Source organism: Aythya ferina (assembly GCF_964211825.1).
Source record: "Aythya ferina genome assembly, chromosome: 13".
NCBI lineage: Eukaryota > Metazoa > Chordata > Aves > Anseriformes > Anatidae > Aythya > Aythya ferina.
The window spans coordinates 8,048,185-8,278,471 of record NC_140311.1 but is presented as its reverse complement, the minus strand read 5'-3'; the positions used below and the strand labels follow the sequence as shown (position 1 = coordinate 8,278,471).

The window sequence follows — 230,287 nt, the reverse complement described above, 5'->3', positions numbered from 1 at the left end:
TAGAAAAGAAAAAAAAAAAAAAAAGAAAAAAAAAAAAAAAAAAAAAAAAAAAAAAAAAAAAAAAAAAGAAAAAAGCGAGTATGACATCCTGAAAGGCCTTGGGAGGGAGTTAAAATTCTGCAGGCAGCACTTTGCACGCACAGCAGCCGATGCAGCATTCTGTCATCCACAAAAAAAAAAAAAAAAAAAAAAAAAAGGAAAGAAAAGAAAAAAAAAAAGTGCATTGCAATGGCGTGACCGGGCGGTGCAGGGAAGCGTGCACCACGGTGCGTGAGTCAGCAGCGGCCGCGGGCCCGGCGAGATGCAGGCTCTGCATGGAGCCAGCCCTGCAAGCGCGTGCCTCCAGCACAGCCGCTGCACTCTGAAGGGCACCGAGGAAGCCAGCCAGCGTTAATTTTAATTCGTGCTCTCTCCATGACCGAGCTCTAGGGCACGGGGTGGGAGGGAGCAGCCCTGTTCTTGCTGCTGCAAAATCTGTGACCGTTTGGGAAACTGTTTTGGCAAAGCGTGCTTCTCCTGCCTGGTCTGGAATGGGAGGCGAGATGCGTGCCGAATAGGGCCTGGCAGCTGGCTTATTATTTTGGCAGAGCCCAGTGTAGTGTGGCCTCCCAGGGCAGGATCTCAGCACGGGCTGAGCCATGGCTGTGCCCCAGCTCTCCACTGTTTGTCTCAGCAATGAGCACCCAGGTGCGGTGTCCCAGTTTAGACACCCACCGAGGGCAGAACGAACACCGTACCTGCAGGCGGGGACGTCTGGCAGCATGCAGCACCGCCTGGGTCACCTCCGCCTGTGGGTCCTCCACGTGGAAATTCAGAGTGGGACATGCAGGGCCTGAGGGAAATGGCTCTGTGATATCTTCCCTGTTATTCTCATACATTTTTACAGAATACATTTTTCTGTATTTTTAAAAATTCCGTGTATGGATGCTTTTATTCACAACTCATTACTCCCAATAAGCACCTTTATATTTTTTTTTTTATATACTTAAATAAACAATGCAGCCCCATTAATTCTGCACAGCATCACATTCAGCTCTACAATTTTTAATTACAGGTGAAATACCAGCTTTTGCAGCCTTCCCACCTCCTCTCTCCACTTCCTGGAGAGGATGAACTGCTTTCAGCCCCATCCCAGACCCCCTCTTCCCTCCACCCCCATAAGCTCCCCAGCAAGAAAAGATCCTGGGGCCAGCGCCATCAGCCTGCGCTGCAGAGCAGCAGAAAGGAGCTGCACAACCCCCTGCTTGAGGGGTTTGACAAGTGATTTACAGCATTGCTGCTTGTTTCTGGCCAGACCATAGCTGCGTGTATGCCATGAGCCCATTATGCTCCCCATCTCCAGGGAGGATGGGGGATTTTGCCAAGCAAGTGGTGCCCTGGCACTGATGCCTGTGCTGGGCAGACGGGTGCTCTGGCTGCAGCCCTGGCCCCCACAGAGCCCAAATCCAGCCGCACTCCCTCTCCCTCCCTCCTCCTGTGCAGCTCTCTGTGCGGTGCACCAGGTGGTTTCCACCACGGGGAGGTCACCGTTGCCTGTGAATCCCCCGTGTGAACAATTTTGAAATAAAACACCCTTTTCCAACTCCTCCCATTGATCTCTCCAGGGGAGAATAGATGCTTGTAAAAAGAGATCAGAGAAATTTGTTTTGTCGGTTCTCTCTTTCATCTGTACATATTCAGAAACAAAAGGAGCTGCCACTGGAGAGAGGGAGATGGTGGGTTAGATGGTGGGGAGACAGAGCCACGTTGGAGGAGCTGCTCACTGCATTCACCTTCCCACACAAGGAATTAGCCCACCTTGATCTGGTGGGGAGGATTTGTTTAAAACACAAATACGGAAGACTTATTTTTCTACTGAATCAAAATAAACACATGCCCATAAAACACCTCTAAGGATGACAACAAATGGGGCAATGCCAGCAGCAAAAGCACTGCCCAGAAGCAGTCGCAGCACAACTTATCCTCCCAGAGCGACTACATCCACAGTGCTGGGAACAGGAAAAAGGGGAGTTCCTGATATTGGCCTTCAACCAAAAGCAGCAGAAATTATTACAAGTGTGGCAGGTCTCAGGAAAACATAGAAAGGCCGTAGCAATTCCTGCTGCCACGACCAGCATTGCACAACCCTGCACCAGCAAAAGTCGCATTGATTTGTGTTTGTGCAGGAGGACAGCTATTGAGGAGCTTTGGGCTCCACAGGGCTCCAGATTCGTCCCAGTGTTGCTGGTTTCATTTTAAAAGGAGTCAAAAGGTGACACATGAACGCCAGGTCTGCAAAATCGTTACCAGAGGGACACACCGGGTCTGCTCCAAGCAGGGGGAACTTTCCACAGGGGTCTTGCTGCTCAGAGGTGCTGGGGTCCCTCCCAGCTGCGGTTCCTCTCCCAGCCACTTAACTGCTTTCTGCACCGTTTCGCTGATGCTGCTGAGGGTGCTGCAACCATTCAGATAGCCCCATTCATTAGTAATTAGGCAGGCGTTGTCTGGCATCTAGATTAATCCCGCTTTTAATTATTTTGAAACTGTGCGAGATTTCCCAGGCATTAAAGATTATGCCCGCGCTTGCTGATTCCGCAGCAATTATTCTAATGTAATGATGTCTATTAAGACGCTTCCCAGCTCGCCGTGCCCGGAGGGGAAATTCCCAATTTCTCCCGGCGGATCACGCACCTCCGGGCCGCCGGCAGCCCCCTGCCCGCTTTCCGCGGAGCTGTGGCTGGGTCACACCGAGGGAGCAGCCCCCGGGGAGAAGCAGAGGCCGAGCAGCATCGGTATGGAGGGCTCCGGGGCTCGGTCCCCTCCATCCCGCCCGGTACCGCCCGGCCCCGGCTCCGGCACCTCTCGGCTCCCTCTGGCGGCCGCCGAGCCGCAGCTTCGGCTGGGTGGCTTTTGGGGAGGTTTAAGGTCACGAAAATGGCCCTCCCGGGGCAGGAGGAATTCTTTGACCTGAAAGAAAAGGGGTAAGGTCGGCTCCTGGATCAAGCTCGTTCCGGATTTTCTTCAAATTTTAAGGGAGATGTTTGAAAGAAAAACGTCATCTCGAAGATAATAACAGAAATGGGACTTGAGAACCTCAAAATAGCTGTTCTGAAATCCCACCTTTTGTTTGGCCTAAACACCCCTTGAACTCATCCTTCCTTACTCTAGCTCTCATCATTCTCTAACTTCATTTACAAGAAAATTCACTGTTTGCTGACAAAAGGGACATTGTGCCACCAGACAGTGAATTTCTGCTGTGGGGCTCCTCATCAAGGTCAGGTAGCTGAAAACCCTTCAGCAGAACAAGGGCTCAAATGAATGCATCCTTCGAGGAGTCATTCACAGCCCTCCATCCATGAACATCCAGTAAAAAATACAGTTTGTGCAGTTTATAGTTTATACCGAGGTTTATGCCAACAACTTCTTGCAAACATCCTTGCAAGCGAAAACCTTATTTGCAGTCATACAAAGGCAAATACAAGTTCAGAGAGCTGAGAATACCAAAAAGCTGTTTTCATATTCTGAAAATGAACACAGCCCTCTCTCTAAATGTTTTGATTGCTTTGCATATATATTGTTTCTGTATTTCATTGCTCCCAACACAAAAAATGATATAACCTCACCTGGCTGGCCTAATGCGTCCTTTCAGAGCTGAACTGCATGACAAAGCTTCTGGGTAGAGACCACAGGTAATTTCACTGAGAGATCCTCTTGAAGCTTCGAGCCAAATTTGATTTTGGGTCTAAACTCGTCACTCAAGTCTCTGGGGATAGCAGAACAGTGACATTAGCATTATGGCAACACAGTCGGCTCTGAACTCAAGAAATGGATTAAATGAAATTACACTCTTCCCTGATGAGGCTGGTGGAATGGGGAGATTGCTTTAGGAAATCCAGAATTGAATTTCATAGGTAAGAGTTCAGATGTTTTGCTGTTTGCTCACGAGGGTGCCGTGCATGCCGCTCCTCCTGGCCACAGTGGAGCTACAGGTAGCGGCGGGCTGGGATGCCCAGCATGGCTCGGGAGGGCCGGATTCAGCCACAGGGGACAAATGTCCCCCTGTCCCCTTGAGGGCTGCACTCACAGGTTGTGGGTCCCAGCTCGCGGGTTGTTAGGGAACATCTCCCTTAGCGCCTCAGCACTCTTGATGGCAAAGGCATACAAGAAAACATGGAGCATGTCCTGTCTCTCATTACTGCAATTTTAAAATCATGTTGAGCCATTTTTGGATATTAACTCTGGGCAAGCCTTACCTGACATCTGGGACAGCCGATGTCTCGAAGGGGCACTAAAAGCAGAGGGACCACACTGCCAAAGGTCCCCCCCACCAGGGTCTGGCAACAACCAAAGCTTCCCCAGCTCCACTCAACTATTTTGGAGACAGGGCTGTTTTTTGTAAGTCAAAGATTTAAATCCATCACCTGCTTGGAAAACATTTTGCAGCATTCTGGGTCCACAGCTGAAGGTGTGCATTGGTTTGACAGGTTCACTCAATTACCTGATGTTTCTGGCTGAAATTTGAGAGGAGACGTATCGGTTTTTCTTCTCATCTCCTTGGTGATTTTCATGAGCTGAAACATCAATTGCATTGCATCCATTAGGTCTCATTCATGTCTCTGATCATTTTTGATGTTGTGAAATTTTTATAAGTTACATGAAATAGAAATCGAGTAAGTTCACTATTACTCAAAGATGACAGTGCAATCGAATATATTACGCTATACTAAAACATATAATTATGTTATACAAATAGGTTGCAAAGTTCATTGACAAAAATCAGCTGAGCGATTCCCTTCCAACAACCCCTATGCACTAGACACCATCTAGGTAACTTTTAGTAAATACAAAATATTTGCCCCAAATATAGCACCTTGCAAGACCACTGTAGCTATCAACTTCCCAATCTGTGGGAGGGCAAACTGAACAAACCAGCAAAACTGCAGATCAGTTTTGTTACAGAAGTCAGGATGGCTTTTAACATTACAGATTCCTTTTAACATTACAGATCAGTGTTACCCCATCTCCATCTCCCAAGCAGTCCCCGGTTTCACGCCAGCTGCCCCTGCACTGATGCTGGGGCTCAGAAAGCAACCCCCAAACCACTTGCATTTATGCCAGACTTCACTGTTTGGTGTTTTTTTTCATTGCAGGGAAGCACCTTTTGTGACCTCCATGCCATTAGCAGCTCCACTGGCAGCACTTCCAGCATACAAATATATAAAGCCGTGTCAGTCAAATGCACGTGCGCTGGCAGATCCCTCCACATCCCCATCTAAAACACCAAGGCTTCACAAAACCTTGCAGAGAAAACGTTCCACAGGTACTCACAACAGGAAGGGCACCTCCGTTCATACAGGGAATTGGATTAAGCCAAGGCAAAGGCTTCTCCGGACACCTTTGGGTCTACCAGCCCCAGTGTGAGCCCTGCTGATCTGAGGGCACATTTTATAATCACCAAGAAAGGCCTCCATCCCAATCATAAAAAAGCCTATTTTCTAGTTGATTTTGGTCATTCTGCTCCTTTTCATCTCATCTACTTTTGCATCTAAATCTGTTTTTTTTTTTGTTTGTTTTTGTTTTTATTTTTGTTTTTGTTTTGTTTTAATTATTATTTTTTTGTGCTTGAAAATACCTCAGGAAGCAATAAAGCAGGGTGCACTGGAAGCTGCAAGGCAGCATCTCCTGGCGCCAGCTCTGGTGCAAAAATGGTGGGTATCATGCAGAAGAAAAGAATAATCATATGTATACAAACACACATACATGTGCACACCCAGGAACAATCCCTTAATGATGCAGACCTTTGACAATAATATTTAAAATCAGCAGAAACCACCACTGAGAAAAGCTGGGAAAAGCAGTTAAAACCTGTGCACTAACTACTGAACAACAGAAAGTCCAAAGTGGCTTTGCTCTTGAAGGCTGTAGTTTAAATACACTTTAGAAAAGCCATAATTTTAAATTCCTATATTTGCCTGCCAACAGCTATTTCATTTGTGTCAAAATTACTATCCATTCTGAACTGCACAACTCCCAATGCATCTTCAGATAAAGAAATAATCACATGAAAATCAGAAGTCTGTAGTTAAATTTTATTTATCAGTTCTATTGTTAAATTACACAATCAAAGTCAGTGGATCGGCTTGTAAATCTACACAGTAAGACAGCATCTACAGTGGAAATCAGTAGAATTTGATATGATTATGACAAAACGGTATCCTTATATTCGTACATCCCCTATATACAATAAACAGTATACACAAAGAAAATGCAACTAGTCTCTGTAAACCATGCACACCACAGCATAAAAACAAAATGCACCTTCTGCAACAGGCCCTCCAGCTCGTTCACGGTTAAGTCCTGTTTCCAGCAGTGCCTTTCAGTTTTAAGAGCGCATTATTTTCCCCCATAAAAAAACAAAATACAACAGAGACATCATATTGGCAACTGCAGTTCTCATTAAAAAGAAAAAAAAAAAAAAAAAAAAAAAAAAGCTGTACATGACATTATTCTCTTTTCTGAGTTGCTAACGCAGGGTATTGGTTTGCAGCCGTGCTTTTCCTTTGCCCCAGGCAGGATTGCTGCCCACCCAGGTCGCAATACAACATCAGCTGTAACACAGCCTTCGGCTAACTTAGGCACGGAGCCTTGAGATGTTTTCAAAGCCTCCTTCTGCATTTCATGCCCCCTGCCCTCTTTGTGTATATAATATTACAGGCAAAAGGAAGTAGTGCAAGTGAGCCTTGTAAGCATCGTGTATACCGGGACGAAGAGTGCTGTTTCCAGGTGCCTCTGTCACCCAGCGCCGAGCGGGAGAGCCAAGCAGACACGCGCGCACCAAACGCGACTGAGCACGCGGACAGAGATCGCCCTTCAGTGCAAAGCTCAACAGCGCTGCAGGCTACGTACAAAATTTCTGAACTTGCTGAATTTATAACCAAAGCCTTACAGAGCTTTTTTTTTTTTCTTTTTTCTTTTCTTTATTTTTTTTCTTTTTTTTTTTTTTCTTTTTTTTTTTTTTTTGCATAGAGATTATAGGAGCCCCTCACCTACAGCCCCATCTCCTCTCCCTGTTGGTCTTGGTGAGCCTGGTCCTGCTGGGGCTGATGGGGCAACAGCTCCAGCTCCAGCAGTGCCTGCGTCCTGTTTCACCATGCAACTTCCTCATACTGTGTAACTATGGCTATGGTAATACTTGTTTCCATCATTTTTAGTCATTGCTAGTCTGTCGTCACTAAGAAGGGCTCAAGAGCGTAAAAAAACAGCCCTATTTTCATATTGTGTAGCAAAGATTTACTGGAAGTAAATCCTAATTCAAGTGTAAATCTACTTCTTCAATTGAGCAATTCTCTTTATAATATTGCTGGGATTAGAGATTTTTATGACTTTTTAAAGACACTATACAAATATCCGCAACACAATTTCATCTAGTTTATATCACCAATTATTAAGGAATAATAAGTTCAGCATTATGTATTCTAATGGGTAAGAAAGACCTAAAATTAGATACTGTCACAAGATTATAATTGGTAAAAGGCTTTATGAAACATGAAGATGTGCTGTAACTTCTCCAGAATGGTTAAAATCATATTGACCTGAAAATTTCTGGAAATAATGTCTTTAACATAACATTGGCATTGAGTTCAGAAACTTTTTTTTTTTTTTTTTTTTTTAATATGAGTTAGATCAAGCTTAAAACTCTAAACAGCAGTAGGTAGAAAAAGTTTAAAATTTTAAATATTTATATAACTACAGAAATTACTTCTATTCCTTTTAAAAGCCAATATTATACATAAAACTAGTCAATATTCTTTCTAGACCTTTACTGTTCCCTTCATTGTCCATTCATTAACTTGGTAAATATCATAAGCAGTTGGTGGCCTTTGAAAACACATAAATAAAATTAAGATAAAATCAAAAGGAAAAGGTTTTGCTCATATACTGTATTGTGAGAGTATGTTAAATGCTCATTATTAGGAAATGAGTTTGCTTCCCAGATAGGTTTCAGCAGAGCATCATAAACATTTTCCAGCATCCCATTTTGTATTCATAACTAATTTAAGGATTTTTTTTTAAATAAATGTCCAAACAACCATTTCCGATGAGCTTACTTAGCTCCTGTATTTCATAAATAATCCAACAAACCTAAAAAGGACAATTTAATTACGCACTAGGATTAAGTGTTCCACGTACAGTACAACATTTACTGCAAAGGCAACTGCAAAGGCAACATTTTAGCCTCTTTTTGCTTCAAATATTTAAGAAGCTTAATTTGTCTGGACTACTCTGTCGGCTCCGATTTGGGTGTTGGGTTGGGTTCTGCTTTGCTTTCAGTGTCCAGCCAGTCTCCTGAGAAGCTCCCCCCACTACCGCCGCCACCGCTCCACGTTCCCTATGTAGTCAGTGCTGGAGCTGTTTTCGCCCTGCTCTTTCAGGTGCGCCTGCTTTGCCCTCAGGATCTTGCGCTGCTCCTGGCGTTTCCGCCGTGCTTCCTGGTGCTCCTTCTGCCGCATGTACTGGTACCGCTGCAAAAAAAGGTCTTTTGCATAATCGTACAATTCCATGTCTAAAAAATTGAGGGCCTCGATGCGCTGCTGAGTCTGCTCATCTATCTCCACGCTGGAGGCCCTTGTGCTATTGTACTGCGTGAACGGCGAGATGAAGTTCATGTTAAAAGTTTTCTCAAAGAGATACTGAGTCTTCCTTTGAAATTCAGTAAGGCCGAAGAAGGCCATGCGCTTCAGGTTCTCCTTGGCACTGTCTAGCAGAACCTTGTTTCTCTGCTCCTCTGGCATGACCGACAGGTTGTAGCATCCCACCAGGCTGAGATCGGACAGCATGCGGACCTGGCGGTTGTTGGCAAGGTTGTAGGGGCAATCCATGAACTCCTGGAGGGAGCAGCCCGACCAGTCGTCCCCTGTGTAGCAGCTGGGCAGCTCCTCGGTGGTCGGGGATCGCCCGTCGCAGACATGCAGGGACGCTTTCCACGTGGCTCCTCGCTGGACGTGGCGCCATTCGCTCAAGTATCGGGAGACAGGGTCACGCAGGATGGTGATATAGTAGAAATTCCTGCAAAGGGGAGAGAGAGGCAGAGCATTTAGTCTCCTGCGTCTTGAGCACACGGCATATCAACACTCAAAATCAATAGAAACTTGGAGATGCACTTAAGATGCTTTCAGAAATGCTGCTGCAGAGTGCTCCTCTGTGTGCTCACCTCTCCGAGGTGAAGGATAACTGAACAAAGCCCCTGTGGGGGAACAGAAACAGTGATATCTGCACACGGATTGCTCTGCTTAACAGGTTTGCCTCTACACAGGCTGAAGGGAACCCCAAACTTCCATCTGTGGTGGGCTGCCCACGTAGTAACATGCTCACGCTGGGCACTAAGAGATGCCCTCCCATGACCCACAATGGCATTATCAAAACATCTCCTGTGGTGGAAGCCCGAGCCCAAGCAAGCACTGGTAACTCTGGCTTTTCCATGGCCACATCACTTAAATCCCCCATCCAGAGGAGCAGCACAGGCTGCTCCCCAGTCACGTGGGAGCTTCATTTGAGAGCAAAGCGTTGTTTTGTGCACAACCAAGCTGGGGTGACAACTTTCTGTTGCCTGCAAAGCGCTGCTTATACAGCTTGTCACGGTGAGCAGCTGTGGGTCTGAGCTGCACAGGCCCTACAACAGTGCTATGCCTGCAAGGAGAACATTTCCTGTAAGACATTTCCTTTCCAGATAAATGGGACGTCCCCAGAAGACCCAACCTCCTTGAACTGAAACGAAGATCACAGAAAAGCCCAGGCAAACACCATTTTATCCTCCTGCTTTCACCTGATACAAAGATGAGAGAGGATAGAGAAGTAAATAACAGGAAATTAAACGGTGCATTACAGTGCTTTGTAACAAAAGATATTCCGAGGGAAGTGGAGGCTTTTGTTCAGAGCAGCAGGATGGTGGCACACACGGGGAGGCTGCATGCATGGCTGTGACATGACAGCACGTGCCAGGGCAGCACCAGAAGCGCTATGGGCTGGGCACGGGGAATATCCCTGCCCAGTGCGCAGAGATAGCAGGATGCCCTGCCACACAGTACTGTCAGGGTAAGAGCAATCTGCTTCAGTAAACTGAATTGAAGCAGCTCAATAAGCAAATTGTCCTGCCAGGGAAGCTCACTCCTCCAGGATGAGGACACAGAGCAGCGTGTGCCCAGCAGCTCCAAGCTCCCAGGCTGGGACTGCCGTGTTCTGGGTGCTGTGTGAGGAGACGGGGTATTTCTTTGCTCTCCAGGAGACATCGTGGCTGGCCACCCGCAACCAAGCCTTTGTTCCCCATCGTTTCCTTCAGCAGAAAAGCCACTAGATGTCAATGTTTTACAGAAAATTGTCTCTGGGTGAACTCAAAAATGAATCACAGCCTCTGAAAGCACCCAGTAGCACTGGGGACAGGAAACAGAGAGTCACCATTCCCCTTCTCTTTTAGAGCATCCAAGCTTATAAATGATTAAATAAATGGAAAGTACAATAAACTTGCAAAACCAAATACAGCCAAGGAGCCTGATAAAGCATCAGTGGCCGACACAATGGCACCTCATGTCTGGAGAGCCAGGACGCCACGATCAGCACTGCCACGTGTTTGCAGGCTCACCCTGGCACTGCTGCAGCCACCCCGGGCTCTGAGGGCTTTGAACGCAAAAGCAAACATGTTTGGTGAGCGAAGGCCCCTGCCACAGTCCAGAGGAAGGTAACTTTTCCCGAAGTCTCATTGCAAAGCGTGGGCACAAAGAACGTCTCCAAGGCAAACCCAAGCCCCTTCTTTAACAGCTGCCAGAACTACTCCCAACTGGATCCAGTTTACTACCACCCTGCACTAAAATAATGACCCGATCCCTCAAGCAACATCAAGTTAGTACCATAGCTGTGGCATGCCTATATAACATACATGTATAGTAAGAAGCCTTGAATGACCAAAGAGGCTGAAGCAAAGCCCTGCTTACCCTCTGTACCAACTGGCCCGCTTTTGCACCATCAGCGGTTCGAGGAGGCTGGGAGCAGAGCAGGATGCAAGAGTGGGGTGCTGCTTGCTGAGGGATGCGGCCAGCAAACCCACAAGCTCTAAGGTCATCACAGCAATCGATGGGGAGTTAATGCAAGAAGGAAAACAAATGCTGAGCCAAGATCAATGCAGTGAGCATTTTATCATAGCTCAAATTCTTCAGCCTCTCTCCTTTTGTGCTCTTTGGTCATAGGCAGTGACAAAGTGCCTCTCTTTGCTGCTACTGTAAAAACAAAAGAATGAATAAAATGTGCATGTTGGTGGAAGAAACTGTGTTGTAATGGATCACCATCACCCCAGGTGGCCAATTGCCTCATCCAGCCAAGTATCTCCATCAGGACCTGTCACAGCACGTTGAAGGAGACCAGGTGAAGGAGGCTGAACAAAGCCGTTTGCTCAGCTCTGCAGTGAGGACGGACGTGGCCAGGCTCCCTCCAGCACCTTGTGCTCAAGAAACCAGGCTGTGGGCAGACTTATGGGATGCCCACATCACCTGCTCTGAAGCACAGTACCCTACAAACAGGCCCAGCACTGTACTTCTTCGTTATGCCATGTCATACTTTGCTTTGTCAGCTGCTGGGCCCATCTCAGCTGCCTTGTGCATTTCTCCCCTTCCTCGGTCTCCTTGTCAAAATTCTTCTGGAAAAGGCACCATTCCTTCTGGGAACACCAGCTTTTGGGTTAGCCCCAAGCCACACTGATCAAAGTTCGAAATCATGGCAGCTCCAGAAAAGCAGCCACGCTGCTGTGCGTTTATCTGAACTGAGCTTCAAAAAGTCACAAACGCTTTAATGCACCATCGAGTAAGAGCTGTGCCAGAGACAGATTCGGCCATCAGTGCTCAGAACATCCTTCTGCTGCAATTGGGAGGCAGATTCAAAGCTTTGCAATTATTTTTAGCTCTGTACGTAACAGCTTGTTCCCTCTGCTATCTTAACAAGGGGGTGTTGAGCTCCTGCCCATTCCTTGAAGCTTGTGCTTCAGAGCCCGAGACAACATGTTTGCAGGTAGAGCTCAGACTTCACTGTGAATCATCCCTCCAGCTTAAAGAACTGCCCTCTTCAGAAATACAGGTTTCCTAATAAAGTTTAGTTGGGTGTCTACGAAGAAGAGAACAAAGGTTGCTCGCAGGCAACTTAGAAAGTAGGTTGACCCTGGGGCCACCAGGAATCTGTGATGGTACAACAGTCACTTGTTCCTGCTAGCTCCCTGCACGCAGCTATTTCCTGAGGACAGCGAGCACTGAGCAGTCTCACGATGCCGAGTTTGCTCCCTGTGCTAAATCAACTGCTCTGCTTATCACATCATTGCAAGGTTAAAGCGAGAGCATTTTTGGGAGCAATGAACTATTTGCACACGATCCATTTCTGTAGAAGAGCTCAGAAAAGGTCAGAGTCTCTCTTCAGATAAATGCCCAGCTAATGGCTCACACACCCTCCACCAGGGTGAGAAAGCTGCGCCGGGGAAGTGGTGATCCAGAAGGTCCCACACCACACCCCTCTTCTGCCTGGGCTCTGATTCAGCTTTATATGCAGCCCTGGCATGGAGGGCCTCTTTACCTGCCCTAAGAGAGCAAAAAGCAAACCAGCTCCCAAAACAGCCCTGGTGCTGCCTAGAAATAGGAAATTCTTGGTGCTTTGGTACTTCTATCATGTGTGGGAAGATTTTTGCTAAAAGTGACCGAGCAGAGCACACAGTCAGTGTGCAAACCTGCTTTCAGCTGTCCAGTGCCTCAGCCCACAGCAGCCCCCTCTCCTTCCTGCACAGACCTAAGAGAAAATAAGAAGCAAACTGAAACCTCAAAGACCTCCGGTGAATCTCTCTGAGGGGTTTATTGAGATGGAGCCATCTGCTCTCTTTGAAAGATAATTCTGTGGTCATATAGTGCATCTGTGCCATGCCGTTCCCCACATTCCCCACCTCTGCCTAGCACAGGGGCTGAATGAGAATCCTTCATTTTTATTTTTTCAACCTAATGATTTTTTTAAAAAGCATCCTCGTAGCAAGCTTCTAAAAGCAACATTAAAGAAAAAAAAAGGCAAACTGAAGTCAAATTGAGGAGGTGTGAACCCCCAGGGGATGACAGCACTGAATAAAGTCAGAGACTTCAGAGCACATAGGGACTTTGCAGCACCCTCTCTCCTGCTTTGCCACCCCATCATGGTAAAACTACCGACAGCTGAGCAACCTAGGGTCTGAATACAGCACCCACCTAGGGGCTTTACCTATTGCACCTGCTCCCAGGGAAGGGCACCTTAACCCCAAGGGAAAGGCTTCAAACCACTGCTCTGGGGTCCAAGAGAACAGTAATTCCACAAGGACTACAACTAGGGGGGGGTTGGCTCCACCCCTATGAGCCCCTTTAGGTCCTGCTGGTGCTCAGGCAGAGGATTATCGATCTCTATCAGAGGACAGAGGCTGTTTAATTGCTCTTTGAGGCAGAGGAAGACTGGAGGTCAGGTGCTGGCAGCTGCCATGCCTTCAGCCTGGAAACCTGAGCCTGGCTTGATGGAGCCGTGAGCTAAGAAGCATGAGATGGAAGCTGAAAGCTAACCACCTACTCAACATTACATCCATTAGTGTACGGATAAGCAGGGGAGGGACCGAGTGACCTTCTCCCATTTCCCCTAAGAGAGGAGGCTGTAGCAAGAGGGGCTCCCAAAGGCTACAGAGGGGAAGAAACCGACAGCCCTTGCACGGGGAGCACTGCAGCCCTGACATCCCACTCAGACTGTGCCCGGGGGAAAGGTAAACCAGGACAACAGAGCTTTGGTGCACGGCTGAGGAAGCAGAGCTGTGATTAGCAGGGGGAAATGCTGGGGCAGTCCCAGTCTCCCAGCAAAACTAAGGCTACCCTTTAAACTTGCTCAAGCACATCAGTTTGCACCTAGGTCAAGCTCATCCAGGTGGCAAGCCCGGCTAAGATGGTTTGGACATGCAGATGAGCTCATACAATAAATGGGAGGCAGTTTTGCAAAAGTGTTTCCAATGCTTTGGTTGAAGAACGGGGAGAAGGGGAAATTTGGGAATGTTTCCTGTTCTAGGAGATTTATTTTTTTTTCCACGGTAGGTCAGCTTACAGACTTTGTGGTATATTAACAGGGCAGTGAGAAACCCAGTTACACCACAGGTGAGAACAGACTTTTTGAAAGGAAAGTTTCCTTTGAACGGAAAGGGCAGGGGCAGAGGGACAGATGAGATTTATATCATGTCCAACAGAAAAGCAAATAAAATGAAATCAAACCCTGCAGCAGGGATTCTGCATATGAAACTGAGGATTAAGTACTGAGCTACTGAAAAAAGAAAAATAATCATATGGTTGGTGACTCGGCACCAGAAACAATGTGCAATCAACCAGATTTGACTAATGGTACAAGGACGACCAACATCCTCACCACCCTCCCCATAAAACAAACTAATTTATAAGAGTATTCTTTTCATCTTTAAAAGCTGAGCTTTTTTTTTTTTTTTTTTTTTTTAAGACAGCAACTTTTCCTCTTCGGTAGTTATCTGATGAAACGAAGATGGTCCTACACATGGGTCCAGATCCTTTCTTTCCTCCACCACCACACCAAAGCCCCGCTGCAGCAGGCTCCATGCTCTTCCCTCATCCTGCACCATGTGCAAAAGGTTTGTGCACTGCATAACCTCACAGCGTAGCTATGGAAGGTCAGAAACACCAGCGGTGCTAGTCTCACAGCACCACAGGTTAGAAATCCTCCACGTGCAGCTCCAAAGCTGCCAAACCCTGCAGTTGATGTATTTTAACTTTCAGTAGATGGGGCACGAGGCCAGTGTGGCATAGGTCTCCCTTGCCCATCCATCATCCCCACCACGTCTCCAGGAGAAGTCAAACTCAATTATATCAGGCCGGGTGCCCAGAGCGCCTGGCTCCCGGTAGGTGAGGTTAATTCCCATAAAGAGTGGCCCACTGAGAATTTGATTTGCTAATACTGCAAATTGTTCCTCAAAGAGAAATACCCCTGCTGCCTCGTTTGTTAGAGGCAGGCATCTGTTTGGAGATCGCTCAGAGAGAAGCAAAATGTTCATTTAATACTGTGACTCACTCTAATCCTTAACAAACTGTGTCACCTACAGACACAATTGAAAGGATGGGGTGAACATCCTGGTGACGGCCCTTCCTGCTCCGACCAAGCATGCTTGGGAAAACCCCTTCATTCGTAAAACCCCAAACGCGAGTACCACTTCCCGGCTGAAAGATGCCCACGCAGGACAGTTTGCAGAGGCTAGGCCAAAATATTTGGCAAGCTCTCACACACATCGCTGGGAATCAAAATGCTTGCATCTACTCCAGATTGGTCCCAGATGCTTCACATCAGTGATTTGGATGACAACAGAAGCAGCAGCTGAAAAGCATCACCCACCCACTCCCCACAGTGCTTCCCTGTGCTCCCAAGCCCAGCAGATGAGGGAAAAGGCCCTGCTGCTGACTGTGGCAGCATGGAGGGAGGCTGCTGTGCTCCCCGGGAGCTTCGGGAGGAAGCTCTCACACCCAGCATCCCACGGTGGCAGCATGCATGGAGCAGGATCCTTGGAGCTGGTTTGCTGCCCTCGCTCTCTCTCTCCCCTCTCACCTCCCCACCCCAAATCCACTGCTCTGTCTGCTCCCCAGCAGCCTCGATGCAGTGGATGCGGAGCAGGCAGGCCAGGAGCAGGGCTGGTCCTATTGCTTTAGCTACGAAGTGAGACACCTTCATTCCGTCATTTCAAACCAAATGCCCAGATCTGCCTCGTCCGAAATTCAAAGTACAGCAAAATCGAGCTGTATAAATGACGCCCTATCAAAGAAGTACATCTTGAAGGTGCAATGCAAACTTTTTTTTTCTCCACAAGCAGTTCCTACAGCAGTGCCTAACGCCACCACCTGTTGCAGTACCTGGCAGAGGTGCTGTCAGAACAGCAGCAGCATTCCCTTTTACAGCCCTTTATAAGGTCAAATATAAAAATTATGGGAAAGAGGAGAAGGAGGAGGAAAAAAAAAACACTCTTCTCTGCAGCAGTCTGCAAAACTACACACACATGGACTTATATTCCTTTACTCTGGTCTCAGTATGGCACAGGAGAATCATAACATGCATTAGCTCAGAACAAGGGCCTAGGAGGAAAGGAGATAAGTATTTCAGAACTGTGAATTAAAGCCTTTAGCAAATGTAAATTTACATTTCCTCTAAGTAATCATTATGTTTTCACTTCTATCAGCACCCAATGAATCACAGAGATGTTTTGTCTAGAAACACTAATGGTGGGGGTAGGAAGCCAGCAGCCTACCCACAGTAACTGCAGCAGGAGAAAAATGCCAGAGGAACCCATAAAAAGGAGCTGGATTTTGCAAGAGCGGCAATTATACCAGCCCATCATTGCCCATGAAATTATCAAATGGGAAAGATTTGCAAAAAAGCAGCACTTCAGGCACAGAGGAAGGCAGAATTTGAAGATTTTTTCAGTTCAAGGTACCTGTTCATATATGTGCAGAGCTGGTACCTGGAGCACAAGTATACTGAAAATAAGGTTTTAAAGAAATAAAAAATATGCAGCCTCACACACACACATGCTCCCAGCTACCCTCACACACAAACTAATTGTCCACAGCATTGCCTGCGCAGGGGAGAGCTGCCCTGCAGATTTGCCAGAGTGGTATTAATTTCATAATTGCCTGTATTATTAAGATCTCTGCAGGATACCCTTGCACACAACCAATTCAGCAAGAACAGTAGCCTTTTTCACTTTTTTTTTTTTTTTTTTTTTTTAGTGGTGGATAAAAAGAGAAGCAAGCTTCCATTTTTAGACTCAGCAAATAGAAGAGTGACTCAGCGGCTGGATCCGTCCCCGAACTCGCCGCCTCCACCCAGGAGCCTCGCACGGGAAAGGTGGCAGTGCCCAGACCCATCCACCCTGGATAGGCTGCAGGGAAAGGGGCTGAAGCGCCTGTTGGTAACCCCCATCTCCCACCACCACCTACCCAGAGCAGCAAAGCTTCCCACTACATTAATTTCATTACACGATAGAGGTGTCTGGATGGAAGGCAGCAGTGGTGCTGAGGCAGCCCGCTCTCACTCTGTACTGGGACCCTGGAGCTGCACATAGGAGGTAAAACCCAAAGGAAAGAGAGGAGCTGGCAGAGGAGCCCCAGCTAAGGGCATGTCGTGCTTCCCCCCTTGCTAGGTGCTGAGCTGTAGTGATGCTGAATTTGTGGGGTGTGCCTCCAGCAGCATGCAAGGTCTTGGCTTTTTAAAGCGCCTTTCTCGCCCAAGTCAGTTATTCCTTAAAAAAAGGTTGCAGAGCACAATCCTGCCCTTAATACACGCTAGGAAAAAATACAGGTGTGGGTGATGTCTTTAGGAAAATTCACAAACTGAAATCCACATAGCACCAGGAACACCTTCCCACTTCCCGTGCAAGGAACCACACAGACACTGCAGCACCATCCCTGGCCCCAGGAGCTGTGTCACACAGCACCTCCCCGTTCTCTCTTATGGATTTATTAAAAAGCATAGCAGACCTCCCAAAATGAAAAGGGCGGCAGGCTAGGCTACGGTGAAAGAGCTGGTGAATAACCACAGGATGTTGCTATAAATCAGATATTTACTACAGTATTTACCCTATCTAAATGCTGTTGCAGGAATTGGTTTCAACTTGTAACTGATATTTCTGTGGCGTGGAAGATAGAGGTTTGCAAAGCCGACACTCCATAAGCAGCGGTTTACAGAGATGGAATAGTGGCAGTTTTTCATTTTCCAGAGTCCGCTCACCCTTCCAAAAATCTTAATGCCTCATTGATTCATAATACAGTACATAAAGATTTCATTTTTTCCTGCCCACAGTGATATATTATGGAGGCAATCTATTTTGCCACTGAAAAGTTTGCTTAGTAGAAAAATTTGGAGTTTTGACATTCAGGAAATTACAGTCATCTGTAAAGCACGATTGATATGCCAAGGCTAACATTTTCATTGCACTTATGGAGCCAGGATAACTATGCTAAGATATTTATCATATTCTAAAAAATTCCAGATTCTTGTTTATAAAAAGTATATATTTAGTATTAAAGAAGAAGGCTTCATCCTTATATTCACACACATTTTAGATATGCCTTAAATGCGCTAAGCCACATACTCTCTGACCAGGTGAAAATACTTAAATAATTTAACAGAAACCAATACTTCAGAAAGTTTCTGCTTCGTGGTGACTTGTCAAGTGGCATGAAAAGCAGCACAAGGGATGGGGACTGCTGCTCGGAACCTGTCACCAACAGCCACACAAACAGGACACGTGAAACTAAAGATTAGTGAACCCATTTTACATGTAAACTCTGCTGTTAATATTGTCTAGGAACAAGATGGTGTAGAGGGTCCCAGTCTCAGCTTGCCACATACATTTGTCTTTTTTGTGAACGTATGAATGCATATTTAGAAGCTGTATCTATCCTATTTCCTCAGCACTCACTGCAATTTCCTAATCACTGCTTGAATCACAGTAACATGCCTCCCAACTGCTTCGTATATAAAAATATGTACTGCTCAATGGCCCAGCCTCAACACTTGAGAAATCTTGGAGCTTTCAAGATCATCCACATTATCTTCAAGAACTTCATATATCCCACAATGGGGAATTAACTCCAGAGAGGTGTTTATAAAATCATTTGTTACTATATCAGATCTAAATCAATTCTCTTCAATAATACATAAAAGATCAAGGTTTGGCTCATGTGAGAAAACATAAGGCTGATGTTCATTCCTTCACAAGCCATTTGCAGATAATCTCTCATATGCCAGTTAATGTAGCTCATGATAGGTTACACAAGAATGCTTTTAAAATCAAAAGTGAACGTATATACTGTATAATAAAAGCACATTAATGCCACTTATATTTTGCTTGTCATAATTATTGGACACACAGAAATGCAAGGAAAAATCTTTCATGGTCTTTCTAAAATTTTGTCAAAGGAAGACATCTATTGAAAATGTATTTGAAATGTAATTAATGAACTGATACTAATATATTCTCATTCTTATTGCTGAAAGGGGCTGAGGAATGGACAACATATTTATAGCTGCAGCTTGCTACAATTTTAATTTCAGCTTTCATTGATTTCATTTAGCACCACAAGACTGTATAATGAAGAAATCTGTATCAATTGAAAATACCAAGTGTGCTCCTGCCCCACTAGGGCACTTCAGTAATATCACGTAATGAAAGGGGATTCTCATTTAATTGAATTGGAAATGAAACACATATTAGCTAAGAAAACTTAATCAGCGCAATAATATTAAAATGGGCCACTCAGACAAACTATTCTGATTAAGTCACTTGCAAACATTTCTGTAATCATCACTGAGACTTGTGGCGTTAATGATTTAAACTCACTTTTCTACTCTAGGGAACAAAACTGTAATTTCATGGTAGACAATTAGAATATTTTAAACCTTCTCTCACACATTACAATAGTCTCCTGGTAAAAGCACAGGACCCAATCCTGCAAGGCAACGTCCAGAGCCTCACCATCGAGGGAACCTGCGTGAATGCCAGCGTGTCATCAAACTGATTGATTTAAGCCAGGAGACAGCCCAGAAAGCACCTTGCGCTCACTTGCTGGTGAGCCCTCCTGAAGTACTCACGGCAGCTCCTTTGCTGACTTCATCTTTAATCTTGACTAGTTGCTGATAGCACACACCAATGCACCGTAAAGCTGTGAGCTTTAAGTATCTCCCAGCAGACCAGGATTTTAAAAATCTCACTCACCCATAGTTCACATAAATGGATTTAAAATGTTCACGGAATAGCAGAATGCATTTCTAATAAAACTTTGCCGATGTATTTGTTGTGCCAAAGCTCAGCTGGGAGACGTTTTTATTTCAGCTAAGCAATCAAGAATTTCCAGATATCACAAGAGGAGCAGAACATCCCGTTTCCGATGTCTGCTCATTCCACCACATACATTTAGTAAAAGCATGTTTTACTTAGTCCGAATTAGTTACAACAATGCCCTTAGAGAGGCACTTTTGTGGAAAATGACACTTTTGCTTCTTACACAACCCTGAACCAATGCAGGGATATGGCCACCACATTGTGTTGACAGGAGGACTGTCTACACAGTCCAAGCGCGTGACATGCCTGGGAAGCAGAGCCTGAGCTGGCAATACCTAATCAAATGCTTTCCTGGTGGTCAGCGAAAGCACATTCAGCACAGATATCAGCTAAGACACATTGCGTTCTTATGGATTTCAGATGCCTCCTACATTGTTCATTAATCTCCAGCATTAAGATGTTCAAAATCCTATTTCAGGACAGCCAAAACCTAATTCTGGTTTTGCATCTTTTCAGTGCCATGGAGCAAACTTCAGCCAAATTGGCAGCTGCCCTGAGGTCAATGCAAAGAGGAGACACAGCAACCTGCGCCAGCCGAGGAGAGGAGCCCAGCTCCCTCCTGCATGAGCTGAAAGGGTGATGACTGGCATTGCTGGGCAAAAACCACTCGAATGCACAGCCCACAGACAACGCTGCTTGCTCTGCCTCTCTCGCAGTGAGAGCAACACGAAGATGGACCAAAACCTGACCTTTTCCTGAGCATCCTGTTGCTGTGATTCTTAAGCCATGAGCCTGCTGTGCTCACTATCCTCAGCTTCCCAGGCAGAGGGCTAACCAAATAGATGGTACTTTGAGCCCTTGGCCAGACCAGCTGGAGAAGTCTTGCTTACGATAGTCGGAATATCTTTACAAACACCTTAAAAACAAACTGATTGCAACTGAAGCCAAAGCAAACTTACCAGCCAGAACAAAGCCAGGAAAGGCACCACCAGCCCAGCCCCAGCACGACAGCCTAACACAAAATAAACATCTGGTCGAGAACCATTCATGTGTGTGAAAAAGCCTGCAAGTCACCACGTTGGCATCTCTATCCAGGCTGCTCACATTCCTACTGATGCTAAAGGGAAGCAGAGAGATCTAGCTAGAGAACTATAGTCCTCCTCTTTGAGGACTTTCTAAACATCAAATGAGCCCAAGCACTGAATGAGTGCATTGAATCAGCACATACTGTACTTCATCCAATAAATCACAAAAATCCAGCGTTATTCAGTGAGGTTCACAGGTCCTTCCAAAAGAAGCTGCAATTCTTCCTATCCCTCCACCCTACTCTTCAAAATATGAAAAAATGAGAAAACACTCCTCTATAAGCAGCAGCAAATGGTTCAAAATGGCATCATTCTTATCTGTGAGCATCTTCTGAATGATTTTCAGAAGACACAGTTCTACTCCTGCATGGATTACATGCTGGCTAAAAATGTGTGTGACATTTTAATTATCAAGTACAAATGTTACTGCAAGCAAGCAATGAAACAGATGGTGTCCTGAATTTTACAGTACAGCCACATTTTCCAGCTCAAATTTACAGTTCACCAATCAGGGAGCTTCAAGTCCTGACTTTACTGCGTTTCCCCTCAGCATCTGAACCACTGCAACCAGCGATGCTGGGAGTGCAGTTTTGGGAGCAGAACCACGACACAAGTCAACTTCCTCCACGTGAACACACAATCTGTTTCCAACGAGGAACCAAAACGGAGCACAAATCTATCCACCTCAAAAACATGGCATGCATGAAGTGGGAGAGTACTGTTGTCTTGGAAAAAGAATAAAGAGATGAAAGAACAATTGCCCTGCTCAAGGGAGCAAAGAAGGAGACCTTGCTACTTCCACCTCAGTGAAGGACTTCCTTTGTTTAACTCTGTGCTTCCTTCAGTGAACCTTGACTGTATCAGCTACCGGAACCTAGAGCTCCTCCTCTTCCCCTCTGCTGTGTTCTGTGGTCCTCTTGAAGGGGAAGGGACACAAGTGGATGTGTGTCCCTTCAGGACCTGTCAACGCAGAGTCCCACAACACCACGGGATCAGAGAACAGCATGCATTTCTGTCACGCATTTTTTTTTCCTCTTTTGTTACCAAAACCTATCTATTTATACAAAATAGATATTTATACAATGGAGAAACAGGAGCCGCAGGAGAACCATGAAGTGTCACACAACATGGAGAAGGGAAAGAAAGGAGGACTTGGGGTCCCCTTCAGCTGATCACAGCTCCCCGGGCATGTTCAGCTCTGTCTGCACGTTATCTGTGATGGATAGCCACTGACCCTTGTCAGGTTGGTTCTGTCCTGTGGCTTTCACAGATCTTCTGTAACCCCTTACTGAAAACAACAAAGAGGGTGAGTGCTCCAGGGCTTAGAGCACCGTGGCAAACAACAGGAGCTCATAACCCAGCTCAAGCAATGCAGGAGACAGCATGTGTCCAGTGACAGTGGGGAGGGAGCTGCAGCAGCTTCCTCAGAGTTCCAGTAAGAAATAGGATGAGTTTTTGGCTATCACCATCCTCCTTGCAGCCAGGCTATTTCCCCTGTCAGGCTGAGGAACACGCACTGCCCTTGCTGAAGGCGCTCCTGTTTTAACAGGCTGTGGCAAAACTTAATCTCTGAGAGCTTTCCTGCTAGCCTGCTCCATTCATCTTCACTACTGCAAGCCTAAAACACAAAGGGGAGCCACTGCCTGGGTTTACAGCATCACTGCTGTAATTACCACGAGGAAACATTTTCTGGGAAGGTGTCCCAGAATATAATATGCTGAACATTTCCTCTCGCCACTCACAATACTGAGTAATAACCCCTTCTCTCAACATCAGCACTCGGCTGCCTTCCAGCCACCTCTGGGAGGACAGGCACGCTCTCCTTGCAGTGCCCAGTCTCCAGGGATGGACACGGAGCAAAGCTGTTCCCACTGGCTGCTCACAGACATAAAAGCAGAGCCATCCCTCACCTGACAGCTCACTGCTTAAGAAGAGGGTGAACAATCCTCTTCCTTCTTTCACATTTCACCTTCTTGCAGACATTCCCTGTCAGGTGCAAGTACTTGTGCAAAGACAAGTGGCAAGGTGAGATACTGTATGGCCAAGGCACAGCCCCTTTGGGACCCCAAGCTCTTTCCATTTTGCTTAGAAATGCATCCAGGAACAGAATTTTGGAGGCGTGGGGGCTGACACCAACTCCACAGCCAGGCAGTCATCCTTGGTTCACCCTGCTAGCTGGGAAAGCATTTCCTGTGAGGGCTTTGCCTTTTGCATGCATTCTTGCTGTCACTTAATCCAACAACATGCTGGCACCCAGAGCTACAGACGGCGAGGTCCGTGGTGCTCTTTCATGCCCACCCTGGGGACTTCTTCCTTAGAGGGAGGCAAACAGGGGGCTTGCAGAGCTGGAGGGAGCCAAGGGCAGAGTTTGCCTTGGAGCACAAGTGCTTTCACAAATGCTTCTCCCCTGAGTAACAGGGAAGCCCACCTGGGTCTTTGTTACCAGGGAAAGAAGCCAAAGCACCGGCTGGCATCACCGACACTGGGGTGCAGTCTGGTTTGCAGCAGATCGATGCTGTCTTGTTTGAACTCAGCAGACGGGCGCTCCAGAGGATGAAGAAGCGCATCACAACAGTGCAGGTTCTGCTCAGTCACGCCGGCAGCTGGATTGCGCAGATAAATAAACCTGAAAATCAACTGCTTCTGAGTGACAATGGCCTCTTCCTAGGTGTCCATTCCTGGAGGGGTTAATCTAAACCAATCTAATTTCTTCCTCAAATTGCACAAAATCCAATAAGCGCCAGGCAGCAGTGTCTTTTCCCATTTAGCAGATTAAGAAACTGTGTTCTACTGACTTTATCTGAACAATTCATTCCCACGAAATTACACTGGGTTTTGAACCTGAGGTTGATACACTCCATTATATCCGCAGGCTGAGCCATCCGCTGAGAGGCCAGATTAATGCACTGCCAAATGCCACCTGAGCAAGGTTTTCTGGTGAAGCGTCCAAGCAGGGACGTGGACACGAGCAGCAGGGTGCAAAAGGTCTCCCCCCTGCTCATGGCAGCTGCGATTTGTGCCAGGGCTCAGCAGCATCTTTAACTATATCTCAGCCCCACTGTCATTAAAACAGCAGCACCTGCGTAACTCATTTCAACATACTGAGACTGGGCTTCTCTTCACATTATTTTAAACAAAATGACACTTTCTCTAGACACTTAAATGCGTCCCAGTCTCATCGCATCAACAGAGGAAGCATATTTTTTCTGTTTATGTGAAAGGTGATATTGGATGCATCATACATTGAATCGTTTGCTGGCTTCCTCTCTCAACATAAATAAGAGGAAAGAAAGTCAGAGAAGATTGATTTTAAAGATGTATACATATGCATGCCCATTCTCTAACCTAGAACATTATTAAATTCTTTCATATATTCATGTGAGGACTGCAAAAGATTGTGAAAGTAGAGATGTTATCATTCATACTTTCCCCAAGTAAGGATTGGGGAGCTTTTCTTCTAATAAAAGCTATACATTTGAATAATACACACCCATCCAAGCTCTGGTTAGTACCAGCCAACACACGTGGGGCACACAGCTCACATCCCAGTGTTGTGGCACAGACCTGCCTGCAGCCCAGGCGTTGGACCTGGCTGCCCAGAAGAGCAGGAGCAGGATGGAGCGGCTTTGCTGGTGCAGAGCAGGCACGGAGCACATGCTGAACATCCGCCTGCAGTACAGGGTGCTACAGCAGCAGCCCGAAGAGTGCAAGACTGAGCAAGAGATCTCTTATGCTTGTCAAAGCATTGACCTTTTCACAGCTATTAAATGCTTTTTAACTTGTGCAGCTTCCACAGGTCTGAGCATCCTCTGCACGTCCCATGCGCCCCATCCAACCACTTCCCAGCCCTAGCAGAGCTGAGCCCCAGCTAGGCCCTACCTAAGCTACATGACCCAAAGGCGTTGCAGAGATCTGCTGGATTGCAAGTGATGCTAAATTCATCTAAACAGCTTTATTTATGAGTGGTGTTACATCCCGCTTCCTGGGCAGACAGATCTGCCACTAGAATTGCCTTTTTCTGCCTGCAGAAACTGTAAGTCTGCATCAACATTACATGATTATTTTAAAGATGTTATTTAGATAGCTGCATGGTAATGTGTATGTACACCAACCCCAGCCTTGCAGAATTTGCATAGCAGAATTTTTATCACGCTTCTTAAAGATTAATAATTTAAAGCAAGTTGTAACTGTGCTAAGATTTAGTCTTACGTTTTCATCACTGCTTTATATTCTCATAAATATCCAACATTCCCAAGTATATAGGAACCTGAAATGGTATTCAAGAGGAAAAACTGCAACCAATATATCTTCCATTTATGGAATTGAATATAAGATCATATTCAAAGTGCTGCATTTACTGTCTGATTTTGAATACATAAAATATATAGCCATTACAAATTCACCTTTCATTGCAAAGCTTTGTTCTTGTAGTGACATAACTTATTGCCAGATTAGAGCCCTAAGTATAGCTAGACCGTTTTTCATCTTCTCCGTTCCCACAAACACGACTCGGAGAGACAGGTCATGCTCTCTATCAAAGTTGTGCTTACCACACAGCAATATTGCAACACGTCCCATTATAGTTATGTCTGCAGAGACTGTGAGCACAGACTTGGCTGCAGGCACCTCCTAATGGAATTACATAATTGGAGGCATGTCATCTAAATCTGAACAAATTGGATTCCCTTGTCATGCACTATTGAATCAAAACGGAAAGAACACTCCACGCTGTTATCTACGGTAAACCAAAGACGGCAAATCCGGCGTCACTAATATTTTGATAATGTGATGTTTATTAAAAATGGGGCGGGAGGAGAAAAGAGAAAGGGTTCACGTAAGGCATGCCAGCATCGCGTTGCATGCAAAAATGAGCTCATCTAAGGTTGGTTTCAGACTGGGAATTACATTAATGGCTTATGACGCTTGATATGTTAGAAGAAGCAATGGCAGAACTATGCAAGGCCTGTAAGAGCCAAGGGAATGGAAATGAGGACACTTCAGGCCCTTCCACCATCCGCTTTGGGAAAAGCAACAACCACCAAGCTGTTTTCTCAGCCCCTGCTCTACTGCTGTTCCCTCCCACACCTGGTAAGCAGTGGTTTGGTGGCATTAACATTCACATCTGACAACCACATTCTCCAGCCCTTGTAATTCATAAGCATGCCCTGTTTTAGGTTTACAAGTATATCAACTTTAATTTGGAATTACTGAAGGAATCATAACTAGGGAACGATAACTGAGCTTACTGAACTGTGCATTCAGGGCAAATTTTCACTGAGCGCTCAGCTCGACCTCCAGCTCTGCACGTATGAAAGAACAGAGGCATTAATTACATTACCAGAATCACTAATCAGCTCACTGCATCTTTACATTTCATCAGCTAACTGCTGGTGCAAAATCAAAGGCTTTTTTTCCTTTAACTTGGCTCTCCAATCCTCACCACAATATTTCCATGCACACACACGCATTCATAAAGAAAAACACAACACAACAACGAATTCGGATGCCTTGCAGAATTCACAGTTCTCCCAGTTCATTACTGGAGGACTTGGGCTCCCCAGCCTGCACTGAGCCATCAAGGGCATCCCGAGGATGGAGATGGGGACCCGAGGCAGCAGCGTGCAATGAGAAGGGGAAGGCAGCATCCCAACTCAGGCCCAAGGCACACAGGGGGCTGGGCGACCAGCCCGCAGTTTAGTGGTTTCTGACAGCAGGAGGGGTTATCTGCAATCCAACTCAAACAGGGCTAGCGCACTGCAGAAATTCAATTTTTAGGATTACGTCAGCACACTGCACTTTAACTACAAAGGTATCGGCTGCTTCTGCCCCCCACCTCCAGCAATACTGCATTTATGCAGTAGGTGTGCCAACACCTATTTATATTCGGTGCGAGGGAGAAACGCTGTCAACTCACCAAATTACCTCGCGTTGCAAGAGCACACAGCACACAGCAGGGGGAGAAGTGTTAACTACCTACCTACCCTTTGCCTGCAGATCAACACTGAGAGGAGTCAGCTAAATATTTACTTTGCACTACCAGGGGCTGAAAATCTTCCCAGGAGCTGAAGGGCTCAGTGACAACACCGGGCAGCCCAGCTCCTGCCAAGAATCCCTCTGGCAACAACGTGGGTAGAAGTATGCTGAGTCCTGGCTCTACAGTCCATTGCAGAAGTGACCCCCCAAAGCTGTAGCCCCCAAATTCTCTAAGTGGGTGTAACTGCCAGCTATCGTAAAAAGCCATTAATCCATACAGATGAAGGAAGCACGAGAAGAACAAGTGCTGCTCCAAGTTCCCCAGCTCTCCGCCATTCAGCCACCAGGTTGCTCCAGCCCTGGCAGCGATGCTGTCTCATCCTGACTCCTTGGCTGCTTCAGCACCAAGCTCCTGGGATCACTCACAGCACACACCAGCGTGTCATGGAAAGTAATAAATGTCACAGGGCTCCCACAATGGGCAGAGAAGCATTAACAGGAGAGCTCGTGCTCCCACTGGGACTGTCCCACGGCTGCTGAAAAATGGTCATGTCATCCTGCTTTGACGGCTCACACAGTCCAAAATACTGTACTAATATTTAGCGACACTTCTAGATCTAAAGCAGGGGAGAGGGGACAGGAAACATCACAAAGCAGCCTGGCATTTTGCTAGAGTTGGCAATACGAGGCACATCTTAAATCTACAGATTACTAAATTACATGGATGCTACCTGATCCCTAAGCATCCTCAGGATTAACTCCAAGAAGTTTCAATATTTCCTACAGGAGCATTTGCTGTGCAGATTTGCCCACCCCAGTACTGGCCTGCAGGAGCTACACCAAAATTCCCTGATTCCACAGCTCTGCACTCCCCTCACATCTTGGAAGTTGTTGCTAAATAAATTGCCAAGCATGTTTACCTGTTCCTGCCAGGCTAACAGTATCACAGTGGAGTCAACCAACCGCAGCGTAAACCCAACCAAACCGGATTACTGCCTGCAGCATCCCCAATTCTTTTATCAAGCCATCTTTCATTAATCTCCAGCTCCAGCCTCCTCTGCCACAAAGCTGCGACCTTCCTCCTGCGCCCATCTCCATGGAGACCAGCTCTCCAGCCCGATGGCACTGCTTCGCTTCCATTGACCAGAGAGATCCCCTGCAGCGACTGTGGCACATGCAAAAGATCCGAAGGACAGCCTAAATTACACAATACATCCTTGTGTCTTCATGTCAAGCACCAGCCTGTTGCAAAACCTCAGCACATCTGGTTGCACAAACGACCTCGACCATGTTGCAAAGGCTGAGTCTTGCCGGGGCTGGATGCTGCTGTGCTCGTGTCCTCGAGCCACACGACTTACACCACCAGGCAACGTGTGCTCGACACCGTCATGGCACGCACAGGCTGCTGCTGTAGTTAACAAGCCAGGGACTGAACTGGGGAACCTCCAGGATGGGGAACAGCAGGACTGCATCTGCCATTGGAGCAGGGAACTGAGGCTGTTGCAGGCTTTTTATCTGATCTGGCCTAGGCGGAGCCAGGGCAAACAGGTTAGGAAGCTCATTCTTGCACTCAGCTTCCTTTATGTTAGCAATATCAGTTCATAATTAATATATTACAACTAATTAATATCACTAATTAATGAATCAAAGCAAGGGCAGGGAGATAGGAGAACATTATTTTTGATAGCTGTGAAATGCACTAACAGGAGCCAGTTGGGAAATGACTCCTCTCTATGGGGAGCTCTTGCTAGTTTGATTTTCAATCAGAAAAGCTCTAGTGAATATTTAAAGAATGAATTATTATAAGAATAGAATGAAGAAACGCTATCAAGCACTTTGCATTTCCACTCTAAGAATAATTTAGAATACTGGGAGGGGAGGGGGAACATTTCCAAACAATTATCTGCCAGAAATGTTTTAAACTGATTTTTTTTTTTTTTTTTTTTTTAATCAACAGCTTTTAACATTAAGCAGGTCTAACAGACCAGGCCAGCTCGTAAGAGCCAGTAAACCTTCCTAAAAAATAGCCCTGCTGGAATTACCTGCCAAGAATGCAGAATTGATCCTAGGGCCTATTGATAAATAGGGCTTTTATACCCCGGCCTTGGGATGACCAAGCCAGTCACAATGTCCATCGGCCTCATCACGGGTCACAGTGGGGCTGCCACCATGTTGCAGACCCTCAGCAAAGAGCCACAAATTGGTCCTGTTCCCCTCTTGTCATCCATCCTCCCCTGCCACCACGATCACAGGAGCCCAGGCTCTGTTCAGCACAATGGTCCGTGTGGCAGAGGGATGGGGAATGCTTCAATTATGCCTCAGTAAAATCTCTGCTTGGGAAGAGCCGTGCTGGAGCGGGGTCTGCACACTAGCACTTGGCTACGGTGGGGAGAGAAACCCTGAGGAATTGCCCCAAGAGTCCTCACCCCTGGGGAGAGCTGCACCAGGGCTCTCAGGCTCCATCACGGCCAGGCTGGGTCCCCCTGCAGTGCTGCTGGGGGAAGCTGCTCACCCCCAGTGGTGGGACCCAGCTGGGTGAACGCTGGAGATAGGTAGGGTGGTGTTGGGGTTACACAGTAATAACAGCTGGTTAGGACAATAAATTAGCACCTAATTAACAGGAGCGTTGTCTGCAAAACACCGAGTTAATGGAATAGGGAAAAAAAAAAAAAAAAAGGTGGGAAAAAGCTGCTGCTATGAAATGGAGACTGCTTTAGAAACTACTTTGTCAGGGACACACCTTGGAAGTTATGGGTTTAAAAGCAGAAGGAAGAGAAGTGTTTTTGTGGAGGGAGACTTCCCCAGTCATTGCCCAAGGTCAGGATTTGTTTCCCAGGCAGGCAGCAGCCTGCAGCATCACTGTGTGATTAAGCACAGACTCCCCACACCAGGCAGAAGAAGGGACTGTAGCATCTTGGAAGCTGCACGTGAAAGGCTAAGGTAAGCATTTGGGATGCAGAAAATATATTCAGGACAAATATTTATTGGGTCAGTAGTTACTAGTGAGGAACAGAAGCTATAAAGTGGAGATAACAAGGAATAATGCTGCCACAATGGGAAACTGCACTAATGACTTAACAGCTCTTTGCACCTCTCTCTAAAAACCTCCTAAGGGAAATCTCTTATTCAGTGCTGAAGCAGCAGTGGTGTAAATCTGCTCGTCATTACATCTGACCCTGCTGCACTCCCTGCAGCTGCTCAACCTGCTACCTTACAGCCCCTGTGCTCACCAGACCCCGTGGCTGGCTGCTGCCTCCCGTTATGCCAGGTCCCAGCAGGGAGGGACAGGAGTCCCCTGGGCTCGGGGACTGGGCAGCGATACAGGACTGGCACAGGCAGCAAAGGTGACCTGCACCCTACCCAAAGCCCATCACTTGCCACAGGACCATGCACAGAAGGCAAACACAGAGTAAGCACCTCTACCAGGCAGGAGAGACCAAAAACGCAATTAAAAAAAAAAAAAAAAAAGGCAGTTTAACTGTCTTTAATTAATATTCCAAACTACATGTAAGCCTTTAACACACAGCAGGATTGCAGTGAAAGATTTATGAGATTGGTTCACCTTTCTCGAGTGCTGCCTTGGGTCATCAGCACAAACTTATCAACCCATGTACCGGCGGAGAGCTAGAGTGAGAAGGGAAGGGTAACATCTGCAAGAATGTGATGTGACCTACTTTTACAGTAATTTGAATGCGTATCTGAAAAAAAAAAAAACAAAACTAAAATTTTAAGGGAGAATTATAAATCAAGGCATGACAGTAAACAAGTAATTTGTGAAGTTGTACTGTCTACTCAGTACAAACAAGAGATTCATCAAATAATAAAATACTACTTTAGAAGAAAACAAGCACAATTATTTTATAATTACGGCTGCTCTAGTCTTCTGAGGGCAAGAAACCTTCCTACCTCCATAGAATCATAATCAAGACTCATCAAAGTCCTGTAAAAGCAAATCAATATCTGCTCTTGGCAGGACGAGTTAATTAATACTGGAGTGTTCTCCTGAATGCCTCCCTGGCTGTCAGTCTGAACGGGGCGAGTACAGCTCTTTCTGAATGCTCTACACAAAAGCACACAGCACCACTGCAGCTGGGGGTGGCAAAGGTTGCCACGTCCCTGCATGCCCAGACACACAGGTACCCTGGCCCTGCATGGGCTGTGCTCCTCTCCGTAAAGGGCACGGGTGTCCAAGCATTCAGAATCAGTACAGAGCAATCAACGCCATGCTCATCTGGATCGTTATCTCCACCAAAAGCAAGGCTTGGGGGGAGATGACTCAGGTGGTGCTAGGCAGCTAATTTTCTGGTTTATCTACCACCACAGATGCTGGGAAATCAAAGCCACATCCATTTCACCATCACTGCACTAGCAGAGCTGATCGCTGGTTACGTCTGGTTATCTAACGTGCTGCCACATCACACATTAGACACAAAAGCTCATTGTTATCAGATAAATGACTCGCACTCTGCCCCTTGCCAGCGATGGCTCAGTGGGTTAATACTCTGCGAGAGACTTTGGAGATGCCACTTCAAATATTGGCAATCAGAGCACAAGCTTTCATCATTCCAAGGTAGATCCACTGGAGCACCGTGCCATTTACTGGATGCCTGTTCAATTTTATTTTATTTTTTTTTCCTTCTTATGAGACCTTTAAAGCCGAGGTCTTGTCTGCCCTCTGTGATTAGCAAAAAATTTCACAGCCTTCCTGAAAGAGCAGGGGCTCATACAGCAGGAAAATTACAGCCAAGAACATGACAGCAGTTACATGCCCAGAGCAGGAAGAGTGAGACACACTCAGCAGATTGCTTTGAAGCAAAAGCTCAGTAAAACATTATTAAACTTATTTTTAGCCTCATTTCCCGAAGATATCAGCCTCTCATGAGCACGCTGTCTGTCCATCTCCCTCCTCACTCCCCCCACCCCCCCCAGCCTCCTAATATTTTTTTTAATCATTTGCCGTATCTGAGAATCCCTTGTTAAATTTGGATGGAGGATAAATGAGAGCCCAGAGGAGACACAGGGAAGCACCCAGCTGGCAGCGGGGAGCTGGAACCACTGGGGAGCAGCCAGCCCGCCAGCACAGCTGCCTCCCAGTTCACCTGCTGGCCCTTCCCCGCCGGCTAGAGGCAGGAGAGGGAGCTGGGACTGCTGCAGCAGAAAGGGAGGCGAACTGCAGAAATCCACAGGAAAACAGGGTTTTTCTTATTGCTTTGAAATTAAACACACGTACCCCATGGAGAGCCATCTCCAGCCTTATCTTCCATCCTTCCCCTTGTATATTACATTTCACATTCCCTACCCGATCTGCTATTCTTGGAAAACTCCAAGGTCTGAATCTGAGCTGTTCAGCAAAACACGACAGACTTGTCGGAGTTACAGCTACCACCAGCACCCCCTTGTCACCGGCAGAGCTGTAGGAAGGGTATCAGTGACCCGCACGAGCAGCATGCACTTTTTCAGTCTAAGGCAATTCCTTCTTGTCCCTGCACTATCTGCCCTTTGGCTGTAAACTTTATTGGAGCTGTGCAGTAATTTTTAGCATACAAAACTGGCAGATGCAGCTACTGCTCAGTGGCATTGCTGAACGACAGCGTTTACTATGTCCCAAGAGCACCAGCGATGTTTTACAGGGATCCCACAAGGACTGTGCCCTTGCCAGCAGGAGCTGATGCATCTCCTCAAATCAGGCATAAAAATGGGACAAAGATGCAAAAAGACACATGACTAGGAAAAGCCAGCTCTGCAGAGCAACGCTATTTATTTACTTGCATTGTTGCTTAACAGATTTCTTGGACCAAGCAATAGGAAACGCAGCTACACTCCAGCCTGGAACCTTCTTCAATGCTGTACCTTTTCTTTAAAGTGTGAATATAAGTTTAACTTTTAAGTCACCTCCAGCTATTATTCCACCCTCAGAGCACGCAGAGCCTGTGCATGAATGGTAAGGGAGCAGCCAAGGCCAGGCACCGGGATTTACTGTAATTCCCACTGCCCGCTCCCAGGAAAGGAGATGCAGGTGCTCGCAGTTGGCTGGGAGGCAGAGTTTTTCTTTGCACAGTTAGCACAGACTGTCTTACTATGAGGATGGGGAGACACTTCAGGCAGCAGAGGGCTAAGTGGTAGTAATACCTGCTGCTGGAGCTCAGGTAAGCAGCTGAGCAAAGGGGCTGCTGCCCAGCCTGTCACCGACGGGTTCTGCCCTCCCAGGAAGGCAACTCACGTGGATGCCGTTCCCTGTAGCAGCAAACACCAGAGCAGGATCTCCTTTCAGTGCAACTGGATGCTCCAGGAGGCTTCACCAACGCACTGCTTAATGCTAAAACTCCTGGCTGGCGAGCGCCTGCCTGTCCAAGCTGGATATTGAAGGGAAGGCTCCTGGGGAAGCGGCTTTGCTTTTTATCCCACGCCCATCCCCGACCTGCAGGCGAAGCGAGGGCCGCCAGCCACCACACGCACACCCCCACAGCCTCTGCCCTTCGCAGCGGGTTCACAACAGACGGGCCCCCTGCTACTTCTGGCTGAGGGACGCCACGGACATCACCACGCCATTTAGCATCTGTCAGGAACAGCGCTTCAAGCATTTCTTTGGCAGGTCTGGCTGAGAGGCTCTCATTATTCAAGAGAGAAAGCTAAGCAGCGTGGCCATGAGCTTGGGTGCCGTCTGGTCACAAGCAGCCGAGCCCCCTGGCACAGAGCTGGCCACCCGGGATCATTCCCTATCATGGGCTGGTTTCTGTGCTGAATTATCCTCTCGTGCTCCCCCGCCCAAAAAAAGCTATGATCATGCTCGTAGAAACGCTCTGCTGTTTTAATTAAGATGCAAGCGCCTGGTATACCGAGCTGCCTTGTTGTACACAAAGAACAGACTTTGCGTTCTTGCCACTTCAGGCAAAATATTTCTCTTCCCAGCAGTCAAGATGTTCCTCCGAGCACCTTATTTTCCCCCATACCCAGTGCTCCTACCACTCTGCCAAATGCAGGCTCTGAGAATGGGAAATGCTGCAGACATTCATCTTCTGCAAGTCTCATCTTTCCTGTGGATTTGGCAATTATTGCAAACAACACAGGATGAGCTCAATAGTAGGTGAGTGAAAAATTGGATCTGACAGTACTAACTGAGCCTGAAGTCCCATTTACTGAAAATGATCTGGCATAATTAAAAATTCACAACTGGAGACCAGTTGTGGTGAACACTATACATTATGGTTTCTCTGAATTACTCCAGGAAACACGCACTCTCCAGGCTTTGGACTTGCAGCCAAAACAGCTCGTGCCACATTGATGGAGTCATCTGAGAGCAGTAGCTCCCGATTTTGAGGGTGGGAGGAGATGGCCCCTGGCATCCAGCACCCACCCCTGTCACAGCAGGGTGGTGGCTATGCCTGATTCACACCGAGCACTGGTTTCCAAATATTCCCTTATTTCTAAGATCTCTCCAGACGCAGTTTGTTGCCATCTCTACCTTGGGGATACTCTCTTCACTACCAGTTAAGGCTGCCATAGGACAGCTGCTGTTTTTCTATTTTATTTCAAGTCTGGGTCTAAAGCAAAGGGACAAACTCTCTTGCAAACACTGAAGGGAGCAGCTTTGCACACAGAAGCGCTCTCAAACCTTTGCCATGTGCCATGCCCACTGCTGACAAGCAACATCCCCAGTGCCCTAGCACAGATGCACATGCACCTCTGTGATCGCTTTCTCCTTATTAACGTAATTGGGATTTAATTCCAGCACATAATTTGCAAGCTTCCCTTAGCTTGTGACAACTTAGAGGGAATGCAATTGGAAACATCTTTGTTTCTGCTTTTAACAAGCCACCAAGATACCTCTGGTAAACAGAATATTTGAATAAACACATGCCAGCCTTCAGCAGGGCAGGATGTGGGAAGTGGTGCGTTAGTTGTGGCGTGTTCGTAGGGAAATAAAAGCCTCAATAAACAAAGCACATTCTGTTCAGCACACAAACACACCAATCACAGCTAAATAACAGGCCTTGGATCATTTATAATAACCCATAACTTTCCATTTATAAGTGTTTTTAAGAACAGCCCTCAACCAGGAGATTTAACTGAGCGGAGCACTGAAGGTACTAATCAAATGCTCTATCGCTATGTCTCACTCGATAGGTAGGATGCTCGCGGGAGAAAAGGAATAATTACTTAATCATTAGCATTTTTAAAAGCCAACATATCCACAGTGGTAACACCATTATATTTTTATCTAGACATGTACACTGATCCTCCCAGTCTATACCTAAGGCTGAAATGGAGATAGTATGCCACTCAGTCCTCCTTCACAGCAGGGTTTTGTTGTGTGGTCCCTCCTCCCCCAGCTCCCCTTTTCCCTGTCAGTTGCTCAGAACCAGCATGACAACCCAAACTTCCCAATAAATCATACAGGCAGCGACTCATTTAAACCCTTCACTTCAGAGAAACAGCAAGGTGTCATCTTCTCAGCGCGCCACAGCAATCGTTAGCAATGCAACGCTGCTTTTCCAAGGCATGTCACCTGCGCCACGCTCCTAAAATAGGCCATCTCAAAATAGGCCGTCAAGGCAGGAGAGGGAAGCGAGTTGCACACGCAGGCATTTCCAACAGGTTAACACAAAGCCTACTGCATGCCCAGGCTGGCAAAAAGACAGCGGTCTGGCCCTGGCTAATGCTGCAGGGCATCTGGACCTTCTCCATCCCTGCTGTGATGCTAATTTAAGCATCTAGGTGTGAGACGAGCGTTTATGCACCAATGTGCTCATCTGATGATGGCTGGAGCTTACCTAGGCTGGACCTGGGCAGCTTTCCATGTGCTGTGGTGGCAGATAGGGGCACTGAAGGGGGCTCCGCACTGTCACTGTGCTGGGGGACAGCAGAGCATCCCTGGGGCCAAAGGGGAACAACAATTGTGAGCCTTGCTGTCAATTAAATACCCTTTAACATTTCCTCTGGGTTGTTCTGACATCACCATCTAAGGGCACCCCAAGGCACAGAGGCAAGTCAAACTGAAGGGAGTGGGGCTCACACCCTCCAGGAGTCTGGGAAAGGGTTTAGGAAGCAGCAATCTGTTAAAAACACTGAACTTACAGGAATTCCACCCATTCCCTGGGCTCTGCAAAGTCAGATGAGCCAGAAGCAGTTTTGCCTTACAAGTTTGCAAGAGCCTGACCTTAGCCCACCCTGAAACCACCTATGAGCAAGGCACGGGGAAGTCTAGAAGACTCAAAATACAGAAATCTGGGGGAAAACAAAAAAGATACACCCAGCACACAGCGCTATTCCTTATGGGGCTTGAGACTATAGATTTTCATTACAATTGCTGCTGTCTTTATGGCACAACGTTCAGGACACTGGAAGAGACTTCTGCATGGTTTCTGCCATTATCACAAGACTGCCGCCTGTAAACTTCTGCAGTTTCTTGCCTGTATTCCTTCCCCTGGACCTTCCTCCCTCCCTTAAGTTTTATACAGAAAGCATTTGTTGCAAGCCTGCTTTCATGCTGTCTCTACAGATTGTAACTATAAAATGATCTCTAACCCTATTCACAAACAGTAGCACTTTGAATGCTTATAGATTTTAATTCAAAAAAAAAAAAAAAAAAAGTCCCACAGTAGAAAAAAAGAAAAAGTCTTCTCCTGACCTAGGTTACTACTGCCCTTAGCTAAGCTTTCACGTTGTCCTTTAAGGTATCTGCAGATGTTGATAGCAGAACATTCTCCCAGGATCATGCACAGCCCGTTCTCATAAATTGCTGGCAAGGATGCTTCTGAGTTTGCCCAGGAAGCCTCTTGCCTCAAACAAATCCATATTTATAGGCTCCAGATATATTTTTCAGATTGAGTATATTTATTACAACCAAGGCTAATAAAACAAGAAAATTTAGGTCTACATGCACATTGGGTTCAATGAAGAAAGCAAAATTTGCATAACTTTGAACCAGAATCTCCCACAGTAACAACTAATCTGCCAGTGATTATCTTTCTATTTGCTTATCACTGCCTGTATTGATAGGGAGATGAAAGAGGACAGCACTGCATTAGCAGAGGGAAAGTCATGCCAGAGTTCAAATAATCTGAAGCAAAGGCAGGTATCCAGGTGTTTGTTTTCAGCTAGGCTAGAAGTAATGCTATCTCATAAATACCTGGCCTTTCCCAAGCTGCTGGATCCCGGTGTGTTTTACAGCCTTGGAAGAATCTCCAGGGTGTCGGTTCAGCTGCCAAGTGATCAACTTTCTATCTATTAAACATCTGAAACGAGCTCAAATCTGGCGAGCTGCCACCTCACAAGCCCACAGAATAACAAGCTCATTGTAAGTCCTTTTAGCATGGATTAATTGGTGCACAGAGCCGGCAATGTGAAGAGGGCAAAAAAACAACCAAGCAGCTCCCCCTCAGAAAAGGCACAAAGCTCATCAAATTTCATTTGCTCCGGATACAAGACGAGTAAAGACTTCCGTACTACACAAGCAAGCACAATCTGTCGGTGAGTCTGGCATCAGATTTGCATCACCCTGCTTCTCTGCTGCTATTTTAACATTTCCTGCCATTCCAGTGGTTGTTTCGGAGAGGAAATAAATTTAAAAGCATCTGGAAACACTGCAGCTATCATCGAGGTAATTAAATGAAAGGAAAACAGCCCAAAGTGCATCCGTGAAGACAGGAAACCAGAAACCCCAAGTTTTGCTCCCAGGGGTGCTGGCCAAGCCATTGGGCTCCGAGTTCTCCATCTCACTCACATGGTGAGAAAGTGTTAGTGCCTTAATGCACCACAGAGATGCTGGGAAGACTGTTATTTAAGTATTTGTCAGTAGTCTGTTAAGAATACCACCTGTGCCGAGTCAAACCCAGGAGTTAACAGCTTTTCTGCAAATCACTGAATCCACCCTCCTTTTTCCCCTTTTCCCTCAAAATATGAAATCGAGTGGACAAATCCTCTCAATGCCACCCACCAGATCAGATTGCCCAGGGCCCATTCCCATCCAACCTGGCTTTGAACACCTCCAGGGATGGGGCATCCACAGCTTCTCTGGGCAACCTGTGCCCGTGTCTCGTCACTCTCTGAGTGAAGAAATAAACTGTGTACAAACACATTGTAGATAAGAGCTCAGCTGCTCTCAGCAAAGCTCAAGCTTAAATCATATATTAGATGATTCTTAAACAAAGACCATCAATTTGCACGGCTTCAGAACAGCAACAATACTAAGGGGATTAAAACCTCAATATGATAACACACCACGCATGGCTTTGCTTCAAAGATTTGTTTTAACGTCAACCAAAATCTATGTGCCTTCTGCCCCACCTCCCTCTTTGCATTTTCCTTCAGAGCACACCAGACAGACTTCCTCCAAAGAGCCACGGACCCCAGTTACCACTGCTGAGGCTCCTGAGCTTCTCTGTATGCCATCCACAAAGCCTTCTTCACAAGGAGACTGGTGATGATCCTGGGCTCACAAACAAACCCCCATAGGCAACTGATTTCGCTACAGCAGGTCTCTTATTTGCCTGTAATGGCACGAGAAGGACCATGGTTCATTTTTGGTTAAACCCATAATAAAACCTGAATGTCCCTTATTTACACCCAACCTGACTTGAATGCACACGCTACACCCTCCCCCTCTCCCCACACCCTCTAAGATGCACTTGCTATTTTTTGGCCTGGATTTGGTCGTGTGAAGAGACCGCATCTGTTCAGACAGGCAGGTGAGTGCTGCACCAGCCTGCGGTAAGGGGTTGGGTCCCCAAAGCAGAACCCACACTTCTCAGATGGGCAAAAGCCCCCGGTGAGCAAGTATGAGCACCGTACGATGTGTGTGATCCCGGAGAGCATCGGAGAGGCGAAAAGCATGATGAGGAACGGGATGAACATTCTGACATCCTGAGATGCATTTTTCCTGACAGTTCACTGGGCAAAGGACAGTCAAAGGATTGTGTTGTCTAATGAATCAATACTTTTTGGAGAGAATTTCATTAGCTGTGACACCTCTTCCCGATACAGGGGTAACTGGAAGTCATTCAAGTCACCAGACCCCATGATAGTATCTGCATACTGATGGAGTGCTAATTGTATTTGGAACATTAAAAGGTCATAAATCAAACCGGCTTCCCCCTGGGAACACAATAACTTGATTCATACACGAAGGACTTTTAAAATTTAAAGTCATGATCAAACAGGGAACTACATTTATTAACACTTCTTCCACTGTGTTTCAACCTCTCAGTCAAGCAGCTGAATTGTCCAAACGGGCTTAAAACTACAGTTAATCAATACCGAATGTGTTATTAAGCAGCATGCGGCCAAAAAACTGCCTGCTGTTTTGTGTCAGCCCATTCTTTTCCTGGAGAACAAATGATATGGTCAGTCCCTTTATTCCATGTAGATGCCTGTGAAAACTCAGCACTACACCTCAGCTGATTTTACACCTCTGCTTGTCTTACAGTTTCCATCCTGGTAATGCCTGAAAGCTGCAGCGAAGGTTGGCCTTTCTGTATACCCGGTAGGCCAAAGCAGCTCGTGCAGCTTCAGCACCTTGCTGAGGGACACAGAAGGAACTTCTGCTCTTCAGAGATTTTAAGACATTTCTTAGCATGTCAAGGATGGTGAAGGTAGACAAGAGCCTGCCTTGGAAAAGGGAATAGGACAGGAACAAACTCAGGTCTCCAGTGAGGCAGGTGAAGTTTTAAAAATAAAGAACAACCTGGGCATAAGGCAGCCTTTTAGCTTGCAAATGTCCTTACCCACATGCTTTGCAAAGACCCTCCTGCTGAAAAGCAAGTCCTGATAATTGGCTTCTGCACAGCACCAACTCTGCAGCTGCCTCCCTCCCTGGTAGGGTGTCTGCACCGTCAGCAAGCAGCACTTACCCAGGAATATTTGTAACAGCGATCAGAAAAAGATATACAAGCCTATTGCGCTCTGCATGCTCGGCTGCCCGATTAGGGCTGAATCAGCTGTCATACACTGTCTGTATCACAGATGAGTGCCCTTCCTCATCTCTTACAGCAATCTCTTCTTCACTATGCTGAGCAGCAAATACCGCCCTAAATACAGCCCCATAAAGGTCCCCTGGTCCTCTTCTTGGCTCACAAATCCAAAGGAAAATTCCCACACTCTTATGACAGCTTGTGCAATTCACCCTCCTGCAGGCAGCTAAGCAGGAGCAAATTAACTCTTCTGGGGTTACACGGAACATGGCTTTGCAAGCACAGCATGTCCAAACCAGCTCAACCATCGTCCTGCTTCAGAGCAGAGCACGAGAGCAGCCCTGGAGGCCAGGACTGCTCCAAACGGTCCTGCAGAGCAGGAGCTTCTGCCCTGGACCTCTGGGCAGGATCTTTCCCTCCCATCCTACCACTATCACTGCTAGCAGCTCAAGTGTCATCATCCCGACTTATTCCTAGAAGATGAGGGGGAAGGAGAAAGGAATTAGCCTTTAGAGATGTCCTCTCATCCCCCCTTTTCCGCATGGGAGAACTAGTCCACATAGGCTTTAAATTCCAAGCAACTTTTAGACATCTATCAGGTTGTGGAGATGAGCTCCCTCCTGCTGACCTGAGAATGCCTCAGGAGGGATCATGTTTTACAAGTGCTGCAGAGTGAACCTGCATGCAGACACTGTGACACCTGCGAAAACCAGCAAGCACAGAAGCGAAGATATCCATGTTCCTTCAGCTCAGCCTCATTCTGCAAGCAAGGGGAGGACAAACCAATAGATGCAGTCTGCTGGCACTGACAGCAAGTCGGGAAGAGGAGCTGTGACTGCAAAGGCAAATGCCCAGAGCTGCTGAGCCTAGTGAGTCCCTGAGCCTCATAAGGCTCTCCCTTTGCACACCTGGAGCATCACTTTCAAATAAGAAATGTTGCAGCCACGACACAAGCAATAAAGTGTATAGAAAACCAACACTTCTGCCCTCATCCACAGAGGCCCCTGGTTGTCCACTAGGGACCTCATCCCTTGGGGCAGGTGGCAGTCAGTGCATGGGGACACCCCGTGGGGCACAGCACAGCCCACAAGCTGGTTTTACTTCCCCATGCCCTCAGATACATGTTCCAAACACAACGACAATTATATGAGAGGCTCTGATAAATACTTTCTGTCAGCTGTTTTATTCCAAATTCTGGGCAATTTCTCTTCCCTCTCTTTGCATGATTAATTAAATGAAACTCACACAATCGAAATGGCAGCGTAACAAACATTGTTTATAAAAGGGTGCTTCTTGATGTCAGTCTGTGCCATGACAACCCCCCTACAAGAATATTGTTTGGGTAGTCCCAGGCTATCCCTCCAAATTTTAACAGCCAGGGTAGTCAGCGGAGCATGAAATTATTTTAACAATTTCTAAATGTGCAGGTGTTAATTTGAAAAGCATCATCAGACAGAGGGTGGAGAAGCTGCAGGTGCATTTACTCTGACGGCTCATTTCCAGCTTCGCACTGTTTTGGGAACTTCATCCTGCTGAAAAGGGCAGGAAGGAGCAGCCACAGTCTCTGGGCTGGGATATTCCTCCAAGTGTCCTGCATATGCTCTGGGTGCCTCTGCTGCTGCACATAAGCTAAAGCCAGGTGGGCTTGCACGAACACTGCTTCCTGCCAGGACACAGCTATTATCACACAGCACAAAAGAAATCGCTTCCAGCACGGGTCTCTCCAATTCTACGTATTGCATTTACTACTTGAAACACTGCCCACTTATTCCACTGCCTTATTCCTCCCTTTACCCCCAAGTCCTTTAAGATCAAAGCATCATCTGACATCGATAAGCTACGAGACTTTAAGCTCACATGATGCCTTCAGCATCTGTAGACTGATAACGTTAAAAAATAAATGGTTGGGGTTTTTTTGGGCAATCCATGGAGAGCCCTGCTGAGATGAGACAGTGGCTTATGAGGCTCATTACGATCATACTGCAGCAGTGACCTTCAGCATGCAGCAAAGGAAAGCAGGATTTAGTGTTCGTGTCAACAGCATAATGAAACAACTCAGGGGAAGGCCAGACTCAGCCACAACTTTCATCCTGCTAAAGAACTTGCAAAGCCATGGCAGCGAGAGGGAGTTTGCAGACAAAAATAAGAGGAAGGCTTCAGCCTTTTTATCCCAGGCTCCCGCATTACAGAAGAAGTCATAAATAAGGCAACAAAACATTTTGCCGGATAAAAAGCCATGAGAGGAAGCAATTCACAGCTTTTCAGCTGGAGCTTTCCAGCTCCCTGTGGTGGGAGGCGCGTGCTGGCCAGCCCGGGCTGGCCTCTGGAGCTCAGTGGGAATCTGAGAGCAGCCAGTGTCCATGGCCCTGCATCCCCAGTGAGCTGCCACAAATAGGGTGGGCAGCCTTTGCCCAGCCACCCCCAGCCACAGCCCCTGCAGCTGCCCTGCAGTCGCTCTCCCAAGACACCAGCAGTTAATCTGGTTTCCTCTCTGCTCTCTTCCACCCAACACCATACACAACTGTCTAAAAGCGCAGCGAGCCTTTTAGTTCCCTCTCATTAAACCGAAGAGATCATCAGTCCCCAGAAACACGACGTCGAGCCATGCGCAGCCGTGCTCCCCTACAGACGAGGGACAGATCACAGCTTCAGTCTTGTTCCAAGCTCAGCAAACCTCAGCTCCCACGCCCTGACGACTTTTCATCTCGCTACGGAGTAAACACTGGGTGACAAGCCAAGAGGTATCTGACAGCCCTTCCCAGCCCTCCTGCGCCACGTGTGTGCAACCAGCTCTGCAGCACTGCCTGAAGTGCCAGACAATTTGTTTTCCATGTGATTTAGCCAGCTTGCAATTATAGATTTGATTGACTTGCTACAAATCCCCAAAGACGACCAGAACCACACAGTCACCCTCTTAGGCTTCGAATTAGTACCCAAATTAATCAATCCTAACACAGCAATTTCACTAATTTGATGAATTACAATCAACACTGCATTGTTGATTTACCCTGGCTTTGATACTTATTTGATAAGCATACTGCTTTGTTGTTATTTTAACACTGTAAACAGCACTGGGTGAGGGGGGATGCCTTTCTCAGAAACATGTTAAAACATTTTGCAGAGACAACAATGTAATTTCCATTGATAAGCTGCACGTGATCTGTGAAGGAGCAGAGGAATGACTGCTCAAGAGAGGGATGTGGGGTCACCTCTCCTTATGTACTCCAAATAGGGACACGTGGAAGCACCCCTCAAGCAGACCTGGACCAGAGTTTTGGGTGCTGGGAATGATGCTCCCATCATCCTACAGCTTCTCCAGCCAGGGCAGGACAATACAGAGCAGAGTGAGGACAGTCAAGGAACCGTCTGCTGAGAAATTATGGTATTTTCTTCATTTATTTACTCAGGTAGGTCCACTAATGACCAGATCATTCAGAGCTGAAAAGCAGAACAAGAAGAGATAGAAGACGACACCTTTTGCTCTCCTGTCAGTTTATGAATGAAAATAAGATGCAAGAAGGTGGAAACTGCTAGTTCATCTTGAAGGACTGGAAGACCAGGTATTGCTGAGTTTGACTGTAACTGTGACCAAAATATTGCCTTTCCCAGTCAATCCTGAACATAAAAGAGGCACATTTCAAAAAATTAGCCTCCACCTTTGAAATACTTCAGCCAATTAACACCAAATTCTAAAAAAATGACTTTCTAGAATGGCAGTCTCAAACCAGATGTGACTTAAAACAGATTGGGAATAAAAAATAAAAACTAACAATTAATTGTAAAGGCAACATTGGGAGCCCTGGTTAGCAAAAGGCACCAAACAACCAGACCAAACCTCCCATCGGGGAGATAACCAGCACATATAAAAGGGAACAAAAAAAGAAAGATGAAACATTGATTATTTAAACCCTAGGTCCTGCTTGGCAATGCAAGTCACAAGTGCTATCAGGAATTTAACAACCACGTTCAATTTAAGAGCAGTTCATTGAGGTGGATGATTAATGCTTGTTTACTTGGGGGATGGCTGCACTGGGGAAATCAAGCTGCATCCCATCCCTCTGCTGCAGCTCTGAGGGAAGAGCTCCATGTGCTGGGGAGCAGGAGGTCCCTTTGCACATCAAGGCCTGATCCCTGCAACAGATTTAGTGGTCAGGAATGATCTTTGACCATCTGCCAAAGCAACAGCGGCAAAGCTACAACAGAACAATGACCCAAACAGTGCTTTTTAATTATACAGATGACACAGTTCAAGTTCTTAAGTAGTTTTAAACACTTGCCTTGGCTGTCTCTCCTTTTGTGTAATGAAAATCTGCCACTGAAATGGCAAATCATTTATTGGGGGAGGCTGGGGGGGGCTGCTGTATTTAAGCAGCTGGTGACAGCTATGTAGTCAACAGGCTTCACAGAGAATAGAGAGATGTACAAAAGATGCCCAGTAGGCAAAGAAATATCTTTATTATCTCATCTGTGATCCTTTATATATTACAAGAAACATTGGATTGTTAGCATCTTGATCTTTACATATGTGGACATAAAACCTACCAGTGTTGTTTCATAAAACTGCAGTACATTGGTGAGGATGCCCACATGCTTGCCTTTGCTAGTTTTGCCTGGTGAACTTTTCTGGGAAGAGAGGAGAAGTCATCTGTGCCAGAAAAAGGCTCAGAAGAAACAGCTTTCAAAACCAGGAAAGCTGATGGAGAGGTTCCAGTTCTTCCTCCACACAAAATTTTTGTTGCACCTCATGTGTTAAGGAGCCCAAGCAACTGCTGGGTAGGTTTGAATGTACGTGTCTGGAGACTGCAGTTCCAACAAGCTGGATCGTGGGGCCTGATCCTGCATTTCACCAATCACAGAGACACGTGGGCACCCTGCAGCTCTTTGCAAGCAAACACTGGTTTGATCCTTGTGTCCCCAAACACCACACTCATCTTTGCAGGAGGATGTTTTTTTTCTGTAGCAGACACAACAATCCAGTTTATGCTCCCTTTTGGTTTGATTAACGTGCTTTAATGCAATCCAATTAACAAAGTATTATGGTTTCCAACATTACAGCTTTTACATCCTTTTCTAACCAGGAAAAACCTATGAAACATGATACGACCATTAGAAAGATGCAGATAGCTTTCACTCAAAATGCTCTCTAGCACCTGATCCAGAACCAGATGGGGTCAGTGGAAAGACATTTGCTGACTCCAATGGGTCATGGATCAGGCACTAGAGAGTGAAATCTATAACTGCCCTTCCTCTGGGAAGTCACTGCACATTACTGCACTCAGTGAATTGTGGAGGGAAAAAAAAATCACAGATAAGAACTGCAGTATTTACATGTGTAAATAAACAACTCTTGCTACAGCGCTGTCTCAGCTATAAAAACCTTTCCTGGGAATTGGAGGTGGGGGAGCAGGGACTGCAAATGACTTTGTGAGAATTACAATATGATGGATTAGCTGAGCATGAATAGGCCAAAGCTGTACAGAAACATTAGACACAGAGTACTTGAAAGCCAGCACAAAGTCTTTCCTGGATTAAGTCCTTCCACTGTTCTTCCTTTCAAAGTAAGTAAAAACAAGGTAAGATGAATTCCTTGTCAAGCCTGTGAAGAACAGACTCCAGCACAGAAATAAACACAAATTGAATTTACTTTGGTGGCTTTAGATAGGTCACATCGAGCCCAAACTAATGCCGTATTGACCCAGTCTTACTTTAGACTACATAACAAAGCAGCAAACAACATTGCAGGCGCTGCGAATTCATTTCATTTAGTATTGTCTGGGCAGCAAAGTTAGTCTGTTACAGGCTGCATTCAATAGACACCTATCTATCAGCAGGAAGCAGGACCAATACTAAACGTTGGACGCTTAGGCACTATCTGACAGAGGTGAATTCCTGCCCTATTCACCGCAACCTGCTTGGAAGAGTTCACACTCAGCCAGCGGCCGCTGGACAGCCACACAATCACGTGTACTGACACAATCCGGAAGACTTGACTAGATGGCAGAGGTGAAAAGGCAGCATCCTGCCTTGTAGAAAGCCCCTGCTGCGTTACTCAGTACACATTTTGAAGCCACACGAAGCTGCCAAATTCAAGTAGTGCAGCCACCTAGAGAAAACCACATCCAGGCAGCCCCAGGTTTCCCAGTGCAGGATAAAAGCCTCCTGCACTGTATTTCCTGCAGACACCTGACAGGTTGCTGAGCTTTCGGACATCTCTGCAAGCCTCAGTGGGAACCAACCGCAGCTGCAAGAGCTTTGCTGGGAACCCTTCCTCTCCTTCATGCCCTGGGAAGCTGTGGGATTCAGATCTTGATGTTTCATTTATTGATTTTTATACAAGGCAAAGAACATGCACAGAAAGATCTGTGAAAACAGAGCATTAAGTGGTGTCGAGATGGCACTGTAAGGAAGTCTTGAACAGCCTCTCATCCTCCCTGCCCTTGTACCAAAGGTGACATTACAAAGATCACACAAAGAATCTCAGGTTTTTTTTTCTCCACTCATACAGCACCATAAAATATTCATCACATTCCACGTATCCTTTAATGCAACCATGAACTGTTAATGTAAATATCACAAAAACATCAGAGCTGTCCTTTGATACCCGATGCAAAGTGGACACGCACCTTCTCTGCTCTTCAGCTGGATCAGGATGTTAGCCTTTCCTCTCTGCAATTAACAGCCACATAATGGAATGGAAACCAGTGTGAAAATCGTAACGAACCAAGAAGCACAGTTACCCCTACACCTATAATGTGCCCACATTCTCGTGTACTTCAGATTGATGGTTAAAAATTACTTTCTGCCAGCTGTAATTCCATCAGCCAGTCCCTTGGACCGTGGGTCACCCCACTCATTAATGCAGTCTCGGGTACCATCAAAGAGTCGCTCCCACGACTTGTTCACAACTGCAGTTGCTTTCAGTAGGAGCTGCAAGATACATCAAAGGGCAAAATACATCAAGCCTGCTTGTGCAAATAAGGGAGAAGTAAGAGTAAGGATGCGTGTTACTAAGAAGTTTCCATCAGAACGCTTTTGAAGGAAAATTGTTTTTTTGACAAAACTATTTATCACAAAGGGTTCCTTTTCCTCAGGGAACTTCAGAGTATCGGGAAGGTAAACATTTGAGACAAAACAATCACAAAGCTTCCAGCCAAGAGGAGCAGTTATGCTGCACCATCTCACTGGGCAGCCCTAGAGCTGCCTTTTTCCTGCATTTTCCTCTTTCTGGACAACTCTACCCAGTTTAATCTACATCTCTCACAACCCACAGTAGCAGACGAGCAACTGGGGACCCAGCACACTATGGGACAGCTGTTCTGGATCCGAACGCTGTCTGAACACAAAGGACACACGGTGCAGTACCAACCATGCCCCTGACGCAGTGCAATGAGAATGCCAAGCCTCTCTGCAATTCTGTTATTTTCTCCCTGATAAAAGCTAGATTTCCAGCAGGAAAACCACAATCATTTCTTACCTGCCCTAGTTATTGCTATCCTGAGATGGTAGAGGTGCTCATTTCTCCACTTTGTTGAGCTGAAAACTCCCAGCTGAAAACAGGGAACACTCCAATAAGCAACTTCCATTTTGTTCTTATTCAATCTGCAACCCCTGCCACCCCTCCAGAAAGGGCATTTGTTTGGGGACCCAACCTTGCAGGAGAAAATGGCTCCTTGACAGGATAGAAAAAAGGATTAAAACATTCAGCCTTGTGAAAGAGCCCTGAGAATGCCTTCCCATTTCCCTCCAATCACTTCTGCCCAACCCCTTCCCCTCCTTGCAAGAGCACGTTACTTGTATTACCCCTTCCAAGCAGTTTTGTTGCAGCTCCAGTGATTTTTAAGTTCCCACTGAATAGAGAAACACTGATTATGGCCCATAATACCTGTTTCAACCCGCGTGCTGAGAGCAAGATCTGGTTTCAGAGGAAATGTGGTGCCAAGGTGCCAGAAAAGCACCCCACAGCCACACAGAAAACCTGCCTGGTGAATTAACTAAATGCCTTGCTGAGCTGGTTGCTTATCAGCATTGCAAATAAGTGCTGCCTTGCACAGCCTTGGCTCCAGGAATGGATGGCAGCCCCACTTGCACAGCTTTACACTTCATGCCTCTAAGCAAGCATTATTTATAGTCTCACACTCAACCTGCAATAAATGCGAATCAGATTAAAAACACGTTAATAGTTCATATTTATTAGCAGTGCATGGAAGATACTCATAAAAATAAGTAAATTATGTTGGTGCAAGCCTGCACATTCACTTCTTCAAATGAGATTTTAGGCTGATTGCATATTAAATCATTTGGCTCTTAGATTACACAGTCTCATCTTGTTCCAAGCAAGTTGTCTAACAGATTCTGTTCTGCCCTTTTAACGAGCACACATTAGGGCCCCCATTTAGGAGCACCCTCAACTATGCACCTAAGGTCCCATGATTTACATGGCATGCATTTCAGTGCTTTCCTTAACAGCAACACTACTTTTGGTCTACAGCCTGGTGGATCTGTTTCAGAATTGCCACCAAAGGCTGGGAAGAACCTTCTCACCCAAGCACTGCTCCATAGCTACGCATCATGCACACCTTCCTCTACCTCTTCACTGCATGAGCTTGACCGCAGGCTCCAGGGTCCTAACTGCTAAGAAGCAAAGCCAGCTAGGTGGTAAACAACACTCTTAAAGAGAAGTCAAGTCAGCAGACATTCAAAAATTTGAAAATTCCCAGCACTCGCTAAGGATAGACTTGCACAGACCCTAGTGTCTTACTGACATGCAACACCGCCCAACTCAGGCTGTGTCCTCACAAAAAGTCACCGGAGAATGACATTTAAACAGCTCTCAAGATAGCTGCAACCTAATAAGCACAATCCCTCTGACTGCTCAGAGAGGTGCATTCCCCAGATCCTACCATTTCCAAGCCACACAAGTTTAAATGCAGAACTCATTTTGTACAGCACCAGTCTACTCCTTCACACGGGTGAATTTTCCAAAAGCAGGACCACATATGCAAAGTTTCTCCCAGGGTACATTTAATCTCCCAGAACTTGTGAGCAGATGAACGTGCAAAGCCAGAAGGTGAAGGCAGGTCCCACCTCTTGGAAGGAACACTGCGGCAATGGGCAGTGACCCAAGGCACTACCTGTTCCCTAGGCTAAGCCTTCACTTCATGTGACAACAAGAGATACAACAATCCATTGTTTGGAAGCTGAAATGTAGCCCTGAGTACATACATTTACATACATTTCACAGCTTAGACAGAAGCTTGGGAAAAGACAAGACTATCGCAAACGATACACTGCAAACACAACAAATATAATCTGGTTACAACCAACTGCAGACCTTATGATACTGCTGGCTGTGGGGAAAAAGAAAGAGAGGCACTCTGAGAATTAATGTTCTTCCAGCCTACAGAGAAACAAATGAGTTTCTGGTGCTGAACAATTAGTACTCCTGTTAATTATGCGTGTGGGTTAGAAATAACACCAAGCTTTTGGGACTGCTTCCATTTCGATTGTTTTCTTTCTGCACTGGATAACAAAAATATATTCAGACAGCTAAATAAATCCTTCATAACACTGATGGGACTTCTTGTTCACAGCAAGCAGTTATGCAAATTGCTAATTATGAGGCAGAGATAATCATAATCTAGCACATTTATGCAACCGCATGTACAAGAGGGAAAGCTAAAGCAATAGTTGCCTTCTTGTCCTCGCTGCATTTTTTTTTTGAAGCCATGCTGATGGGCTGGCTCACTGCAAGACATCACAGCCCAATGCAGTGGGTACTGCTGCAGCCCAGGAGCAGCCATGTGCTGGCATGCGAAAGGGCCACAAGATATCAGAAGCTTTAGCATAAAGATCACAGTCACAGGAACACAAAGGTCTACCTTTGGGTATGGAGCCCTAGGAAACAAACATGACTGCGTGTCAAAGCATCCCCACAGTTTTCAAATTGTCCTTTGAGAAGACGCAGATGCACTCCAGTGTGTGCAGGTGCTCAACCAGGCTCTTACGACATGACATGGCCACCAGTTCAAGTCCCACCTGCCCCCCAGAAAACCTGGGGGGCAGGTGGGGGGCAGAAAACCTGAAATCCTGACCATGAGCTTTTGGGACAACAGTGCAAGAGACTGTAGGCAGTCCCAGAGGGTCCATTTTCTGGGATGAACACCCTGGGGTGAAGGGATAAAAGGCTCAGAGCTTTCACAAAACACGATTCTCCTAACACTAATGAAGCAGACAAACACAACCTGTGCTTCAATGCTTATCCCAAACTTCATTTAACAGAAAGTCTCAGCTTCCGAAATCTGTTGCTTCAGACTGAGGAAAGGAGACCGACGAAAATAAGTGAGGCAAAAAACAAACAAACAAGCAAACAAAAAACAAACACAAAACCATGACACTGCAACACAAACACAAATTCACTTGCTCTGAGCCAGCAGACACTTGCCTTGCTCCTTCTGTCCCGTTTCCCAGGCCAGTTATTCCAGCTCAGAAAAATCAACATTGTGTTACCCTTTTCACTTCAGGCTCCAAATCCAGAAGCTTCCACCACTTACTGCATAGAAATAGAAGTGTGAACACAAACTGCTGCTCCACTGGGAAAGTGCATGGCGATAGCCTCAAAAAAAATCCTTCAAGGCAATGGCCCAGAGGATGGTCAGCTCCTGCCCCAATCAGCTATTGCTTTGGCAAAGGCAAGGGAGATGCAGTGAGAACAACCCTGTGACTTCATGTAACCAAAACTCAGAGAGAAGCTCCTGATGGGCTCTGAACTGGAAATGATGGATGTGGCTTACTTGCGCTGTAATTAAATCTCCTTCCACAAAATAAGAACAGCAATCTGTGTCCTGACGAAAAACCTGCTGCATCATGGAAACAGAAAAGAACGATCAGGCGGACCTGGGAGGAACTGCCAAGGAATTCTCCGGCCTGTCAGTGAGATATTAAGTGTAGAGAAAAAGAAAAAAAAAAAAAAAAAAGCAGCTTCCCAAGGCTGGCTCTCTCTGCTAGATGAGCAATTAGCACCATGAGATGGGGTCTGGGGTGCACACCCACCTTTGCTCAGCAGCAATCTGCCCACACACACGCACCTGGGTGACAAAAGCTGTGGGCTGTACAAGCAGCTGGACACTGCATCCAGCACCTCAAAGTGTCTCCTTTTACAGTTACCTGTAGTTACAGTTACAGTGGTGCTTGCAAACACTACCTCGTGCCTGCACACACCAGACCCAGTCTTGGCTCGTTGCCTGTCACCCATCTGAGGTCAACCTGGCACCCAGCTGACCATCTTGGTACCCAAGAGACAATCTCACTGACTTGCTCAGGGCATATGGCAATAGCAGGGAAGAGCTGTACCTAACCACAGACCGTGGCTAACTAACAGCAGCATCTTTACAAAAGTGAATACTGTGTAAGAGAGCAACTCAAGAATGGTATCCAAAGACAACCCAGGATCAAGCCTTCAAAAACTGAGAAAAGCCCCCAAGAATCCTAAAACTCTACAAAATCATCCACGGTCAGTTATTTGTATTTGACTTCTGCTCTCAGAGCACTTAAGGGTCTTGTCTTCACGCTGTCCTTAGGAACTACAGGATTAGAAACCTAGTTTGTTCCTGGCAGAAGAATGATGCAAGTAAAACCTTAATTCCTAGAGAGGAACCATCAAAAATACCTGCAACAGTTTCAAGACATGATAAAATCCCAAGTGCTAGAAATGTTTGGCAGGTTCCTGAATGCATTACGCTGTGTTTCTTTCTTTAACACGGCATGTTAAATTGAATTGTAGTCTGTCCAGTAAGCATTTTGCAGCATTGATATCTAATCCTCGGTGACAAAACCGAGTACAAAACAGGCCGATCAGTTGCAATTGCTGGCAATTTCCTCCCAAAAATATAATATAAAACCTAGGCTAGACAAAAGATACAGATCCAAGTAGTTTTAATAAAAATGGGCTTACCTGGGAGTAGGAATTTCCATAAGAAGAGTTGAGATAAAAAATGCAAAATGCCAAATACCCAGTCATTTCAAGCATTTCCGATCATCGCAGGTGAAACGCATTAGGAGAGAAACAAAAAGATACTGATTAGCATAACAACTACACTGTCTGCAGCACATATTTTTAATCACTCTTAATTGCAGTCATAATTCCAGTAAGAATTGAGAGTTCTCATTCCAACTTTCTTTTACAGGACTTGTTTACACTTACAATTCTGAGAATACTTCTCAGAAGGCTGGGCTCCATCTTGCAGTTCTTACTCAGGCAAAGCTCCCACAACAGCCACAGAAATGAAGACAAGACGAGGAAAGCTTTGCCCAAAGGCCTGGGTACTCCAGCCAAGAAAAAAAAATTCCCCCCAAAATATCCATCCAGTAAGGGGGCAGCCATAATTTATGCCCTGTGGCAAGCAGAACTTCCAATTCAGAGTTTGCTCTGCTTCTAATAAGATTGCTATCTGCAGCTGGAAGGTACATTTCAAATTCATTTTTTTTCCTTGTGGAAATCAAAACAAAGCCATAAGAACCTCATTTCAGCACCAGTCTGTTTGCTGCCCATATAACTTTATGTGATCAAGCCTCACATAACTGTAATAAAAAGAACTCTGTAAACCATAGCTTTATAATACTAGAGCACACATTTAAACAGCTGAGGAGTTCCTCCAACCTGATGGAGCGTACTGCTTCCCATTATTCCTAGAGACAGCAAGTCTGAGATGGCTTCCACAGCTCCTCAGAGACCAGCACTTGTCCTCAGCGGCTGGATGGAGACCCGCAGGGCAGTTTGCTCTGACTGACCTGCCTCAAAATGGGAGCAGGTCCCATCCGAGCAGCGAGAGCCACCCACCTCTGCAGTGCAGCATTAGGAAGGAGCAAGCTGGGGGATGTTTTCCTTGGTACACAGAAGTTCTACTGGGAATTTGTTGGGATTTTGTTCGTTTTTTGGGGTCCCCCCACCAAAAAACAAAACAAAACAAAACAAAACAAAAACAAAAAAAAGAAATTAAGGAGAATATATGAACTGACATTTCAAGAGATAAAATATAGGACAAACAGGAAGCTCCTTAGAGTTGCTAACTCTATCATATTACGTGCTAGACAGCTCCTGGAATCACGTGAAATCAGAATCTGAACTGCCATTAAAAAAAAAAATAACAATTTCTACTCCCTAATAACTAGAAAAGACTTGAAAACCTAAACGCTTGCTTGATCCCTAAACACTTGCTATAAGCAACTAAAGAAAACCCAAGTTTGGCTGTGATCCTGCAAAGCACTTAAGCACATGCTTAGCTTTGTGAAATCAATGGGACTTTGTAAGCTTCTAGAGGATTCCAAGCACATGAGAGATTTGTGGGATCAAATAAGAAAAAAAAATAATGATGGCCTTAAACCTTAACTTAATGGTACTTCAGATACTCTGATGCCTGGCTCATGATTTTTATTTTAAATCTGAGGACTGAGCTTAATATGTTTGCACAAAAACAAATATTTACTGGACAACCTTTAAAAGGTGACAGGTCTTTGTAGACATTCAGAAGGTGAGGGAATCTTAACGGGGCAGTTACTTGACCATCACAATTCTAGTTTTTCCAGGTGGGAGTCTGGAAAGACAGCAGCACCAAAAAAAAAAAAAATAAATAAAAGAAACCCCCCAGTTCCCCATTGCCTCTGTGTTAATTACAACAACTATCAGTACTTTCAACACAAAAATCACTTCCATATATGTGCTACTTCAATCCCCCTAGGCTTAAAATGGGGAAAAAAACCCTACAGGATTGTTACTATACTTCACCCCAAACTGTTATAGTCTCAATTACAACATTGGAAAAAAAAAAATCGAAATAACGGCAGCTCTCCACATTTTGAAGCTTTAGAAAAGAAATAAATTAAGATTTCAGTCAAATGTCTACCAGGCACCAAATGGCCCAGGAAGTCTTCAATCAAGGTGTGCATTCTTACCAGCTAACAAGAAGGAGCAACAATTAAGATCTCTGAATTAACTTAAACCACTTCCCCCCCACCAAATCCTACATTCATCACAGCTGACATGCTTCTGATGGGAATTCACTATTTTACCATCTCCCCAAGGGTCATATCAAGCAGACATTGACAATAGAAAATTCAATGACACAACACTTTCTTCTTCCATTACTTCTTGCTTTTAATGAGTCTGAACTATTCAGTCAGGGCCAATTGTCTGATGACAGCCAACTGCTTTTAAAGTCACCGTGGTCAAAGGAGGTCAGCAAAGGGGAAAAGCAACACTCTTCTCCCACCCAAGATGCCCATTGCACCATAACGCACTCTTCTTCCAAAGAGCTCAGAGACAAATGGAAGCTGATACAGTTTAAGGGGAAGAAAAAAAGAAAAAGAAAAAAACAGATTGCACAGAAGCTAAAGTACTTTCCGGCTGGTAATGAAGTAGACTAAACCTCTGCTATCCCCTTTTTGTAAACCTGACTATTTGCAGTCAAAAGCAGGATAGAGAAGACAGTTAAAAGCCATTAACAAACTGCATTTTGAATTATTGCTTTATCATAAGCTATTAAACCATAAACATGCATTCTACTAATGCTCGTTCTCATGTTTCCCCCCAAATGTTATTTTTACTGCTGGATTGCAATGATAAACACCAGCGACTCCGATATTCCTTCCACTTACTTTGAGAACGAAGATGCATTCCCCCAGCAATGTATTTACCAAGGCACCAATCACATTTTTTAAAATAAGTGGATTTGATGATGAGAACTGCTGAACAAATCTTCAGCAAATGGTGTTTATTGCCTATGCGAATGTTAACCATGCCACGCCAGCTGATATACAGGTCCTTAAAGCACTCGCTCCCTGTATTTATAGGTATAGCTCTCCGGCTCTGGACTGTGAATTAGCAGCTGAGCGAAGCCCTGCCATTTCCATGCTATCCCTGCACCTCCAGCGCTGCCGCAGCTCGGGGCCAGCACAATTTGCATTGCAGACTTGCATGCGCTCATCCAAGTGCGCTTTTGCTGTAAAATTCAGTCCTGCCTGAAGCTTTGTAAAGATTACAAAGTCTTACATGCTGAAGTTGGTTTTCCTAAAGTGCTTCCTGACTACTTTAGAAAGGGAGCTTCCTAAGCAGAAGAATTTACATGATTTCTGTTCTGATGGCAGGTGAAGCAGTCAGTGCATGATTTGTCCACGTGTGGTACGTTCGTGTGCCTGCACACAGCTTTTCCCCAAGAAGCAGAAACTACCTTGCATTTTCTTCGGGCCACCTGATTCAACTTTGAAGTTGGCCCTGCAAAGGGTTGGAAAGGGATGATCAGAGACCCCTTCCAGCCTAACCCAGCCCGACTCCACGCTGACCCAGATCTACCAGCAGGTAGCTCACACCAGCATACAAAACCCACAGCCTGGAAAGGCAGACACATAATCCTGTGCCTAGGAGCAGGACAGCATCATCCACAAGTCCTACCCAAAAGGCAGGCAGGCTTAAAAGTGCTCTGGTATTGTAGGAAGCATGCTGTTCCCATTTTGGAGGCAGACAGAGTTTATTTTACCATTCACCCAACATGGAAACAGCTGAAACGGCTCTGAGCTCCTGCTGCCTCTTTTGCTGCGGGCATTGGACAGAGCCTGCACCTTCCTCATTTCCTTTGAAAAATCAGTTTCTCCAGAATCATAAAGTTTGCATGCTGCAAGGTAGGAAGAAAAAAATATTAAAAGAAAATCTGAATATTAAAAGTTTTAGAGTTATTCACTGAATGCTGTCATCTAAATTAATTTTTAAAAGCCTGAATCCTTTTCAAACTGACTGTTTTTGTCTGACATGAGCCTGTGCTTGCAGCAATCAAAGAAAATGAAGAAATCTCACACACAGTAAATATAAAAAAAAGTCAAGGACAAAGCTACAAATCTCACCTTTGATGTGGATTTTGCAAGAATCCAGGAGATTTTTTTTTATTTTTTTTTAGTCAAGCTGATTAATGCTATTTTAATGTACAATAACTTGTGTTCAATAACCCTGGCCTTCCCTCTGAAAGGAGGAAAGCATTTTACAGTTCAGTTTTTTACAATCAGTTTTGCAAAGGGCTACCACTAGATTGCATCCATAATTTTTTATGCTGACACTTCAGACAGCAGATGGCAAACTGCCAAGACTGAATTCAATGGCTTTCCTGAAATTGTAATGTTTTTTGGGCAGGGGAACACAAAATGTGACCACAAAAAGAAGAAATGCAAAAAAAGCAGAGAAACTTCATTTAGCCAAGGCTGCTGATGAGAATTACCCAAGTACATAACTCATACTTATTCCAGCAGTCTCCATCCCCTTTAAAGTCCTCCAACAGGACAAAAACCAAAATAACAGAAAGCCCTTCAGTCCTCCCTCGGTCATTGCCAATCCCAGCCTGAAATTATTTGCACTAATAAAAGCAGGATGGAAAGAATATTAAACACCTGGTGGCCAGCATTCACAGCGCATCTCCTGTACCATTTCTCTGCAGCAGGAGCTGAACCTGGAGGGGGTGAGACCTGTCCCAGGAGAACTGCTGCATAACGTGGCACAGGGTGGGCGGCTGTCAGGGGACAGCCCAAGGAGAGTTTGCAGGTGGTCACCGTGAATTCAAACACTGAAGCATCCAGCTGCTCGGGGATGCTCTGGCAAAGAGGAAGGAAGAGGCTCCAGGTGAAAATGGGTTGGATGTGGGGAGAGAGGAGAAGCTGCCTCAGTCGGCCGTAGGTTTTGCAACTCATAAATTTCCCTGTTGCATCAGGAAAACCTCTCCTTCCCGTGATGTGCTCACAGGGTAGGCTCAGCCCCTGGGAAACCCCGAGTGTTTAGGTTTAAAGCACTAAGCCTGCAGGGACCATCTCTTTCAGCCATGTTCCCAGCAGGTGATGCTGGCTGCAGGCAGCCCAACCTGCTTTGCTCCACCAACATAAACCCTGTCTTTTGGGGAAGATGGAAAAAGAGAAACTCCTCAGCAGCTTTCTGTGCTTCTGCTTCATTGGAAGCGGCTCACAGCACATCAGAAATGAAAATCAAGCTCAAAGCAGATAAGCTGAAGCTTCAAATCAATCTAAAAATTTTTGGCTTTACCTAACATGTCTTTGCTTTTGCAAAGAGCAAAACAAAAAGCAAGGGTTTTATTAGGATAAATTCCTTCCATAGGAAGGGCTTCACTTTTAATTATACCATTTTAAGGTTACAAATTGTTTTCTGGCCCTTATTCATAATTAAATATAGATGTTCTCTGAGCTTAATGTCAGTTTAAATTCAAGGCCAGGGAGAGTAATTTGTTTGCATGTTCAATGAACAAACCATTTCTTGCAGGTTTCAAAGAACTATGCTCATGCATCATGTATAAAGGTTGCCTTTCTCCAAGCTAAAAGGTCAAGCAAAGCAGACCTGAAATTGCACTTGGTCCTCTAAGGAGGAAATGAGAGCCACTGACAAACATAAATTAAATCTTCCTACTTAAAACATAGTAGTTGCAAGTTTTCCAGGCCAGCTAACGCCCCACTTGCTAGCATGATCTCAAATATTCCTACCCTGGCACGTGTCAATGCGAGCTGCAGACAGCAGGCTAACAAGGTTCACGTGTTAGAGGCACATCTATCGGGGCAATTGTGCAAGGCCTTGGAATTACACTCCCCAGGGTCATTTAAAAATCGATGACGATGGTGATCCACAGTACAGAAGAGATTGTCAGACCAGATGTAAAAATGCCTGTAAAATAAAAATCCATGCTTCTCAACCTCTTTGCACCATAAATGTTTGCTAAATTACAGTGGATTGAAATCTGGAGCAGGGGACTTGTGACAAACAAGCTGATGAGGAAAACTCTCAGCAGGGAGTTGGGGCTTCCCACCGAGCTCTGCTTGGGGCAGACGGCATCAGGACTTCTTAAATATATTTTTTAAAGTTGCTTCTGCTAGAACTGATGGAGTTGCAGTTAAGCCAGTTTGCCTCAAAACTTCAGAAGGAACCCTCCTGCTCCCTAGGGAACCTCCCTTCTCCAGCATGGGGCTGCCATCATCCACAGAGGCAGCCTTTCAAGTGGCAGGCTGGGCTGTCCCTCTCATCATGCCAAAAGGCACAAGAAATGCTTCTCCCATGAGTAACACAGAGTTACCAACCCCAGGTTTCACACATCCATTGTGCACACATCCTCTTCTAAAAGCATTGTTCAATCCGCTGAAAAGAGCACTGGAAGGACACCAAAATCACTTGCTTCTCAGTAATTGCTACTGCTTTTGCTTAACTTACAAAGTTAAGAGATTTTACCTGTTTTATTTCATTTCATTCATTCAATTATTTTTTTATTCAGTTTGGCAGATGTTGAAAACCTGGCTCATTTCCTGATGTATTTTGCATCACTCTTCAAAACGTGTTTTACCTATCAAATCCTCCACTGAGACAACGTAGGCACCTTGTCTGCACGGATACGTTTCCTGCACCTGGGTTACACTGCTCTCACTAGAAACAGCAGGGTGAAAGCACACCTTCCCAATCGCTGCAGTTTTGAGGCTTCCACAGGACTGATACAAAAAGCAGCAAAACTTTGTTGATCCCCTTAGAAATGAAGAGCACTGTACATTCACCCGGAGAAGCAGACGGGCTGTGTGAGCAGGCAGTTTTATTTCCACGTCACTGTCCCTCAAGATCAGCCCTCTTTGCTACCAACCCCTAACAAGCCTGGTCTGAAAAACAGCCTGAGTTGCAGCAAACCCCGACTTGCCTTTCACTCGCAGGGCTGCGATGCTCCTGCCATTACCTGCTGTATCCTGGCAGCTTCCTACGCTCGCCAGCCTGACAATGAGCATGCTATTTTTGCCCTTTACATAACACGGGATTCATAACTCTTTCTCCCTGTGCTCACAAGTTCACCCTTCCTTGCTACCCAGAAGATTTTGTGCCACCTCTGTGCATCTGCTGAATCACACTCTGCAAACACTGCCCTCCCCAGCTCCCTCCTCTTGCTGCCCTGGAGCCTTTGAATTTTATTTATTTCAAAGTGCTCGCAGAAAATCCTGAGGGGAAGTCAGGAGCACCCTGGCAGCTGTGATTTTGCATCAACATTTCTTCCGAACCTCAAATGAGATGGAAAAGGGAAAAGCTCACTGCACGTTGGCTGCAAATACTCTGTACCTGCTTGCTCGCTGCCTTCCTCCCTGTCTCGTGCACCACGCACTCACTGCAGAAACGTCTGTAGCCTTGCTAACAAAACCTCCACTAGACGAAAGAGCTCTTTAACAGATTTTATTGTGTTCATAGGAAGGTACCAGTGCTCTGATCACACCACACTAGTCCCCTTTGCGGTAATTTGAAGACAAGCTCAAAGCCTGCTGCTGGATGCTGGCACCCCCCAGCAGGGTATTACGGGTGATAGGACAGCGTGGTGCCCCACAGCCTTCCTGTTCCTCACGGACCTGGCACAGAGCTGAGCATGAGGAGAGCTCCTTGAGCCCCTCTGCGTGCTCAGGGCGAAGGGGGACACTTGCCCTGTGCAAAAACAGTTGGTTTCTCCTCAACCTATTCACCTTTATTTATTTAGGTATTTCCCAATAGGTTGCACAATAAATTATTTGCCATGTCATTAATTATGCATTATTGACTTAATAGATGGCAATTTATGTTGACGATGGCAATATCTCTCTGTGCTGAAGGTGCTAGGTGCTGACTAGTCACCGTGAGAGATGCTGTCATCTAGTCCAAACAAAATGCTTCACACACATTAAACACTGCAGGAGGTCAGACACTAACTTGGAGAAGACTTCAGGAACAGCAGAAGTGCCTAAAACATCCCAGCAAAATTCCTCATCACTGAGACATTTCAGAACCCGTTTCCTTGTAAGAGCAACAGGGTTTGCCACTACTGGATCATCTGGGGTTAAAAAGGAGAGGATGGAGGAAGGGAAGTGACAGTTGCACAGGAAGCACCATATTTTGCTATCAATAGTTAATCTACTGTGTCACATTTCTTAGAGAACTAAATGAAATGCAGCAAGTGCTGTGTAAAATTGGAGCTAGGGAGCAAAATGATTTTGTAGAGCAAATAACTATCTCATACTGGCTGTTTTATGCCCTATTGAACAACCAGCAGTTTATGAAAACAAAGTTTCATAAATATCGAAGCAGGCTCCTCAGCAGAGGTTTCCTTCATGTGCAGCCACAACTCCACAGGTTTTCAGAGCCAGACTCCCTCAGCCACAGGCCCTTCATCTTCAGGAAGACTGCAGTGAAAACAAAACCTGCGCGAAGCACAGGCCTGCCCACGCTGTTGCCACTGCCCTGCAGCACAGCGGTGCTAACGAGATCAGAAGCGAAACCTCAGCCCAACAGGAACACCAGGAGAACTTCCCACCTCCAGCCCATCCATGACACGACACACCGAGGCCTTAAAATCCACACAGGAACAGCGTGATGACTACACAGCCTGACGGTGATGGTGACATGTGGCTCTCTGTGTGTTATCAAGCATTGGTTTCCACATTCGGCTCTCACGTTGTTACCCAGAGCTCCAAACACTGACCCATCTCTTTAGACCTTCCTTGTATAAGGCAACGTTACCCGTGGCCTCAGCATGGGGGACTTGACAGAGACACAAATAGGTAGCACATTCAGCTCCAGTAGAAACCTGTCACCTCCACGACTCACCTCAGCTGTGGCAGCAGAGCCAGTCTGCCTTTACTTACAAAATGAGGACTTTTTGCCAGATGCTATCAAAATTAGGCATTTTTAACATCTCAAGCAGAGACAATTCATTTTTTGAAGTTAAATCGTGCTGAATCTGAATTAACATCTACTAAAGTAGTCGGAACAAATGCTTAATAAAGCACTCTGACATTTCCTCCGTTCCCCTCTCTCACTCCTCACCTCCAAAAACCAGCAGCAGCAGCAGCACAGCACACGGCCTTTGTTACAAAACAACTTTCTGTGTGCATTTCCCAATGATAAGCAGAGCTTAAGAGAAACAAACAATTACTGTGAACCACTTTGGAAATGCTTCAGATAACCCACTGCCAAACCAGGGACTGAAGAATTACTCACTCTGAAAGCCATTTCACTGGAGGAAAACCACGACCTAAACGTCAGTGGGTCTGAGGAGAAGTGGTAACTACCAAAGTATCAAGGGCCCTAACAGCAACCCAATAAAATGCAGCTTTTATGAAGCTTCCTTGCAGTCTTCATCAGTTCCAGGCCCTGTGAGAAGCGGCAGATGGCCAATGGGAAGGGCCAGCTTTTTGCCATCGTGTGCTAATGCCAGCTGTATTTTATACTTCTCCGGACAAGACTGCAAAATCCCAGCCCGCTGCTCTGCAGGATGTAAGGCTGACATTAAGCATACCGTCCATTTCCAAGTCTCTCCTTGTCTAATAGAGCAAATGAATGAACCTCCTTGCATTTCTCTCCATCAGCATTATCAGAAAATCCCTGAGCCACCTGCCGCAGCCCAGCCTCAGCACGGGGCTGGCCGTTTGGGCCCCATCCCCACGTCCAAAGATGCAACAAGCCCTGGCGCAGCTTGTGCTGCCGTGAAGCACCAGAAACACCAGGTCAAGAGACAGGCTGCACTCAGGAGCTGCAAAAAAGGCTTGAATACCTGTCCAAGGCTTTTGCAAACCACCTGCACTGGCTATCAGCACTGCTCTATTTTGAAGTGTGCCCTGTGAGGGTCTTTGCACTGCGGCGATAAGCAGCAAGCCCAGTACAGCCTCGTGTGCCAGGAGCTCCCAGCTCTGCTGGGCCCTAGGAGACCCTGGGAGCCTGCTCTGCCTGCGGGATGCACGTTGCTAGCACGTCTGGTGTGGAAGAGGGTGAGTGAAGGAGAAGGTTGCTGTCAGCAGCTGACTCTCCTGGGCTGACCCTTTGATGATAGCTTTTTGTTTTGTTTTGCTTAAATGATGTGATAAAAATCAGCAGTGAATTATGCGGCATCACTTGATAAGCCCAGCCCCAACTGCTCTTGAGAATCCCATTTTAAAGTTAAATTGGAGTTTGATCCTTTATCTCAAAGCTTTAATAAGCTAAACCAGCCATCTGCTACATAGGCACTGCTCTCCTTGCCACAATTCACCCTCCAAGGGATGGGGATGCTGTCCCTCCCCTTCCCAAGCTTAGGAAAGACCCAGGAAGATCTTGTGACCACAATCCTGCCCTCCACAAAAGCACAGCACCAGCAAAACACATCCCATGGCCTCACAGTCTCGCCCTTCCCTGTGCTGCAGGCAGGTAAATCATCAGCTGGGTTTTTTTCCACACTTAGCTGGTAAGCAGCAGCCTTGCTGACAGCTCAACCACACTAGGCACCACAAAAAGGAGAAAAACAACCCTCAGCAGTGCTGCTATAGAGCACCTCCGCAAGCTGCTTGGCAGAGAAGAGCAACAGTTTTCCTCGGCCTTCACTCAGCTTCACTGGTTTTTCCAAGACATTTTGCTGTGCTGAAGTCAGCAAGCCTCACATCTGATTCTTAGCTTCGCACAGTTCAGGTTGCTGGCCCTGGTGGTCTCCTCCTGACCCACTGCTGCTCTTCCAACCTGGGAGGGTGGTGGCTGCCTAATTGATCCCAAGGCAACTGGGCATCCTCTCCTGCATGGCATCATCAGCAAGAAAACAGCTGTAGCTATTAACAGGACAAGGATTTTGATGGATGAACTGTCACGACATTGCTTGCTGTAACATTTCATACTGCAACCAGCTCGTTTCTAGCCAAATGATGGAAGACCAAATCAGCAAAAGGTTTTTTTTTGTTGTTTGTCCATCTGTTTTCCCCACTGCAGGCAGCATTTTTAAAATCTCCAGCCATGAATACTTGAACAGATAGGCTGAACTGACGCTTTGCTAAAGTGTTAACTACAGTTCAGGTTTCCAGACCTCTGGGGCGTACACTTTTTGGACATGATACCAAACATCCAGTGATTCAGGTGGGATAGTTGGGCCAGTAGGTAAGGTGATCGACACCAACACAACAGCAGAGCTACCTCCTGGTACCCTCAGCGGGGCGCAGCAGTGGGACACGGTGCACGGGGTTAAGCACGAGATCGGTGTGACTGCAAGACTCAGCAATGCAGCACAGGGGACACTGAGATCAAATGTCATATTCTGAAAGCTGAGCAGACCACTGCTGCAGGATCGCTTTCAATTCGAGAGTCTGGAAAAAAGGACACCACGTAGCACAAACCCCAATGTGTGTGTTCGTGTGCAGAATGGGAACACTTGACCCTCCCTCGCCACAGAGCGACAGACTTAATGGAGCCACTACAGAGGGGAAAAACAGCAATCCATACCTCTAACAAAAGCCTTTCTGAAACACTAAAAGGCTGCGTGCTGCGAGCCGTGCCAGCCCGCTCAGCTACGGGTCCTGACTTCCTGTGCCTTGCTGGTGACGCAATCGAAATGGACAATTTAATTAATTAAATTAAAATGCATTAAGCAATCCAGCAGGAAGGCAGGGCTGTCTATTTCAGTTCTTCTGAAGTACCAATTATTACAGCAGGGGGAAAGAAAACAGCCATCATCATAGCCCCAGTGGCATTAAAAATAAAAAACAGGGGAAAAACAAGCGAGAGCAGCAGTGAGGCGCGATGCGCAGCAGCAGCCCGGAATGAGCCTGGACAAAGAACGGCCACTGCAGAGAAAGCAGTGTGGGGACAGGAGCAAGGCAAGCCAGGTTGCTCTGGGACAGCACCAATGTGGTGATGAGAAGGGCCTTACACATACCCAAGGGCCAAAACTGAGTCAATTTCTCCTCAATTTGAAGCCAACAGATTGCTCTGACGTAACTAGGAACACAACCTGGCCTGGGGAAGGGATCAGTCTCCTCGCTAAGAAAATCCATTTCTATGCCAACAGCATTTTTAGGGAGGAAAATGTCCTTGGAAATGCCACAGTATGAGATCCCCCGCATCCCAGTTGGAGTGCTTGAGCACCACCAGAGCCAACCCTTCTGTCTGGCCTGGTGACAGAAGTGAAAATAAAACACATCCTCGTCAACTGATGCTGCACGTAGGAGGAGATTCACTGTCCCCAAAGTAAACAGCCTCCAAATTAAAGCCAATGCCTTGCACTAACTCTTTGTTCCTTCATGTAAGCAGACTTAGGTGCAGGTGCTGGGACAGACCAACAGCCAGTCTGGAGATGGATGAAACCCAACAGAAACCTGGAAGATCGTCTCTGAAGGAGAAATCCCTTCCCGAGCACATTGTGCAGTTCAGTGGAGCTCACTGACCTGCTCACAATAACCTTACATCCAAATAAACAACCCCGAAAGGAGGCAGGGTTGGAAGCTGGCCCCCAGCTTAGGCCACAGCATGTTGTGCAATTGGTCCATGTGGCACACATTGCTCCTTTCCCTTGTCCAAAGCTCCCTTTCCCAAGGCATAGGGCTGAGCAAATGCCACCTCAATGCCACGTGCCCACGCAGGGTTTGAGCCAGTTGTCAGAGCCTGGCTGCAGTGGCCAGATCCAAGGAAGGCCCGACGCTGCAGTGATGTTTGGCTAGAGCCATTCTCAAATGAGAGCTGGAAGAATCACCAGGGTATAGCAGAAAAGATCTCCCACCAAAAGCATCTTCCAGTGGGATGCCTTCTGCAGCAGTCCTCCAAAGTCAATGCAATCCTTCGCTCTCCTTCCAGACCCCACAGGCTTCCCCTGTGCTCTAGAAGGGCTCAGCAGGGCCATGTTCAGGCAGAGGACTGCACTGCTTTTATTAAACTAACGCACAGCATCCGTTATTAGAACATTTATCTTCTGGTACAAGGTGTCTCATACGTATCTCCTCAAGAGCCACAGGCAAGAGATGCGGTCACGGGGACAGAACAGCTTGCTGATATTTTACTTTTGCAAATAAAACAAGAGAAAGGACTGCAGATGCAGGATGCCAAGCAGGTAACTGAAAGGACTGATTTGGATCTGCAGCTATGGGTTCCTGCAGATGCAGGACAGAGGTTAAGACAGAAAAATGTTTCCATAAAATAACAGTTTATAATAGCCACCTACACCAGTCCTGCCCCATCCCCCATCTTTTTGCAAGAATAAACGGTTTCTCCATTATTTTCCTATTTCCCATCCTGCACAGAGCAAGTACCACCACCAAGATCAAAAAGTTATTGCAACAGATCTCAAAAATGATTCTTCCCCCCATGTCCTGCAGACTTCTGAGGGAACCTGCAGAGCCATTATCAGTGCTGGCTCCCATCAATGAGCCTTTCATGTGCTAAAGCCTTGTATTGACACTCGCTTATTTATAGCAACTGCACTGCACCATTCATTTAAACACATCAGCATTTGTGAATAAAAGATAAAGTGGACTTTGAAGCATCAGCCTCAGAACACACCAGCCAAAAACGGGATACAAAGCTCTCTAAATGTAAAGCTGTAACGAGTTATTGGCCCCCAGCTCCCTGTGACCTGACCTATATCTGCAGAGGATGGATCTCCGTTCTCCAAGCCTTCCTGTACAGCAGCAAAGGGCTGCAAGGACTCTGGTATTTCTTGGCTTCAGCTAGTTCACCTTTAAATGACAACTGCTCTTAATTATTTCTTTTGATTTAGTGTATTCCAGGTGTAAAACACCTGCCATAGAACTCCTCTGTCATCATATTCAGTGTTGCCTGTCAACTTTTCCCTTATTATAATAATAGTTTTATTTAATTATCACCTCTCACCAAGGCTTACTAGCAGAAAAAAAATATATTCACTCAATGGGGAAAACAACTCTACTGCAGAGAGCAAACCAACCAAAGAGAGAAGGAAGAGTTCTAACACTTTTCAATTGCAGCAAACATAGTTAAGTTACAAGAGTGCAAGAATAAACCAAAAATTTGAGAAAATCCAGGGACAATATGAAAGTAAGATTTAGAGACCACTGCCTAAAGTGCTGGTGCTTTTTGTTGCAGTTCGTGCATTGGTGAGGTCAATTTTTAACAAAGCAGAAAAGTGATGGAACTGGATGTCTGAGTCTACAACTGATGCCAAAGAAATCAGGATGCAGAGGCTGAACAATGCTCAGATGAGAGCATCCAAGAGCGTGGCCTTTTCAAAACCCCTCTGCAAACATGAGAACCTGCTCAGTGCTGAAATAGCCGAAGTCGGGGCTGGTCTCCTGCCAGCTTAGAGCAGCTGAACTTGGGTTAATTTGGATTTAAGCGAATGTAAAGGAAAAGAAAGTCAAGCCTCTAGGGAATCAGCATTGACGTTCACATGACTGTACGAAACACCTCACAATATTTTATATTCCTATAGATTCAGCTTTTGGCATCTGAGCTTTCAGTTAAAAAACATTTAGGTCTTAGTCACTCTCGAAGTGAATAATAAGAAAATAGCCAAAACTCCAGTGTGACCCAAATGCAACCACAAAGTTCACAACCCAAGAAAAAAAAAGTCCAGAAGTTGCTGCTGCCTCAGTCCTGGGATTTTAATGTTTCAGTCAAACACAGTTCGTGGGCAGAAGTTGCTACGTGAGCTTGAGTCATGGTAGCTGCTTCATGGAGCACCATACACATCGTTAGTCATGCAAACTGTGATGCAACTTGAGCTTAAATGCTCACCAAACTCAAATCTCTTTGAGAATTGTCCAAGAACTTAATTAAGAGGCTGAATACCAATTTGGCCAAGCCCATTAATAGATGATCATCAGGCACCTCTGCCATGCCCCTGAAGTCCCAGCACAGGGTAGATCTCAGCTCTGAACAGGGGGAAAACTCCCAAGCAGCCATCTACATTGTGGCAAACACTCCAGATCCAGATGTGCACAGGTGAGTATGTTTTATTTTGGTCGTATTTTTCTGGTCAACTTCTGCGTCACAACCAAAGGGTGGAGAAGCATGCTGTATAGCAAAGAAACTCCTTTTTTTTTTTTTTAATAACTTTTTTTTGTTATTTTGCTTCTGAAAAATAAGTAAATCAGAAGAGCAATCACGGGAAAAATAGAGGCAATGTGCATGAAACACGGGAGACATCTCTCATCTCCAGGGCAAACAGCCCCCAGCCTCATGCTCTGTCTGGCTCTATCTCCAAATCTGGGACAGTATCACTGATGCACCATACAAGGAGCAGTTGATTAGGATAAATCTTTCCACATAAATCAGCATAATGGCAATGTTTATAGCCACTGCTCAGCACCGCCAGCTGCTGCCTGAATCACATCAAGAGCCAGCATGGGTCAGGGAAGCACTTCCTTTCACCATCTCCTCTAACCCCTTTAAAATCTTCATATTCTTCTCTGTCACTGGCACCTTCCTTTAGGTGGATACCTGACCCATTTTAACAAATAACACATTCCTTCAATTAGTTAGTTAATTAGGAGGAAAGTGGTTTTTGTTTTGTTTTGTTTTGATTTGATTTTTTTTTCCTGCAGCATCACAAAATCCTGTGCTTTAGAAAGAAGGACATATTTGAAGCAGCTCATTACCTAGAGCACCTTCTTCAGCACAGATACCACTGGTAAACACTGGCTTTCACTGGAGAGGGCTTTCCACAGGAGCAGAGCAGGTCTGAGTTAAGCTGCTTTGCTCTGAGCTGAGCAGCACTCTGGCAGCTAGCATGAGGGGCAGCAACATTGTGAGCTGCTCAGATGGTCTCACCTGGCACACAGAAATACAAACCTCACCTTTAAATATTTTCTGAAAGTGAATTAACGGTCTGCAGGCAACAAACTCGTTTGCTCAACAGCAAGTGCACTATGCTGTGCTAATGCACAACTCTGGGTCTAAAGGAGTACCACAATCCTGCGGCCAAGCACAGCAGGCAACCACTGCTGAAATCAATATTGCTTATCAATGAAGGGGAAAATACATCCAAGCCTTTGAAGACATCTGAGCCTATTGTAATGAAGCTTCCTGCTCTAATCTAGCTTGTGCACACAACAGAAACAGTCAGGCTTCTGTTTGCAACTCCTGCATTTTAAATAATTCACAAAGAAATCAAGAGAGCTTATCGCAGTGCACCGGGAATCGCAGCAGACACGATTTCACTGCAGCATTCCTCCCTGGGATGCCTGTTGCTCTTGGTTCTTAGGTCCCACACTTAGCTGCCCTGCACAGATCCCAGGCTTTGGGACTGACAGCTCACCTGCAGGCTCAGGAGTCCCGTAGCACAGTGCCTCCTCAGCCACCCAGGACACACCGATGGGTGGAAGGTCCCCACGTGCGGGTACACGTGCAGCAATGGGAGGGAATGTGAACCCCCCCCCCAGTTAGACATAGCCTAACTCCACAGCGAAAATGCATCTTCAGTGCAACATTTTCCCTTGTTCTCTTGCGATTTAGCATTTCCACTCAACCATGTCCAGCCAAGCTGTTGTTATTGGCCATAGCACTGCTGCCCTGAGGGCTGAATTAGTGCTTCTTCTACAGCCAGCTCGCTCTTGCCTGAAGGGCTGCCAGAGAGGGGGTGGGAGAAGGCTCCCTCCAGCAGCCACCCTCCTGGCGTGGATGTGCAATACTCGTATAATTCACTTTGAAGTTCCCAGCCTCCGGGTAGGAAGAAGCAACCAACATACAGTTGCTCTTGCTCTGTAAACACCCAGTCAACAGACAGTGTTTCTCAGCACCGGCATCTTCCCTGCTAGGTTTGTGCACATCAGAATTGCTTTGCCCTCCTCAAAGAGAGGCTTTTTGGGAGGCGAGGAGGCCACAACCCTTTCCCTGATTAGGCACGTGCAGAGCCGGTGGCTGAGCATATCACAGAGGGGGCTGCCTGAAGCTCTAGGAGGCCTGGCCCACATTCTGCTGCAGCTTCTTTGCACCTTTACTTTTTGCTTTCCCATCACATCCACTCACTGCCAGCAGCTATCTTCATTCTCCTTCCAGTTTTACTTTGAAAAAAAAAAAAAAAAAAAAAAAAAAGGAAAAAGTGGGCTTGCCTTCCTGGTAAAAATAGGGAAGTCTGAGAGGTAACTTAGCCTAAAGGACCTACTATTTTCAATGGACGAAGAATCAAGGAGAATTGTTCCCATCCGAGCATTTCACCTGGCAAATCTGGTTCCTTCATCTGCAGAACCCCAAGAACGTTCATCCTTTAAGCCCCACTGGCTGGGACAGGCCGGTGTCACAGGCACACAGCGCCAGCCCCACGGCCTCTCCTCCCAATCCTCTGATGGAGGGACAGCAAACCGCCAGAGCAAGCTGCTAGCACTCTGCAGCCCGTTTCCGTAAATCTCACGTGCTTTCCCCTCTCCTGAGAGCTGCAACACTTCTCGGACCCAGCCTTTTAATCTGCTGTTCGCATTTAAACCTTCTGCTAATTAAACAATCTGTTATAAAGTTGCTGCTGCAATGCCTTCCCCTCGTGTCCCCCTTGCCAAAGCAGGGCAGCACTATTAAGCAACGTGAGCAGCCTGGCAGTGCTGACAGCTTTGGGAATATGATGGCGTTGGTCCCTGAGAGAGCCCCCACAGCTCAGGGATTATGCTACACTTCAACTTGTTGTCCATCAAAACCCAGAAAGTGATCTCACCCAGTAGAAGAAAAATCAATAGCTTCCTCTTCCAGCACCAGGGGATGCATTTCATCTCCTCTCCCAGGGGCTTAATCAAGGGGCATGATCAAAGACAACGCATCGGGGATGGTTTTGCAGCATCTATGGACACCTGGCACATCACAGTGGGCTTTATCCATGGGCTGCTTCTCTGGGTCAAAATTCACTCCTGCTAAGAGGCTGAGGTTTGACCATCAGAGCACTGGAAGTACCAACACAGGTGAAGCCACATGGGGTACTGCCAGAAGGACAACAGAGCTGAGCTGCAGGCAACACCAGCACCAGCTTTGGTTCTCACTGAGCAGCACCCAGCAGCATTCCTCCCCTGGCAGGACAAAAAACCTTGCACAAACGTAGCCACACGCCTGTCATGTCTGCGAGACCAAGTGCCAGGAGTGCTACAGCACCCAGGAGCATGGAGAGGGCAGGCTGGAGACGCAGAGTACTTCTTGGCAGGAAGAAAGCACTTGTAACCTATCACTGAACACCCTGCCGAGGCTAATTGCTGCATTAGACATCTGAACAAACAACACTAATCACCACATTAAACAACTACAATTAATGCTGTGCTGACAAGCTAAGTGCCACGCTGCACACAACGCCTTCATCCCCAGTGCCCCGCGCAGCAACCCCTGCTGCAGGTCAGCCCCAGGGTCCGAGCCAGCGTGGGGGCCGCTTCCCCTCTTACTGTCCGTCAGCTCCAGCACTTTTGGCCCGCTGCTGGTCCCACAGCCGCCTGCAGGGCTGGATCCTGCTTGACACCATGCAGGGCTGGAGGCAGCCCACCACAGCTCCCTAACTCCGCTGGGAGCGATGCAGCGCAGTCGAGCCTTCCACTGATGGGGAGACACCAGGGAGAGCTGGGCTGGTTTCAGAGCCCGGGGCTTGGCAAAGAATTTCATTTCATTTATTAAAAACAACGACGACGAAAAGCCACAGCGTTTTTACAGTGAGGCCTGATTAAAAGCATAAATAAAACATTTTATGTCACATTGGATTTTCACACAAGGAATCAATAGAGTTTTGATTTAGTAATAATGAAGCGGTGAGCCCTGTTTATTACCTGTCAGGAGGGCAACAAAGAAGCACCAAAGGGTCTCACTCACTCTCAGCTCTTTTAAGCGGCCATTTCACACTGGTCGTATGCCTGCTACACCCTTGCATAACTGGGAGAACACCCCAAACCAGGCAAGCAGACATGTAACTCAAACTTTTTTCTCCTTTAACATTCACCCATGTGGTCAATGAGGTCCCTTTTATGTCATGGTTTCCACACGTACAGATTAGAAGGGAACAAAGATGCTCCACATGCAGGACCTGCAGTCAGGGACAGCAGGGACAGTCCAGCTGACTCCACCGCAGCGTGCCCTGAGTCCCACAGCTACAATCTGGGTGCGCTGCCCTCTCCCACACCTCCACATCACCTGCAGAACCCATGTCTGGGGCTGGCACCGTGCTGCCAGCAAGAAGGGGCCAGGGACACGAGTCAGACAGGCCAGAGAGATGTTAACTTTTTCCCCCTTTTCTTCATTCTCTCCCCAAAATGTGCAAGTTATCCAATGAACCCAATGGAGAGACAAGGCAATAGCTTTCCAGGAACTGTTTATGGGGAGCCCAGGATGCTGTAAGACCAGAGGACAAGGCATCACTGGACCCCTTGTCTCTGAGCATCCGTGTTCACCCTCACGCTGCTACTGCTGGATGGAGGCAGGAACATAGGAAAAATGAATGAAATCCGTGATGTGACCACAGAGCCAGGGCTGTGCAGAGAGAGGGGCCCAGGAGCTGGAAGGGTCGATGGCTGGCTGAGCAGCACACAGGGTCTGCAGCCACCACCAGGGGAGGCCTCACTGCTAATTACACACAAAACACAGCTCTGCTGGGCTCTGCACTGCTGCTCCGGCAGACGTCACCGAGTGAGATTCAGGCACAGGGGAGCACGCACAGAGGCAGGCACCATTGCATTAGTGCGGAACAAGTCTGAGCTCCGTGCATCCTCCACTCAGGTTTTGTTTTCAGTTCCCACAGGATTCTTGTCACTGGGAAGGGAAAACATGGAAGCACTTATTGCTTGATTTGTTCATCCACATGTTTCCAAGTGAGGCTGATGAGGGTCGAACATGAAGATGCAAGAATGGCACCAAGACCTTGCTTGGGGCTGTTCCCACATCAGCCAAGGAAGAGGTGCCCAAAAGAGAAGAAAACACCCCAGACCTCTCCACAACTTCCAGAGTGATTTGCACATCAAGTCTGCTCACGTAGTCAGCATCAGGTACACGGGACTTCCAGTTAATTAGTTTCTAATGTTATTAATTACCTGTCTTGCAAGCATTCTACATCAGACGTACAACGTTTAATTTCATACATAAGAACCCAGAGCACTCAACTTCCAATATTAATCGGGAGGACTTTTTTTAATGCCTGTCTCATTTTCACAGCACAATACTGGTACTTACATAAGAAAAGCTCTGCTACACCCTATCATCTGGCACTCCGTTATCATCAAGAAGCACAAGAACCACATGCTGTTGCTTAATTAAGTCCCTGTAGCACAGGGGTATGTGGGGAGGTTGTTTTGTTTTTCGTTAAGAGAGAGACCCCGGGGGGTTCGGCTCCCTGCAGCACTGCTCCTGCGGTGCCCCGAGCCCCTCCACAAAGCACAGACCTCAGCACTCAACAGGCAGCTTCATCACCACCACCATCCCTTATTTCTCTTGGATGTTTGGAGTCAGGGTTGTACTCACAGCCTACCCTGATCAGGCTGCTTCATGGTTTATTTTGGGAGCCAGAATATTGCACATGGAGCGCAGTTCACAAAATGCTTTCATTCCCTCTTGTCAAGGGTCTGCGTGCTGCTTCCTTCATCGATCGCTCACCCAGAGCCTGAAGGGAAGCAAGAAACATAGAGCAAGGGGTGTGGGGAAAACAACACCTTTCGGCATGCTTTGTAAGTAAAACAAAAGGGCGCATCTCTCTGCGGGTGCATATGGACACAGAAAATGCCCAGCTTTATTTGCACAGGTGATAATGCCCACGGCCTGAGTAACAGACACAGGCACTGCGTTGGGCTGGTCAGCAGCCCGTGCTGATGCTGAAAACGGAGGAGCCGTGTTCCTCGCCCAGAGCAGTCCCGTGGACACCTGGGGGGCTCAGCCCTTGCAAGCACCAGCACTGCAGAGCACAAGCATGCAGCGCTTCCCTGTGCTGGATGCTAACTTCAGGCCAGCTGGGTTTCAGCATTGTTAACTTCAATGGAAAATCCCCGGGATACTCCAAGCCAAGGGCTCTCAGCTGTTTAGAACAGCTCTACAGCCGGGTGAAGAACGATAGAGTATTGGCACAACTCTGATTACAAGGTGCTGTAGAAACTATGTTTCCATGGCAACGCCATATTACAAGCTATTTGGATGTTCATTAGGGTTTTTTAATTCTTCTAAATCTGCTTGGTCCATAATTCTCATTTTTCCCAAGATCATCTATGTGATCTGGGCTACCTGTGCAGCAGACCCTTGCTTTGCAAGACAGCTCCACTTGCCTGCCCCATCAGGGAGGGAACCTTCACTCCAGGTGTGGCAGGGGCTGCGGTCCAAGATTTTGCTCTTTATCTCAGCTAAGGCAGTCAAGAAAATAATGGCATTCTGCAATGCTTTGAGAAACTCCAGTTGTGGCACATAGAACAATTCAGCCTTAAAACAGATTGAGAACAAAAGGCTAAGATCGTTAACAAAAAAATAAAAAATAAAAAAACAGTAGAAAGGTTCACAAGTTTAAAATCAAGAGAAGAAAAATGCTTGCCAAATCACCACCACCATATTGCCAGAAGATAGAGCACTGCCATCTGCTAGAGCAGGGGTCCCACAAAGCAACAGGGCAAACACAGTGCTGCTTATGCAAGGTAAGCCTTTGTTTCAAGAAAAAAAAATGCACACATTGTTACCAAAGTCCTGCCCCTTACACCACATCACCCCAGAGACACAGCTGTCTGAACAGGGGCTCCTCATGAACCCCAGATCCCCAGAGCAGCAGTCCTACCACATACACAATGCCTTTCAGAAGCATAGGAGCTACTGAAAGTTACAAAATTAAACCCAACACAGGTTTTAAGAGACAAAGAAGTCTTTGCAAAGGTACCCTAGGTAGCCAACACCTCTTGATTTTAATGCTAGCAAATGCAAATTAGTTCATTTGCACAATTCAATACAAATAGGAACCGGGCACCCAAAGGTTTTTGTTTAAGCTGCAACATGAGGCAGGAAGTCAGCTGAATGTATGGTTTTAAGTAATGCTTTTTAATGCCTCCTGCACTTAAAAAATGGTGTTCCAAGTCCTGGACCAGCTTGCCTGAGCCTGCAGGGCATCTTCCTTCTGCCATCAGCAGTGAGTGCAGACAAAGCGCCTACACCAGCCTCCCTCCCTCACTCCACTCGAGGGGTAGGCCAACTGGGAGGACACTGAACAGGAACAGACACATCCTTCCCCAGCACAGCTGGGAAAGGGGCTGCACAACACTGAGTTCACCAGAAGAGCAACTAAGAATGAACTTGCTGCTCTCTGAGCCTCAAAGTCCCTTCTCCAGTCCCTCTTCTTTCACCTCCCCCTTGCAAAAAGGCCTGACAAGCAGCACCCTGGGGGTACTTTCACAGGCATCCCGCTCCATCCTCAGCTGCCTTGGGTGATGGCAGCAATGAGGTTAGCTGGGAGCAGCTGTAGCCCTGATAGAGCAACGCTGCTTCTGCTCACACAGGCAAACCTCAACGGAGTTGAGAAGGCAAAAGGTACTGGATGCAAGCACTTCCTGACAGGTTTGGAGAGAGAAAATGTGAAAGCAAATCTGACATGTCGATAAGCTGGAGAGATCATCACCTGCCACTGGTATACCTGATCCGGAATGGTCCTGGGAGCCCTTCTGGTTTTGGATTACAGAAGAAAATAAAACACAGGTAGTGGAGAGGGGAGGGAGTTTTTGGAACGGGACCTGGGACTTCACCGTCTTGCATCATCTTCCTGTCTTGGGGCTGTCACTGAAAATCCATGCTGCAATCTAACACCCACCTTATTTCACAGTCAGAAGTAATGCTGGGCACACGTGGGTGTGAAGAGTGAAGTCCGTAGAGGCAGGAAGGGCTGGAAGCGTGAGCGATGGGGTTGGCAGGGCATGGCCACGAGACAGCCACTGCACCAGAGCTCAGCTGCAGGCGCAGCCCTCACCCATGGGAGCAGCGTGCAGCACAGGGCGGAAGAGAAGCCAGCCCTGTTTCCAAGAAGCTTTCTTGCTCCCACATCAGGACCCTGGGAACAGCCTCAGAGCTGAGTTTTGGAGCACATGATGCACCGGCGATGCTGAGCGCCAGGCCTCTGCAGGGCCGAGCTCCTCCAGAACAGCTTGCATTGACGTGCAGCCGTATCAACAAGAGAAAACACAATCTGACTGCTCAAAAACAACAAATATTAACAGGGAAATCAAATCCGCAGGTTTTTGTTTTTCTAATTTCCATACACAAGGACATCAGATACCCGCTTTTAAAATGGCAGGGGAAAAATTAAAAAAAAAAAAAAAGTTTTAATATTAAAAATATAAAATAATTATAAAATAAAAAATAAATATAAAAATAAAATTAAAAAATGCTGCAGGGCACAGGGGAGGAGGTCTGCCATCTGTGGGGATCACCAGGATCCCTGAACTTGCCACAGAATCCAGTATTCTTAGGAACAAAGAACAGTTTTAGACCTTGGGTATAACATGTCCTCCTTGGTTTAGGTTATGGTCTATCTGCGCTTTTTTTCTGAAAAGCCTGGAGCTGAAAGACTGTGGTCTGATCCCATTTAGCAATTTTTCCGTTTTCTGCTGGGTGAGCATGGGGACTGTCCCATTTACAACCTGAAAGCATGTTATAAAACAACAGAAAGATTCAGATTAAACTATACAGGACTTTAGAAAAAATCACGATGTTATGCCAGAAACCCCACAGACAAGACTTAAGAACACTTTGCTGGTTTATTTAGGGTATACAAGACTTCATCCCCAGTGCTTGCTGGTTGCAGTAAGACCCATGGCCATATCAGCAGCACCATCTGCGACTCCATCTGAGCTTATAAGCTAAGCAATGCTGGGCATGGTACTTTCGGCCATAGAAGCTATTCTCCGCTTCCCCTGTTGTGCAGTGCCAGTGACAACAAATTGTGGCTGTATATTCCATCCCAGAAATGGCTCCACTGCCATAGCAGAGGTTACTTAAAGTTAAATCTAATGCAACATACACTTAAATATGCACACACTTAAAAATAAAAATCAATATAGCACTTTAAGCACAAGTATTACTGAATCTAGAGGTCCATTACCTGCTCAAGGTATTGGTTTAAGAACAGCTATAAAAATGACCTCTGCAAACAAACTGTCCATTGCTAATAATCTTGCCAAATCCAGAAAAAATTACAGCACACCATAGTTTGATTTCCATAGTTAGAGGAATCACCGTGTGATGGGAGAGCTCACTAGATACCATAGAAATGTGTCACCACAGGAAAACATTTCTGCAGGAACGGAAAATGATGGAAAGATGTTTGCTTATTTTTAGCCTCTAGAGGTCACAGCCTCACAGTTAAACCCCTGAAGTCAGACAGGCAGTCTCTAGTTGTGCTCCAATGCATCATTTATAAGACATTGCAATCTTTTAAACAACCCAATTTAAGGTCTCAATTTTGGGGACATCAAAAGAAACTTTGTTTCGCCTTTATAGCTCTGTATCACCCACTGAGCTGAGCGCAGAAGGGCCGCTGTAATGCTTCAGCTTCAGCAAGTTGCATGGGTCCTATTGGCGACCCGCGGTGCTGAGACGACAGAAGTGGGTAGAACTGCCGAAGCATGAAATTGGTTTAAAATGATGAAGTGAAGATCTGTTTTCCTTTGAGATCAAATCATATATGAGAACACTGACAGCAGTCCATTTTGTTCCCCTGAAACCTGATCCACACCATTGTTTTTCCATCCTCCTCTTTCCTGTTTGGAAGCCAACAGGGACCTACGCTATACTATTACCTGCAAAGTTTTTCACTTGACCAAACGTCACCAGGCAGTTCGGCAATAGGTTCTCAAAATGGTGAGGAAGAAACACCTCCCTCCGAGCTCCTCTGGATGGCAAGAGATGAAGCACAGTGACCTACGCTGCGTTGCTTTGGAGGTGTAACACAGGGCCACCCAACAGCAGCAGGACTGACCGGGTAGAGCAACGTTTCTGGCAGTGCTGACCCACAACTATAGACAACCTCATCCAACCACATCCGACAGCTTGTTCTGCCCAAGCCTGGCAACTGTTTGGAGACATCCTAACATAGCATTTGAACGTAGGAAGAAATGGCCAAAAGCTGCCTGTGCTCCTGGGGAGGGAGGAGGATGCTCAGGAGGTGAGGGATGCTGGCGTCCGCTGGTGCTGGGTGCTTTATTCAGACTCTCGGGTACCAGGCTCACGGTGCCATCCCAGAAAGACTTTGAACATATACCGTAGGAACGTTCTCCAAGGCCTTAAAAGGGCCTTCCTCCAGAGACAAACAAGCCCTCGCTTTTCACACTGCTCCTTGTTTATAAATAGTTCAAACTCATTAATTACTAAAGAGCAGGTGATGCTTGGTGCAGTTCAATTACAGCTGCAGCATTTAGTGTATTACCACTCTTTAGCATGCCTCAGCCATGTATTATCTTGTAACTGGATAACAGGCATTCCCATAGGGACTAAAACCTCAACTTCCAAGTAGGCAAGCTGCTTTTTTTTTTTTGGATTTAAAACAGAAGTTTCAATGTGAAAGCAGTGTTGCTGGTCTGCTTTCTGGACACAGAAAAAGCAGAAGCCCAGCCCAGATGTAAGCCAAACGTACAAAACGAGGTCCCTATTTTGCAAATAATGCTGGTTGGCAGCCAACCACAAACCCCTCTCCTTCCTTTCTGCCTCATCAGCTCTCTGCACCAACCAAAAGCCATTGATACAGAAGCCAGCCTTCAAATAGCCTATTAAAGGACCACTCTAAGCACTAGCACCCACGTCCCACTACATTCAAATTTCTCTGGGACCTCAAACAAACTTTGGAAACTCAAGTCATAAAAAAAACACAACAGCAGCAGCTGCATAAATTTAATTCTGCAGGCATAGCTGGATATAAGGCATCTTCATTTAAAGGGTACCTTTCCTGAAATCCTTCTGCCTGTCCTCATTCCTACAGCAGATAGAGCTCATTTGGGCAAGACAGTCCTGACAAACCTAGACAGCACCAGTTCTTGTGAGCAACAGCCAAAAAAACATCCTGAAGGAATAAAATAATATAAAAAATTCAGCCCCCTCCTTCCAGCCTACTCCAAACATTACGTTTTACTGCTTGGCTGTTAAAAAACAAACACCAAACACACAAGCATCTGTTAAGCACTTCTGTTTGACTTGTAAATGCACCACTGGCAAGGAGTGGTGTGGTCCCCTCTACTGCAGAGGGCAGCTTGGATTCCCCAGGCTGCCAGACACCATGTCCTGTCCTCACCTCCACCAGTGACACTGGGGCCGCATGCTCAGCTCTCGCAGGAGGCCCACAGACACACATCGTTAATAAATCCTCATCCTGTAGCAAACTTCATCTGGAGCAAGAAGAGGTATCGGTTGCAATTAGCTGAAAACCATGTCCTTGCCACAATGAGACCACAGGCAAAAAAGGAAAAAAAAAAAACACCTCACAGCTTAACTCTACCTATGACACCCCACAGAAACCACGGGGGCGATGGCTTGAACTGGGGAAACTTAATACCAGAGGATAGATTCTGGATCCTTTAGGGCAGCTTAAGCAGGTAAAAACCAAGTGGCATCATTTTTAACAACACACCTGCACTTCAAGCTGCTTTAATGAAAGGTGGGTAAATTCAGGTAAGGCAAAACTGACAGGTTCATCCCCAGTTACAACGGCCTAGATCTCCAGGATTTAGCTCAGCATATCTAAATGCAGTCAGAGAAATGTTTCCTACTGAGATTGATTGCAGTTCAATATATGATTTGATTAGGTGCTCACTACAACTGCTCCAGAAGTTTGTCCATCTTCCCACACTAGAAGGGAAACCTGCTCTTCCTGGCTCTCAGCCTGGGGTCACATCTGCTGCTCGTTTCCATTACTCCAAGGTTTTCAGAAAGGGCTGGAGAAATAGGTATCACCAGTACCAATTCCCTCTTCTTTTCCAGCTTCCAGTCTATTTTTCAACCTCAAACAGGAATCCAAGCTAGAAAATATTCCCTCTGTACCTGTTAGCTAAGTTGACAAAGGTAATTAAAGCAATTGGCTTCCCTGTACAAAAGGAACAGAGCATACCCTGCCCCCACCATCTCCATAACCATGGAGATGCAAAACATCTCCATCATATTAGTATGGAGATACTAAGCAGAGCTGGGTCTGTATCTACCTAGAAGAAGTGCTGCTGGTACCCAACTACCAATTCAAAACACAACCTTTAACAACTATCATTTGCACCTGATGGTCCAGCCACTTTCTCATCCAGCTGACAGCCCACCCACTCAGTCCATATCTCCCCAGTTTCACTATGTGGACACCACAGAAGACTACAGTCCTGCAGTTACCAGGGTGGTAAAAATCCCCACCAAGAGCCCACATTGCAACTAGGAGTCTTCCTTGTACTGGAATAGGCTTTGTCATCCTCCTCCTCTTCATCCTCTGCCTACTGCGACATGCTCCTTGTTGGCCCAGATTCTGATCCTGCCCCATCAGCTCTCAGCAAGCATTTATGCTGGCATTTATGCTTTTAGAAACCATAGTGGAAACCGAAAATAACAGATGCATCTGCACATGACATTCACATTTATATGGTTTGAGTTGGTCTATAAATATATATACATCTATTTTCTCCCTGAATCAGTGTTTAACTGAAAAGTAGTACCCCATATCTCAACAACATGAAAAGGGCACAACAAAGTTGTGCACTGTTGATTTATATCATTTTGAAAGATTACATTCAGTTCAAGCCTGGCAGCTTCAAACTGAGCTGGGCCGTTGTGGTGTTCTGGAGGGAGGCTGTTAGTGTGGTTTTGGTTGTTGTTTCTTCTAAACTATACATATACACATACACATTAAAACCCCTATTAATATCCACAAACAGAAATTAGTAATAACTATTATGGGTTTTCTTTTAAAGAAAAGAAATTATATACCCAACTGAAATAACCTTTAAAAACATGAATCATCTGTCTGCTGTCATTTTAAACCAGATTGATGTTATTTTTAAACACACAGGTGAATCAGTGTTCATACATTTACTTAAGAAGGTGGGATCTGGAAGAACGGCATCAGGACAGACTTCTGGGAAGATTGTAACTGCAGATTCATCAAGATGTGCCTCAAAACCAAAACATCGTTCTGCTAAAAATTCCTCAATTGTACTCTTCTGTTCACTTGGAAAGACGATGCTATTGTTAGGAAAATGCACTAATTAGAATTCCTGAGCTAGTTTCAGGCTGAGTTTCTCTTCAAAAACTGCCTCTAGCAAATGCTGAATCCATTGCTTTTGTTTAACTAGAACAAGGCTTATCATTTTTTCCCCTTTAGTATATTTTACAGCTCAGATTTTAGTAAGAATTCCAGTTTAGAAACGAAAGAGTTCTTGCCAAGAATACATTCCTGTAACATTGCAATTTGATGGTATATTTTACTATTTTTCCCCACTTGGATGTTTATTTGCAAGTGATTAACCATGCTGTATACGCACACAATGCAAGTTATCAGTTTTCACCTACTCTTTGTCTGCAAGGGCTTAGCTACTATGAGCCAACCTGCATATTTAATGTATTTTAAACCAGTTGTATTTGCTGCATTACTGCTGCGGAGTTTTGGACGACATCCAAGCGTACTAAGTTTAGCTCCAAAATTGGCTCTTTTAAAACAATTCCCTTGTTAAAGAGCTGACTGCAGAGCCTCCGGCCTCTGCTTGGCACCACAAGCACTCCAGCCCCAGCAGCGCTTGTGGCTGCCTGGAGGGGAGCTGGAGAGGTTTGGGGATGCTGCAGCAGCACAGGGACCAGCCATGTCCCCACAGCACTCCTGCTGCCTGCATCCCAGCCAATTTGGAGGAGAAAAGCCCCGCTCCCTGCTCCCAGCCCTGCTGTTCTGATGAAAGAGCCAGCTCGGCAGTCTCAGCCACACTGACACAGTGATTTACTGTTGGGCAAAATCAAGTGAACCCAAATCCGCCTGCCTTGCGGCTGGAAAGCCATTTTAGTCACATAACAAATGGTAAAGGTGAAGAAGAGCTCCCTGAAAATACTCTCTTGTCCCTCCCCACACACCGGTACGGGTACTGGAACAAGTGTGCATGGCACACTGGCATCTGCCAGTTCAAGTGAGCAACATCCAAGGAATCCATCTGGGCTGGGATGCTGGGCCCCATCCCTCCAGAGCATCCCCAGGGCTCGGTGCAAACAATGAAAAAGCAGGTCAGCAGGCAGCCACCTGACAGCTCTAGTAGACCCTCATTTTCTGGAAAGTTGTAAGCCAGTCCTATCAAAAGGGCAAGTGTGACCAAACCTGACATTTCCCTTTGGTAGGCCTCTTTGATAGACCTCTATACATCACAGAGATGCTTCAGGAAACATGTCCGCACCACACAGACACCCTAGGATGCTCCATACGATTTAACTGCATTCAGAGGAACCTATAACTTATAAGACAGTATGCAGCTGCATTAAGAAAAAGACAGATTTTTCTTGATGAGTGATACAGTAAATATTGCCTTTATTCAATACTTCTTTTAAAGCTTCTAATTTAAATCAGTAATGTTTGAAATATGCCCCTCCTACCCTTTTTCAAATGCAACTCTGGCAAAAATGGAAGAGCTTGACAAAGGCTTATTCTTACGGTCTTCAAACAAAGATCCTAGCACCTTGGTCCCACCCCAAAGCTGTAACATGATGCCAGATTAGATGGCCTCCAGGCCTTAGAACATGAGATGCAGTTCTTTGCACTCAGCACAGCGCACCACACAGTTGCTTCCCTGGCTTCCGTATGAAAGCGGGTTTCTGTTGCTGACTGACTTAAACCAGCTTTTACAAACACATTTATAACTCCATTTAACTTTTATACAGATCATCTTCTACCAGAAAAACTGAACATTATACTAATCCCAATTAGATTTGAGACCCAGAAGAGTCTATCTCTTTATAATTATTATGAGAATGTATTCAATTTGCTACTTTCATCTAACAGCAATTACAACTGTTTACCAGTTCTAAAGCACATCCTTTAGGAAACCATGAGTCATATTTCATGCTAATCACTGTTTATTTGGTATTCTCTTCTGAAAATAAAGGGATCAGATCACAAACCCTTAAACAGAAATGATAAGAAAGAGAAAAATCAAATGAAGTGGTGCATTAGAAAGAGATAAAAAATTAAGATCTTCCACACGCTGAATAGTTTTACAAAGCACCCATTGTAAAAATCTATCCCTAGGACAAACGCTGACTGTAAATAAGAATGTTCAAGGCAGTTCTTTGAAGCCACTTAGAAAAAATTAGCAGCTGAGCAGTACTACAAAAAAACCTCCCTTCAAGGAGATTTAAACGAAGTTTTACAAGAGGAAAGACTCTAGCAAAAATAGATGAGATACCCACTAGCAGACCACTATGGAGCCTCCTGTATCTTTTTTGGGCTACAAGAACAGGCCTGCCTGCTTCTGCGTGGCACCCAAGTGGCAAAGTTTGGGGGCAATGGCTACTCAAACGCAGAACAGAAATCCTCTTCTGTTTCCCATGCCTTGGGGCATGGCAGGCTGATGCCACTGCCACACAGCCAGCATTTCTTCTGCTCTTCTTGCAGCCCCTCCATTAGCAGAGTTTCTGACAGCATGCTAAACGCCATAAACATACACGGCACTTCACCCTCCCGGCTAAGGAGTTTGCAGTTTAAATTTGCAGGCATGAAAATATCACAGAACCTAAGTCTAAAACAAACATATGTTACCACCAATGAGTGACACGAAGAGAGAGCCCCTAGAGGCTCTAAGTCTCAAGGAACAGGATGGTAGTCAACGCTAGCCTCCTACAGTTTATATTTGCAAATGAGAGAACCGGTGGTTTATCTTACTTTCTTGCCGTGTTGTTCCCCTGAGCAGCAGGGTATGGCAGCCCCCGAAACACAGGTCTATGCAGCACCCTGCACACATAGAACAGGACAGAGTCGAGCTGTGCCTATGTCCATTGGCTGATCTAAAACTAACAGGAAAGCAAATTCCAGCTTAATCCAATTATTTGTGCTAAATTAAAAACTCTCACTAATCCTTTATCAATGCCTGGTTATTCTACCAAGGAGAGAAGCCTGGGGCTTCTGCGACCGATAGGAAGCTGCAGGAGGTAAGGCGAGCAGGTGAGCCCTATCAGCCCACCACACAGACCCCTAAGCCTGCAAACCCGTGAGAAACCTCAGGCTTGATCCCAGCCCTGGTGTCCAAGCCAGGTGGAGGGGTGCGGAACCGCAGGGCTAGCTGCATCTCGGAGCCGGTATCTGAAGAAACAGATGTGGAACTGGGAGCCTGCAGGGCAGCACGGCTTCCCACCCACAGCAGGGGGAGGCAGATGGCACACAGGAATCAACACAGAGCCTGCATCGTGAGCGAGACAACGCGGTACCTCAGCACACCACAGACAGGAATAAAAGTTCTGGTCATGTACCTCCTGCAGGAGCAGGGAAGACTGCTCCCATGAGAGAGCTCACAACAGACCCGACACAAGCGGCTCCAGCAGGAAACGTGTGTCCAGATGGGAATCCGGGGCCACATCCTCACGGCCGCAGCAGGCCGCTCACCCCGCTCTTCCCTTAGGCCACTGTCACACCGTCACCAACTCCTGACCAGCCGGCGCACCCAGCCTGTGGCGACCTGGTAGGGAAGCACTTCGGCAGCCACAGCATGCTTGCTGCCTGTGCACAGCCTTGTAGTTTCCGTGCTGCCATCTCAACAGGCTTCACAAGACTCCCATTCACACCATGCACACCCCCCTACAACAGCCACCGCCCACGCCTCTCCAAAGCACAAAAATAAACTCATTCATTAGAACGTTTAGCAGCATGTTCCCCACGGAGGAGGAAGACGCGTGGAGACTTCTTCTGAAAGCAGCATTATTCAATGCTCAAGTTGCTATTTACTTGTTAAACGATGAAAAAGAGGAGACATCATGTACAACAACCCTCTTGAGCAAAGCATGAGTTTACTCTGAATGCTCACAACTGCAGGGTAAAGCCAAGAGGTACGTCTCAAGCACCGCAATGCAGAAAACCTTCCAGCTCTCCAGGACCCAGCAACTTTCCAAGACACCATCAGGAGACTCTTGCTTGGTAGCAGCAGTCTATAAGCACTTTCCTCACCTACTGACACCACTGAGCAACCAAGCCCAGCAAGACAACGCAAACACCAGAGTGACCCAAGGGCAGTCTTACTGGAATAAAGCAAAGATCAAGCTTTGCTAAACTGAACCCTTCTGAAAGAAAGAAAAAAGTGTGTGCATGCGCATGTGTGCTCTTCTGGTTTAGGAGACATCACCAAGAACACAACCTTTCATGCTGTGGGCTAGAACAGGGGTGGATTCAGTGTCAAAAGGTTTATCTGCTGTGGAAGGAAGCAGCTACAACAGAAAGCCACCTCATGGGGATTTTTGACCATGGAAAAGTTTCAAAAAATAAACCAGCAGGTGCTGCCAATGACTATGAGTCCTACAAAACATGCAGAGATTTTGTTCTGATCACCATAGGTGCGTTAAGAATTAAGAAATAGTCTTATAGTTAATAAAAACAACTGCCAAAAAAACTGCCTGCAGTAAAAGCAGCTCATTAAACAGTTTTTAATCAAGCTGGGAAGAAAAAAAATACTTATTTCCTAGTTGTGAATAAAGGGAGGTTGTGAAAAGTCATGGGGTAAAATCTGAAAGTTAAAATGATATTAAAAAAAAAAAAAAAAACACCAAGGAAAAACATTAGAAGAAATCTCTGCATTCATCCCTCTCTGAAAACATGTTTTTAGCAGACTTACAAACTTCTGAAGTCAAAGCATTGGCTCCAATAGCTCATCCCGCCCTTCCATATATCTCAGGGCAGAAATCAAATATTTGGGACATTCATAATTCAAGCTCCTTAAAATTCAAAATTAAATCAAGTTTTCTTAATAAGCTACACACCATGCACTTCTTCTAAAGGGCTTTTTTTTTTTTTTAAGGTTTAATAAACCCTAAATAAATAAATAAAACATTGCACATCAAGAAGTCATAAAGTTCAAATAAGATAACCTTGAATTTAGTTTCCCACACATGGTAATGAAGCTCCAGAGTATTGGAAATTCCTGCTGCTGTGGAGAAAAATAAATTGGGCAGACGCAGTGAGTGCTATCCCTTAGTACAAATGAACATAAACAAGATGCAAGAATGCAAAGCCAGCATGTGCGGCCAGCTATAATTTTCTGTGATTAGAGACTAAAACGAAATGTAAAACAACCTCCCAGAGTGTCAAATTAGCGAAAAAAGTCATGAACAACATAAAAAGAGGATTCTTTAAAGTCTCACAACTCCCTGTAAAAACGATGAAAATCAAAAGCAGATTCATCTGGGTATTCAAATGAGTCTTCTGCTTAGCTTCCCCTTGTACCCATGCCCGCAGCCAACCAGCGTTTGCTCCCATGCAAGGATGCTGGGTGCTCGGCGAGGGCTGCCAGGCAGACGGGTGCCCCCAGCAGCCCCCCTCTACCCACCCCTGCAGCACCCTCAGCCACTGCTGCCCCCCGAGCCAGCCCTGGGCAGCAGCCAAAACCAAGCCTCGTTACACAGCCAAAGGCTTTCAAGACAGGAAGTGCTGCGAGATGAGCACTCATCCAAGAAAAAAAAAAAAAAAACTACAAAATATTATGATATTAAATCCCCAGGATTAAGTTTTTCTTCAAGCTCAGATGTCCTAACGGGCATTACTGCTGTGCTCTGGCTAAGGTAACTGGGAACCACACCATAGTTGTGACACAGCATCTGGCCAGCACATGTAAACTGCATGTTTTCTGTCGAGGACAAGCCATGTCCAAGGACAGAAGGACTTGATGAATTCAGAAAAGGAGCCTGGCTTGCCTATGGGAAGTGATCAGTCCAAAAGTAATTGTCCTCTAGAAATACAACAATCGAGAAATCCTCAGACTGTGTACAGAGTTGTACTGATATGTACATACTACACATGCAAAACACACAAGCACAGGGTAACAGGAGAGATGTCATCCACTGGCTTTACATCTGTACCACGACATAGTCGAAAGTCACCTAGCGGACAATTCTACCTCACTTGAAGAGAAGCCTGACTTGAAGGAAGAGTGTCCCACCACTGGGATGAACAATTTCTACTCTATCCTTTAAGAACCACTTGTTGCTGAATATCACTCTGCCCCAGGGCACTTCAGCCAGACTGGGACACCAGCCTGGAAACATTTCCACATCCTGAGCTCTGTCCCAGGCAGCGGCATTGTTTCACCCCCACTCCTAAGACTAGGCAAGCCCTATCCTGGAAATAATCAGAATTTGTTTTCCCGAAGAGGCTGCAAATAACTTCTGGTTCTAATGAACATTTCAACCTCCTCAATTTCCAGCCAAAATGTATTTCTGACCAGCTCATTGCCACAGTAATACATTGCCCATAAGCATTCAACTTCAGGTTTGGAGTTTTACTAGCCTATGAAGATACATCTGCTTCCCTGCAGATAAACAGCTCTGCTGAGGAGGCTCCAGACAACATATTAATCCTTCTAAAGTCAGTAGTAATTTAAGATCATTAAACAAGCTTAAATTTAACAAACTCCAAGCAGAAAGCTGGGGGTTGAGGGGAAGCGGGGGGCTATGAACTGTCACATCTATCAGCACATCTGTGCACAGGACTGCTTCCCAATCTGGTTCTTCACTACTCCAAGACCAAGAGAAAGAAGCCATCGGGCTCCGGATTTGGAATCAAGCGGAGATGGTACAAAGAGACATACTCTCCCTCTTCCCTTTCATCCTGCTCACCCATTTTTGTAGGGAGACCAGTAGGTTATCCATGCGGTAGGACCTTACACTGCTGATTTCCAAAGCTTTAGCAAACTATTTACCCGTAAGACACTGGGCAAGAGTCTAAATGCAAGCTACAAGCACAAAGATGAAAGCTCACTGTCACAGTAAACAAAGCTACTTTTTCCATTTAATGCAGAGAGGGGAAGCGTTAGACTACAGCTGGACAGCAGATGGCTGGGGCAATGGGTCCCACTGCTGAGGAGAGGCATCCCTCTGCCTCAGCTCAGATGGCTCAAGACTCAGGAGCTCAAAGGGAAGCAGCACAGAGCACACAACTCCGTCAACAAGGGTTGCTAGGAAGAAGGAAACAATATAATACCAGGGGCCAAATCCAGCTTTCTACAGAAAAAAATAATCAACAAAAAGGATTTTGATAGTCTGTCTCATTTCAAAAAGAGGCTCCAGGACCAGCAATGTGAGCACCCATTTCCTTATATTTGCACCTGTCCTTACAGCAGTGTCCTCCCGTGCCTATCCCCTAATGACACCAAAGAGCTCCAAAAACTTTTCCATGCTCTCATCTACAGCTAGCCCCAGTGACGGCATAGCTACATTTATAGTCCATAGCTCTTCACGCACCAAGAATGTACTCAAGTGAATGTGAAGCAGCTTCTTATTTGCACAGGTTGACCTGGTATCAGATTGGAGATCTAAGAGCACAGGGAGCTTGAAAAAAGAATGTCTGAAGCCTCCTAGGATCCCATCTCTCTTCATTCCTTTCATCTTTAGTTCTGGCTGCCAAGGGTCTTGACAGATGACTTTTGCTGGTTTATCACCTTCAGAGGGCAACAGCACACAGCATAAAGATGAATCTAGAACTGAGATCACTCCTTACCCCGGGAGCAAAGCCTGGCATTAAAGGCAGAAACAATCTCCAGTAGAAAATCAGAGAAGACAGGGCTGAAGCATCTCATGAGGACATTTGACTTGCCGACCTGTTGATGCTTAAGCCTAGGGCAATTCTTAGCCTTTCCTACCCAAGAGTACCTCTGAATTCCTAACACTATCAGTTTTAGCCAACAGCCTCTCCTTATTTCTTAACCTTTCACCCAGCAGCAATATCAGTAATTATAGATTTTTTTGTAAGACATTTAGCTCCAGTGCACTCAAGGGGGAATCAAAGTCGGAGGGTATGAAAGTCTGGTTCTGTCATCAAACCCAGTTCAAGCCACAGCAGGACTGTGAACTCACCTTCCTGCACAAGACTTTGATCTGAAATTTTCTGGAAAAGGATTACCAAAACCCCAAACACAAAGCACTTCACTTGCTCTCAAATCTGGCATGAGCATGCTTACTGAATTCTTTGGGATGGCATCGCAGGGACAGACCAAGCTTTGAGGAGACCCCGAGCATGACTGCAGAGCATCATGAACACCGCGAATACACGGTCACCTGTTGGCATCCCTGGGTTTGCCTACAGAGCCCTGTGTCACTGAAGTCACAGCATGCTTGTACTGAAGCAGGATTCAGAAGAAGAACAGGACTGGTGTCAGCAGTGACACAGTAAGGCCTCTTTAAGACATAAGCACTGTGATGCCTCCTTAGAACAAAGATCTTTCTAGCTTCAAGTCCTAAGGTGAATTCGTCCAGTCTTTGAGCTCACACAAACTTTGTGTACCTACAGTGACGAGAAGTCATCACAAACCACCTCCTACAGGTTGTTTGAAGTCAATGCCTGCTGGCCCTTGCAATGTAAGAAACAGCAAGCAGTCATCCCCTGTTCAGTCCTCAAAGCCACACATGGTTTTACAGGTTTTGATCACAGGCTTGCCCCCCATCATTTGTTTTCCAGGCAGCATGAGCTCTCCTCTGTGCGCACACCTAGCGCTCACCCTGCCGCTGGCAGCACAGCCCTCGCACATATCACTGACAGGGCGAGTACCCTGCCCTGCTGCTGTCCTGGGAGGGATGGGAGACCAGGGTGTCAAGGGAAGTCTCATTAACTCAATGAGGGTTAATATATGAAAAAAAAATAAGGTGGTTTTTTTTTTTGAGCAAATTATTCATCTTTTTTGTATTTTAGCTGTACAACAGAAGCTCACAGACAAGGCTTTATGAGATGCTCAGCAACGCTATCTGGGAAGGGTGGAAACAGCACACTTGTTATCCTGTCTTTTGGTTTATTTACCACAAATTTCCTCTCCCCTCATACATGAAATCCACAGATTGTGATCTAAAAAAAAAAAAAAAGGAGGAAGTTAAGTCTGAGTTAGAGACAGAAAAGCCCACCAGGATGTGGGCAGATAATGGATGGTCTGACTCTCTGTCGGAAGAGAAAGTACTTTGCACACTGATGCTCCAGCATCAAACCCCAGTCTATATAAAAGCAAGAAAGGCAGGACAGACTAACATCAGACTGTCTGATAATGCCAGGCAGTAAAGCTGGACTCAGAAAAGTTGCTCACTTGCAGTTCAGTTTTTTCATAAAATGGAAAGACTATTTTTTGCTCTGAAAGGAGATCATGAGTAAATACAGTTGTGGGAACAAAAGTTTTAAATAGGATATTCCATGAATGACTTGATCTTTCCCATTTCCAATTTCCGCCTGTACAGGAACAACATCCCAAAGCCAGAAGCAGCAAGGGGCAGCCCGCAACCTCTTCCAAGAAATATCCTGTGACGGTATTCACAACGGTGCCTGGCAGGGTAAAAAGTCAGATTCCAATTGAACTCTCAGCACATTAGTCTTTAACAAACTTAGTTTGGTACTATAAATAGCCCTAATTTACAATGTTTAAAAAAAATCTTGAAAGACTTTCACTTTATTTTTTTCCAGCAATTTGAAAATCTTCGAAGTTGCTTATTCTTTCTATCCTCCTTACAATAGAAAGTTTTCCTCAGCCCCCAGGAAATCCCTCTACATAGAATGGCAAGAATAAAGGAAAATGCTTCATGTGCAAAAAAGCAGAACTCTACACAAGCGTTTTTATCTTTTCTTAATCAAGAAGAATTTAAGTATTAACAAACTACAAATGTTTGAGAACTAATTTCATACACTTCTCTTTCTCACAAATTAGGCTCCGTTAATCTTTGAAATAGAAAAAATAGCATTTTGCATTGTAAATTACTTCCACTGCTGTGCCTTGAAGCCTCAATGAGCTACACTCAAATCTCCAAGCCAGCCAGACTGCAGAAACATCCTTAACACAAAAATCCGTACTTTGCTGTGAGCCTGACCACACCGTTCTTCTTTCAAGCCCAAGTTACATCCCTAGTAATTTGGTAGGACTTCTCAAATGACATTTTCAGCATAAAAAAAAAAAAATCCAGCAGCTTATTCCTGGCAGAAGGGCAACAAAGGAAAAGATGTGCGTGCACCAACTTTCTGAATTAATTGGGGTCCGATGCCACATGGAGCTATATTGGCCAATGCAACACGCAAGAGGAGCTGTGTGTGTGACCAATTAGCACTTCCTCTTGTCCCCCAAGCAAGGGAAATGTTACCGAGCTTCCCCGACAGCGAGGGAGGCAGTGAGCACGTTGCGGAGCCATCCACACCACACGCTCGACTGATGGGCTGCTTAATTAAGCATAACACCCAGCAGTGGCAGGAATTTCATGGAGATATTTTGACAGGCAAAGGAGATAGGAACCCAGAGTACTGCCCTATTTCGGGTTTAATTTCAATGCAGCCTATATGAAACACGTCCCTAGTGTCACTGGTTGTTTTCTAAAAGCAGATATAAGGAAACTCTACATGGAGCAGTTGTAGTAGATGAAAATAGGTCGAAACTCGGGTACAATCCCCTCCCAAGACAACTAGATAAAAGCGGGCAGCAGTCGCTTTTGCAAGTAATGCCTCTGGATTTACTCTCCTCTTATGGGGTGAAGTGCTTAAAGCAGGCCAAAACTGAGGATTTAGAGCATTTAAGGAGAGAAATACATTCTTGCATCTTATGTGAAAGCCTTACATATTCAGCAAATGCCCATTTTGTTTACCACAAAACACCCTATGATCACCTGATTTAGCATAGCAGATACAGAATACACATCCCAGGAACAATTCCAGTTCAGAAAGTATTTTCTTCAATGTTAAAGATGCACCTTTACCACAGACACCTCTACCAGCAGCACTGTACAATGGCAACGAAAATCAGTGTTGACATCTGTACTTTAAATTTAAAAGAAAATGCAATTTACAACTAATGTACTTCCAGATGAAAGAAATCTAGTTATCTTTTATGAAAGCAATTATTTAAGCTATCAGAAATAAAACAAAGCAACAACATATTTGACAAGTGACATGCCCCCAAAACTGACAAAACAGAAAGCAGATAATACCTTTTCCACCAGCCTACGTTAAACAGGAGCAAGAGGAAGGGAGAGAGAAAAGCACCCGCCTATTCAGGTATAAATTAAATCAACAATGTTCAATATCATCTGCATTAGGAGTACGACACTTTCACTGACAAACAACTCAAGCTACTAAAAAGTCCTTCCCACTGTCTCGGTGCTCAGAGACGAGAGTTAACACTGGGACTGCAACAAAAAGATGCCGTGTTCCCTATCCTGTAGCTTAGCAACTGTTTTTATTTCTTAAGGCTTGCCTGAGAAAGAGGAGAGAAAAAAAAAAAACAGCATGGAGGAAGCAAATGTCATGTCTGGTTTCTTTCGGACTTAATGACAAGAGGGGCTGATGGCACGCGGTCGCTGCAGCCAGGAAGGACCGGGTGCGCGGTCGTCCCCCCCATCCCACCCAGCTCCAGCTGCTCCGCCACCTCCCGTCCTTGGAGGCAGAGAGAATTCTCGCCACGTCTCGAGCACAGCCAAAGTAGAGTGAATGCATTATTTATCACCAGAAGCCTGGAGGAAAAAAAAAAAAAAAAAAAAAAAAAAAAAAAAAAGGAAAGGAAAAAAGAAAAAAAAAAAAAGATGCTCAGAGACTCCTTCCTCCCTGTAGGTCTCTGATTCTTTGGCCACATCAAAATTCTTCCTGCTTAATCTCTGCTGCCTGCTTGAGAGCGGAAGAAAAGCCTTCCTCACAAAAGGGAGAGCTTGCCCAAGCCCAGCAAGGCTTTGCTTCCTCGGAGCAGAGGAAAGCAGGCTTACAGCCAGCACGGCAGCCTGTGACCGCCCCGTGTCACTTCCAAAGATATACATATTATTACCAGAATACTTCACCTGAACAGCTTTAATAAAATACGAGGGGATATTAACTAAGCTGTAAAAATCTATAAAAAATCTGCTTTACAAGAGATATTTACCTATGAATCAGCAGTTGGGTTAATTCATTATTCAGTAGGCTTATATTTACAGTGTATTACAGCTTTGTAAATTATTTATGTGTGCTTGTCTCTGTCTGTGCATGATTTTCCCTTAAGAGAAGGGAAATGTTTATAATCTCCCACACAGGGAGGTTGTTTCAGTCAGAGGTAGGATATTAAAGCATCTGATGCTCCACTCTAGTTTTCTTATCTAGATCCTGTTGCGCTTTTGTGTAGAGAAACAAACACACTGAGCTCTGCCCCAATGCAGGGATCCCAGGGAAATCCACCCCAGCATCTGGGAGCCTTCAACTTGAAGAACATCGCTTTTTGCATGATTTAGGTGAGCATCAGCTTAGACAACAGCTACCCTGGGGCCACTGCCAGTCACAGTACCAGGAGAAAAAGAAAGTTTACATTTTGCTTAATGTGGGTTACGAAAACCCACCATCAAACCAGATTCCTAATGGGAAGCTTCTTAGCTGCTAACGGTAAATCAGGTTATAAAAATCTGCTGTTTGATCAGCAAGCACATGCATTTTGTGTAGCAGATCCCACGGAAACCATCAGAGGGACCTGGTATCTGGTCTTCAGGTGAAGACCCCAAAGTAGTAAGATGCTACCAAACCAAGAGCTCAGTAGCACCTCCACCCAGGTCCAGCCGACATGAGCCATGGACACAGTAAAATTAGATAATATCTTAGACCCAAACAGTGTCAACAGGAATTCATTGGACTTTTATATGCATCCTAAAATCTGTCAACCACCCTGTTCTCAATGGTGTCAACTACAGATGAGTACTTCACAGTACTCACATAACCATAATAAATAAGGGCTGGCACCCACGTCGCTTGAGAGTGACTCAGGTAGTTGATCTGATCCAAGCTTTCCTTTGCTTAGTAAATCAGCAAATAATGTTAAACATGTTTTTATAATGCATCAAGCCCACTTAAGACTTTTCATCAATAAAAAACAAAACTCAGACCACGTTTCTGTACTAAACTTCAACCCTATGCAAATGCAACTTGGTACAAGTCCAAGATAAGCAATTTGTAGTAAACATGAGCCATGGCATTTGCTGTTCCTAACATAAAAACACGTGCAGATGGACGTGTGCTAAGCCACATCATTAGCTCAGAGCGTGCCTGCCTGTTTAGCAAGAGTAACAACAAATTTAGAGCAGGAATACTAGCAACTGTAAACAGCATGTGTTAATACTCCTATCCACTGATAAAAACAAATCACTTAAAAAATATCTTTAAAATTTTAAGAACACTGATTCAAAGCATCTCATCTGGTGATTTGAGTGATGACAACAGACCTCGAATATGGAGTAAATGGACAGAAAAGAGGACAGATAAGCTTCAGTACAGCCAAAGGCACTGTAAAAGTGCCAGTGCCATGGAGGTAGGAAGCATCCAGGGACGAGGAGTTAAAAGGACTAACAGGATAGAGCTGAGACTCAAAAAGGGCAGATCACTACTGTGATCCTATGGGGCAACCCTAATGTTGGTAACCAGTGTGTGGTGGTGTGCTGGGAGCAGCAGCACTGCCCTGCCACACACTGAACTGGCTTTGAAAGGTCTCATAACCCCTACCCACAAAGTGCCCACATAAGAAGGGAAAATTAAGTCACGAAAGAAAATGACTGGAGTTGTGTTTAACTTGATTAAATATTAAGAACATTTCTATGTAAAGCCAGCATTAAATCACTCTAATCGCATTACCAATTTTTTTTAATACTACTGGCAACGTCAGGCTTAATTTATGTCAATCCATGCCAGCAAAGAACTCCAGTCTTTTTATACCCACAAAAAATACAAAATTTCTGACCTCGAAGAAGTCTGCCACACAGTTATTGTTTCTTTTTCACAATCTACTGATCATGAAAAGTTAATGAAATTGCTCATAGGTAGGATGAAGAAAAATCATTTCTCCCTTTTGAATAAAGTTAATGCATTTTCCTGCTCTATCAGAAACCATGGTGGATCAGACATATCCAATTCTTCACTCTTATGATCAGAGCTCTTATCTTTAGGTCTTAAAGAACATTAGCTTGTTTTCTTGCAATCTTTTCCTTTCTAAATGCTCAAAATGGGATATTTATTTATTAATTCTTGTTTATTTATTTTTACACATTTTGATGATGCTACAGTTTCTCAATTCATAACTGATTTTCCTAGATAATGACTCATTAACAGAAGCACATTTTCTCCTCAGCTGACAGAAAAGTGAGTTTATTTGAAATATTTGCAGTGACTCAAAACCTCCGCTTACACCTAAGCCATCAGTTTACCTTTGGGGTTCCCACGTGAAAGCAATACAGCTGATAGACCAAGACAAGAATACATAGCAATAATTTTTGTTGGAAATCCACAACACGTTAAGAAATAGTACTCTCAAACCACATTATAAATACATTTTCTTACCCTCTCACTACTGAACGAAGATTCCAAGCACATCTATTCATTATTTGTTACCCAGAAATGGGATATTAGCCCCCGTTTTAAAGAGAGTCAAGTTTTACAGGCAATCAAGCCACCGAACTGGACTAAGAACAAGGGGTTGACCCTGCTGTGCCGCTGACCTGACTTCAGAGCACAGAAGGCACCACTCCAGCTCCAGGCTTCTTCAAACAGCTTCCTTCTCACAGACTTGGAAAAGTAGCTAGAAGTAGATAAAGCAGGGACTTTCTGTTGCTCTTCCTGCTTAACGAAGGAACAATGCACCCTACTAATCCTTACATTTTTAGTAGCATGGTAGGAACTGGCAATCACTCCAAACTTTTCACATTCTGGACTTCCTTGTTAGAAAAGCGGTCCTAACGCCAAGGGCACTGTGTGTGTGTGTTTGTGCTTTAGATAATTAGAATTCAGTAGAGCTTGCAAGTGCTATTTTGGTGCACAGTAATTGAATCCCAGTTTCTTTCCAAAGAGAGCCTGATACAAAGTCACAAATAAAACAACGGTAATTAATATATCAAGAACGATACAGATCCTAACACAACAAATCCATACAACTTACTAAAAATGTATGCATGGACACTGGAGTTCTTTCCCTGGCTAAGGAGGAACACCAAATCCAATGCAACGCTGCCACTCTTAGCATACTTTATGGCTACAAGCCCGTGAGAATCGCTTTAATAAACAGAAATAGAAAAAACAAGACTTGAGTCAATTATTCAAATGAAGATAGTTTCCATCAGCAAGCAACAATGTCTAAAGTTGGCGGTTTAAATCAATCAAGTCTTAATGCATTTAAGAGGTCTGATGCAAGCTTGCCCGTCACTAGAGCCCATCCCTGCTGAGCTTTCCTGCCTTTATTGTTTTTAAGGGAAAGGGGTGAAACCCTGACTCTGGAAAAGTCAGTGGGATTTTGGTGCACCTGGACTGTGCCCATTGCTGGAGGAGCACCTGGGAACATCAAGGACAGTAATTCAGCCCTCTTGGCAAGGAGAGGGCTTAGCTGAATACACCACATCATCGGCACCTTGTGCTGGTAAAGGGGAGCCAGAGCCTAGGCAAAACCACGACCACAGCAGATGAGGGGAAAGTGCCCACAGCTCCCAAGGACACGAATGAAAGGATTTCTCCAAATGCAAAACAAGCCATAGGGGACTTAGCACATAGCACAGACCTATGCCCTCCCTCCCCCCATCCACCCCCAGGTGTAACGTCCCCTGTCCCTGTCACTCCTTTATTGGGACCAGTTGGGGCATTTCAGCCCTGGGTCGGCTTTGGTTCATCACTGGTAAAAGGAATCGTTCAAATGTTCTCGGAGAAAACCTGGCTTCCCAGCTGTGTGTATCAAATGCGTATCTGCAGTGCAGAAGACTGTAAGCAAACGGAGAATGATGCCAACTCTTCCCCCTACAATCTGGTGCCTATTAATTTAAAATTATTTGAAAACTCCAATGAAATATTGAATTAAAATGTAATTGCAGGGGTTGGGAGAGGTTGTGGCACTAAAGCTCTTACGAAGCTGCTTCATCTACATGACATTTTGGCAGCATTTACTGCCAGCTATGCAATTTAAGCATGGAAGCTCATAGACAAAAAGAGAAAGATTCCAAACCTGCACATTTTGGAGCATCACTCTAGGCTCTAATAGAGCCATGCAGAGCACCATGCTGAGCCAGGACATCTCAACAGACCGGTCTTAAGCCTCCCTCTCAGCCTAAGACACTTCATTTAAAGGAAGAAGCATTCTGATAACAGCAAAAAAAACAACAGCATAAAGCCAGAAAAAAACTGCTCTTGATTCATTTCTCTCTCTTCCCCAACAGCATGCCATCTAAGATTCAAAGCATGCAATGTTCTTGCCCACCCCTGTGGGCACATTTTGGCAAGCACTTCCGTCAGAGGCATGGCACGCTGTAGTCATGCTCTCTCGTTCAGCTCGGTTATTTTTACCCCGTATGGACTCCCCAGCCCAGTTTACCACAGAGGCAGCTTCAGCTGATGGAAAAAAACGCTATGTAAGCCATGGTCTGAAACAGCGTGGGCAGACACTGAGTTAGATTCACGTTCTTCTGCTCCTATTTCATATTCATCATGATCCAGCAGCTGGTGGGTGCAGCCCTGCCTCACAGGCCAGTACGTGGCGTTAAAGAGGGGTGCTCCACCCCCTAAACCTGAGTTACAAACAGAAGAGCAGAAATCTCAAATACGGTTCCTCCTCCTCGGTTTGCCCTGTCCACAGCCCCAGGCTGGGAATGCTGTACGTTTCTTTGACCTCCCGCCATCCATCTGGCTGTTTCAACACCAACAATAGCTCATGCTCGAGCACGAGAGTTTTCGCACACCCACCATCGGCTGCGCATATAAATAGAGATTTGCCTGCTCAACAGACACTGAATCCTACAGCAGCCCAACGAAACTCAATATCCTCCTACCACGCCACCAGCCTCTCCCTCAGATACCCATATGAAGATGCCTTTGCAGCACTAACCCTTTCAAGAGCAAAAAAAATAAAATAAATTCCTACAACTCCAGCAGAGCAGGAGCAAGTTTGTAAATCAGCAAATCCCACACACCAGCCTCACATTTCAGCCAGGACATTTTGCCCACAGCTCTCTCCCAGCATCTCAGCTGCTAAACTGGGACGCAGGGAACCAGCCAGACTCCTGTGCCACTTACCCAATGTCTCGAAATAACCCTCAGCACTAACCAGCACCTCCTGCCAGGCAGCAGGGTGCTGTCGTGACACGTGGTCACATCAAGGAGACGATGAGTTGCTGGCAGTTGTCTGCTCCCAAACCCATTGCTGTGCACAGGGGCACGTTCTGCAGACTCTGTTGCTCCACCACATGTGAGATGGGTTGGCCACAACACGTCTTTCCAGCATAGTTGCCAGAAACACTGTGTCTTTTACTTCATTCAGCTTCAAGGAATGCAAAGACATTTATGCTCCTGGGACACGGCAAACACACCCTTAGTCTAGCTAAATACGTTAAGTCTTGTCTCTTTTCAGGAAAAATCAGATCCAGAATCCAAATTAACCAGAAGTCCACCAAGCCCCTAAACAACAAGTGCTCCCCTTCTCAGTCCCCAGCTCTCCACCAGCCCAAGAAGGATGTAGCAGTCTCAGCTGGGATGGATTTTTATTTATAGGTGCAGATTAGCATAGAGGACTCACTGTACAATAAGTCCCCGTGAGACAGAGCCCCAGCCGACACCAGCCACAGACAGTTATTGATTACTCGTCAGAATGAAGAACGGTATGTTTTGAAACTGAACAATTTTATTACAGTCTTTGCTACCAAGACACAGTGGCTCCTGAAGACAGGCTTCAGTAAGCAAATCGCCAGGCTATCTGTCAAAGGCAATGCCAACATATTATCCGATGGGGTTATTCAAGTGACCTTTAAGCAACTGTACAGACCTCTGATATTTGTGCAGGTCAAATGCTGTCTTCATACATTCTGAAGACATACAGTAGATATACAGCACTGTGTCAAAAGATGATTTTTTTTCTTTTTCTAACTGAAGTCTTTTAGATCATCGGTCATCAAGAACATTGGAAATCTCTAGCTGAGAAGTACTGAGACCCCAGGAACCTCATGTAAATGGACGTGCTTTCTACAGCCCCAAAGTCACCCAGCTTCACAGCGAGCACCTTCCAGAGCTCAATATCCTCCTCTCAGGTTCCAGAGGGGATTATTTCACCAGGCTGGGCACTAATACCAGTTTCATCAGATGCTATAGTGTCATCTTGCAAAATTACAAACTTCATTGCCAACATGACATGGAAAGAATACCATAAATCAACTGCCATACATCAGTACTGCTGCTGGTACATAACTACAGGCTTAATAACATGCTCCTGTGCAGCATTAGCATGACAATAGCTCAGTTCCAGCTCTTCATTCTCCCGTCTAGAGCACTTCTTATTTAATGACTTTCTTATCTGCTTGGCTTGGTCCACATCCACCTTTTCTAACAGATCTCCACACAACAAACCCAAAGTAGTGGTTTTCTGCTAACTCGTCAGCCTTCCAAGCAGCAGTTATACTTAGGTAAGCAAGAAAGCAACGAGTCTGCTCACCAAGAACTCTTTCCACCTGGCAATTGATTCTTAGAGCAACATGACAAATATCAAACAACAAACTTGTGCACCAACATTCAGCTAAACAACTGCTTCTTGCCTTTCCCATGAAAAACCCAACAAAAAAAAAAGCAGTTTACACCTTTCTGGATCTGCTGGCAAATAACAGAGAGTACTCCAAATACACAGCTTTCTACATGATACACCCACTCTGTCATCGTAATACTTCAGCAGAAAAAAAATAATCGCATTCATTGAAAGTTTTGTAATTCAGGCCTAATCCCAAGCAGTTGTCCCATGCAGGTGAAGGAAATGCACACATATGCAAAGGTTAAGGTCTGTGTCACAGCAAGCACATCCTCACTGCTGGGACAAACATTCTGGGAACATTTCCTATAGCAGAGGCACAGGTGAGCAGCCTTTAGCCTCTCAAGGAACAGAAAAGGAAAGGTTCAAAGAAATTTGTGCAACTAACCATTTTTGCAAAAGCACACAAATAACCACCTCTTTCTTGCTATGATAATCTGGCAATTTGGTATTGATAAGAAACCATCACTGCAATTAGAGCTCATAGCTCTGCAGGGCTCTGAATGAATTCTGCATAAATGATGTAGAAGGATGCACAGCTCTCTTGTTTAAACAGCACATTCGCTTTTCAAGTTCGTTCTTCACTTGTGAACCTTAGCCAAACTAATTTGATAATTCAATTTTCTTGTTTATTTCACCCTAACATTGATTTTTTTTTTCTTTCTCACTCATGACTGAACATGTTAAAAAAAAAAAAAAAAAAAAGACGAAATAAAATCAGCAATAAGAAATATACTACTGTTTTGTTTCTGCAGTTCCCAACTGGTATATTCTCCTTCTCCAGCTACCTGCCATATTCAGAAAAACAGATGGCATCACTCAAACAAAATTGAAATGGATGAGTGCGTGCTAACTTTTTTATGCCTTATGACGACCATCTTTATGATTTTGATTTGAAAGTGCAAAAACTACACCAGGATCCAAGGCAGTAGAAAGTATGTCATGGGAAATGGATTAACAAATGTCCTTCCACTCCTACAGTAAAAGCAGATCCCACTGAGGCTTCACAAACCTACAGTGTTAATATTAATGGCACTGAGGTTGGCCACTGTTTGGGAAAAGACAATTTCCTTTTGCAGCAAGAAGCAAGAGCCATATGCATTTATATATGATTATGCACACACCACAGGGAAAAGCATGCAACAAAAACGCACGCCAGTCTGCATCACAAAATCCTAGAGCCAAGGTGCCTCGGAAAAATTCACAGGCACTTGGGGGTGAGGCAGTGTTGAATGCGTATGGAAGAAAAATATTTTCCTATAACTGTTTTGTTGTGGTTTTGTTTTGTTTTTATACCAACACAGAAGTCAACATTGCACACAACAAATGGACAGACTGCGGCACTTCACCCTTACAATATCAAAGGAATAAAAAAAAGAAAAAGAAGCAAACGTGGGCGGGAGCGGTAAGTATCAAGAGACAAATTTCTCCAGTTCAGACAAGAAATTCATCCCTTTCTGAAGTCTCCTCATCTCTAACAAAAATGTCACCAAAAGCCTATTTGCATGGCTGGGTATGCCCAGACCTCTGACTGCAAGTGTCAGTCCCACACCAGCAGCCACCATAAGGGGTGCTTATGGCCCCACGGTCTTGCCCCCAGCCTGTCTACAACTCGCCTAACAGGCAATTACAGTTTTTCCAGTGACTTTGCAAAGTCATTGCAAAGACATCTGAGAATGCAGCTTGCTCACAGATGTTACTATATGTGGAGAGCAGCCAGACTGATTTTTTTGTATTTAAGTATTTTTCCTTCTTCTAACAGCTCTGGTGCCTTTCTGGCAAAGTGTATCCTTGTCAGTCCATGGCTAACCTTGTCAGGGGGAAGAAAAGGCTAGGAAGTGACAGGTTTGACAACCTGTCGGATGCCTGGTGCTCAGCTCTCCTACTGATCTGATCACTATCAAACATTAAACCACTGTTCTTCCACACAGGAGTGCAACTTGATGCTTGCAAGCATCAGCCAAGAAAGATAGCAAGGCAGGTTAGCTGCCAATATCCTTGCTTCGTCCCTTCCTTGCATGTTCTAGACTCCCCTTTTATGAGCTGATATTTGAATATGTCACGCGGAGAATGGTCCCTGGAGTCCCAGATAGGTCACCAAAACTGCGATTGGTTTTCAGGAAAATGAGAACTAGAGATGGGTGGAGGAGCTGTAAAGATCTGAAAGGAGATACAAGGGTGACAACTGCCTGATTTCCAGGCTGCAGAACTTAACTTGCAAACTGAACTCCAAACTCAGAGAAACCCCAGATGGACCAAGATCTCCTCATCCCCTCAGAAAAGCAAGCAGCCCCCTTCTATGCCACTTGTACTGAAAAACCCAGCACACTGCACATCATTCACTCAGTCTTTACACACCCACTGAATGAGCTCATCTAAACATAAGGACTCTTTCTGTGTGTTCAGGAGGGGATAGAATATTTTAATTCATCTCTTCCCTCCACACACAAAACCTCTGCCATTCCCAAGCAGCTTTCTTTCAGGATTCATGAGCTAAAGCAGCAGCACTGGCTGTAAAGCCCTGCTCTATATGCTCTTGAATTCCACTGACACTGCAAGTCAATGGCTGAATAGTCAGGAGGAAAAAGCATCTTGCAATCAGGAGCTTAGCTGCAACTAAGTGAAGCCAGAGCGGTAGTGTATGTCTGAAGAGGCCATTTAGCCAACAGATGCCAAGGACAGACTACAAGTAGCAATTATATTGTTCTTTCAGTGTTCATATTAAACTTATGGCAAGATGTCTTGCTGTCTTCCCGGTTCCCAGTGGGCTTAAGTCAACCCTTGCATTTGTTTAACATCAATTTGCTTTATGAAGACCTTCTCAGTGGCAGAAGATGCCTGCTGCAAAGCCCAGCTGCTTCAACTTGGCATCTAACAAGCAAGTTGGCTTAAGCAAAAGGCATCCTGGGGGGCTTCTTCAAGTCTGTGGAGACTTGTGAACTCCTCACAACATTTTCTGTTAAAGTGCAATCACAGATGCAAAGTGGAGAGGTGAACAACATACACACACAAAGTCCTCAATGCACTATACAAGCAAAATGAAGCCTAACTCAACTTCTACAGTGCCTTGAAAGCATAGTCTTACCCAACCCACTTTAAAAGATCTGTCATCCTTTAGATGAGACCAATCTAACTCAAAACACCAGACAAGCTGCCAAGAACATATAAAGCCTTCCTCCTCAGGTTTTCATAGCTTCTTTGCCTGAGAGCTTGTCTGTGTTTTTTTTTTTTTGTTTTGTTTTGTTTTTTTTTTTTTTAATTTATTTATTTATTTTTGTTCAGTCTAGGGGGGAGAGAAGTAGGTTTCCAAGCCCGTTCACTGCTAAGTGCAGTTTTACCACTTCAGGTCCTGCAGCCCAGGTTGTCACCACAGAGGGAGGGCAGAAGCCCCCCAGCAGCCCCTTCCCTGTGCTCCCCCCGACTGCTCACCTCTGCTTCCCGCAGCCAACATTGGATGGATGCAGATGCATGGACCCCACACCACAACGCCTGCCCACCCACCAGCTGTGCCTCGCTGTTCTGAATAGACAAAAGCAAGCTGGTGCTAAGCTTGAAATTCAGCTAAAGATCTGGGGGAGAAAGTAGAACAGTGAGAATATCCTCTTAAAAAAGCAAGATTTTACATCTCACATCGCTTGTGGACTTCCAGGCTCACTCCCTTGCAACAGACACAGCTCAATGCTCACTTCGCTTTAAAGATCCTCCCTCTCTTTTCACACTCCAAGAAAAGGTTTCCTTTTAAACAAATAAAAACTAGGCTTTTTAAGACTGATTTCCCTTTTCAAAGCAGTAAAGAAATAGATTCCTTTTAGCATGCTTCATGCTTGAAAAGGTTACAGTGGCCTTTCAAAATACCACATGCTGTACATTCTGTATAGCATTAATGACTTGGAGGATGCACTGATACTTCCTAGTACATCTTAACCTTTTAAAATTGGGCCTTCATTGTCTTACCTTAATAAGCAGTTTGTTCACCTTATGTCATTTGTGTCTCACAAAGGCCACCCTGGCTGAAAATATACATTAGATGTAAAACCACTTGTCTTGCGTGCGTAGTTCGGCACATGTAACAGCAAAGCGACTGCATCAAGTAAAACTTGTTTGTCCTCTCCTTCCATTATTTCTCGTTGCTGTGGCTAAAGCTACAATTCCCAGGTGAGCAGGTCCCTGGCTCTTCACTGCATTCCTTCGAACCACAGGGCAAGAGGGCACTGACAAAGGTGCAAGATTTTATTCACTGCGCAGCAGTTCAGTGGCCGGTGCAAGTACACTGGCTCTCTGGGAGAAGGGGAGGGTAGAAATCAATGAGAAATCAACAGTGATTAATGCTGTTTGACAATCTTCTACATTAATCATGCTTCCATGCTCTTGAGAATGTGAAGTGGAAAAATCTATAGTCATAAAAGTATAATTGGGAACACTCTTCCAACTTGCACTGATATAAGGGAGGTAAAATCTTAAAAAAAAAAAAAAAAAAAATGTTTAATTATGAAATGTCTAATTTAAGTGATACACACAATAGCACCTGCTTATTGAAAGAAAACCTGAAGAGCAAACATAGAACCAAGTATCCTCCCTGCCTGCTACAAGCAAGTCCTGCTGCTCGTTTTGACAACGATCTCTTCGTCTGATCCTTCCACTCCACCATTAACAACCTGATAAAAAATTCATAAACGCACACACCTAGCACAAGTTAAAATACAGCCACAACAAGGATTCAATCACTCTTTCTGGAAAACAAGCTATGAGATGCCATGGAAAGCAATGATGTCTTCATTAGCTTTTACAGTAAACATCCCTCTTGGAAAGCAGTCTTTATGATCCACCAAAGGCAATAAAGATGTCTTTGCAAATTGATGAAACAAATACTTCAGAGTCATAGTTTTCTCCACAGCTGGTGGGAAACAGAGAATAACACCATTCATTAAAGTCATATTGAAGAAAAAAATATCTTTATTATTACTCTGACAACTTCACACCTGTACAAAATTAGGGTCATGCACTAAAATGGCTTTAAGCATACTAGCAAAGAATGAGGAAAGCTGCTGCCCACAGAACGGACATCAGAGATGCTGAGGATCAGGGATCAGGCAGGGATCAGTCCAGCTAGCGCAGTATGAGCTGGATACCCCCACTGCAGCTGTGCTCTGAAGTTTCACTTGTAACGGTGAGGACCATTCTCTGTGACAGCTTTTCACCATTAATTTTAAGGAGTTCCTGAGCTATAAAACAAGTAAGAGGAAAGGAAAATAGAAAGAAAACAAGAAGCATCTGATATACAACAGAGCTGATCTGAAATTCTTCTTGCACTAATAAGACATGATGCTGACCAACCACATTATACAGAAAAGCCATTTTTCAGCAAGGACTGAGTTACCAGAAGCTAAAGAAATTTAATTTCCAGGCCTAAACCTGCAGTCTTAAAATTGAGTTTTATCCAAGGCAAGAGACCTCTGCTAGCATGGAAATACAAAATGTCTCTAAAGAAAAAGTACACAGGCATAAGGAGCACAAGAAGGATACTGCTTATATGAAAAATACAGCTTCTTACTACAACAACAACAAAAACCACTGGGAGCAACTGGAAACCAGCAACACAGGTAGAACTGGGGACAGACATGCAAAACAAAATTCAAATTCCTTCCTTGCTGCAACAACTGCTGTCAGGGATGCATTCACATAGCATTCTGGTGCAGATGGACTGAGCCCCAGGGCCTGACAACCCTCGCAGCAGCAATGCCTATTGCAAAGCCAGCACACAGCAGCACTGCTCTGACAGCATTTGTTGAGCAGTGAGCCCAAGCAAAAGGACTAGCTGAAGAAGTTGTCACTGCTCCTGTCACAGCTTTGCTGCCAAAGCAAGTACGCTGCACCCTAAACTGTAACATTTCTCATAAAATCAACTCCTTTGAGTATAACCTTCACAGAGAGGAACAGTTCACCTTAACAGCTCTCTTGCTGAGATCCAGAAGGCTCATATGCTCTCACATACCCTTCCTCTACCATACTCCACAAGCACTGGATGAGCCCATCCAGTTTTACAAGATTTATTGCTTAATTAATAACTTTGATGTTGGCAATTAAGGTGTGTTTGAAAGAAGATAATGAATATTTTTTCACATGAAAGCACCACCTTTTTAGTCTAGCAAACCTCTATGCAAACTATAATTGATAGTTTGGTTTAACGCGGAATATTCCTGCAGCAATTATGGGTTTTATTGCTCTATGTTACTGCACTTTGCACAAAAAATATTTTTGTTATCATGAATTCCTTTGCTAGCAGACTGCTTAGGCTGGGAGCAAGAACGAGCATCAGCTTCTCCAGCATCAGAAATCTTGTCTTATTCCTTTCAATACAGCAGTAGAGGAGCACTCATTCAGGACCACTTGTGCCTGGATCATTACAAACCTGTGAAGGACCTGGGACACCTGCAAGGGCAGCACACAACTCTCTGCTGTGAGGCATTGCATACCTATTTGTAGCTTACATAGGGAAAACAAGCAGGAGGACACCTAGACCCTAGAAATGTCACCCCCATTTCTAGGGGGAAGAGGAGGAAATTGAGGCAAGGAGTGTGTACACAATCTACCAGGAGTCACAAGAGCTTCGCTGAGGAGCTGAGGTTCAAATCCTCCCAAAAGTGCCTTCAAACCACCCTTTGTCCCAGCAACCCTCAAAGAGAAACAGTTCAGCACATGGGTGCTGACATCCTGAATGCAAAGCAGGAACAAGAAGAACAAAAAGGCAGCAGGCAAGAGACAGTCAACGGAGGAGGTGGCCAGTGCAGAAGCATGGGATACCAGAGTTGGCAGCGCTTGCTCCCGAGCTGCCCATCAGCTGGAGGCCACCTGGAGAGAAGACTGCTGCCCCAGGATGTCCCTGCACTTCCCTGGCCCTGCAAAGGTAAGCACAGGCGGTGCCCACCAGGATGCAGCTCAGCCCGTCTCGACACCACGCCGCAAGCAAAACGACAAGATTTCAGCTCCAGGGTATCAAGGGCTGTTCTTCGGCCTGGAAACACTAACTGAAGCAGGCATCTCTGCTCGCTGCCAGATCAGCTTCTACCTTAGCTTCAGGGATTAGCCTGAAAGGAGTCTTGCAGTCCTGAGTTCCTGACCCTACTCCCTAGGCCAGCTTCCAAGGGGCAGTCCTATAATGACAGGCCATGCGTTCCCATTGAGTCACTGGATGGGGATGCTGGGATCCGCTCACACCAACACAGCCACTCAGCAACACCGCTTCCAAGACCGCTAACAAATCCCTCTGTGTCCTCTGCCACGATCAAACCACTGCTAACTGGAAAACATCTTGCCCGGATCCAGTAAAAGCTATACATCTGCTCCCCAGAGAGAAGACACCTGCTTAACCTAGAGAAGATACAAGAGTTCAGAGAGTCTCAGGCCTTAGACGTGACATCAAACATTCTTCCAGAGCTCATTCTGTGCCACCTGCAAGCTCAATTTTTGATCTGAACCTCTTAAATGCACCCCACGTGTGCCCACGTGTTTTACATTCACCACCTCGCAGGCTTAGAAAGAGGATTTACTGAGTGAGAGCTGCAGCCTGCACTCTAATCCAGAAAGCAAAACCACAGGAACCAGAGTTTGTCAGCATAAGATGTACACCAAATTGCTTCACCACCAGAGATGGCTCCCTAGGGAAGAAGAGCTCCACGCTCCAGCCGTGCTTTGCCACCCAACCCGGCCCAGGACCAAATGCTGGCAGGGACCATCCCCAGCCACTCAGCCCAACACTGATCGATCCCCCCACTACTTGCCCAACCTAAAGCGTGTGAACATGAGGCTCACAAAGCTGCTGAACAATTCTGGTAGACTTACTCTAAAATAAGTCTTGGAGGAAATGCCAAATTTCACTTTATTAGCGCTTGAATTTAATGCTATCTATAGTTGCAGCTCTAACTATAGCTACAGCTGAAGAAGCCAGCAGAGTTGTATTTTAAGACGTTCCTTAACTAGAAACAATTTGCATCAAGCTGTGTAAGGTGCTGCTTCTTACCACAAACGGAAAGGTAATTTGTGCTCGTCCCCTCCTCGTACTGTTTAATTTCCTAGGAGGTTAGCAGGCTCACCTGGCCATTAATATAACAATATTACTAGGCTCACAGAATTGCTGTAGACCACAATCATTAGAGCAGCTGTGGCAGAAGTACAAGTCTCTACAGTTCTGTCCCAAGCCTCTGCTGTTGCTCTGCACACCTAGAAAAGGTGTGTACACTTCATTTCATAGTATACCCGAGCAAATAATAAGCCAGAGCAAACCATACCACATCTATAATCCAAAATTTTGTAACCTGCCCTGAAAAGAGACTACATTACAGAGAAGCAATGGTCCACACATGCACATCTTGGGAAGGACATCTTTTTCCCCAAAATGCTCCTTTCCACTGCAGCAGCCCAACCACAAATTTTCCACAGTGAATTGGGCCCTAATTACTGAACAGTTTGTGAACAACTGCCCTTAAAATGTTAACAGCTGAAATGATGATAACAATAATTCTGTTTGCAGTTATAATGGCCTCTCATTAGAGCCGCTTAATTAAATATTTTCCAAAACTACCCCAGAAAAAAAAAAAAAAGTCTGCTCTCTCAACTGTAAAAGCAGAATCCAAAGCAGCCGCGAGGAAATGGTGGCTTTTTCCAGTTGAAATATTTCCTACAGCCAACCACGAGGAGCGACCTCACACACGTCCCTAACATGGCAGAATTTGCCATCATTAATCCGTTCATTCAGTAGGAAAAGATGTTGCAGGTCTTGGTGAGCACATTTGCCTGTGAGCACTGTGCCATAAATTAGAAATGCTTAAATCTTTTACACTTATTTAGCCTTTGTGCTATCTCTCCACCCTGTTCACCCAGTGCCTTTGCTGGAAGAAGCAATAATTTAACATTCAAAAAGAACAAATGCGCTTCCTTCAACATAAGCACAGCAGGACAAAGTTGTCTTTTATATAAATGCATCCAGCATACGTGATGCCATGGCACACACAGTCCCACCTTCCCAGCTCCCCGCACCTTTGCCTAAGCACATCTAATCCTCTTAGCCACACAACAACGAAGAGTTTCTCATGCTCCCAGTCCAGCAGCTATCTTCCACGCCATGCAAATGAGACTAAACAGATATCATGTAAATACATTACCATTTGTTACCTAATTAAGATTTAATGGCAAGCCCTGATTGGTTTACTGCAACACAAACAGCAGTTTACAAACAACTGCAGAGAGCTGGTCTAGGAGAACACACACAAGCTCAGTCTTACCATTCATTGCTAAAATATCTGGAGTCCCACTGATGAAAGTCAGACAATTCTTGTCATTAAAAACATATATATATATATTAAAAAAAAAAAAGACACTAGCATGCCTTACAGCTTACACGGGGTTGTCAAATTCAATAAAGTATACAGGAGAATAGATTTGGATTATTTTTCATACTTATCCCTAAGCATCTGCTGCTGGAGACAGACTATGGGCTGGACAGGTCTTTGGTCTGACCTGGCAGATGTAAAGACATTACAAGGATTTGACATTGCTGTATCAATGCACTTGGCAATTACTGGGGCCACAACTGAACAGCTGTGCCTCCCAGCCCAGAGCATCCCTGGCACATGCTCCCAGCACATGGCAACAGGGTAGGCACTTCACCTCAGCACTCCTCTAGTATAAACTGTGTGCAAGCAGTCGGCAGATTAAAAGATCCCACACGCCTTTTTCTCTCCCCCAAACCTTTTTTTTTTTTTTGGAGGGGGTAGTATGGAGGGCTGAGATTCACGTCAGTAAGCTGAGATGACTTAACAGTAGGATACAGTAGGGGTCTGTGGAGAACAAGTATTGCTTGGGCTCCCAGGAGAGGGTTGTACACTTTGGGGGGCAGGGTAAAGAAATATACATTACCTCACTCAATTGTAGGATGAAAATAGTGGACATTTTTATTCTAAACCCTATTCCCAAGTCTGTAGAATATAAGGTGACAAACAAGTGAAAACTGCGTGACATGGCTCCAGTAGCAATATATTTTCAGTGGCCCTCAGTTCATGGATTAATTCGTACTGCTCTTCCTTTTTGGGGTGAACTCAGCCTCACGTGAGTTAGAGTACTGCTGACACGTAAGGTAGGCATTTGTTTTCATCACTGTACTTGCCAGAATCGTGATGTCTTTCTGGGCAATCAGTGGTGTTCCTTGTTCTTCCAGGCACCTCTGCTTTCCATCCTGCCTTTGCAAAGATGTTAAAATCCATTTTTATGAATGAATGTTTTCCAAAGTGCTACAGATACCAGCAGGGCTAAAGCATCCACTGAATCTTCAGATAAGCACTTGGAGGCAATATACAAAACGCAGTATAATCCCTGAAGGAGATTATACCTTTGCAGTGTGACTCAAAACATTATTTTCCAACTTGATTATGCATCACAAAAAGGTAGGTACATCACAAAAAGGTCCATCCTGTTCTACTAATCTGAGAAGAAAAAAATGGGCTTGCTTGGACAGATCTGAATTCAGATTTATTTCTCCTCCAAATAAAACTTCAAAATAGTTAGGGCCTTTCTGCCACCTTCACAGGAAGAAGAAATGATCAGCTATGACTTTTCAAAAGCCATAGTTGTATTAACTTGAATTCAGACTTCAAATTAAAGCTATTTTAATACTCAAAAATTGTCAAAGCCCCAACAAATTGCTTCTAAAGCAGAAAAATAGCTGGTTTAGTATTTAAATGGAACAACATTCAGGTTGGCCAAAACTGGTCAAAAATCAAAAAAGCTTTGATTTTACCTTGATAAGATCTACATTAAAAGACTTTGCTAAAAGCAGTAATAACTTCCTGAAATACATATAAGAAACACAAATACACAGCCAAGAGCCAGAAAGCCAAAAGCAGAGATGCTAAGAAAGAAAAAGGAAGTCTCTAGAAAAGGAAAAGGGGAGAGGTGCGGGAAAAGATTTTGCAGGTAACGCAGGATGCAGACCAGAAGTCGGTGCACTCCTTACTCAGGGTGCTGAAAACACACACCACAACGTCCACAGAACTGGGAAGGGGCCCTAGAAACCTGCATTAGTTAGCTGGCAGCACCTCCCACCAAATTTGGGGCACAAGCACCAACCAGATCCAAACAGCACTTCTCTTCCCGCGAACTCTGTCAGGCAAACATCTGTCAGAATGTCTCAGTTGTTTAATCACATAAGATGTTTCTTTTTTCTTTTTTTTTTTTTTGGCACCTTATACTGAAATAGTCTATTGCAAGATGTCTCTATCACGCTCTATCAGTGTAATGCAAAAGAAAAGCTGTTTATAAATAAAGAAGGCACATTTTGAGTCTATTAGATTTTCATGTGCTTGCTAGCAGCCAAACATACATAACAGCAGAGTAATTGCAAATAAAGCACGAACATATGCATGGACCAGGGAAAGAACCCCAAGCAGTTCTGCACTGCACTTTAATTTCCTCAAACATTATCTTTCTAATGAACTGGGAGAGTGATGAATGATCACCTTCCTCTGCTCGGCCATATTACAACCATTTCAACTGCTATCTGTTGTTTACTGTTCCTGGCCACCTGAATGTTAATTTTCTTTTCAAAACAGAGCTTACTTAATATTGATTCTAACACCAGCAAAAAAAAAAAAAAAAGATTCAACAAAAAGGGAAAATGCATCCCCCCCCTAAAATTACTACGGCAGCTCCTTACCTGCAATTAAAGAGTTGTTTTGTGTTTTTTGCTTTTTTTTTTTTTTTTTTTTTAATAAGACTATATACTGAAGATCCTGCCAAGTGCCAATTTCATGGATATGTTATGGGTAAACTAACAGGAAAGCAGTGAAACTCCACTGCTCCTACAATTCCTGGGCAGAGTTTGAGATGGGAAACCACAGAAAAGCTCCATCTCAGTATCAATGGTAAAAGAAACATCAGAAACACCCAACATTAAGTGATTTCACTAATACAAACAAGTTCTAGAAGCCACCTCGTCTTTAAAAAGAACAAAGCTTAATCAGAGCTTGAAAGCAGGACAGGGGGAGGAAGAGCTGCTATTAATTTGGGGAAGCTCATTTGGTACCTGCATCCTCAATGGCAAAGATTTTTTTTTCATTATTTCTTTAGGCCCCAGAGCAGGTTAGTTCTGTGCACTGAAAAGCAGCACTGTGCAGAGGGATGAACCCAGGCATGTGCCACCCCCAGCCCTCCCCTCCCCTCCCTCCTGCAGCCCCTGGGCTCAATGCCCCCCACAGCACACACAGGCTCTTCTCTCCTGGGCTCAGATGCACTTGTCTCTCCAGCTGTCTGTCTCCCCATCCTCCCTTCATCTTTACACTCATCGAACATGCTTTTAACAAACCACTTGAGATCCTCGCAGGCAGGCTGTATCTAGGGTTTGCTGATTCTTTCTGCATACCATTTAAAGAACAACCTTTCCTACCCAGCCACACACAGCAGCTCCCTCCCAGGGACCGCTCATCTCACACCTCAATTACAGCAAATTCCTTTCTCCAACCCTGACAAATGCATCTTTCCCTGCTGATACCCGCTCAGAAAACTGAGGAGAAAGGTGTTTCTCCTAGCCACCAACCCCTATACCTCCATCCACATATTTCTCCATTTCTGCTTCTCTACCAAACCAGCAACTTGGCTGCAGGTTCGGGGCCCTTCCCACCCTGACCACCACCTCCTGGTCCTGCAAGGAAGATCTGACCCCCACCTTCGAGCAGCCCGCGCCATCCATAAGCCAAGCAAAGCAGCCAGCCTCTGGGCTTTCTCCCATAGCAAGCCCCTCAGCAAAGCTGAAGCAAAGCATCAGGAAAGCAGCTCCCCTCCTCACATGGAAACACTTTATATAAATAAAAAAAAATAAATAAAATGCTTTGAGGTTTCTGTAAGATCCTTCAGTTTCTTCAGGTCTCTGCCCAAAGAGGCAACCAGAGATACGGTTCTGTGCTCTCCTGTGCTGACTGCAGTCTCTTTGGGACTGCCCTGCATCTTAGAGCACAACAGGGTACCTCTCCATGGCACATGCTTCCAAAAGCCAGAACAAGAACAGATGGATCCCAAGACTGCACTAATTTTAACAGTATATATATTTAAAAAAAAAAAAAAAAAAAAAAAAAAAAAAAAGACAGCAAAAACCACTTCAGTGAAAGCAGAAGGTAGAGGGACCCTGCCATACAACTTTTAGAGATGAGCACTACTTTTACACATCACGCTTCTTTTTTTAAAACACAAAGCTGGACTGTTACGCATTTTCCACTGCAGAGCATTGCTGGAAAAGGTGGGAGGACACCTTGTGCTGCCCAAGAACAACCCAAACCAAAGTTTTGCTGTTTCATTAGGCCTCCAGAAGTACATTTGAGCAACTCATAGTCATCGAGCCTTTTTCATCCATGGATCGTAGAGTAACGTGCAGGTAATGCAGGGTTTTAAGTTTGCAAATATCACTAGACGTGAACCCACCTAAGTCAATGACACTACAAAAGGGCTTGTAAGCGCTCCGTCTCCCCAAGTAATTCCTTCCAAAAGCCAGCCCATCTCTTCCTCTCTCACACGTCCACCTGCCACATCCACGCACTGCCAGAAATCTGGAAGCCCCTGCCCTGGTAGCTTACTTAAGATGCGACCAGGCAATCCCATTCAATAGCTGTGATTAAACACAACAAGTTGCAGACTGAACAGTAGTGTCTGAATCAGCCCACAGTCTGTTTAATCAGTCTGCATAATTACAGCAGAAAGGCTCATTTATTATTCCCTTTTCAGATTCAAGTTTTCCACTGTTTCAGTTTTTTTTTTCCTTTAAACACTTAAAATATTAGTATAACTGGGTTAACATCCATGAAGAATAGGCAGTTAGTTTTATGGATGAGATTAGCTAACAAGCTCGAACAGGTTTTATGTTTGACTTTCAGCTGATCTGGACTTGTTCAGTCATTTACCTGGTCTCTGCTGCAAGACATTCATTAACTCACTGTTCACAATTTTTTTTTTTAAAGTCATACTTAAAGCACTCCCTTAATTATTTGTGGTCTGGCAGAAGCTGTAATACTAACCTATTAATGTTAATGAGAGAAATATAGCACACACAATAATTATATCTGCCACTTCGTGCGCAATGAAATGAAAGTGAGCAGGTTAACTTAAGCCTGAAAGACTGTTTTAACTCTAAATTTGAAAATAGAATTTGATGGTGCATGATTAAACCTCAAATTCTGTAATTGGGTAGGTATTATTGGAGCAAGATGTTAACTTTTTAACAGTAGGAAGTTCTATGAAATCTTCCCCAAAAAGAAAAAAAAAATCAAAGCTTGAAAAAAGCATTCACTGTAAAACACTGTTTTGCTCTCCTTCTACAAATCTTTGATTTACTTTTGACTCAATAACTCACTAAAATTAACAAGATGAAATTATGTTTTGACAAGTTCCAGTGCTGATGAACAGATTTTCAAATCACGAATCCAGCTTCACCTCATTTCTCCACCACGGCTGACAGTTGAGAAGTGAATCATTCATTCCTTCTGGCCTTTGTGTATTTTATCAAATGCTACAGAGAACAACTAACTTCAGATCCCTCGAGTAATTTCATAAAACACCAAGCTTACCAATTTTTCACACTTCGATAAAATTAAGATCCACAGAAAAGAAAACATCCGTCTAGCCAAGCTCAACCATTCTGGCCATATGTTGCCATCAGAGGAACCTAACCAAAACTGAGCAAAAGAGATTACTGTACGCAATCCTGTCACTCAGAACACATACAAAATATACCACTGGTAAGCTTTCCACCACTCCTTGGCAGCATAAAAGGTTGTCTTCTGTATATGGTTTGGGTTACACCTCACTGAACAGATGGGTATGATGGTTACACTTCACTGACGATAAATAAAGAAGATTATTTGTCCCTAGAGCCAAAGAGCTGAACTCACAGCATTTTCTACACAGAAGACAGGCACATGCAAGCAGCACGTGTCCAAAATTGAGTTGAATACACACAGAGGAGCTTCACAGCTTTGCAAAGCCTCTGAAAGAGGCTGAACAACCAGAAGAGCTACAAGAGCAGCCTCAGAAGCTGAAGACTTGAGACATTGAGGGGAGAAAGTCAAGGATCATTCCTAGGATGACCGCTAGTTATTAAAAGTGAAGCAAGGAATCTGCTCCCCCATTTGACTCTCTCTTACGTTGAGAGAAACAGGACTCAAATGCCCTGCATTTTTTTCAAAAGGACACACACACACCTTGTTTCACTGTCCATCTTTTCTCCTCAACCAAAGGATGCTGGATTTTGTGTAAGTGGCCAAAAAGGAAGCAACCCCACTTGGACAGAAGTCAGATGCATGCAGGCTTCTGGTTTCTCCCAGTGTATCAGAGCTGCTAGGATGCAGGTAAGCTCCTTCAGCCTAACAAACCACCAGAGAAGCACAAACACCAAATTTTCATCATAGCTACTGACAGGTGCAAATTGTAAGGAACTCTACCAAGGTCCACAGGCCTGTAGTAAACAGAGAACATGATCCCTGTGGCAATATACTAAATCCATAAAACCTCAGGTTTTGTGTACAGATGGGATGTTTTTAAAGTGTTTAAACACAGCACCTGGGGTAGCGTCCTAAGCTCTGCTGCAGTCAGCAATGACAGCAGTCTCTAACGGCTCTTCGTCCCACAAGGACATCACTCAAGGTCAGGCAGTGTGCTAGCTCGAAGGACACCTCCTCCTCATCCTCCCTGAGAGCACAGAAATTGAGCTTCTCCTCCCCTTGCAGCTCTCCCAGGAGCAGCACCTACTGGAGACAGCGGAGTCACAGAGGCTGCATCTAAACGCAGCTGCAAATGTTTTATGTATTCTGAAAATTCAACCAACACAGCTGTGTGATCTGAAATATGACTCGGCGGAGTTAGTGTCTTACTGCAGGCAATCACATTTATTATAATAAATAACTATAAATAAATAATGAGGTTGCTTAACAGGGACACGGGTAACCTGTCTAGACAATCACGGAGGTGACGTACTCTGTGCTGGAATGTCCTCCAGATTTCAACAATACGTCCTGATTAAAATTAGCGTGTTTTTTGTTGTTGTTGTTGTTATGTTTAAAAAGAAAAAAAAAAAAAAGCAACAATTGCTTATGTAAAAATACTGAAGCCTGCTTCTCAGCAGGTGCCTAGCAAGTTTAGCTAGTAACACCACACTCCCTAGCACGCCTTCACCACAGCAGACCCTTTGGAAAATCAGGAAAACATTCTAGCATGCAGATTTTCCCACCATACACTGCCACATAGAATAAATTCTATCTGTAGCAGCAAACAATACTGCTGCATCAACAGGCTGGCCTACCTGTTGCTCAACAGCACCCCACAACCATCGCCCAGGTCTTTTAGTGGTGCTCTGCTGAGGGAAGAATGCTCCTGCTCCTGCCCTGCCATTTCACTGCCTGCCTAATGGAGAAAAGCAATGGCCAAACTAATAGCTAGAACATGTGACCTTAATTAATTAGCAGACCTAGTGGAAAATGCCAGCTCTGCATTGTCACTGCCTGCTTTCAAGGACCCTCTGCCTGTGTCAGCAGCACAGAGACACTGGGTCTATTAGCATTTGCTCTGGGATAAGGACAGGAGATGCAAGACTAGCTTTAGCAACCTACTATGAGAGACAGCAAAGTCTAATATTAAAGAACAAGCACCCGTGATTCAGTTCATGGAGGAGTTCTTCCCTCTCCAACAGCTCTAACGGGCTCTAGGAGAAAGCCATGGAGAACAAATCTAATGTCAATCAGAAAGGACCAGGTAGTGAGCAGATGGCCACCTGCCACCTCCCCACTCAGCGATATCATTCGCTTCAGGTGCATCCTGAAACATTTCCTCACTTCTTCTTTTCCCCCTCCAGCCACTTTCTTTCATCCATTGCTGTGTTCCCTTAGGTTACAGGGCCCATTTAGCATGTAGTGGGGAACAGCTGGGAAAGCAAACAAAAAGAAATCAAGCCAGTACCTTCCACAATTGCTCTGAAATCCTACAGACAGCTGCAACAAGCAATGCTCTTCCAGTAGTAACACAGAAGAAAAACACATTTCTTATTCTATAAAAACAGCTCTGGCTTCGAGCAGGCCTGCAGTCACAATCAATTTCAATAACAAATTTTATCAATACTGGGCACCAGCCTTCAGGAAAAGAGCTCCCTTTCTCCCCTAAGCCATGCATCTTCCTTTGGATGAAAAAAACAGCACTCAGAACTTTTTAGAAGCAAATACTGCAAACAGCAACTCTGCTAATGTCTGCAGAATAGCCACTGGGAGCTTGATGAAGGCTGAGATGAAAAACTAACTTCCAGGCCAGATGCATGTTCACATGGGTACTGTTTCAGCAGTCAGGTCCTAATGTTTGCTGAAGATCTTGTGCATCACAGATGAAAAACTGCAATCATAGCTACTCAGGGGGATTTCCATTATTATTTCCACAGGTCATATTAGGGAATGAAATACCTTGTAGTTCAGCAACTAAATTTATGTGGGTTTTGTGTGCACATATTTTTTAAAAATACTGTTATTGCTACCACCTCTAAACCATTAAGATGTGCAGATGCTGTCAAGAATGTTTTGAATACCAGTATAAATAACAAAATAAGTCCAAAATGGGCAAATAGGCTAGGTTCATCTCATCCCACCTTCCCAGGGGAAATGACCTTACAAAACTTCATACCATCCCAGACCACAGCCAGTCTTGCAATTTAGTCCAGAATTCTCTCTCAAATTTCCCAGTGTTTTCTGTTTTTTGGTATGTTGTTGTTGTTTTTTGTTTTGTTTTGTTTTGTTTCATTTTGATTAAGTTTCTTCAACATCCACTGCACGTTGGACTTATAATGCTAATCAAACTTCTCTGGGTAGAGACAGAGTTTATAAATTAATCCTAGTAAAATAAATACATCAGCCAATCTTGGTATAAACATTCCTGCCTCTGATTAAGTTGAATTCCAAGACTGTGCAGCATGCATTTCAAAAGGGTAAAGGAAAGATGCACACATACAGTGCACCACATTGCCAGCAATGTGACCTTAAAGTGACAATGCCTGAGCAGGTGTCAGGATGAGACCGAGTTATTATGCAGAAGTGCAACTTGCTTTGCTTTCCTGCTCAGTTTTGGCTGTGCAGGAAAAGTTTTCCCTATGCCAGGCACTGGGGCAACCTGAGGACGCAGCCCCATGCTGAGGGTCCTCGACTGTGCCTTCCCAGGTTCCTCAGAAACTCTGAGATATTTATAAGTGCCCACAATATAAGTTGTACTTTCCTGTTGTACGTTAACTACAGGCACCTATAAGAAGCAATCAATAGTAGTCTGTGCCATACCCTAAGATCCCTAAAATACTAAGTGCAGGAACCATCACAGACAAGACATTACAGCATTTATACAGGCTGGACTCCTATATCAACAGCTATTTATAAATTGTAACTGGGCAGAGCTTCAGAGTTCATCTACTAACAAAAATGGGTGTTTTAAACAGGACTCAGGATAAGACCTTGGCAAAAGTGTAAGCAACAATTCTGTCCGGTTTCATGAGTTTCCCAGTACAACCAGTGCAAACATCACTAGGGAAGCTGTATGTAACCTTTCATACGTGGGGAGTAAAGGCAGGAAGTGAATCCCTATCTACTGCAAAGAAGGAATTTCTAACCTTGAAATCAATCTTGCTTATATCCACGTTACTGCAGGGCTAGTGCCAGGTTAACTTGCCATGCCAAGCCCAGGGGCACAGAAGAGGGCACCAGCCCCCCTCCAGCCAAGGCAATCCCTTCCCAACCACTTTCCTGATGAAATAAAAGCCGCAATGGACCAAATCTCTGCCTTCAAATCCACAGTGAAATCCCCTCTCTTCCACCATGATACAATTGCCTGTTAAAAAGTGAAAGCAGAATGCAATGCAATGCTATAAAGCAATTAAACCAGAAAAATGTCACGAGAGCAGAATGAACACAGTCTACTGGAGGAAAAAAAAAAAAAAAAAAGGCAGAAATTGGTCCTTTAAAAGCAACAATAAAAGAACCGTAGGTACCAGATTTGATGTTAAGAAAATGTTAGCAATGATACATATGTTCAGTTAAGTTGCCAAAAGGAATTAGTTTAAAAGAAAAGTTTTAAAAACACACTTAGAAAGCATTTATGTACTGCCACGCCATTGCTGCATTACACAATGCTTCAGAGATCACAAAACGATCTCCCATCACCGAAATGAAACCCAGCAAATTGCTAATGATAATATTTAAAGAAAGACATGGGAATCTGGTTCTAAAAATGAAGAATGTGAAAAGCTGTGTGCTTGTTTAACTGACCCAAGCCAGGTACTGTTTGGTGGCTTGCTGTCCCAGCACAGCACTCTGCAGAGCCAGCACAGAGCAGGAATTACTAATTATGAGCGTTTAAGGAGGATGCAGCAACACTTCTTCCTCAGACTGGAGCACTCTGTAATGTATCACTCTGGCTTTTAACCTCTCATCCCATCACACTGCTCTCATGAGTTTTGTGGTCCCAGCATTAACTGCATAGAAAACAGCTGACATTGCAAAACCTCAGCTCTTATCGTTAAAGCTAGCTGGATCCTGCTCTTCAAGATGAAGCCGGCGTGGGGCACAAATTATTTCCTTCCCTGGAAGGCCGCCTCTCCAGGGAGCTGGACTTCTCGCTCCTGCACTGCAGGACGAGCACCTTTGTCTCTGGGAGGCATGAGCTGGCCATGAAAACCTGATGGGAAGAGTAAATTTCTGCTGTGCTGCCAGTGGAGAACAGTGCCAGAGGCCAGCCAAGATGAAACCCCACAGTCTCCCAGAGCACAGAGGACAGGCAACCTATTCCTTCCTTTCCTGCCCCTACCCCAGCCAGCACCAGGCTCACAAACATCAGCAAAGCAGACAGGTGAAGACCTGTTCTGCTCAGGCTGGAGGCATTGAGGCTTTTCAGATCAGTGCCAGATCCACAGCAGAGCTGCAGGATTTGCTTCCAGTGTAGGCAAGTCATAGCATCCCCTTAGACCTTGTCAGTGTACTTCGACATCTCCAGGAGCAAGCCCAAGGATGTGCTGCTGAATGCACAAACTCCTTCCCCAGGTAGTTCAGATTCCTGGCAACCTTGTTACCATGCTACAGGTCCCAGAAACCTTAAATTTAAGTGCAAAAGCAAGGGCCTCTAATGTTACCTTCTTCTAAGAACTTACCCTGTGCTCCGGAATGAAAAGAGCCCTCAGAGCAACTTTCTAAACCAAAGAAAATGGAAGAGTTGGACAATGTGTGTTACACAGTTTTGTTTTTCAACTCTTCAGATTTCTAGGCAGCTGGTAAGAAGAAGGGGGATCTGATCTCAATTAGCTAAGAAATCCCAGATGTTTTACAAAGCTTTACCGGTAAATTCAGCTATTGATCAGGGCACTGACCCTTTCGAGTCTCTACAAACCCAGAACTTCAATAGCTCCTCCAGATATCAAGAAGGAATTCCAGACCAAGGCCAAGTCTTAACAATCCCAACTAAAGTTCTTTTTAAAGCATATTAAATCATTGCTAATAAAATATTTACAGCAAAACGTGTTCAAGTATCCCGCAGGCATCTCTAGCACCAATTGCTGCAGAAACATATGTGCCCTGAAAATGAAGCTGACTGATGAGCTTTGGGATGCCTAACTGCATGAGCTTGCCCGTTAATCCAAATTTTGTTCAGAGACTCTAAGACACACAAGTTTGATGGGATTTACTTGCTCATCCCCTAAATCTCAGGTTTAGGTATTTCATTTCGACAGCCTTCACCCTGGGTTTAAATCACGTGATGCTACAAAAGTCTGCAGACGAACTCACTTTTAACTCGCAGACTGAGAGCAAGGGAACACACACCCCTGCAGGTCACAAAGCCTCCAGCAAGGAGCAGGTCACTCCATTCAGAGAAAATTTCCACGCCAGGACAAGGACAGAGAAGACTCAGCTCAAGCTCCCACACATTTCTGCTCACACTTCTTGCTGGGAAGCCAACTGCAACAAGCAGGCAGTAATCTGGGGGAAAACGTGGCATTTTGAAAGCTAAACTGAGGCAACAACTTCCTCTTGCAGGCTGTGGTTAAAGCAGGTGTCTATATATAGCTACGGTGAATGAAAATGTCTGGTGTTACTTCTCTTATACAAAAGTTGCTCCTTACTCTGCTTCATTTTTTTTTTAAAGCCAAATCAAGGTCTTTCCGATTGCAGACTATCACCTAGGAACCTTATGGATTTTAATTAAGAAGAAAGAAAAAGGCTAAACTGGAAAAAACTGCCTGCTGGTTTGTCTTTGACAGAGTCATTTCTCCAGCATCCCCCTGTCCCCTCCAAATTGCTTTGGTATCACGCTGTACAAAATGCTGAACGGCAAAAGGTCTTTATCTCCACTGGGACACTGGAGGAGCATCTCGCAGGAAGGATGACCGGCTTTCACAATACGTGGCTTTGAAGGTTGGTGTTAAATTTGACACTGTAGCTCCCAAGTAATTGTGACTAACCACTAAATCACCATGTGTAATAGATTCCTCTGAACATTTATAGCTAACAGTTCCATTATGCTCTAATCTGGAAAACATCTAAACGACTCTCCACAAAAATTAGAGGGGAACATAAACGTCTTGATAAAAACGGGATTCCAGAGGTACTCCACTTAACCATGGTGACTTCTGTAATATAATGCCTAGTGCAATAACATCCATTTAGTCATTTGCTATTTGATTTTTAAACTCATGCTTCAAGACATCAATCCAGAGACCATCAAGTCTACACGAAAGGTGAAACGATCAAGAACAAACCTCTAGGACAGTGCTGGGAACCATGCAGGAGAGTGACTGGTAGTCTCTCGAAGCTGCTTGGCTCACTTGCTATCTGACTGCTGTGGATGAGTGCTGCCTGTCACCAAATGGGAAATAGGAAGATGCCATTGGATTTTTATCCCTGCCCTCCTTTGAGCCAAATGCCCTTGCCCCATGTTATGACGCTGCACTCACCGTACAGAGTTTGTTGCCTTTTCTGGCACTCTGTAAGGAAGGGATGCACAAGGCCAGGCACTAAGGGGAAGCCCTAAGCTCCAAGAAATGCAGAAAGCCTCAACCCCAGTAGCATCAGTCACAGCAAGCCCACAGCACCGAACACCCTCATACATTCAGCAGGACACTGGAAGAGGTGCGGGAGATCGGGGCAGATGCACACCACAAGTGCTTCAGCACAGCCAGACCTGCACCCATCTGGAGATCCACCTACCCCTCAGCCGTGCTCCCAGGATGGGAAAGAGTAATCCCCCAGCACCCAGAGCCCTCGTTCAGCTTCGTCCTCCTCCTAACTCTATGATTTCCCAGCTCTAAAGTTTTAGGGGAATACAGCCATGAAGGGAGAGGCACAACCTGTGGAAGGTTTGGAGAAGGTGCTGTGCCATCTGCTAGTGATCCTGGCTATCCTTTGTTGTCAAGAGAACAATGCCACTTTGGCAGGGACAGAAGAAAGGCTTTAGACAATCAGAACCTGCAGACAATACAATCAGCTAAGCACATAAGAAGCAAAGGAGGGAAGTGTTACTGATTCATTCAGTTTTCCAGGAAAAGCCTGAACTGTGGTTAAGTGGAAGACAAGCTGAAATTTTCCATTAAGGAAAAAAAAAAAAAAAAATTGTTTACAGAGAGAAGGGGAAAAAATCCCTCAGGTTAGCATTCAAGTACAGCAGCAACAAAATTTACCACAAAATCTCTATGAGGCAGATACTCACCCTGCTCTCAGCCCAAAGAGCAGTGGAGCTTGCAAACAGGCTGCACTTGTTTAACAGAAAAACCATGCTGAAAATAAACACCAGTAAGAGAATCCCAACCTTCAAAAAAAAAAAAAAAGTAAAGGAATAGACTGCCTTTTAACATTCATTCCAGCATTTTTTCCTTCCATCTCCCTGCCTGTGGGGCATGCATGGTGGGAAAGGTGTGCTCAACAGGGGACGTGGCTGCTGTAGGTGTCCCAAAAGCTCACTGGCCGCCTGCAGCCTGCAATGATCTTTGCTTACCCTGGGCCAGGGACACAGGCGTCAGTCTAAGCCAAGCACTTGAAACCACCACCACACCTTCCTGAGCTGTGTTGTGCACTCCTACACCGCAGCCAAGGATCAAAGCCAAGAGATGCAATAAGTGGCTGCAGCACAGCCCAGCCCTGGTACCTGCATTAAGCAAAAGCTTTTACTTTTGTTCTTAACAGAAAGGAATGTTTCATCTCAGCTACTCAAAGATGAAAAACACCTTGTAAAGTAGAAGGATGTTGTCCACGTGAGCTAAGCAGCCTTTGTTCCGTTCCCCCTTCTACAAACACTGCAAACTCACTCCCACCAGCTAGCGCACAGCACTGTTCAGAACCACTTGCTCTAGCACAGGTCATGCCCTTGGACCACAACGTGCTATTCAGCATCTATAATCCTACCAGGATCTGCTTCCAAAAGAAAGTGCATCTCTCAAGTCCCACAACACGGAGCAAAGCAAACTCCCACAAACACCAAAAGGCAATGACTTCCAGCAGCCCCGAACTGCAATTGCTGCCTTTATTTCACATCCCAGATGCCCACTTTCCTTTTTCACTGTAAATTAAGTCAGTCCCCTGCCAAAACTGAAACAATTAGCTGCATTGTAAAAGATGTGGTCCTAGTTAGGCAAGCCATCTGCAAGTGCTCGTGAGAGCAATGACTTCTACCTGCCCTGTGTTTGGAGGGACACCGCTTACTTGATGCCTAACGCCACATAGCTTGCTAGGGACAAAGAACAACTATAAAAAGCACCTGATGAAATACAAAGTCTGTTTTTAACAACCTGCCGCACAAGATGTCACGCACAAAGATACAAATGGACCACCTCGTGCACTGGTGAAAGCCCAGAGACATGTTGGCCCAAAGCCTGGGCTCCTAACATCAGGGAACATCTCTGCACTGCTCACTATCCGGTGTGCCCTCTCTGTCCCTACACACATGCCTCAGCAAGGTCTGCAGTGAGATGAGGTGCCCACCCCAAGGCTGCCCTCGATAAGAAAACATGATCTAAGTAAGCTGAACCTGTGGGGGTAAAACTTACAGGAAAGCAGCTTTGTAATGCTTGCTGCTCACAGAGCTCCTTGTTCCACAAACTGTTTTAGTTTCTTTTGATGATCAGATTTCAGCTGGAGTATCAATCATCACAAGATGTCAGATCCCAGGTTTTAATCAACCTGACTTCCATTATAAGCAATGAGCACAGGTACTGGAATTCCAACATGTATCAAAAGATATATAAATATCCTTAAAAAGATCTTTTAATCACAAGAGTAAAGAGATCTGAATTTCACTTATCCTGATGTAACTTTATATAGGACATTAAATATTTTTACTGTAAGGGAGAAAGTGAAGGATGATACTGTACTTCATACCCATTACTCTTTCCTGAATACACAGGTTTATTGCAGGAATCAATTCACCCTAAGGAAACCATGACTTCAGGTGACAGATGGGAAAAGCAGAAGCAAAACTGTCCTGCTCTTTCCAGGAAAGTAACATAGCATGACAGAAAAAGCAAATATAAACCTTCGGACAAGAAACAAGAGAACCTTAGATTCCTTAAATACAGTGGCAGTTTCCAAAGTGCAGTTAATGTGCAGCATTTAATACAGAAGCTGTTGTCAGCCTGAAACCTCGATGCCCAGACTGCAGCCCTGCCTGTGGCAGCAGCAGCAGGAAGGGCCGAACAGGCAGCAGGCGCTGCCTCCAAATCCTCCAGAACCGCTGCTGAGCCGCTGGGGCCGAGACACAGAATCTGCTTATATATTTTACAAATAACCGGATCTTTCCATAATCCGGGCTCTGAGAAATTTTTATCTCTCCATGAGCTCAGCTATTCTCAAGTCCTTTCTAGCTTTTTACCTCTGCGCTGCCTGATACACTGACTGATTTTATAGAAGGGATTGGCTGACACAAGGTCTGGATTCAGCTCAGATGGAGCTGGCCTTTTGGATCTGCTCTCCCACATGCTGGTGGAAAATCATAGAATGGATGAATCATAGAAGTCAGAAGTCATCTAAAACTCACATCCTCCTGAAAATCCAAATCAAGCCCACCCAGGAAAGGCATCTGCTACCACAGCCTTTGCCTGCAGAGGCTTAGATGTTATGCAGAGCCTGGAGCAGCTGCTGCTTCTGGATTTCCAGGTCCCCAGCCCAAACATGACATGCTAGTCAGGACAGACACCACCACATGGATGCATCGGCTTACCCAAGCTGCTCTCTACATCTTTGGGCCTTGTAACAGGGAACCTCAATTTTCACTTGTCTCAGCAAATCTAGACCCTACACACACTGCTCCTCCTGGTAAGCACGCAGCTGAAGTTATAGGAAAAGGAGAATTACAGCAGGGAAAGCTAGCATCTCAAAGGAGAACCAGAACAACGACATCCACAACACAGGGAAATCTTAACTCTCCAGAGCAGGAAACTTCAGCGCCCCATGGCAGCAAGAGGTGCTCATGCCATTATACTGACCCCTATTCCGCAAAGCCTTTAGCAATACATTTAAGCTAAGTATCTGCTTAAGCAATATATTTAAGCACTTTTGTTCGCACCGTAGTGTTCAGGCTTGACAAGATATGGTTTGTGGGCATCTTAAACCTACTGATGCGCAACCTCCTTCCAAAATCCTTCTCCAGAAATATCAGCACTATTCTCGGTTATGTGCATGAGTTAAACGTCCCAATAAACAAATAAATAAAAAAGTTTAAGGGTGAATTTTTCTGAAAGCTGTACTGTACCAAACCTCAGGTCCAACAAACATGGTAAGCCAAGCTCACAGACAAGGGTAGTTATTCACACTCTTTTGTCCTTGCAAGTTACAAAGGAGCTCAGTAATCCAAACAGAAGAGCGCTCAAGCATTTGCTGTACAACATTTTGTGATGACTACTTCTAGAAAAACTGCTATTCCTTCTTGCATGTGGTAGCACGTTGAATATCTTGGAAAACACTGGGTAGTAAGACAGCCTGCAGAACTATTCCCCAGTTTAAATTCATCCCTAGTCATAGCCCTGTTCTTCAGCCGTCCTACGTCACTGCTAACAAGCTGCAGCCTCCAAAATCCAGCAGGTATTACTAGCTGAATCTCAGCACTACCCCATAAATCTAAAGCAGGAAGGAAGTTGCCTCTATCCATAAAATTCTGAGAGTGATCATATTCCAGCCCACAACACTGCTGACATCCAAAATGCAGCTAGCAGAATGGAAAGCAAGCCAACTTCTCAGGAGAAGCAGCTGCAGGTGCAGCTACTCTTTTCATTTGTTCTCTCTGCCTTTCCTCTCCTCTGGAAATGAGAATAAGGAAAAAAAGGCATTTATAATTATACTTGGCAAAATGCATGTTATACTCAGGAAGATGGACTCACCTAGGGTCTGTCATCTGTTCCAGAAGTAGGACTGGTTTAAATGGCTCTATAGGATATATTTGCAAATGAACACTGTTCAAGAGAGAAGAAAATGAAATACCTGCTCTGAGGGGCTGTGGCCCACGCTGTGAGCAGACAATGTAAGCTTAAAGCAGAGCACCAACGCTGCAGTCCTGACGGCTTTGGTCAGGACATCTGGTGTTACATACCCAGCGTCTCCTATTTAGCAACGGGTCCTAGCTCTTCTCACTACACTCTTCTATGAGCCAGAGCACTGTCCTCACAGACACACCTTTAGGACATACTTAGGGCAAGTCTACTGGGCTTCTGATTTTTCCAAGTTGTTCTTTCCAAAGAGTACAGTCTGAAACTGCTTCATCCATGAACATGAATGAAAAATTACAGAAGATGCAAGAGTTCTGGCATGACCACATGCCAGCAGCTATGTGGTCAGCAAGCTTTCATCTTTCTTTCACTGGGGGTAAACCAGGCCATGAAATCAAAGATCCTTCATGCTACATACACACAGAAATCCTGATTCAAAGAGCTGAACTAAGCTGACAAGCCAGAGGCTTAGGGGAGGAGGACAGGTCTGGCGATGGAGGCAGGATTCACCCCAGCTCAGGAACAGAGCCAGCTGTACAGTCCTGGCTTCTTCCATCCCACTCACTTGTTTATCCTCCACTTTTCTCCCACACAGACCAGAGCCAAGTAGACAGACCCCAGCAGTACCTCCCTCCAAAAAGCCAAACAACTGCTCTTTAAGACAGTTTTATTTGAAAGACAAAACTATACTCCACATTTTATCAACCTAAAGTTATTTGAAGTCACCAAAATTAAAAAAACTAATAAAGTTCCAGCTAAAGATGCATGACTAGGAAAACAGAAAACATAATGGGTAGGCCATGCAAACAAATACTCCTTGCTATACCGGCAACTGACTTGCAGCACACTAGAAATGACAGAGTTAAAGCCTAATTTATGCCATTTATGTTTTTGCAAGTCACTCAGCTACCATCAGGCAGACGCATCCTGTTGCGTCTGACATTTCCTTGAGCACTTTTGTCTTACTTCTCTGTGCTACCACTACACTGATTAGATCCAACACCCCCACAGAAAAACAAACAGCTCTGTGAAACGCAGAAGCCGTGCAGACATCTTCCTCCCTACCCGCAGTTGGCGACACTGGCTGAAGGAGGAACGATGCCTGCTGCTTTTTGGGAGCGCTGCACAGGCAGGCACCTCCGCCCACAGCCACCCCACTGAAGTCCTCAGCACCAGCCCCGTAGCATCTTCCACGTCCGAATGAGGTAGCTGCTTGCCGAAGGAAATTAGAGACGTATTACCCGGTAATTTTTGCTCAAGTGGGACACAAGCACATTCCCAGTAACTTTTTCTCAACCCAAAAGAAAGAAAACAACCCCAGATTAGTTGAGGATTGCTCCAGGGAGTAGCTTTCCCACGGGCGAACAGAGTGTGAGGAAGCAAACAGAAGGCAATGTTTTAAGCACTTCCACCTAAGTCTTAGTTTCTTATGCAGAGGAGTTTTAGGTATCACACAGATTAGATTAACCTCACCTAGACCTGCTTAAGGATTCTCTCCCCTCAGTTAACCTGAAAAAGGAACTCTCAGAAGCAACTTCTCTGCATTTAACCAGAGAAACTTTGCTTTCCTTCGCAGAGGGTTAAAACAGCTGCTTTACTCTGAAGACAAGGAAGCTTGGAGAAAATAGTCCCAAAGAGTGCTGTACTCACTTGATTTGGGTGTTTGCTGAAGGATCCCACAGTTCAAATTACAGTTTCAAAGAGCAGATTCCCACTGCTAGGAGCAGCAGTGTTTTAACTTATCCAGCACAAAATGGAATAAAGGAAGAATTGATCTTCCGGCTAGTTGGACCTCTAAGAACATCAAAACTTCACAGCCCTTTTGATTATGGAAAATTAGGAGCATTTGCTACAAGGATCTCATGAAAGGCATTGCTATCTTCATGCTTTTATGGAAATGCGCAAAATCGTTTAATGCTGCAAGATTATCTCTCTTATAGCTGCATATGTTTAGTTATATGACATCAAAGTTTGGCTCCTCCACAGTTGCAGAAGCAGCTGAGAACCAAGAAGTAATGTGATGAGTCTCACCCCTAATGGATCTTAGGACTTATAGGTCCTCTAAATACTAATGATTTATTCAGTCTTGAAAAAAAATGGATATTTCACTCAAAGCTGTATACAAGCAATATCTTAAATGGATTCTGTCTTTAAAAGCATGAATGGCTGAGGAAGAAGGCTGGAGTCAGGGAAGAAAAGAAAGCTAATCCTAATCATCACTCATTCAAAAACATCATCTTGTTACACGCTTATACACACTACCCACCCAGAGACACATAAGTGTATGGAAACAGCAAGAGAGTTAAGTGTTTACCAGACTTTTTATTTTGAAACAAACAAAAACCATACACTGGATGTTAAACACAGGTCCTACCCAGTGTGAATGTATTGAAAGAAAATTATACTTTTAATGTTTACATCTGCAGTATGAGCTTAAATGCAAAAATATATATATACTGCTTTGGCTTCTTAGTCTCACATTAAGAAACGCAATTATCTTCCATTAATTTTACAGAGTGTTCACAGTAGAAATTAAATCATTTCTTCATGGCTGTTTAAGAAAAACTTTACTCTGTTAATTATTCATAAATACAAAAGTCTGCTACTTATTACTCATCTCAACTGTGATTCATTTCAATAATGCCTGAATAATTCGGTGCTACCCTATTAATCCCAGAACACACTGTACAGTGGCCAGCATCAGCAAATCAATCACGAACAGCAAACCACGCTCGCTCGCAGGTCGAGGAGGAGGAGGAAGAGGGCAGGAGCGGCGCGGGCCTTGCTGGTGACCCTCCTCCTTCCACTCCGAAGCCCACCCGTCCGAGCGCCATCCCGCACCTCTGTCCTCGCCAGCTTCGCAGACGCAGCCAGAGAGCGAAGAAGGGAGGGAGCAGGCGACAGCCCCGTGATGAGAAGCGGGAGGAAATTAATCCTCTCCAGTACGGAGCGTGCATGGGCAGTTCCAAAAAAGGCTGAGCCGGGAAGGCTCCTCAGCCCCAGCGGTCCCCGCAGCGCAGACAAAGCAGCCGCCATTTCTGCGGCTATGGGTGGAAATGAGGAGCTGCCCGCAGGTCTGCAGCCAGGCCCCAGGCTGTTCAGGGAGGACAAGGCTGTCACCGCACATATCCGATGCTGCAGGGTGGGGGAAGGGGACAGAGAGGTGACTACGGAAAGAAAATGCACTCAGACCTAGTGGAGCCACAGCTTTTTGTACCACTTCCACAGTTATCTAAAACAAAACCAAACAAGAGAACAACAAAGCCACAGACCTGACCACACATACACACAAAAAATTACAATTGCACCAAATTACTGCTAGTTTGTTCCCTATAAGAAGGTTAGAAAATCATCAGTGCTTTGCAAAGACCTCTTTCTCATCGCTATGCTGGATCAGCACTTTCAGGGGGCACACATGCAGCCGGCTGCTCCAGAGCTGGGACAGCACTGCTGAATACCCACGCGATCTCAGAAAGACCCTTTCCTGCAGTTAGTATTCAACTACATATTATTATTTTGCTTTCTAGCAAGTTATGCAAGCTAATTTGGGCTGATACCGTACAGAAACGCTACCTTTATTATTATGGTTGTGGAGAAAGTAAATTAATGCAAAGGATTGCACACAGAGGCCTAATCCATTTGAGGTAAATCAATGCATTGCACATTTAAATTGCTCTGCTTTCCTTCAGAAAAGTACATTGAAGTGATTCATTAGGCACTGAACTGTTCACAAGAAACAGACCAATTCTCTTAGGCATGCCAGTGCATCTCTGCTAGTTAAATTTAAAAAGCAATCAAGTCTACTAATAAGTCCTTTTTGCCGACATTTACATCAGTAGAGAACATGATTCCTGACAATTCAGATTAAATAAATGAGGGACAAATTAATTTCAGTTAATATACCTCAGAACCAATGTTCAACTTGTTAAACTTTAAAATCTGTCTTTTAATAAAAATAAATAACCTATTGGTGATGCCAACTTCAAAGTGCCTTTGATAACCTTTATTAAAGGTTATCAAGTTATGAAGAGGAATCACATGGCACAATCCGTGTCTATTTTAATACAGTTGAAGCATGTATTTATAGTTTCCTTTTAATATTTATAAATTCCCAGAAAAATTAGCAGAAAGGCACCTTTTCAACGAGAAGCGTTCGTGTGTCTTAGTACAACAGCACCGCGCCATGGTGTTCACATTCCCACTCTGCTCTTTAGGGAGGACTGACCTGGATAACAAACGGAACAAACAATGCAGGGAAGAGCATCTCTGCCTTGCCTCTTGTTCTGCTGCAATCACTGGCATTTATTTGTGTATTAAATAACATCAACTCTCTACCCACACACACATTTTCTAAAGTTAAAAGACAGTAGGAAACATACTTTTAAATAACAAAAAGTCAATTTGCACTTTAATAAAGATTTACAGCAGTAATGAAGAGACCTAATAGGGAAAATGATTTCTTTTTTAATCCTTTTAAGATGGCCTTTAAGAAGTACATTATCTGCAAAACCAGCAGTATCAATGTAGAGAGCTAGGTCCTACCATCCAAACTTAAAAAACGTGAGTTTAAGTTCACGATCAGGACCTTCAGGACAGGGCCCTGAAAGAGGATTAGGCTAAGGAATGACTTACTTATCCCAACACCACAAAACCAGACCCAGCTCGTCTGCCCAGGTGACACAAGGGAAACTGACAGCCACAGCAGCACGTTAGCAGGTCACCAGGTGATACCCGCTGCACCTTCAGCATCTCTCTCGTGGCTCCAAAACAAAGCAAGCCAGGTCATTCAGGATCCCCACTGATAAACCAAGTCAAGGCATCACCCAGGCCTCACGGCACTGCCATGACTGCGTGGTTATTTCTGTGCTATTACAGCTGCTGCAGAGGTTTCCTACAAGTCTCACCCAGGAGTGTTTCAAGGGCAGGCATGCTCCCCTGCACGCTGTTTTCTGCAGGACCCTCGCACCTCGCATCCAGCCCATCTCCTTTTCTTTATTTCCAGCCTTTCAACCGCCAATTCTGTGGATAGGCGATAACCACCAAATCGTCTAATTCACAAATAACCAGACGGAGGAGTGCCACCGGGCAGGAGGAAAGCTCAGCTGGCCCCACAAGAAAAGCAGCGGTAAGAAGCCAGCCCTGGCACAGAGCAAGCACCAGCAAGCAGAGGTTTTACTGCTCTCTGGCTGGAAGGCGCATCCTTGGAAAGAGTTTCTGCTCCATCAGCATCCAGAGGTTTTAGATTGTCTACCTCCTGCCAAAGCTGGAAGGAAGCTGGTCATTATCATCAGCCCCATGCCTCAGAGCACCTTGGGACTTTACTAAACCCCTTATAGGATGAGGAGATATCGCACCAATTTGCGAGGCTTAACTATTTCCCAGATCCTACGTGGGTTAGCACCAGTACAGGTGAGCTGGTGGGGCTCACCGTGGAGCTCAATCCCTTGCGCAGCTGTCCAGCAGCCACTGTTGAGCGAGCCTCTCCCTAAATTGCAAACCCCCCAAAACAATTTCTTCTAATGCAAATCCCACCACATTCCCAAGAACACGGGGATTAATCTGCTCAGCCAAAGGAGGCAAACACAGTAAACGCTTCCCATGTGCTGGAAAATGTTTGAATGCATCTTTTCTTTAGATTTTCATAAGATGTAATTTGGAAGAGTTTAACTAACATCAGGGGACAGGGCAAGAACATCCACACGCTGCCAGGGGTTTTTGCCACGCATCACAACAGCACGGTGCCAGTGTCAGGCTTCCCAAAAAACAAAAACCAGTGACTTGCATCCCTGCTCCTGGTCCAACAGGCTTCTACCAGCAGTGTAGCATTTCTTCCAGTCACAGACTTCCTGGCTCCAGGCTTCTGCAAGTTTGCTCCCCTCCCAACAGAAAGAATCTCTTTCCTTCAACACTAGCCAGGAGGGACACTGAGTTAGCCTGACCTTCGCCCACAGCCACATCTCTCACCCGATGAGGCTATGAAGCCACGACACCACTTAAGAGTGCAGGTATCGGTATTTGCCCCTATGTCTCGTTATATTTGCCAGCCTAACCCCAAGCCCTTTTGTTTCTTACAATGGTGCCATTGGATTTATTGCTTTAGACAAGTTTGGTAGATACCTCCCATAATAATTAGCCAGAGCTGAGTGAAATCTGTTGTGTGATGCTCTCACGCACAGTTACTTTGGATGCTGCTTCAGCTTGGCGTGCCAAAAGCTTTGAGGCTTCCACAATCAATCAAGTGACCCAAGTCAGTCACTCCTGACTAGGAAAAGGCACATTTCTCCTTTCTCACCACTGATGCCAAGCGGCTGAGACAACCCACTCCTTTCTGCCACCACCATCAGCCCACTCCACCAACCTCCCAGGCAGCAAATTCAGAGAGCCCAAAGCATCAGCCCCGCCTGTACCTTCCCCCTTCCCAAGATTTCCGGAGGCTGCAGTGCTGCTGCTCCGTTCCCATCCCCATCAGCTAGAGGCAAAGCCAGCTGCAGGGAGAGGCAGCCAGGAGGACGAGGAAGAGGTGAACAGCCTTCAGCACTGATGGAACAGGCAACGAGCAGGAAGGTGGCAGCCAGAATATGCACCCTGATGGGACAGGGGAGGGAAAAAAAAAATCCCTCTCCCCACACACACACAGACTTATGTTCCTCTACGGCAAGGGAGGCCTGAAGGAAAAAAAGGGAGCTCTGTTTACCTACTTACTTCATATTAAACAGCACAGGCACCACTAAAAAGAAAAGCAAATCTGTGGAATCTACATGCTTAGAGACAGGAAAGTACCATTGTGTTAAATCCAGAAGAAAAAAATATCACGAACAGCCACCCTGAGTACTTCTACCCCAGAGCAGCAACGTACCCTTCAACCCTGCAGTTCCTAAAGAAAACACAAGCAGACTACTGATGAGCTTAAGAGCAGAGGCTGAAGAAGGAATGCCCCAGGCAACTAGATTCCTCACAGGCACAGCCCCAAGGCTGATCCCATCACATCATATCATGGTGATGCTTGGGTACCTGGTGCTGAGCCTCAGAGATCCCAGACTGGGCATCTTCTGGACTTCCTAAACAAAGGCTCAACTTTTAAACAAATGCAGAGGCTCTTAGGGAATGGTCCAGCTAATCACCAATATAACCAGCCCTGAGACCAAAAGACTCCCCATGCTCCTCAACACAAACCTCCACGCAAAGTAATCACACAGAGACACAAGCTAAGAAGTTTGCTGGAACAATCACCTCTCACTTGGCTATTCCCAAACAAGGCTAGGCAGCCCAAATGTGCTAACTACAGACTGCATTATCAAGCTACCAAGTCATTCAAACCACCCTTAGAGCAGGTGCCTATTTTTTAATCACCTTGACTATAAACATAGGAATTCCCATCCTTGCCTAGTCAAGCTTCATGTGAGGAAGCTGTGGTCCTCTGCTCCTGACTGAACCCTGTTCCCTGCCCTGACGATGGACCAGGCCTTGCACCCCTCCTTCCTCCTCTTCCTTCACTCAGGATTCAAGCAGAGAGGGATTTTTCCCTTCCCTCCCTGCCAGTACCATTCAGGCTTCCCCCAATGACCACAGCACAGGAACAGCCAGGCTGGCCCTGCTCAGAGCCCCAGCCAGCCAGCACGGCTCCTCTGCCCAGACACCCTCATCCCACACCTACCACTACTCTGAAAGAAGTCATTATCTGCCCAGAAAGTGCTTAGATGGCCGTCTGTTACTGGCACTAGGAATAGGTGCTACTTAACTAGTTGTCAACTGAATGTTGCTAAATCGAGAATGCAAAATAAAATTAAGCACGAGACGTTACAATGTGTAGGAAGACTTGAAGGGACTATTGTTCATTTCAGAATGTCTCCTGCTGTATTTTTAAACATTTAGAAGTTGCAGTCCAAATAATCGCTTGTCAAAACATTATTTGGGAGAACAACTGTAGCTACTAAGCAACCTGTGTAATTAGGTTATTAAAAATGCAACATGATTTCAAAGCAGGCTTTTATAGAGTAGACCTATACCTAACACAAAACCATCACAGCTTCTTTTTCATCCTTTGCAGCTTCCATCTCAAGCCATGAGGCCTCGTGACCTCTCTAAGTCGGTAGTGATGACACACATGGCATTGCTGGACGAGGAACCATCGCTGCGAGCTCCTGGGAAGGTACATGCATCAGTTCTGTTTTGACTCAGAAAAGCATGTTTGGTAATCCAAAAGGGGTGAGGGGGAAATCAGCCAAAAGCCACAGACAAAAATTCAGCTCTCCAAGCCTGGCATTTCCTTCTGCCGAAGGCGGCTGGCCCAGGACAAGGACTCTCCCATTTTTCCAGAGGGCAAAACTAACCCTGAGCACAGAGGGGACCCTGCGTCTCTGGGGAGCGAAAGGAATCTGTGCCCCACAGCTACAATTCTGCAGACCAGGCCCATCTCTAGGGGGAGAGAAAGAAAGATCACTTGAAGATGTTTAGCAAAAGAGACGTCACGCTACGCGTTTCCGTTTCTGCTGGCAAACAATGCATTTACAAGACAGGTAAAATAAACTACGCAGCCTGGGAAACCGGGAAGATAATGTGCCCAGAGGGCAAAGAATTAGTTCCTGATGTTTGCAAATGGAGTGCCACAAAAACGAGACAATTAAATTTTAAAGCAGTAGGGAAAACAAAAGAGCGAGAATCACAATAGCTAAGCCTCATGAAGAGCTTCATCTAGGCTACAGGAAGATAATGACGCTAACCATTTTTCTACTAGATGGCAGTGTGGTGTCACGCTATATAAAAGGAATTCTATAAAGAAATCGCACTCTATTTCAACTGAATCTGTGCTTAGACTTGACTTCAGACAGCATGATATATAACAGTACCCTCATTGTAAGGGGACCTGCCATTAATCTAACAGCGCGACAGGCGCGATACCCTAGTTTCTAATTTCCCAGCAAAGCAATGTGAAAAGACACTGAAACCCTAAGCTGTCCTGCTGCAGGGTGCAGCTGCACGCACAGCCGTGGACAAGCTCCGAGGTGTGTTCCAGCCCAAGGTGTGCTGTCACCGCAGCGCTCCGGGAGCACGGGCAGGAGCTCCTCGCTGCTCGGAGAACCAGCCGGCTGGGCTCTGGAAACGCAGGGGCTGCCTTTAGGCAAGCAGACAGCTACGGTCAGGTTAGGTCAGCAACTTCTACGGGAAGCACAGGGATGAAGAAAAGCAGTGCCACTAATATCCAGAAAGGCAAGCCCGAAATAACCGAGGTTAGGGCTGGAGGACAACGGCAGTACTCGCGGGTGATATTCAGTCCTAAGCACAACCTTTAATTCACAAGGCTGACACCAGCACAACCTAAACTTCAGCCCTAACAGCACACAGAGGCTCCCAGTTCCTCCTAACACCCGCATTTCTCTCTGCAAACTGAGGCTGAAAAGCCCCGGGGCAGCCCAGGGCCCCCGGCTGCTGCCCGAGGCGTGCAGGGGGGCTGCTCAAAGGACTCGGGGAGCCCCGGGACAGCCGGGACGGGGCCGGGCAGCACCGTGCGAGGTGCTCGCAGCTCCGGCCGGCCACCGGCAGCCCCCAAAGCCCTTTAGGACGGCGGCAGGCTTTGTTCGCCCCCCCGGGGGGGTGGGCTCGGCTCACCTGGAGGGCCGGAGCCGCACCTCCTTCTTGCTGTCCACCACGGAGGGCACGCAGTTGGTGAGCTCGGTCCAGTCGGCGTGCAGCCCGCAGCTCCAGCCGGTGGAGAAGCGGGAGAAGAGCCAGGTCTCCCGTTTACCGGGCCGGTGGCAGGTGCACTTCTTCTGCCCGGCGCGGCACTCGCAGGGCTGCTCCAGCTGGATGTTGCGGACCAGGTGGCGGCCGAAGGTGGTGCCGCCGGTCTTCTGGATGTGCAGGAAGACGATCAGGTCGTCCCCTTTGATGTTGAAGTCCACCCTTCGCAGCAGGTCGCCGGCGGAGAAATTGAAGCGCGGCACGAAGCGAGCCGGCGTCTCGTCCTCCGCCCGGTACGGGTCGGCGGCGGCGGCGGGGCTGAGCGCCCGGAGCCGCAGCAGCTGGCACTCGGTGCCGGGGCACACGTACTGCAGCACGATCACCGCGAACAGGAAGAGCATCACCAGCGCCAGCAGCACCTTGTGCGACCGGTCCTCCATCGTCGCCGGACGCGCCGCACATCGCCGCTGCCGCTCGCTCACAGCCGCCGCCACCGCGGGGGGCAGCCCCGGCCGCGCTCCGCCGCCATCGCCCCTCCGCCTCCTCCTCCTCCTCCTCCTCCTCCGCCACCACCGGCCCTTCCCGGCACTCCTCGCGCTGCCTCCGACCCCCCCCTACTCCCGGCACGGCTCCGCCCCGGGCTCGGCTCCGCCCCGGGCCCGGCCACGCGGTGCCGCCGCCGCCGCCGCCGCACCGGGGCTCGGGCAGCGCCGCCGCGCAGCGCGGTCCCCCCCCCCCGCCCCGTGGGACCCCAGCGCTGCCCCGGCCCCCGCCAGCTTGTGCCCAGCTCCCCCTCTCCTGTTGCTTCAGCCGCCTCCCGTCCCTATCAGCTGAATTTCCTAACGCACGGCAGCAGCCAGCACGGAGAATAATGGGATGCCACTCTCCCAGACCTTCATCCATCATAAAAAGAAAAAAAAATAATGATAATAAATAAACGGCCTGCCTCCTTTCTCCTCCTCTCAAAGGGCTCCCGCAGTCCACTTTCAGTAATTTCAGCAGCTACATGTGTTTGGAGGGGATGTCTTTATGGTTTTTATCCTTGAGCAACCTATCCTGGCTTTCCTATTTTTTTTTTCCCAGTTGTCTCAACTGTTTTTGAAAACATTTACACTCACAATAATAGGCAATTTTATCACAAAGATTCTAGGCATGAGAACTACTGAGTTAATTTGCTTCTGTTTATATCTGTCTCTCCAAAATGAATGGATTGCACCATTTAATGAAAATGCTGTGTTCTGAAATTCGAGCTTTAAAATTATAAAGATGTTTCTGTGCTTTATATCCATCAGCCTCTCACAGTCATTTATTTAAAAAAAAAAAATACATTTGCCTCCAGCTTTATTTATTTTACATTACAAAATAACAAAGATGTGTGCTGGGTTAAAACTGCTCCTGAATGCTAATACATGAGAATTAAAAGGAGGGAATAATGATGGCCTAATGTCTACACTAAATTAATATATACTATAAAAGATATGATGCATACTGGGTTGGTGTTCCCAGCAGAGCCATTATTCTGGAATGGGCTAAACAAACAATGATCATCCTTTCACTGATGAGTGATGGTCTCCAGTCTGCTGCCTCCTCACCCACGGTATGCAAATGATGCTCCCTAGCTTTGATCCAGGGACACAAAACATTAGCTTAGGCACTACAGAAGTGAAATTCACCCCGAATGAGATAAAAGTCTGCGGCCCCCCATGGATAATGCACTCCTTGGTCAGGCAGGGGCATGCTTCTGCTGGTACAAAGCAAGGAGCTGCTTTAAAAAAGGAGTTAAAGGAACAAAGCCGATATGAAAGCAGGGCCAAGCCCAGCTGGTGCAGGATCTCGTCTTGAGCTGACCCCTGTTTACCTGCAGAAACTTTTTGAAAGGCAGTGGCTCGTATGTAGAGGCACCAGGTATTTGCCCAGATAGATGAGCACAAAGCCTTGTGCCTCAAGCCCTAGACTGACGTTTGCAGCTTTTGGAAACTCTTGTTAGCTTTTCACGTGGGACAGATTATCACATTCCTGTCGCTTTTTTAAAGACCTTCACAGCATCCGAATTTCACTTCCGCTTTTGGTTGACAAATGGTGACTGCTTAGCCCTAGCAAAGAGAAAAGACCCATCAGCTCTGTGGTAAGCAGGCTCCCAGCATGCAAACCAGAGCTTTATTAGGCATTAACACCTCTAGGTCATAGGAAGGATCATGGTTTCCCGTCCCCCAGCATCAGCCGCACTGCAGAGGCCCGGGCAGGGCCCGCAGGCAGCTGTGAGCCCTGCAGGCAGAGGGACAGGACTGGGTTGGGGACACCCTGCTGGGGAACCCGCAGCTGCCTCCCGTGTTATGAAAGTAGCACATGTATTCCAGTCACAAACCCACCTGCCACCAGCCCAATGGCTACTGCTTTCTCTCGTGGAATGGTCTCTCTCAGCTGAGGCAGCTGATGGCTAAATGGGTTTGTGGTGAGCGCGTTAAAACCTCTCTTTCCACAGTGGGTCCTCAAAGCGATGAAGAACATGCTCCAGCCTTGTCTTCCACTAACCCAGAAAGAGCTGTCCCCATCCTGCTTCCACAGGATTTGTAGAAACAGGAAGATTTTCTTGGCTGTCAAGGCTGGGTGAAATTGGATACCAGGTTCAAAAGGTGTCAGTGGGGTCAGCTAGGCAGCCTGAACACACCACCCTGTTTCCTGGGGAAACAAGGTTTAGAAAGACTAGAAAAGCACAGAGCAATGAGATCTTCTGCAGGCAGGGCCCTAGCATCACATGGGAGGAGAAGCAGAGCCGAGAGCAAGGAAATGCCCAGCAAAGAACCAAAGAAATGCAATCATGGGAGCCGGATAGAAGCTTTGCCAGTGCCTCACAGAATAAGGCCCTTATCTAGAAAAAAGGTATGCAAATGAGTAAAGGCACGGAGCAGCAGGGTGATGAGTAAAACTAATTAGAAAATGAGGCTTGATTATTCATGGACTTGACATATCAGAGAGCAGCTAATCAAAGGAATAATACAAGTTTGCATATTCTTTGTAACATGGGCATCAAAGCCCTCAAAGCCTCTCTTCTTGTCACTATGGCATCACCACTGCTTATTCCTAAAACCAAGCACACTCGATGAGAGCGTAACGTCTCACTCTGGATCACGCAATGCATCTAGGAGAGCTTGGAGTGTCCATAAGCATGTCTTTTTTTTTTTTTTTTCCAGCTATTGAACTCATCTAGCAGTTACCTCTCCCTATAGATCTTACCTTCACAAATACAAACATTGCTCTAAGCTCTTTGGATATATGGGGAACTGGACAGCCTTAAATTAATTATTTTTAAAAATTTAATTTATATTTTATTTATTTATTAATTAATAATTAAATAAACTTTGTAGAAATCACGCTTGGGACAATGGGCTTGGTAGGAGGTACATGCATAGCATTTGCTGCATGCATGAAGCTTTTAGAGGTATCTTTTTCCCAACACATGGCCTCAGAAACCATCCATCTAGGCTGCTCATTTCCACGAACCATCAATTGGAGCAGGCCAAAAGGCAGGCTGCCTTTCAAGTTTTGAGGTATAAATAGATTTTCCATTTTACACACAGGACTTAGTCCTGTGAAAGATTTCATAGGAGGACCTGATGAGGGGCTGGACATGTACCAAGCTTCCGGGCAGCAGTCAGACGCTGAAATAATCATACCACCTCATCACCACTGATTCTTATCCCAGCATGAAATTGGCTGAGAAACTGCTGAAACATCTAGTTCCCTTTTGATGAGGACAGCCTGGGACAACTCCAGGGAACGGGATCCATGGGGATGAAAGGATTCTTTCAAGTATGCCTCTGAATCAGTGGGAAAAGTGAGAAGTTGGGACGGCTGCACTACTACTCCTGCCACTGTTTACTTGTCTGAATAATTACAGTGATGGGTATATTAATTCCATCTGGCATCAGAGCCAAAGAGCAACCAGGCATTGAAAGAGATTACTGGTAGAGGTGTGTGAAGCACCCTCTTCAGAGGTGCTTATGAGCAGATTAGCAGGCATTAGAAAGGGTGTGAGCCAGCAAAGCACAGGGCTGCAGACCATATGGCCCAAGCAACATTTTGTGCCCTCTCCCAGGAACATATAGGGGCTGCTCTGCAATAGCAGTTTTGCCAAACACCCCTCCTTTCAAATATCCCCCCGCCCCTTCATTCATTCTTTAGCATGGACTTGCGTGCGGGCACAGGGCTGCGAGGCAAAGGACTGAAAATTGCACACACAAACCGTGAGGTCCCCACCACCTAGTGTATAATACAAACCTGGTGGCTCTGACCTACTTCAGATCAAAACCTGCAGCATTTGCCCAGTTGAGGTAGCTAAGAGTCTAACTCATATAATGTAGAGTGGTCTTCAGCAGCAGTTTCACACCAGAGAGAAAAGCTATAAAGCACTCACAATATTTGTTGCATCTTTCTAAAACCAAGAGGGAAATCATTTCATGTGGCTCTGAAAGGAGCAGTGGGAAAAGGGACAATATTACCGAATGTTATTTCAATAGACAGTCCTGTGTGGAGTAAATACAGTGGGATTTAGTCCAAAGGCATTCAAGAAATCTGAACAGTGTATGAAATCTGTCCTTCACAGTGAAAAATATACCAATTAATTACATTGGCTTTGAAAACGTCAGTTAAAGCAGTACCACCCTTTTGCCTGGACACTCTTCAATCTAAGAGTAGTTAATATCGATTTAACTTAATTTGGAGTCATTCTGTGTACAGATTGCACCTAGGATGCAGGATAAATATTTGCTTCTTAAAACTGATGCTGCATTCAGGCACCACAGTCTTGGGGGATTAACTTGCATGAGAGGGAATCACATGAAGAAGCAAAAAATCACAGGAAGGTCTTAAATTTCCACAGATGGGTTCTTGCAGTTACCTAATTTGCAAAATGAATGAAAAAAAAAAATAAATGAATGCAAAGTAAAAAGAATCCTGAGCATAATCAAATTAAAAAAAAAAAAAAAAAAAGGAAGCTTTGGGACCAGCTTCCTACATGGAGCCTTCCAAGCAGCAGCACTGACGCATCTTCAGGGAGCGATCTCATAGTCCAGTGAAACAAAGAAATGCTCCTTTCACAGTGAGGTTTTGCAAAAGCAGGTTTACCAGGGATAGCAAATAAATAATTTACAATTTATGAAGATGTGAAGATAAATTTTCTTTCTTTTATTTCAAAGCTAGTTTTGCAAGTTTCAAGAGTGTGTACAGCAAACATTCCCCCCTAAATAAAAATGAGGGACAAGGCAAGACTTTCATTTTCCAGATACGTAAAAGTATTCCTAAAAAAAAAAGTCACCTTTCTCTCTGTCTTCCTCCTCTGCCATCACAAATCCACAAGGAAACAGAATATCCATGCCATATTACAATGAAACTTCTGGAATAAAATAAAAATCAATATTTAAAATCTGGATGTTACCGCACAGATTTCAGCAGACAAACCCCAGCTGGGCTGTATGCAAATACAGAACATTGAGCACAACACTGTCTTGTTGCCTCCTGAGAATGTTTAGGGTTCACAGTATCACAACACTTTGCAATAACTAAAAGGAAAAAATAAAGAAAAAAAACAGGAAGCTTGAATTTATTCCTCCTGATCCCAGATTCTAGCCAGTTGGGTCAGATGGTCCCAGGGCCATGTTTTACCAGGGCTGGTCTTCTGGCTACAGCCTGTGGTTGCATTACCAGAGGCACAAGACACTCTTTGAATCCCGGCTTTGTGGGAGACATGCTTGCTGCCAGTCCTGCATGTGCGGTAGCTGCCACTTCTCCAGATTAAAATAGTAGCAGCTATTTTAATCTGCTGTTGGAATACAGCTGAAGAAATTCCTTGCAATGACTTTCTTCTCTTCCTAGCTGACTGAGCAGCATGGCAGGGAGGGCACATGCAGTTAGCAACCCCTGTCCAGGTCCATCCTTGCCCTGAACAAGAGTTGTATTTTGAGGAGCTGCTACAGATGGTACCCACTCTGTGCTGCAGTCACCCCTCCAGCCAGTGAGCAGTGCAGACTGCCTCCTTCTCTGTCTGAGCCTCCTGCTCAGCATTTTGAGGTAGGTTTGGGATGCTGCAGGCCCCCGGAAGGGGTGGCTGGGAACCAGCAGCAGCCCCACCACAGCTCTAGCTTTCCCTTTTCCCCCTGGTGTCAACCTGAGCAATTTGTCCTCCAGGCTGAGGGGTTGCACAAGCGAGCACTTGCCATGTGGTTTGTAAAATCTCACCCAAGAAGGCTTAAATATAAGGAGCTAACAGATGACCTCTTCCTTGTCTTGGGCCTTTGTTAACTGCTAATTGATCTAATCGGGAAATAACTGGACAGAGGAGAGAGGGTTAATGCTTTTGCTCCTGCTCAGCTGTGGGTGGCAGGGTCTGCTGGTGTTGCGTATGCACCATGCTGTACACAGATGCTGCATTACAGTACATTACAGTAACATGAATTACCTGTGCAAGGAAATGGTGAAGACAGCAATTATTTTATTGCATAGGACTGATTCCATTCCTTCTCCTGCCTATCTTCCCCTGTTAAGGATAAGTGACATGTAACAGTACAATGGTGTGCACTAAGGGGTGTGTGACAGCACCTCTCAGCATCAAAATTCAGCACATCTCCTACAAGGAAATGCATCCTCCAGCTTCACTGAACTTTTATGAACCTGACTAGGTCCCAGACTATATTTTTATATAGCAGTGGTAAATTCTTGTAGTTGTTTGTGTCTGAAAATACTTGTGAACAAATTGATACACTTCTGTACACTCTTCCAGACTACCTGATTGATGACTGTTCATATTCTTAGCAGACTGATCTTGGACAGCTTCAGACTTGGGGTCTCAGTCCATATCTAGCAAAAATCTCTTGGCTGAGGAGACTTGCCGCTGACTGTTGGACCAGCTCCATGCGCTTACGTGAGCTGAGGAGTTCCAGGAGCTCCCTCAAACTCTGAATTTTCAAAAGCTGAGGATATGACCCTGGATAAATTAATCTGCCAAAGAGCTGGGACTGCCAATTGGAGGCTGTGACACTAAACAGAACACTGTAACAAACAGAAGAAAAATAACTTATTGAAAATAGTATTTTCTTTCATGCAAAGAATCAAACTTTAAATGATCCCATCTGTCACTTTCATCTGCACCCTGTTCCATTGGCTGGATTTTGCTCATTAAGATAAATTTCAAGCCAGTAGATCATTTTTACCTTCAGGGCTTTGTTGAAATGTAGTGTTTGGGACTTCCTCCCCTCCTCCATTTTTGACAGACAGGACAGAGGAATACGCGTATTTCTCTTATGCTGCTTTGCAGTTGCATGAAATGGCTTTGACCTTCCAAAAGCAAAAACACCACGTTCAAATTCCTCCTCCTTTCCCCCATGGGATGAGGAGCTGGCCAAGCCCCTCCAATAAAAGTTTCCCATTCGACCTTGCATCATAAAACCCTCTTTTCTTTATTACTCCCTCTCCTCAAAGCTTCCCCAGCAAGCCTCCAGCCCTTTAAAAACTTGCGCTGGAGAGCTTCTATGTTGTGCAAATGGTTCAAATGCCTTTGTTTCTTCCCTGAAAAGACATAAAAGAGATTTGTTGGATTCCTTACCTCATAACCAAACACAACTATATACCGTGCACTTTGCATGTTACAGCTCCCCATGCTTTCCGCCCAAATGACTTATTTTACTGTAAGTGTAATTAAGCATTGGAATGGTTTCATGAGGGATGGAATAAATCATCTGCCACTTAAAGTCTTTAAATCAAGACTGGGTGTTTTCAGTGGGGTCCTGCTCCATGTCTGGAGCACACAGAGGCTCTCGCAGTGCATTTTCCTAACTGTATTTAATCACACGGTCATGGTCAGCCCGGGTATTGAGGAATTAGGGGATGGGCGGGATGGCCTTTGTCATGCAGGATGTAGGATTAGTTGGACTTAATGGTCTGTTTTGGCCTTTAAATCTATGAATAGAGAAAAAGGAAAAAGAAAAACAAAAAAAGAACAAAAGTCTCTATTATAGCCAGCATGTTTCTCCCTTCTGAACGCAGAGCCAGAGGGACTGCAGGCAGCTGGGGTTACAAATAAGTACCGGAGAAAACTAAAGCACCCCCGTGCCCAGACGTCTGCACCGACCCCCCTAAAGCCCAGGCAGCCTCATGCAGCCATACCCAGCAGCCCAAACCTGCTGGGATTTGCCGAGTTCTTACAGAAAACATGAGGCACGAGGCCATGCACAAAGCTTAACCGACTTTCACTTCTTTCCCCTCCCCCTTGATATCATTTATGTGTTTCAGAACTGTAAGTCTAATGCTTTTTCTATTCCTAAATTAAGCTAATTAAAATTTTAATCTGGTAGACATTATCTTATAGCATAATTAGAAGAGAGCTTATAGTGCAGTAGTTTGGTTGGTACAAATCCTTTTTGCTTCAAATTGTGTTTCATTAATTGAACGGAGCTTAGATAGGTGCTTGTAAGGCAATAAGCTAACTATCTGTTTTCAACGAAATACTTCATTTTCACAAGCAACTGTACCTGCTCTGACCCCGCGTGCTTTACACCAGAACAGTTTTCCCTTAGCAAAGCATAGATGACTGCACGCATTACAACCTGGGTATTTTGGGGGCTGAGGGCACCCCTTGCATGCACCACTGTAGACTGAGTCTGTAGCAAACACTAATGATCCTCTCTGGTAAATGACAAACACAAATTCTGCCCACTGATTGGATGATATTATCTTCTTAACCATGGGTTATTGTATAATTAATTACTCCCAGAGCTTTATTAAGTCCCCAAGAATCTTTCTATAGACGAGACTGGTATTACTCTGCCATACATTTTAAAGAGATTACTGTTAATTAATTAAACTCTTCTGCATACCTAAAACTCAGCTAAACCCTCTATTGTGCCATCTGCTGTCATTTCAGACATGTAGGACTTTCAAACTCCCATAGAAATATTAACAGATTAATGATCTCTACTCAGATATAAAACAATTTCAAAAATAAAATGCCTTCCTACACTTGCAGCAGTGCCCTGCATGGAGAGGGTGTCAGGAGCTGCCCAGGGCATGGCAAGAGCCCTTCCCATGGGCTGTCATCCCACGGGGAGAGAATTTCCCTCTGGGGGTAACGATCTGGTGCTTTCCAAAGACACTAAATTCCCTGAAAGTGTAAATAAAACATTAAACCACAATTTATCTACTCCTGGGACTAAGGCACCCAAAACGGTTAGCATAAATCACTTGGAACATTTATGATCTACTGACAGATTTCCCTCCTAAAATTGGAGCCCGACACATGTAAATCTTCACAAACGCTCCTCCAGAGTGGAGCCACACAGCAGCAGAGCCGACACGGAGTGCTGGGCTGACATCCTTCCCATAGCCCACACTGTGCAGGTGGGGCACAAGCGATGCTTGTTGAAAGCAGAGTGCCACCCCTAGCCTTTTCACCCTGCGTGGTGTCACCATCCCTGGACACAGCCACCAGATCTGCACAGGAACCTGCACAAGGTCTGAGACCAACAGGGCCAACAGATGAGCTAAGGGCTCTTGTGGCTACCAGAACACAGTGAAGAAAAATGCTAGTAATGAGTCCAGCCTTCCAGCTGGCCAAGACACACTAGCTGGAGAACTTTTTGTCAGTAAACAATTTACAGGAAAAAAAAAAGAAAAAAAAAATAGCTTTTTTGTCAAGAACATTTCCATGCAGCAAGAATCCCTTGGATAAGAAGTGCAGTTCCCCCCCCCCCCCCCCCAATGAAAATAAACTAATTCAAGCATAAACATTCTTGGTTTTCTACAAAAACATACATAAAAACTTACAGGAGTATGTGAAAGCGCTATTTGTTCATTTCTCAGGTAGCAGCTGCTTCTGAAAATATGAATATTTTTAGCAGAAGGTTGCAATGAATGTTAAAAAAAAATGAAAAAAAAAAGAAAAAAAAAAGAAAAAGAGCAGTTTCCACCCAGCTCCCCTTCAGGAGATTGTTTGGGATGAACAGTACAACACCAGCTGGTTCACACCCTGCACATTTTCAGCAGGGTCTCCTGTGCAGCAGCCACCTGTGCAGGGATGCTCAGCTGCATTTGAGATTGCAGGGATATGCTCACAGCATGGAAGCAAGCTGTAAGGCACAGCATGCCCAGAGAAAGCTTGCAGCATTGTTGGAAGCTGGGCAAGATCCAAGGAGCTCCCATCTCACCAAGCTGAGCTTGGGTGCTCACCTGCTCATTCAGATCTTGTTTGGAAATAGGCACACTATTGCTCCACAGCTCCAAACAGATAGTGCTGAAGCAGGATCACTTTCTTAACCAATAACTCACTTCCAGAGTACTCAGTAACTCTGCACAAGGTGAGTCCCAGCAGCCCTCCCTGTTTGATTTGCACACTGGTTTTGTTCAGGATGCGGTCCCTGCATTGCCACCTCTCCAACACTGGCATTTTCCAGGCTGGCAGCCAAAGGGATGCTTAGGCAGACATTCATGCAGACGGAAAGCTAAATCTGGTTTGTGTTACACTTGCTCCAAGAGAGGCTGGATGGAGAGCAGTGGCTCAGACCTCTTGCCTACATGCAAGCCAACACATCACTCAGACATGGAGAGTTTGTTTGCACTTTCTGGTAAATGCCATTTTTTTGCAATGAGTGTACCACCATGCTTGTGGAAGGGAATGGTCTCAGCTGACACCAAACCCACCACCTTCCTGCCAGCATTGCCTCTATAGGTGCGCCTCTCAGTAAGGTGCTGATGGATCTGTCTGTACATTCTTGACAGTCAATACACAACATGCATCTGTTATGAAGCAAAAGGTTCACACCCCATTGTACCACCCTTCTTGAATACCCTTTCAGGGCCACTGAAGCATGGGATCACAGCACTGTTGGTGGGGAGGGACCTCCAGAGTCTCTAATCCACCCCTCCACACCCCAAGCAGGGCTACAGCCAGCACTAAATGAGCTTGGCCACAGCTTTGTCTTGCCAGGGTGTGAAAACGTCCCAAGATGCAGATGCCACAACCTCAGCAGATAACCAAGGATACACCTCTATCAAAGGGAAAAAAGCCTTTCCTAACACCCAGACTGAGCCTCCTGAGCTGCTGTTGCCCCTTATAACATCGTTTACCATTACCAAGAAGAGTCCAGCTCCATTTTTTCTGCGTCTTCCCCGTAGGTAGCTGTAGGCTGCTACTAACTCACCCTTTCACCTGTCTAATCGAGCTCAGCCCATCAGCCAGACCCTTGCAGGCCAGCCATCTAAGCCCCTAAACATGTCCACAGCCCTCCTCTCCAGTTAAACTGGGATCAGATAGATATGGCAGTACAGGTCTAGATCTTGTTCAGTGCTTCACAGCACAAAACCCACTCCCTTACAGGCAGCCAAGCAAGAACTATCCAAGGCCACCACCAAGCGTGGCACAGGGACCTCCCACATCTTCCCTGACAGCAGCTCTGAGGCATCCAAGTGAGGCAGGCATAAAATAGAGACCACTCAGTTATGATTTTCCCATTCACTGAGCTGTCTGAAAGCTGCAGCTTGGGTAGACATTAAAGTAGCTACAGCCTCCGGGGCTCAGCAGATGCTCGCTATGTGGTGGCATCCCACCATGTCCTAAAGCATTCACAGCCTCCAGCCTGAGTAAAGTCCTCCCTACCCATTTAACTGCTTAGTTTACATGGCGAAACAGCTCTGCCAAATGTCTTTGCATCACACCAAACAAGCTTGCCTCAGATTTCAGTGTGATTTGTAATCAGTGCATCAGCCATCAGAAGTGGGTTATTAAAATATCTGTCATGATGAACAATGTAAAATAAATGCAGATAAATTGTATTACTCTGGGTCATTTAGCTTTAAGTGCAACAGTCTCTGTATTTTTTTTGCCACTTAAGCGATATGCAGCATGAAACAGCACAAATAAATACAGATGTAGAGAACATTAGATACACTTTGTAAGAGCAAATTATGCACGTTCACATTTCATTCTAGTTAGATCAAAATTAGATGGTTTTCCTCCATTATCTCAGTGGATACACTAAAAGCCAGTGATTTATGAAAGAAACCGGTGTGAATGCCATTATAATTGATTAACCTAAGAGACTGGTGACCTACTTATAGGTATACAAATATGATTATAATTGTGCAGTAAGTAATTGAATGTTCTGCAGGACTTCTTTATAATGTGACTGTAATGCATAAAAACAAGAGGGAGACAAAGGGCTTCAACCCTGTGCAGTGAGCTGCAATCCTAGGAGAGGTGCTGAGAGCTTTCTGCTCCTGTCGAGGTGGATAGGTGTTGAGGCCTTGCAGAATCAACCCCCTCCTGAACAGCAGCGTTTCCCATCAATAGACTATCACTTGGACAAGAGTCTCCAGCACACTTCACAGCTGGGATAGCTTCTGACACATTAGGCAGATCTCATCATCTGGGAGATGCTGTGCACAGACCCCTCCCAATTCACCGGTGCTGGAGCACTTTATCAAGTATTTCCTTTAGGTCAAGAAAGGGGGAGAGACAACTCCTGAAAACACGCAGCTACTAAATGAAGCTGTGGGTCTGTATTTCTAAACCATTCCTTTGCAATGAAAGTCAGCACTGCTGCAGTGGGTTTGGGAATCTGCCAAACTTCGGGTCTCTACCAGCTGTGACTGAGAGCCCACTGCAGCTGCCACGTCTGCTAATGGGTATGAGCATCCGTGCTGCCTGTTTTACAGTCACAGACAGAACACAGAAAAGCACAAGAGCATCTCTCTGCCCCCCAAGGTTTGCCATCCACAAACAAGACAAGGGGCAACAGATGGGGACAGTCCCCATAGGCTGGCAGCTCATGGGTTGAAGCCTAAAGACCTCACCTAAACCATGCTTACGGTCTCCCAGTACCTCAGCAACACACATACCACTAGACCATGTACCAGTATCACCCGTTGCACTGCTGCGGAGGCTCTCACGGCATTGCGTGTCACGCATTTCCCTGCATCTTCTACTGCCAGTCACTTCCTCTGACTTAATTTCTCTGAACTCTTCTGCATGGAGACAGGCAGCAGAGCTAACCTCTGACAATGACACACACACTAGCTCTCCACAGAGCAAAATTCCTGATTCCTAATTTGAGTGACTAAATATACTGAAGCCCAGTGATGAATTATTTAAAATCTATACAAATTTTGATGCTATGCACAGAATTAGACTCGAACACACCCCTGCAATCATGAGTCTCTCTGCCTAAAGCTCCACCATGGAAAAGCATCCATTTAAGCCCCCTGGGATAAATGATCTGTTACAGCTCCCTGGACTAGAAACCCTGGAGATGATGTGGAAGCCAGGACTTGGTAGGATGGGATTGAGTTAATTAGCACTGTGTCTGATGAGAGCCATAACAGCATAATGAAACAAATGAATATAAGCAGTCTAAAATGACTCCAGTGGATTGATGGGTGCTTGCTGCTGGCTGTGGCATGGGTCAGGACCATGACAGTGTGTGCAGGGCAATGCATTGCTCACTCTGAAGGAGACAGGTGGGGAAGAGGCTGCTAGTAGGGTCACTGGGGGCCTGCAAGACCTTTGTGTGACAAGCTGGGGACAGACAGGTGAGAAGCATTGCTAGCAGCCCCTTGCCACCAATGCATACCCTGCTCAGCATCAGCCCTGCTTGTGGAGAGTCAGAGCCACCAAGCCCAAAGTACCTGTGTAGGGCTAGGTCACGTCCAGCATGCAGCTCCTGCAAAAGCAACAGTCAGGGATGCACTGTAGCACCAGGAGCACCTGGCTCCCCATAGATAACCACTGCATTGGCTGAAGGTGTCCCATTGCTGCTGAGGAGCCCTGGTAGGGTTCATAGGACCCCCCCCCTCCAATGCATCCTGCCCCAGCCTCTTGTTAAGCTAACACTGGCTATGACCGTGCTCTGCCCTGCAGAAAAGTAGTACATTGACCCCACTGCAAAGCACAGATTTAAGACACGTCCCAGAGAAGAGCATGCACCCCACCTCTTGAGGAGTTACCTCTAAATTGTGCACACGAGTGACTCGATGAAGATGGCTGCGCTTGAATTCTGCATCCATCCTTTCAGATGTCAACAGCCGCCGAGGGGTGACTGGCAGGTTCTGCTTTTTCTGTGCGTTTTGCATTCCTTTCCATATTCAGGTGTCTGGAAGATGAATACATCGACCACAGCAATGCTGTATTTGGGAGAGGTGTTGGCTTCTCAAGAGTAAATAGTTCAGGAGATTTTTGTCGTTGGCATGAAAATACTGACACTGCCTGCATGGATAGCTCTGTTATCATGCCTCAGGCTGGTAAAGAAAGCATAAGGAAACAGAGAAAGCCACAAGTCAGACCTGTACTTTACAGCAATCAGGCTCATCCTTTTAATTTTCAACCTTCTCAAAGCCTAACTTTGACCAAAATGAATTAGTAAAGGACAGATAGAGCTGCCAAGTTGCAGTATTTTTTTGAAGCAGAGAGATGTCTCCTAGCTTGACCAACTATTTCAGCCACCAAACATAACATGCATTAAAGTAACAAAGGATTACAATGCAGAAGAGCATGCACTATTTTTAGCCCATATACAGTCCTATATCTATGTCCACCACAGGGAACTGGAGCTGTGTGCAGCTGATGTATCTAGCCCTGAGCACAGCCTATCTACCAAAAACTAGAAAGAACTGCTGGGGACAGATAGTGACTATCAGCTGAGCTATTAAAATGATACCTGCAATTTTGCTTAAACAAGAGAAGTAGCTATAAAAAAAGAACACCCTGACTCTCTTTATCCTCTCTGTTTCAGACCTCTGCTCCTTCCAATTGCAACTCTGCAAATATAAGTGTAGTGACCAGCCTGATAATATGGACTGTGGGGCCAAATGAATCTCTACAGGGAGCACCTGTGCCCCTCTCATTTCCTCCACAGACAACAGCTGCTCCTCCTTCCTAAGTGCTGCTTTGAGCAACTGACCTGCAGTGAAATAATCCCAGCTTCAAGTCTGTTGCAGAAATTAAAAATGACTTGCTTTTAGTTGGATGCAAGGCTTACTAATTACCCAGCAGTATTTGGGTGGCAAGTTTGCCACATGAATAATTGCATGTCCACAAAAGTGTTCCACTGGTAGGATTATTAGCAGGAAAACAGGAATTCAGTTGGAAAGCATTAATAAACCTTGAAGACAACAGCAATTATGGTGATTGATCCACTATCCAAGTGTACACAACTCCTGCAGGATAGAGGAGCAGAAGATGTTGCACAAGAAAGCGTGTTCTGAGAGCTGGGAAGGAAGGCAGGGTTGTTGTAGAGGTCAGGGATAAAAATTGGCACTGTCACATTCAAAGGGTTTAAAAAAAAACCCCACACGTTTCTTTTCCGAAGCGGACTCAAAATTAGATCATTTTACTAGTCTGCAGCATTTGCTACTTAGGCTGTTTCTTGCTTTCTTATACTTAACATGGGCAATGGAAGCAGAAGAGGTTTGTGTGCATCACAGGGCAATTGCTGTGTCTGGTTTCCCAGGACCAGCGGAAGCTGCAATGCAGAAACTGCAGATGCCCCAAGGAATAGGCTCAAATATGCCCAGTGCACTGCTGCTTCTGTCCCTGGAGAGAGATAACTACACCAAATTGCTTCCAGGGCTGAAGGAAGAAATGCCAAGAATTTCTGCCCCAGGGAGAAGAGTGAGAACCAGCCCTGCAGACTCTGAGGTCAGTGCAGGAGGTGCTCCAGGCATGGAGCAGAAGTTCCCCTGCAGCCCATGGGTCCCACATGGAGCAGATCTCCATGCTGCAGCCTGTGGGTACTACAGCAGAACAGATCTCTGCACTGCAGCCCCTCCTTTGAAGAGCAGGAGTAAGGGAGCACTTGTGGTGGAGTTTAGCTGCTCATCAGGGTGAAACCACCACATCAGGTCCCACTCCCAGATCTTGGATTTCCTCCTGTGCTACACAACAGGGGGGTCTCTCTCTGCTGCTGGTGGGGGCGGCTCATGGTGCTCATCTGCCCATGCTGATGCCTCTGCCACACTCCTCCACCCAGGCCCACCACTGTGGCTGGGTGCAGCCTGTGATCCGCCCCAAACTGATCTCATCACAGCATTACAGTTCATGCCAAGCTACGCTATAGGGTGTTGAGCTCATTGCAGTATTTTTCCTTCTGAAAGGAAACAAAAACAAACTCTCACCAGTTTATTATTTCAGCTAATTATATGAACCAACAGTATTTCATCTAAACCATTTTAGGAAAATAATTGGAGAACGTTCGCAAAACCCAAGCAACCATTTTTCTCCTGCCAGGGTGGCAGATGCAAACATAAAGTGTAACATGTCCATACATCTCCAATCTCAACTTCTTATGAAACAAAATAAAAGCAATCTGGTTGTGAACTGATCCAAAGCAAATACAATATTTCAGAACACTCCACATTTAGTTGGTAGGGTTGATTTATATAATGCAATCTAAGGACCAGTGTGCAAATATGAGGGGAAGACTATTTCCCCTTCACACTTTCTTACCTCACAGACATTGTTTTTGTTCTGCATGCAAGTGAGGAGCCCTTGGCCTGCACAGCAGAATCCTTTGAAGGATGAACACTTGACAGGTTTCTATGGTACTCCCAAAAAGGGTTGTTTTATGAGCCAGAGGTTCTCATTGTCATATATAATACTCTGACATTTATTGTGGGATCCATGAGATAATCACACAGCAGTCTTCGAAATGAGTGTTGCTGAAAGCATTCCCTGCCTGACTTCAATTAACAGGTGCTATCTCTAGTCCCAGTTTACAGATGGAGAGAGAAGGAATGAAAGGGCAGCATCTTCCTCAGCGCAGCTCTACGTGCAGGCTGACCCTCAGTGCTGGCAGCCTGTGGGCCACCACCGAGCCCAGGACACTGAGACCCCATGCAGCAGCCTTGCCTTCATCACCCACTCTCTTATGTGCAAAGAGCTCATTTGTGTCTGAGGTTTCTGCCTCCCCTGTTTTGAGGAAGTGTTGCTCCAGCCATCGTTGCTGTCCCATTACTAGATTTCATGGTTGGTTTCCAAGATTTAGCGGCTTTTCAGCAGGCAAAACTCCTTGGGTTCATGGCACTACAGTCCTACTTAAAGATAATTGCCAAAGTAAATCAGAAACAAGGGGCAACCTAATAAAAACTGGAAATCATATGCTTTAAAAGTGAAATAATAATAAAAAAAAAAAAGCGGGGGGGGGGGGGGGGGGGTGGTGCGGAGAAGAAATGCTAAAAGGATAATTGCATTTTTCAGTAAGGAGGCCATTGGAGGATTTCCAAAAACAGTTCAGTCCCAGTCCTCAGTTTGCTCTGTTAAACCTTGATCCTTCATTTTGGAATGAGTCTAAGCATCCATTCCGCGGGGACCTGCAAGCTTTCTGAATGCAATCCTCCAGCTCTCCATCGTGGACTGCTGGCAGGAGGGATGCCAACACCTGCTCCAGAGGCTGCTGCTGCTGCCTTGGGCAGGAGCCACTCCAGGCCCTTTCCCAGCTTAACCCCACTCATGCCCCCTTCTCTGGGAGAACCAAAGCTGCATGTTGCTCCAAGGCCATGCACAGCTGCGTTGCTGCGTTATATCCAGGCTCTCTCAATGTCTGGGCTGCAGTAGCCTCACAGTATTGCAGGCAAGCGTGAGACATCACCAGGCTGGGCTTGCTCTAACTTACACCTCCCAGGAGTGAGGGAGGTCAACAAGAATAAACATAAATGCGATGTTTTCTTTGTTGCTTTCACCTTGTTCCCAACAGTTACATATGGCTGTGTCTGCACACAAGGGTTGTGAGGAGTGCACTCAAGGGTCTGCATCCCAGGGTACCTGCATTTCATGAGCAAGTCAAAACAGCCACGCCATGAATTAATGGCAGATCTTATGGCAATGCCAATAAACAGAGACGCTAATTAATACCCGCTCATAATTCAATTCATTTAGGACTCAGATTGCTAACCAAAGCTCTACTTCCCCCACATCCGGCTGTTGCAGACCTTCGAGCAAGGCTGGATGTTTTCTGGCTGCTCCCTGGGCAGCGAGCTGCAATGTGAGCTGATTTACTGTCGCTCTGCCGGCAGCTGGGCTGGGATTCACGCAACGTTCAAGGCCTTTTCTGCAATGAAATACGCCTGACGTGGAGGTCAAGCAAACTGTGCTGTGTTGCATTCATAAGCATTCTTCAATTAGCACTGAAGACTGTCTGCGGTCTCACAGTTCAAATATTGAAAGTCTGAGGGTTGTTCGAGGTCGAGCATGGCTTCAGCTAGGGCCTAGCCCTCCATTTATTTTTTAAACACTGACTTGTCTGCCATCTTTATTTACGATAATTAATACTCCCGTAATGCAGACTCTCCCTGGACCTGTTCTGGGATTTGCTGTACTCCTTGTTCTTGTGCTGAGTAGTGTTTGCCCACCAAAACACAGACATGTCTTGATGACTTGCATTTGCAAAGGCCCATTCTTTTTCTTATAGAATTAATATTATCAGCGCAGAAATTCCCCTTCTTGTTCATGGCAGAGTGGCCCACTCCACTCCAGATGAAAATGTGGATCATTCCATAATTACACACTGGTCTGTGTTGAATAAGCCTGCTCAAATGCTATTTTAGTTCTGTGTGGCCAGACTTTATCAGATGTATTCTATCTAGAGGAAGTCGCATCACAAATAAATAACTTCAGTGGTACATGGGAGTGTTTTAAAAGCAAATTATTTGACGACTATTCCCCTTTCTTCTTCTCCTTATTCAGCCAGTTTATAGGGCCATTAACGAACGCAGCCTGAGCTAAAAGAGTGGATTTAGAAATGAATAGACAACCTTACTGCTCTTCCACTTCATGAAGTTTTATTTTGAGCCCCTTCCTTCTTGTGCCCTCTGGAGACTTCATGTGCTGCAACATCTTGCGAGTCTGCTGCCAGCCCAGGAGGGTGGACAGGCAATGAGCTCCTCACAAGACAGGGGGCTTTCCTGGTGCCTGCTCCTTGCTGTAAGCACAGTGTTGCCAGCCTCCTTGTGCACCACTTACACCTCACTTCCTCGCACACACCCATCGATGCCCCCAGTGCTCCCCTGTGGTGAGGCCAGCCAACACTAGATCCGGCCATAGGTGGGAAGGACCATGCCACACTCTCAGGCTGATCAGCAAAGATGCATTTCCCTCCCCAGTGACACCAGTTGTGCAGACCACAGGCACCGGTTCTCCCCACAAGGTTGCATTTTTCATTGCCCGCGGTCCCTTCCTGATGCAAGTATGACAAATGCCAGAACTCTTCAGCTATTTTCCTCTAGGAGAATTAAAGTTTTAATGATTAACCTTTATAAATTATAACAGCAATGCTCTAAATAATAAATAGTTTCTGGCCAGGTCTAGCCCTCTGAGCTATTATTCTCCAGCATGATATGCTGAGCCCCCATCTGCATTTATTTTCCATACTGTATTCAAGTCCTCTTATGTCATTGAGATAAGCAGTCAGGAGATATGTGTTTTCCAAAATGATGTCCTCATTCATCATTTCTTCCTCGCTGCTCAGCCTGATTACATTTAATTCAAGAAGAAAGAAGCCTTGCCTGGGCCCACTGAGCATATAAGGTTAAAAAAGCAATGCAAATGAAGCAATGGCTTCCTGGAGAAATGGCTACAGAAAACAAAATAACAGCATCCCTTATCAGCACCGGGACTGTGTACTCTCTTCCTCATTTCAGAGAAAACTCAGAGCACAAATGACCCATTCATCAAGATCAGCAGGTACAATTCTGCTTTAAACACGTATGCACAGCAGCAACCACCCTCTCGATTAATGGGGAAAGAGCTTTGAGCCTTAATTTCATCTGATATTAATGCAAAGCTTAATTACAAATACAGATAGGGGAGTAAAAGCTTACTGCAGCCTGAACCCTTTCCAGAGACACTTGGCTCAGGGAGAAATATCCTTTGTTTCTACAAGTTCTTTGTCGCAGTATTTGGCCGCTCCAGGATACATCAAGGAAAAATAATGCCAAAATGTGCCTAGGCACAATGTGGCACTGAGCAGTGGCTTTGTACAGTTTGAGGAAGGATTCCAGGTCACATTGCACACACACACCCCTTTGCTGGGAATGCCCAGGCTACAGCCTCTGGCACAGCTGCTGCTTGTCCCCACACTGCTCAATGGCAAAGATGATACTGTTGGGAAGCATGCATGGCACAGAGAGGGACTCAGCTCAGCATGGGGTATCCACATATGATGCCGACAGAAATGGGTGTTGTGGATGCTGGCGGATGCACAACTCTGTGGGGCAGCAGCAATGGCCCCCTCAGGTTCACTCAATGAGCTGGGCTGACTTCTGCAGAGCCAGGCTGGCACCCACACGGTTACAGAAGGAATTTCCCACTAGGCAAGACAGCTAGCATATTTGCTCTCATCAGACTTCAAAGAAATGCCAAAGGAGCCAGGGAAATGAAACACATACTGAGCCAGCCAAATGGGCAAATAAACACAGGCAAAAAAAGCTAGAGCCTCTGATCAAATGAACTCAGACCAAAACTCCGGATTTAAAATGGGAATTAAAAGGGTCTTAAAGAGCTGGGCAGCTTCCCAGAACATCCAGAGGGCAGCAGATCTGCAGTTCCAAGAAGGTCAGACAGCAAACCCAGGAACTGAGCTGTGTCCCTGGCATGGCCACGACCTGGGATTGAGCCCATGGACACATTAAAAGTGCATTTTCTTACTGAAGAAAACTGTTTCACAGAAAAACCCTATTTTAGGATAAAGGCGACAGGGGTTATTAATAGAACAACTGCATAACTCAGCTTGCATTAAATGCAAATGATCAGAGACAGTTTTTAGAACTGGGACCATTTTTCCAAATGTGCATTTGAAATAGCTCGCCAAGATGTTCTGAGTTTCCTAAAGCTCCCCCAAGACTGTGACATAGCCATCAAACAGGGTGCCAGCTGCATTACCTATTTTCCTGATGTTTTGCTCACAGTGCCCCATGAATGCTTTTGAAACACAGCCTCAAAGAGACTGAGATGCCTAGTTCCCATTGTAGCAGCTTTGAAGAATAATTCATCCCAATTTGTTTCCTGTCCTTCAGCATGGTTCAAACTCACGCTGTTATTCATAGGCTTAGAGTTTTGCCCAACAGCTATGGCAGTGAAATTCTTTCCAAGTGGATGATGGGTCCTGACCCATAATTTGCATTTAAAAGTACACCTCTCTGTTCTCCTGGGACATCTCCTAAAGGCTCCTGTGACCAGACAGGCACTGGATAGGTACAGGTCCAAGAGAAAAACATGCGAAAGATTGGGAAAAATCTATGCTTCTGCACCTGAAGCAGATGGGCACCTTATTTGGGTTGACTGCATGTCTGTAAAAACTCAAAACACAACAAAAATAAATGTGCAATAATAGGAAGACACCTCTTATTCAATCCCACATAATACAAGTAGTCACGAGCTGAATGGAAAACCAAGCAGAAGATTTTTATAGCGGAGACATGTCTGGGAGTAAGAAACCACCGCATCATCCAAGAAATCTTTTCAAATAAGCAGCAGAGTTACTGGGGACACACCCAGTGCACAGGCAGGGGTCTTATGCTATGGAGACACGAGGCACCTCTAGGGACCCAAAAAAGAAAATGGAGCTGGGAGAGAAGCAACCCATGACCTGTCGCTGCTGGAACCTGCCTGGGTGAATCAACACCGGATTCAGGCTGCCCTCTCAGAGGCACCAGTGATACACGCACCTAGGGGAGCAGGGCAGCTGACCACTCTGCCCTGTACAACAAGCTCGGACAGCAAGGGAGGGAGGTCATGTTATCCGTTTGAAGCTACAGAAGCAGGCAAAATGTAATTATAATCACCCAAGCTGGAGTTCTGCCAGGACATCAGGGCTAATGGTCTTGCTCTTGCAAAAGTGCCATGGGATTTTTCAAATGATCACAAGTGGTCAGGACCTCGGTTTCACATCTCATTTGGAAGATAATGAAGAAGTCTCCCATTTATTTTTTGGTCCTAAGGGAGGTAAGGACAAATTGACTATGTCAAAGGGTGTGAGGATTTAGAAATGCAGATTCTTTTGTTGGAGAGGTGACTGGTAGCTCTGAAAGCCAGGAGGGATGGCGGAGGGAAAACAAGGAGCAAGGAGGAAGCACGTGTGATTTCCTATGACTCCTGCTAGTGCCTCTGCTTTTTCTGAACGTGCCATGACTCCAGTGACATTGCTGAAAGGAAGGTGAATCTTTTTTCATATGAGTTATTCCTGCTGTAAAATATATTTGGAGGGAATGAGTTTTATAAAGCTATCTCTGAGATAATTGGCAAGGATACTCCACTCTCCCGTGAAGGTTATGAGTGGGTTACAAGAGGGTCTTCACTTTAAACTTGGAGCAATGAGAAATTAATAGATCTTACAGTGTCAGTCCCAAGGCAGAGGATCATGATAAACTGGAAACAGGCAGAGAGGCTCTCTAAGTTACAGAGGGGGGAAGAGAGATGTATCAGACCCCTGGGAGTTACACAAATTCAAACCGACACCTCTGCTGAACACAAACATGGTGATTGCCAATAAAAGGTCAGTGTGATTGGAGAGGCAACAGATATTACCTTGCCCTCTGAGGAGAAGCAAGCGCAGTGTCTCTAGAGGCTCTGCGTGCTGCTGGGCTGGAGTACGGAGCTCTGCCCTGGGAAGCTACTCCATCAGCAGCATTGGCAAGCGCTGTCTTTTAAAGTGAAAGCTGCTGTGCACATGGAGGATGATTTCATTCTTTCCAGAGATAATTATTTTCATATCTAAATCCTTTGCAAGGCATACATTGCATACATTGTCTCTCTTTTTTTTTTTTTTTCTTCCTACCAGGAGCATAAGAAAAAGTGATCACACTCTGGAAAACTGTAGAGAAGGGTTTGGACAAAAGAAAGAATTGGCAAGGGCTGTTCTGGAAGGTCATTACGTGGATATTGGCTGGTGTATAGATGGAGCTGCCTGAGCGGAGAAAGAACTGGCTGCGTTATCGATGAGAACGAGTAGTTAAATGAAAGCAGTTTGGGTTGCAAAGCATAGACTGCCATTGAGATCAATACTGGAATCAGTTTAATTAATTTGTATGATCAATAACCTAGAAAGAGGAAGGCACAGACCAGCAATGCAATTTGTTCACAATACAAAACAATCATGGCAGAGCTGTCAACATGCAGGGCAATGCCTCCAGCTCAGACCAGGAGAAGCAATGTGCATGCAAAGAGCACGTGAAATGTCAGTAGGGACAGACAACAAAGACAGGATTTATCCCAGGATTCATCTCAGTGATCTCGCAGCGAAACAGGGACTAAAAAGAAGGAAAGCTTAGCCCTCAGGTGCAGCACTCAACCACAAGAGCAAGAGAGACGTCACATGGGTGTGCCACGAGGGCAGCAGTAGGGAGGGTACATTGGTGTCAGCAGGGAACTGGGCAAATCCAGCAGAGCTGGGGGCTCTGTATGAGGAAGAGCATAAATTACATGCTGAAGGTGCAGAGAGCTCACGAATGTAGAGACATCTTCATAGAGCAGAAACCAAGCGGAGGGGTTTAGCTGCCCGAGGACCAGCACAGCAGCAAGCAGACCCCATAAGGCAGCAGGTCTCTGACACGGGAAGGCACTGTCAGAGGGTAGGCGAGCAGAACCGGGCTTAATGTTTCTCCTTTGGGTCCAAGAACATCCTTTGTTTCATCCTGCAGGTGAGTGGGGAACACAATACAAGCTAAAAGCACTGACTGTGTATTGGCTGTGACTGCACTACTCTGTACAGGAGCTGTAGGAGACCTCTTTCAGAGCTGATGCTAGTTAAATCAATTTCACACAAGACTTTGGGCAAAATTCTGGTAAATGAATTCTCTCTTTTTTTTTCTCTCTCTCTCCCTCTCTCTTTTTTTTTTTTTTTCCCTTTTTCTCACTCACACTGAGGGAAAGCACGGCTACCCCTGAGTCCTGGGGAACCATGTACACCTCCCTGCTGCCAGCACTTGTATATGGGTGACGCTGTCAGGGTGCCAGCTGAGCCTTTGGTGATGGAGAAGGGGCTCTCGCAAACACTGTCCCCATTGGTGCCAGGTCCAGCAGCAACGGGGAATGTGCTTCAGCTGTGAGCAGAGAAAACTGGTGCCACTCCTATTTCTGGAGCAAAGAAAGTGGGGAGAATATACGGGAAGGTGAGAACATAAATATCAGTCCTTGGGGAGAGAAGCTGATCATTCCCTTGTGTCTTCTGATCTGCAAACTCTGTCAGAGGCTTTTGATTCTCTCAGAGCAGAGAAAGGAAGAGACAGATGCTGAGATAATTACTATCCTGGCAAAGAACTTTTTCTTGTATCCAGAAGGAGAGTTATGGCCTCACAGCTGTCTTCAGGATAGAGTTAAAGCATTTTTTCCATGGTACATTGCAATGGCAATTAATTCTCTCGATGAGCTTAAACTAACCTTTATTTTAAAGAGGAAGATAACTAGTTGTATGAAGCATCTTCTAACCTGACATTTACCAAGGACAATGGGATAATCATTTGAAAAGCAATTAAAGGTACTTTTTGTTGGTGGTGGTATTTTTTTTTCCAATTTTTTATTTTTAAGCTTCCCAGTGCCTCTTTAAGATGCTGTAGAGACTATGGACCCCTTGCTCTGGATGACTCAGCGTTTATCCTTCCATAGCACATTTCCAAATGCTCAGGGCTTCTCAGTCCCCAGTGCTTGGGGCCAAACTTTGTCACAGTCTGTCTAAAATAGGAAATGCTTCCTCCTGGAGGTCTGATCATAGGATTGGACCATTCTCCCACATACAAGGCATATGAAATTGCTTTGGTTCTTCTCTACTGCACAGAATGAGTTTGGTGAGCTTCAGCCCCTCAGCAGAAAATGTTGAAGTGTTTTAAATTCTGAGATCTGTCCCCTTGACCTCAGTACACTCTTCCAGTTTTTATAGAAGATTTTTTTCACCTAGACAAACATTGCTAAAGTGCTTTGAAGAGGAAAAAATGCCATATAAGTGCTCAACACCATTCTATTATACTAAATAATCCCTTTATCTTAATGGAAACAATATTTGGACTGTTTTAAATAATGCATTCTACTTTTTTAATCAACAAAACCTTTATAATAATGCATGTGTAATTACTGCCAAGAACACGACAATATCTCATTCTAAATTACAATAGAGGAGGCAGCAATGAACCAAAAGGCGCAGTTCATGGAAAAATTAACAGCTTGGTCTTGCTGGTACTTTTCTTATGGAGCATTTAGTCAGGAGTTAGCATAAAGTGTGACTAGCTCCAAAATAAAAGAAGACATGTCTGCAAGGGCTTTGTCCAGCAGCACCCTTGAACGAAACATTGCTATAAAGGTGGAAATGCAACCTTTTACTTACATAGCAAGTGAGCACAGGGTGTGCTAGCAAGGAGAGAACCAGTGCCACTTTAGTGAGGTTTGAGCACAGCAACATACCAAAGGAAGACATCAAGGCAAATTCAATCAAATATTTCAGAAAAGTCTTTTGCTGTATTTTGCAGTCCCAGATGCACTTGGTTCAAATCCTCCTGTCATTAAAATGAATTTCCTAAACAATTTGCCATAGTGAAAAGCAGGCAGATAAAGTTAAGAGCCACAACCTCAGCTGGTGCCAGTCAGCCTCCTTCCACGGAGTGGGATGAGGAATGGAAAGGAACTGGACATGCTACCAAGCAGCAACCACTAGCTCTGAAAGCACTGTTTATTTTAAAGTTTTCCTGCCTTCATGTTTTTGACATGTAGCACAAGCAGCAGCAAGATAAAATACCTCCAGTCCCATCTAATTGTTTTGTGGGATGACCTGTCAAAGCACAATTAGATCATTCCATGCATTGTTGTTGTGGGGATGCTTTGTGATCCTTGAATGTCAAGCTGTCAAGGAGATAACCCAACCTTTGAAATAACAGTATGTTAAATCCAGGGGTTATTTATTATTGACAATGATGCTTACATGGCTTTAGTGCAGAATCACTGTGAGGGAATGGCAAACTAAAAATCCAAGACACAATAGAGACAGCAAAAATGAACAAAACAAACATGCAGCAAATGGGATCTGATTTAAAAAAAAAAAAAAAAAGAGTCACTGCAGAAGTCAGCAGAAGAGCTTCAGAAGTCCTCATGGAGCACTGTACCTTACCCTGACCCGTCTGCTTTAATATTTGATCTCCTGTGCTGGCTTCAGCTGCCCCAGAATGATATCTTGGGGCCTCAGATCTCTAAAAAACTATTCTGCTGGATTCTAGATGAACACAAAGTCTGGATAAGATTGCTTACCAGAGGGAATTAGGTTACAATATTACTTTAGGCAGAGAGACCTATGGGAAAAGGACGTGCATTATATAAATAACTCTTGCAAAAGTGTAAGGGGGGCCTGGGACAAGTTGATAAGAGAAAACAAATTGCATACAAACAGATGTTTTAACAGACAATATCCAGCCACCAAATCAGCTAACGAAGCAACCAAAGGGGTTTCAAACACTGCAAGACACAAAGTGGTGTGGGCAAACATGCACTTACAGGAGTGTAACATCAAGCACTGATGCTGGCTGCAGCACCCCCTGCACAGATGAGCAGCTTGTGCCCCTCTGCCTGCCTCCACAGCCCCGCTCTGTCCTGTGTGGGAGTACAGCACCCTACCTTTGTTGCAGATATTAGGAGCAGGCCTGGGAGGGCAATACACATACGTGTCTTCAAGAAGATCAATTCGGTTACATAGATCTCCAGTGGTGGAGAATCTGCAGCCTGGAGCAGGTCTTTGCCCTGGCTGTTAATTGTTTTGCAATGTAGTTTCCATCTGAATTTAGCTCAGAGAGGGAAGAGCTTGGCTGCACCACCTAGCTGCCTTTCCCTCAACACACTCACCACTCAAAGTACTACTTAACCTCCACTTTGACAAATGAAAAGAGGCAACTCTTACAAACTCTGCGAGGCAGTTTCTCAACACTTGGATCATTCTTGTGTCTCTCCTCTGACATTTTGCAATTTATCTCCATGCTTTCAGAAACGTGGACCCCAGAAACAAGCACAGTACCCAGCAGCTATGTGCGCCAGTGCCAAACCCGGAGGTAATACAACTCCCTACTCCTACGGCCTACTGTTCTTAGCCATACGCCCGAGAAACTTACTGGTCTTTCAGCTGCAACCACAAGTGGGAAGTCACATGCATTTAGTTTTCTACCATTCCCTTACTGAGCTACTGCTTCCTGAGACAGCCTCCTCCTCCTCAGCCTGACCTACATTCTTTCTTTCTAAATGCTTGACCTTGCATTTGCATGTCTTGAAATGCATATTTGTCTGCTTGCACTTGGCTTAGCTAGCTGTCCAGGTTGTATATCAGTGAACATCTCCTTGTGTACCAGATTTCCAATCTTGAAATCACTTGGCAAGCTTATCAGTACTTTCAAAATATTTTCTTCCACTCTCTAGATAAAAATGTAACAAAAAGCATATGAACAAGAACTGATCCTTAGGAACAACAACAACAAAAAGAGATTTCATTCTGAACATAGGCTGGCCACTGTTTAAACTATTTAGTGATTAAATATCATTTTTGATCGATAGTAAGAATTTACAAAATCATAAATGCTTACAGACATCTATATATATTAGGTCAATACTATTGCTTTTATTGACCCTGGGTGTAATCTAATGAGAAAACATCATGTTAATGTGACAAGGTCTAGTTCTTGTAGCCTTGCATTCACTGACATGAATTATCTCACTTTCCTTCATCACTTTATTCACTAAAATCTGCCCTTTTATTACTTGACCCAGCATCACCACCCAGCCCCTGTCCCTCGCTTTCCTGGATGTCTTTTCTCCAGGATCTCTGAACTGTCCCTGCTTTCTCATATCAAACATTTCTGTCTGGTCTAATGACTCAGGACAGTCTTTGAACAAGTTGATTGAACTTGGTTGCAAAATACAATTCATTTTAGGTCTTCCTTGGGTGCATCAGAGATGGACATAGCTTCCACACATCCCAGCTTCTTTGGCCCATGCTCACTCTACAGTATTGAGGAGTGCCATACTGGAACCTGTTAGTGTGGAAGCATCTCTGGTTTGGAACTGCACAGTCATACCACAACAGCCTCTGGTGGCCTTTCCTTTACTGCAAAATTAATTGCAGACAGTTGTGCAATGCTTTCATGAAACTTGTCTTTGTAGAGACCCTGCAGCACCTTGCCTGTTTCTCACAGAACACCCTTTACCCAATTCCTAGTAGAAAATTCCTTTAACACTTTATCAGTGATGGTTATTTGCTAGGAAATTGGTTCAACATAACTGGATGAATATAACATATAGGATTGTTATAATGATTCTGCTAATGGACAGCAAATTTATGACAAAGTTGTATTTCCCCTCCTACCATGTGAATCCCCAGAAGTTATCCAAACTAAGGAGGACAGGTTATTGTCACACCATCCCAAACCTTCCTTTTTATAAAAGAAGGCCTCATCTATAGAAGGGAAATTAAATACCCTTCGCTGTGGTGAATTCTCTAATGCTTGGAGCTTCTACTTCAAAAGATGTCAAGTGAAAGGTGTGTCCTCAATCAAGCACAAGAAATTTGGCTTAATGCAAGACCCAGCAGAAGAACCCACTCCCCCCATGATTTCTAAGTCAGAAAAAACTGTCAGAGCAGTCCCATCAAATGCAAAACCCAGGCTTTGCTCAGCCTTACCCACCATCCTTTATTTATTACATTCCTTTGCAACTTCTGCTTTCACAAGGTAGGTGGTTTTGTTTGCCTTTTTATGACAGCAGCAGGGGAAAAAAAAAAACAAAACTGTGGGACCCATGTTCACTGGGCAGGGATAGCTGCCTGGAACACCCTCCTGCCCCATATCTGTGCTGGGTTTACTGTATCTACAGAAGGGGCACCACTGTTTTCCAACTGCAACCTTTCCAGCAAGACACATGCTAAGTGTTATCTGTCACACCAGCCCTTGGACAATCCTACATGGGAAGAAAGGGGCAAGCAACCGCCTCAGTCCCTCATGGAGACAAAAAGCACAAAGAGCACAAGCCTGACATCAAGGAGAGAAGGCTTCTGAGATGATCAGCAGCTGGTGTTTCTCTTGCCCTTTGCACACGCTGCAGAAAGGCGACGACTGTGCCAGGTTTTTCAGCGAGGAGGATATTGATATTTATAGCAGTGATATAGCAGATCATTTGGACACGGAAAAGAGACAGGAAATCAATTATCATCAACACATGTCTCCATACTGTTAACTTACTCATACAAATCCAAATAACCTTCCCTCTCCACACTCTGTGGTGCTCAGGACAGGCACAGGACCTGATCATTCTTCAAAGGGCCTCTGAGAACAGGAGGAAACGCAAACAGGAACTTCTGGAAGCAAAAGCAATTGCTTTGCTTTGCATGCAATAAGGACTGCAATGGACTGCAATAAGTACTAAATGGAACTAACAAAGCACTAGCAGAATAACAACAGAGCAAAAGACATTAACACTGAGCTGTAAAAGAGGCATTACCAATTCACATGGCAAGTACAGCGTTTTTGCCACCCTTTCTCTGCTGTGTCAGGGATACATGCAGCTGGCAGAATGCAACAACCTGCCTGGCTCTCCCAAGCCCACTGCAAACAGACATTCTGTAACCTCTGTCCTCCGAGCCTCATGCTATTCCTGCCACCAGAACCACAAGTAAAGTTCTTGTATGATCAAGGGGAGAAGGGGTAGAATTGGAAGAAAGGGGTAGGATATATGCTGCACAGGCATGGGAGATGCTGAAGTTCCCTAGATGCCCATTGCCATTGTACATCACTGTATCCGCTGCAGTAGCATGGCAGTACTTGGTGCTCAGATACTACTGCAGAATTTTTATTAGAAAATATCCCAATCTGAGGGAGTAGGAGGGCAAGATATACTGGCCGTCTTGTAGATACATCTGGGCTTTCTAGAAGCTGTAGCACTCTTCAGCTAAACTCAGGGAGCTGCAAAAAGCAAACCACCAAGGAACTGTGCAATATGATACAGAACCAACTCTGTTTGAATATCATCTAAGGGTGAAAGCATTCCCACTGGGACTACACACAGATGAAGGAACTGGTCTATATGGGATGGAGAAAAAGAGTGCAGGCCAGAGCAAGCAAACATGTCCGTGTCATAACACCTGCAGACATCATTGGGATGGGCCAGCACCCAAGCCTCCTGCTGGGCACTGCAGCACCCTGAACTGGAAGGAAGATGGACAGCCTGAGCATTACATGGCCAAGTCTGTCATCTCCATGGGGGGACACAGCACATGTTGAGAGTAACACACACCAATGACAATGTGGGTGTTACCTTGCAGCCCAGACTTCTTGCATTAGTGAATCCATTCCTGCTTCCCAAATACTCTTCCCTTTGTGTACACAATCCCTCTCAATAGGAGAGGTGCCTCACAGCCCCCACGGGAAAGCCCATGTTTGCACATCCAGACTAAATCTCACTTTGTTTGGGATCCAAGGAGAAGCTCAGCAGGAGCCTGTCTCTCGGCAAGGCTCAGGCATATGTTGCTGTGCTCTGGGCTTCCCCGGGGGAGAGATGCATCCCACAGAGCCTGAGTCACACCGGAGACTTGTTCATGTCTGCCAGCTCTTGCTCTCCAAGGCTAAAACAAGACCACACGCATACCCTGAGACATCACTAGAGGTGCAGAGCCAAGCCCTTTGGTAGGAGCTGGTACAGAAGAAGGGCAGAGTCACAGCAGGAATATTGCTGTGCAACGATAGGCAGCTGCTGGGTACACAGGGGCGCTGGTGGCTCTGCACACCCCAAGGAGCTCAGGGAGGGATGGGATGTCCCCTTCATTCAAGCTTCTTCATTGTTCCTTGTGTCCCCCATCAAGCACTGGAGTCAGTACCCACCACACTCCGTCTCCCTTCCCCGTGGGTGTTGTGTACCTGGCATGAGCTGTCCTCCAAAGTCCTTTAAAAATGCAGATCACTGTCTCAAGCTGGCTATCCCCAAAAATAACCAAAAAAAAATGTTAAAAAGATCTTCCTGCAAGCATCTGAAGAACACTGTGGTGCAGGACAAAGATACTCCTCCTCCAGCTACCTTCCTACACCAAATCCCTTCAGGGCTGTGCAGCCTTGGTTCAAACCAAGCATCTCATCATCCCGAGCATTCAGTGATTCACCAGCCTAAGCATACACGAGGCAATTCTGCATATGTCTGCTGTTCCTGTCAATCTGTCTCCCTGTGTACAGACAGAGAGAGAGAGAGCAGAGATCTCTGACAGTGGACAGATTAATAATACATTTATTTTCTCCATACATCATGAGGAAGAGGAAGAGCCGTAATTCAAGAGCCTCCCTGAGAGTTTTGCAAGTTTTTCACAATAGGAGACAAGAGCAGGAAGGGAGCTTTTGTGCTTCAACTCTTTAAAGCTGGTGCCACTCTGTATTTTAATGTAACATTTATAGGTGCACAAAGAACTGTGCACACCACAAAATACAAAGTGTGGTTATTAAACCAGTCGATACAACCAGGACATAATTTTCTCAAGCTCTCAGGATCAAGAGACAGAGGCTTTACGTAGTTCTTTGTGGCACTGATGGCTCCTCAATATCTTTAAGGAAAAGCTTTTTGGGCACCCATAAAGACTTCAAAGTGGAGTTCTCTGTGGGGAAACCAGAGTGGAGCTGGTCTGAGGCACAGGAAAGGTCTGGTTCCCCTGTGCTGCTCGCTCCCACTGAACTCTTTTTTTCCAGAGTCCCTAGAAAGTTGGTTATGAGGGTGACCTCCCTGCAGATACACATTTTGTTCATGAAATGGCCGTGGTTATATAAGCAAAATATCAAACCCCTCCAAATTGCCCAGCCATACAGCCCCAGATTCACTGGTGCTGTGCTGAGCACTGCTCTCAGGGCACCCCTGAGCTCTCAGCCACCCAGAGCCAAAACAGGCGGCTCTGCTGGGGCCCATTTAAAAGCTGGTGCCCTCGAGTCAGGCAGGCAATTGAAGCAACATCTGCTTGGCAAGTGAAACATGCACTTTAAGAAGAAATGCAAAGCCTAAATAGCTGAGGCAGAAATCTGACCTGGCTGGTGTTCCTGCAGGGCTGGGAGGTAGTAGTTGCAGCCCCGCTGCCCATGTCCTCCTTTGCTGGCCAGGAGCTCTGTCCCTACGCCCTTTTCCCTGCTCATCCTTATGAAGTTTCCCCAATGCCTGGATGAAAAAGATGATACAGAGAGAGCACACACTGCATTTCTTGTCCACTTAAACATTTGCATTCCAGTTTAGGGAAGGAAATTGTTATTTTAAAAAAAGCCAAAGCTATTTCTCACAGTCTTTATTATTTTTTCCCTCCTAGCTCATTTGCACATTCACCTACTTTCAAACAAAGGGAAGCAGAAGATGAGATTTTCTGATATCAGCGTTGCTTTACATATCTGACGGGTAGGTACAAAACAGGGCAATAATGAAGGCATGTTGGCGTGTATTAATCAGAAACACACACAGAAAGGCACAGGCTGAGACTAGTAATTTATATGTCTTGCTTTCTTCACAGTTTTTTTTTGAAATCTTAAGAAGAGGAAAACGCAGAGAAATCTGAATAAAAATTACCATCAGATGTCTGCATTTCAGAGAGCAGATCTGAGCAGGTCTCCCCGAGCGTGCCAGCCCTGCGAGGTCATAGTATCCTTAGGGCTGCACAAAATAGAGCAAAAACAGTGAACTAGAGCAAAAACCCCAAATAAGATATGCAGACAAGGATGTGCTGGGAAAAGCTAAGCTTTTGGCTTAGCCAAGAGACCCATAAGCTAACCTGGCCAAGAAACTGTCTTTCAAATGCACGGTTTGCCTGAGAGTTTGAGGGTAAGGAACGGTATGCAGAAGACCTGTTTCTTAATGGCCAGCTACTGTTTTGAGACCACAGACCCTGTCAGTACAAGCATACTAATCACTTTTGTTTTTTAAAACTCCTAATAAAAATGACAGCACAGGGAAATGCTATTTTACCAATAGGTAGTGCAATCCATACCAATAACCCGCCAAAGACAGCCAGCATGCCCCAATAACCTACCAAAGAAAAGCAGTATATGTGACCTTGAGGGACAGTCTGAGTCCCTACAATACCACGCAGACACTAGGTGCCATAAGGATGAGGGAAAAAAAAAAAAAAAAAAAAAAAACAACTTCAAAGGAACTAAATTCAGCTAAGAGTGTAAGTCATATTTTTCAATATGCCTGCATTATTGGTAACTCTTATGATCATGACATAGCATTATGCAACCTCATATATGCCTATGCTAGATACTGTTAGGCCATAATTTGAGCCAGTAGAGCTGCTGTTCCATAGGCATTTCAATTATAAAACTCCTTTGCAGAGATTAATAACATAGCTCATGCTTTAAGCCAAGAAGCAATTTTTTCCCCCTTCAAAATTTCATTAAAGTCTGCTGATAGAGCAAAAAAGCACAGTGACTTTTTTTGTACTTTCAGATGCTACTTCCATACTCTCACTATAGAGAAATTATGCTCCAGGCAATTAGTTCTTAGCTGGGACTAGTTGTTCCTGACCTCTAACGTTTCAAAAGAAAACCCAGAATCTACACAACTCAAATACCACTGCAAGAAGTCTGTACAACAACAGTGATTCCCCTGCTGTAACAATAGCTATAATCTATATAGCAGAACTTATATTAGAACAGAAGTATCAGTCTCAATATATTGACCATATTTTATGCTGTATACAGCCAATTCCCAGTGATATAACATATTTAGACTTAATTCTGCAAATGACTACACACATATTATAGACTTGGGCTGCACTGTGGAGCTTGATGGGTCTAAGATACTACCCCTAAGCACATTGGACTGCTGCATTCCCTGCCTGTTTTCCATCATAGTAATGGCTACAGACTGAGCAAAACACATTGCTACACCACCTCACATCAGTCCATGATTCCTAACGAATGTCATTGTGATTTACTACCCGCAGTGTGCTCAAGATGGTGGAAATAAAATATCATTTGCAAGAAAGATCCTTCTAGCAAGTCATTGAGCAGTGACTGAAGCTATGTCTGGGAATTACCTCCAAACCTCTGTCCCCACTGCATCTTCTTCCCAAAGCCTCCACCTATGTGAGCCCTTCTGGGATACGGCCAGCTCCATGCAGGATGACCTTGGTCCTGCAAATGGGCAGCAGCAAGTAGGTTGTTAGTAGCCCAGTCCCATCTAACGCGTTCCCAGCACCAGTTTAAGTCCTCACTCTAAACAGCATATTGTCTTACAAGGTGCCCTTTACAAAAACCACCAACCTCATGGAGCCACCTCAAGCATTATTTCTGATCTCCACTGTCCTGCACTAAAGGGCTGCTGTCCCTTAAACACATATCTATGCCTTTTCCACGCTCAATTAATCTGGTGGATTTGGAATATTCTCCCAATTTTCTTTATTTTTTTTGCCAGATCTTAGCCTTCCCTCTGAGTTGTTTTTTTCCTGGGTTTCAGTGAGCCAAACAGCTAGATTGCAGAAACAATCATCTTTAGCTGAAGTGAAATTGAATCATAACATTACAGGATTCCTATCCATAAACATTCAATTCTCAATTTCAGCTTGTTTTGTCTTGCTTTGCCTTAATGGTCAATAGAAAGATTCTCTAAGACCTTGACAGGATAAGAGAAAACTTGTTAACATAATAACATCATCTCAGGGAATTCATTGCAAAGCTGCTGAGGGCTTTCGGCTCCTTACAAGCTGCCTCAGCGGCTTGCTCCTGAGTGATGCTGGCAAAGATCTCATCTCCTTCTCCCAACAGAGTTTTGTAGGATGGGTCCAGAGCCATTTGTAAATCGGAGATTCACATTATTAGGTGTAAAGATGGCTGAATGCACACAAAAATACACCTGCTTCTGTTACTAAAAAAAAAATGTGCACAACACAGCGTAGAGTCAGAGAGATAAAATGCCCCATCTTTTATAACATACATCAGGGCTGGGGACATTTGCATGGCTCACCTATATAGTACAGTCTTTCAGACAACACCTCATGCTGACATATCTTGAAATAGTGTTCCAGAAAGCAGCAAAATTATAATTCTTTCTTCCTTTTTTTCCCCCTCTCATTTCCCATCTCCAGGGTGAGAACTCTGCAAGAAGTGAAACATTTTGCTTCAGTAAAATCAGGAGTCAAACAAGTCTTTGTGCCAGGAGGGGAGAGCTGAGGTTTGTGATGTTCTTTGGGTACTAGGTAGTTCCTGCCCTTACTTTGGAGATGCTCTCCAGAAAGCTGGGCTGCCAGGACAGACAGCCTTTAGGACAACTGCACCAGGTGCTGTGCAGTGGCTGTCAGTGCTCTCCAGTGTGCAGGTCCCAGGGTTCACTCTGGTGAAGATGTAAATTCTAGGAAAGGGAAATTAAACCTGGCTTTGTCTGGACTGCTGGCAATAAACCATAGACCTCCAGAGGGTGGTCTGAACCACAGCTTGAAAATCTTTTCATCCACAGCCCTTGCTGCTGACATTTGCATTATCTTTTAAACTATACAGCCACAAGCAAAGGATGCTAAAGGTGAAGACTATGGATTTTTGTTTGTTTGATAAGAAATTTACAGTGGGGAACAAGCAGACCTGTTATCTTTGCAACAGTCCAGCATGGCTCAGCATCGTGTGAGGCTGATGGGGGCACAGCCAGCTGGGAAGTCCTACTCGCAGCTGGACCAGCTCCGTAGCCCACATAACACAATCCAGCCTAGCAAAGGCAAAAACACAGCTGTCCCCAAGTTATTAAATCACAACCTGAATATACTTTCACAAGTACAGTAGCTAGTTGTTTGGCTAATTAAACCATTAAATTATGCTGGAAAATAAACATTTGGAAGTTCCAAGAAAGACAAAGCCATGAATACTAAGAACTCCCCAACTTAGCGTGATTGATTATACAAACAAACCCTATGTGTTGAAGAAGTGTTACGAAAAAGCATCGTTTTCATCAAGTTTTAAGCGAACAGTTGGGGGGGGGGATTAATTAATTACACCCTGAAACATTTTACTGATTGAATCCATGACCCCTGCTCTTGTAAGGTCATCTAATGATAGATTAGTGCTGCACAGAGTATCACAAATGGCATTTGTGCTGGGAAGCTCATTGTATGAGACGTCAGGTCATGTAAATCATAGGAAACAAATACAAACATCCATCAGAAAAATGCAGAAAGTCATTACAGGCAGCAGAGAGGAGTTGAATTATTATGCAAAATTTATTTTGACTATTAAAATACAAAGAGGTGACACAAAATTGTCCTTTAAACAAACATAAACTACAAGCAGTCTGACAGGAGGTTTTGTTTATAAATGTTTCATCTTTTCAGTGTACCATGGCTGTAAACAGTACCTGAAAAACAAAGGAGGGGAAAAAATCCACACCACCAACAAAGCAATGTTTCAATATTTGGGTCTCCAGATTTTTTATTTTATTCAAGATAGAGCTAGTCTTCCCACATCTGAATAATCAATGCAGGATAGGAAGGAATAGAGTGTAATTACTGCACGTGAGTCATTTGTTACGGATCCTGTCTGCTCAGAGAGAGCAAAGGCAAGCACTGCTTCTAGAGAAGCAATTATCTTTTTTTTTTAGGGGGATGCAGTAAACACTTTGACAGAAATATGTGGATGCTCAAGAAGAGAAAACCAAGAAGCAAGAGACACTAAAACAGAAAGGTTACTACCACCCTCCAAATGTCCACACAGGAATCCACTCACCGGTTCTCAGTACCATGAATGAATCCAAACAGTGAAACAACTTCTTCTGGAGTTCATTTCCTTGCTCAATAAAATAACCCTTCAGGTGTTCTTCCTATTTCTTTTTCATTTGCTCAAAGAAGTCAAACTCATGCCTGTTAACAGAACAGATGAATGTATTTTTGGTTTGTAGAACAGGGAAGCAAGTTCTTTAAGTCCCAAGCACAACAAGAGCTAGACTCTCTAGCCATAACTAATACTGATAATTCTGAAGCACTATAAATTACAACCAAAGTATAATTCCTCCATATTTAATTCAAATAAAAGTATCGTGTGTTTTTTGTTTGTTTGTTTGTTTTTTCTTTTTAAAATTTCACACATTTTCAAGATAACCTTTTTAGAGCAATATCATAAAGTAGACTTAGATGGTCAGGAATGAGTTTGGGGAGCCTTTGTTCTGAATTGCTTGGCTGTTTCACAAAAGATAAAATCAGGGATGGTAGGTCATGTTTTCGGGTGGAACACAGATGCTTTGGTACTGAAACACCTCAAGGGTAGGTCTAAATCCCCCAGACTGCCCTGGAAAATCACAGCGTACCCTCCTGAGTGATGCAGGTTCCTTCCAACAGTCACAGGATGATGTCTAATGAGTCACATCTCCTCTGAGTCTTGTTCCATCTTTCACTATTGTAAATCACTCTAATCTCATTTTATGAACACCACACAAGAAGGCAAGCACTGAAAATTACAAATAATAGGTCAAACTGTGATTTGTGAATATGGAATGCAATATCCCTTCCATTACCTGGAAGTTGTTTGTATGATGGAAAGGAGGAACTGGACCTTACAATGAAACAGAATAAAATAGATTTATTGGATCTTTTACCATCTGAAAAAATGTTTACAGTGTTACTAATGTAAGACTGATTGATATCAATTGCACATTTCTTCTACTGCTGCTCCGTGGTGGGATAAATTAGTATGCTCTGAACTTTCCTTGGGTAACAAGCCGTGAGCGCCCGACCACTGCCAGTCTCAGTACATTCAGTACTGCCAATATAAATTGCCTAGTCCCTTTGCAACCAGATAAATGGAGTACAATTCCAGTAAAATAAACACAATTCCAGCACTGAAAGAAATTGCATCTGCTGGTGATCCCTTTTCTATCAAAGCACAGAAGGGGGTTGTGACAAGAAGCTAAACATTGTTGTTGAAGGTGCAGTGAGCAGTTGAGTTCACCCAAAGACAGAGAAGAAAAATACTGTGATATCCAGTTCCTCCTGGCCATGTTTTTGGAAAGCATTGAGAGTACAGCATTTGAAGGAACCTGGTCAGTACTTGGGAAATCCCCTGACCTGGCGAGCAGTGAGCCTGGCAAACCTGCACTGGCAGGTATAAGCACTGTGGAAATGCGAAAACAGGGCAATAGGAATAGGAAGGTTGGGGTGGGGTAGTGGGAGTTTGCAAAAAATGTTTATAAAGTCGATGCAATCAGCTGCTGTGCCATTTCATATCAGGAAAGGTTCCTGACAATATTAGAAACAGTGACCTTGAACAACCATGTACTTGGCAGGCATGGCTGATTGGGGCAAAGTGTTTCCAAGCTGAGAACAAAGGCAGGTTTGCAGAGGTCTGGTTACAACCTTTGGTGCTGTGACAGCCAGAGCTCCATCTGAATCACCTGGTGCAGAGGCACCCCAGGGAGAGCTTGTATCTTAGGGCAATATGTAGGGGTAAACCTCTACAGAGGCTCTTGGAAAAGGGTGCATGGTGTGATCCATATCTTCCTGCTGCAGCCCTGGCTCACCTCAGTGCTCCACACACTGCAAGTGCTGGCACGGACATCCCCACACACCTTCAATGCTCAGCTTAACAGAGGGCACCACACCATGGGGGGCTATATGTGTCATGGTGCTACATCGTGGTGTGGCTTAACATATAATCCAAGAGGAGCTCACCTGGTGACATCTTTATCTTGAAAGCAGAAGCAACTGAGGTGTGCTATTTTCAGCTTCACAGGCTTGTTTTGAGCATCTCCCCTGCTGTTTCTTGAGTCGAAGCCCCAGATGAGTTCATCCCAAAGGATAAAGCAGTGATACTGGAGGTGAACACACAGGAAAGTAGAATAGAGAAGGAGCTTGCTGGTTTGCCCTGACCTCTCCCAACACCAACTCCACACCCCATTCAGCAGCCCTCCCCCCTTTGTCCCTGTTTGAAATGGGGACAATACCAGGCACACGCTTGCTACCAGAGCACCCAGCCCCACTACTGCTCTTCCAGCTTCAGACAACACTACAATAAACTACTGCCATATTATTTTAAATGGGAGAGGCTTATTAGACTCTCCTGTAAATCAGGCCTGAAATTGCCACTGTGGTTTCACGATAAGCCTGAGTCCTGCTGAACAGCTCATGCAGCTTCTGTTTGAAATTCCTATTTTAAAACCACTTTTGTGGCTCCCCCATGAAAGCAGTTCGATTTGCAGCCATACAGCATGGTACGGTGTGGCCCACCAAGCTGGGAGAGGCTCTTTCCCTTTAATGACAGCCATCTGCAGGTTCCTATAACTTAGCAATGTTCCCAGCTATGATTTATGGAGGGTGCTTAGCTTTACGGTATAATCTTTACTATTTTACAGGGTTCCCTTTTTCTCAGTTAAATGTTGTTTTCTGAATAATTCCAAGCTGCCAGTAGGTTTACAGAGAAGAAAACCAGAATGAATCTCTCCTTGCTTTTATTTACTTCTATTTGAGTACTGTGTTTCTGCATCCATTTTGGAGATTTACAATGGTATTAAGTTTGCTTCCCTCGTCCTCATTTTATAGATTTCTGCTGCAATCATTTTGAAAGCCAGAAAGCTGACAGGAAAATTAGGAAATTAGATAGCATGTTCCTATTCCCTCCAGTGCCCTGATGAAGAAGTGAGGAAGAAAAAGAAAATGAAAGTGTAATAAATAACAGTATATACCCTGGAGTCCCCTTGCTGGTGCTGGCACCTCCTCTGGGCATCCCCACTACATCCCAGCCTGCCAGCACTGCTCTGACCCCGGGAATGGTGGGCAGCTGAGCCCTACAGCAGCTTCAGGTGGCTCCTGCGGAGGCTGTTGAGGCAGCAGTGATTTGAGTGCCAAGTTCACAGGCTAATTGTTTATCTAATTTTAATTGCTAATGGTGGCCTGTGGTGCAGCAGTTCCCTGTGCTGAAGTTATCTCAGCCGAGTTTTCAAAATTATTGAAAATAATCACCCCAGAAAGAGAGAAGTGATGGCAGTAAACCCTTTAGATTTAGGGGTGATGTTGGGGAGTGATTCCTTTGTGACTTATCATGCATGACTTGCAACTCCAATTCCTTCACTGGCTCCACATGAACACCCTGAGAGCACAGAGGAGCCTCATAGATGTTATGTGCTGGACTCATCCTGCACCACTCCAGGCATCAGAGGGATTTCAGAAACTGCTGAAGAAAACATTTTTCTTTCACTTGAGCTTTACTTTTTGTCTGAGTTGGCCATGATGGCAAAGTGATGCCCTGTAGAGACCCTCCCGCAGCTCATCATGCACTGGGAATTGCGCTAATTTGCTCCTGCACCACCAGCTTGCTAGGAAAACAACCTTCAAATCAGCCCTTCAAATCATCCACATGACTGCATGGACCCGACTTTAAAACCTTTCAAATCAAAATAGGCATGCTGTGAATTGCAAAGGGTTGCTTATCTAGTGACGAGCAAGGGCTGGTTATCTCACAGGAACTGGTACCACCTGCAGCCAGTGACAACCTCATCCATAGCATGAGCAATATTCATCTAGTTGTAGGTTTCTGTTCTGTTTTAGGTGCTAGTTGTTGCAGGCAAAACAAAAATACTGGAAATCATCCCAGCAGGTCACAAAGCTATCTATTTTTTCTGATTTCTTCCCACATCAGATTACAAAGATGGGTTTTTAACATAGTTAGGTGCTGTTTCCAGTGCTATGTCAACTACAGAAGTGGTTTGCTTGCTCATTTTACCCCCAATACTGTTGATTTTCCACCTACCTTTAAAACCTGACTCATCCATGTTGCACAATACATTGGCCTTGGTTCAGGTTAAGAATAGTTATTTTCATTTAAACAGAGAGAACATTCAATCCAACTTTTCTGCTCTTTATGGAAACATCTGCAAAATGAAGCAACAAAACACATCAAAACACTGAAATTGCCCATCGAATGAAATTCTGAAATTGCATTCTTCCATTGTCATTTAGCCCAATAAGTTAGAAAGAGATTCAAGTATAGTTTTTATTTTGTCTTCACAGACTCAAGCTTTATACAACATAAAATATAACTTTATATTAATGGTTGATATGATATGCAAATAAAAATGTACCTACTTCTTACTGCACATACTTTTTACATTTGTTTATTTTTATATCTTAAAATGCAGGTTTAAAAACTCGTTTAAATTATAATATAAATTATACTTATTGGCTTACTGTTACTTTGATTTGACACTTGATATTGTGATAGGTAATGGAGTATTTTCTAGTGCTGCAAGTATATTGAATATAAAATATAAAGGTTAAAATGAAGGAAAAATGTAATACAAATAGACTAACAACAAAGTAAAGAAAAATCAAACAGGCTGCTGGCTGCAGCATGGTAGCCCAGCTGTTCCAGCGAGACAGCCAGCTGGGCAGCAGGCAAGGAGGCTGGGCAGATGTCTGGCTTCTGCTGATGGCTTTGATGGCATTGACGTGTTCCCACAGAGCATCTTGATACCATTGAATCAACATTTTCCAACAGAAAGGGGCTCAGAAAACTATTCTGCTGGAAAATTGTTGACCTGCTCTATTGGCGGCTGATCATTCAGTAATACAGCTGAACATTGTGCTTTAAAATAAATAAATCAAGCAATAAACCCTATTCTTCCCAAATTAGGAGTTTAGTGCTTTTCCTCTTAAATTACAAGCATAACTTGTCCCTATTCACCTTCTCATCACTCATGATGGCCCAGACCTCTACCTTTTTCCCCTTCAGTCTTGTCCTTTGCAGGTAAAAGCCCTAAACTTATTTAGCTTTTTCTTCTGCAGAGGCCGGTCCTTACGTCTAACAATCTCTTTTGCCTTCTCCACACCCTCTGTTGTTCTCCTATGGTATTTCTGCAAGGGGCAATCAGACCTGCAGGCAGGATTTGAGGTGTGGGGATTTAGCGCTGGCATAGCAATGCTTCGTGTTCTCAGAGCCTTCTTCACTCTCCCCATGGCTATGAGAATGGTGCCAACACTTGGAGCAGCTGCAAAGGTGCCAGAACATCTTTCTGTCAAAGGTAAGTGCTAATTTAAAGCCCATCATTCTGTATATGTAGGTAGACCTGTTTTAACAGGGGCATTAATTTGCACTTATCAGTGCTGAATTTCACCTGCCAGTTTATATCATACAGCCACTTATTTCTGTAAATCATTCTGCAAACTACTGCTGTAGGTCTGGCTACCCTGCACAAATCTGTGTCACCTGCAAACTTTGCCACCTCACCACTCACTCATCCCTTTTTCTGGTTCCTTTCTTTTTTGGGCAGTGTTCAGCCCAGATACATGCAAGATTTCTACTGAAATTTCTATCCATTGTAAAAATAGATCGAGGACTTGATTCCTAGTCCTTGTCTCATACCTTTTACCAGTCCAGGAGAAGGTCAGTCTTGTGAGAGCCTAGTCCTGTCAAGTCCACTTTGTGATTCTCTATTTTAGAAACTCTTTGGACACATAAAATAGGTCTCTAGTTCTAATATACATCATCCACTATCATCCTGCTGGCCTGCTTTCTGGTGCATTTGCATGATTTTGGTAAGCATCAAACGAGCAATAGCTGTTTGCAGATAACACTGAGGCAATATATATTTTTTAATTTAATATTTCTTCCGATTTCTTCTTACCCTCTTTCCTCATTCTTCCGTATCATTTCATTCTTTTAATGTGAAATACAGCTTTTCCAGGATGTTTTTCCATAAGGACGCTGAATTCGATAAGAATAGTCACTGCTAAGGAATAGCTCATTGCTGGTTACATCTTCAGTGAGGTCCTCAGGTATAAATCAAGAGTTGCTCCTCATCACCTGGGCTTTCTAATTGTTTCAAATAGAAAAGGTGTCTTAAGGTATTTTCAAACCTGGCCTGTGTCTCATGACCGCTCGTTCTGTGGACAGCTCTTTATGGGGAACACTGCAGTCCCCCCTTGTTACCAAAGAAGGTGCTACCCTCTTTGCACGATTTCTGAAGGTTTATAGGGTTTTAGAGATACTCAGAAAAGCCTAGGCCTAACAGAACTGGGAAGGAGACTTCAAAGCTACCTTGTGGTTGTGTCAGCTTCAGCAAACCACCACCCACAGCACACTGAGGAGGGTGGGCAGCACAGTCCCGTGGGCAAGAATGCAACATTCATCTCCCGTCTGGTGAAGCGGGGCCACTCTGTATTGACTGGGTTAGAATTAGAATTGATTTTCATAGAACGATGTTGTTGATCCTCTTGGATTGCGTTACTTCCTTCTCTGGTTTCTTGTTTACTTTTCAACAAAGCTGGAGCTTTCTCCACCACACGTTCAGCTGTGTCCAGAGCTCCTGCTAAAGGTGGGAGAGATGGGGAAGGGGCTACTGGCTCTGGGAAGCAGGTAATGAAATACTGTACAAATCCTTTCTAGTAAATCAGATTTAATACTTTTATGCTATTACAAGCTCCATTGAAAACAGTGCAAAAACTCTTTGTAAATCTGTCCCCTAGGTGCCTTATGTCTGTATTTATTCTGTCTTTTGAAATTCATTCATTTACCCAGTTCAGTTTTAGCTTCTGGGTGTTAGTTTTTATCCAACATGATTTAATTTTATACTCAGGATTGGGTTTAAAGCTTGCACCATGAACTAAATAAGTTCATTAAATGCTCTAAGTTTCTCTGGTTACAAGCATAAATTCATCAGCACGGAAATAATGACATCTTAAACCTATTAAATTTAAAATATCTTTATGCTCAACCCCAGAGCTCAGATATGCCAACCAATGATAATCAAATGCCACCCGACCACTCAGAAATTCCAGGGAAGAGAAAATGAGCTGGCTTGAGTATGCCTGCGAGGCAAATCAGACTGTCAAAATCCTATCATTCTTGGGAGAAATTTACATAGCTCATATTAAACACACCAGAGAGACTGGGAATCCAGAGTAATTAAATGCTGGAAGGAGGCGTGATGCTGGACGTGACACTGCCAGGAGGCATGGCCCCAGGGATGGCAGTGCTGGAGAGATGCCCAGGGGGACCTGAGTGGCACAGGGAAAGGGGAAGCACTGGGCTGTGCACCCACAAACTCCTTTCTCTGTAGCAGATACCTCTGGTTGCATACTGCACAGGAGGGGGTGAACCCAGGGTGCTGCAGATTAGGAGCAGCCACCAGTTTGCACCATCATTCTTGGCTGTAATACATTAAAGCATTAATAGCTGCCTTGCACTGAATCCCCACCAGTCCCCAGTCCCAGAACACAACTGGACTGCAGTTGTTTTTTTTTTGTGTGTGTGTGTGTGTTTTTGTTTTATTTCAAAAAGGCAATTGCTTTTGTTTAACACTGGTTTACAGCAGATAGACCCTGTCACTGTACAAAACATAAGGGACTTTAATCCTCCTCTTATTGACATGACATACCGTAATGGCTTCTTTGGTTACCTATCAAGTTACTGTGTACTTAGAAAGCTTTAATCTGTAGATTATTTACTCAATAGACTGTAACGGCTTCGCATAATAGCCCATAACGGCTTCCAGCAGTTATGGTCTATTGTGTCACAGGGAGTTTGTGTTGATTTTTCCCCCCTAAATCTAACACAAAGCATCTAAGGTAATATATGGTATTGTGCCAGCCTAATAAGAAGTGCCTACACTCTCATTTTGTTCAATTCTTTTGCTTTTAAAAAGTCAATATCAAGAATAGCATTTGTTTTCTGAAAAGAGCAAGAAAAATAGAAAGCAGCCCCTGCATGGAGGCTGGAAAGACACCCTCTCCTCCACCTACCAGAGAAGAGAATTGTCCCATCACCTCCATCCCTGATCTTGTCTTGCACCATCTTGCACAGGCAATCATTCAGGCTGGTCTCCCTTCCCTCTCCAGCTGTGGACTTTCACAATACCTCTAAGAATTTTGTAACTCTTGAAGCTTCTGTCCCATGGCCAAACGTGGGCAGAAAACTCAGCGATAATTGGGGTTGAACATAAGTTACATCCCCTTGTGCTCAGAAATTACATTAATGACGTGCAAACTAACCTATTTCCACAACTTTCCTATTTACTTGTTAGTGTGAACATTGACAACAAGGGCAATAATGCCCCTTGAGAAGTTGTAATAAAAAAGGAAAAATGCATATTCAAGACTCCATTATCCAGGCTTGGCATGGGTCTGGGTGCTGCACATCTAGAAGATGTCAAGTAAATGCTGACTGCAATGTACACAGACTAAAAGGCTTAATTTCGATGTACTGTCATTATGACAATTACAGTAACATTAGATCATCAGCCTACTGTCCATTCTCTGCACAAATAGGAAAGGGAAAGGAAAATACGTGGATGAAATTTCTTAAAGGCATTTTTAATTCTCATTGTCTGTAAGATGTTCACAATTTGAAGGACATTTCCCACCAGGTGAAAACAACTTTAATTTTGAGCCTAACTGCTCCAAATTGATTTGATTTCATTTAAAGCCGAGCTAATTAATTAAAGCCACTTGACAATGCCCCTTTAATGTTTAACCAAAGAGCACACTGTACTCCAGCTGAGCTGCTAAATGTTTATGTCTTATTAGCAGGGATCCCAAAGCTTAGAGAAAAGGATTTCCATGCAAGTTCTCACCACATCTTTTAATTACACCTAAACAACTCATCTCATTACAGTTCTACTATGAGCTTTGCTCATGAGAACACCCTGCCACATGCATTTACCAGGTAAAAACAATGTACACACACTTATGCTCACACATTTCTCTGTTTTTAAGTGGAAATTCCCCAGCTGAAGACCTCAGAAAATCACTCTGCTCCTTTTTTTTTTTTTGGCACAGTGAATACCAACACTTGTTTCTACATTAATTGAAAATATGAAATAAATGCATCATTAAGACTTGCATTAAAACCAAGTTAGTATCAAGCAATACATAGATTTGCTCCTGGTAATCAATAAACTCAGGGAAACTGCAAGTAATGGGGGCCATGGGCGGTGTGGGGAAGGGTGCAAACAGCTTTCCCTGCAGGATCTTTCACCATATGCTTCTCCCCATTTTCCCCCAGAAGAGCTGTGCTGCTCTGGAGAGCTGCACGGGCTGAGCACTTCAGGTACGCTGCTGAGCTCACCCTTTCCAGCCCCTCTCCCTGAGCTCAGGTCTCCATCCCCACTCCAGCACTCTCTGCCCATCCCACTCTAGCATCACCCCGTGTTCATACCCCCCTGCAGCTCCTGCCCAGGGATTTCAAAGGGGAGAGCCAGGCTCTTCAAGCCGAATTTTTGTGTCCCCCCAGCTGCAGGGGCAAGGTGCCAGTGCTGGTGTGTTAGACAGGGGTGGGATGGACTTTTAGCAGCTTTGGTGGTGTTTTTCTGCAGTGACGGACTGATTCCTCCCCGTCTGCAGATGGTTAGTCACACAGAGCAGAAATAACTCCAAATGCAGCTTTCAGGTGCCATCAGATCAGGACTCCCTTCTTACCTCAACCGGGGGGCTGAGATGATAATTTGCTTGCACTTGAGTAATTTTTGAAAATATAAACAACATCTTGCCACATGCTGGCCTTTCTCTATTTACTGGGTTTGATTTCACTTCTGAAGAAAGCCCATTGAGACAACAGAGGGGTTCTGCAAAAAAGTATTGGCTGAACGAGTGAAATCATTAATGCCAGCTCAGGAGGCCTAATTGCCCCAAATGAGTTACAAGCTAAAATAGCCTGGCCCACTTATTAGCAGCCAGCGTATCCTTAAGGGCCAGGCATTGCAGCACAGAGAGGAGGCTGCATGTGAGGCACCATTCTCAGCCCTTTCCCTCTCTCCATTGCTTTTCTAAACAATTCCGCTAGGATTTATACTGTCAATATGGGATTATTCCCTATACTTCTATTTCTTGTTCAAATGTATAGAAATTAATTTTCTGGTCATAATTTCAGTACCTCTGGGACATTAGCAGGATGGAAGTAAAAATAGAACATCATTACAGTGTCAGGTAATGCGGATGAGTGTGACTAATAACCTGAGTGTCATTGATTTAATAATCTAATAATGTCTCTGCACACTCAGCACTCAGACTCACCGATTGCAGATCAAGATTTAAACCCAGCTGCAGCTGCAGATTAGAATCAGCACCTCAGTTTTAGGGATCAGGACCGATGATAAGCAACCCATGGCTGGTATCCAAAAATGAAAGCAAGGGAAAGAGGCGGATGGCATCTGCAGCTCATGCCGCAAGGGAGGCAGGTTTTCTATTCCCCAGGGTGATAGCACCAGCAGGTCACAGCTCCCCAGCAGAGACATTTTCCTGTCTCAAAAAGGCATGTTCAACAAGTAGGAAAGGTCTGGTAGCTTTCAAACAGCCACCAGCCAACAAAAACTTGGTCTATGGTGATCTAAAATGCAAAGGAAAAGTGCATTAAGGTGGAAAAGGTCTGATCCATAGGCTTGAAATGAGAGGGAAAGGAGGCGGCTTTGAATTTGTACTCAAACCTTCTAATTTAGGATAACCTGGATTATTCGTTTGGAGAAACTGTACCATGACAGCCCTCAAGCTCCACATAAGGGAGGATTTCCTAGACCTTAGAGCATCCCTGCCATTCAGCCAGGCACACCCCTCACCATCCTTCCACACCCTGCAGGGTGTACTGGGGGTAAGGGACATTTACACAGGCTGGGTGGCTGCAGGCAGCCTGGGGGACGAGGCTTTGCCCTTCCAGCACAGCCCCTGCTGAGCACCACCACTGGGTCTGGTGCCCCTGGACAGGTGGTAATAGTGTTGCTTCCCCAGCATTCCCAAGGACAAGATGACAAATGGCTGTCACCCACACTGTCATCCCCCCCCCTTGCCACGGTGCATGAAACTGTGCAGAGGTGCCAGCTAATGAGACATGACATCAGGTTTATTATAATTTGGATTCAAACAGGGACTATTGATCTTCTCAAACTGTGTGTGAAAATCCCATTCCCTGGCTAGGAACCTCTAGGCTTAGTGTGTTTGGGCTCTTTGTTTTTAAATAATGTGGGTTTTTTTTTTTGTTTGTTTTTAAGCGTATAGCAAAATTTGACTCTACCTGGGACTGCTCTGGCACCATGGAAGACAAATGCGGTTTATGCAAAACCTTTGAACACAGTAGCTTCAGGCCCCATCCAGCCATCCAGGTGATTCTTTTTTGTTGTTGTTGTTTGTTTTTTTTTTTTTCCAGACCACCACATCAGTCTTCTCCAACACCCCTTCATCTCAAACATATTTATTTTTTTCCACTTAACTTCACTGAGATAACAGGAAAACTCCCCAGGGAATTGCCATAGAAACACCCGATGGAGACCAGGCAAGATTAGGGGCAGTGGAGCCCGAAGATACTGTTAAGATTAAGAGAGATTTAGCCACAACTCTTCAAGTATCATCCTACTGGAAGAGGAGCAAAAACAAGACTTAAGATGGAAAATGTCTTGCATGGTTAGAGATGGAGCAGCAGCTGACAGCTCCTCTCTCTGGGGCTACTCAGCACCACAACGCAGCAGAAAAGCTGGTGCTGCCTCACTAGGGATCAAGCAGGACCAGTGCATACTTTGCAAAAGCACTTGGGAAGAGACATTTTGTCTCTTCCAGATGCCTCATTGCAGGCAAACCCTGCAGCAGCAGCACTTTGCCCCCACGATGGGAAACCCTGCTCCACAACTAGGGTCCATTTCTAATTCAGAAATTAATATCTGTGGTAATTAGCTCTTCAGTTGCGCAGCAAGTGACTCTTACACAGAGTCCCTATCACTGGGATTTTCCCAGATGTCAGCCTTTGGAAAGGCTCTCTGACAGCTTTCCAGCCTCAGAAAAGCTCTGCTGAATCTCAATAGTACATGCGACTCCCTTCTGCAAAAGTGTTAAAAACGTACCCAGATCTTTTTCTGTGCTTGGTGACATTGATAACCCTTTAAGCAAAGTAGTGTCCTTCTGCATAACAGACTGAGAAGGATGGGATTAAATCCAAGAAGGAAATATAATAAGAAGTGAAGGAGCTGCCTACCATTAGCAGCGATTTGAGTATCAGGCAGTCTTTTTTCAGGCAATTTACCAGTGCTTTTGTCCAAGCTGTTCATTCAGCAAAACACTATTATGAAAATAGATGTCATTGGAAGCACATTTTAATACAGAAAATATTCTTTTTTATTTTTGCTATTCAAAAGTGTACTTAATTCCATTTTTCTATTAAACGCCGTTAATTTTCCTAGAGTTCAAACAGAAGGCCCTGACTGTAAGAAATTGGGGTCGTGGTTTTCCTTATAAGGAAAATGTTGGGCAGTGTTCCTGTGCTTCCTGCTATTTGATACTCATACACACAAATACTGAGAACCATTAGAAATTAAATATCCTTAACCGCAAAATAGAAGGGAATTCATCAACAATATTGATTTTTTTTTCATGCATGTGTAGCTCCTTTGGCAATTAGCTGTGGAACTGCTGTTTCTTTTCTGTGAACCAAATTTTACTTGCAGTGTTTTCTGTATTCTAATAATAAGCTTTTGTTCGCTTTATTTTTTCTCATGCAAATTGTCATCCTGGATTTGCAGGCATATTTCTCCTACAGCCAATGAGGTGGTTAATTAAAATGTACTCAGTGAGTCAAAGGTGGAGCTGATGAGGGAGCCTAAATAAAACAGGATCTTCATCAGGCAATGGATACACATGTGCTTGGGAGCTCAGGGACAGACAGCCCTAGGAAACAGATAAAAACATGCAAAACCAGAAAACTTCCAAACTAATGAAAAAAACAATTGGTTAGGACCAAATACCTAAAAGACTTTTTTTTTTTTTGGGGGGGGGAGGATAATAATAATAATAATAATAATAATAATAATAATAATAATAATAATGAAATGAATAATAATTTTAAAGGAAAAGAAACAATTTTATAGGAAATGCATATACTATCGACAAATATGTACCTCTCATTGTACCTCTCTTACTCTAATTGTAAGCTGGAAGGTTGGCAGGGCTAGGTGGAATCTTACTGTTAATGTGTGTGTATGAACATTTATCTTAATTGCATTCACGTGGTTGTGGGGTGATTTGATGTGATCTTGAGATAACTGATGTCTGATTTTTATGTGCATTTCTGACAGGTGTGAAGTATGCACAGAGCAGGGAATGTATTGAATGTATGTACAAAGTTGTGGAAAAGGTTCACGATGCCATAACCATCAAGTATTAAATCTCAAAAAGAAACAGGCAAATTCTGCTTCTAACTAATTCTCATGTAAACTTGTAGTGTTAGTAGATGATTCTCATTTCTTGGTTTATGAGCACCAGAGAGGCATGTCATAAAAGGGAGAATGATATGATTAAAATTAATGTAAAATATCATAGGAAGCATAGCTTTCAAGTTTCTTTTGTCCAATACTGGGACTTCTAGAACCAGCCAGAATAACAACCTCAGAGCTTATTGATTTCCACTGTAATGACACACAGAAATTAATGCTCACGGACTTTTCAAGAAAACTAGATCTTTCTTGAATAACAGAACTGTAATTGATCACTAACTGGCTTCAGCATCAGAAGAAACACTTAGCTGAATCACTCAGCTGCTCCAGGTTCATTTCTTGGTGTGCTAACATCTTATGCAATAAACACAATAAATGAAATATGGAATTACTCTAATAACGAAATCATTCCTAAATGTTAATCCCTGGCATAGCAAGTTTCAGGAAAGAAATCACACTTCAAATAGCTTCCTGCAAAGTTACCCTCAGAGAGCCTGCACTGAGCCCTCACTGCCACGAAGGAGCAGGAGCCCAGCATTGCCTGGGAAGTTCATTTCCTCCTATGTAACACTTACTCACTGAGGTCACTTGGGTTGCCACAGACTGCTCTTCCAATTCATCACATCTGGTAATTTCTGAGTTTTATTATTTCATGTTAAATTTATTCATTTAAGTTTTGCGAACTTATTTTCAAAACTCTATTTAGATTCTGTTCCCTCATGGAATATTTATCCTTAAGTTCCATGCTGATCCTGTCTAAAACAAGATCTTTTCAAATTTTCAACTCTACATTGGCCAAACCATATAGATTCTTATGGAAAGCATAGCTGCAAAAAAAACTTAAGTCACTGTAATTAACCTATTTACACCTTAATTTTCATATAAGATGCTAAGGAGCTTGAAAAATTAATAAGGTAGTCTGTGTTGTTTCCATCTTTGTGTTGGAGTTCAGACTGTGCCACCTCTCCTCTGCACAACTCCTGCCATATATTGTTTAATCATTTTGAAGATGAGACGATTGCATTTCTGACCCATGAGGGCTCGTCAAGCAGCTCATCACATTTGCAAACCCCTGTAGCTTATATAGAGTCCCCAGACGTTCTCTTACATATTCTGAAAAGAACTGCTGCTGTTTGTGCCTCCCATCAGAGCTGCTATTTAATTTCCAACTGGATGTAAATTAACACATTTTATTAATCAGACAGCATTGAAGTCTGAACAAGAAATTTCAGCCATGGCAGAGCCTCCTCTCAAATTCATAGCATGGCCTGTGTGAAAATCCCCTGGCTTTGCTCATGACCAGGAGCAGATCTTTCTCCTGTCAGAGACATGCTTGGAGGCTAATGAAGACAAAGCCCAACAGGAGCACATGCAAAAGGACAAAAAAAATCTTCCATATACTAGCTATAAAAATGCAGCTTACACAGTTCATTGTTCTAGGTGCCAATGAAGTCAAATTACCAGTAGAGTTAACCTTGATGTAAAGCACCTTAAAGTTAACAATATAAAAAGACAAATTAGCCACACAGGTGAGTTAGACAGGATATAGGAGTCTGGCTCTGTAGGGCAGTATATAATTCTCCCATTCTCACTGAAATGTAAAAAGCCTTACCTTTGGGCTCATTCAGAAATTTCTGACAAAACTTCCTCTCTCCTTCCTGCTCTCCTTATTCCTCACATGGGGAAAAAAAAAAAAAAAAAAGGTTGAAATGAAACTTCTTACAGTGATGTGCAAGACCTGGGTGACTTCCAGCATGGAGGGAACTGGCTCTGCAGGCTGCAACGCTGCCAACACAACCCAGGGAAGGAGCACAGGATATCTGCTCTGGACCCAGGCAAATGCCTGTGTTCAACATCTATGGCTTCCTCTCTCCTTTTAAAAATACATCTCCTCATGGTTTTGTTTGGCTGGTTGGTTTTCTGTTACTCCATTTGACTGTGTTCCTCACAGGAACACTGATCATCACTCCCTTTAGTTTTTAGATATAAAATTTAAGAGGCTGCAGGCTCAGCACTGGAAATTCAGCATCACGATGTTTTTCTTAAGGAAACATCAACACTCCAGGTACGAAATAATGCTTAGAAATGCACAGCCTTTGATAAAGCTTTTCCTTGGCAGACCACAGGCAGGACCCCTGCCAGCCTTGCAGCTGCACACCAGCGCTCTTAGGCCAGGGTATAAACGTGGCCCAGAACATCTGAGCTGGAGGGATCAGCACAAGTCTGGTCCCCCCCATCCCAAAGAAACTGATATCCCAAGAGCTGAGACATCTTGTGGGAACTGATATTACCTTTTAGTTTACCAAAGCAGCTGGTCCGTCACCACGTGGTAACTTGCTTCCTTGGGGCTCTGCCAGAATCAGGATCCCCAGATCAGTGGTGACCCCAGAAGTGCTGACCCCAGAAGCCACCACACTGGCTGATGAACTTATACCCACCAAGGCTTTCATGTAGTAAAGTGACAAGGGTTGCACACACCTCTATTCCCTGCTGCCAGCACCACTTATTGCTGGTTCTGGAAACAAAGTGAAAATCTGTGGTTAATGCCAGGAGATCACGCCTACACACCTTGTGAATTACAATAACATCAAATTGTAAAGTGTTTGGGTTTTGCATGCACCTAGATTTCCAAATGCCCATCAACTCTAACTCCAGGCACAGGACCTCATGTCTAACAGATTTTAGCTGTAGTCTGCCTGAAGTGTTTTGGAGGGTCATCAGAATCCCAAGATGTTTATCCTCATAAGCTTTCTGGATTTAACAGTGACAGCTTCTGCTGGGCAAATTAGGCAAGTCAGTTTTAAAGCCAAGGCAAGACATATATGGTATAATTAATTCTAATTTACACACCCACAAGCTTCTGAAGCCTATCATCAGTCAGGTGGGTATGCCTGCAGAAATGTCCAAGTAGAAGTAATTAGCAAGAGCCTTAAGACTAAACATTTCAGAGGAAAACAGAAATAAGCCATGCAAAAGCAGTCTGGATTGCAGAAAAACAAATTCTATCTTCCTACAGAACTTTGTTATTAACAGTAGCCAACAAAGCAAAACACATCCTGTAAATCTGATTCTTTAACATTACATGTAACTGTTCAGTATTCAGCCTCTATGAAGAACTACTGGAGTGTATCCCATGCTACATATGGTCTATGATAGGAAACAATACCTCTGAAACACCAAATAGCACAATGCCATTCAGGAAATTGGAGAATACTGTGCTTCGCAGTTACAGCCTTAAAACGTCACCTGCTGATTTTTTTTTTTTCATTTACAAAAGCAAAGTGTCCACCACAGATATTTAATATGATCAGGTGATATGAGGGAAAATATCAAGGCCAAAAAAGCTTATCCTGAGACAACAAAGTTATTATTTGGGTGCAGAAGTAATCAATTTTGATGTATTCTAACACGTGGTCTCATAACTTCAGCTTGTTATTTTACGCATTGGACAAGGCTGTCGGAAATAGAGGCCAGGAAGCAATTTCGGACCATTAGGTTGTGGGTGGCTCGTAGGCCATCTCTGGAGCACAGTCAAGCATTTCTGAGCTGTCAAATGTTAAATAGTTAATTGTACAAAGAGGAACAATAGCCAAAGAAATGTTGCTAAGCACAAAGGGCGGCACTGCTGGTGTACTGACAGCCTAAATATCGTGCATGCTGCCCTGATGCAAACAGGGACCAAACTGGGGTAGGTCTTACCAGCAGTGCAGCGTGGATGCACTGCACCAAGTCACTGTTAGAATATTGCTTTGTTTTTGGTATTTGTGTGTGAAGTTCATCTCCAATACAACAAGAATGGCCACATTTGCTTCTATCCAAAAAAGCTTTCCTTGGTGACAAAGTTCCACCTCCAGACCATGGAGGCACAAAAACAGAAATGGAGCTGGATGCTGAGCTCCCAGAGAATGCAGGGCTCCACAGCCCCCAGCAGCTTGCAAGAAACACCAAAACTTTGCCAGCAGAAAAAGCACAGCAGCCTCACACCACCATTACCGCTACACTTACCTTTAGTTCTCCAAAAGAAAGAGAGGCTATCTGAGCAGAGATCCACATGAGAAGAAATGTGCTGGGGGGGGGACAGGGAGGAGAGGGAGAGAAGGGCTGGACATGCAGTTCTACCCTGTGCTAACCCCTGCAGCCACTGCTTCTCCACCCCACTCCTGGGGCAGGATCTAGTGGTTCCACAAAAAGCCCAGTAAGCCCTTCTTCTTCACCAACAGCCCAGACAGCAGAGGAGGCAGGTCTCCCTGTGCCAGCTGCACCCCTGCTGCGTTAGATGACTCTGCAAGCACAGAAACCCACCTGGCACCCCAGGAGCGAGCAGGTGGAAACTTGTGTTAGAGGAGGCAGGCTCAGCAAAGAGGGGCAAATTTTCTCCTGGCTCTTCTCAGATGTAAACGGCACTTCCCTAAGCGACGCTGAATGACACCACCCTCCTCCACCCAACACTCCCAGTTGCCTACTTACATTAGCATTTGCCAGCTGTCAAGCTCTTGCTCAGTTCCAGTGAAATCTCCTGGATTTTCTCTGCTTTCAGTGATTACGTTGAACTGCTGGGATCAGCTCCTGCTGACACTGAAATTGTCAAATCACCCTCTGCTTTTTTAAAAATCTTTATTTTTTTTTTCCCCTCTTCCTTACTAACCTGAACAATGCAAACCCCAGCACATGTTCTTCAGCAGGATGCACAAATGACAGCCACCCTCCTGGGGAATGTCTCCTCAAGGTGATCTGAGGCTCTTTGTAACAGAAACAGCTCTCGGAGACACCGAGAGCACACATCACTTAACAATGAGATCATACAAACTTAACGTCTTTTAGCGCTGCCTGAAACAGAAATGAAAACAAGTCACCTCCTGTCTCATGTGAATGGCCAGGTTGTCTCAGAGCAGAAGTCCCTCTAACCCAGTGTCTTGTCTCCGACACCAATGAGTTGTGGATGTCCACAGAAGAAGGTTAAGAACAGGATAGGCACACAATGATAATTGCCTGGGGTGCTCTGACAGTCTCCAGTGAGCTGGGCTTAGCAACTTTCTGAGCTGGAGGCAGTCTCTGGGTGTGTAATAGCCCTTGCTGTATCATTCTTCCATGAACTCACCTAATTGTTTTTTGCACCATTTAAGCTTTTGGCAACCACAGTCTCCTGTGGCAATGAGTGCCACAGTTGAACAGCAGGTTGTGATAGGAAATGGTGTTGTTTGCACCGACAAAGTCCCAAGGGACATCTAGGTATGTTTTTTCACCCTGGGTGACACAATTGGTGTTCACATATCCATGTTTGAAGCCCCCACAGCCAGCCAAGGCACCACCTGCCTCCTAGCCTTCCAGCCTCCAGGCTACAAAGCAAGCCCAGCCCTGGGGTCTCACCTGTGTCTTCCAGCCCCAGGGCTGCTTTCTAATGGGCAGAAATAATCATTAGAGGCAGAATGAGACCAGGAACACAGGGTGACCAGCAAATATAAAGGACTAAAAAACTTGGCACAGTCAAAGTTTTACTTTCTCACAGACCCCACAGCTCAGCAGCTGCATTTGGAGAAGCCCTTAAACATTTGGTTTACCTGAACATCTTAGATCCACTCTGGGCTGTAGACCAGAAAATTTTGCCAAAAGGCAGGCATGGAGATGCAAGATGTATGCAGGCATGTAAAGATCCCTCCGTTCCACCCCTTTTTTCTTTAATCATTTTTTCCTAAAGCCCAATTTAGCAATCACAGTAGAGACTTAGTGTTTTTATGCAAATTCTTAAATTTACAGAAGTGCTGAGCTGAGCTGGGATTTGAAGTGAAGGCTTACTTGCTATTCCTCCTGCCATTTAAACACCATGCAGGGGTACACTGGTAGAGGCAGCCAGAAATAGCTTTGAGACTTCAAAAGTGTCAAAATCGAATTCTGAGAAAGTAAGGATGAGAGAGAACCAGCACAGTAGAGCCCAGGTCTGAGCACTCACACAGGGCTTCCAAAAACAAGGTTTAGCTAACAAAGTCATCACTAGTGAGTGCCATAATCCTTGTGCTTTGCTATAACTAGTATTTTCTGCCAGGCTGTATAAACTAATATTTTCTGATGAGAAATTGTTTTGCTGAAAGTTTTTGACTGGCTCTCTGAATCACACAGCACCCTGATGCGGGTTCACAGCTTTGCCAGATAACACATTTCTGCCCCGTGACACCGAGCGTCTTTGCCTCCACCCTAGCACAGGCCAGGCTGCAAGAGTTAATTTACTGTAAGTTGCTGATAGTGTCACTGACAGTTTATCATTCCTGGACTGGTATGTCTTTAGCCTGATTTAAACTGGTAGCAGCATGGATCTCATTTTTTATTACAGTTTAAGCATAGCTGTCTGATTATTAGTATAGGCAAAATATTGGCATGCCAATCCGGTCATAAACCATCAGCCGGATCGCATAGAGGAACAGCTAAAATGCCATGTATGCTACTGTCATAAGAATCATTCCTAATAACGATGCACTCTATGACATATAATTTTTAGCAAGTTGTATTTAAAAAACAGATTGCTTTTCTGATATACCCTGCCAACAAGGTATTTAACAGAGCTGCGCTGGCTCTAATGTCCCCTTTTTGCATCCTTTCAAAGACAAGAATAGATACATCACCATCATGACGTTAGCAAACTTGGAGACTGCAGACACTTCATGAAATAAATTGGGAATGGCAGGCTAAGTACTTGAATTGACGATGCAGGAACCACTGGGCCTGTCTTCATCTGACACACTATTGCTGGGAGAATCAACAATGAACCCTGCTGCCTGCAGCATTAATGACTGCAGCTTTGCTGGCTTTGCAGGCTGGGAGTACAGCTGCAATCATCACCTTCACAAGGCCCAGGTGAGTCAAAATTAAGAAGTGACAGCCATGCTTTGGTGGGTGACTTGTTGCTATCCTGCTACTGAGCCTGCCATGTGCTTCACTTGCTACTTTAAATGTGTTTTTTGCTTTGTTCTCTTTTTTGTTTTCCTCTCTAAATGCCTCAAATACACTGCAGCATCAACTTGTCAGAGTACCTTCTTGAACAAAATGACCTGCCAGTCATAAATCTCTTGACCTGATCCTAGACTTGATAAAAGTCTGGTGAAAAACAACCAAACCAACCAACCTAACAAAAACAAAACAAACAACAGAAATAGCTTACATTAAGGACCAAAAATAAAATAAGTAAAAAGAATGACTTAATTTAAATGATGAACTGGATAGGTAATCAATCTATCAATGTGTTTCTAATTAGTCAGGAAAAGAATGGCATTTCCAGATATTGTATGAAAGCTGTGAAATGGAGTGAATCTGAAGGAAGCACAATCCCCACATTTGGCAGACAAAGACTGCTGATCTAGCGTGTAGTCCTGCCCCCAGTTCTGACCCACTAGCATGGTGCCCTGTTGCCGTACCTACCTTTTCTGCTGCTAGAAGTGCAGGCTCTGAATTTAACCCAGAAGCACCAGCTGTCCTCTGGAGATCCACAGAGGATGGTGTCTCATGGCTGTGCAGGAGGCACCTCAAGAGGTACAGACCCACTGGACAAACTATCTCCTGTGAAAACAAGAGAAAACAACTGAGTACTACACGTGTAGTCCAACTCTAAGAAGGTGGGAAATGACCAATGGATTTCGCAAGCAAATCACATCAAACCAATCTGGCTTCCTCCTCTGACAGGATAATTAGTATGGAGGCAAAGGGGAGCAGTGGATGTGATATATCTTGGCTCAGGAAGGCTCTTGACACCATCCCATTTAACTTTCACATAAGCAAAGTGAGGAAATGGGAACTAAATGAAAATTCACTGCAAATCTACACTTTCAAAGTGCCTATCTGCAGCTCTCCATCACACACAGCCTTGTCCTGTAACCCATGTTTCTGCTAGCATGATGGACAGTTCATCTACAAAGCTGTAAGCACATAGCTGCTAGAGGGCATATCATGCCGGACAACGGGATCATGGTTCAAGATGACCTCTCCAAATGGGAGATACAGCCCAACATCACCGTGGTGGAAGTTCAGTGAGGTTATTTGTGGAATACAACACCACAACAGGTAGTTTGAGACTCTGTAAAGCTGTCCCTTTTCCTTTTGGAGGATTAGGCAGCCCCATTCATTGTGAAAACTTCTGCTGAGTCTGCCTTGAGAGCTTCACCTTGCACTTAAAACTGAGACTATTTCCAGTAGCATCTGGGTTTCATTGGTTCTTCATTTTCAGGCAGGTGGCAGTGTGCCTCATTTCTGACCTGTGCTCCTGGTTTCTGAGGGACCTGTGTACTTGCCTTCCTCCCTGAGCTTGGGCCAAAAGCTTTTAAGTGATTTCTGCAAGTGAGACCAACTCCTAAAAAATTACGTTCTTTCCCAAATCTAAACTGTACCTTTATATTTTTCCATTTTCAGGGGTGTATTTTTACTCTTCAGCATGATCTTGCCTCTAAAATACCACAAACAACATTTGTGGTATAGATAAATAATGTAAAGAAAATAAAATGGATGCTCTATCAGAGTACCCAGCTGTTCAGCCATCCGGTGGGGCATGCTAGACTGGGATAGTCAAGGGCTGCATGTAAACCTGATTACCCATTAAAGAGACACACATTTCACAATGCTGCAATCAAGGCTCTCTGGAGAATTAAGCATTGTGCCCATGTGTAATATGTCAGTTATTTGCCAGCAGGGGAAACACTGCAAGAAGTGAATGAGTTTTACTCTGTTCAGTGACATTACTAATGATTCATGCAGGATTATGGGTAACAAACCTTTGAAATGAGAGGTTGAGTTGTACACTACATTATACATCTGAATTTCATGGTATATTAGTGACAGTGATTGGTAATACAATATGATGGGAAATTGCTAACATCAGAGAGAAGTTAATATGATGCACTGCAATTTCTCAAAGAGTTCCATACTTTTTCTAGCACCACCCATAATCTGCTCATTACTGTTTGGCAAAGAGCAATCCCTCTCGTGGAGTGAGGGGCACCAGTGCTCTGACAGCTGGCCATAAATTTGAATAGAAGATATGCAATCTGAAACATTCATGTTTCCATGGATCGTTACCCAATTGTATCTCCTCTAAGAAGCAGGTGATTTTTTAACATCCTGCGACAGTTTGTTTCTGCCGATATTTTCTCTCTCCAGATGAATCTGATGCCAGCTCATGTCTTATAGCTTTTTTTCCCATTCTCATTCTATTAAAATGGCTGATACAGTCTATACACACGTTAACTAAACACCAGTTAATGGAGTGTAACTAAGAAGAATGAATATATTTACAAAAAGGGTATTTCTAGGCCATTAAAATAAGCGTAAAACATCTCACATAATGCATTAAATTTACAAATGTAACCACAAATTTATGTTTATAGACTCTGGCAAACCCTGTGACCACATGTGCCCCCTTGGTTATTCCTGATTCAGTCTAAGAAAATTTTAAAATTCTTTACTTGCTGTTATAACCTGGAATGTTTTGTGAGTGATTTACAAGGCCAGTAAATATCCACCTGGCCTTCTCCATTTCTAGATTTAGTGTTTTATGAGGTAAGAACCCATGAATAAGAGAGTGCCCTAGAGTGATGACCCTGAAGGTCAAACCCAACATACCTGTATAGGAAGATGGACCAAGAGCATCACCCTCCCAAAGGATTCATTTGGAATGGTGATTCATCCCCAGGACAAAGTAGGAACGGCAGTCTCTGTGCCTTGTCCGCACTCACCCCAAGCCCACTGTTGCTTACTTTCATTTCTTCACTTGTGTCTACATTGGTAGAGGTGACCATTTGAAATTTTTCTAGCTATTTCAAGGTTCTCTCTGTGTCCAGCCGTGAGTGTATGGAAATACTCCAGGTTTAACAGTGGGAACAGTTCATTTTTATGGGTCATTCATCACTGACACCTAGCACTGACCTGCTGACCCGTGGCAAAAATAATCTCTGCTGTTACATTGCCCTCGGGAGCTGAAGGCATCAACAAAGGGTCATTAATAAGCTTTAGTACCATGAAGTGTCTCAGTGCTTGAAAGCATCAGACCTGCCTAGGAGCATAGGGTTGATCCAGTAAGATCATAAAATCATAGAATAGTTTGGGTTGGAAGGGACCTTAAAGAACATCTAATTCCAACTCCTCTGCCACAGCCAAGGATACCTCTCACCAGACCAGGTTGCCCAAAGCTCCATCCAGCCTGGATTTGACCACTTCCATGAATGGAGCATCCACAGCTTCTCTGGGCAAGATCTTGAAGTTAATGGCTGAGGCCGAAGTGAAGTCACCCTATCGTAGTCACCCACTCCTCTGTGTATCTGTTTCTCTTCTTCCACTGGTCTGTTCTGTGCATCAACACCTCAGCCAACCAAGCACCCCCCAGAGCTGTTCACGTAGAACGTCCCCCACAAAGGAGTATTCATACATCCTGGAGACTCCTGGTGTTACCTTGAGATAGGTAGAAAACAGAATTACACATTCTGCCACTAACACAGCTCAGCTCCCATAACAAAGCAATGGATTTAAAGACTAATATTTGATTTAATTCTGCTTTTGCTGGAGAAGATCTTGGATGGATGCCCAAAACACTTTGTTGGCAAGTCCATTGAAAGCCATAGCTGAGATTCCATCAGCAGGTAGGGACAGGAACTGGATGGTAATTATGACGAGTGAATGGAAGACAATATCTCCCTCCAGCATTAAATTCAAGCCCTGACCTTTTCCAACATAATGACTAACTCAACCTTTACATAATAATGTGTGTGATATTTGGAGAGTATAACATATGTGTCATTTTAATTAATTGAACAGAAATAGATTTACAGAAGTAAAATGAATTAACCAATCAGCAATCACCTTTTTATCTATTTGATGTCAGAATAATTAGTTTATTCTCCTAATCTCTTGACTCCTCTAGAAATCATAACCTCACTGACCTCTATGAGAATAGGAGCTCATTTGAATAGTGTCATAATTGTGCTCTGGGTGCATTATCATCTAGTTTCATTTTTATTAAGGTAATCTTATCCCTTCATATTATGTCTCTCTCTCTGAAAGGCTGACCCAAACCCCAGGAAAGATTTCATTTCTTTGCTTAGTAACATCAGTGTACTTTGGATCAAGACCATAGCCAGCTCAGAATCCTTCCTCCAAAAAGGCTGGTCTTGTTGGATGGTGGATCAGCAATGTCTTTACTGTCATTCTGTCTGTCTATTCAGACATGTGTCCTGACATTGGCAGCTGCAGACTGTTGCCAACTAGCAAATGCTTAAACAAGATCACAATTTGTTCCAGAATGATAAAATGACCCTACCAAGTGAATTACACTATGAAAAATAAATGTAAAATACTGTGTAGATGCACAAATGATTATTTCATTATCTGGCCAATGTATGAGCGACAGATACAAATTGTTCCAATCATAGTGTGATGAAAGAGTAATGAACAATGGGTTCTTGAATGAGCACAGGAAGAAAATAATGAATTGCAGTTTAAATGAAATCAGGAGTCAATGGACTGGATCACAGACTGTCCTTCAGACATAGGAATTCTACATTAGTTAAACATTGTCATTTGGAGAAACGTCCTTTAAGAGAAAGAAATCTAAATGGGTCGAGAAAAGAGACAAATAAGATAACCCTGGCCACTGATTTGCCTTTACAGCCTGGATTGGAGCATTTCTATTCCTGCTGCTTTGCTAATTCAGATGGTGATCTACTGCATATTAGTGTCTTGCAGTCTAAAGTTAATAGACCGTTTGCACTAATGCTGTTTCCCTATTTTAACCTTACTCCACCTCTGCTACTCGATTACTTTTAGGTGACATCTGGTGAGATCCCTTGCTCATCACATAACTTCCACACAGAATGAGGACCAAGAAACCAAAAACTTCTGGGGAAGAAAGGGTTAGTGATGTTGAAATAACACGTGACAAAGGCTCCTTTTTTATGTTTGTTGGATATCTTTCTGCAATAGCCAATTTTCTCTTCTTCAGTTTTGTTTCGTACCAATAAACCAAGAATTAGGATTTTTAACATTATTTTCACAGATACATGTCACATTTCATGTATCACATCTATCCATCACATTGCACAACATCTTGTTAGATCTACACAGAAGCTGCATTTCACTTGCAAGTGTGGGACATCTGACCATTTTAGCTCACTGTAGAGAATTTCTTTACACTCTAATAAGACATCTTCCTCTGGAAATAGCCCTCAGAAACAAGCTGGTTTCACAGACAGGGCTGGAGGAGTGACATAAACCAGCTCTGTCAGTTTGCCTACTGATGCTCTGCTCCTGCCACATCCAGAGCCCACGCTGCTCCCCAGCACCTGCCCTCCTGTTCCTCACACAAAAGCAAGCACAAGAACAAGAGAGACAGCGCTCCAAGTCTCACACACCTCTGTAAAGGACACGGCACTCAGGGCTGGGCATCCCCAAGGGAAAGGTTGTCTTTTGTTGCCTGCTGCTCAATAACCTCAAGATATTTTAAAACAAGAAAGTCCCTTATCAAACAGCCCTGAGGCCTGTCAGAAGCCAGACAGTGATGGCAAGAAAAATTAAAATAAAAATAAAGAAAAATATAAAGTAGGAGAAAGCAGATATTTTAGTGCCTTGCAGACAGAATTAAGTACTTGTTTGGAGGAAAAACTGCAGAAGGGTGGCATCTCTGTTGTGTAAATGACTGAAAGGCCACCTGCTTCTGCCTGATTCAATGGCATCCTCTGCAAACGGTCTCTCCCCTGAAAGGTCCAGGTAAACTTCATGTGCATGCTTTGTACATGTGTGATAATGTCCTTCAAGCACTATATACATCCCTAAAGTAGGCAAACTGTCCATGCAGAATCAGGCAAAAGCCAACCACACCACTTAAAGCATTTTGAGATCTTCAGTTAAAAGAGACCTTACCTTACAGTAACCTTACAGAACAAGGTACCTCGTTCTTCAGCTTAACAGATCTGAACTTCAACAGCCCCCAATGTTAAGCATGTGAGCTCCTCCATGGACTTTCCTGCAACTCCATGAGGATCTCCAGAGATGATGGAACACAGGCCAGGACATCAAGCCTGCCACACCACAGGCAGCATACGGATCTATACAACATTGTTAATGCATAGAGAGCAGAGGTAAAACAACTTCCTAGGGCAGTGCCGAAAACCAAGGAGAAAGCTTTCCTTATAGAAAAAAGGAGACATAATTCTCTGGCTTGCTGATGGATCTCCTAGTTTATTTTAGGTCTTAGATCATCTGTGGCATAGCACAATGTGATTCTTTGTGGTCTCCTCCAAACCTACCAGGTGCCAGATGTTCATTCAGATGTTCATTCCGTCAAGTGACATGGAAGTTCAAACACCCTGAAGAGCCACTCGTCCACCACCTTGGATTTGAAATCCAACTGAAAATATTTGCTGGGGCGTACTATGGAGAGGTCTGCTCCTGTCCAACTGTCAGATCACTTGCAGTGCAAATAATATGGCACTCTTCCTCAGTGATCAGATAGGCCTGGAAAAAACACTGGAACATGGGAGGACAGGAGGATGCTCCCCACTGCCCTAGCCAAGGCTCCAGTCCCTTGTCCTGTTTGATAATGAGCAACAGCACTGTGGTCTCGAAGAGGTGTTGGCTTTGACAGGCATCAGTCAGCAGGAGCATTTCTCCTGGATGAATAGCTGAGCAACAGTGACAGCACTAGGTTTTAAAAGGTGGAAAAAAAATGCATTAGGCTATTTTGCATTAGGTTATTTTGGGTAGTTAGTCTAGAGATATGATCTGGCATGTGCACGAGGACAACCAGGATGATCCAGAAACTTGGCATTACAGTTCAAAGCCCTGATACAAGGCAATGCTCCAGCTCCCTTGCTTGCAGCTTCCCTGCTGCTGCCTGCAGCAGTGCCTGCAGGAAGCCCTGCGCTGCAGTGCAGAGGAGCCAGCTCTGCCTTGCTGGCATTCCCACGCAGCAGTGACCTAGCCCTGCAGAGCATGACAGCCCTGAGGTGCTGCAAAGGCTCTCTGCAAAGAAAACAAAGTGCAATTTACAGAGAAGATGCACCCTGTGCTGAGCACTCCAACTTGTGTGGCAGATCACTGCCTACACCAGGAACTCTGTCACCTGCAGATGACAGCACAGTTTGGTCAGCACCAACAAAAACAGCAGCAAATGCTTGGCTAGCTGCTAGCACCCACATTACTCACAGTCCTGACTCATATCAAGGCCCATGCTCTCTCTGCTTCACCACTTTCGTTATCCCACTACTCAGACTACCACTGGCACCATCACCTGTGTGGCAGAACTGTGAGCTGCACACATGCTGTGTGAGAAGGAAGGCCCTGCCCTGCTGTGCCCAGCTGCATCCATCACGCCTCCTTGGCTCAGGGTTCAGCCATCACCACACTTCAATCAGGACAGTCACAGCCAGATGGACAGACAGACAAGTCCTGGAGCTGAGCAGTGCCATCCCGCTGTAGCACTGGACTCTGCTGGCTGCACAAACTCACCTGAGACTGCAGGCGGGGCAGAGCATCCCTGCGGGCATTTCTCCATCCAGGTGCTGCTGCTCACACCACACAGGTAGCAGCCACCAAATGCGACACTGCAACATCTCAGTCTGGCATCCAGCAGGACCACTGCCAGGAAAGTTTTGCCCACTGTTGTGGTTTTCCTCAAGTGGGCATCCGAACTCCACCTCAGCCGCTCTCTCACTCCCCCTTCTCAAAGGGAAAGGGGGAGAAAATATGACTCAAAGGGCTCAAGGATTGAGATAAGGATGGGGACATCACTCAACAATTATCGTGACAGGCAAAACCAACTCAGACTAGGGAGATAGTAAGATTTATTGCCTATTACTAACAAGCTAGAGAAGTGAGAAACAAAGGAAAGAAATAAAAAATGCCTTCCCCCCATCACCTTCTTCCACCTCCTTCCCCTGAGTGGCACAGGGGAATGGGGGAGTGGGGGCTGTGGTCTGTCTACAGCACATTGTCTCCGCCACTCCTCCTTGATTACTCTTGTCCCCTGTGCTGTGGGATCCCTCCCACTGGGTGCAGTCCTTGCCGAACTGATCCAGCGTGGGCTGCCCACAGGCAGCAGCTCTTCCAGAGCTGCTCCAGATATGGCTCCGTACCACGGGGTCCATCCCTCAGGAGAAAACTGCTCCAACCTGGGTCCCCCACGGGCAGCAGCTCCTGCCAGGTCACCTGCTCCTGCGTGGTCTCCTCTCCACGGGCTACAGGTCTGGCCTGGGATCTGTTCTGGCAGGGGTCTTCCACAGGCGGCAGCCTCCATCGGTGCAGGGCCACCTGCTCCACGGTGGTCTCCTCCACAGGCTGCAGCGTGGAACCCTGCTCCACCGTGGTACTCCATGGGCTGCAGGGGGACATCCTGCTTCACCATGGGCCTCACCACAGGCCGCAGGGGACTTCTGCTCCGGCGCCTGGAGCACCTCTCCCCCTCCTTCCTCACTGACCTTGGCGCCTGCAAGGCTGTTCCTCACTCCTCTCTCTCTCCCAGCTGCTGTATAGTATCAGTTTTCTGTTTTGTTTTCTTAAATATGCTCTCACAGAGGCACAAACAACATTGCTTATTGGCTCAGCTCTGGCCAGCAGCAGGGACATGGGGTAGCTTCTAGATTCTTCTCACAGAAGCCATCCCTATGGCCCCCTGTTACCAAAACCTTGCCATGTAAACCCACTACACCCACTGAGCCCAGCACTCATCTCTTTTGCTGCTCACACCTGAAAGCTGGAAGAAAACTCCATCTGTGCCACCAGCCCACCTGGCTGGCCATGTCCCCTGCATACAGCACCTGCCAGCTTGAGAAACACCTCAACAGGCAGGAGCTGCCTGCCAAAGGATTGGCCATACCTCCTCACCCCCATTGTTTGCAGATTTTGGAAATAACCACAAATGCCCCCTTGCTTTCCTTGCACAAGACTGGGGCCAGGCTATGCAGGAGGGAGGGGGTAAACACCAGGAGCCAGCCTCTTCATTAAGAAGCAGTCCACAGCAGGAAAATGCCTGGAAAACAGTGCACTGTGCATCACCCAGAAGAAAGCCAAAAAAGCTGGCATGGGGAGCAGTAAGCATTTACAGTGGGAGAGGTGGGGGGGTTGCAGGCTGTATGTTATGAATGCGCCCGGGTACGTTATTCACCTTCCATGTGAGCATGCGTCAATGCAGGGCTTTCTGTGGGTGTGCATTTGTTTGGTTGGATTTACTCTGTCCTTGTTTCTGTGTGCATAGCTGCACAAGTAATGAATGCGCCTATTAAAATCCAGCCAGAACATTTGTCTCTGTAGCTGGTAGAGAAGATTCCTCACTCCAGCGACGTGCTGCATTTCTTTTTATTTGTTCTGAATGCTCCACGCGCTTGGTTCAGTGTTTTTAGACTCCAAGACAGGTGCACAGGATTGATTTTTAATTACATATATCTGGTAATGGTGTCTCTACAAACACCTGAAGCAGACTTGAAGACAGATTTTGCTGCTTTAGACCGTGGCTTCCCACGTCCTTTATGTGGTTACAGAGCACAAGGACTCATTCTGGATTAATATTCGATAAACAGGAGCTTCAGTTGCCCAAATGTACATCAAAGGATAAATGCATTGTCAGCAAGTGAGCACAGCTTCACTGAAATCATTACTGGTTACAGAGCAATTACCTGGTCTTCAGTGTTACATTTGATTGCTTATGTCAGTCAGACTTGGTTGGTTATGCAAAACTTGCATGAGATTTCGAAAGCTCATCAAAAAAATAGTAAATAATAATAAAAGTTCATTGGTCACAGCTCTCAGTAAGGAGCCCGGTGTTGCCTTTATCACCTGCAGAGCTGTTAATGCAGAAGTTAGAGAAGTTCAGAATGGGCTTTCAGCACCGGGCATTTCCTGACTCCCGGACCTTTGGTTTTCTTTTCTTATCGTTACATTAACACTTGTGTTATGGAATATTTATGATGCACACCACACGCTTAATGGATTTCCTCCTTTATTTGCAGCGAGGCTGCATTAATACAATACTCACAGTATTCAATCTGAAATCCATCAAGGATTCATGGGCTTAATATCACCATCATTTTTAATGAGAAAGGAAATCTGTAAATCAAATGAGCAAAAGCAAAAGCAAAGGCTGAGTGGGAGCAGCAAAAGCAGTTCAACAGCATCCCTCATATTAAAAGCACCTGGAAATGAATTCTGATAATTTAGCCAGTTCTAAAGCTGTGAGTTACAATGCAACTCTCTGCCCCAAATTATGGCCATAGTTCCCAGAACAGGTGTCAGCACACCATCACACATTCTTCTCCCTATTTACCTGTACTGCAACATACAGGTATATGAGCACAGTGATAGGTTAGAAGTATTAGAGCTGGCCTTGGGACTCCAGTAGTATCACCAACCACTCCTATTTATTTTTTCTCATGGGAGGAAAAAATCAGCTCAAAACCAGGCATATATTGTGGTATATTTGTTAAGATCTCATTTTCTGGACACGAGCTACTTGGCCTGGTGCTGTTGGCACAATTAGATACAGATGAACACTCACCTTTCCTCAACCTTGTCATCTCTTAGTGCAACAGCAAACTTTCTCTAAGCACATGTACCACCAAGTGGTCATGTCACTGGGGGCAATGTGGACCATCTGCAACGAGGGAATACTTTGCCCAACGTGACTGATCAGCTGTTGTTGCTGACTGACATGATTTCATAGAATTTTCTGATACGTTTTTCATAATAACATGAAAATGTTGATAGGGAAGAATGACTTATCTTCTACATTCACACACACACACACAAGTTAACCCTGACTACTAACAGAAGCAACAGATCTTGCTCCTAGTGAGACCACTATAACACCATATAAATCAGTCCAACTGCTTGAAGTAACAGTACAACACTGAGTGTCATCTAGCCACAAGAGGTGCACAGAAAATGAATATGAAAGTGCAAAGGCAAGCTGATACAAAAAAAAAAAAAAAATCTCAGTGGATGATACTTTCATGAAAGGTCTCTAGAAGCCATAAGGGTGGACCTCCTTCTTGGATACACATTAGTACACTTGAACTTTCTGTATTAGTAAATTTGAGTTCCTTGCTTCTGTTGTCAGACTGTTTCAGCAAGAGACCTCAGGATATGACCAACTTCCAGCTACTGCTCACTCCCCCTTTGAGGGCAGCAGGGCAATCACACATTTAAAGTTAGATGTCTTTTCCTTTCTTGGTCAAAGATGCCCTTAATATCACCAACTTTAAAGGAAGATCTTACAATGTTTCTATTCATCATCGTGCAAAGGGCAGAAGTTACAGATTTAAGAGTGAAAGGTAATTTCCCCTTCTGCACTCAGCAACAAGGAATAGTGCCATAGGCTTTCAAACAGACAATCCATTTTGTTACTTCACTGACAAGGTTAAAACAGTCAGAAATATATTGTGAACATATTGGAACGGATCATTTTTTTGCTCATATGTATCTAATTTCCACCAAGATGTTAGGTAAGGAAAAAAGTAATTAATAATGCGAGTTCATAACCAGTAGCAGAGTCACCAGATAGGAAGCAGAAGGCAAGGGCTAATTAACTATTTGCAGAACATTTGATTTCCAATGAAATGAACGCATTCAATGAAACAAAGCAAACCTGACAGTGCAGGAACTGAGCTGGGGGATGGCACATCACTCCCTGGGTGCACTGAGGAGAGAAACAGAAATTGTGGAGATGTCACAGGCTGGAGAGAAAATCCTCTAAGACAGTTCTACTCGCTTCTGTAAAACCCTGGCACACACCTGGTCAGAAACAGGATGCAGACATATCCAGGAGCACATCCCAGACAAGACTTGCTCTGCAGCATTTCAGACCATCTCTCTGCCCAGCCATGGCTTTGTCAGGGTACTTCTTAGGTGCCTGCAAGCCCCCTCTGCTGAGCTAACACTGCTTGAAGCTTACCGCTGTTCTACAGCATGACACTGAAGGCAATGGTACCCAGCCTCTGACTGAACACAGACAGGAGGCTGAGATAAACTACAAAGACAAAACAGTGTCTAAATCAGCACATGAAAAGAAGCAATCAGAAACAAGCAGATTAGTCTGCATTAGAGTGTTTCTACTCAAAAATGGGTAAGGCTGCTACAAATTCAGACCCATGGCAATAAAAAAGCCCTTAGGAAAGCAGAGGGGCTCAGAAGCATCTCCTGGAACAGGCTCTGCAGCTCCATAAAAAGCCTGTTGAGCAGCTTGCACATCTGGGCCCATTGTGCCCAACTGTTTTCACTGCATTATTTAATCTTTCAAAAAATATAACATTTTGAAGCAAGGTAAATTATTTTTTTCTCTCCCTCCAAAGATTACAAAATGGTGTCAGTGGAAACAGATGATCTCAAAGCTGAAAACATGGTCACTTGGTGCAACTTTGTTTTTTCAAAAACAAAAATCACATTGTAAGAAATAGCAACCTGGGTAGAGTTTGAACTGCCCATTCCCTTTTTGGCTGCTTGTAGTAATTAGTTCATATAGAGAGTGTGCCCTTGCAAAGCGCTAGCCCCACATGTAATTCACATAAGAAAAATAAGCCATGGTGCTGAGAAGGGAAGGAAGGTGTGATGGAGCACAGTGGATGAATATTGATCCTGCAAACGGTGTTTAAACTCCACCAGTCAGCACAGAGCAGGTGGTTACCCCTTGCTGTGAGCATACCACATGTGTACTGACATCCAGAGGTGCTGAAATATCCAGTGGAGTGAGCTCAGTCTCTGCAGAGGCCAAAAGAGGGAAATCCAGCCTCGGAAAGGCTCCAGACCAGCACAGATCCTGAGGCAGAGTGGAGAGGGCTGGTGCTACCACTTTCCCATGCAAAGTGATTCAGGGGAGGGAAGAATCACATCAGATAGGGACATACTCTTGAATTACCCATTAAATTCCCCTGGAGGGGATGAGGCCATAATCCACCCCACACCATCCATTTGGGCTCACCATAGCCCAGGCAGTGCTGCTGTATCCCAAATAGCTTCCGTCCACACTGCTGCTAGCTCTGCTGTAACATCTCCAGTGTGCTGTGCTGAGACACACACATCTGGGATGCCAAGTCTTGGCTCCAAGACTGGTGTTGCATCTGGAGGCATAAGTTACATGTGGGTCAGTAAACAACATGCAGAAGCAGCAATTGCAGTGTTGGCTGATCTTGGTTGAAATCCAGCAGGTTCACACCACCAGATTTTGCTGCTAGCTGAAGACAGACCTCCCCCCTGGCATTTTTAGATGACTTTGTGATACTTATCTTCCCTTTCTACTATTTGCCTTACACTTGAAAAAATGTTATCTCAGGAGTCCTTTGAACATTAAAATTTATGTCATTCATGCTACTTTCTGCAAATATCTTAAAATATTCCAAATATAAGGACCTTGGCACAGTGCCTGGGATCCTGTCTTTTCGGATAAAAGTTTCAGATAACCGACACTTCCAATTACCATTTCTCCCTGAAGAGGTCATCTCCGATTTGGCTCCATAGCAGAGCAGGGAAGGTACCAGGGCTCCCTGAATTTCACAAAAGGTTAAAAAAAAACTGCACAGTTGCTAATTAAAGCCAACGCACACTGTGTCTGACCTAGTTCTGCCTTGCGTTCAGGAGGTTTTACCTGAGTATCTTCAAACCACTTAAAAATTAAAATGGTTAATAATGCATCAGAGCCAAATGTTACCCAGGGGCTTGCTACACGGGGAATCTCAGTTTTGCATGTGGATGGCATATTTCTTACTTACTGTGGGAAGGGAAAACTACAAGTCTAAATCCTTGCCTTTATTCAACAGTGCACATGCTTATGTCAATTGATTGATGCCCCATACCTATTTAGGCTGATTTTTAAAAAGTGATAAATAACACACCAGGCAAATCAGGGGGCAGGAGTAGGCCAAGCTGTTCATCCAGTCCCCGGCACACCCATATGCACACTCCACAATTACCAAGAAAAATATTTGTGCATTTCCATGGATCCCTGTTATTGCCAGCTCCTCCCTAGGTTTAATTTCTAGGGAAAAAGAGCAGGCCTTCTTAGGGCTCAGGAACCAGGGCTTAGAAATGTTGTTTATGCTGCCGTGCCTTGTGCTGACATTAGATGAAATATTTATTCTGTAAAGTTTCATTTTACTATAATTTTTACTTGACTGCCACTTAGTGGCAATTTAAAGTAATAGCTTGGGGAGGTTTGTTGGCAAGCCCTACAAATCAATCTAGTATTTCAGTGACTCTTCCCAAAGGTGTGTGGCGGGTTACTCTTTCAAGGATTTGGTTTTCACTCCACACATTTTCCACGGGTTATGAACAAGGTTACAGAATCTTGTCTTCTGTAAAAAAGCACTAAAACTATCAAGGCAATTACAAAGGCAACCTCCATCTCTGCAGTGCTCTTCTTTCTTAAAAACGTTGCTATTTTCCACCAGCATATACCTGTAAAGGACTTTCAGAGGTCAGGATCAGAAGTACTAAAGGGTTCCTCAGCCCACTGGTAAGGCGGTCACCACACTGCAGTTGGGTTGTTGCTGCTTCACCCCGCAAGAGGGATCTGTCTACTGCAGGGGGGAAAAAAAAAAAAAAAAAAAAAAAAAAAGGGGGGGAAAAGTTTCTGGCCAAAAAAGCAGACTTCTGGTAACCCATGCGCACCATTTCTGACATCCCAACACAACACCTCATGGGAATTCACAGTGCAAGGGGAGGACACCTCCCAGTTCCCACCTGCCCACAGTGTCGGGACTGCATTTCTGAAGAAAAAAAAAATAATAATTTTTCTGCTGAAATGTCAATATTTGCTATGAGAACAGTGAAAATAAATCATGTCATTGTGATTTTATAGGGGGTAATTACAGCAACAGGAATTATCATGACAGAGTAAAATAAGAAAAGTCAAGTGAAATTTTCAAGAGAGGGACCTTACACATTCCCAGGAGAAGTTCTGTCCTCAAAGTCTGGTATCGTATCCACATCATGCAACAACTTTTATTACTGTAAGTTTAATTTCTATCTCCATAATTGCACTGGCGATGTCAAAAAAGATATAAATATATGTATATATATATTTGGCATTCTACATGCAGGTGGAAGAGAAGGTGCTGAAATTACTGTTTGATGGAGCCTTCATATTACAAAGGCTCTGAGTTTGTTTGTTTGTTTGTTTGTTTTTTTTTCTAAAACACACACACACATACACAAAATGCATTGATTAATGTTGAGACAAATTTCTTGGTGTGAAATAGAGGTAAATCCTTGTAACCAGACCCTGAACTCAAACTGCCATTCACATTGCATTTAAAAAACAAGAACAAAAAAGTGCCAAGATAATAATCATATTCAAACCTTAGAGAAGCCCTCAATTTCACCTCCTGCTCTTATCATGGCTCTTGCAGAGGTAAAGCTTTGCAAAGTCATCTGAAGGGCTCTCCAGCACCTCTTCTTGTCCCCATCCCTCACACACACCGCAGCACATCCAGCACTGCATGGGGTGGCTTTTGCTGGAGGGGGTGGCAATGCATGACATATAAGGGATACCCTAACTTCATTTCCTTGCTGTTCCCAAACTCGTTTGAAGAAATCACACTAGGCTGCTGTGTTGTGCCCTGTGTGGCTTAAAATGCCACCCTGGAGAGCAGAGGAGTGCCCCAGGCCATGCACACAGGTGCTCAGGACCTCCAGGTCCTGTTCTCAACCTGCATGGGGACCCTTCACCTTGCCCGTGGAGACCACGGCAGTACCCCGAGACAGCAAATTCAGAAATAGGTCAAAAGAAGCCATTTCTTGCACCATGGATTTCTTTGTTATGAATTTTAATGGTACTGCAGATTAGTTCAGCTGCTGAGAGCGTTTTGCATCCCATTTGAACATCTCTACCTGCTCCAGCATTAAGATGAAATGTTTACTTTTCATATGGCTGCACTTTAAGCTGTGCTGCGGGAATCCAGCTTTTCAGAGCTTGAGCCTGACTAGGAATTTAGATCCCTTTTCATCCTCTTTATCAATTGTCTCCTTGTGGAAACATTTTGCCAACGCTGTGGATGATTAAAAGCTCAGGAGCACATGCCAGGAGGCAGCCCCTGTGTTCTGCCATGGGCATGTCCCCCAGCAAACACAACAAAACCTCAAGCAGGGTGACTTTGTGCTGCTGCCATTTCTGTCTAGTGGCAAATGGCACTGCAGACAAAAGGAGAGCCTCACGTTAACCCATAGTAGCAACAGAGGCAACGTCAGCTCTGCTGCAGCTGCCATCATGGTTGGAAGCTGATGTCCCTTCTTTGGCAGGCAATGTTTTGCTCAGTGCACCCCAGAAAGCTCCCATCTCACCTGGCACTCCTCTCTCGTCAGCCCTTAACCATGCCACCAAACCCAGTCCAGTGCCAGGTCTGGGGCTGCTCACAGCATGAGGAAGCTGGAAAGAGAGCTGGACACCAGGCTGGGCATTGCATCCCTGAATTAGCACAGAGCAATGCCTAGCAGAGTGATCTGCTGAAGAAGTTAGCCAAAAAAAATACATATCTTCACAGCTTCCATGACTCTGATTTTGCTTGCCTAAATTCCATTGCATTTTATTCCCTTAGAGCCGTAAGAAACATTCAGATGGAGATGCCTTGGCGGGTGCAGATGCACACCCAGCTCTACCTGAGGGTAACTTGAAGGGTTTGGCTGACAATTACAGGCAGTTTCTCAGGTCTAGAAAGAGCCACCCATATCAGGCAGCTGCAGGAGCAGGTAACATTTAGTTTGCTTCTTGATAGGAAAGAGATGATGGTAATAACATGGAATTAAGATATATAAATATCCACAATAGAAATAAATCACACAAGTGGGATAAAACACAATAAAGCTGTCTGTGGTAGAGATACAAACTCAATAAATTTGTTTAAGGCACAACTGGTTATTGGGGGCTCTCTTGATGTGAAGATACTTTGCCTTCCTTGGGAAGACACTTCAAAGCAGGACTTCGTGCTTTTTGCTTGCCCATACACAGTGAGAGACAGAGGCAATGGAAGCTTCTAGGAACGCACTTGCAATGCACATTTCATGCTCCCAATGTAAAGTTCAAGGCACTTTGTAGGTGGGAGAGATTCCCCTCTCCAGCATCCCAGAGTAACGGGCTCGGCAGGACAGCACTTTTTCCCTTTGAGCTAATATTTTAGGGGAAATGGGATAACTGCATTTTTAAAAAAGGACAGAGTTAAAATTCTGGCACGCTAGCCTTGCCTTGCCCAGGGCAAGTAATTTTTTTGACAGGTGAATAAAATATCATTAGCTTCTCCACTGCCATCAGTCATCAAAGTGAAGGCTGTGCGAGTAACCTCTCCAGACAGTCCCAGGGGACTGCATTAGCCCCTGGTTTCTAAAGAAGCAGAGAGGGGCCGAGCTGGGAGGCTCCCATTTTATCTAAATGCATGGGAGGCAGACAGCTAAAACCTCTCCACAACTCTGACTTTTTCCCCCCGAGTGTTAAAAGCTGACAACAGCATAGAAATGTAGATTTCACGTTGTCACTCCAGCCTTGACCAGCTATTTGTGCCCAGGTAGCCCGAGAGCTCACAAGCTGCGCTGTATATTGTATCGCGGCATTTCTGAGACTGGCGGCATAAGTTAAGGAGAGAGAATGACAAATCTGAAGCTTTTGTCCAAAGGTCACACACTTGATGCTTCTTTCGCATTTGTGTGAGTTAATTTACTTTAAAAAAAATCTTCACAACAAAGAAAAATGAACAGAAATCTGTCCCTGAGACTGCCGTGGCCATGAACTTCCAAAGCTATTGTGTTTTCTATAGAAGAATAGGAGACACTGCCATCGAAAATGCCATTGATATTGTAACAGATCATTGCCTAAATAGACCATAACAGCCCTCATTTCAATGGTTACTGAGAAACGCTTTAACCCCTTCACTTCTGAGCGCCTGCACAATCTCTGCGTGACACATCAAAGGAGACATACCAGATAGTATGAATTTCACACCCTTTTTCTGCCTCTGTCAGCATTTCTGAGCTTCCCTGTCCCTTTCCTTTTCTACACTGAATCAGAGCTATCTGCAAGTGCAAATCCTTTTAAGCACAGGCAGAAAACCTGGGGTTAGGGCATTGTCTCACCCTCCTCCCCCACCCTGAGCAGCACTCCCTGAACCACCCAAGAGAAGGCAAAAATTTCCAGCATCACCTCTTGCTTGGCAGCAGTTAAAATGTCAAGACTTTACTGCAAGGATATATTTACCTATAGATAGATAGATGTACATACACACACACATTTATATATATATGCACGCATACCTGGTTTTAGTTATCAGTTAGTTATAACTCTAAGCCCTTCCAACTCCAAAAGGATTTTTTAGGAAAAAAAAAATTAAAACAAAAAACAGTGACTCTTGTCTTCCAGTCCCAAGGAGGCTGTTGCAGCAGACCCCCACTAAGCTCCTGTTTGAAGTTACTCATTTACCTTGTTCTTGAAACTTTGCCATGTCCCACCACTGGTGCACCTTGCCTTCATCAGGACCTCCTGGAACATTAAGCTAAACTTCATTTAAAACGTGCCACACTTCCTTGTCACCTTGATTTACAGAACCTGGGGGGGAAAGAATGAAGGCAGGTTTCTTCCCATAATGTTGCACTTTAATTGAATTTCAATCCTTTAATTCTTTACTAATTGAGCCTGAAGCCACATTTACCATTATTTAGTGTGGGATAGATGCCAGGCTAACCAGAGTTGATTGCGTAGAGCATCCTGCCTTTCCTGCACCAAGATCCAAACACACACCTCCCTGGATTTGTGCCATGTTTTCATTTCTTCTCATGCTTACACACGTTACCCATGTATGTGTATGAGTAAATATAAATAAAGCATGAAAAAAAAAAAAAAAAAAAACACCCTAGCTTCCCTTCTTATTTGGTTGTTCATCTCAAGTTTCTCTAGATTGATTTATTTTTTTTTCTTCTTCTAAGTATCACCTTGTAATACAACAATTCACTGTTTTGTGAGTTTTAAAAGCTCCTTGCCATAGCCTTGCAGTCTCTTCTCCAGAGAGATACAAGCAAGAAACACACACGAAGCACCCCAACTTTCCATGGGACTCAGGGCCTGGTGTTTTCTCCCTGCTGAGAGCTCACTCAGCAATTTGCCACCTGAAAGCAGCATGGGGCCACCAGCCACACAGGCACAGGGACCTTTCAGGAGGCTTCCAACTGTTACCAGTCAGTTTTGAATTAAGAAATAATTGCAGAAAGTGAATACACTTTTTGGTGAATCCCACAAACAGTGGGAGTCATGGGGAGGACACCTCTTGGGCTGAGGGCTTGTTAATCCTAATGGACTTTAACTTCTTTACTGAAAGGGTTGTGAGGCATTGGAACAGGCTGCCCAGGGAAGCGGTGGAGTCACCATCCCTGGAAGTCTTCAAAAGACGTTTAGATGTAGAGCTTAGGGATATGGTTTAGTGGGGACTGCTAGCGTTAGGTCAGAGGTTGGACTCGATGATCTTGAGGTCTCTTCCAACCTAGAAATTCTGTGATTCTGTGATTCTGTGATTCTGTGACTTGTACGGCTCAGGCCCAGCCCTTCTCAAGTGCTCTTCAGCTGCTTCTGGCACCCCACGAAGAAACCCAGCCTGTGAGAAGCCTTCTGTGGTACCCACAGGGCGCACATCCTCCAAAGGGGCTGCTATGGGACTGAAGTGCTTTGCAACCATACGCAGATGGACCAGCAGCAGCTCTGGGAGGTGCTGCAGTGGCAGTGAGGATGCTTTTGGTGCTGGCATGGACAATGCGGCACCCATGCTTCAGCCCACCTCTCTGCTAATATCTGAGCAACCTGTGCCTTAACAAGACACCAACCAGGACATTATTCCTTTCTCTACCAGCTCTGGGGAGAAGAAGGTGACTACTATTTTTCATTTCAACCCCATTACTTATGAGTCTTAACTACTTTCACATCCCCAGAAGATTCAGCAACAAATAACCACAAAAGCAACCCCCGTCTGCAAACTGAAAGGCAACTGATTCACACAGTTGCCACAAAATGACTCTGATAACCCCGTCCTGTTTCATGTAGGCCTTTGGGAGAGCCCAGTACAATGAGAAATAAAGCTACACTTTGCAGAGCTTCAGTGGCAATTTCCTCCCCATATGTTTCTCAAGACACTCTCTTAATTTAGTTTGCCTATAATGAATTCTGTCATTATTCCAAACATTCATTCTCATGACCTAGTCTTATAGCATATCACCACCAAGTATCTTTTTTTGGCTATACAATCTCCCTGGGGAGCTGAAAATTGTCTCCGTCTGCAGCACAACTATGCTGGGGAGCAGCCTGGAAAACAGATCCGAGATTATTCCTTTCTGTGTCAGTCATTTAAGCTTCTTTGTGCTAAAGTTGACATTTGTCTCAATGCTGTCTCAATAGGCCCCGCTGGCTGGGTTTCATTCAGTGCTTTGAGCTGGGGGAGAACTTGCCTCTTGTTTTACTTTCAGGCCATTATTGTGCCAAAGCGTGAAGGGAGGGAGCTGAATAACCACAAACAGGTGAGGCGGGGAGAGGCTTTCTGTCTCCACTCTCAGCTTGCGAGAGCTGAGCTCTTTGGATGCTTTTCAAAGCCAGGAGAAGCCAAAGGCAATAATCCCCACCATGGGAGCAGGCAGGAAGGAAGGGTATCTGGTGTTGGCCAGAGATGTCCCAGCGCAGGGGAAGCGCATTCCCGCGCAGTGACATCGCGCTGCGCCAGGGCAGCCTCAGTGAGGCCAGAAACTTAGGGTTTGAAAACCATCCAAGCTCCACACCCACCTTGACTGGAGCTGCAGACGAGCAGGGCAGGGAGGGATGCTTTTTTTCTTTTTTTCTTTTCAAGTCTAATTCATAAGAAACAGCTGTTATGAGTGAGGGGTCTTTGCATTAGCCACCGCTGCCTTCCTCTACTTCTGCCTCTGCCTGTCTCCATTAGCAATCTGGAGGTGTCAGAAAAGGGCTTTTCAGTAAATCAGAACCATTTATCTTCCCTTTTCCTCACCACCCCATACCTTCTTTTAATCAGCCTTGTAAAAATGCTTTTTGCCTGACCTTCACACAGCTTCAAGGGCTGATTGGCAGTGGATGAGGGCCAGCAGGAAGCATGGGGAGCATCCTCCATGGGACACAGGGCTCCTGGACTCCAGTCACACTGTCCAGTGCATCTCACACCAAAAACTCCTGTACCAAGGGATTAGGGAAGAGGCTGGGAATGTTAAAACTCTCCGCTGCAAACTTGTTTTGAAGTGTTCGCAGCCAACTTGTCCTTTGCTTTGTGAGTCTGAGGGCTGTATGTGCATGGGGCATCCTGCCCAGCAGCAAACACCACTGCCCTGCTGCTGCCCACAAGCTTACCCAACAGCATGGCAAAGACAAAGACTACCAGCAGGAACGTGGTTCCCCAGGATCAACCTGTGCCACATCAAGAACAAGCATCTGTACACATCTTAGTTTCCCATGGCGCAAGTCCCGGTTTAATTCCCAGTTGAACAGGAATGCAGGATGCCCCAGGAGGACAATACTACCTCAAAAAAATTTTTGCAATGGAAACAAGCTCATTCCCTTTGTCATATGCAGGAGCCACATTCACTCATTAGTGATATTGGAGGGGATATCCCTGACTATGCTTGAAGGCATACAGTCACCCACCCCAGCCCAAAATCTAAGGCTCGTATGAAGCAGAATGAATATCCAGGACTTCAGTGAAAAGACGGATAACATTTTCAAGAAGAGGAGGAAAGCAGCAGAGGACATTCACATCACGGTGTTGCAATACAACTTCTCTGTATGAACAATATAGGCAAATAACACTCCTAGGTTTGGTTCAAGCAGGTAACCCAAACAGCCCAGAGCCTGATCTGGCCCTTTCAGGTCTTCAGAGATAACCCAGAGTTTTCTCTTGGCATTACACAGAGTTACACCACAGACCCAAGCTCTTAGATGTCCTTTTTCAGCTCTTTCTCAGCCCCTCCTGTCGCATCTTTTTGGAATTTGAACAAGGAGTGTCTCTCACAGGGTGTTTCTGCAACACCCCAACACCAGCAGCTGCTGCACGGTGCAGGCACCATCACACCCACAAGCCCAGAAGAACACAAGTCCTCCCAGCTGGAAAATGCACGTCTTGACCACAATGGGGTTTGAAAGGTTTGTGGTAGAAAACAGTTTCTCAGGGCCTAGTTTGGACTAAAGTATGAAAGAAAACGTTTCCCAGCCAACATTAGCTGGCAGAGCTGGTTCATAATCAGCCAGGACAGATGGGAACACACAATGCCTTGAACCCAATCAAGAAAACATCCCAGGAATGCCTGTTAATGTGAACCTTTAGTGGGGTAAAATGGTCATTCAAATCAGAGCAGGATGATTGATTCCAACCTAAGAGAAAAGCACAAATCAAACTGATTCCTATCCAGGGGACAGAAAGGTTTGATCTGAAGCAAGACTTGACAGCACATGAATTCAAATATTTTCAGCTTCCAAGATAAACTAGTACAATGGAAATCTGGATGCACAGGCATTGAGAAAAGCTGGATAGAGAAAGTCCCATTCGTATATTTTGTAAAATCCAGTGAAGGGTTACATGCCAACTCCTGCAGGCCTGTAGGCATTACTTTCCTCCTAGGTAGTGCCATTTTCCTACCTGGATCAACAGTAAATAGCATTTGCCACCTTGATATAGCACTGTGGAAGCAAGCAAGCACTGGCCCTTTGGAAGGGCTCAGGTTTGTGAGTGCAGTCACCTCCCCTTCTTAAAATTTCCCTCCATGCAGAATTATAATCTTATGTGTCAGTATGCATTTTGGTTTATAAAACAGGCATGCAACACATTTAGAAGAAAAATTGCACCTGTCAAATGTCCTACCCCATGAAATAAACCTGTGTAATTTCACTTTTCACCTAGTAAATACCCAATCATTTTCCAGAACAGCCCCTTCCAGTATTCAAAACTGTTTCCATTAATATTAGAAGTTAGGAGGGTTTGGGAGAAAAGGAAGGAATTGATTAAAAGCAGATGGTATTCATTATCTTGCTAATCACAATCCTGCAGGGTCTTTACAAAGAAAAAAAAAAAAAAAAAAAAGAGAGAGAGAGAGAACGAAAAGGCAACATCAAGAAAAGGTCATGCTAGGACTTTTCAAATAAAACATTAGAAAAATAACACTTCCAAGGATTTACTCCACTCTCATGAGAAAATCAGCTTGTTTCATATCACAGCTCAGCCATGCTGGGAAAATGTCTTTGTGATACAGACATCATTCTCACATTTTGTGCTGGGACTGCAAACCTTTGCAGAACATCTGAGAAAAAAATTCTGGCAAGGATGATTACCGTCTGCACGTCCCACTGCCTCTGAGAGCACTGGTGTACCTCCGAGTGGTTTGTTTCCTAAAGGGAAGTCACAAATAAGCAAGCAAAGCAAACAAAACCAAATAGAAATAAAACAAACAAGCAGCATATTGGCCAGAAACAGCGTAGTGGGAAAACACAGGGATAGATTATGTTCAAACTGACTGGCTGGAGTTCACTCAAAACAATTTTCTTGGGAGGATTTTTGCTGTTGGTATCTGATCCTGCTGCCATTAATGTCAATGAAAATACTGTTATTAACTGTCCATAGCACTGGGACAGGGCGAGATGCTGGTAACAAAGGCACTGGCACTTTTTCACATTATGAAGTCACCAGAATCAAAAGGGTCATGTTCAGCTTTGCTTCAAGACAGCAAAACAGGATGCCACTCACGAGGAGGCGGTTTGCAAAAGAAAATCCCAGTGGTGTTTTGCAACTGCAGGAACACAAGCATTTGCTTGTTCATGACCACACTCCCCTCTGCCTTTTCAAAATGCACCACTCCTTCACAAAAACTACACAGAAACTAAACCTGTAGGTGCTCCAGCACATCTCCAATCAGCTAGCACATTAGGACTGGTGCCCCAAAGGTGATGAGTGGGCTCAGGGTCAGGGCCACAGAGGCAAAACTGTCTGAAGACAGGATGCAAAAACTGGTTAGGACACACTCAGCCTCTTGGGCTGAGAAGCACTAGAAAACCACCAGCAGTTGTCACTGACAAGAGACCTTATTCTCCTATGATTTTTTTATTTTTTATTTTTTTAATAGGAAGCGGTTTTATGACATGCAGCCAAAATGTTCCACAAGGAGACATGGTGCTACGTAAGCCAGAGAAACTATGCACTGGTGAGATTTTGTGGTCTTCAGGCTGCGATTCCTAAGCAGCTATTTATATGATAATTTATTTTTTAAACCACAATGACTCAAGACTGCCTTGAATGGCAGCAGATTCATTGTTAACAGTCTTTCCGTGCCATCTCACAAGATACTAAATAGCTGAGAGGACAACCAACACCACTCCTGCTCCCCATCTGGGTACTGTTAGTACATCTGTGCTGGTATTTAGACTTGACCTAAGGTTTTCCATCAAATATCCCCAAATTCTTCTGCTGTCATTTTCTTATTTCCAGGTCAGTCCTTTTGCTAGGCAAGGATCTCGTCTGCAATGAATTCCATTTTCAAGATGGTGTGAAAACACGTGAAATGGAAAGAGAGAGATAGATAGATTTAGGTTTTGTTTGCAAGCACAAGTACAAGAAAAATAAGCAGACCTGTGAACAGTTATAAGCAGAAAACCTAGTTTTCTGCAGCTTTTGCCTGTGGGTTTTCTAAAGGCAACTAACCACCACTGAGACTCACACTGTGACTTTCTTCCCAAGGGGACCAACCTGAGCCCACTTGACCACCCTGGTATTTATTTTCATGAAACCTAGAAAGCTTAATCTCTTTGGGATATCGACCCACCAGGAGTGGAATCAGGCAGCTGGATCAAAACCTATTCAGAGGGGGAAACACAGCCAGACAGGATGACTCTGTAATTCTCCCCTAAGCACTATTTCTTATGAAACCAAATGAAAACCCCAAGGCCCCTTGGGCATGTAGGGGGCAGCATGTTGTATCTTGATGGGATTATGTCTAGTCTCTGCATCCCAGTTGCATAAGGACGTTCGTGTGCATCAATTTAACCACACAAAAGCAGAACTAAAAAGTCACCAGCATTCACCAGACCTGCTGCAGCATCTCCTCAAGGAGCTCAGCAATATTAAGAGTAGTCATCTCCAAAAGCCCCGTTCAAAGGTCTCCTCTTCCCCAGTACAGTGCTTTAAAGCCTAACCGTATGCACTCTGAGGCATTGCAGGTTGCATTCCTCAGACCATTTTTTTTGCCTCTTGTTGTGCCTGCAAGGCCAAGTCCCTGTGGTATTTGTGAAAAGAATGCCAGAGAGCATATATTTCTGGTTAGTTAGCACTTACTAAGTAAAAAAAATATCCCAGATAAAAGAAAGGAATACTGTATGAATGCTGACACTGTGGAAAGCTAAGTGCTAGCCCAGAGTAATGTGGGGCACTCGGTTCTCCTGTTCAATGGAAAAACCCCACCCTGCATGCCGAGAACAAAGTAGGGTACACAGTCACGGTGGGCTTGGTGGTGACCGCCCAGTGGTGAGCTCAGCCCGACACCCAGCCAAGAGAGACCACCACACCCAGGAGAAGCAAAGCCCTCCAGGAAACGAGATTCTCCTCCATCAGTTTTTGTTTTAATAATTTTGTTTTACTTTCATTCAATTTCCTTGACCTGCAAGCAATTCTGCTGGGTCAATCTTCTGTTACCACAAAGCTGACATCCAACAGCTCCCTCTTCGCTTTCTGTCCTTCTCCATCTACAGGTATAGATGGAGATACCATTAAAGAATTAAAAACACCACCATAATAAATAAACCAACCAGATATCTTTAATTTTAAGTTCATAGTCAGCATCATGCATAGCTATTTTGGCAAAGTGCAAGGAAATAGCCTGTTCTTCATACCTCATCTGCAAGTAAATAGCACCAGACCCCATGTCCATTACTCCTTAGCTGAACACCACAAGCTGTGCCATGACACTATGTGCCACAATCCTTTCTTGGAGCCAAAACCTGAGTCACCTGGTAGAATCAGAAGAAAGGCAAAACATCCCAGTAATGCCCCTCGTCCAGCCAGGGCTTCGTGCTGGGGATGGACACTCAAGCTCAGCAGCTCCTTGGTGGCCCAGCTGTAAACCTTTCCACTGGAGCAAGAGCATTATTTCTCCCTCACACAAGTTACCTGGCCAGACCCAGACTAGATCTTTAAACAATAATCCTTTGGGCTAGGACCATATATGGCAAAACTTCAGCCAAAAAGGCTAACTTTCCAAAGGAAAGTTTGCTTGTCAAGATAGGTGTGGGTGGTCATGGAGAGAAAAGAAATGTTTATCCATCACCCACAGCTAGGCCATCGAAATTTAGCCAGAGGGGGCTTCCTCAACTGGAAAGACATCGCCAGACAAAACAAAAGCAATACAAACAAATGCCAAACATGTTCCTTGCAATATATATTTTTTCCCCCTTATAAATATTGTCACTTGTGGATCATGAGGGAGGTTTGCTGTCCAACTTCCTGGGGGGGGGGGGGGGGGGGGTTCAGCCCTGGGAATCCACCAGTACTACTCCTGCATGCATGGCACAACACAACCATGTTTTCCATGCCCGGGGAGCATCACCAAGCCCTCAGCACAGAGAGCAAAAGAGCAGCCATGGGAACTTCCAGCAGCTCCCTGGGTCTCAGGAGAAGAGCTTTGCAGGAAAGGGCTCCAGCTGAGCAGAAGAAATTTTCCCCAAGACAAAACGCTTTTCCTATTTCCCCACCACTCCCCTGAGTTGATGTGAAACTGTTTGCAAAACTAGAAGTATCCCCCATGGAAAATTCTGAAAGAATTCAAAGAATGAAACAGCTGCATTCTTTAAAAGTCACTGGAGTGGAGTTTGATGGAAGGTAAGATCTTCTCCATAGTGTTTTTTAATGCCTTTAAGAATTCAGTGGCAGAGATCTAATTTTCTGTTAAGTTCCACAAGGAGGTTACGAACAAAATCCATCAAGATAAAAACGGCTGTTCAGTACCATACGCTTGGGTTTTTTTCATTCTTTCTTCCTAGATAATCAAACCTTCACCTAGATACTAAGCAGCAGAGGTTTAGCTGTAATTTTAAGATAGAGCTCACACACTGAAAGACAGATCATGTCTTGAGCATATTCTGAAACATACTTTTAGGTATTAATTCTGTTATGAAAGCTCAAACATCAACTTTCGACTATAGACAGAGATGGCTCTGCAGTTACAGAGGTAATCATGCTGGTACACGTGAAAACCAAGTGCGCCTTCTCCAGCAGACTGCATTGGGAACCTCTGACTAATACTGAGGCATCAAAGCGGGGCTGGGGCCAGGCCCTGCTGACTTGCAAGCTGAACTCACAGGTTTGCAGGTCACTAGGATAATTCAGGAGTTATTACCTCATTTTTGAAGCTTGTCTTCAGAAACCAATGGTTTGTTATCAGACTTCTTTTTACCCCAATTTATTTTAGTTCCAGATCCTCCTCCAACCAAATACCCTTGAAATAGGCTGTTCTAGAAGAAAGGGTGGGAGGATGTTGTTTAGCAGTGAATGGACACCATTCCCTCCTCCAAAATCAGTTCCAAAACAGCAACAGTAAATGTTTGTTATAAACTGAGAACATCCCAGTTTTGCACCCTTTCAGAATAACAGGAATCCAGTACATAGCTAAAAAACACAATAAACAAGCCTAAACCACTGCACTACTATTCCTGATCTGTGGTGCAATGAAGCATAAATTTAGGATCCTGTAAGTTTCCAACACTTGAATTTCTTTTAACTTCTAATAACTACCTGTGCCTGCAAATATGCCGTATGTTATTCATCTGTGGAATAAGCACCATCCTAAGGTAGTCACAGCTAGGGGAAAGGGCTCAGCTTGAGCAGCTGCAGACATCCTTGGTTGGCCACCACAGGTAGTGCAGAAATTACATTGCATTTCACTAACAGCACATCCCACAGAGCCAAAGGAATTGATGCTTGGGTTAAATAAGAAGGCTCTGGGTGTACCTCTATGAAGAGTTTCGAACTTCCAAACAAAGTCACCACAAGGTCATCCAGCTGTAGAGGCAACTCTCATTGGAAGACTTTCTTGAGACTTCAACTGCTTCGATGAGCAATGAGAAATTAAAGTAGACAAGCCTGGCAGAGTGAGGGCCAGCTAAATACTCAGTCAATTTAAGACATAAATATGAGCATCATACTTATTTACCCAGCAGATGAACACCACTCAGACTGGTGCAATGGTAATATTTGGACACTGGTACACCAAGTCCACGCATACAAGTAACTGGTCCCTTTAGTAAAACTGAAGAATTCTGACATTATTTTACCATCCTTCTATAGTCACTTTTGCCTACTGTAGTCTCTAGAATTATGTCCATGCATATGCTTCCTAATTCATCCCATTAAGAAGGGCATTAGAGATGATGATGCTTTATTTTCATTGCTTTACATGCTGCACTGCTTGGGGCCTGTTTTTTTGGAGAGGGAATATAATTGGTTTGAGATCTCGTGAATCTAATGAGGTATTTTTCCTGAGCATGCAGTAAAAATATATATTTCCTGTCCACATCACAGTCCTAGATATAAATGTTCTGGTTCTCTAAACGTCACATTACCCATGTCTAAAGGAACACCTAGGATTGAACTGCATTTTTGGTTTGCTTTGAAATCCCATTTGAACAAGCAGTGAAGTGGGGAGGGGGAAAGGTAAGTTTTTATGCTTTATGATAGCACAGTTTTTGATTCCTAAGACAACTGGCTTGCTCGCTTCAATTAGAGAAAAGGAGTCAAAAATTACAACATAGCTCAGCATTAAAATATGAACAACAAATTTTGTGGAGGTTTGCTCAGCCACCTGCGGATGAGATCCAGCAAATCCAGCCAGCTGATGCTAACCATGAAAACTGCTGTAGAAAGTCACATCAGAAATGGCAAAACATCATGCAGGTGGGGCCATTGGCAACATGCAAGAAGGGCAGAAAGCAGGGGGTTAATGGCTCCGAGAGCCTTGGAATAGTGCTTTTAGCTGAAAGCTGTCTTAGTTCTTTTCTCACAGATAAGGTTTTATGTCTCTGAGGGGGTAATAGAGGCATAGAAGTGACTTGCCAAAGATCATATAAAATATATCTCAGGTAAAACAAGGCATGAAACCAAGAATCACTGATTGACAGCGCTGCAATGGCCCAAACAAAACACGCAGGCCGAGTCCTTCTTCCTAGAAGCTCAGCTGCTCACAATGCTTTACTTTTCCAAGAGCAGCTCTGCTCATAGCCTTGCAGTGGAAGGAAAGCAGACAGCTCCCCCTTCCATTCAAACTCAAATACTCCACATGGTGTTAGAGCAGCTCTCCATACAACCAGGTGCAGAGAAAAGACTTTTTGCAAGTCTGCAGAGCAGTATTGCATCACGAAGTCTCTGCATTACTAGTTCTTTTGGTGTTTCCAAAAGGAACCCCACAGTGAGCACAGACCTATCTGCCCAGGGGGAGATTAGTCCTGAATGTTTTCCGCAAACATTTCAGCGGTACCAACGCTGATCATGTAGGAGAGCAATTTGGAAAGTCCGAGGACATGGATACATTGAAATGCTAATACAACTCGAATAGTACTTCTGTTGATCATTAGATCCACCAGCAGCCACATGCTTGTGCCCTGCACAGATGCCTCCAAGCAACAAAAGGGAACTCTGAATGAAAACCAAGCTGTTGTCAAGCCCGACCACTCCAGCCAGGACTCAGTGCTCAGAAGGACACAAGCAGGAGGCTGCAGACATTTCTAGAGGAGCCTATCCCTCACTGACCACCATCTGGGAATGCAGGACTTCAGTTTTACTTGAATGCTATACAGGATTTTCAAGAGAAACTGCAAGCAAGGGCAGAAACAAAGACACATTTGAACCTCTGAAGCTCAGGGTTTGCTTTGGCGGGACAGCAGATGCTCAGAGCACAAATACACAAGTGTGCATTGCGCAGTCCCAGCTGCTCTGGTCAAGGACTGCACACTCCGGCATGCAGATACAAACACAAAGAAGAGTATAGAAATAGCAGCAATGTACCTTTGGTTCTTAGAACAAGCTCAGAATCTAAGGAGCAGGCAACAGTTTAGGAAGACTCACAGGCTTCCAATTCCTCTGTTCTTAGGATGCGTTACACATTCAGAACCAGCTGCCGTATTCAAGGAACCAGGTAAAACCCGCTTGGATGCATCCTCTGCCCATACCTTTTTGCTGCGCCTGTCACTGATCCCAGCCTAGTAAAACCCTAAAACAGAGGACTGATGCAAAGCTGTCAGTGAAGATGGCAAAAGGGAACGGCCTGACACAAAAAGGCTGCTGCTGGTGAGGGCAATGGTACCAATGTACCCAGCAAGCATGGGGGCAGCTGGCACGGTATGGGGCCTTGCAGCCCCTCGTCCAAAGCCCTGCCAGAGCCCATTCCCCTTAGCTAAGTTGGCAATGCCATCTAGTGCATAGAGGCAGAAATAGCACAGTGTCTGCAGGCAGACAGGCATGCACAGCACCAGATGTGCAATCCAGATGTGCTCTCAGCTTGGCCCATGAGGCCCACGATGGCACCAGACTCCAGCCTGCTGCCTTCAGTACCAGTGCCCTGGCCACGCTCACAGCCCTCACAACGCAGGTTTATGGGGCCTCAAACATCACCTGCCCTGGATTCTTCCCACCAAAAAAAGAGACTAGCCTTATCCAGAAAGCTCCACTTGCCTCGAGAGGAAGGGGAAATCCTTCCCTTTCCCCAAAGGGTTTCAATTTAATTGTTCCAGCTTTACCAGCTTGTGGTCTTTACGGCCAATATAGCTCAACATTTTGGCTCTCTGGCGTCACTCGAATGTAAAACATCTCCCAAAGAAACATGTTTTTCACGCAAGACAAACACTCTCTCAGTAACAAGAAACATTTTTCTTAGACATGAACAAAGGGTGAGGTTTCTGCAGACAAAGGAACTGAAGGTTTCATTTTATGGATCGCATTCTCTGACGCAGACCAAAATCTTTTTGTGTTTTGGGGTTGTTTTTTTCCTGAGTGCCTACTTTTTCCAAAAATATGTCTCATCTGATTATAATTTTCACTTGTGATTTAAAACTTTAATGGAAATAATTTGGCTTTTAGAGTACTTTAACCAAAAAAATGCATCTTTCACTACAAACGCACGACCTCTATAAGCAAAGTATGTTGACAGCTATTGAAAGCAGATATTTTGTGAGGAATATAAGTTGTGAACTTTTTGCTTTGTTAAAAAATGGATCTATTTCTAGCTCTGTAAGATACAACTTTCTCCTAGTATTCTCCTAAGCTGTTACTCAACCTGATTTAAAGGAGACAAGTTTATTTAAAGCTTTCAACTTCTTCCATATCATTAACACAAAGCATTCATAGTAGGATGATTTGCACGTAGAGCAAAGATATTTCTCTATAGCTACTGGTGTGCTTAGAGGGTCACATTCACCTAGGCCATGCAGGGACTGGGCACAAGGCTCCCTGCACACAGGGCCTGAGGTGGGACAGGCTCAACCCCAGCGCTGCTGGAGGCAGCGGGAGCTCCTCCACAGACTTGGAGCAAAGTCAGAGCTTAAGTAGCAAGTGGAAGGATAAAAGCTTGTGGGATCAGGCCTTAAACCAACAGCTCCTGACTCATGACAGCCTTGGAGAATGTCTGAAATAACCAATATTGTTACAGGCCCGCATGTTAAAATAAATGAAAATCCATAATGTTAATAGACATTAATTCATGCTAATGGAATCACTGCTCCAAAAGCCGAGTTAATAAGCCCAGCTAGACCACTACCACCGTCTACACATTAAAAAGATCCAAAACATTTAAATATTGACCACATTCCTTTGAAATTAATAGTATTTCCTTTGGATTACGCATTGATCTCAGCTGAGCTGTGCTTGACATCTGGAGCAGTTAAAACAGCAACCTGAACAGCCATAGTCTGCCACTAATTTTGAAAGGAGAAAACCAATTTTAACTTATGTGCTCTCATTAAAACCACTCGGCTGTCTCAGTGCTGGGTCCAGCAGAGCTGCAAAACCACTGCCTGCAATCGGCTGAGCCAGAGTGGCTGCCAGTGCCTGATCAGCGTGCACGTGGTGGGGAGGTTGGAGAACTTTTAGGTTTTGGTATTTTCTTTTATTTTTTTTCCTCTTCCCCTCTTCCCCCCCCCCTTTAACACTTTTGAAAAATCCAAGGATGGAATACCTTGCTTCTTCCATGCACTGAGACAGGACAACTCACAGTTGTGCTCTTGGCTGTACTCAAGTTCTCCACGCAGCTCTTAATTGCACAGGTTTAGCAACTGCTCACAGTGGGAACTCCTAAAATGATCCTGGTGTGAGCAGCAAGGGCACGAAGCTGAGGAAGCACCAAACCACCCTTTGCAATGCACCAGCAGCAAATCCTGCTGGAGAAGGTTTTCCCTTCCAGAATCCTCCAGCTCATTCCTGGTTCTTGGCATTCCCTGGATGGTACAGCACTAAACTTGTGTGAAAATCTGACTCCTACCACCCCACCAGCTACCCAGGGACCTTGCCCCCATCCACCCCGTCCCTGTGAAGCTCCCCAGCAGCTTCTCCTGCCTGATACTGTATATGCAAAGCATAGCCCTTATGTTTTCCCATAGGTGCTGCCTCCAGCAGCACAACAGCAGCAAGCAGGGGTGTTGTGGGAGCACCTTATGAGACCAGCAGAGCTATCTGCTGTCTGTACATTACCCCCTTCAGCTAGGAAGCCAAATGTCAGAATTATTTAGCATAAAACACACAGGCAATATAACACACCTAATTTATTTGGCTAATTATTTTCAGACAATGATGCTCCAGAAGACCTCAGTCAAAGACAACGGCTTCTTTGTAATCTGTCCTCTTGGCCTCTGGCTGGCAGCAAACACTCCCTCTCACCCACACAAACGCTGGTCCCCAAAACTGTCCGTTCTGGTGGGAACGCTGCTCAAACCCCAAAATCCCACCACTACATTACAGCAACAAATGCTCACTTGATACTCAAGTCTAATATTTTTGGAGGCATAAACATCCTAAAAAAATACATAATGAATAAATAGTGATTATGTATTCTAAACTTCTCCAAATGTGGACTTTTTTTTTTTTTTTTTTTTTTTACCCCCTATGGGAATAGGGGAAGAAACAATGCCATGACACCAGCCAAATTTCCACACTTGCCCCCGGCCATGGAGGCACCAGAGCCTGACACAAGTCAGTGCCTCGTCTTCATTTCCTGACATATTTTACCTGGAACATCCTCAAAAAGCCAACACAGACCATGCTAGTGCATGGAAACTTCAGAGCAAACAAACTCATTTAGGTCTGTTAGAGTGGCAGACACTTTTCCTGTTATGCCACACACCCATCCACGCATCAGAGTACCCAGCTCCTCACCTACAAACAGGACAGGCTTTGACCACCCCAAAGCCAGAGGGATGTTTTGAAGAAAAACGCATTGAATCATGCCTCTAGAACCCAGCCACACAGGCACAGATTTATTCAGGATTTCCTATAGCAGCTCTGATACATATTCACTCCATCATGGAGATTCAAATGAAGGCAGCCATTAAAAAAGAAAATGAACTCAAACAAGCCTCTTTGTTAAACCAGAATAGCTTCTCTACAGCAGCAGCCTAGTTGATACAAATCTGTGGCCTTGTCCGGATAAAAGTCCCTGGAAATGCAGATGCACCTCCTGTTAACATCAGTGAAAAGCCTCCTGTGGACTTAACCATCTTCAGATCTGCTTCTTGCAGAAGACAACAAGCGCATGTGTGGTATTGGCATGGGGGCAACGGCTGAACATGTACAACAATTAGCTTTATAAATGTAAGATTTCAGCTATTGTTTTAGTTGCCTGTCCCTAGGGATCCTCAGCATTACTGTATTATTGATGATGCTAAATTGGGTTTTCAGCAAAGCTGTTTTGAAGGCTCGTGAATGCCAAAACAGCATTTCAAGCCATTAAACTTAACAGACGAAACAATTTCTTCTAAAAATAATCATCATTTCTTTCCACCAGAAAAAAATAAAAGCCTGGCCAATTCCTAACGTGCCAAGTTTCAAGCAGGCCTGAATTTTACAGCTAGACTTGCAAAGTTCTGAAAAAAATCAATTTACATTGGAAGCAGCAACAGACCTGGACTGTAGGTAAAGAGCAGCCACTCTACACAATGGGGCTGTGAGCAACTACAGGCTAACACATTCCACCTTGCTAATCCTGAATTTTCCTGTTCGAAGGAAAAAAATGCGATGTCTTAACTCCTGCTAACATCCTCACCATTATGTTGATGCAAATACAGTCACGAGGCAATTACCAGCCCAGCCAAGGGCCAGGCATTGTGGGGCTGACAATAAGTCGTCGAGCCACTTAGAGGAGAAACAAATAGCCTTAAACTCCTCCAAGATCTTAAGTCTCATTAGTATAAATCAGTAACCCAATTAATGAGGGTTTTAGCATATTGATTTGCATCAGATTACATGAATTAATGGCACACATAGCAGGAGACAACGTGGTGGGAACCACTGGGAATACAAACAGCTATGTAAAGGAAGGCTCTGGGAAGATGAACAGCTATGTAAAAGAAGGCGATGCAGAGCACCGATTTTGACTGAGTGCGGCAGAAGGCTCCTTCCAGACATGCACACAGTTCCTCCATCGTCTTGCTCATCCTCTGGTAGACAGATGGGACAGCTACAAGGACACGGCCCCAGCTTTTTCCACCCTCTCCTCAACCATACTGCAGTGCACCCAGCAGCCCAGCAGATACCCACATTGGCAGTACTGGGCCAAAAACCCAAGTAGGTCTGTAGCCTATTTGGTGCCCTTCCCCATCGCTTGGCCCATTCCTGGGCTTCCAAAAGAAACTGGCTTCTGAAATGTGTAACATGGTTAGGTGGGTTTGCCAGTGTAAATTGTAAGAGCTGCTTTAGGAAGAATATGGAAACTCCAGTTTAACAGTTGCGGTGCTCTGTGGCTGGGGATTAAAAGGACAGCTTCTGGAGGAGACGACACAAGCAAGAGCAAGATCCACGACAGTGCAAAAACTATGGGAAGAACCAGCCAAGTCAGCAAGGAATAAGGGGCAAAGGCAGTGAGAGTGGGCTGGAAGGAGCCCAAACAAGCTGCCAACAAGGCAGAGCAGACTCAGGAGGAAAAGCAGCTCCACCAACTGCCCAGCATCAAGCCCCCCACACTTGGGAGAGAAACCAATGCTGGGACATGCCACCAGCATCCCCCGGATGGAATTATGCTCGGGGATGAAATGTTCATTCGTCATCCGGTAACTCTGCAAGACCTGCAGGGTTCAGCAAACACCTCCTGCCCAGCCCTCCCCCCCCATCTCGGCAGGCTGCCCAGCCCCACAGACTGCCAAAGAGGACGGCCCTTTCAGAGAAGAGGGACAAAGGGGACGCCTTCCCCTCCTCCCGAGGCAGGCAGCCCCTCCTTGATCCAGCAGTTATAAAAGGACTCTCAATCCATGTAATCCATTAGATACAAATTACAGCAATTTAAGCACACTTGACCCAGAATTACAGCAAGCCCATAAAGAGCTGCATCTTCCCAGGCAATTTACACTGTTACATGCCCTCAAACAAGCCAAAGCAGAGGATTTAAAACAGAAACAAAAACAAACCATAAAAACAACACCAAACAACCCCCCCAAAAACATGATGCCTGCAACAGCAGTATCAAGAAGAACTGAAAACCAGTACTAAAGGCTGGTTTACATTCAGGTTGTCCTTAAAAAAAAAAAAGCCACAGTTACACAATCTCTAATCAACACGTGTCTTGCAGATATGGATCACCTTATGCCATTAAATCACAGCCACATGAAAGAAGATGCTGTGAAGTGTGGCATGACACCACACGACTGTTTGGGACATGGAAAATAACCACACCAAGCACAGGGGACACTGGCACAAGGCCAGCATGGGACAGTGCTGACTAAGGTGGCTGCTCCACCCTCCCAGGGCAGCTACTTGCTGCAAATCTCACCCTGGGGTGTAACCCTCACCATCCAGGTTGGGGATTGCAATACTCCTACATCAATTTTACCACTCTGCTTTCATTTCTATGTTTTTAAATTATGACTATCCTTATAGACAGCATCCAAAAGAAAAGCAGCAGCAGAGGAAGGCCCCCTCAGCCCATCCTAAATGGGAAAATAAAACCAACAGCATTAAGGAAAAAGACAAAACAAACAAACAAACAAGCTGTTTTCTTCCAGCAATGGGAGATGGATATATCCAGGTTTGGATTTTCAGCCACAGCCACCAGCTTCCACTGGCACAATCCTTGTTCTTCAGCATCCCCAACATGCGTCAGGAGTGTCTGTGTTGGCAGGAGATGCCCACTACTGCTCCCAGCTGTAGGGATGTGCAAGTGCATAGGCCTTCCCACCAACAAGAAACACTCAGGTTTTGTGCTGGAAAGTGAAGCGCACAAGAGCAGCAGCACTGGTGCAGAGCGCCACTGGTGTGGTTTACTGCTGCTGCCAGCATGTCAGCCATGCACCATGCATCACTGCTTTCACAACAGGGGACTGCACAAGAGAAGTGTGAGGGTAGAGGGTGCCCGTGGTGGTGGTGGTGTGACAAACAGAGCCATTGGTTACTGTAGGACATGCTACAAAAACATCCAAAGAAATTGAAAGGATTTTTGTGCGCCTTGCCCTGAAATGTCTGATACCAGATGCTACCATGACCAAGGAGCCAGGACCAGGTTAGAGGCCTTACCTGGTTCAGCAAGTCTTGCATCCAGCTAAAGCAATTAGAGGATGGGGAGGGAAAGTTCATCATCATCAGGTATAAGAAATAATTAAAGTACTGAGAAGTTGCACCTTTCAAGAATACATATGCCAACTTGCCTGTGAGGACAAATGCCAGGTTAAGCTCAGCCTTCACTGAAGCATCACCCATTTTGCTGCCCAGAAGCCTCCCAACAAGAATCACCTCAACAGGAGGCAGTGCCAAGGCCAGAACAGCACCAGAGGGACTCCTCCTGCCGCTCCAGTCACCGGTCTCGACTTCGGGCCACACCATCCATCACAGGATGAAATGAGAGGCTGTTTGAATACAGGAGTGCCATTGTTTGCTCTCTTTTTCACCCTTCGTTACTATCAGAAGTGTAAATAGGCAGGCTGGTCTGCTGGGGAAACACATAGCGACCTGTACGTGTACATCACCTGAACAGCTGTCGCAGCACAGGGTGGCGTGTGCTTCACTCAGAAGAGCAAAAGAGTCACTGATCTGTTACAGCAGATCCTTTCAGAGGCTGGATTTTTTTTTTATTCAACTCTGGGAGACAGCACCTCAATGCCACCAAGAATACCACCTTCTCTGGTTAACTTTGTTTCTGAAGCTCATTAGTACTTCCATTAATAATTAATTTATACATGGGAATTTTTCTTTAAAGCACGACCATAATGGCAATGGTTATTTGGAAAAAAACAAACACTGGAAGAAATGGAGCAGATGCCTTCTGACGAGCAAGCAGCCAGCAGCATGCCTCAGTCCCCACCCGTATGGTTTAGTTTACAAGCTCATGTCAGAGAGCCAATTTCACACACAAACACAAAATAAAAGCAGGAACACAACTTTTCATCATCCTACATTGATGTTTACTCTTGTTTCCTGTAGCCCCAGGTGACAAATCTGTCCTTGATATAGTGGAGGATTGTTGTGCTATTAACAACGTCAACTGGACAAGTTTAAAACTCACGTCAGGTCTTTGCATTGTTTGCTTTTACCAAACTAATGAATAATAATTAGTAAGCAATTAGATGTAAAATGATAAATATAAATTCAGAAATGTTTTTCTTTAAGTACACACTGGGCAGAACGCTTAAAAGCAGGAGAATTTACAAGCAACTTTCTTACATATGAACATTTTTGCCAAAAACTGAGATCTTGGAAAAGTCAGCCACTCTGAACACAGGGCTTTTGTTTCACCATTCTCTGAGCTCTGAAGAAGTTTAAATTTTTTTTTCTTCATTTAACTTTGCCGGCCTGCCAGCTGGGTATAAGCCAGAAGGGTTATCCAGTCAGACCTTACTGTGATATATTTACAATGGTAGTGCATCTAAGGTTTGTTTATTTCAGGATTAAAATTCAAATGGTTAGAACCATTTAAATAATTAAAGGGCAATCAGAAAATGCCATGAAACCAAACAAATCAGTAAAAGTCATGGAAACCATCAGCAATATTTAATTCAGAAATTCTCTTTGTTAAGGAACTTAGCTGAAAGAAAACAGCTGGATGTAGTTCAACCCTCTAAATTAAAAACAATCTAACAAGGTCTATAGGGATAACTCTTTCAGCTACATATTGGAGACCAGATTCACTTCTACCAAGTAAATGTAATAGCACTCAAAGCTAGAAAGGAAATTCCTCAGAACTGAGGTAGTTTCTAAGTATCAGCACATTTTCCAATTCCTCACAAGGCAACTTAGCTATTTACAATCCATTTTTTCCCACACATAAATTTATAACTTTTTCAATTTTATGCTTCCATGATTTATTTTCTAAAGAAAAATAATCTAGCCAGAATATCCCTACTCTACTAACATCATGTTTTAATAAATAACGGGCTACTTCTAGTAAAATTAAGCCTTCAGGATTGTTTATACCAGCCAAGAATATTCCATCTTTATAGCTTTGCAGAAATTTGGTGTGAAAATAAAGTTGAATATAACACTGACCCTGAGCTAACAAGTAATTAATGCTTCAATATAAAAATAGAAAATTATCCTTACAACACAAGGGTGGAATACAGCAAACCCTCCCTCTCTCTGGATT

The 230,287-nt window shown here is 44.9% G+C and overlaps 1 protein-coding gene and 2 long non-coding RNA genes across 3 annotated transcripts; 1 reads left to right on the top strand and 2 right to left on the bottom strand.

The window, feature by feature from the left end:
- Positions 1-6,054: 6,054 nt before the first annotated feature.
- HS6ST2 (heparan sulfate 6-O-sulfotransferase 2) lies at positions 6,055-134,890 on the bottom strand. Its single transcript, XM_084534354.1, has 2 exons — positions 134,305-134,890; positions 6,055-9,045 (listed from the first exon to the last, which is right to left on the bottom strand). Exons 1-2 carry the CDS (start codon positions 134,814-134,816, stop codon positions 8,343-8,345), a joined length of 1,215 nt encoding a protein of 404 aa, XP_084390480.1. The 5' UTR covers positions 134,817-134,890; the 3' UTR covers positions 6,055-8,342.
- Positions 134,891-140,843: 5,953 nt separating this feature from the next.
- Positions 140,844-149,179, bottom strand: LOC311443935. Its single transcript, XR_014697569.1, has 4 exons — positions 149,150-149,179; positions 148,363-148,653; positions 141,582-141,705; positions 140,844-141,420 (listed from the first exon to the last, which is right to left on the bottom strand). It is a non-coding gene; the product is annotated as an uncharacterized lncRNA (long non-coding RNA).
- An 8,455-nt stretch (positions 149,180-157,634) lies between these two features.
- Positions 157,635-171,406, top strand: LOC311444163. Its single transcript, XR_014697672.1, has 5 exons — positions 157,635-158,043; positions 166,686-166,771; positions 168,318-168,527; positions 169,458-169,543; positions 170,954-171,406. It is a non-coding gene; the product is annotated as an uncharacterized lncRNA (long non-coding RNA).
- The last annotated feature ends 58,881 nt before the right edge of the window (positions 171,407-230,287 follow it).

Excerpts from the sequence above, each read along its gene's own strand:
- HS6ST2 (XM_084534354.1), bottom strand. The coding sequence starts at position 134,816 with ATGGAGGACCGGTCGCACAAGGTGCTGCTGGCGCTGGTGATGCTCTTC. Across the intron at positions 9,046-134,304 it reads GTGCGGCTCCGGCCCTCCAG|GAATTTCTACTATATCACCA; the intron begins GTGAGCCGAGCC and ends TCCCCTTTGCAG.